This window comes from Aedes albopictus, chromosome 3 (assembly GCF_035046485.1).
Source record: "Aedes albopictus strain Foshan chromosome 3, AalbF5, whole genome shotgun sequence".
NCBI classification, from domain to species: Eukaryota; Metazoa; Arthropoda; class Insecta; order Diptera; family Culicidae; genus Aedes; species Aedes albopictus.
The window spans coordinates 324,008,449-324,296,806 of record NC_085138.1 but is presented as its reverse complement, the minus strand read 5'-3'; the positions used below and the strand labels follow the sequence as shown (position 1 = coordinate 324,296,806).

The window sequence follows — 288,358 nt, the reverse complement described above, 5'->3', positions numbered from 1 at the left end:
GGATCATCACATGCTATGTAGTTGTAATGAGCATGAGCATTGACGACCGTACACTTCGTACCTAGTTGCTGCTCCGTGATTGACCAGAGCTAGCCACAATAGCACAGACAACCATCCTGCTAGAGACACTGGTCACACTAGATGTTGACCTGGCTAATGTCGGTACCAAGAGTACCTTTAGTCGGAACGGTGCGGAGTCGATTATTGACGTTACCTTTTAAAATCCAGGCCTAAAAAGTAGTTCGAACTGGAGAGTAGACGATAGCTACATTCACAGCGATCACCAGGCGGTTCGCTGCAGTATCGACTACAACAACAACAGGTAGAGGAAGAAGCGGCTAGGCCAAGGCCAAGCCCTCGCAGGTGGAAGACAGCATACTTCGACGAAGGGGTATTTAGGGAGGCGCTCCTCCTAAACTTACTTGGTTTAGACGGCGACGAGCTGGTAACGGTGCTCTCGCGCGCGTGCGTGCGATGTGATCATGCCTAGGCGAGTTCACCCTAGAAATGGGAGGCCACTGGCTTACTGATGGACTCAACCGATTGCAGACCTGCGCCGCGCTTGCCTACGGGCTAGGCGACGGATGCAGCGAGCACGATCTGAAGAAGAACGAAACGAACGGCGGGTGCTGCTCGCCGCTGCAAAAGTCACGCAGAAGACCGAGATAAGGGCCTGCATCGAGGGTCTCTGTCAGAGTGCCAACGAATCCGTGGGTTGCCTGCAGGATCGTGATGGCGAAGACGAGAGGTGTAATGTCTAGCATTCTCCAGAGATGTTGGAGGGGGTCATCGAGGGACTTTTCCGCAGCATGATCCTAGTACAGTTTCTTACCGATTTTGGCAACACCCGTTTTAGTCTACTCCCGATTTTGGCAACACCCGTTTTTGGCAACATTTCCCTCCCGATTTTGGCAACACCCGTTTTTGGCAACAATTTCTTACCGATTTTGGCAACACCCGATTTTGGCAACACTTTTTTACCGATTTTGGCAACAAAAAATTTTGACCAAAAATTTTTACCGAAAAATCGTTTGTATTTGTAAATGTATTTATATTTTAGCCTTACTCTTCTTCAAAAAATCAAAATTCATTAAATTTTCCAAAATCGAAAATTTTTCAAATCATGACGTAATTTATGAACGTCACCTACAGGGATCGTTTTATGACTTGTGAAAAGTTCATATTTAAAATATAAGCCAAATTGACGTATAAAAGTTGAAAATAATCCACACAAAAAAATTACCGATTTTGGCAACACCCCAATTTGGCAACATAAAATTCACCTCGTGTTGCCAAAATCGGTAAGAAACTGTACTTGGCTTCCTTTCGTACGTAGGACAACCGGGGACTGGGGCTGGCGATGAGGAGAGGGTCACCGATGTAGAACTTGCGGGGATAGCAAAGTCCCTTAGTGTAGGTAAGTCTAGACGGAGTTCCGAAGCTGGCTTTAAAAGTAGCTATTGCAGAGGCTTCCGAGGTGTTCAGGTCTGCCATGCAGAAATGCCTGGACGAGGCAGTTTTCCCAGAAGTATGGAAGAGGCTGAGTTTGGTTCTGTTGTCAAAGGCGGAGAAACAACCCGGAGATCCGTTGGCTTATATACCAATATGCTGAAGGTGCTCGAAAAGATCATCCTCAATAGAATGTTGAGACACACCGAGGGTGTAAATAGTCTCTCGAGTAACCAATACGGCTTCCGGAAGGGAAGGTCGATTGTACACGCTATTCTGTCGGTTACAAAAACCGTCAAGAAACCACTCCAGCGTAAGAGAAGAGGGATTTGATACTGTGCAGTAGTGACTCTGGATGTAAGGAACACGTTCAATAACGCCAATCGGCCAGGTATTGACGATGCACTCTTGCGTCTGGGGATACCCGGCTACCTCTACAAGATTCTCGGAAGTTACTTCCAGAATCGGGTACCTACTAGTTTACGACACAGAGGTGGGTCGAAAGTGCTTTCACATAACCTCAGAAGTCCTGCAAGGTTCCATCCTGGGTCCGGTATTATGGAATTTCATGTACGGCAAGGTATTGATGTTAGATTTCCCGGTGGGGGTGGAGATCGTCGGCTTCGCTGACGACATTACGCTGGAAGTCTACGGCGAATCGATCGAAGAAGTGGAGGGGGATGTGAACAACCGGAAGTCGGAGCAGCAAGCGGTGATCAGTGTAGTTTGCCTTCGGTAGCCACGTTGATTACGCCTGTAAGAGAGCCTCCACAGCTATAGTGAGTGGCACTGTCCCGGAAAAAGTCCAATAGCTCTGCGATGTACGCCAGTAAGCGCAAGCTTCTGGCTAGTGTCGCTTCGTCCATACTAAGGTATGGCGACCCGGCATGGGGCAGGCGCTAAGTACCGAAACCTACACTGCAAAATATTTTTGCTGGTAATCAGCAAACTTTGCTGATTTTTAGCGTGCTGATTGCATTCAGCAATACAAATTACTGAGTATCAGCAATTATTTTTCAACTTGCTGAACCATCCAGCAATTTTGACAGTTGATCAGCAAAGTTGTGCTGAAATTCAGCAAAAATGTTACTGAAATTCAGCAATTTCTTTTGCTGATTTTTGGCGTGCTGGAAGCATTTCAAAAATTTTGGTGTGTACTGTGGTAAGCTGGAAAGTACTTATAGGCAGATGTACCTGAGAATTGCGAACGTGTACTGCACCGTGTTACAGGACGCACTCCGAGTCATTACTGGTAAGGTGCCTCGGCATCCTTATCAGGGAGGACATAGAAGAGTGCTTCGAAATGTGCGGCACAAGAGGCATATGCAGGACTGCCATGATGGACTCCATGGTAAAATGGCAGCGCTCGTGGGACAGTTCCACCAAATGAAGCTGTACCAATAGGTTGATTCCAAGGGTAGATAAGGGAGCGACAATAAATTACGTCACACAAAAATTGTCTATTTTCAAACCGACCAGGCATTTTTTTTTCACAAAAAGTTCAACTTGCTGTAACTTTTCATAGAGTGCATTAAAAGTTTCCAAATTTGGACTGTTTGTGTATATCGTTGGTACAAATTTGAGCTGGATTGGTTAATCTTTCGCGAAGTTAGAACCGTTCTCGTAAAACACTATTTTTTAGACAACTAATTTTGAACTGGCATATCTCGGAAGCAAGTGCACCGAATCGAATGAAATTTTGAACGTTTATCAACAAAACATATATTCACAAGTCATTAAAATATAGATACTTTTTGAAAGTAGAAAAATGTTATCATGAATTGACACTTTTTAGATCTTTCTCGAAAACATGTTTTTGTTTATCAATGTCATAAAATTTTAGTTTTGATATCCAAAAATTTTATAATTTTATTCTAAAGATACATATCTCTAATTAGATATGTTAGAGCCTATTTGGATTAAAGGAATAACACATTTAGTAATTTTTGTGTGGTAGGGGTGGGCGGGGCATAATGAGCAACTTAAGCATTCTCCAACCAAATCCAGTAAATTAAGTGGAACCAATGTGTAATTTTAACGTTCAACCCTCATTTAAACCTTAACTGACAAAAGCTTATCGTTGAAATTCCGAATAAAGTTATAAATGTTGTAAAATTTTACGTTTTTAAAAACGTATAAAATCACGAGTTGCGTTTTGGGGGTGGGGCATAATGAGCACCCTAGGTAGGGCAGAATGATCAATACCAGTTTTGTACACAATCAAATGCTAATTGACTATTCTTATCAATGATAAAGCATGCCGACAACAATCAATGAGAATTTGAAGGAACTACGGGGTTTAATTTGTAGGGAACTGTGGGGTTCCAAGGAGTCTTCTATTCAGGAATTTTTAAACAATGATAATATACAGATAATGAAATTTTCAAGCTCATAAATTGAAAATTACAAACAAAACCTTACTATATGCATCAAAACAGCGAAAACCAAAATTAAAATTTGTTTGTTGAAGATGTTTACCATTTTCATTATTTTTTCACCAGTTGCTCATTTTGCCCCACCCTACTACCAACTCTTTAAAACATATTTTTTCAACAAAATAATTATACAAATAGTTGAAAAGTGTTACAAATACATTTCATTGGCCAAGGGAATACCAAGAAAGTCGATAGATGCCCACTAAGTTGTGATTTCGATTCCCAAAACCTTATTTTAGGTCACCTGATTCTTATAATATTTTCCTAGTACATGACCACTTTACACATTTTGATTAATTTTTCAAGGTAAACGGATTTTTTGAATAATGTTTTGTCATCAACTCATTGAATTTTAGATAATTAGGCTACAATCAAGCAATTTGTTTTGTTAATTTGAGGTTTTACAGTGAAAATACAAGGTGCTCATTATGCCCCGCCTACCCCTATTGAATTTTGATGCACTCTATGAAAAGTAACAGCATGTTGAACTTTTTTTGTAAAAAAAAGTTGTCATCCCAAACATTTTGGCCACTCGCTGTATCTTGGAGAGAAGAATATTGCAGGGATCTATGAAAATTTAAATCTCTCAGAATAGGAAGTAAGCAGCTGCGCTTATGCTAAAGTGCCGGTAGTGGCGCTTTTCTGATAAATGCGGTAAACGTGATAACAGTGTAAACAAGCTGAAAAGTTTGCGCTACGGAATCATAGACGGCGCTCCTGTTTCATGTGTTTTTCACATATACAGCGGTGTCGCCTGGCACCTATCCACTCGAAACATCATGCGCAACACGGGTGGAAAATGCCAGTCAGAAAAAAGAAGTAAACAACTTGAAATTTGTATGGTGATGTAATCAATTCTCTGTTACTGCAATGAATCCAGAAGAAACGCGTAGGGATAATGATTTTGATTCTAATTTGCAACTTTTTGCCCCAAGGCACAAATCGCTGCGATGCGGAACGAGTGCAAGCCAACGATTTGTCCATACAAGAAAAATGATTTTACTTTTAATGTGGTGGCGCCATCTCTGAGAAAAGCAAGCTTTGATTTTTTACTATTCAAGGTTCTTGCCCATGATTTATCAAGGGAGCGAGATATTTGACATAAAGTCACTTGGCATAGGCATTTGTTATACCAAATGGCATAATCGAAATGCACTCTTCTTTATTATGCCAAGGGTCTATTATGCCGAGTGACCTTATGCTAAATGACACAGACCCATTTACCAAGTATCTTATCGTAAATTTCTAAAGCATAATGTAACAAGTCTCCTTTAAAAAGCAGCAGAATAGCATTCTGGGTTGGGTGTTGCTAGAGAAGTTTAATTCATCAGAACGCAGTGTGTTGATCCTCTACTTTTTATGGTTGCTCCCAGGCTAAGTACCATTAATTTTCGACGAGCTCGCGACAAACGAAATTAAATGAATAAGATTCAATAGTTTTTAGAATTATGTAAACCTAACTGCCAACTACCACCAATTCAAATGCCTCTGTGGTACTGATTTGTGTTGAAATTCTCCGTGTTAAGATTTTGTAAAAACTTTGTAAACATCTTTTGTTCTCCCGTATATGGATAGGCTTGCAGTAGGTTTCGTGAGATAAAATTTGGAGGATTCTATAACATTCCCCAGAAAACCATTCCCCAGAAAACCAATCCCCAGAATTCCATTCCCCAGAATGTACCATTCCCCAGAAAACCATTTCCCAGAAACCCATTCCCCAGAATTCCATTCCCCAGAATGTACCATTCCCCAGAAAGAAAATAAAACTATTGTTTTATTTCTGAATGGTTTATCTTCTTCTTCTTTATGGTTCTACGTCCGCACTGGGACTTGGCCTGCCTCTCTTCAACTTAGTGTTCTTTGAGCAATTCCACAGTTATTAATTGAAGGGCTTTCTTTGCCTGCCATTGCATGAATTTGTATATTGTGAGGCAAGTACAATGATACTCTATGCCCAGGGAGTCGAGAAAATTTTCCCGACCGGAACGGGAATCGAACCCGCCGTCTCCGGATTGGCGATCCATAGCCTTAACCACTAAGCTAACTGGAGACCCTGAATGGTTTATATTAATCGCTAAAAATCAAATATTTAATCGTAAGAAATCACCAAAAGAAACATCCTGCCAAAAATTCTTAAAAACTTTGGAAGTAAGCATGATTTGCCTTTACAATTTAGATTATTGGTATAATTATTGGCGTCGCAACTGCTTACTTTTTCAACATACATTTTTCCTTCTTTTCTGCATAGGTTGTTCTTTCGAATTGCACTTTTCAGTAAATTATCGACATCAAAATTTCTTACATTTTCTACGTAGTTTTTCCTTCTTTTCTGCATAGGCTGTTCTTTCGAGTTACACTATTCAGGTAATTATCGGCACCACAAGCACAGGTAGGGTAGGTAATCATGAATTGAACCAAATTGTGGCTTTCTGAAGCAGCGGCACTTTCGATCGATTTTTTCAGCCACATGGAAATAATTTACTACGGTAAGGTCTCACGTATATGAAAGCCACGGGTATTAGCTTTCCGTAAAGTGGCAAAAAGTTAACATTTGCACCAAATTTCATTGAAAAATTCAATTATTTGTCAATAGTGATTTTAATCTTAATTTGAACCATCGTAATCATAATTTGAACCAATTTTAATCTAGATTTGAACTAGTGGTGGCAGCAGCTCGAGCAATTCCCGCAACAGCCAATTTCATGCTAAACAACTAAAAATCACATGGATCTGCTAATTCTCATAACTCTTTTTCATTAGGCAGTGGAATTTCAGCTCAGAATGTTCGGAATCCTTCAGGAATTCGAAAACTAGATTTCAAGATAAGATTCTCCAAGTAAGAATTACTTAAATTTGATAATTTTATGACAAATAATGTGGAATATTATTCGGTTGGTCGATTCTACGATAAATAAGCTTTCATTTGACGTGTTCACTTATTGCGGGTGATACAATGCATGAGCTGTACGAGTGCACCGAAAATGTGCTTTCTCTGGGGGGAAATGGGTGGAATCTCAGTGATTTTTCAATTGCCTGTTTTCCATGACAAAAACGCATTTTTCAATGCTTTTAAAGTCCATGTTATCAGGTTATCAGGTTATCAGAAAGCTGTTTACCATCCTTTTCGGGACAATATTTGCCTAAAAAATACGTCGTTTTAATGAATTTCGAAATGGTTCAAATTAAGATTACAATTTGACTAGTTCAAAGTTTGATTTCTTACCCTATTTAGAAATTTGAAAAAAATATTAAATAAATATTTTAGCAATTTTAACACCGGTGGAGGCTGTAATGCCCATAATTTCCCGAAAAAGAAGGGAGAATCTATGTTAAAAAAGTATACGCAGTTGCGATGCCGATAATTTCCTGAAAAGTGCAACTCGAAAGAACAGACTATGCAAAAGAAGGGAAAATTGTTGATGAACATCAGTTGTAATGCCAACAATTCTTATAACGACTCAAACATTTGTTTAACGAAGAAGGAAACGTAACACTCTGATAATTGCCATCGTACTTCGATTATTTGAGGGTTGACCAACTGCCAATCCGCGGCGCTCGCATCGTTTTTGTACGAGTTTGACACTACTGCCACCTAGTTGATGGTTGGCCAAATTCAGTCCTTTTAGAATTAGGCGAATCTGATTCCGAGACTAAAATTTGAATTGAAAAATGTTCGAAGTGTTACGTCTGTTTGTCTGTGGTGACATTGTTTTCCTTTCGGCATTCAAAAACCCAACACTGTTCCTTTTTTTAAACAAGCTTTTTTTTAGAATTTAGGCAATTGGTACAATTATAGGAATTATAACTGCTTTCATTTTCAACATAGATGTTTCCTTCTTTGCTGCATAGGCTGTTCTTTCGAATTGCACTTTTCAGGAAATTATCGGCATCACAACTGCTTACTTTTTCAACATATTTTCCCTTCTTTTCAACATGGGCTGTTCTTTCGAGTTACAATGTTTAGGTAATTATCGGCACCACAAGCACAGGTGTTTAGAAATTTGAAAAAAAAATATATAATAAATATAACATCAATTTAACACCGGTGGTTGCAATAATGCCCATAATTTCCTGAAAAGTGCAATTTGAAAGAACAGCCTATGTAGAAAAGAAGGGAGAATCTATGTTGAAAATGTAAACAGTTATAATTCCAAAAAAATTACTAATTGCCTTAATTCTAAGAAAAAAATTGTTTTAAAAGAAGGAACATTGTTGGGTTTTTGAAAGCCAAAAGGAAAACAATGATACCTTTTTCCTTCTTCATTAAAAATATTTTGAATTGCTGGCATTAAAACTGCTTATACCACACTTTTTCTATTCCATAGTATTGGAATAATGATAAAAGCCCTTCTCATACCGCATGAATGAAGGGCCTTTGAAGCGAATAATTAGGAACATCCATTGGGATGGATTCCTCCAACCATTTGCGTAGAAAAACGTGGTCAGTTGAGTCTTTCCGAGTAACTCAAAGTTTTCGACAGAAAAATCTTTTTAATATAAACCGACCATAAACTGGTCCATTAGCATCTTGTACACTGAACAACATCAAAAAAAATGCATTTTCTCTATAAATTTTGCACATCACTTTAAAAATTTTATTCATCGTGAAACAAGTGCTGCACAATTTTCACAAATCTGTCAAAAACAAAACATTTTATAGCAACGCAACTGCAATGGACAGTTTATGAACTTTCAAGATAGGTTTAAAGATCAACATGCAACTGTGTACAATGGTAATTAAACGTTTGAACCATTCGACACCAACATTTCAAAAGGGCGTAACTGCTTTTGGAATCATCACCTTCTTTTAAAGCTGTGGATCATGTGTTATGATTTCCATGTTTTTCACAACAAGTACCAGATGGGAAAAACTCTCCTCTTTCCGACAACCACGGTGGTTTGAGTGTAAGGGAGGCAGTACGACCTACAGCTTTGAAAGAAGATATTACTTCCAAATGCAGTTACGCCCTTTTGAAATGTTGGTGCCGCATTGTAGAATATTTTTATGGATATATCGTATAAGAAATAGATGTTTGCGCGTAATAACACTATAATGTTAAAATCCTTGCCTATAAAATATCATTATGATCAACATTGTACTGTTTGTGTATCGAATTAAACTTTTTAGACGAGTATATTAAGCTTTTCTGGGGAATGGTACATTCTGGGGAATGGATTTCTGGGGAATGGTGCATTCTGGGTAATGGATTTCTGGGGAATGGATTTCTGGGAAATGGTACATTCTGGGGAATGGTACATTCTGGGAAATGGTTTTCTGGGGAATGGAATTCTGGGGAATGGTTTTCTGGGAAATGTTATAGAATCATTTGGAGAACTTGTTTCGTTCACTTTGAAACATTCAGTCAATTTTCAGCAACTTTGTTTAAGTACTATCTCGGAAATGCCATTTCGGCATAGAAACAGTCATTCAAAGTTGTGGGAAGGAAAGAGTCGATTCTCTCAACAGCACAGAGACCTTAAATAATAACATTCGTTCCCCTTTTCCCTTTTCTTGCAGCTTCTGGCCATCGCTATTGGCCGACACCATCCCGCTGTTGGAGTTCAAGGAACCCGTCATCCCCACCAAGGAAACGTACACCATCCTGCACCATCTCGAGTGGGACCTGGTGCCGATGATCGAGAAGCGGAAGGAACAACTACGTGGCAGCCGCAAGGTGGAAAACGGAGATGACGGGGATGCTAACGTAGACAACCAAGCCCTGTTGCCCAAGTTCTCGTCCAACCTGTTGAACAACTGCACCGACGATCTGGTTAAGATGCTGCGGCTGGCATGCGCTCGCAACTTGGCCAGGGCTTTCATTATTGAGAATACGGTTGCTGATTGAGACTGTCGATTGGCTAATGAGGAGAATAAAGCGTTCATTTCTTTCTATTAACAAAGCATTTGTTCAGTTTGGGGCCATTTTCGAAGAAAATCCTATTGAGAAGCGGAAAACAACAAGTTATGAATAATTTAACTCTATTTTTTTTTCGAAATAATTTAAATTACACATTGTTGCTGTTGGTTGATTTTCTCTGTGAACTTTTCTGTTGCTTTTTGCTTGATTTACAGTATTAAAATTACACTTCCTTAGCTGTCTAAAAACGTTGTTGGACAAACGAAAAAAAGAGAAAAATATCTTCCACTGTATTGGTTACGATGTTGTTTCTGGTTGTCTGCTTGCTTGCTTGCGTCTACACAATGCTCAACACTAGACCTAAGTTTCGACTTTTTCCGAGGGATTGATGTTTCCTTTTTCGTAGGGTTGGGTATATTTATAGGTTTGTGTGTATGTGTGTGGGTGTATGTATGATTAGTTCCGCTCGCGTGTGGTTCTTCTCGGTTCCAATTGTCCCTAATCGTGTTTCCTCAGAATGTACAATAAGTATTATTGTAGTCTTAGCCTTACCAAGAGTTCTAATTTCAATGTGTTTCTTGAGTGATTTTTTCCCTTCATCTAGGTTTATTTTTTTCAGCTTTACTTAATCCTAGCCTGTTTCTGTTTTTTACTTAATTTCCTTAGGACAGCGTGCTTTAGATTTGTATAAAACCTATTTCACCAAGAGTTCGCCACACACTGTTTTCTAACGCCCAATTTCGCGATCTTAATAGTTTTGGACCTAATAAGGTGATTTTGAGGTTTATAATCTTCGAAAAGCATTCTTCTGAAACCCATTTCCAAGGGTGAACCATTTCAACAACTTTGCTGTAAACACAAACACGTGATTTTCACTTATGAAAAAAAAAATCGAGTTTCTATCTCACTTATACAAGAACTGATCAACAATAATTTTAAAAGAAAGAGTTTATAAATTCCAACAACTTCTTCGAAGACACTATCCCTCTAAAATACATTTTTAGGGTCCACAATATTCCGATCACGAATTTGGGCTTTAGGAAACAGTGTGCGCCACCCCAAAAGAGAAGTAGTCTATACTTCTACAGTTTCCGTCATCCTAACTGGAGGATAACCGAAAGTCACTCAATTTTTGCATGTTTAAGGTGGGATAGTTCAGTTCGCACCGTTGGCAGCAAATCCTTCGGCAGCATCGTCACCGTCTTCTGCCGTTGGATCGGCTGCCGATAGTACCGATGCTCGCCGCAGTTTCTTTACGCTTACCTTGGGTACAGTCTTACCCTTACCTGATCGCGTCATGCGCTTATTGCTACTGGTGAGAATTTGCTGTTCTTCTTCATGCTGTTGCTCAATCTTACCGTTGTTTGCACCGTCGTCGAGCAGGTGGCCACTGTCCTCCTCCTCCTCAGCAGCCCCTTCGTCGTCTTGATCTTCCGCGTAGCTTCGCTTTTTGCCACCAACTGTTTTAGCAGTCCTATTGTTTACTTTCTTACCATTATTACCAGTACTAGAAGTAGTGTTACCACCGCAAAGTCTGCTGCCGGTCGTTGGCTGTTCTTGTTCATTAACTAACTCATCACCACCGTTCAACACCGTTTCCGAATTGCTATTATTTGTATTGCCACCACAGTGCGTCCGATTCTGATACACCAACATCATCGATTCCGACGGATCACTTGAACTTTGTTTCATCAACTTGTTACTACTATTACTCCCGTTCACTAGGTAAACTGACGACGACGAGGAGGGATCAAGGGGGGCAGCGGGGGCGTCGGTTTCCATGCGGTCATCACCGAGAGCCGCCGCCGCTACTCCTCCGTTGACGTACGACCGCAGCTGGAGGACCTCCTTCTCGAGGACTTCCTTGTCGTCCTTGGTGTGCTTCAGCTCCTGCTGGAGGAACACGATTGTGCTCTGCATTCCCTCGACATCTTCGTCCATCTCCTGCAGGAAGTCGTCCAATTCTGTGGAGGAGGGAAGGGGTTATTAGGAGTCGCTAGGGAAGTTTTTTTTTTTTTTTTAATTTAGTTTGCATCAATTAGAATAGACAATACGAATTCTAGAAGTTTATGCTATACCTAGTGGCAGTCCACCACGCTACATAAAGGACCTTAGGCCAATAACTAATTGTTTTCGAAACCCAATAAACTAAAGAGCTTGGCCATTCCGACAACTCGTGCATGGTCTCGGAGAAATGAGCGAAAACGGAAAGCTGTTTGCAGAGTTTTGTGGCTGTTCGGCTGTTCGAGCCCGTATGAAGTTGATTATCAATATTAACTTCTTTTCTCGATCAGCCTAGATAGCTGTGTAGTGTCGGTAGCGATTGCCTCAATTGGCTAAGAATAACACTACGGACCGCCTGTTCCGGTGGTAAGAATCCACCAACAGGTGACCCCTAATTCATGGTGTGATGCGGCTTTATGCTTACCGTGCCTAGGAATGAATGGCTAGGGGGGTCTAATAAAAACCTAACTGCTAACGGAGCCTGTGGAGTACCAGGGCGCCCTCCACAGTATGTAGCCCTTACTGCGCTAACCGGAGCAATGGTGCAGTGGACCTTGTGTTTCTCCGAGACAATCAGCTGCCCTTCTTCAGTCTCACTTGAGGCCAAATAAGGGCGGGATTATGAAGATGTTGTTAATTAGTTTAAATTTTCACCTATATGGTTTCGCATTATGCGATTTACACAGTGTATTCTGTGTATCCTCGCCTTTGGCGTTTTCCAATCGATACCGATTTGGTTTTATTGTTGCTGTTCTTTGTTGTGCTGTTGTTGCGAAGAGTTCAATCTTACCTAGTTTGGGTAGTGGCTACGGTTAGGATAGCTCAGATCAATCTTCAGCATAAAAGAACAGCAACGATCAATCTTTGCAGACTTATGCAAAATGGTACAGCCCAAGTGGCCTTGGTACAAGAACCTTACTTTCGTAAGGGGAATTTCTATCTAGGAAACCTTGTGAACCCGGTGTTTGCCACTTTCAGTAAACATGAAATGGCAAACTCGCGTGTCATGCCTCGAGCCTGTGTGCTTGTCAACAACGCAATAGTTGCTACACTCATCTCTGAACTAACCACCAGAGATGTATGTGCTATCACAATTGATGTATCTGTTGGAAACCTCAACAGGAAATACGTCTATTGTTCTGTGTATTTACCGCATGATGAACCATCCCCTACGGATGCTTTCAAACAAGTCATCGCATACTGTACTTCAAAAGGCCTTCCGCTAATTGTTGGCAGTGATGCTAATGCTCACCATATCATCTGGGGCAGCTCAGACATTAACTTGAGAGGCTCCAGTTTGATGGAGTACTTAAGTAGTACAGATCTTGCATTACTTAACATAGGTAACCGCCCAACCTTCATGGTGTCTGCTAGAGAGGAAGTGTTAGATATAACGCTTTACTCTAGCAGAATTAGTCACGAGCTGACCAATTGGCATGTGTCAGATGAAGAATCTTTATCTGACCATCGCTATATCTTTTTTGAACACTCGGTCAACAAACTGGGATCTTTATACCAAATTTCATGGATATTCACTATCCATTGGCACTCCAAGTGATTTAGATGATGCCGTTGATACTACAACGACCTTCATCATGGAAGCTTTTGAAGAAGCATGCCCTCTACGGTCTGTGAAGATCACAAGAGGAACCCCTTGGTGGAACTCTGATCTGGCGAAACTCAGGAAACAATGTAGAAAGAGTTGGAACAGACGACGTTCGGCTGGTTCGGAGGCTTTCAGGTCGGCTCGCAAGGCCTACAGGAAAGCTCTCCGGTCTGCTGAACGATCCGGCTGGAAAAACCTTTGAACAAATGTTTCCAGCTTGAGTGAAGTCAGTCGGTTAAACAAAATCCTTGCGAAATCTAAGGATTTCCGGGTGAACGAACTTCGTTTGACAAATGGCGATCTGACTTCCTCTGATGAGGAAGTTTTGGAATGCTTATTCAGCACACACTTCCCTGGATGTGTGGATATTACATCTTCGGATGATCCTGATGTCTTTTCTTGTAGTTATGATTCTTTAGCTTCGGCTCGGAGTATTGTAACTATAGAATCGATTGAGTGGGCTCTTAATAGCTTTGCTCCTTTCAAATCTCCTGGGGCAGATGGGATTTATCCTATTTTGCTTCAGAAGGGATTTGATTATCTCAAACATGTTTTGAATAAACTACTTGTTTGCAGTTTTGCTACAGGGTATATTCCCAAATCCTGGAGGGATATTACTGTAAAGTTTATTCCGAAAGTGGGTCGTGCGTCGTATGAAGAAGCAAAGAGTTTCAGACCTATCAGTTTGACCTCTTTTCTTCTGAAATGCTTATAACGCATTGTGGATCATCACATCCGTGATGTTCATCTGGCCAACGTGCCTCTTCATGTGAACCAACATGCCTACCAATCTGGTAAGTCCACTGTGACTCTTTTACACAAGGTTGTTTACGATATCGAGAAAGCATTCGCTCAAAAGCAATCTTGTTTGGGTGTTTTCTTAGATATCGAGGGTGCCTTTGACAACGTGTCTTTCGATGCCATATTGGAAGCCGCACGGAGTCATGGTATATCTCCAATGATTTCCAATTGGATTCACCAAATGCTCAAAAACCGATATCTCTTCTCGACATTGCGTCTAACAGGGATTAGGAAATTGAGTATGAGTGTTTGTGGATGCCCACAAGGGGGAGTCTTATCACCGCTTTTGTGGAATCTCGTAGCAGATACGCTATTGAGGCAACTCAATAATAGCGGTTTTCCTACTTATGGTTTTGCCGACGACTACCTAACATTGTTAGTTGGTATGTGCATCAGCACCCTTTTCGACCTGATGCAAAACGCCCTTCAGGTAGTTGAGGGTTGGTGTCGCCAATATGGCCTTTCGGTTAATCCGAGTAAAACATCTATTGTTCTTTTCACGGAAAGGCGAAACCGTAATGGCGTTCGACCTTTGCGTCTCTTTGATTCTGAAATCGATGTGACTGAACAAGTAAAGTACGTTGGAGTCATTCTTGATTCCAAGCTTTCCTGGACACCTCACATTGAGTTCAGAATCAAGAAAGCTTGTATGGCCTTCGGGCAATGCCGGCGTACTTTTGGTACAACTTGGGGTCTAAAACCCAAGTATATCAAATGGATTTACACAACTGTGGTTCGGCCAATATTGGCTTATGGATGTCTTGTGTGGTGGCAAAAGGGTGAAGTGAGAACGGTTCAATCAAAATTAGGCCATCTCCAAAGGATGTGCTTAATGGCGATGTCTGGAGCGTTCTCTTCAACTCCTACGGCAGCGCTAGAAGTTCTCTTTGACGTTGCCCCACTACACATTCATCTCAAACAAGAAGCCCTTTCTTGCACTTACCGGTTACGGGTACTCGGTCTACTAGAGGAAACTCCTGTGAACCGCACATCAACACACACCTCGTTGTTTCCACTTTTGGTGAATTGGGACAAAATTGTCCTTGCTCCAAGTGATCTTACAATTGCTTGTAATTTTCCATATAGGACATTTTCCACGAAATTCCCTTCCCGGGAAGAGTGGACATCTGGTTATCTGGAAAGAAGTATTTCAGACGGCATCGTATGTTACACTGATGGCTCCCTTCTCGAAGGTCGAGCAGGTGCTGGTGTTTATTCTCGTGAGCTAAGGCTGTATCAGTCTTATTCACTTGGTAGACACTGCACCGTTTTTCAGGCCGAAATCTTTGCTCTTATGTGCGGAGTGCAATCAGCACTTCAGATGCACGTAATGGGCAAAGTAATATACTTCTGTTCAGATAGCCAGGCTGCTATTAAAGCACTTGCTTCGGCCAACTCCAGGTCGAAGATAGTTATCGCTTGTCGAACTCAAATCGAGGAGCTGAATTCAGCAAACGCTGTTCACCTGCTATGGGTACCTGGTCATTCTTCCATCGCTGGAAATGAATTGGCTGATGAGCTAGCTCGCTCTGGAGCATCACATGACTTCATTGGCCCTGAGCCAGCTATTTCGATATCGAAGTGTTGGATTAAGCTTCAGATTCACACCTGGGCTGTCACTCAACACAGACAATATTGGAATAGTTTGGAGTCATGTCGTCAAACCAAATTGTATAGTGCTGAGCCATCTCTACGGGTGGCGAAGTATCTAACTAATCTGTCTAAGCAGAATTGCAGCATGCTGGTCAAAGCATTGACTGGCCACTGCCGACTCAGCTATCACATGGCGAATATTCAGCAAGCTGATTCATTTGCCTGTGATAGCTGTGAATCCGATTATGGAACTTCGTATCATTTGATATGTAACTGTCCAGTTTTCGCGCAACTGCGTTTCCGAGTATTCGGTAAACACTTATTAAGTGAAACTGACTTCAGAAACCTGAATCTTCAGGATATTCTGTTGTTCTTAACCTGCTGTGGTAAAGAGCTATAGGCTCTCTTTCGCTTTATGCGTAATTACAGTGCCCTTTTTAGGGCGCTGTTTGAACCCATTGTGGTACGCTTGTGCGTTAGTACCCTCTTCCAGGGTATTTTTCCTATTTCCCTACCTGTCCCTATCCCCATCCAAATCCTTTTTCCTTCCTTTTCCCTCAGGTAGATGATGAAATAGGCTGTTATTTTGGCGATGGCACAAATGTCCCAAATGGAGGATAACGTGCCTCTGGAGCCGGCCTTCTGATACCTGATACCTGATAGTCTCGGAGAAATGAGCGAAAACGGAAAGCTGTTTGCAGAGTTTTGTGGCAACAATGACATGGTGATTGGGGGATCGCTCTTCCCTCATCGAGCAGTACACAAAGTTACATGGGTTTCCCGTGATGGCATCACGGAAAATCAAATCTACCACATCAGCATCTGCCGAAAATGGAGACGCAGCCTTCTTGATGTGCGGAACAAACGAAGAATCGACATTGCGTGCGGCCATCATATCCTAATCGGCGAGATCCGACTGCGCATTGCTAGGATTTATCCACTGGAGGAGAAAATCGGGCGCTGGTTGAAAATACGCCGATTGGAAGACACTGCGGTGAAAAGGTCCTCGTCGAGGAGATAGAGAACCATGCTGCGGATATTCCAGCAGGTGGAAGCGTAGAAGATCAATGGAGCGCCATCAAGAATGCCTTCATCGCCACCGGCGAGAATAATTTGGGTGAGTTACGAACCCGAAGAAAGCAGTGGGTCACAGATGATACCTGGAGGAAGATAGAGGAGCGAAGGAACGCCAAAGCCGCGATAGAGCGAGCGAAAACACGAGGAGTCAAAGCCGTAGCCCGTCAGCGCTGTACGGCTCTTGAGAAGGATGTGAAACGCTCATGTAGACGGGACAAAAAAGTGTGGGCAGACTCCCTAGCCGACGAAGGCGAGAAAGCCGCAAACACCGGCGATATCCGCCTCCTCTACGATGTTTCACGTCACCTTAGTGGAACCAAGATGAATGCTGCGATGCCCGTAAAAGACACGTCTGAACAGTTATTGATCGACCCGGCTGACCAGTTGAAACGCTTGTTCGAGCACTTTGGAAGTGTCGATCCCGCACTCAACATATCAGAATGATCCGCCAAGGGTTCGACGCATTACCCGTGTCAACACCGAAGCTCAGTGCAGGAGATAGAAACAGCCATCCGTAGCGTGAAATTGAACAGGGCCCCAGGGGTCGATCGCATATCAGCTAAGATGCTCAAAGCTGACCCCGTAGTATCCGTACAACTACTGCATCAATTATCCTGCAACATATGGGAAACCGCGACATTTCCGGCCGACTAATTGCAAGGCATCTTAGTAAAGGTACCCAAAAAGGGTGACCTGACTGTTTGCGATAATTGACGGGGCATCATGTTACTGTGTATTGTTCTCAAAGTCCTCTGCAAAGTGATCCTAAACCGGATACAGGAGAAGATTGACGCAATTCGCCGACGGCAGCAAGCAGGATTCCGTGCCGGTTGATCCTGTATGGACCATATTCTCACGCTCCGTATCATCCTGGAGCAAAACAATGGATTTCAAGAGTCTCTCTACCAGGTGTTTATTGATTACGAAAAAGCTTTCGACCGTCTCAATAATGAAAGTATGTGGGGAGCCCTCGGGTGCAAGAAAATCATCGGCCTCATTGAAGCACAGTACAGGGCATTTTCGTGCAGAGTACTGCACAACGGTGTTTTGACCGATCCCATCCGGGTCGTTGCTGGAGTGATACAAGGATGTATACTATTACCGCTACTGTTCCTCATCGTAATCGACGAGATCCTGGTAGGTGCGATTGACCGTGAACCAAATCGTGGATTGATGTTGCAGCCAATTACCATGGAGCACCTAAAAGACTTCGAACTGGCTGATGACGTTGCTCTCCTAGCTCAACGGCGCTCTGATATGCAGAGCAAGCTCGATGATCTTGCAAAACGCTCCTCAGCGGCAGGTCTTACCATCAACGTAAACAAGACCAAATCGTTGAATGTAAACACGGTCAACCCTTCCAGCTTTACGGTAGCTGGGAAATCAGTGGATAATGCTGAAAGCTTCCATTATCTTGGTAGCCAAATGGCGGCCGATGGCGGCACCAAGATCGACATAGGTGCACGGATCAAAAAGACGAGCGCTGCTTTTGTGAGTTTAAGAAATGTATAGAAAAAACAACCAGATTAGTCGACGCACTAAAATCTGAATTTTCAATTCGAACGTGAAATCTGTGCTGCTATACACCAGTGAAACCTGGTGTGTATCAGTGGAGAACACTTAACGGCTGCAGATCTTCATTAATAGATGCCTGCGGTATATAATAATTCGTGCATGGTGGCCTCCCAATTGGATCTCCAAAGTAGAACCAAAAGCCGATAGCGACAGAATTCGGGAGCGAAAGTGGAGGTGGGTCGGCCACACTCTACGCAGGGGCGGAAACAAAATCTGCAAGCAAGCGTTAGATTGGAATCCAGCAGGACATCGCAGCAGAGGCAGACCAAGAGGCTCATGGCGGCGCAGCCTCAATAACGGAATCAAGCAAGTCGACATAAATTTGACCTGACTACAGGTTAAGGCGATGGCGGAAAATCGCCCGGGATGGAGACCTTTCAATTCGGCCCTCTGCACCGCCAGGGGTGCGCAGGACTGTAATCATCATCATCTACAACAGCACTGTGAATATTACGAAATTTCGATGCATAGAATAGCACACACCATTGTTTGTAGGTACTCTGAGAGAATGCTGAGAATGGACATCTAAAGACTGAAGGAGGTTGAAGGAAATTGGAGGAACATCACCTACGACCCAAAAGAAGGTGCTCTACTAGATGCTCAACATTGATGTACTAATGGCCAGGTAGTGATTCTCTTCAGAATCACTTGAGCAGTTCGCAGATAACAAGTAAGAAAAATAGTGTAACATCGTCTACCGTAACGGTTCCAGGGCAAATCAAATAGAGCTGTCACTTTTTTACGTGGAAAAATAACGCAAGGAAAAGTGACATTTCTCCCCTTGCTGTTGTCAAACTTGGGGAGAAAGGAAGACTTTTACTTGACTGTTCCACTTGGGAACAGGAAATTTAAATACCCAAGTGCGCAATTATTTCGCTAGTTTCGCTCCCTACTCAACTTACCCAGTTGGGACTTTTTCACTTCCTCGTTGTAGCTCTTCTGCAGGGCCAGCTCGCCCTCGAGTTTGGCCAACCGTCCGTTGGAGGTCATCTTGCCGAGTTCTTCGTTCTCCTGATAGAGCAGCCGGCACTTGGCCATCAGCCGTTTGCCCGTGTTGGAGTCGGGCGTGAACTTCCACGCCGACAGCTCGTTCTGTGTCTCCTCCAGTTTGGCCTTGGTCTGCTGGAGTTCGTTCTTGAGCTTCTGAAAGAGTATGTTGACGGCCGGATCGAGCAGGGCGGATCGAAGCGCAGCTTGAGCCGGGGCCTGGGCAGTCTTGAGCTCGGCGATTTGACTCTGTGGGGAAGGGTGGAGGAAATTTACGTAGAATTCAGCTGGGAAAGGGTTTAAAAACGGTTAAATCACAAACTTACGGCAAAGTCTTGCATCTCTTGTTCCTTGACGGCGAGCCGTCGGGCGAGGATACGTTCACGGCGTTGAGATTCGGCATACTGCTGTTTAAGTTTGCTCTCTGAATCCTTGAGTGACTGAACTTCTTCTGCAAAAGGGTTGGAGAAGGTAGATTTATCTATTAGTGAGTGATATGGAATCTACTTACAAAGGAACAACTACGCTATTGCCTATCTAATGAGAAGTTCTTAGTTTGGATGAGAAAGAAGTGGATGAGTGCCTGAATGTAAGGTAGACTAAATTATGGTGCGAGTTACATCTGTATATTTTGCACTGTTAAATTGAGTTTCAAGAAACGTAAACGTTGCATCACTGTGCTTTTTTTCATTCTCAACTAGAATTCTAAAAAATGTTAACAATTTAATGTACCATGAAATACACCAACGGGCTCTCCAGTTAGGCTAGTGAAAGAGCGCTTTAGATTGCCAATCATGAGACGGCGGAATTCCCTTCCGGTCGGCAAATTTTCTCATGTATTTTCGGCTCTGGAGTTTTTCAAACGATACCGAATTGGTTTAATCGCTGCTCTTCTTTATTTTATTTGTGCTGTGAGCCCGATTTTGCCTAGTTTGGTTATGATAGCTCAGAGCAATATTTAGCATAAAATAACAGTAACGCGAGTAACGGTCGATCTTTGCATGCCTGTACTGCAAATGTGCACATTGCAGCGTCTTCATATTAAAACCGCGCACACTTGCATTCACACTGAAGAGTATGCCATCCCTCCAGGGTCTCCAGTTAGCCTAGTGGTTAAGGCTATGGATCGCCAATCCGGAGACGGCGGATTCGATTCCCGTTCCGGTCGGGAAAATTCTCGACTCCCTGGGCATAGTGTATCATTGTACTTGCCACACAATGTACAAATTCATGCAATGGCAGGCAAAGAAAGCCCTTCAATTAATAACTGTGGAAGTGCTCAAAGAACACTAAGTTGAAGCGAGACAGGCCAAGTCCCAGTGGGGACGTCGAGCCATAAAGAAGAAGAAGAAGTATGCCATCCCTGCCCTGGCCTATGGGTTTAATGCAGAAAATTTACTTTTCCTAATCATTGTTATCCCTGGACGTTAACTTGATTGCTAGTTCTTCACACTAGGAACCATACTTTTGTAAAGGGTAATTTCGGTTTAGGTAAACATGTGAACCCGGTGCATGCCCGGTGTGAAATGACAAACTCGTGTGTCATGTCTCTAGCATGTATGCTTGTCAACACCGAGATCGTTGCTGCACTCGATCCTCAACCAAACATAAGCGATGTATGTGCCGTCACAATAACCGAAAATACATTTATTTTTCGGTTTATTTACCATCTCCTACGGATGCCTTCAAACTGTTGCTGTAAATGCCGAGCCCTCTTTAGTGTCCGAGTATGATTGTTATCATATCTTATAATGAAGTTTAAACTTGTCTTGATTACAAAAGTACTCGGTCACAGTTATTCATAATAAAGAACGTCTCGAATAGCTCGTTATAGTCAGGAGCATGACGAAGGGTCAGAATCAGCATCCCAGCATTCGATTCAACATGGCGTCCAATGTTTTTGTTTTTATTGCTTTGTTCATGACAAAAATGCACTTAAAATATCGACACCGCTTCTCTGATACATATACTATCGTGCAAAGTAATACTGCTCATTAGATAAAAAAATCTCGGAATTTTCCTTGTTTCTCTAAGAATGGAAAAAATAGAAAAAAACAAATTAGGTAGGTACTAGTGGAAAAACTCCTTAGTTTAGATAATAATCCATTCAGAAGATTAACTAACAATTCTTTTAAGTCAACTTTACAACCAGGATATTGGATAGACATTATAACTAGAACATCATTTGAATGACATCTTGATTTTGTTTTATTAGTTAGAACTACTCCAGCTGCTCAGATCCCGTGGTGTGATTTTGTCGCAAATTTTGCATGTATGGTTTAAATTGCATAATGAAAAAATAAAATAAAATCTTGCATTTCCGACAAGCACTCTACAAAAATCCTTCAATTTCTTATTCAGCCAAAAGTTTTGCAATATTATGATACTGCTGTAAACAAGTACAGTAAATTGATTAGAAGCATCTAAATGTAGTTTGTTTCCTCATTTGGCAAAAAGACCTTCAACCTGTAACTTTCTATGGAAAATTCTCTTAGAGGTCTGCTATAATGCCAACAAATTCACTTAAAACTCCTTCTTATAGATTTTCTTGTGGTAGCTGTAGCTGGTACCTCTAGCATTGATTGTGTTCGTAAGTTATCTACACAGATATTTTTCCGTGCCAAGAAACACTTATTTTTTTTTTATTTAATGTTTGGACTTCAAACAAATTGTTAGAAGAAAGAAAAAAAAAAACACGGTTTCACGATAAAAGTAGAATGTCACCAAATCATGTCACGAGTTATTTGCGAACCCATCTGCATTAACATGTCTATAGGGTCTAACTCGTTTTGTAAACAAACGTTGTTTCTGTCGCTGTAGGGCTCATCTCGATCCACCCACGCATCTGGGGGCCGTTATCAGAAAGATCTATCTTCGCTCTTTCTGATAACGGCCCCCAGATGCGTGGGTGGATCGAAATGAGCCCTACAGCGACAGATACAATGTTTGTTTACAAAACGAGTTAGACCCTTTAGACATGTTAATGCAGCCATTTTGAATCGTGTAAGGAATATGTCGGGAGATCACTAAATATGGCGTTTGGATACTCGATAATTTGTAAATAACATGTGAAAAGTTTGCTAATGATTTGGCAAAGAAATTGCTAATGATTGTTTTAGAAAATTCAGAATCTAGGGATTCAAAAAAGATTTCTACAGAAATTAAAAATAAATCATCAGTGGTCTGTACAACAAATTTCTGAGTATCTCAAGACAGAATCCGCCAATAAATTCATTAGAAACCTATCAAACGTTATTACCAAAGAATGGGTCGAAAATTCAAACATTATATTGAGTATAATGTTATGGACTTTGAACTTTTTTGCTCTGAAATGGACTTGTATTTTGACATAAAATAAGGCTTCATGATAAAATTGAGAACAACATTACCTGTGGCATTACGTTAACTGTATACTACAACACTCAGGCTTAAGATCATACCTTGATTTGATCTTAAGTCAGAATCAAGGATTTCACATTTTGAAGAAACTATTTACCTTCTTCTTCTTCTTTGTGGCTCTACGTCCGCACTGGGACTTGGCCTACCTCGCTTCAACTTAGTGTTCTTTGAGCACTTCCACAGTTATTAATTGAAGGGTTTCCTTTGCCTGCCATTGCATGAATGTGTATATTGGGAGGCAAGTACAATGATACACTATGCCCAGGGAGTCGAGCAAATTTTCCCGACCGGAACGGGAATCGAACCCGCCGTCTCCGGATTGGCGATTCATAGCCTTAACCACTAGGCTAACTGGAGACCCCCTAGTTACCTAGTTTTTCTAATTGACACATTCTACCGTGACGTCCAATGTAAACTATATGTTCAACTGATCATAGGGTATGTGTACCATTCCTTGGCCTAATATGTCAGCCGCTTTGACAATTTTGACCATAACTCGTTAATTAACAGCACTTGAAAGGATGTGTTGACCCTATCACGCACTCTAGGCAGTACATGTTTATCCAATTGGAAGTAAACTAACGTAAATATTCAAGAACTTACATAATTATGTTAAAAAGATTCGATGCGATGGTATGTAACATTGGTCTACGGTACAAAAATTGGCCCATTGGATACAATGTTGGCCTATTGCTTTCCAAGCGCTAGAACCACTTATTCCCTCATTTTTTAAGGACAGACTAGTTAGAATCCCAACATGGCCGCCACAATGGCCGACTTTGGCACCTTCTCACGATTTCGAGGGCACAAATCTCTTCGTAAACAAAACCAGCGCACCTGATCTTCTTATTTTAAGCTTATTGCAAGTGAGCAAGAACAGAATAATAAACTGCTTTGTTGTGTAACGCCTTCTTGAGATTTGTGTGTTTGAAGTTTTGATGCAGTGTTGAAGCGGGATGTCAAGACGTTTGTCCTTAATATTTCTGCTGAAGTATTATCACTGTTTGTTCACCAATCTTGCTTTCAAACTACCCAAGTAACCAGTAAGCATTTAAAATAGCATTCCTTCAGCATTATAGTAGCCTTTACGACAAGGCATTTAATGCTAATTAGCCGTATATGCGCCTATAGTGCTACTTCACAGCATGTTTTGGCAAAATAACGGGCTGTCTTAGTGCTATTCCTTTAGGAACGTCGTGACGAAATATCAAAGAAGCGTAACGCCTCGTCGAGCAAAAAAAAAACAAAAATAGATTGACGTTTGCTTCTCGTTCTCTCAGCCAGCTTCCCCGCTTCATCGTCCTTCCATATTCCAGGCGGTGCTAGGTGGTACTTTTTTGCTGATTTTTGTAGTGATGTAGGTTTGAACTCACGATCCGGAGATTGATGAATCATATCTGCTTCTGATTCTGTTGCTCCTGATCCACGATGCTAGAGCTGTTCCGGTGGCGTGCGTTGATTTAATCGCCAATATAAAGAATGATTCGATAACAGCTTCAGATTCAACAACCAAAACTTGTTTTCATTGAGATGTTTCATTGTAGTAGAGCATAACGATCCCTTCTTTTAAATATCTGTGGAATATGATTCGTTCTTCCCTCTTTCAAACAATCCTATGATCCACCAAAGCATCCACCTATTAGGCACACATTTTCCGACGAAATGATGAATAATTGGTGATTTTTTGATGGACAAATTCTCAATCCAATCCAGCTGCAGTAATGTGTTCTTTGGTGCTTTTGGATGAGTAGGGGAAAATTAAGAAACAAATAAGATGCACAAATTTGTAAACAGAAGCATAGGCTCTGTAAGAGAGAGACAATATGTGTTGCCAAATGCGTAAAATATCTCCCAACCTTTTTGCTCCTAGCATTTAAAGAGCAGTTGAAAAGCATTCTGATTGCTCCCAAGTGAAAACACTTCAAGCAGTTGAAATGCTAATTAACAGCCAAAAGCATTTGAGCAGCACAGCTTATGCTAACTCAAGGCAGTTATGCATTCGAACTGCTTATGTAGGGCAGCAAGCAGTTTAAATGCATAAAAGGGCTGATACACGGCTTATTCAAATGCTTAGTGGTTACCTGGGTACATTTTCACATAACCATAAATAAATCACTTAAACTAAAGTTCTTTCCTAATTTAGTAACGAAAACAACGCAACCCTATTATTGTGTTATATTTTTACAATCTTCGCAAACAAAATCTTTTTTCCTGTTCGTTTTTTTCTGGTTCATTCGCAAGCAATGTTGTTGACGTCACTTTTTCGGTGTTGTTGACGTCACTTTACTGATGGGCCAAGATTTGGGTACATACTTAGTGAAAAATGTCCTCAATAATTGGCCCACATTTAATTTGTAAAATAGTTATTTTTCGTTGGAAACAAATATACAAGTTCAAAATAGCGTTTTTAGCCGTCGCATAAAATGTTCAGTTATCGAAAAGTCAATTCGAAATATTCCAGAATCATGGCATTTATGACCATGTGTATAGACTACCCACTAAGCCGAAGAATCATGGCGCCTACAAGAGCTAAACAAAGTGACATTTTCATTCAATTTTAATGCTCCAAAGTGCTAATATTGAAACGAAATGTTACAGTTGTTTGGCGCATAGCTTTTCCAATATCCAGTTAAGCGTGTTTGTTAGAGTTTTTGGTTAACGTTAAGATAGGCCGAACGAGGGGACTATGTCAACGAAGCAGCAAAAACCAAACAGTTATTTCTATGTCAAGTGGTTTTGGAACATGGATTTTAGAACGGCTGACAAAATTACACCAGCTTTCACCCGCGCACATCCAGCGCCAAAATGTCCCATAAACTTCAATAAAATTCCCTGACTTTCCAGGTCCAGAAATAAATTCCCTGACATTCCCTGACTTTCCAGATGTTTCCAAGTAGTCGACACCCTGACAAAGAGAAACAATCATCAAAAGCAACAATTTCGTTAAAAATGTGTAATTTCCGAAATAAGCACTAGCAACACATGAGCCACTCATCCGAAAATCAGGAGCAAGTTAGGGTAAACCGACCATATTTTTCGGGTTCGTTTGGAAGTTGACCATCAATGTTAACTTCTTTTCCCGATCAGCCTAGATAGCTGTGTAGTGTCGGTAGCGATTGTCTCAATTAACTAAGAATAACACTATGGATCGCCTGATCCAGTGGTAAAAGTCCACTAAGCAGGTGACCCCTAATTCATGGTGTTATGCGGCTTTATGCTTACCGTGCCAAGGAATGAATGGTTAGGGGGTTCTAATAAAAACCTAACCACAAATGGAGCCTGTGGAGAATTAGGGTGTCCTCCACAGTGTTACTCCCTTACTGCGCAAACCGGAGCAATGGTGCAGTGGACCTTACGTTTATCCGGGCTAATCAGTTGGCCTTCTTAAATCTCAAATTTGAGGCTAAACAAGGGCGGGATTATTCAAATGTTGTAAATTAGCTTACATTACTACCTATATGGCTTCGCCTAGTGCGTTTTCGCCATTGGCGTTTTTTTTAAATTGAACCGATTTGATTTGTCGTTAGTGTTTCCTTTTTGTAATGTGATTGTGAAGAGTGTAATCCTGTCTAGTTTGGGTGGTGGCTACGGCTAGGAAACCTTAGACCAATTTTCAGCGTAAAAAGCTTGTGTAGCCCAAGTGGCTCTACTTTAAAAAGTTCATTTTCGTAGGGTAACTTCTGTATAGGCTACCTTGTGAACCCAGTTTTGCTTCTTCCATTATGAAAAAAGTGTCGTGCCTCAAGCATACTATATCTTAGAATAACGTTAACAGTATGTTTCAATCTTTCCTTATGGATGCCTTCAGCTCTTGTATTCAGCATCTTTTCGCTGATATTTGGCAGTTCAGTCAGGTTTTTTTTTACGCGGGGGATACGTACCGCGTAAAAAAACTCAGTTCAAAATTTAAAAAAAAACGCGTAAAAAAAGTCTCATCATTTCTCGACGAATCATGCAAAAATAAGACGATGATTTTTTTTTTGTATGGAGTTTTCATTTGCGCGGCCGCGTAAATCAAAACCGCGTAAAAAAAGACCTGACTGTATTGCTACGATGATTATATCATCTGAAGTAGCTCAAACATTATTTTGAGATGCTTCAGTTTGATGGATTACTTAGGCAGTACAGTCCATGGATAACTTAACATAGAATAGCACCAAACCCAACTCTCATGAGCAGATTTTATCATGAGTTGACTGATTAGCAGATGAGGAGTCTCTATTTGACTTTCTTTTCACTTTTGAGTGTTCCTTCGCAAAATTTGCGTATTCAGGCGTCCCTGTTGTGGTATACCATAACTATTGCTTTGAAAGAAGCTGGTCTTCTGCGGTCTGTGCGGACCGCAACAGATATTCCTGAATGGAACTCTGATCTGTTCAAGTTCAAAATATCTTCGGATAAACCATTCTTTTGTATAGTTACGAATCTCTATCTTCCACCCGAGAATTATAGCTGTATAATCGACTTAGTGGGTCCTAAAATGCTCCGTTTACTTCAAATCTCCAGGGGCAAATGGGGTTTTGTCCTATTTTTCTCCAGAGGGATTTTTTTTTTTTTTTTTTTTTTTTTTTTTTTTTTTAAAGAGTGACCAGGTGGAGCTGCAGGACAGCTGATAGCAAAGCCTGGACCCTTTCCCAACTTTCCCCCTACTAGGACCAATACTCACGATGGACTAGACGATGTCGTCAACTTGAGCAAAGTGTGTAGTAATTAGCATTGGGTCGTAGTAGTTTTTAAAAATACTGTTTTTAACTTTTCCCATCGCACTAGTGTTTTGATCGAATGGAAGCTCCAAAGATGATTTGATAATTGAACAATATTTCAATAATCGAAAATCTCCGAGGTCACTGGACAACATTCAGAGATAAAAAAGGGTGTCTATGACTATGTTAACGCCTTCAGAGTACTATTCTTAAGAAATATACAAAGAGCAAAAAGAAAAAAAAAATGTGTCGTAGCTAATTTTTAAAGATTTGATATTTCTGAAAATTATTCGAAGACAGCTACCAGAACTAGCGTTTTTAGCCGATATGGGCAACTAGTTTTGCTGACAGCTTCCCCAAACAATAATCGGATAATATCCTCAGTTATTTTATAATACATTCTGAAAATTATTTCAAGCTGATTACCAATAGTGTCAATAACCGATGTTAGTCATTGACAGCACCAGCATCATCCCAAATAACTCTCATATTAGTGTTAGATAACACTTTTTGAGCTTCCACTCGATATTGTAAAGAAATTTGTCAAACCCTATTTGTCAAAATATAGTCAATAATGTATCAAATTGTGTTCCTAATTTCGCTAGTCGTCTTCTGCATATCTGTGATCATCTCAGTCCAAAGTAATATTATATCCATCGTAACCCTTTACAATGTCAACCGTCCTAAGTCCTAACTAAATTCCTGCTTTTTTTGATCAGTGAAATAATACCGTCTAAGATATAAAAACAAAAAAGTTCAGTCAACTGATTTTTGTCAAAAATAAAAATGATAATGATTATTTGGCAACTTTTATAAATTCACAAAACCCATAAAAATAAGAAATACAAATATAAACTTCTATAATCAACAGTTTTATCTTTACCTAATCAGTCCATAATTTTCTAATTGTAATGAATCTAATCTGTAAGGCTGTAAGTCAACTTATCCTAGCGTCCCCTGTCCTGTGTACTAACGAATTCAAGTAACGAATGATGAGTGTAACGCAGAGACCTCCTCTACCCACTCTTGCGTTACGTTAAATTTAACAATTATTGTTAAATTTGAGAAAATTCAAAGAATGCAAAGATTAGGTCTATGCAAGCTGAATTATAATTTGTTTTTGACTTGTGATAAATGCACGACGGATACTCCTTTGGTTCCCATTAGCACTTACGGCGATTCCTTCACTTGCGCTCAACTCGTAAACTAGATATATCTAGCTCAAAGTACAAGCGGTGGAGAATGAACTGGCGCTAAAGTGCTAATGGGTTAAGCCCTCCCATCGCGTCAAGATCGAATATCCAGGGGGAGGGTATTTTTCTCCAGAGGGATTTGAGTATTTTAAACATGTTTTGAACTCTTGTAGTTTTCTATTGGGTATTTTCATGGCGTGAAATTACTCCATAGTTTTATCCCGAAAGGCTGCGTGCGTTGTATAAAGAAGGAATGAGTTCCAAGATTTATCTGGTTACCTCCTTCTTTCTGAAGTGCTTAAAACGCATAGTCAATTATCACATCTGTGATGTTCGTCTGGCTAACATGCCTATTCATGTGAACTCACATGCCTTCCAAATTGGGATGTCCACAGTGACTCTTTTACAAGAAGTTGTATACGTTTTCAAGAAAGTACTCGCTTAACCGTAGTTTTTGCTTGGGTGATTTCTTGACTATTGAGGATGCTTTCGATGACGTGCCTTTCAATGTCATATTGAAAGTCGCATGATGTCACAAGTTACCTCCGATGAGGTATAGGCTCTCTTTACGCTTATGCGTTTTACAATGTGTTTTTCAGGGCACTGGGATGGGCTATGAGCTCTCGTTGCGTTTCCCGAGCAGGAACGAATAACTGACACACAACTACAGCATACCAAGATGAGGTATTGGTCGGTTAGCCTGGTATTGAAAATAACTAATTTTGGTATTGTGTAGGTATTTATGAAATACCTCAACGAGTTATTGGTTTGGTGTTGAGCACGCTCGCGTCAGAATACCCATTTTTTTCATTGCTATCTCTGTCGTTCTTCAAGAGGCTCCATTTAAAAATACCCATTTATGAGTTGGGCCGCCCAACTTGAAAATGGGTATTTTTAAATGGAATCTTTTGAAGAGCGACAGAGATAGAAATGAAAAAATGGGTATTCTGACGGGCGTGAGGACTGTTTGAGGTATTATTCAGTTATGGAAAATCACTATTTGTATGGAAAAATCGTCGATTATTATTTAGGTATTGCCATACCTGATGCCATTATTCACGTGTTATGCACAGAATACACACCAGTTATTATTTTAGGTATTTTACCTCTTATGCAGGGCTACTTAATACCTCATTCAGGTTGTACGTATTCGGCTTACCTGAGTTTGGTATTCTTCAGCTTTTTTCTCCTGCTCGGGTTATGCGTCCATTCCCTCTTCTAGGGTACCCCTTCCTATTTCATCACCTTTCCCCATCCCTTGTCCCATCCTCCCTCAGATAAATGATGAAATAGGCTTATATGGCACAAATTTCCCAAATGGAGGATAACGTGCCTTTGGAGCCGGCCTTCTGATACCTGATACCTGATAGTCGTCCTTTACCGTAACAAACCGAGAGATCATCCAAAAATTGAACGTGTTTTCCAATATAAGATAAGATAAAATCAATGAAGAGAAATCGATCATTGCAGATACGGAGTGCGAGCGTCCTTCTTCTTCTTCTTCTAGGCGTAACGTCTTCGCTGGGACAAAGCCTGCTTCTCAGCTTAGTGTTCTATGAGCACTTCCACAGTTATTAACTGAGAGCTTCCTCTGCCAATGACCATTTTGCATGTGTATATCGTGTGGCAGGCACGAAGATACTCTATGCCCAAGGAAGTCAAGGAAATTTCCTTTACGAAAAGATCCTGGACCGATCGGGAATCGAACCCGTCACCCTCAGCATGGTCATGCTGAATACCCGTGCGTTTACCGCCTCGGCTATACTGCCTATGATCGCATAATTGTCCCATATGAATAGGAAACCCAGCAAAGATGGGACTGATATGCGATCATGGGCAGTATAGGGGCCCTACTCAAAACAAAAAAAAAATGAAAAACTGTTTGTTTTGTATTTTTTTTTTAAATTTTGCATGTTTTAGAAGTGACCACGACGTAATCGCTTATTTTGGAATAGGATGTATCTGAAATCGAAGGATTACTAATGTCACTGAAACTCTAATTTAATATATTTGTGTCAAGGCTAATAATGGTTATTAAAAAAAGAACAGCTTTTGTGTTTATGATGATGAGACGATTATACACGATGACGAATTGTTCAACTTTAACCTTATTAGTTCCGTTTAACCACACAAACATGCCAATCCCATCGCATCGTTCGTAATTTGATACGTGAAAATTGAAACAAAATTATCGGCAAGAAAGCCGAATAATGCCAGTCCTTCGACCACGCCCACAGGTACAGGGATTGTACAAAATTATTGGTACAGGAAGTGTTTTTTTTACTTCCTTCATGGTGAACTAATGATGACAATATTGTAATCTGCATTTTTTGAGACAATCCCAGCTTGAAAATAATATGACAAACATCATTCACCGCACGTTTAGAGATGTTTAATCTCTCATTACGATTTTCGAGGAGTAACTACGAATTACTCCTGAATTACTGTTGAAGAGCAATTATCAAAAACTTTTGATTTTGAGTGCATCATAATTGATTATTCATAAGTTGAATAGTACGAAACAAATTTAGCTTTTGTTTTGTCACAGGCAACATGTAGTAATTTTAAAGGGTATACAGGAGGTGACCAAAATGTTTGGGATAGGTAACTTTTTTTCTCTCACAAAAAAGTTCAACATGCTATAACTTTTTATAGAGTGCATCAAAAAATCTCAAATTTTCACTGTTTGTCAACCTATTATATGTGCATCATTGGTACAAATTTGGGCTCGATTGATTAATGTTTCGCAAAGTGAGAACAGTTCGGGTAAAACACTATTTTAGACAACTCATTTTTTAGCTGTCATATCTCGGAAACCAGTGAACCGAATTGAATGAAATTTTGAACGTACACTAACAATATGTGAATGCTTCACAAACTATTAAAATCTCTAATCAGATATATTAGAGCCTATTTAGATTGAAGGAAGAACACATTTAGTAATTTTGTGTGGTATTGTAAATTTGACTTATTTTCCTCTATATGGGTAAAAAATTCAACCCGGTATAACTTAATTTACCGTGAGAAAATATTACATTTTATTATGTCGTATTAAGTATCAATATATTGTTGAAAAACGTTAAAAAATTCATTCAATTCGGTTCACTGGTATCCGAGATGTGACAGTTCAAAAATTAGTTGTCTAAATAATAGTGTTTTACCAGAACTGTTCTTACTTCGCGAAAAATTAATTAATCGAGCCCAAATATGTACCAATGATGCACATATAATAGGTTGACAAACAGTCAGAATTTGAGATTTTTTGATGCACTCTATGAAAAATTACAGCATGTTGAATTTTTTGTGGGAGAAAAAAAGTTGCCTACCCAAACATTTTGGCCATCCCCTGTATCTAAAAATGAAACAGAAAGCTCAGTTACTATGTTCTAACATTGCATTATTTTACAGAAAGTGAAGCAATTCATTTTTTCTATCCCCTGTATATGCAAATAACTTGAAAGTTATGTAACAAACCCGTATTTATTGTGCATCAAGATCAACCTATTTTCCCATTCAGTGCCAAACCGCCGAAACGATGCGTTGGTTTAGGACGAAATCGAAACCCCCGTCCAGTACTATATTTGGCGAATACTGTGCCACCAGTTCGGTGCACGGAGTGCGTTACTTCAGCGATCCGGAGCGAACCTGGTGCGAAAAATTCTGGTGGATTGTGATGTTCTTCGTGTCGGTGGTTGGATGTGCCATGTTGATTGAGAGTTCTTGGCAAAAGTGGAACCTAACGCCAATAGTTATGAACTTCGAGAACCAACCGATTTCGGTCACGGACATTCCGTTCCCTTCGGTTACCATCTGTCCACCGGGAAAGATATCCAAATCGTTGTATGACTTCGATGGAGAAGTTCGGGAAATCGAGGAAAACGGAGTTTACGATAATGCGTATGTGATAATAGACATTTTATATCTAAGTGTATTTTTGAGATCGAAAGTGTCTTTTTCGTTACAGATCAGATAATTTTCTGGCGGCTGTGCAGCTTTGTCAAATTATGTTCAAATTCAGTAAACACTATGACATAGCACTACCAAGAAAGAGACATTCATTAAGTTATGCGTTGGTTGTCGAGAATGTTTCAGTCTCTATGGAAAACTTTATAGGAAAATGTGAATTTGATGATAAAGATTCATTAGTATATTTACTGCAATACGTTATGACTGATATGGGCCTTTGCGTGAACTTCAATATGCTCCAGAAACATCGGATGTTGCGGAAGGGATCGTTTCCCGTGAACGACCCATTTATATTTCTTCGTGGCAGATATCTACGAAGCGGGTATGACGACAATGGACGACCCATAAATTTCAAAGCTCTTGCAAAAGTTCAAAACGTCACTTCCGATACAACGTCGACAACACATCCTCGGCGCTTCCAGAGAAGATTCGTTTCCAAAACATTGAACGAAACCAATGTTTGGTCCCCAGAAGGAGGGTACACCACCATGGATTCTCGAGGCCGGATACCTTTTCGGGGACTAGGAGTTGGAAGGTACACGGCATTCAACTTAGTCTTGACTGGTCACAAAAACGACCTGAGCGATACATGTGACGATTCGCGACCCCGAGGTCACAGGGTTGTTCTTCATTCCCCGGCAGATTATCCGCAAATGATAAACTCGGTTGTAATTCCATTTGAGCATGTAACTCAGCTAGCTGTTAAACCTCTCGTCGTCAGAACAAGTCCCGAATTGCGCAGATACCTGCCAGAAAAACGTAAATGCTTCTTCGGAGATGAACGCTATCTCAAATACTTCCTAATCTACACTCAGAACAACTGCGAGATCGAGTGCCTATCGAATTACACCCTCGACCGTTGTGGTTGTGTGAAATTCAACATGATGCGCTCCGAACAAATGAAAGTCTGTGAAACGAATCAATTTCCATGTCTTCACAATGCCATATCTGAATTCGTGAAAATAGACAACCCGTTACGAAGGATTTATTTTGGAAAAGCACCCAAACTGAATGCTTTCAGCTACCGATCAAAGTGTAATTGTCTGCCAAGCTGCACCACGTATCAGTACGATTTCGAGCTTTTGAAACAAGGCTTTCAAAGCGGCGGCAACATTGACGGCATTTCTGCGTGAGTATCATAGTAATGATCACAGCCAATTACCACAAGTCAACATATTCCCGACATCCCTTTCTAGAGATTTCCTGGGAACTCTCAGCATTTTCTTCAAGGAGCCGCAGTTCATCGCGATGGTTCGATCAGAACTGTACGGACTAACGGACTTCGTAGCCAACTGTGGAGGTCTACTAGGGCTATTCACGGGCACCAGCTTGTTGAGTCTGATCGAAATAGCCTACTTCTGTTTTGTGAGACCATGGAACAGAAGGAAAAGAAGACTTAGCAGGGTCAGTGATCTATCAGTGCCACATTCCATCGCCATGTGTCGAAACATTTTCAGTAACTGAGAAGAAACAGGATAGAATGAAAGTTTAGGAAGACAAATGTGGGTAGGTATATTGTAGTACAGTGTATTTGGGAATGTTTCAACCAGTGTAAATTTCACTGGCTACCCTCAATTAGTTTCCAAACAAAGATCTCTACGAGCAATTTTCTGGTTTACAGCATTTTTGAACTCGGTAAGCTGACGATCATTTTTAGGAAAGAATCATGTTCTGACTTTGCAAACGAGATCAAAATTGTATGTCGCGATTTGCCGTGAGAACGAGATTTACATTATTCTTTAACTGTTGCATTCGTGCAGGAATCCGTGTTTTATATCCTTCAAAAGAAGAATAATAAAGATGTTGACAGTCCAAGGCTTGTGCAGTCTCTGCTGTGTGGTCCAATGACCACCCGTATTTATACTACCTTAGGTAGACATAATGAATCATACCTAGATATTTAGGTACTGTAATGAATAGTATTTCATGTAGGTAGATATCCTATGCGGACAACCATTAGGTAGACACTACAGTCCTTTCCCCTTTAGAAAACTTCAAAAAATAACATTCATCACCAAAATAATGATGGCACAAATAAACTGACAAGTCTGTCACTTTCAAAGAACACATATGTTCGCTAACAAAACTACAACAATAAAAAGACGATTTTGCTATCCAAACATCGGTAACTTTACCAAAAAATTACAAATAACACAAATCCATTCACCAAAACAAACATATGACAATTCCGCCACAAAAGAACAATTTCGTTCACCACAAAAAATAACATTTCGTTATTACCAAAACAAAAAGACAATTTCGTCAATGCAACATCGGCCAAAAAGAACAATTTGTTATTACAACAACCTGAAAACCAAAAGGAAATAATTTCGGAATAACTCAAAAGAAATTGCACGTTCCTTGATCCTCGTCGCCACTTTTATATCCTTCAAAAGAAGAATAATAAAGATGTTGACAGTCCAAGGCTTGTGCAGTCTCTGCTGTGTGGTCCAATGACCACCCGTATTTATACTACCTTAGGTAGACATAATGAATCATACCTAGATATTTAGGTACTGTAATGAATAGTATTTCATGTAGGTAGATATCCTATGCGGACAACCATTAGGTAGACACTACACCGTGTTCATGCGAAAAAATAACTGGAAAAAGTGTCCGGGAAGGCACTTGAAAAGCACAAATCGACATTTTCGTTAAGAGCCACATGTCTATGGAACTGGATGTCAGGTTTTTTTTTCCTGTTCGGGCTCGTCACTGCGACCAGTTTTAAGATCTATTGCATGCTAAAACCGCTCAGCACTGAAATGTGTAAGACCTACTTATAAATGCATAATTTCCAGACCACTTAAAAAAGTGCTTGGAGGTTTATCACTATTCCTCTATTCTTTTAAATAAAATCAGGTACAATGCATATGATTTCAATCAAATATTTTTGAAACATGTACTGAGTGGACCTGTAGAAATTCTATCAAGAAATTGCTACATTTTGTGAAAAATGTTCGAATAACCTAATCCCGGGTTAAGGTGATCAACCATTGACATAACATTTCAAGATTTCAATTATTGAACAGACCAAATTTGATGATGCCTCATACTAGTGTATTTTGTATACTAAAAATGACTAACATTGAAAGCATAAAGGTAGGTAAAAAACTTATACGTAACATCATTTTGAACTCAAAGCTATGTTCAATAAGCCTACCATGAACGAATAAAAGTGTTTTATGAGTCATCTGACATACAAGGCGTTGATGGTAAGTGATTTTTTGAAAGACATATTTTACCGAGTTTAAATGCACTTGATGTGATGATGATGTAAAAAACAGTCAATATTTTTACATGAAATCTAACACAATTGACATAAACCTCCAAACAATTTTCAAATACATTCAATACACAATTGATTTACGTCAAAAGTTCTTCGATTGAAACAGAATTGTAGCGTCCTGAGCGGTTGAAGCACGTGGCTCCCATAGTGATCAACGTCACCCCGCTGATCAACTACCCCCAGAATACGGTTCCCTAACCCAATTTGATCTCCTTTACAATAATTTAAGCCTCAGATGGCCAGGTTTTTAACTATTTGCAAAGTAAAATAACTTAGTTTTATTCAGAGACTGTAAGTCACCAAGACACCAGTAGCAAGGACTTAATACTATGATTCCTTGAAGTACCAGAGCGCATATTCTAAAATTGAAAAATAGAACGACACTAGGTGTCGGTTCGGTAGATCTTACTCCGTAACACAAACTCAAAAGGTGATCTACCCATGTGACGGGCTCCGTTAAAGATCGAGCATCTTTTAAACCTTCTCAACTATTCATCCCTCAACACGGATCGCCTGTCACCTTGAATTGGGGTTCCCTGTTTGGAGGACTTCCCTGGAATGGGGGGTCCGTCCGTAGTGCTATTCTAAGCCGACAACTACACGGATTACTAGCGCTTAATGTGAATATATAACGAAGCCACACCTTGAATTTTCAAGAGCACAAATCGGGAGTAATTCGCGAATAGGGCGTAACTAACAAAGCAATAACAATGTGAAAACAACAACCGAATTTCGCTGATCGAATTTCAATTCCTATTTAGAAGTAATACAGAATAATTTAACTTAAATAAGGTTAATTGATACAGTTCTGACATAGTTTCTTGTTTTTCTAAGAACACTGCACGAATTTGATATTTTTTGCACTAAAAATTGCATTTATTTAATTACGCCTGAATTGATACCTGAGAATGCTAATTTCGCCCAATACTGTTGATTTCAGTTTCGCCTTTCACTTTCGTAAACAAAACACCAAACAAAACAAAGGAGTAGAAGGCGTAATTCTTGTTTTTGTTCGTTTGGAATAGAATGGGATTACGCCTTTCACTCAATCAGTGATTTTCAATAGTTAGAAAAGTGATATCAAGGAAACTTTGTGAGCATTTAGAAGACAAATCTAGCTTCTTTTCACTCCTGCAATTACTCAAATTGTGTACATTTTGTTGGTTACGGCTTTTTCGCTAATTATTACGAAAATCTGATGAACCGAATGTCGGCTTGCCCTGAAAAGTCGATCAATTGGTTACCCGCTGGTGGTGACCAAACGATCAACTTTTCAGCGAAAACCAACATTCGGTTCTTCAGGTTTGTGCTCTTGAAAATTCAAGGTCAATTCGTCATGTCTTCACCTTAATAGCGCTGAAACCTCTAAACTAGGCATTGAGTAGGAAAGAACACAATCCTTTTGAAGCAATTTAGCAGACGTGCACGGATGAGGTGGCATTCAAGAAAACACTGTTCCAAACTGACCCGGAAGGTTACGGTAAAAGGTGGGAAAATGGCTTTTTTATGCGATAATGCTCATGTACTTTGTAAAGATTATATTACAAGCCGTCAGTTAGTTGTCGTGGATTTTCAAATTTAGGGTAACGTTTTTTGTATTATGTTGTTCTGTTATATAAATTTCTAAGTCTGTGGTCTCCAGTTTGCCTAATGGTTAAGACTATGGATCGCCAATCCGGAGACGGCGGGTTCGATTCCCGTTCCGGTCGAGAAAGTTTTGTCGACTCCCCGGGCATAATGTATCATTGTACTTGCCTCACAATATACAAATTCATGCAATGGCAGGCAAAGATAGCCCTTCAATTTATAATTGTGGAAGTGCTCAAAGAACTAAGTTGAAGCGAGGCAGGTCAAGTCCCGGGGGGAGGTAGAGCCATAAAGAAGAAGAAGAATTACTAAAGTCGCTTTATTGAAAAATGTTGTTTTTAAACATTGTATATGGGTAATGAAATAGTTGGGGGCATCCATTTAGTAAGTCACGCTAAATTTTGGATTTTTTTTTTTTTTTTAATTTTGTCAACCGACGTAGACTAGTACATTTACATATACATATTTTTTGTTTCTTAATGCCCCCCCTCCCCCCTTCGTACGGGTTTTCCGTATACCTAATACATTACTTGTCACACTTTCCGTAACCCCTCTCCCCCTATGGGCGTGACGTACTTTATGGATGTCCCCTTATGTTATTAATTGCTGTTTAGGGAGCATCCATTAAGTATGGTATGTGGGGGCAAGATGGGTCAGGGGGCAAGATGGGTCAGTACCGTTTTCAACCTTACTATATATTTTTTGAATCTTTCAATAATTTTCCCAGATGAACGAAGTGGATACACAAAAAAGTGATAGATTGTTTTGAAAATTCTTTACGTTCCTTGCACAGGAAAAAATGAAATATTTTTTCGTTATACTCCTTATGCTATACATTCCATATAACTACGTGTACTGTGTAAACGGGGCAAGATGGGTCACCCTAATTTTTCGGTATGTTTGCATAGTTTTTGAAAATGTTTTATTCTTCATTGAAAGGCTATTCTGTGACCTACATTATCGAAGCAATTAGAGCACTGAGAGTTTGTGAAACTATTTTTGAAATTTTCCTACAAAAAATATAGGTTTTCAAAGTCCGTTCATGGCTACCTGAACAAAAATCTTCTAGTTCTGAGAATAATCTACCGATATGTTTCAACACTTTTTTCATGTAATCTTTACGTCTGTGAAGCTTAGATGTATAGAGAAAAAATAGAAGATATAGTATTTTTTGTTGGAGAAAAATCGAGTTTTCTGATAGCTGACCCATCTTGCCCCCGTAAAAATGAGGTGGGGCAAGATGGGTCATGTTTTGAAAATTGCTTGTCAAGAAGCAGGTTTCAAACTTTATGACCTTTCTATACTTTTATATCATAGCTGACTAGTGTATCTGAGAGTCGTGGTAGAATACAGAGAAATACGATTTATATTCAGAAAGTTATAGGGGTCCATTTCTTAGGTGACCCATCCTGCCCCCACTTACCATACGTCACGCTAAAATTGGGAATTTTCGACCCCCTCCCCCCTTCGTACGGGCTTTTCCTATGCTTACTGTATTGCTTGTCACACTTTCACAAACCCCCCTCCCCCCTAGGACCGTGACGTACTTGATGGATGGCCTCTTAGTGTACTTATGCATCAATTTTTGCCCTAGACTTTATGAAAAGTAGTAATTTTCGTCCAAAATGTCAAAGCTTCGGAATTAAACTATTATTCTTTGCTTTCCAATATGAATGAACCACCTTGCAAGAGTCTGACTCTTCCGCCCACAACTCATTTCAGGTTGAAGGATTCATCATTGACATAAACGTCATCATTGAAAATTCAAAAGCAGTTTTCTTGTTCAAAGCTGAAAATTCCGCAGTGAAAATATATTCACTGTATTGCGGATACAGAATGGAGTACAGTGAATATATTTTCAAAGTAAACATTCAAGTTTTGAGCGAGAAAACTGCTTTCGAATTTTCAATGATGACGATTGTGTCAATGACGAATCCTTCAACCTTCAGAAGCCAAATTACAAAACAAGACACAGCAAAAAGGGGCTGTCCATAAACCACGTGGTCATGAGGGGGGGGGGGGGGGGTTTCCTCCAATGACCATTTTGTATGGACGAATAAAAAATTTTGTATGGACTAATGACCACGCGGGGGGGGGGGGGGGGGGGGTGGGGGCGGGGGGGGTTGAGAAGTCCCAAAAAAATGACCACGTGGTTTATGGACAGCCCCAAACTTGCAGAGTCGATCTGTCATACAACTTTGTCAAACTATACAGTGATTTGTAATATTTTTGTGGATGGCCAAGCGTTACTCGCAGGTTGCAATTGTATGTTTTTAACAAGTTTGTAAGCCATACAAAACACTACAAGCATACCAGATATCACAGCCCGAAACCATATCTACGAAACGATCCATAGGTAAACAAGCTAAACTCTTTTCCAGCAATCCAAAACATTCTTTCATTACTGTTTATTTATCACTTATTAAGTTTATAGGAACAAATGTTTGTATAATTGAAATTTTATCAAGATTAGCTCGAAGTTAGCCACATAGATTTATTAGAAGCAATAGTTTCACAATAGAAAAATGTTATTCAATATTATGAAGTATTACTAGCAAACGAATGTACTTGAGATAAATGTAGGGAATTATGGGGCAAGATGACCATATGAGGCAAGTTGGTCACTCCGTGTTTTGAGCATCAATTCGCAACATAAATTATTTTTGCGTGGGTTTATGATTTGCGAAAAAAAATACAATTAGTTTAAAAAATTCACTGTTTGAAGTTTGAGTAGGTTGAAAACAGTTTTTTTTTGATAATCGGTTATATGATTTTGAGGATAAATAATGAAATATCATCGTTTATCACAAACTTATATAAGTGTAGAATTGGCTTTTAAGTTAACCCTCTAATACCCAACCCCGCCTTTAGACGGGGTATAGTTTGAGCATTTTTGAAATTTTTGTTTCGTAAAAAATCATTTTTTTAAATTTTTGGCTGATATTTAAGACTGTTCTGTATATCTCAAAATGGTTTTTGGTGTATTTTAAAGCGTATTTACATTTTTTAAAAATCATTGAAAAATTGATGTTTTAGTCACCTTTTAGAAGTCATTGTTTATTTTGTATTGAATCGCTACAATTAACATATTTTAAATTTTTCCCAAATCATTCTATCCTTGTGTAATAGTTTAAGGGAATCGAATACACTCTAAAATTATTTTCCCTAAAATTACACGGAAAATAAAATTTTCTGTGAAAAAAATTTAAAATAATAATATTTCAACAATAATCATAAAATCTCAAAATGTTTTCATCTCAAAAGGCTTTCAGGAAAAATATAAAAGTGTGGGGATGTTCAAAAATAAAAATTAGAAAAATCAAAAACTGAAATTCACGAAATCGAGAATTGAAAAGGATCATCTTCCAAAACATGTTTAAATCGATTTTAGATGACGAAAAATGATATTTAGATCAAAATCAAAAATTTGGGTAATAGAGGGTTAAAATAGGGGAATTCAGGTATTTTGGACAGACCGTTAAGCGTATATAGTTTGGACATTTACGGTAAAATAAAATGGAATTGTCCAAAATATACAGGGTAAAAACACTAGATTTCGCCCCCCTAAAATTCTGCTCTAATCTTCGCCACTTCATACATCAAAAAATGGAAATTGTATAGAGGGGGCGAAGACAAGAACAGTGGCGAAGTCTAGTGCTTTTACCCTACGCGTAACGGTCTGTCCAAATTACCTGAAACACCCTACACGGAAATTAACATTTCGAGGTGTCAGACTTCTGATAAGACGTAATAAAATTCCCTGAATTTTTCAGGTTTTCTAACGGGGTGACTTAATTCTTCCAAGAACTATCTTTGCAAAGCTCTTTCAAAGATAAAACAAAACTCGATTTAGGAATATTTTTGAATTTTTAGCTGTTATTTTTTGTCAATTGATAAGAATTAGGTTAATTTTCCATTTGTTGCACGGCTAAAAACTCGCCTATTGTTGCACACTTCATTTCATTCTTATGCAACAATTGGCGAATTTTTAGCCGTGCAACAATTGGAAAATTACCCTATTTCGACATTTCCACCGACAATTTGTTTTATAGAGAAATATAATTTAAGCGCTTTAAAAAAACACAGGAAAAAAACATGCAGGAGTTCAATTAGTGACTGCAAAGACCATATGATCGTCAGATTCCATAAACGGTTTTGAAGCTAGACTTGAGTGTCGGTGGTACTCTGTGCCGGTGGTGTAGTAATGTTGAGATTTCGATAAACATCCTACAGAAAACTGAAAATAACAACAATTTTAAATAAAACTGAGCGGTACCGATTATCTTGACTATTCCAGTGAATACTTTTCAAGGGATCTTCTAAGGATTAAGGATTAAGTTTCCTTCTTGGGTTTCTACTGCAATTCCTCCTTTAAATTCTTTCGAAGTATCTCACCTTCTTGTGAGTTCTTCTTTGATTTTATCAAAAGTTTTCCCTGGAGATTTGCCGGAGTTTTTTTTCTGGCTTTCTCCGGTTCTGGGACTTCTATTTCCTCTAAGGATTTCTGCATGATGTTTCTTTCTCTAATAGGTTTTTGTGAAGTTATTCGTAAAATTTCACTTAGACTTCTTCTAATATTTTTGTCGAAAATTTCTTAGAATGAATTTCGTAGATTCTTCTAAGATACGTTTCAACAAATACGTCTGGAAAAAATCCCTGCAGCAGCTCTGTGAGCAAAGCAAAAATTAAAGAAATCCTAATAGGAGAACCCAGCTTCCCGGGACAATTTGCGGTAGGGATTCTGGAGGGGAGCTCTGGGAATAGTTCTCAGACAATCTGTAGAAAATAATCTCGGGAGAATCACTGTAAGAAGTCCTGTGAATTACTATGAGGAAAATCCTTGAAAAAGTTCTGAAAGAAATCACGGGAAAAACTCCATCAGAAAATAGGTAATCTTAGATAAAACGTACCCTCGATATGGCAAATTCAATGTGCATTTTACTTTGATACGATACGTACAACATTAAAAAGTTCGAATTTATCCATTTACTAATTGCTTCTCAGATTTAGCGCAAATAGAGACAAAAATAGTGTACCTTATATTGATGGTAAATGTACGTTATGAATAGCCATCAACATCATTTTCAACGTATTTTTAAAACACATTATAAAAATTTCGGATTTTTATGTCAATGTGCGAAAAAATACCAAATCGTGAGGGTCCCATATTAAAAGTACCCGCATAACAGTCCCATTACGAATTCGTGTACCCTGTAATACAGAACTGAACAATGTTGTAGTCAACGTAATATTTTTCACAGTTATGTATTGTGGTGAAAAATAATCTGTGAAAGTTTTGAGATGATCGAAATATCTTTCAAGTTATGACGATTTTTCAAAGTATGGGAGCGGGTTGTCAAACTTCAAACGCTTTTTTCTCAATTTCTACTTTTTACAAATGGGACTGTTATGCGAGTAGGGAGCAGAATACAAGCATAAAAAATATTTGATTTATTTCTCAAGGATTTGATCAAGGATGGAAATCTAGTGATCATGATAGGATCCCAAATGTGTCGCGGTTGGATGGCATCGCGCGATCATAGCAACAACGATAGAATTTTGTCGTCAAGCATTCATAACAAACCATGCTCCGCGAATAATGAATCGCTCGGCATGTGCGGCCGCGATGCGATCGTTATCATGAGGTCGAAATGATAAATTTCGATTTTCGGTCACTTTTTGTGCATTCTTATTGCTGAAGCTTCACGATCTGCATATGAATGTAATATTCCAGATCATGAATTTTGGTTCCGGGTGCAAAAGTTATTATAATCGGGATGAATAAAGTTTATCGCGACTTGTAACATGATCCGATAACGATAGATCCCGCGATAAAGCGTGCATCAGATGTTTGATTGCTCTGTGATACGAGCACAGTGCGAGGGTGTCGTATCATGCTACCGCAAGAGCAACGGCTATCTTTGATTGTTCGTATGGTGTATCATTTATCGTATGAAGTGATTTTCTTCCATCCTTGGATTTGATTCAAACAATCTTTTGACGAAGGATAAATTACCAAATTGTATTGAAATCTGTTTCAAAACTTCATGTTTCATCTTGCCCCACCTGTTTCAAGTTGCCCCGGTGTACCTTAATAATTCTTGGGGGCTGTCCATTTATTACGTAAGGGATTTTTTGCGATTTTTCGACACCCCACCCCCCCTTGTAAGATTTTTTGTATGACAGCCCGAATATTTTTGTATGGCTCGTAAGATTTTTCAAACCCCCCCTCCCCCCAAAAACCCTTACGTAATTAATGGACAGCCCCTTGCAGCAATCCCTAAAAGGCACTCCGGAATAAATCTTAGCATGAGCATGAGCATGAGATGACCGTACAATTCGTAGGTGCTACTCCGTTACTGACCAGAACAGTCAACATTGCACAGGGAACCAAATGGATGGGGCCTTTCCATCCTCAATGTGCAATTTTGAAGGTTCAAAACTTTAAATTGTCAGTACCGGCGCCGGCCACGTAGGCACTCCGGAATAAATCTTAGGGGAGAAAGTCCAGAATAAATGGAGAAAAACTGTGAAAGACATTCCAGAATAAACACTGGAAGGAATTTTCTGAGAGAAGTCCCAGGAAAACTCCGAGAGATATCTCTGGTGAAACTCCAGAAGAAATACCGCGAGCACCTTCAGGTAAGATTCCGGCTGAAATTCCAGGAACTTAGAACTAGAAGAAAACTTATGCAAATTTCTTGAAGAAATTGCAGGAGAAAGTTCGGATGAAATCTCGGGAAGAGCTCCTGCAGAATATTCTTAAAAATCTTTGTAGAAGAAGCTCTAGTAGAAATCTCACTCTTGTGGAAAGTCTGGGAGAAACCCCAGGAAGAACTTTTGGAGAAGTCCCAAGGGGAACACCGGAAGTAATCGAGAAAAATCTTCAAGAGAGAAATTCCGCGGTATCTGGAATACCAAAAAGAAAGGCAATCCATGAAATATTTTGAAAGAAATTCCAGAAAGAAGCTCTAACGAAATTTCTGGAAAAAATCGACAATTTAATGAACTTTGTAGACTTTACTTTTGAGTAGATAAGATGTACAAGTAGTAAAGTTCGTTACTTTTTGAATAAAACCCCCTAAGAACTTCCGGTTTTCCAGTACAGGAACCTCAAGAGGAACTCAGAGTTTTGCTGCGACAACATCAAATTAGCCAAGACATCATTGCTATTCACGCTGTTTGCACCATTTCGTTGCAGAAATGGAGAATTTATTATCTCACTAGCCAAAAGCCAGCTCATTACTTTCAATCTAGTACTCCACTGATAGTTTTATGTTGGTAAAGTTTTCGCATATAAGTTAATAAACATTTTTATAACCTGAGTTTTAATTTACTATTGTAGTCTAGAGCCCTCACACCTATTTATTGCTTCCAGCATCACTTGTTTGCACCATAATTTAGTCTGTAAAGTAGAATACTATAAAATGATATTTGAATAGAGTTATGAAATTAATGAATAGGGTAATGGCATGTAAAATAAGGTTCTTTGGCCAATCGGGAACACGGGTTTTCCCAGCGAGGTTGAAAGTAGAAAGGCAAATAGAGGGATTGTCGTATACTGTATGATGCGGAGAGTACACATTTCGAGTAAAGAAGATGCATTATGAAGGACGTGTTTTGTTCGATACACTAAAGAGGTGGGTAGGGATGCAATGCAACACAATCAATTCGTATCAGAGAGATCTGAAATTAAACGCAACAATTTTTAGAGTTCTTTCACAAAGTAGCACCAACTAGGGTCAGCATGATGTTTTTTCGGTCCTTATTTTTTCTTTTATATTATGAATCTAGTGGATATAAATCATACCAGAGTCGTACACACCACACCCACGATGGACACGTGTGCGAGAGCTCGAGTGAAGATTGCGCGAGCGGTTAGAGAACAGATGAGGAGCGCTGGATCGCAAACTTTCTTCTCGAGTAAATCTCAACCAAAGCCAACGAACGAACACACAGAATGATGCACACGTGGACGGTTAATATCCGGGATCTTGTTTTGTCGCCACCCGGATCCGGTTCGAGCCGAGCAGCGAGAATCCTCCATGCTTTCAGGATGAAGGTTATCCACAGGCAGACGATAGAGAGATGTGATCCTTTGACAGGATTTTCTTCCTGTCGCTGATCTGCACATTTCGCTTTATTAGAAACCCGGTTTACACACTGTTGACACTGTTTGAAACTCTGATTCGCGCGTTTGGACGATGCACTGATTCATTTTTTTTTCTATCACAAAATGCAATTATTTATATTTGATACAGCAGCTGAAACGAAACAATCACGTTGCACTTATTGGGTATTGTGTGAATGCTTACGCTCGTGGATTGCTAAACAATTGCTTTTCGGCGTACTCTTTCTTGCAATTTCTAGCACACATTCACACTCCCTGCTTCGTCTGAAGTAGGATCTTCGCACGGCCCCCAGGCATCATCACACAACATACTTTACATTAGACCGCGTTCATATGGAGCCCCAATTTTACTTATTTCATTTCGGTGCTACGATTTCACAGTTCATTGGCTTTTCGATTTCACTGCAATTTTCTTTATTGATTTTTTCGTGCATTTTTCTTCCTCCTCCTTCAAAATACACTGTCCATGCTTCGGTATACATTTTCTCCATAGTATCCCCCCCATTTAAAATACGTTGGCGACGCCAAGAACGATCACAAACACGACAAAACTGACGACGAACGACGCTGGTTGGATCAATGCAAAACGTGTGATTCTTCGCTATTATTCGTTCAACAATGCCGCTGAACTGCAACAAAGTGCACTTCCACTCGAGGGAAAAACACTGACTCCTTCATATTGCATACCCATATTACTAGGGAGCATTCAATCACGCGGGAATCGAAACGCGAGCGGGGAACACTATTATGACACCTTCCTTTTAAAGCTTTGGCGATAACCAAACACAACACGACCTCGCACTCTTTTTTGCTTTCTTTGCTGCCCTCTGCTTTAGAATTGATTATACAAATATTGTTGAAGTTATTTTTTTTTTCAACTTTGTATCACTTTTCCTTTGTACTATCGATAAGCCCACTTTTCTTCTTCTTTTTTGACGCTGTCTTATCAGTGCCAAACGTAAAACCGAAGCCAACAAAGGTCGCGTTTGTTGCACACTCCAATCTGTAGCAGCAGTCTCTTGGGGTTGTTGTATTCTTTCACTGGCTTACGACGACTTTTTGAAGCTGTTGGTGATTATGATAACACGAATATTATACACACTTACAGTTTTTTCGATGTCTTGCTATTTGAAATGCACTTTTTTAAAAACATATTTTCTTTCGTGTGATTGTTTGAATATGAATTATTTTGTTTCGAGAGACTTGTACAACAAACATCGTAAGTGCAATCATCTTGGTTTTGCTTTTATTCCTAGTAGAATTTCGTAGGTTTATTGGTCATGTGCTTATCGGCGTCAGTCGTTTCGTCACAGAGTGTTGATTCGATTCCCGCTCTGAGAAAACTTTTCGTCAAACGGACAACTCTCCACTGGGTGTTAGTGCGTCCTCCATTGTCTACTGTTAAGATTTCAGTTCAAACATCTTGTTTGATTCGATTGAATTTACATTAGAGTCAAACTGATGTTATTTCTTGAGTTCTTGATAGACCACAGTGATGGCGAACAAATGTTTTATATCTGATGATGGTTGAATGAAGTAGGTCGGAACGTCATGCCAAGACGATTTGGAAAGTATTTTTTCACCGAAAAAAAAAATCATCAATTCTGAAATATAAAACTCAACGGTGACTCAAAGTTGTTCTAATTATGTTTGTTATACCTAACCTACACCGCACCCTTTCCCTACGTTTTGCTTCTACAGAGCCTCTATTTTTCTCTCAATACACAGAAGTACATAGGCAGAATGTGGCCCAAGTCGACACTGTTTTGGCCTGCATTGAGATGAAATAGTTTAGTTTAAATAGTTTAAATTAGTTTTAAGATAATTTGCAATAAGATCATTATAAGATCAGTTGGCAGTACTCAAATAAATTAATAGTTTTAACAAAAGCTTTCTCCTAAAGCTACCATTACTTTGGCTCTTTAAACTAATATAGTATTGAGGCAGTATAAATTTGAAAAATGTAAACAACGTAACAACAAAAATATACAAATAATTTCAGCTGCGTTATGTTCATATGACACCCTTAGTCCAAATAAATGAATGAGTAAAAAACCACAAGTATTTTAAATAGCAAACTACACAATTTACTCTTCTAAATCTGAGACTTTGAAATGAATTGCAAAATAAAGACACAAAGCCTATCAACTTGATGATTGCACGTGATGTTGTTGTACTTGTTATCTCCTACCACTCAATTATTATTGCATAATGTGCTTAGCTGTATTATATACAAACCAATATCGTCCGTCCAAGTAGGCGCAACCGAACGCCGCCGCAAAACAAGAGTTCAAACTGTGTCCACGCGCATGTAAAACCACCGGTCGAAAACCTTACCACTGGCACACTGCTCTATTCTAACATGTTCGCTGTTGACAGGGTGTGATAAGATTTCTCAATCATGGCCTATGAGATATCCCGCACTTGTTTCGCACGCTGCTTGTTTGTCGCTATTAATTCGCGGGATTATTTAATCAAAGCAAACCGTCACCGTTGAGAACCGAGAGTTCTTGCGGTAAACTAGATCACAAACCGAAACTCGCGTCATTCTGTTCTCAATATTTTACTAGAAGATTTTTCAGTAAAAAAAATCATAACTAAAACATCCCGAAAACCGAAAAAGAAACATGATCGGATATAATACTACTGCGAAAGTCTGTTGGGAATTAGTTAAAAGAGCGTCAAGATATCGATTATAGCGTTTGTCCTGCGGTTGTTCTGGACTGCTGGTCTAGTTTGAATCTTTGATATACTTAGATAAAATAGATAGAGAGAATAGTAGGCGAGTCTGTTTTCGAGGCTCGACGATGGATCGGTACCTTCCAGCATACGGCAGTGATACTCCAGAGCTTCGCCGGTGCGCCCGGACTGTGCAACCGCAGGTCCGGCACCGGCACCGGCACCGGCACCAGCTGCTCCTCCAACGTTGGCCGCCGACGAAGAAGTGGCACTGTTCAACGGCGGCGACGACGCGGACAACGACGCACTGTGATCGGTGTCCATAAGATTCGAAGTGTCCTCTGCACTCTGCATTGCCTGCTGTGATTACGGGGGCGATTTATTCTCGCACAGCTTGCTCTGGTTTCTTTCTTTCACTTTTGTATTGAATCAGTTCTGATACCTTTCTTCTTCTTCTCGTTCACACCACCCAAACGAAGTCACCCGTGTGTACCCGATGGGGTGACCAAATGCTCCTACGGCTCCACTTGTGCCTTTTCGTGTATTTTTGCGGCCGCGAACCGTACACGAGCGGAATCACTTACGAAAAAAAAACAACTTTCACTAAATTCTTCTCAGTTGGCTATTTCTCCTTGATCGACAAGCGACACAAATATGAACGGGAACCGTTGGTTAATTTTACAACAGCACACGAGTTCTGTCGACGAATGGATGAGGGTCTGCAAGAATAAGAAATTGAGGTTCGGTAAGTAGGGTGGGGCGGGGCAAGATGGGTCACCTAAGGATAGATCCCCATAACTTTGTAAATACAAATCGTATTGGTTTGTATTCGTCCGCTACTCTTTAATACACTAGTAAGCTATGCTAAAAGTCGATAAAAAGTTCATTGAATACAAAATATGATGTTGAACAAGCAGTTTCAAAAAGTGATCGATTTTGCGCCGTGAAAAAAGGGCGGGGCAAGATGGGTCACCTTTTAAGTAATTCACATTCCCTCAACGAAAAACGTCAAAATATAAGATTTGTTCCGCATTCAGATATGCTCCATATCCATACTGAGTAAACAAGAGCTACTAGTAAACATTTTATAAATTTATTTGGAATATAAGAAACTTTATGATTTGAGTGGTCCTAAAGCGACTTGAAAATCGATGTTTTTACTAAAAAATTATCATAATTTTATGTTATAATTTTGAGCGTTCATTCCGCTTGATTGAAGTCGTTTATGAGATAGTCTTGTAATAAAAAATAAATAACTTTTGAATGCTCCAAAAATACGTTCAAAATTGAAGGTGACCCATCTTGCCCCGCGGCCGTTTATATGGAGATTATATGGAATGTATCGCATAAGAAACATGGCTAAAAATCATTTTATTTTTTATTTCCAATGAGAGTGAATAATTTTTCAATCAATGCCTCAAACTTTTGTATATTCATGCTGGTCATCTAACAAAATTATTACTATAATCAAAACATGAGTAATGCGCCCAAAAATGGCACTGACCCATCTTGCCCCGCGACCCATCTTGCCCCGCCCCACCCTATTATGCTTGTTAAGCCTATGAATTGTTTTGCCAGATAATTTGCTAGAAGAAAATTCATTTGGTATAGACTGTTATCGATTTGTTTGTGCCCAGTTAAGGTGAATATATAACGAAGCCACACCTCGAATTTTCAAGAGCACAAATCTGAAAAACCGAATGCCGGTTTGAGCTGAACAGTTGATCGATTGACCACCCGCTGGTGGTGACCAATTGATCAACTTTTCAGCTCAAACCGACATTCGGATCTTCAGATTTGTGCTCTTGAAAATTCGAGGGGTGGCTTCGTTACCTTAAGCATTAGCTAGCTGTAAAATCACCGCGTATTTTTTTTTCTTTTGAAACAGAGAGACCTAACTAAACTAATCGCTTTTAAAAGTCCTTCAATCCTTGGATTAAAGATATTTTGAGTCACTTGGCAATCGTTTGGCTCATACGTCTAATAAACAGTTCAGAAGCATATTATTGAAATATGATCTTCGACAAACTTGTTGGTTGGCGTTTTTCCTATAATTATCACCAAGGACGCTATACATTAACTCATATATTTGCGGCGTAGTTTACTTTCACGCCATAAATATGAGAGTAAGAACATAGTTTCCTTTGTGATAAAATTAACTTTAGCACAGGGTGGCCGCTCAGAGCGGCAAATAAAATTCCCGAGTTTTTCCCGGTTTTCCCGATAGGTTTTTGAAATTTTTCCCGATTCTAAAATATAATGATTTACAGTGAAACGTAAACGTAACTTACTAAGAAAAATGTAAGAGAATTAATATTGAATATTTCCAAGGCCTTCGATTTAACATAGTTAAATTAAAGCTAAAGTTAAGTTATGTGTTGTTTGTCTCGTATCCAATGATGGACATTGAAGTTACGACTTCTTCATTAAACATTCCTTAGATTCATAGATGACCTACTCGTACAAATTATGCAGTTGTTTAAGTAAATAAAATTAAAAAAAGATAATCCTGAGGGGGTCGAAATTATCAGTATGATTATGGGATTTACGAACTTATTATTAGTGGATTTCTTAGTACAACAATCTCTTCTGAAAAATTCTTGGTAAGTTTGTTTGGGAAACTAATAGGCAATAACAGAATGCCCAGAAAAAAACAACATTCTGGATGAACTTCTGGTGAAATATCTGGAAAGATTACTTGTGAAAAAAATTTGGAAACGATTTCTAGGAAGATCTTCAGTGTAGTATTTTTGAAGATAATTTTCAAGATATTTTAATAGAAAACCAGTGGCTACTGCAGAAATTCAGGCAGGTTACTTATAGGCTGGAATCGTAAATTCTAGGAGAAATTTGAGAGATCAAAGAAATCTTAGATTTTGTCTGATACTCGTCTAGCATTTATTTATTTCATCAGCGATTGCAATGTGAAGCTCTCAGATATTTAATTTCTGATCACATTTTCAGATATGTCAAGAATTTCTCCAGGAATTCCTGAAAGATTAGTTTTTGAGAAAGTATTTCCCCCAAAATGTAGAGGCAGATTCATTATTTGGGAACTATTTATTTCCATAAACCATACAACAATATTTATTTGTTTATTATTATTTTATTTATTATTTTTATTATTAAATTTTATTTATTTATTTATTATAAATTTATGGGAACTATTTATTTCCCCATACAACAATATTGCTCCAGATGCTTTTGAATACTTACTAGAACTCCCGCGAGAATTTCAATTGGTAGTTTAACTAGAAACTACGAATACTCAAAATTCTCGAGAATTTGCTGAACCAGGAGTTTTACCAGGGACTTCTGCTATAGCTTCGTCAAAAAGGGATTTTCCCGATACCTTACTCCGGTTTTCTCCGAACATTTTTATTCACAAGTTCAATAAATTAGTATATCCAAGAACTTCATGAAAAACAACAGAAAACTTTCAAACAAAATATTAGAAATAGTTTTCTGAGCTACAATAGGCGTGTTTTGAGGAATTCCATCAGGTACTAAAAATCCCTTCAAATATTCTTTCAATAGTTTTTCACTATTTTTTTTAATTGTAAAAATGTTTCCACCAGAATTATTCATCCAGAATTACATAATTTTTAATTTTAATTTATTCTTGGGGCAATTCATTCACTCATTCAAAAATTTATCAGCATCCTATCCAAATTTCTCAAAGACTTGACGCTCAAAGGACAAAGGCTATATCAAATATTCACAAGGATACAAGGATATTTTATTAGAAAAAAAAGTTGTAAAATATAACAATTTTATAAAACTTCTATAAGACGCTTGATGTTTTTAGGAACATGTACAAAGAGTGGGTCATCGTTTATATGGAAAAATGGAAAATTCAATGGTTTCCCATCAGATCAAAGCTTTTTTGATCCCATTTCAGGGCCCAAATAAGTGTGCAAAATTTGGGCATGATCGGTTATGTCTACGTTTTGCTCATCGGGTTTGAAGTTCGAATGGGGTTATACATGGGAAAACACACTTTTTTTACATTTCTCTTATAACAAGCTCGAGTTTTTCTAAAACAATGTAACCGATATAGTGAAAACATAGCCTAGGGTGTCCTGAAAAACTTTGTCGAAGACCGCGAAGTGATATGATGCTTATGGAAAAAGTTATAGCGTTGGCATTACTTGGCGAAACAGCATGATTTTGTTGCTATTGTTATTCCTTTACATGTTAAAACATAAACACATGCATGCGGTTCGTTGGTTATAACCATTTTCAAAGTTTTTCAGAACATCCTAGGCTATCATTTTATAGTATCGGTATTTTATAGTAATTTTCAGACAAACTTTTTCAACTTATGACAAAAATGCAAAAAAGTATGTTTTCCTATAGAAAATCCCATACAAATTTCAATTGCAATGCGCAAAGTGTAGACGCAACCGATCGTGCTCAAATTTTGCACAGATACTCAGGACTCGAAACGGAACCAAGAAAGCTTTGATCTGAGAAAACGGTTCCGATGACCCACACTAAATTGTACATCATGAAATGCATAAGTGATATATGAATCTATAAATATTTGAATGTGTCTCAAGCAGTCTTTCCACCACAATGTTCTTTAGAATATCTTTGAAATTGTTCAAATTGTGATGTTAGGTAACATCACTATGATTAACTTTATTTGTCATGATTCTACAACAAGATATTAATTTCCAAGAATGGTTTTTACGCCAGTTCACCCACTATGTTATATAGTTCAACAGTTGTTGACTGCATTTTCCACAGATTCTCGTACTTATGCTACTGGACACTATACAAATTTTATAATTTTGGAAAACCCCGGTGGCTAGCAACAATTCCCGAGGTTTTCCCGACTTTTTCCCGGTGGTTTCGAATTCCCGAGTTTTTCCCGGTTTTCCCGAAATTCCCGACTGGGTGGCCACCCTGTGAGCAGTAAGCAAGTCGCACAAATTCATAGGTGATACAGGTGAGAGTTGCATCCTTCCCGTCTTTTGCCAAAGCACAGAGATTTGGGGGCTAATCGCTGGCTCTTAGACAAGATTGACGCAATCCTCCAACGGCCGAGAGTTGCCCTGACCACATCCTTGCGACAGCTGAGGGATGGGAAAGAAAGATTAGCTGGACACCTAAGAAAGGCGTAGAGACCTCTACGTCATCTCAGGCCTAGTGGAAGGGTCAAGTTCATAGGATACGTTTGTCAACGTGCAGGCACCAAAACTGTATGCAGCAACAGACTCGCCAAATTATACGAATCCCAGCATTCTCGAGACGCAATTTCTGACTTTCATTTACTTCTCCGGGATCTCCGGCAGCTATTTCGTTCAAAATCACGGAAATAATACAATAATGAAGACGTATTTTTGCACCCCGATAGGAATAAAACTCTGACAATCGAGAGGGCTGCCTCATGCTTCTATGGGTCAAGCGATGACAAAGACCGCCAGCTAAGAGTTGTGTGCTTAGCTGGTAGTGCAGTCTGGGCACTGTTGTCCTTCTGACTTCAGCTAGATTGAGGAGGTACGTCCCGAGCGTCTGTTCACCAAGAAGGTGCGGCTCAAACAGCGTCTGTTCTGGCATCCAGCGGCTGAGTATGAAATGCTCCTCCATCGGAAGCTATATCTCCGTTGGCCGAACTTTGGAGAACGCAGATTGGCGTCAGGTCAAATTTGGCTATACTCTACGCCTACGCCTACGAGGTGAACACGCTGCTCGCCACGGTTGAAGGGATGGATCTCGATACCGAACTCCCAATTGTCGCGGTCAGACTCCCCTAGCCCTTCGCCGTTTCAATTTTCGTTTACTTTTCGAACGGAAAACTTCTTGATCTAAAGAACCAATTAGAAGCTGTCTTGCTCAACGGCACACAGCTCCTTCAGCTATTGTCCGATTGCACTCACCAGTTGTGTCTGCAAGATTGCAGAATAACAGGACAAATCGTCGGCTGATGGAGCACCTCGAATTCAACAGCCTACCATTATACTAGCAACACGCATTCCGGGCAGGTTATGGTACTGGAACATACCTAACGAACCTCGGAAGTATTCTTGACGCCGCAATGAAGGCACAGAAACACGTAGAAATCGTATCCCTAGACCTTGACAAGACCTACAACCGAGCCTGAGTCCCCAGCATTGTTAACCAACTAGGTAGTAGAATGGGGAGTATCCAGGAGACTGTTGCAATTCTTTCAGTATTTCCTGAATAACAGAACCTTCGAGGTCCTTGTCGGAAACCACCAAGGTTACAAAGGAGGAGACCGGACTGCTCCAAGGCACTGTGATTCCGGTTACACTTTTCCTCGTAGCCTTGAGCGGGGTATGCCGAACCGGGTGTTTATTTAAGTATACGCGGACGACATCCTGCTCCTAATCACCGGAACCGGATAACACCCCCGATCAATCCGCAGGAACATATAAGCGCATTCAATGCCGCTGGCTCCAAATGACAAACGGGCTTCGAAATCGCCCCTAAAAAGCTCACGACTTCACATCTGCAACTCGACAAAGCGTCCGCCAAAAACACCGATCACGGCCAACGAAAAGACGGTCGTCTTGAGGAAGATCCTCAAGGTCCTTAAAGTGACGGTTCATCGAGCGCTTTCACTTCCTCACGATTACGGATGGTTGTGCAAACCATGTTAACTTGATCCGCATGATTTTCGAATCAAATCTCACATATTTCCTTATTGTTTCATTCAGGAGTTTCGAAAGGAATTCAAAGTGTTGTATCAGATATAATTTCTTCAACCATATTTCCGCAAATTTCTTCGGGAACTTATCCAGGAAAAGGATGTTTTGAATCACCTGGCAATCGTTTGACTCATCTGACTATAACGCAGTTCAGCAGCTTATTTTAAAAATGTGATGTTCGTCAATCTTTTAGGTTAGTATTTTTTCTACACTATCTTATAACCGAGGAAACCATGACGTTGTATTGGATAGGATAATTCTCGATTGTAGCCATTTAGGGCTACCAAGATTCTGGAAGCATTTAACATTCTCCACTGCTTGCCCAGCTACCGTGAAGCTGGAAGGGTTGACCGTGTTTACATCGAACGATTTGGTCTTGTTGACCTTGATGGTAAGACCTGCTGCCGAGAAGTGATTGGCAATATCATCGAGCACATAAACTTTGAGCATCTCAGCTGATGATATGCGATCGACCCCCGGGTTCTGTTCGATTTCGTGCTACTGATGGAGCTTGCACTGAAACCCTTGGTGGGTCATGCTGAGGTATTGATGGCGTGGCCGACACTTTAAAAAGGTTTCCAAAGTGCTCGAACCAACGTTTCAACTGATCAGCAGGGTCGGTCAATAACTGTCCAGACGTGTCTTCCACGGGCATTGTAGCATTAATCTTAGTCCCACTAAGGCCACGTGAAACATCGTAGATTTTTTTTTTTTGTTTGTATTTATGTGTATTTTAACTTATGCTAATTCTACACTTAATCGTAGATGAGACGGGTGTCGCAGGTGTTTGCGTCTTTCTCGCCTTCGTCGGCTCAGGAGTCCACCCACGCTCTTTTGTTCCGTCTATATGAGCGTTCCACTTCCTTCTCGAGAGTTGAATAGTGCATACGGGCTACGGCTTTGGCTCCTCTTGTTTTCGCTCGCTCTATCGCGGATTTGGCCTCCCTTCGCTCCTCTATCTTCCTCTAGGTGTCATCTGTGATCCACTGCTTTCTCTGGTGGGTACGTAGCTCACCCAAATTATTCTAGCCAGTGACGATGAAGGCGTTGTTGATGGCGCTCCATTGGTCTTCTACGCTTCCACCTTCCGGAATATCCGTAGCACAATTCTCCAGCTTCTCGACGAAGGACCTTTTCACCGAAGCGTCTTCCAGTTGGCGTGTGTTGAACCGGCGCCTGATTTTCTCCTCCTGCCGATGGATCCTAGCAATGCGTAGCCGGATCTCGCCGATTAGGAGATTATGGTCGGACACAATGTCGGTGATACGTTTGTTCCGCAAATCACGAAGGCTCCGTCTCCTTTTTCGGCTGATGCACATGTGGTCGATTTGATTTTCCCTGACGCCATCACAGGCAACCCGTGTCATTTTGTGCACTGGCCTATGGGGAAAGAGCGATCCCCCGATCACCATGTCATTGTTGGCTTGCCACCACACTATGCAAACAGCTCTCCATTCTTGCTCATTTCTTCGAGATCATGGCGTCCCATGACGTGACGAGTCCGAGTTGTCGGAACCAACCTTCGCGTTGAAGTCGCCCCTGAGGATCTTGATATCACCTTTCGGAATGTTGTCCACGACAGCATTCAGTTGACTGTAAAAGTTTTCTTTGTCTTGCAATTCGGCAGCATCGGTTGGCGCATAACATTGGATCATTGTGAGGTTTCCAACCAGTGTTCTGAATCTGGCTACAATTATCCTCTCATTAATCGGTTCCCAATTCATGAGCGCAGCGTGGCTCAGCGTGTCTACCGAGACTACTACCGACTGGTAGATGTAAGCCCCTGTTTTAGTAAACCACCTGTATCTCTTTTCTAGAGTGTTGACCATCGTCGCAGGGGAGACGCGGTGTAATTCTTGGATAACTAAGGAAACCGGATGAAGGCCATAGACTAGAGCTTCCAAATCCGACAGGTTGTAGTGAAAACCATTTATGTTTTATTGGACAGCGATAGTGAGAGGGCCTTGATGCGTGGGTCGAATGTTGGCGTTTGTCGTCGGACGCGAATAGGGCTTTCCTGCCTGGACGACGCTATACGGAGTGCCCAAGAGCCTGCTCAAATGGTGACTGATATTCTTTCATAGTTTTATAAAGGTACAACCGGTTGTAGCTGATTACCAGAATAAACGATTCAAATATGCAGTATCACAACACATTCATCAGATCTTGGTACACCTGTTTGAACAGTTGATCGACATTCTTTTAACATACTCAGCTTATCGAGTTTTCTCTACCTTCTGAAATGCATTATAACGAAAAGCTGAAATTTGCTCTATTTTTTACTAACGATTCGCGATTTAAAACATAAGCAGTTTGCAGTTCCTTATCAGCAACAACAGCGATTAAAAGGCATAGCCATACAATCTCAAGAACGCTAATCTCCTGCACATTGTATAATCGATGTAGCACTTAGCTCTTATCAGCACCCACAAAATCATGACGTATTTTTTAGCACCCAAATCAGCGCCACCGAGAGGATCCAATTTAGCAGGACATCAATCAAAAACCTTCGCTTGTGTAGAAGATAAGTAATTCGCCATCGTCGTCGAACCTGCCACCACCCACATTTCTTGGAAAACCCTCGCACGTACGCAGGCTTTCATAACACAGCAAGCACCAAACGGGTTCCCCCGAAGAACAGCAGGCAGCAGCGCCGAGCTTGGATAAGGCCTCGCAAACACACTTCTAGTACCTTTTTTTTCTGTTCACCAGCACACTCGTGCCCACTACTCCGTACAGCACACCACATGCCCTAGTTACGCATGGAGAGGAAAATGGTGACGCCTCGATAAGAAATTTTCACTCGAAACCATTCTCGCGCCGTCTTCGCCTAATGGGCTGTGTGATTTTGCACTTTTCCATCCACGGAACATTTTTGTCACTCGTCGCGGGAAACCTACATTCACCAAATGGGAAAATTGCACACAAGGAAATTCCATCGAGCATCCATCTTTTTTCCTATGTAGATATTTTTTGGTGTGGTACAAACAACATCAACGAAACGACCGAACACTGCTCTATAGCTTGGCTGGTTGTGACGACGGACGGCCAGCCAGCAAGTAGTGTTGGCGGCTTGGCGTACCAGAAGCAGATAGAAGAGAGGACCACTTTTCTGACGACGTGAACATTCGCACTACCGTACATACTGTACTGGCTGCGTTTGCTGCTCCCAATCAATGCTTCGCGGTGGGTGTATGGGTGACGGTGGCGTTAGGGTGTGCTGGATTGAGGATACACTTTTCTAGGCGTTGTTATGAATGTACTTTTCTATGGTAAAATAACACAAAAACGTGATTTTGCAGCATTATTTAATAAATTGTTGAATAAACTATGGTTACACAAATGGCTAGTGTTCTAAACCAGCACTGTCTAGATGTTAAATAGTTCATGAATATTCTGAACTCAATAACTTTGTTTGAGATTTCCAGAAATACTATTCCCGGAATTTTTATTTTTATCTAAGAATGTCAAATTCTTGATTAGTTGATTTGACTTTATTAAAGAGACTTTCAGCCCTTGGCTGGTTCGTCTCTAATGTCAAATTCTTCTTTTTTATGGCTTTAGGTTTCACTTAAACTTAGTCAGCTTTTTTCAGTTTAGTATTCTATGAGCACATCCACAGTTTTTAGTTGAAAGGCTTCCTTTACATGCCACTGCTTGAATTTGTTTATTGGGTGACACGTACAATGGAATACTATGCCGAAATTTCCGAAAAAAACCCCCGACCGGAAACGAATTCTAACCCATTGATCCCAAGAAGGGTAGAGCTTTAAAGTGGAATTTATTTTGAAAAATCTCTCCGGGATATGATTTCCCAACTGGAAAGTGATCTACTGGTTATAATAAGTGAGCTGTTAAAAAAATGAGCGATTTCGGTTGATATTTAGGGGTGCGCCAGTAGATCACTTTCCACTTGGGCAAATCATATCCCGGAGATTTTTTAAAATTAGACCCACCCTAGTGAAGCATATTTTTCAAAATCTATCCGGGATATGATTGCCCAAGAATTTTGTTTTATTTTAATTAAATTCTCCTGTATTTTTGTAGAGTCCGCACCCTTACGGTGCTGGCCGCACTAATTTGATCCGCAATAGTGCGTCAGTATTTTGCCTAAGTTTGTGCGATCCGTCACTGTTAGTGTCGGCACAAAGTTTAGTTTCAATATAACAATTTCGTGACAAGAGGACGCAATCAGTGAAGTACTAGATTGAAAGTAGTGAGCTGGATTTTTGTATGGTGAGATGATCAGTTCTCCATTTCTGTAATGAAATGGTGCAAAAAGCGTTGGTTATATGGTTTCTTGCCTAATTTAATGCTGTTTGAGTAAAAGTTTGGGTAACTGTGTTGTTGAAGTTGCAAGATATAAATAATACAACAACACAGTTACCCAAACTTTTGCTCAAATAGCATCAAATTCGTCAAGAAATCATATAACCCACGCTGTTTGTACCATTTCATTACAGAAATGGAGAACTGATCATCTCACCATACAAAAATCCAGCTCACTACTTTCAATCTAGTACTTCACTGATTGCTTCTTAGTGAAGTAGCATATTGGTTCCAATTGCGAGGTGACGCAAAATCTTTTTCATTCCATAAATTTTCATGGTCTCACCACAGTGGCGTAGCCAGAAATTTGCTCTGGGAGGGGTTTTCGATGTTCAAGAATACCTTTTTTTATGTGACACTTACATTTCGTAAATATATCAAGCATAATTTTTCAAATCGACGTATCTAACTTTTTCACTGATCTGAGTAAATTCATGGTCAATGTTAACGACCATTTCACTAAAATATTTTTTTATAAAAAGACTTTTCATAAGTTTTTTCGTGCTTAACATCACCAGGGATATAGCACGCGCTAGGTAAGAAACAAAACCTACTCATTCCATATCATTTTCACAATGAATTTTGACAAAAATACACATACACCGGATTGGTTAGAGATACGTCATGCCAGATACGTCGCTTTTGTATGGTGCCAGTTTGGTGTATCTGTTACTTTTGATTCTGGCTAGATACGTCGTTTGGTTTTCTCATATATCAAAACGGTGTATCTATCAGTAAAATTGTAAACATCAAAATAGTTAGATACGTCGTTTCGAAAAATATGCCTAGTTAAACAAATTAAGCAATAAATCATCAAACAGTGATGTGGATTCTTCAATTTGCTTTATGAATCATGCATGCAGCAGTAAACCCGGATTTGTTTACATTCTCGAGTTACGTCGGATTGAAAAGTTATGCTTGATATATAATGAATTTGAGCTGTAGGTTAAAAATAGCGGCGCAGCCGAAAATTTTTTTCATCAAAAAGCGTTTTATACTGGAAATATGTTCCAGAAATTTTGGCTCTGGGGAGGAGGGGGTTTAACCCTAATTCTTCCAAATTGTGAGGTGACACATTTGTGGATATATTGTACGGTTGCATGGATCGCATCGCTTACCGAAGTGAATCCTTGATCTATGAAACTATCAATCCTTCCCTACTAACAAAACTCCTTCCCGTGACAACTGTGGAGGGTCCAGTAGTATACATACAATCAGTGTTAGGAATACTCACTTGCAAAAAAATATACTGATACTCATTAGCCTGGTACATGGTTTATATGGGAAAATATAAAAAATGGAAAAACTCCAACTCCTGTATACTTTTTTGAGCTCCATTTTGGTCCCATATCAACTGTGCAAAATTTCAGATCGATCACAGAAACTATATTTTAGTGCCCGCCATTCTTAGTTTTTCATACGATTTACTATGGGGAAAATTTACTTCTTCAAAGAAAAATCGCATGAGGTCACCCATTGATCCCTAAAAATAAGTCGTTGAATGATTTCTGTAGATAACTTCACGAGGAATCAGACCACCGAAGACCGCAAAGCGATGCGACGTTCGTGGAAAAAGTTATTAAGCCTTAACCGATCGATAAAATGACGAGATTTTATTATTTATTGTTATTCCTTACATGTTAAACAGCGTAGGCATGCCATTCGGTTTTCAGTCAGTACCTTTTTCCACATGTCTTAGATTGCTTTGCGGTCTTCAGAGGGTTTGTTCCTCGTAAAATGTCCAACAGAAATCATTCATTGATATATTTTTAGGGGTTAAGAGGAAACCTGTGGTGATTTTTCTTTAAAAAATGATTTTCCCCACAGTAAATCGTATGTGAATTTAAAACGGCTGGCGCTAAAATATAGTTTCGTCGATCGAGCTGAAATTTTGCACAGTTTATATGGGGCTAAAATGGAACTCAAAAAGTGTACAGGAGTAAAATGTCTTTTGGTGTCCCACGCTAATACTCATTTGCTTCTATCTCAGTTCATAAGCATGCTATCAAAAAATGATGTTTGAAGGGGGTTTAGATTGTAGTTTAATCTAAAAGTTCGCCGAATAAACTAAAGGTCGCAGACGCAAACCAAAACCGTGAGAGAGCTGTGAGCACAAAATGAGCATAAATTACACGAATTTTACTCACCAGGTACTCACAGCTCTCTCACAACTTTGGTATGCGTCTGCGACCTTTACTTTATTCGGCAAACTTTTAGATTAAACTACAATCTATAACCCCTTCAAACATCTTTTTTTGATAGCATGTTTCTAGACTGAGATAGAAGCAAGTGAGTATCACTCTTGCTAGTGAGTATTCCCAACACTGCATACAATCTCTAGTAACAACGGTTGTCCGAACTAACATTCCTTCCCTTCTCCGGTGGACGTGGCAAGCGCTGTTATTGACCCAATAAAGTTTGAGCTCTCGAAACGTGTACATTGAGGATGGTGACAAATCCTAAGCCCCAAGCCTATTGACTCGCTGTGCAATTTCGCTAACTCAGTTCAATCACGGAGTAGCAACTACGAAGTGTACGGTCGCCAATGGTCATGCTCATGCAATCCGGGATATGATTGACTAAGTGGAAAGTGATCTACTAGTTGGATAAATGAGCTATGCAAAAATGAGCGATTTCGTTTGATATTTAGGGGTGGGGTAAGGGTTTAGGTGTAATTTATGCTTTTCAAACATAACTTTCCTAGACTAAATAGGTGATTCTAGAATTTGAGCTCGAAATTGCAAAATTGCGATGGTTTTCGAGACAATTGAAAAATATGTCCAATTTTAGTATTTTTGGGTTGGATACTAAAATAGGAGATTTTTTTAGAATATCTTAAAAGTCACAAGAATTATCGCAATTTCGGGGTAAAATTTGGTCCTTTTAGAACCCTGAATCACCGATTTTGTCTAGAAAAGTTGTTTGAAAAATTTATTTGAAATTTTTATTGAATGTTGGCTGGCTCTGAGCATAGAATCCACTTCAACCAGCTTACTCATTTCGACCAGTAGATCATTTTTAATTTGGGAAATCATATCCCGGATAGATTTTGCTAAATAAGCCCCACTCTAATAGATCCCTGATTGATGATCCAAAGCATTAGTCACTAACTGAAGACCTAAAACAGGTTTATAGTAAAATGTTAGCAATAACGCTAATATTTTTTGCAAACCAATTTCAAACAACATTCTTAATTTAATAAATGGAAAAATTTCTAATGAAAATAAATAATGAACAGAGACAAATGCCCTAGAGGTAAAGTCTCTCAAAACAAACAAAAAATTTAGAAACTATAAATAAACACTGACGATTGACTTCTATTTTAAGTTGAGTGCAACATCCTGTGGAAACAACCACTTGTTGGACAAACGTCTTGAAATCCCAGCTCAATATTTTCATTTTCATTTTCATTTTGCAGCATTTGGTGGGGCAATGAGAGCGCAAGTCAGTCCAAAGCCGATGATAAGGAGGGGTAATGGCTGAATAGTCTTTGCTGACCACATAAACGCCATGGGATAGGAAAAGGGTATTTTGGTGTGGGATTAGGGTGTTGGTGCAGACTTGACGATATCAATGCTATTCAGATGCAAAATAATTTTAAGGCTCAATAGTGAATCGCATACCTTCCAAAACCAAAAAAACAATAATCCACAAAATACCAAGCAAGTCATAGAAAGAAAAGGCGCCCGATTGTTTATTTTGTCAATTATAACAAACGGAAACTTCTACCCTCTCCGACTCGCCAGTCATTCCGGAAAAATGTCCCTTCAGTTCTGGAAAATATATTATCCCCAATTAAGCCTTTAATCGAATTGTCCGCGTGGTCTTGTAGTACCCCTACTAGGTAAGAATCAGTCATTGCTATACATATTAAATGCTAGACATGACCCCATGGATAGCATTTGCATATGTAAAAGCTTTGCTGATGTGACTTTCCTATTAGGCAATTCTCTCATCTCATGTTTGTCTTCAAAACCTTATCAAGCTTAGAAAATTGAAGTTGATAAACAATACATTACAAGGTTCGAATTCCCATAGAATGAGATCATTCATTCGCACTACAACACCATAGGAGATAAAACCACACTGGCTGATTACAGTACAAATGTGAAAAATCTCCCGTTTCCCCCTATCCGCAACCCGGGGACGCGCCCTGTTGGATTTCGAAAGCCTCGGAGAATATTACAAACCTTCAATGGCATTCCCATAAACTAACCCACATTGCCCATTCAGGGGTCTGACTGGGCCTATTACCCTCCCTCAGTTTGTAATATTCTCTCCAACTAGGAATTATATTTTCCCGGCACATAAATGACTTCGACAAATGTTCGATATACTATGCAGCGTCATGATCAGTATAACTATATCAGATGACTTGGAGATCTGATTCTTACAGAATTGTTTGCCATTGATTATACATTCAGCTATTCTAATCATTACTGCAAAGGCCATCGACCACATGCCTGAAATCAAAGCTTCCTGGAAGATATAATCCAAGCCCAGGGTCTTGAAATCCCAGCTCAATATTGCACCAGAACTTCAGATGCATAAATCTCAAGAAATGAACTTCTAACGATAGTGCAATTTTTATTTTGTTCTTGCTCACTTGTAATTAATTAGCTTAAAATAAGAAGTCCGGTACACTGGTTTGGTTTTCAACGAGATTTGTGCCCTCAAAATCGTGAGTAGATGTAAAAGTCTGCCATTGTGGTGGCCATCTTGGGATTCTAACGAGTCTATCCTTAACCCTTTCCTTCCCACGACTTTGAACGACTATTTCTACGCCAAGAAAGCGTTTCCGAAAAAAGTGCTTGAACAAAAGTTATTGCTAATTTTTCGAAATCAACGAAAAAAAATGTGTTATGAATCAATAGTACTTTGATTGTTTATCAATAGTTCCACTATTGAAACAAGTAGTTGGGAGTTGGGTTTACCTAATGAGATAACAATCATGTTCTAAAAACTATTGCATCATATTCATCTAATTCCGTTTGTCTCGAGTTCATCGAAAATCGATGGTGCTCTAGAGCAACCATGGGAAGTAGAGGGTTAATGAAGCAAATACTAAATACTTTGACGATGTGTCATACAAAAGTTTAGAATTTGGGCTCTGTAAATTAGAGCTTAAAAAGGAAAATGGCACAAAATGGAAAGCAATGCCGATGTACGGGGTGTCCGGAATGCCGTTTGGCCGTAATATGATCAAAAGAATTCACAGTTAAATATGTTTCAAAAAATAGTCCAAAATTTCAATATTTCTCAAAAACTATGCAGAAATATCCTCAAAATTTAAGTAAAAAAATAAGGAATTTCTCTTAGTGGTTTGAAGGCAGTTTCTCTCGGGATTATTGCAAACGTTCTACCAAAAATTTCTTCCAGAAAAAAATTTCAAATATTTCGCACGTAGTTCCTATTAGAGGTTTTCAGAGTTCCTCCTTAAATTTCCTTAATATTTCCTCCTGGGATTTGTCCCACAACTTTTTTTCCTGTTCCTCTCAGGATTTCTTTTGAAATTCCTCTCGAGGTTTCTCCTATAAGTTTTTCGCGAAATTTGACCGGGATTCTTTCAGGTATTTCTCCGGGAATTTCTTACAAGAAACCTCACAAAGGATATTCCGAAAAAAAAACTCAAAAAAAATTCTGAAAAAACTCCGGGAGCACTTATTAAAGAACATCCAGAATCTCGGGATAAAATCTAGTACAGATTTCTGAAAGAGCTCTGGGAATAACCGCGAGAAAATCTGTAAAAAAATTTCAGATGGATCACTGCAAGTAATCAAAAAATCAACTATAAGGAAAAGCCTTGAAAAATATTCGAAAAAATCAGAGACGAACCCCATGAGAAATACCCAGCAGTAGCTCATGCAAAAATCCCAGAAAACTCGGTAAAAAATCATAGGAGGAAGTCCAGGAAAAAATTCGTAAAACTCTGAGAGACATCTCAGAATTAACACCCGAATGAATCTTCAGCGGGTATTCCCGGGAAAAACTCCGAGAGAAATCTCTCAGAAACTCGAAAAGAAATCCCGCGAGAACCTTTGGGAAAAATGCCAGCTGAAATTTCTGTAGAAATCGAAGAAGAAACTCTAGAAAAAAGCTATCGGAAATTTCTTGAAGGAATCACAAGAGAAACATGGGAAGAAATCTCGGAAAGAATTACTGCAGAAAATTAGTGAAAAACTCCTCTAGAACCCTTGCAGGAGCTTTAGAGGAGCAAGAAACTATTGTGGAGATCTCAAATAAATCCTGATATGAACCCATAGGAACCTCTGCAAAGCAAAACCTCTAGAGAAGATCTGTATAATTCCCGTGAAAAATTCCAGAAGAAATCGATCGGGATTCCGGAATCCTGAAAGATTCACAAGGAAGAATCCTGTAAAGAAATGTTCTAATCTTGGAAAAATGTTGGTAGGAATCCGAAAGGATCGCCGGAAGAAATTAAAAAAGAACTATACCAGGACAAAAAGTGTGAAAAAATACGGAATCTTGTAAAAAAAAAAAAAACTGTGAGAGGAATTTCAAGAGGTATTTCCAAAGAAATTCCAGAAAGAAATATCTGGAAAAATCGTTGTACTATTGTAACCGATGTTCTGGATGGATACACTACATAATCGAAAACATTTTTATTCATACCCACGATGTAGTAAACTCTGTGGAGTAGATCTACAAGTACATAATAAAATTCGCTACTTTTTATTTATACGACCTAATGTTTTAATTTTTTCATCGGTGCAAAACTTCCCTGAGTTTTCACGATATTCCCTGAGTATTCCGGGTTTTCCCTGTTACATAAAGTTCCCTGAGGAGTCCCGGTGTTCCAGGTGGTCACCCTGTCATATACAGTTAGTACAAGGATCGAAGTATATCTCACTTTTTACTGATTGAAAATGTCTTTCAGTTTTACAGAAAAACTGAAAAAATGGTTTCTGGAGAACTGATACCTAAATCCTTCCTCTAACTGTGTATTTATAAAAAAAAAATAAGTTCTTTAAACAAAAAAAAAAAAAAAAAAAAATAGATAAAAAGATTATCTCGCGCGTTTCAATGTTTTAGCTGGAATGTGTATTAAATTTTCTTTTAATTTTGAATTTAATATGACATGTATTCATTGAAAGAACAGAATTTCAGAATAGGACTTTGCTCTTGCACCATTTATTTTTGCAGGTGTATCTATTTTGGGCACTTGCCGCTATAACTAAGTCTATTACGTACCAATTATAAAAGTTACGGTACACATCTTACTGTGTGACAAAAATTAAGTTATTAGGTATAAAATTGACTTATAGCCGCTAGTGAACAAAATAGATACACCTGCCCAAATTGTACTAGACCCTATAATCGAAATTACTTTGACACATCGATACAATCTTGTTTGTAATGTGCCTCCAACAAAATTACAGAATAATCGAACTTTTCAGAAGTTTAACGACATAATGCCCTGTGTTAGGTAACATTTCGAGGTCCATGTAAAATTTTACTTAATTTTAGTTTCTTAGCATGATTAAAAGTTTTTATAATGACAGGCTATCGCAATGAATAAAGTTACAAATTATCAAATTTAACTGCAAAATCACGTTTTGTTCAGTATTACTATCGAAGAAAAGTCAATCACAAACGCTTACCTTTAACGTATCCAACGAAGACCCTAAAATTTCCACTCACAACCCACCCCAAATCACTCAACACACTTTGCACATTTTTGAATCACCCTAGCGAAGGTACATGAACCCCCATTTTAATATCCGCTCGCTCGCTTTGCTGCTGCTGCTGCCTGGCCTGAGCCCGACGACTAGCGCTGGTGCTGCTGCTGCTACTGCTACCTCTCTGTATGATGGTGGTAGGTTACCTAGCTCTTGCGTTTCGTTGGCACTTTTGCGATCCCAAATTTTCAAACACAATTTTCCCCTCGGAAAACACTCGGCCCCGCTGAAAAACACCCAAAACGGACGGTTCTCACCTTGCACTGCACTTTACGGTCACTGCGAAGCACTTTCTCGCCGGAATTAGTCCTGAATTTCGCACAAAACGCACCACCGTTGGCCCAGCGATGAAGCCACTTTTACCATTTTCAGATCGCGATTGCTGGTGAAGAAGAGGGATTTTTGTGGCCTCGATGGCAAACGAGAAAGGGGAACAAAAATTTCCCGTTCGTGCGCGGGTGTTGGTGGTGTGCGTGTGTTTCGCGGCGGAGGTAGTGTGGGTGAACAGTTACGAAATGCGTGTGTAAGAGGGAGATGAAAAGATAGAGTGTTTTGTTGCCGGCTCGCTCAGTCTTGTGTGTCGCGTGCGGCTGGGTGTGTGGAGCAGGCGAGTTTACGGTTAGCTGCTGGAGTTGTGTTGGTGCGATGCCGTTTGACAACTGGCATTCGGGTTGCCGTGTGATTCGTTTTGTTCCCTTTCCCGTTCTGTTTGGATCGTGGCCCATGCAGCATGAATGGTTGCACTCATCGTGAGTACGCTAACTACCGTTATGTTTGTAAAATTTCTCGTGAATAAATATTCAAAAGATTATGATCTGGGCGAGATGGACCGTGACCGGTCTTAGCCGTCTGCAAGAGACACCGCAAAGAAAAAAAAAAAAAAAAAGATTATGAATGGTTGCTCTTTTCTTTGGTGACTAGATTCTACAGTGCTTTCTCGATGTTTTGAACTGATCGTCCAAATCGAATTCAATTCCTGGATCCTGGACCAGGTCAAGTCGAGGAGGTTTTGAGTTGAAATTTTCCTTGGATTCCTGGAAATTCAGATATTTTGAACAGACCGTTATGCGTGTATATTTTGGACGTTTTACGACAAAATCAAATGGAAGTGTCCAAATTACCTGAATTCTGTCTACTCTCTAAAATGAAAGTACTCATTTTTTGTAAACATCCATGCAGCACATAGAATGTGTAAAATTCGCAAATTTTCTAAAATTGCTCACGCTCACATTTTTGCAAAATATCAATATTTTTTAGTGTTTAAAGGTGGTTCATAAACCGAGTGAGATAGCCATATCAAAATTGGGTTCTTCAGGGATATCCGGATTATTTCATAATCGGATTCTCCGCCCAAAAATGAGTCGAAATCCAAAATTTCATAATTTTTGGAGTCCGGGAACTATTTTTTAAATGCATTTAAAGTTTGTATGAGGAAATTTTTTTGTTCGGGTCGAACTGTCATTTTATCGATTGAACTGTCATTCTATCCACGAAAATAAAAACTGTTTTGTTAATTTAACCATCAAAACAAAGGTATTGGAATCCAATAAAATCACGGTATGTTCAGAAAAATGAGGTCTTTCGATTAAACTATAGAAAATAGCAATATTGTAATCACTAAACAACCCAATTATTGCAAAATATTCACATGCTCATGTAAGTGCACGAGCTAATTTAAAAAATGTGCGGATGTTACATATTCTATGTGCGGCATGGATGTTTACAAAAAATGGGTAGACCACAGTGTTTTAAATGTTCGATTTCACGATCAGAATTAAATAACTTTAAAACTATTACACTCAGGAAAATTGCCTCATACTTAATGGAAAATATCCATGTGCCAAACCACATCCAAAGTATATGCAACCAATACCCGATTACGCAAGCAAATTAGCACATGAATAGTATGTGCTCTAAATTGTATAAGTCGCTGATGTATGGTGTCTCATCAAAAGTATGAGTCGCACTAATGGAAAACATTTGTTTACCCCCATTGCAAAAATCCATGTCCCGGACACATAGAAGGAATGAAGATTTTTTTCCCAGTGTAAGTCTTCGGTGAAGTTTCTTGATATAATAACGCGCATATTTTGCCAAAATGAGTTTGGTGATTAATTCAAATAAAAGTGAGATCGAAATAGTCATTTTATGCAATGATTTTTTCATTATACAAGCATTATTAAAAAAAAAACATTGCATAAAATGTTGTATGAAACTCGTTGCAAAATTTGATTTTCTAACACGCTTCGTATTTATTCAACTCGACAACCCTGATAAAAAGTATCATAAAAATACGATAAATTTTATTGTTACAACACCATTTTTTCGAAAAATATTCACCATTAAACATATTGTAATTTACACAACACACTCACCATCACCCCTATTGTTCTATACCATTCGGCGAATGGTAAATGGCACTTTTACAATAAAAAATGGTGGTCGTTATGTATCTTAACCATAAAATTTTGAGAAAATTTTCATACACTTTTTCGCGAAAAACAATAGAATGTATTGTGTTTTTATGAGACATTTTTAGGGCAATTTTCAAAAGATAACAATATATCTTAATGTTTTTTCATTGTTCTTACAATACAAATACAATTAATTGAATGGCGCCAAATGAATCGTTGTTACAATAAAAATACAATAATATTTGTTGTTATTTGTAAGCAGTTTTCGCTTTTGAAAATCCATAGAATTTATATTTCCCGCTAACATTTATATCCAGCATTTACGAGCACTAACGTCCGCTAGAATGATATGCACATTTTATGATAAGAATCAAACACTCTGATGTCTGTCTGGTATGTATTGCTTGGCAGCTGTTGATAAGATCTATCTTCAGTCTTTTCAAATAACTGCCAAATATCACAAGTCAGACCTCAGGTCGTATGATCCATACCATAAATCGTTCACAATTCATGTGGCCATTAGTATCTGTAAATGCTGGAGAAAAATGTTACCGAGAAATATGAATTCTTTGGTTTTTCAAAGGCGAAATCTGTTTACATAACAACAAATATTATTGCATGTTTATTTTAACATCGGTTCAATTGACCCCATTAAACTAATTGTATTTGTATTGTTATCAATGGCAGTTTACTATTTACTAGATTCCTTTAATTTATTGGAAAACATCAGAAAGATCATTGTTCATCTTTTTCTTGTCTTAACATCCTCACTTGGCTAAACCTGCTTTTCAGCTAGTTTTCTATAAGTACTTCCTCAGTTATTCATTGAGAGCTTCCTCTGCCAACACGGCTTGACGTCTGTCAGTTTTAGCGAAAAACATTCGATAACCGAAACATCTACTGTACTCAAATTTAAAACGAAAACTATAAAAAATATGTCTAGTGATTTTGTATTTGATTATACAAACATGATCCAAGCAACAATAATAATTATTGTTATTCATTTGTTACAAATTGTTTTTAAGTGTAATTGAGAAATAAACTCTTTTTTAATAAAAAGTCCATGAGAACTTTGCAGGCACTTTTGCAACTATTTAAAAACAACTTAAATTAATTTTTACTGATAGTAACTTTAAATTATTATAGAACTATTGAAAAACAATCGAATCAATCAGTCACTAATAAAGCTAATGTTCACTTATTGTACGAACTATATGGGCTTGATTTCTATTGTAAAAAGTAACAATATATCTACTATGTGTTTTATTGTGAACAATAAAACCAGTCATTTGTTAATAATATTTACCATGTAAAGAATGGTAATTTTTTATCCGGGCGCGCCAACTCCCACTGAGCCGGTGGGACATTGTCATTCTTGACTAGCACCAGCTGATCCTTCTCCACGTTGGCCTCGGTGGTACGCCACTTGCTCCGAGGTTGCAGGCTGGACACATATTCATCGCGCCAACGTTTCCAGATTTCGGTCGTGTGCTTATGCAGAAGTTGCCATTTATCCAAACGATTCATAGGAATGTGTCGAACATCTGGCTCCGGGATGAGGTTGATTGGCTGTCCGACCAGGAAATGTCCTGGGGTCAACGCTTCGTAGCTGTCTGGGTTCGTTGAAAGTGGGCAAAGTGGTCGCGAGTTAAGGCATGCTTCCACCTGCGCCAAAACCGTTGAGAAATCTTCGTACGTTGCTGCTTCGGAGCCCAAGACTGCGACCAGATGCTTCTTGGCGCTCTTCACCGCCGCCTCCCAAATGCCGCCGCGATGAGGCGCTGAAGGCGGGTTGAACATCCACTTTATTCCCAAGTTGGAGAGAAATCGTCCTGCTGCTTCGTTGTGAGTCTGTCTTGCACCTTGAATTTCCTTCAACCAGTTGTCCGTACCAACAAAGTTTGTACCGCAGTCGGACCATATCTCGTTCGGATGAGATCGCCTGGAGATAAACCGCTTCAGTGCACAGATGAAGGTGTTCGTCGAGAGGTCACTGGCAACCTCCAAGTGCACAGCCTTTGTGGCCATGCACACAAATACTACGATGTAGCCCTTGGTGGTTTTCACCCCGCGGACGCAGGATGCATGTACCTTCAGTGGACCGGCATAGTCCACGCCGACGTGTGTGAAAGCTCGAGTACTAGTCACCCGAGGCACAGGCAGGCTACCCATGAGCTGTGACGCTGTCTTCCCTTTGAGTCGCACGCAACGAGTACATCCTTGAGCTGTAAGACGGACAGCGGTCTGCAGTCCTACCACCCAGAACTGTTGATTGACTGTCACTGCTAGTAGACTGGGTCCCGCATGGAGATTTCGCAGATGAATGTCTCGCAGAAGTAACTCGGTCACTTTGTGGTTGGCTGGGAGAATGACCGGGTGTTTGACGTCGTATGGGTACGCGGAATTTTGCAAGCGTCCACCCACACGCATCGTTCCTTGGCTGTCGAGAAAAGGATGAAGGGCAGATAATTTATGTTTCGGTGGCAACTCGTTACCCTTCTGCAACAGTTCCAGTTCCGGCTTGTATGCGGCGTACTGTGCAGCTCTGGCCAGCTGCATCTTGGCATCGTAGATTTCGTTCGGTGAAAGGCCAAGATTGAGATTCTCGTTGTCCGCCTTGAGTGCCAACAAGAATCGATTGACGTACGCTAGGGTGCGCACGATGAGCGTGTAGTTCGAACGCCGCTCCAATAGGCTTGTCTCGATGTCGTAGTTCGTTCTGATGATCGGTATCGCAGTGTGAAGTACCTTCAACCGACGTAACTCCAGTAACTCTTCGTCGTCGACCTGCTCGACAGGGACTCGCTTCCAGTGTTCGGTTTCCGACTTCAATTCGTCCGGTCCACACCACCAGAGGGGGTGCGTTACCAGCTCGCCAGGTGTGAGACCGCGTGAAGCACAGTCTGCTGGGTTGTCCTCGCTTCGAACGTGATTCCAGCGATCACGTGGCAGCACTTCCAAGATTGCCGACGTACGATTGGCCACGTACGTTTTCCATTTGCGGGGATGAGCGGATAACCATTGGAGAACGATGCTGCTGTCTGTGTATGCCCAAGGCTCCACCTCCAGATGGCTGAACGCCTGCATTACCGATTCCATCAGCGTTGATAGTAGAGCTGCTGCGTTGAGCTCTAACCTCGGTAGGGACACTTGTTTGATTGGAGCCACCCTTGTCTTGGCGGCCAGAAGATTCACAACTATGTCTCCTGAATCATTCCGCCCTCTAGCATACACCACCGCTGCGTACGCCAGTTCGGAGGCGTCCGAAAAACCATGCAACTCGATTTTGCCGTTGTAGTTGGGTGCGAATCGAGGAAGGTGTACCTGTTCCACTTGCTGAAGTGTTTCCTTGACCTCAATCCACGCCGATTCGACTGCCGGAGGTAGTGGATCGTCCCACGAGAGTTCGCTGAGCCACAGCTGCTGGAATATAATCTTTACCTTCACAGTCACTGGCGCCAGCCAGCCAAACGGATCAAACAACTTGCAGGAGTCCGAAAGTAGCTGTCGCTTGGTGTTCACGCTGTTTACATTGAGGCTGACCTTGAACGAAAAAGTGTCTTCTTTGGGCAGCCACCGAATGCCGAGTGCCTTGACTGCATTTGGCTGCTCTGCTAGCTTGACATCCACCGGTTCCTGTTCGTCCTGAGCTGCATCCTGTAGTAACTCCGGGCAGTTCGTGGTCCATTTCCGCAGGTGGAAACCAGCGGACTCCAAAATCTCCACCACTTGTTGCTTCAGGTCCCTTGCTTTCTGCACATCCTTAGCGCCTGACAGAAAATCGTCGACGTACGTATCGAGTTCAATCCTCAGGGCTGCTTCCGGATACACTTCCTTGTACTCCCGGCCGGATTGCTTCATGGCTTCAATCGCTAGGTACGGGGCGCACTTGGTCCCATACGTCACAGTGCACAACCGATAGTGTTGGATTGGTTGATCCTCCTGCTCACGGAACACGATCCTCTGGAAATCACGATCCGCTGGGTGTACCACCACCTGGCGATACATTTTTTCCACGTCTGCCGAAAACGCTACCTGGTGGGTTCGGAAACGTAGAAATACCGAGAACAGATCCTGGTTGACGTTGGGTCCCGCCAGGAGTCTATCATTGAGGGACGCGCCGCTTGACGACGCGCACGAGGCGTCGAAGACCACCCTCAATTTGGTCGTCGTGCTGTCGGCCTTGACCACGGCATGGTGTGGAAGATAGAAACACTTGCTAGTCTCCACCTCCACCTCGTTTGCTGGCACCACCTCCATGTGTCCTAGTGCCAGATACTCGCTGAGGAACTCCGTGTACTGTTTGTGGAATTCCTTGTCCTGTCGAAAACGCCTTTCCATAGATCGCAATCGCTTGATGGCCGGAGTGAGAGATTCACCCAGCGCTGGCTTCGAATCGTCGAACGGTAATCGTACGATGAAGCGCCCGTTTCCGTCTCGTGTGAGAGTCGACCTGAAGAGCTCGGCGGCTGTCTGTTCAGAAGGAGTAAGCTGCTGCGGCTTCGGAACCTCCTCCTGCTCCCAAAACATTCGCAAGGTACGGTTGACATCGAGCTCTGTGTGCAGATTGACGATGGATGCGTTGGCTTGAATTTTCGACGAGTAGATGGCTTGATTCCCCGACACAATCCACCCAAAGATCGTGTTTTGCGCCACGGGAACACCACCGTTGTCCTTGACTTGCCCTGGCTTCAGAAGAGCAAGAAAGACATCAGATCCCAAGATGATATCGATCGGTCCCGGCGTTTGGTATGCCGGATCCGCAAGGTTCTCTTGTAGCTGGTTGTCAAGCAGGCTTGGATGCACTCTACAGTGCTGTGTCGGAAGTGTCGAAGTGAGCCTTCCCATGACGAAGGCACTTGTCTGCAAAACGATTGCGTTTTCGAAACGGTTGGCGATCACCAGCTTCACCAGTCCACGAGTTGTTCCTGCTGTCTGTCCTGATAAAAAGTATCATAAAAATACGATAAATTTTATTGTTACAACACCATTTTTTCGAAAAATATTCACCATTAAACATATTGTAATTTACACAACACACTCACCATCACCCCTATTGTTCTATACCATTCGGCGAATGGTAAATGGCACTTTTACAATAAAAAATGGTGGTCGTTATGTATCTTAACCATAAAATTTTGAGAAAATTTTCATACACTTTTTCGCGAAAAACAATAGAATGTATTGTGTTTTTATGAGACATTTTTAGGGCAATTTTCAAAAGATAACAATATATCTTAATGTTTTTTCATTGTTCTTACAATACAAATACAACTTATTGAATGGCGCCAAATGAATCGTTGTTACAATAAAAATACAATAATATTTGTTGTTATTTGTAAGCAGTTTTCGCTTTTGAAAATCCATAGAATTTATATTTCCCGCTAACATTTATATCCAGCATTTACGAGCACTAACGTCCGCCAGAATGATATGCTCATTTTATGATAAGAATCAAACACTCTGATGTCTGTCTGGTATGTATTGCTTGGCAGCTGTTGATAAGATCTATCTTCAATCTTTTCAAATAACTGCCAAATATCACAAGTCAGACCTCAGGTCGTATGATCCATACCATAAATCGTTCACAATTCATGTGGCCATTAGTATCTGTAAATGCTGGAGAAAAATGTTACCGAGAAATATGAATTCTTTGGTTTTTCAAAGGCGAAATCTGTTTACATAACAACAAATATTATTGCATGTTTATTTTAACATCGGTTCAATTGACCCCATTAAACTAATTGTATTTGTATTGTTATCAATGGCAGTTTACTATTTACTAGATTCCTTTAATTTATTGGAAAACATCAGAAAGATCATTGTTCATCTTTTTCTTGTCTTAACATCCTCACTTGGCTAAACCTGCTTTTCAGCTAGTTTTCTATAAGTACTTCCTCAGTTATTCATTGAGAGCTTCCTCTGCCAACACGGCTTGACGTCTGTCAGTTTTAGCGAATAACATTCGATAACCGAAACATCTACTGTACTCAAATTTAAAACGAAAACTATAAAAAATATGTCTAGTGATTTTGTATTTGATTATACAAACATGATCCAAGCAACAATAATAATTATTGTTATTCATTTGTTACAAATTGTTTTTAAGTGTAATTGAGAAATAAACTCTTTTTTAATAAAAAGTCCATGAGAACTTTGCAGGCACTTTTGCAACTATTTAAAAACAACTTAAATTATTTTTTACTGATAGTAACTTTAAATTATTATAGAACTATTGAAAAACAATCGAATCAATCAGTCACTAATAAAGCTAATGTTCACTTATTGTACGAACTATATGGGCTTAATTTCTATTGTAAAAAGTAACAATATATCTACTATGTGTTTTATTGTGAACAATAAAACCAGTCATTTGTTAATAATATTTACCATGTAAAGAATGGTAATTTTTTATCCGGGAAGCCTCGTTGGATAAATGCACGACTCGTGCTGAAAAAATAAACTTTTTGCAACTCGTTACATGAATAACTATTTTGCAAAAATCAAAATTAGATAATGATATTTAATGAAACTCATCATATACAGGGTGTTTGGTTCCGGATTTTGGATATTTTCAGGGCTGATAGGTCTTGATGAGAGATGAAAAAGTTCCCATGGAACATAGGGTCGGAAATCACTGCTAAGTGAGTTATTCACATTTTAAGTTTTTAATTTTTGGTTATCTTTGAAGTCCCATATCTACTAAACTATCAATCGTACAAACTTTATCAGCGCACGAATTGAAAGCTTATTACTTCTACTTTCTTAGTCTCTTGGACGTAAACTTTGTAAAAATAGTCTAAAAGGCCTTAAATTGAAAAATAATCCAAAATTGGTCGAAAAAATCGACTCTTTTTTGGACATTTTTGATGATTTAAATATGAAAATAAAGCTTTTGTTAAAAAAGTTCTTCCACAAAACATGCACGAACTTGTTCCCTAAAAATGTTTCTTTGACACCAAAACTCTATCTTTTGTAGTTAAGCCAAAAAATGTTTTTGAAAATAACGTTCCAAATTGCATTAACTTCATGCCAAAACAATGGTCATCACCCTATCCGTCGTGCGTTCGTGTGCTGTTGCTCCACGGCATGAGGACGACTACTGCTGCTGGCTTGGCTGCTGGTGATGTCATCGCATACAGAAAACGAGTTCGCTCTTTGTCGCGTCACATCTCCGCCTGTGGAATCATTCGAGGCGGAGTTTGGATTTGCGCATACTAAGTGCGACGTGCAGTTAACTTGTTTTTCGACGGAGCGAAAGGAAAGCGCCGACGAAAGTGTATTTACAAGAGCAACCATTTAAATCCTTCGCACTCGTAGCTCTGCTGCGGTGCTGTTCAGATGGGGGGGTCTGTGCGTGCGGCAATTTAGAGCATGCACTTATTTGATGCATTTCATTTTTTTTTTGTATGATGTGCAAGGATAATGAGTCTTCTTATTTCTTGCATAACATTCCCACTGGGACAGAGCCTGTTTCTCAGCTCAGTTGTAAAACATACAGCAATTAATTCCTTTGGAACCAATCATGGGGGATCCTTGGGAAATGAATCTAATCAACAAGTTGGACATTTTAGGAGAAGTTGGGGATTCTTAAGGGACATTGGGGATTTTTAGGCGATATTGGGGAGGGGAAAAGGGAACTTAGGAATCATGGCGATTCTTAAGAAATGATACCTTTGGGGAATCTAATCAACAAGTTGGATATTTTAGGAGAAGTTGGGGATTCTTAAGGAACATTGGGGATTTTTAGGAGATATTGGGCATTTTTAAGGAACCTTGAGGATTTTTAAGGAACATTGGGGATTTTTAGGAGATATTGGGAAGGGGAAAAGGGAACTTAAGAATCATGGCGGTCCTTGGGAAATGATACCTTTGGGGAATCTAATCAACAAGTTGGACATTTTAGGAGATATTGGCGATTTTCAAGGAACATTGGGGATTTTAAGAGATATTGGGGCGGGTAAAGGGAACTTAGGAATCATGGGGGTTCTTGAGAAATGATACCTTTGGGGAATCTATTGGACAAGTAGGACATTTTAGGAGAAGTTGGGGGTTCTTAAGGAACATTGAGGATTTTTAGGAGATATTGGGGAGGGGAAAAGGGAACTTAGGAATCATGGGGGTCCTTGGGAAATGATACCTTTGGGAAATCTAATCAACAAGTTCAATATTTTAGGAGAAATTGGGGATTCTTAAGGAACATTGGGGAGTTTTAGGGGATATTGGGCATTTTTAAGGAACCTTGAGGATTTTTAAGGAACATTGGGGATTTTTAGGAGATATTGGGAAGGGGAAAAGGGAACTTAGGAATCATAGCGGTCCTTGAGAAATGATACCTTTGGGGAATCTAATCAACAAGTTGGACATTTTAGAAGATATTGAGGATTTTTAAGGAACATTGGGGATTTTTACGAGATATTGGGGCGGATAAAGAAAACTTAGGAATCATGGGGGTCCTTGGGAAATGATACCTTTGGGGAATCTAATCAACAAGTTGGATATTTTAGGAGAAGTTGGGGATTCTTAAGGGACATAAGGGATTTTTTGGAGATATTGGGGATTTTTAAGGAACATTGGGGATTTTTAGGCGATATTGGGGAGGTTAAAGGGAACTTAGGAATCATGGAGGTCCTTGGGAAATGATACCTTTGGGGAATCTAATCAACAAGTTGGACATTTTAGGAGAAGTTGGAGATTCTTAAAGGACATTGGGGATTTTTAGGAGATATTGGGGCGGGTAAAGGGAACTTAGGAATCATGGGGGTTCTTGAGAAATGATACCTTTGGGGAATCTATTGGACAAGGAGGACACTTTAGGAGAAGTTGGGGGTTCTTAAGGAACATTGGGGATTTTTAGAGGAGATATTGGGGATTTATAAGGAACATTCGGGATTTTTAAGGAACATTGGGGAATTTTAGGAGATATTGGGGCGGGTAAAGGAAACTTAGGAATCATGGGGGTCCTTGAGAAATGATACCTTTGGGGAATCTAATCAACAAGTTGGACATTTTAGGAGAAGTTGGGGTTTCTTAAAGGATATTGGGGATTTTTAGGCGATATTGGGGAGGGTAAAGGGAACTTAGGAATCATGGGGGTCCTTGGGAAATGATACCTTTGGGGAATCTTATCAACAAGTTGGACATTTTAGGAGATATTGGGGATTTTTAGGAGATATTGGGGCGGGTAAAGGAAACTTAGGAATCATGGGGGTCCTTGAGAAATGATACCTTTGGGGAATCGAATCAACAAGTTGGACATTTTAGGAGAAGTTGGGGTTTCTTAAAGGATATTGTGGATTTTTAGGCGATATTGGGGAGGGTAAAGGGAACTTAGGAATCATGGGGGTCCTTGGAAAATGATACCTTTGGGGAACCTAATAAACAAGTTGGATATTTTAGGAGAAGTTGGGGATTCTTAAGGAACATTGGGGATTTTTAGGAGATATTGGGCATTTTTAAGGAACCTTGGGGATTTCTAAGGAACATTGGGGATTTTTAGGAGATATTGGGAAGGGGAAAAGGGAACTTAGGAATCATGACGGTCCTTGAGAAATGATACCTTTGGGGAATCTAATCAACAAGTTGGCCATTTTAGGAGAAGTTGGGGATTCTTAAGGAACATTGGGGATTTTTAGGAGATATTGGGGATTTATAAGGAACATTGGGGATTTTTAAGGAACATTGGGGGATTTTAGGAGATACTGAGAAGGGGAAAAGGGAACTTAGGAATCATGGGGGTCCTTGAGATATGATACCTTTGGGGAATCTAATCGACAAGTCGGACATTTTAGGAGAAGTTGGGGATTCTTAATGGACATTGGGGATTTTTAGGAGATATTGGGGATTTTTAAGGAACATTGGTTATTTTTAGGAGATATTGGGGTGGGTAATGGGAACTTAGGAATCATGGGGGTCCTTGAGAAATGATAACTTTGGGTAATCTAATCATCAAGTTGGATATTTAAGGAGAAGTTGGGGAATCTTAAGGAACTCAAGGTATTTTTAGAAAATATTGGGGAGGGTAAAGGGAACTTAGGAATTATGGGGGTCCTTGGGATATGATACCTTTGGGGAATCTAATCAACAAGTTGGACATTTTAGGAGATTTTGGGGATTTTTAAGGAACGTTGGGGATTTTGAGGAGATATTGGGGAGGTTAAAGGGAATTTAGGAATCATGGGGGTCCTTGGGAAATGATACCTTTGGGGAATCTTATTAACAAGTTGGACATTTTAGGAGAAGTTGGGGATTCTCAAGGAACATTGGGGTTTTTTAGGAGATTTTGGGGATTTTTAAGGAACATTGAAGATTTTTAAGGAACATTGGGGATTTTTAGGAGATATTGGAGATTTTTAAGAAACTTTGGGGATTTTCAGGAGATATTGAAGATTATTCATGACGTTGGGGATTTTTAGGAGATATAGGGAACTTTATAAGGAGCGTTAGGAATTGTAGGAGATATTTGGGAGGGTAATCGGAACGTAGGAATCATGGGGGTCCTTGGGAAATGATACCTTTGGGATTCGTTAGGTTTAGTTGGACATTTTTGGAGAAGCTGGGGATGCTTCAAGAACATTGGAAATTTTGAGGAGATATTGGAGATTTTTAATGAATGTTGGAACTTTTTAGAAGATATAGGAGATTTTTTAAGGAGTTTTGGGGCTTTTGAGAAGACATTGGAGATTTTTTAAGGAACGATTGGGATTTAAGGAGATATTGGGGAGGGTAAGGCGAACTTAGGAATTATGAGGGTCTGCATGGGAAATGATACCTTTGGGGAACCCAAGCAACAAGTTTGTAACCTAAATGTTTTTCTCCGTTTCCAAGTTTCTATATTTTGTGTGTACTCAAAGCACTTCTTAGCGACGGTAAGCCACCTTGGGTTGAAACCGTTAACTTCGAAATATTTCGGCATGAGAAGCTTTGATTGATATCGCGTTTCGAGTAATGTAAATAAAATAGCCTACATTAAGGCGAATGAACCAAATAAATTCAAAAACGGTAAGTGATGGAAATTTCCATATAGGAAAATTCCCTGATGCGTAGATTAAAAAACCAGTGGAAAATTACTCTCTACGACTGATTTTAAAAGAACACAAAGGCACTATAGAAAAAGGTAGTTACTGCGAGTTAATAAATAGCTCGATCCAACTCGTCGCGGGATCAATTTATCTTTTCTGGTGGAATGTTAAAGACAACCGAGTTTTTGAAAAAAGTTGGAAAAATAATTAAAGTTGGTTCTAAATTCGAAGTAAGTGCGCGGATTTTATGTAATAGTTCCAAATAATTTGAAGTTATTTTTAACTTTTAGTAAATTTAGTGAGTTGGTTAGCAAAATCGTTGAGAAAGCCTGAAATTTGTGAAAGTTAAGGATTAGAATCAGGTAAGCTGGTGAGCCATTTGACCCAAAAGCGAGTGAGAAATAATTGTGACCACGTTAAGGTGAAGTTATGATGAAGCCAGCATTCAAACATTTAATAGTATTGGTGAAATCATCATTTCTCCATACAGTAATGGTATTTGTGTGCGGAGAGAAATGCTACAATTACTCTTGCAAAACAGATATGTCAAAGTTTGTTTTGATTTGCAAATGGATCTATTCATCTACCAGACTGGTACTGACTTATCTTATGCATATCTAAGTTCAACAATGTGGTCAGCACTCAAACACTTATAGTTCTAATAATTGGAAAAGGAAAATTTTAGAAGCATGCGTCTTCTTCTTCTTCTTCTTCTTTATGGCTCTACGTCCCCACTGGGACTTGGCCTGCCTCGCTTCAACTTAGTGTTCTTAGAGCACTTCCACAGTTATTAATTGAAGGGCTTTCTTTGCCTGCCATTATTGCATGAATTTGTATATTGTGAGGCAAGTACAATGATACGCTATGCCCAGGGAGTCGAGAAAATTTTCCCGACCGGAACGGGAATCGAACCCGCCGTCTCCGGATTGGCGATCCATAGCCTTAACCACTAGGCTAACTGGAGACCCAAGCATGCGTGTATAATGTTATTTACGTAATTTATATACTCAAGTTCTTAGCATAGTGTGAGACTTGTACGATCTCTGAAAGGTAGCACTCCCATACAGATGAAGTTGCGGGGGACTTCTCTAGGGAGCTGTATGACAAAACACTAGGCAGGCAATACGACGTTTGCCGGGACAGCTCGTTATTAATAAATCATTTATACCAAAACCCTCTCCCCTCAGGCTTCATACGCTCGTTTTTATCAGTGTGCTATTATAATATAAGATTGGATTGATGAACTAGAAAGATTTAGTTACATAACAATGGTTCATTTATTGCAATAAAAAATGACGGAGAGCACATAACCATCAGTTCCTAACTGACATATTCTTTTGGAACACTTTTTTTGCAAAATAGTTTTCGAAAAAATTCTTGAGCTTTTCTTGAATGTTCTTTTGATAAAAGCTTTCGTTGTAATCAATTTTGCTAAGAAGATAATCTGTATGGTTATTGGAATTCACAAACAGCATTATGCACCTCTGGACGTTACAAGTATGCATAGCTGATTGTGCCTCAATCATTGCGTTTTTATCAAGTTTTATCTCTCCTTCAACTAATTTGCATCCCTGTGTATTGCCGGACTTGGAAGCAACCTCTCGAATCGTTACTTTGCATTCTTTTTTCCTCAACAAAAGGATTACTGATCCATCCTCGGATACTGCTGCAAGAAGAGGAAAAAAGAAATAAAACCAAAACTATGAAATATTTGCACAGAATTACCATCTGGCACGCAAGCAAGATAACTGTGACAAGAGTCAATGAACATTTTTGTTCCACCCATTTTTAATCCGTGTTCATCCTTCAGCAACCGCAGAGTAAGCCCAACAATCGAGCGATTACTTTTCAAGGAATTCCAGATAGTTGTGTTTTGAAGCAATGTTTCGCATTTTTTAACTTTCGTGGAATCTCTTGAGCTTATTATTTCCGGAACGTATTTGCTTAGTATCCGGCCTTGGCAGTATGCTTCCATTTGAGTGATGGACAAGTCTTTCTCCAAGAGTTGTTTCGAGCATTCTGATACCTGAAAGTAATATTTCTTATTAGATCTCTTTATTATTTGGACTGATTATTAAAATTTCATCTACTATCTAGGGGCAAGACAGATCTAACGAGAGCAAATCTGTGTTCGAGGTGTTGTTCAGAATTCCTCACAGTTCATCAGACTTTCTCCCGTTTATGCCAAAGTGTGATCTGGCACCAATGTCAAACTGCAAAGTGTTACATGGACAATACTCTTTGTGGCGTACTATTGTTGATAATGTTATGTATATGATGTTCTACAAACTACTTGTGTTTGTACTATTTTGTGTTTTCAACAAATACTTACCAGATATTTTGCTTCCATTTCCGAAACGTTGAATACTGATTGAGCTTCTTCCATTGCACATACCGCGTCTTCACCATAATCTAGTTCAATTTCGTCATAACTCGTTGTTTTGCGCCTGGAGAAGCCTGGTCGTTGTTGAATTTTCTTCGTATGTAGAGAGGCGTTTGTTTTCTCGCGAATCATCTTTTTCATATAAAATCCCGGGCACTCACCGGTATACATTTCCATATACTTGTCGTGCCAGGAGAAGTCCTCATTATGTTGTAGAACAGTGATATAAACTCTACGCTGATACGAGCCACGGCTCATAGTGTCAACACGCTTACCGACATTGTATTTGCTGAGCCGACAATAGAGATTTTCCACCCTAAAATTGAAAAAAAAGTATTTTTTTTTCTAGGCACTGACGTGCTGCTTTTCAATTTGCTTACAGATTGCTAGTTTTGTTCTCACAAAGAAATTCAGCCTTTGCAGCAACTTTCTCAACAGCTACCAAGACTTTATTCCATATCCCTAGCTGCTGAAGATCATCCACAATACTTGTTCGGGCACACGTTTCAGATCCTGTTTCATCTGGCATTTTGTGGACACAAAAATATGAGCGACAATCGTCATGAACTCCGAAGGCATGATAAGGAGCGTTACGAATGTCGTGACGCAAACCCTCTACATCGCTGCCATCAGTCTGATCGGCACAATGTTTTATTGCGGCACGTATGCCTCTCGTTGTTCGTTCAATCGATTTTTTAAAAACGTCCTGGTGTTGTTTAGGGCACTTAATCTAAATAATCATTATAAAAAAATAATTAAAAGAGCAACTATTTCGTTCTGATACTTGTCCAAATCTCCCATAAGGTTTAGCATTAAGGACAAACGTCTTGAAATCCAGTTTCAACATTGCATCCGAACTTTAGACGCACAAATCTCAAGAAGCAAGCTTCAAACAACAGTGCATTTTATTGTTTTGTTCTTTCTTACTCGTATAATTGTGGCGGCCATTTTGGGATTCTAACAAGTATGTCCTTAATGCTGGGTTACTTTTTCAAATGGATGTATCAACATGGGAATCTCAGGAATCTCACTAAGTGTTTTTTTTAGAATTGACCGGTTTGACACGACTTACATAATAGAGCTACAGAGAAACAGACGTAACACTTAAAACAAATTTCATTAAAAAACAGCGTCACGAAAACGTAATCGCTCAATGCTAAATGTGCTGTGTTTGGCCGGGCCGCCACTAGATGGCGGTAGTGAGCAAATGTCAAACAGGAGCAAAAACGATACCAGCGCCGCGAGTGGTCAATCGACCTACTACTGAATCTATATATATAAAAATGAGTTTGACTTCCCTTTGAGGCAACAAAAGTCACGAACGGCTGAACCGATCAGGATGACTCTTGCATGGTTAGATTCGTATTCATGGTGGCAGTGTTTATATGTAAAAAAAGTTAGGGAAATGAACTAGAAATGTAAGAAAATAGACAAAATGCTGATTTTTTATGACCTGGGAAGAAAATCAACATGATCGAAATGAAACCAATCTAGGGTGCCATGATGCAATGACGTTAACAATTGTCAAAGCACCACAACTTGGCAAGACAAAGTTTGCCGGGACAGCTAGTACTAAATATTTTGAATTAACCGTTAAAAAGCTGATCGATGGGAAGCGATGAGAGTGTGACGTTTGTTTCTCTGTGATAGAGCCCTATATCTACAAAATACCTCTCTTAATTTCTTTCCACAACTTTTAATGGCGTGGTTGCAGCAAAGCTGCTGGCGTATCTCGTGACCATATTCGCAATTATTTTTTAGTCTTGCCACGGTCGTCGAGTCTCCGTCTGTGACAACAGTAGTAACTTTTACGCCTTGTTTATGAAGCTTTTCGAAACCGTCGATAAGGATCTCCGGTTCCATACCACCAGACGCCCCCTTAAAATTTCGATAGCATTTGTGGGCACGTTGCTTCAAACCTTTTCTATTTCTCCGAACATTCATATCGCAAGCAATGCAGCGCTTGTTTCTGCATCCAACGAAGCAAACTTTTTTCGATCGTGTACCAACGATCGCTGCACATCCTGAAGCTGAATTGTAGCGATGCCCATTACTGCGTTGACCCCACGAGCCATCAAGTGCTGCCGTTATCTCAATCGGTTCCCCATCAATGAGATTCGCGCCTCGATCTCTTGCTTCATCTAGAATCAATTTCCTCTCTTTTTGAATTGCCATCTGTGTTGACGCTTCTAACGCTGCTTCTAAAGTATCGTCCATAGCGTTTTCGTCTTTAATAAATGCCTGTCTGCTTAAGAACGGCATATTCAAAAACGAGAACAGTTCGTAGGCTTGGGTGTATGTACCTCCACTACACAGTATGCCCCAATCTACACATTTTCTCAATCGTTTCTTTTCAGATGGTTTTTCAGAACTACCTTTGTAGATTTTGTTGCAAACATTACACATGAGGAAAACAGAAGAGACCATCGATTGGAAGTCTTCCTGGTATGGACAAAGGATTCCCATACAGTTTTGGGAATGAGACGCTTGAGTTACCAATAGCCATTTCATGAAATAATCAAAATCTACAATCCGTCGCCCCTCCAGAGGCTTCCATTGTGGTATATCAACTTCTGTGAATGAGTCCGTATCTATCGCCTGAAATCTTAAAAAACAAAACACACAAATGAATGGAATAAACGAAATATATATATAATTCTGCAAATAGACAAACTGACATAACAAATCAAGAACAGACTATAGTTGAAAAATAATTGGCTTGGCAAAACTAGTGTCGCTCCCCCTGGTTTTTATGTATTTTACATGATTTAAAGCTATTTCTAATAGCCATTTTATTAATAGTAATTTAACCAAGAATTAGTTAAGATGCACGTTAATAGTTATAGAGAAATTAACAGCAATTAATATTGATAAAATAAAACGAGCAAAACAATGTATGCCGGGTCAGCTAGCGATAAAGTAAAACAGTTGGATATAGTTTGTTATCTCTGTTTGTCTGTGGCAGTATCTTACTCAGCTGACCTTTTAGTAGTAACTTTTCCAACTGGTTTGCTTTTTCTGTACAAACCAAGTCGTAACACATACCCGGAGCGATTTATATACCTACGCTTGGACTTGACATTACCAAGAGTTCGGTAAATTTTCTTCATTTCGTCAATGATGGTAATTTCAGAATCATCCATAACGGCAGTTGAATTCAATAATGAATTTTGAGTTGATGGTTTATCAGGTTTCACAAATGAGCTATTGAAATCCATCCATTTCAAGCAAGCAGCACAGTGACAATCTGTATCAATATCATTGCTTTTCGACTCAACAGTTTCCATAACATTCACACTCTTTTTGAGGTGATCCCCAAAAGATTTCTCATTAGAATGCATATCTGTTCGAGGTAAGTGTAATATTGTTTCTGACTGGAGATGGTGCAGATCTAAATCAATGATATATAAATAAATAAAAATACAAATGAAAACATTACTAATTAATAAATTTGTCAATTATAACAGTAGCACCGAATGCAACGGGATCGAACATTTTATTGACTTCATCCCTGATACACAAACCTTAGGGACCATGCAAAAATTACTACATAGGGTCTTGTACCATTTGGGCAGGTGTACCTATTTTGGGCACTTGCCGCTATAACTAAGTCAATTTCAAACCGATTGATTTGATATTTGTACAGAGTTAGATACTGTACGTACCTAACTCTATACAAAATTTCAAATCAATCGGTTTGAAATTGACTTAGTTATAGCGGCAAGTGCCCAAAATAGGTTCACCTGCCCGAATGGTACAAGACCCTACTTGTATTATCGATACTTCGTCTCTCTCTGCTCTGCTTTTCTAGTCAAAACAATCAAAAACATAAATAACGAAAGTCCTTTAATTTGTTCATTCTTATTGCTATACGTAATTTGTGAATGGTCCATATAGATTTCGTAAATACTAGATTTTAAATATATACCAGCTAATTCTGAAAGATGCGACGTCGTATTACATGCTCCCTTATCCGGAAACGAATGCTCCGTTCGGTGTTCTTCCACACTTGAGAAAATGCTTCTGTCGACTGAATACGGCTGCTCTGTTCGGCAATCTGTTGTACCCGAGGGATTCATTATTCCGGCCGGGAACGGCTGCTTTACATGACCATCTTTTGCTTTCGCGGAACAGCTTTCTTCAGCTGGAAAAGACTGCTCTGATCTGCATTCTGCTGTCCTCGTGGAAACTCGTGTGCAAATACTCCTGCCGAACGGCTTCGCTGCCCCTTCCAAAGCACATAAGGAACTCAATCCGTCTGAAATCAACTTTTCCAATTGGATATCTGCTGCACCCGTAGAACAACTTCCTCCCGCTGAAAGTGGTTGCTCCGCTTGGCAATGAGCTACGCACATGGATCCAACTATTTCGACCGGACACGGCTGCTCGACTTGGCAAAGTTCTGCATTTCGAGATCCTATTCCTTGGACCGGAAGTGGATGTTCTGCTAAGCATGCTGTTGCATTCGTGGAACTTCCTCCATCGGCCGAAAATGGTTGTTCCGCTTCGCTACACGCTGCAAACGAGGGACTCATTCCTTCGGTCGGAGTGTGCGCTCGACAGTTTGCTGCATTCTGCCATTTTTGCTGCTCGCTGCTGAAACCACTTTCCACAGGCATGTTTCGCTCTTCCGAAAATGGTGCATACCTTTCCGGCGGCTCTGTCCACGATTCTGAAATGAAATATTACAATTAGGCTTTATCGCGAAGTATTATTTGCTGTCTGGGGTCTTCCACTCATGACGAAACATATTATGGTATGTACAAACATTGAAAAATCAACGAACGGCCACTAAAATCTCCGAACATATTATGTTTTGTCACTTATGGATAATGACACATTAATAAGATACATACCTTCTGAATGCTCGGTTCCCTCGATTTCCTCAACGAGTAGGTCGAATTCTGATATAAAAGAGTCGTCAACAAAAGCAAATTCCAAAGGAGTCTCCGGGATGGCAGCGGACATCGTATGTGTGTCGTACTCACGCAGCGGGCTTGACGGTGGGTCGTCAACTGAGGGCATCGTTTGAAAGTCTAGGCTCCAATCTAGTATAGAAGAATGTAGGTAAAATTGTGCTCCAAAAACTGTAGGCACTCGAAAAGCTTACCTGTCGATGATTCATCATCTTCCCTGCAGGATATTTGTGCGAGGCTGTTAGGTTGCTGCAGATCAGGCACCGAACCACTTTCTTCCACCGATGGATTCCTGATGCAGTCGGGAACATCTTCAGTCACACGAATGGAAATAAGACTACTTGATCGCGCTTTTTTACGGTTTTCGCGGTCGATAGCCGCCTTTTGCCGTTTCGACGGTCGTGGCATTGCGAGAAAACTGATTGCAATACCCAATCTGAATGTTTACAGTTTTCTGTTTTTGACAGACGTGGCTAGTGGAGCAGTGATGCGGGTGTTTCAGATTTAACGTTTCAACTCAAAGGAAAAGTTAATGAAACTAGGGATTCTCAAATAATGTTTATCGACAACAATGTCAAAGTTGTCACCAATACTAAAGCACATTCTGCTTGCTGGTAGTTACCGTCGCGAATGTTTACAGTTCGAAAAATTAAAATCGGGAGTGAAAATTTTATCGCAGAATATCACGTTTTTCTACGATTTTCCGGTATAAAAAGTGATGTAGGTGAAATTTTGAAGTGTTGCGAAAACGGTGAAAACCTTTATAGGGGTGGGGCTTGGCTGAATCAGTGTTAATAAGGCTGTGAAAATATGTTCCCCAAAGGTGAGGGTAAATAATAAGTGAGATAGAAGAAGAAACAAAAAGTGCATTGAGAAGAGAATTTTGCACGAGAATGTGTTTTAAAATGATTTCTGGCAATGAATTGGCTTCGGATGAATAGAAGAATGTTTGGCGAGCACCAGTTAGTAATTCTATATAACATCAAAAAAGGTAAGGGTAGTAAAACTTGATTATTATTCCTGCGTTCTCATATACGAATCATAAGCAAGGCATAAAAGTAAGAAGAAGAAGAATGTGGGTGCAGGCAGCCATATTCTGGCTTCCTCATATAGTGTCCTTAAACAGCGCTTGCCCATCCAACGTGGGCGGTTTATCTAGGGCTTATCCTAGCTGGATTTTTCCCGAGTGCAGCCAAGACCGGAACCACCTGTGGTACTGCGAGCTTCCGTTTGATAGTCGACCACTTCGCGCTCGAGTGTGGTGAATACGGTGAGCCGAGAAACCCGAACTCGTCGCGCCAAGACGTGTGGTACCGAGCTTCGCAGAACCTGCTCGAATCTCCACCAAGCGTGAGGACGCCTCTACCTCACCCCTACCCACGCACGAGTTGGCTCATCGGACTACGTTGGAGGAAGCAAATCGTTCGGTCGGCTGGTTCGTCATATTGTGGCTCGGCTTCGAGAGACTGCTCGACTGCGAACGACGTGGAGCGCGTGGAGCAGCGTATCGACGGAAAATTCAAGGTCAGACCTAGCTGTAAGATACGATTGCGCAACGTATAAAGAAGAGTTTTTTGATGAGAATTGAATGAGCTCGAATGTGACGTCACACGGTCAGTAGCCAGTTGTATTTGATTCAGAATCGTTCTATGGAATCGAAACTGACTGAAATAAGAACTTGTAAAACTCATTAAATTTGCCTTTTTAATAGTTTTTTTTTTCGTTTTCTAGGTTTTTAAATAAAATTTTAATTACTTCGAGCTTAGTAAAAACATTCTACCAGACCGTGGCCGTTATTTGCAGATCATCACCGAATTGGATAGAGCTCCGAATTAACCCTTTCACTACCGCTCAGTATTAGAGAGCTTCCAAATAAATTAGCAACAACATTTTAATTTAATTTTTCAGTATTTTGGATTGATTTGGTTTGTTTGAGTCGCGTCGTTTGGGTTCGAATTGGTAAGAAGAGGTTCCTACTGAACTGTGAGGCCTGCCCTTAGCAGGAGTTCTCATGCCGGGATATTATCAGAGGTAACGGTCCTTCGTTTTGAAGGTGGCGCTTAAGCCGTTATCTTGGCGAAACGGAACGGATTGTTACAAGTTGATCATTTTAGCAAAAGTAGGCGATTTTTTAAGAAACATTGGTAATTTTTAGGAGATATTGGAGAGGGTAAAGGAAACATAGGAATCATCATCCCCAATGTCCCTTAAGAATCCCCAACTTCTCCTAAAATGGCCACCTGGTTGATTAGATTCCCCATAAGGTATTATTTCCCAAGGACCCCCATGATTCCTAAGTTCCCTTTGCCCTCCCCAATATCTCCAAAAAATCCTCAATGTTCCTTAAGAATCCCCAACTTCTCCTAAAATGTCCAACTTGTTGATTAGATGTCCCAAAGGTATCATTTCCCAAGGACCCCCATGATTCCTCAGTTCCCTTTACCCTTCCCAATATCTCCTAAAAATCCCCAACGTTCCTTAAAAATCCCCAATGTCTTCTAAAAATCCCCAATGTTCCTTTAAAATCCCCAATATCTCCTAAAAATCCCCAAAATTCCTTAAGAATCCCCAACTTCTTTTAAAATGTCCAACTTGTCGATTAGATTCCTAAATTGTCTTTACCCTCCCCAATACAGTAGACGTTCGATAACTGAAACATGTTCACGTTTCACTTAGCGAACGAAATTCGGTAACTGCAACGACTGACAGATGTCAAGAAGTTGTCAAACGACAATAAATAACGTGATCCGACTGTTCAATTGGGCTAACATGGTGCACGATTTTGACGTTTGGCGGTGCGATAACTGCAAATTTGTTGCACTTACCGGACTTGCAGTTAAAAAGCATTGCAGTTAAACCGTTTGCACCGACCGAATGTCTACTGTATCTCTTGAAAATCCCCAATGTTCCTTAAAAATCCCCAACTTCTCCTGAAATATCCAACTTGTTGAGGACGGCCATGATTCCTAAGTTCCCTTTACCCTCCCCAATATCGCCTAAAAAGCCCCAATGTCCCTTCAGAATCCCCAACTTCTCCTAATATGTCCAACTTGTTGATTAGATTCCCCAAAGGTATCATTTCCCAAGGATCCCCATGATTCCTAAGTTCCCTTTTCCAGCCCCAATATCGCCTAAAAATCCCCAATGTTCCTTAAAAATCCCCAATATCTCCTAAAATGTCCAACTTGTTGATTAGATTCCCCAAAGGTATCATTTCCCAAGGACCTCCATGATTCCTATGTTCCCTTTAACCTCCCCAATATCGCCTAAAAATCCCCAATGTTCCTTAAAAATCCCCAATATCTCCAAAAAATCCCTAATGTCCCTTAAGAATCCCCAACTTCTCCTAAAATATCCAACTTGTTGATTAGATTCCCCAAAGGTATCATTTCCCAAGGACCCCCATGATTCCTAAGTTTTCTTTACCCGCCCCAATATCTCGTAAAAATCCCCAATGTTCCTTAAAAATCCTCAATATCTTCTAAAATGTCCAACTTGTTGAAAAGATTCCCCTAAGGTATCATTTCTCAAGGACCGCTATGATTCCTAAGTTCCCTTTTCCCCTTCCCAATATCTCCTAAAAATCCCCAATGTTCCATAAAAATCCTCAAGGTTCCTTAAAATGCCCAATATCCCCTAAAAATCCCAAATGTTCCTTAAGAATCCCCAACTTCTCCTAAAATATTGAACTTGTTGATTAGATTTCCCAAAGGTATCATTTCCCAAGGACCCCCATGATTCCTACACGGTAAAAATTCTGCACGATGATACGAAGGGATTGGCACTTGAATTCGCACTACTTGCTTATCAATTCGTTATCATTGGAATATCACTTGGAAAGGAACATCATATGCCTGTTCAGTTTTAATGGAATATCGCTTCAATTCGCTATTGACAATGTTTTGATTTAAAAACAGAAATAAAAAAAAGATAGTTTGTGCCACACCCAGGTTTGATAGCAGGACCTTCACCGTTTCAATCTTCAGTCTTACCACTACTCTAATTCACAACTGTTAGAAAACTGTTAATCAAAGCGAAACACTTTCTACCATCTGTCATCTATATTTACTTTCATATCTAAAGCAGTCAGTGTAAATCGAAGTGATTTTCAGTTGATTTATCCGGTGTGTTTGTTTTGGTTCTCAAGTCAACACTGACAGCATTGAGAATCTAAAGGAAAAAGCATTTGTGATCATGTTGCTTGGGAAGTTGAATAGTTAAGGGATTTTTCCCTTGATTCGAGCGTGCAGAATTTTTACCGTGTAAGTTTCCTTTACCCGCCCCAATATCTCGTAAAAATCCCCAATGTTTCTTGAAAATCGCCAATATCTCCTAAAATGTCCAACTTATTGATTAGATTCCCCAAATGTATCATTTCTCAAGGACCGCCATGATTCCTAAGTTCCCTTTTCCCCTCCCCAATATCTCCTAAAAATCCTCAATGTTCCTTAAGAACCCCCAACTTCTCCTAAAATGTCCTACTTGTCCAATAGATTCCCCAAAGGTATCATTTCTCAAGAACCCCCATGATTCCTAAGTTCCCTTTACCCGCCCCAATATCTCTTAAAATCCCCAATGTTCCTTGAAAATCGCCAATATCTCCTAAAATGTCCAACTTGTTGATTAGATTCCCCAAAGGTATCATTTCCCAAGGACCGCCATGATTCTTAAGTTCCCTTTTCCCCTTCCCAATATCTCCTAAAAATCCCCAATGTTCCTTAAAAATCCTCAAGGTTCCTTAAAAATGCCCAATATCTCCTAAAAATCCCCAATGTTCCTTAAGAATCCCCAACTTCTCCTAAAATATCCAACTTGTTGATTAGATTCCCCAAAGGTATCATTTCTTAAGAATCGCCATGATTCCTAAGTTCCCTTTTCCCCTCCCCAATATCGCCTAAAAATCCCCAATGTCCCTTAAGAATCCCCAACTTCTCCTAAAATGTCCAACTTGTTGATTAGATTCATTTCCCAAGGATCCCCCATGATTGGTTCCAAAGGAATTAATTGCTGTATGTTTTACAACTGAGCTGAGAAACAGGCTCTGTCCCAGTGGGAATGTTATGCAAGAAATAAGAAGACTCATTATCCTTGCACATCATACAAAAAAAAAAATGAAATGCATCAAATAAGTGCATGCTCTAAATTGCCGCACGCACAGACTCCCCCATCTGAACAGCACCGCAGCAGAGCTACGAGTGCGAAGGATTTAAATGGTTGCTCTTGTAAATACACTTTCGTCGGCGCTTTCCTTTCGCTCCGTCGAAAAACAAGTTAACTGCACGTCGCACTTAGTATGCGCAAATCCAAACTCCGCCTCGAATGATTCCACAGGCGGAGATGTGACGCGACAAAGAGCGAACTCGTTTTCTGTATGCGATGACATCACCAGCAGCCAAGCCAGCAGCAGTAGTCGTCCTCATGCCGTGGAGCAACAGCACACGAACGCACGACGGATAGGGTGATGACCATTGTTTTGGCATGAAGTTAATGCAATTTGGAACGTTATTTTCAAAAACATTTTTTGGCTTAACTACAAAAGATAGAGTTTTGGTGTCAAAGAAACATTTTTAGGGAACAAGTTCGTGCATGTTTTGTGGAAGAACTTTTTTAACAAAAGCTTTATTTTCATATTTAAATCATCAAAAATGTCCAAAAAAGAGTCGATTTTTTCGACCAATTTTGGATTATTTTTCAATTTAAGGCCTTTTAGACTATTTTTACAAAGTTTACGTCCAAGAGACTAAGAAAGTAGAAGTAATAAGCTTACAATTCGTGCGCTGATAAAGTTTGTACGATTGATAGTTTAGTAGATATGGGACTTCAAAGATAACCAAAAATTAAAAACTTAAAATGTGAATAACTCACTTAGCAGTGATTTCCGACCCTATGTTCCATGGGAACTTTTTCATCTCTCATCAAGACCTATCAGCCCTGAAAATATCCAAAACCCGGAACCAAACACCCTGTATATACATGAAAAAGATGGATATAAATTATAAGTGAAATTCCGAACAAATCCACAGCTCAGGTGAAGATTTGAACTCACGACTCTTATTCACTAGACAAGTGCTTTTCTAACTAAGCTACCGAGCCAATTAACCCTCGAGCAGTCGCGTCTTTGACTACCTGTAACGACGCCACGCTCACGCTGTGTACCACAAGCGTGCATTTTTTATGGTGCGTGTACTCAGTACACGATGCGACCGCTCCCGGGTCAACTATCACTCTAAATTGTTCAGTTCTACGCAAATCTACGCAGTTGGGATTTTGTCAGGTGAAACTCACATACCCAAGAAACAATTTTTGCTTTAAGAAATGTTTCTCAAAGCAAGGTTGTTAAACTGGAAGTCGTATTATATTTGAATAGTTTTGAAATAAAACTGTTCTTCAACTCTTGTTCGCCCAAAAATGAGAATCTATTCACCATCAACCGTTCTACAAGCACGATGAAATGAATGTTTATCGAATGATCGTACATCAATTGTGAAACTCTTGTTCAACGTTAGAACTATCAGCAATTTACACAAGCATCATAAACTTTTCTTCAACGTTTATTAAACAATGTTCTATAACGCTATTTGTTTAATCATTTAAGAATGGTTTTAGAAACCATTATTATGCACTAGCAGCATAGCACACAATAACAAGCTTTCTTCGATATTTATTCCACCATAATACAATCAAAACATGCAGGAGCTGTGATACAACTTACGAAATTTATTTCTATTTATAGACATGGTTTAATAAATCCTACAAAAACGATTCTTAAACGTTTCTTCAATATAATTGGAACTGTGGTGACGTGTGTCTTACTCAATACAATACACTCATGCGTGCGCACGCCTGTTCGACGGCAACAGCGTATGCTCTGCCGCGCAGCAGAATGATTAGTCTATTATGCACCTTTGTGCTCATCACACGCGGTTACCACAAGTGGCGACGAGGGTGAAAAACAAAGGAAATTTAATGATTTGCAATTGAATTTAGTTGAGTTAATTTCGTTTGGATAAATCACTGGATGCGTTAGTGAATTGAAATTTTATCGTTGTGTTCTGTGTTTTAGGAATTATGTTAGAAGAAGTTGAAGAAAATATTGAAATGTTGAAAGGAAGAAATCCGTGTGCCGATCAAACATCAATGTGTTTTCCTTTAATTGATGTTTTCAGAAAAAAAAAATCATAAAGCGTGAAAGAAATATGCAATTTTGCTAATTGAATATGTGCTATTTGAAGAAGCCAAGGCTTTTATTTAAAAGCGGGACTACAGAGTGAAATGTGCATGAAAAGAAAGTGGAGACGCCGCTTGAAAAGCGAGCGCTTTGTGCGGAGATGATGACCTTGAATCATTGTGCTCTGGGTGCGGTGTCGAAGAGAAGCGTTTTATTGTTAGTGTGTGGCATTGAACGAACGGTGCTACTGCTATCATGTGTGTTTGCTAATCATTGCAAAATGATATTGATTCCGATGGGGCGGCGTGTATTGAGAGAGTGGCAAAAAGATTGCCGCATTGGTTTGATTTATACATGCTGATGCGAAAAAAAAGTTTGTTAGCGTATACTGGAGGTATGAAGGCGACGTCATGTAAGTACTAATTGATGAATGTTTGACTGTAACTGCAGGCACTCCACAACAAATATTGCGTGTTATTTGGTAAGGCGTTTGGAATGAAAAAGTTTTGGAAATGTGAGCGTGAGATGCTGAGCTTTGTACTGGTTAGGGCTGCAAAGTGGTTTCGTGAAAAGTACGCAAATACCTAAACATTGAATTTGGTTGGAATGAGAAAATTGGTAGGAAGTGGACGCAATCAAACCAAACCAACGTGATTTAATTATCGTAAAACTCCGATAATATCGTGGTTAAATTCACTCAAACCGTTTTTTGGTATATTATGATTATTATGAGCTTAATTTCGCTGGATCAATGTGATTAAATTCACTAAATAATAGTTGCTATCAGGCATACCCACAAAATACCCCAGCCGTTGTATTCTGCCAGCATCTGGATGCTGCATGCATAGTATAACGGCGGGACTTTTCCCAAACATAGCACTGATTTACGTGACATAGGTATTAGATGCTGGGGTATCTTAAAGCCTGTCTAGGCTCGCAGTTTCTTCTGAAGCCCATTGTACGCACAACTTCTTTTCGGAATAGGGGTTTGGAAAAAAAAAGATGATGTCAGAGATGCTAAAAAAAAATAAATAAATAAAGAATAATAATAAGTGGAAATCACGAAAAAAAAACTATCATCTAATTTCATTAAACTGCGGTTCTTCAGGCAATGTGTACAAACAGAGTTACTTTATCTATGTAGGCCTTCTGGAGACGCCTGTTTACCCTGATAGATACTGTGTCGCGCAATGGTACGTTAAGATATGATTTATTTAAAATATTTTGTTGTACATCAAATTTTGTAAACTCTTTTGGGTCAACTATTTGCGCCCTATCACTCGATCTCAAGCTGTAGCTCTGTTTCGTCTAGGGTGGATTGTACTCCTGCAAACTTGTTACCTGCTGTGTACACCGTCCAGCTTCGGCCACTTTCATGATGTTTGGTTCACCGTAGAGTGCAGAGAACTCGTGATTTATTCGTTGCTGCCACACATCGTTCCCCTGCAAACCGCCGAAGACCACCTTAGTACGAAATGCGGCAGAAACTTGCAGGCTCGTCTCGAACATGGTTTCTGTCCGGTGTCCGTAGAGACCGGTCTAATTCATCTATTCGAGAGTATCCCAGTCTATCATAACATTGTTGCCAGGGCTTGTCCTACGTCATTAAGTTCCAGCTTACCAGCATATACTTTGTTTGGCCGTATTCACCATCAGTTCGACGTTTGCTGCTTCGCGTTTCAGTCGGGTGTACAGCTCTGTCACTGTTCAGGCAATAACATACATGCCATCCACAAAGCACACAAACTGACCGGACTTCGTAAGCATTATAACCAAGCTGATGGGCTCAGTTTATTACACCTTCCAGAGCGATGTTCAGTCAGGTAGGCCTCCGCGATTTACCCGAAGCATTCACGGAATTGTGTACACCGTCTGTCGCTGATTTGGTCAGTCTGATCAATTTCCCGAGAAAGCCGTTCGCTTCCATCATTTTCCATAGCGACATGCGGTCGATGATGTCATATGCCAATTTGGAATCGAAGACATTCATGATATTTCAGTATGCTATTTTGCCGAATTCGCGCTGACGTTGCATTGGTGGAAAGGACATAAGAGATAGATGACGCAATGCAGCATTTCATAATCAATCAATGGAAAATGTAGCTGTTCGATCCGCATCTTCTTAGTGATCTCCGGAATGTATCAGAAGATATGACCTTGGGTAGGATAACAGTGATTAGGCAGTACTATTGGCTAAGTATGCAGCTCTTTTTGCAGTCACTGCCATCGACTCATTATAGGCAGAGAGGACCTTGTGAGGACCACAAACACCAATTCTATGTTGAACGATCTTTCTTGGTTGCCGACTTCCGTTCTACAGCATTGTCCTCTATACATAGATCGCTGGCTCTGTGAATCAATGTGATGATTATCATTAGATTCTGAAACGTGATTAAATTCACTGGATGCAAAGACTGATGTGACTGCATTCATCGAACGAACATAGAGAGAATTGTGATTTAATTCACTGGAAAACTACTGGAAAAGATATGATTCAATTCACTGGTAAAGTGGAGATTCCTCTACAAGAAGATTTGTGATTTAATTCACTGATAGTGTGGTGAAAAGGATTTGGTTGAGTCAATGTAAGCGCGTGAAAGCAATTGTGATTTAATTCACTGACTAACTGACTGACTGATAGAGTACCTATATAAAAAGTTGTGATTAAATTCACTAACTTCAGAGAATGAATAAAAGTGTAGTAAAAAAAAACCTGAATGTACTCACTGAAAGTATATAGACGAAACTGCGATTAACTTCCTTAAGAAAATTGTGATCACTTGCATATACGAAAAGAAAAGTAATCGTCCAGGTATTCGAATTTTGCATTATATTTGTAGTCATGCTGCGATGCATCACGTTGACAACAGATCGCTGGCGTAGTGTACGGTTTGGATAAAAAAAAAAACCAAAAAAAAAATACCAAAGGAGAGTTAACATGCATTCGTTCCTATTTCATGGGGGTAAATCAGCTATATAAAGAAAAGTGAAATGTTCTAAACAATAAAAAAATAAACAGAACAAAAATAGACATGATCAGCTAACATTGTGTAAAAACTAAAAAAAAAAAGTAATGATTGAGATAGCGCTGTGTTGTCTGTCATCTTGGGCTTGAAAGTGTTACAACTGGCATTATCTAAACAAAACAAAAACACAGTTAAGAAAGATAAAAAAAACACACACACACACACACACACACAATTTGTAACATTTTCTAAGGTATTCGACAGAACTAAACGATTTCACGTAAGAATCAATAATAATAATAAAAAAAGCTAACAACGCTTCATTCCATTCTGCCACATCCATGTTTGGCACATGTAAAGCTTTAACCTTATAATTGTATAATGCCGTAAGAACAAACTCATCATAACTTTCAAACAACCGCAACAACCGTCTTTTATTTTGCCTTACCAGCGAACAGAATCCATTCTTTGGATAGTAAATAATTGTACTGTTATTCGTATCCTGACTGTGTCGTAAGTAATGTCGTCAATCAAGTGATATAATGATAAAGGCTTGGTGGTGCATCAACAGGCACTTTTGAAGAGATAAAACCTTTGGGTGTTCATCCGTGAGAGTATTTAGGAGCTGTGATTAAATTCACTTAAAGAGAGAGTATGCTGTGATTAGATTCACTGATACTGTATAGGAAGGGCTATGGCACAGGAAAAAATGCTCGCAAAATGCCATGAACACGGTATTTTTGGGTTGAAACGTATTTAAGTGAGCTTTATGTTTCAGATGACTGAAAGCAGTTTGTCAACACTGATTCTGCATGGCAAATTAAAAGTTGAATGAACAAAATTATAAATTATCAGTAACGAACAACCTACCCGGTAAGATAGAATTTGCTGTTCATTGGAAATTGAAAATAATAACGAGAATCGATCAAAATGTTCATCAAACTTGTTACAATAGGTTCCTACCTACTAGGTAAAGTAATGGTTGCCGATCAAGCGCAAGGTATCATTTTCCAGAGCGGTAAAACTCCTGAAGGGTTTTTCAACAGTTACCGAATCCCAACCGTTAACTACTGTGCGGGAAAACTCCATCCGTCCGACAATCATTGTTCGATAAAACAACACTGGACAAAAAAAATCGGCAATAATTGAGTCCAGGAGGAAGGTCCTAAATGAGACCGAAACGTCGGACAAGACTAAACAGCTGTATTTGAATTTTGTGAAAACTGAAAGAGCTTTTTTAAAGCTAAAATCTATCGCAGTCGAATTCAAAAATTGACCTACCTACTATCTACTCTGAGAAGCAAACGAACAGAAAAGTGAATAGTAATATTAGTTTGAACAAGTGACGTAAGTGAATGTTCAATTATTTGTTGGTTAAAATATGTGAGGTAACTCAACGATATGTGTATTATATGACTTTCTACAAACATAGAGGTGAATCTTCAGAACCTTTCGATTATTGTTCTCGTAATTGATTAGACCAGAGGATTTATCGATTTTCGGATAATAGATAAAGAAGGAAGAGGCAGTAGTATTTAGTACAACGGAAGAAAAGAAAAGTTACACCAACATGCACATAAAATAATGCATATTTAACAAAAGTCCAGGAGCGTACTGTAGAGTGCTGAAAAATGCAATTATAAGAGATGCATGGAGTACCAACATCTCTCGCTGTACTGATCTATAGAGCTTGCTGACATTTAGTCACCTTTCTCTTTCAAACATGCAGGCGGAATAGGATTTGTTGTCATCAGGAAAGGTTTCCCGATGAAAACAAATCCTATCCCACCTGCATGCTTGAAAGAGAGAGGTGAATAAACGTCAGCAAGCTCTATTGTTGAAAAGCTTTATTTAGCCTCTGATTAATCGACATGCCGTTATGTTAATTAGAAGCTTGTTGATAGTACTCAATTGTAGTGCATCTTGTATAGTATAGACACATTTCAAAACAGTTTAAGCTTATTGACGAAAATTAGAATAAAGAAAGGGGGATGTGGTGACGTGTGTCTTACTCAATACAATACACTCATGCGTGCGCACGCCTGTTCGACGGCAACAGCGTATGCTCTGCCGCGCAGCAGAATGATTAGTCTATTATGCACCTTTGTGCTCATCACACGCGGTTACCACAGGAACAATAAAATGAAAAAAAAATGATTTAACTTTCTACATTTCTGCATTTGTGTCTGGAATATCTCTCTCTGATTATGTACCCCAACATCTTTATTTTATTACATTTTATGGGACAAATCACATCAATGGAAAGACTCGAACTCTGGACCTTCACCACACTCGTTTGCATCCGTTCTGCTTCAATCAGAATTACATGAATCGGCAGATTTAAAGCAGAATATAAATATTCAATCCCTGAGTCGAATACATTACCGTACATATGCTGCTTAAACATTGCTTAAATATTTTATTCAACTAGTTGTCTTCATAAACATTGAAATTGATCTATGTTTGAATAATTGTAACCGCAACGTTTAATCATAACTCGTGCACGCTAACTATTTTGTTAGTCTGTCAGTAATTCACGGTGTTAGGTTGTGAGATTGGTGTCGCTTCGAACTTTTTTTTAATATTTCAACGTCCAAACAAGTGAACTTACTGCTCCTGTTTTGTGCCGGGAGGAGAATGTGTAAAACTTGTGTATATCTCCAGGCAGCTACATATAAGATATGAACATAAGGAAGCTAAGTCCGGTTTGACCGGGGGCACCAAAGTGGATAGAGTAGATTGTCAATATCAAACAGAGGAGCCGCCCATGATCCACTTCAGCTGCATTTTCAGGTGTTTTTTTTCTGCCGATTTTGCTGTCGTTGGAGCGTGTACTGTAAAAGATGAGTCAGGATGTTATTAAAAGTGTGAAAAGTGTGATATTTAGAGCTGCTGCAAGAAGTTTGTTTGGTCTTCAAACTTGTAGCCGCGGTTGCTCTTTTTAGGCTCCTAATCAGCAATCGTGTTTACAAAAAGGGGCAGGGTGAACAACGATAATTAAGTGACACAGTACCACTGCTAATCAACATTGCTTGAATAAAAGTGTAACATTTGTATTGAAGAAACGTGGTAACATCTTGTTATTAAGCTATGTCAGTGTAATTGAATAAAACGATTAAACAAAAGTTGTTAAACTTTAAATAAGCTACTTGTTCCATTGAAGATCTTATGTGGAATAACGGCATCTAATACGTCGGAAGCAGCTTGTATTCTATCATTGTTAGAGCACTATTAGACAGATAATGTGAATACCTAAGCAACTGTCTTTAAGCTTTTATACCATTGGTTATTCAATGAGCAGAAATATGTTCAACAAACGTGCGGTTTCCACTGCATGAAACATTTATTCGCCATTTTGTTCAACATATACTCTTGTACAACTGTCGGCGCCTTTGTAGCACATTTAATCAACTAACATGCTTATTAATGATTTTGAATTGTTACGGGTACTTCTACTATTACGTGATGGTAATAACTTTTGTTCATTTTTGTTCAAATGGTATGTTTTTCGCAAAATAAACATCTTATGTCATTCCCCATTTTCACATATGTACAATGTAAAACTAAGAACTAGAGACGTAACAAACAAATCTCCCGTTATATTTGAAAAGGGCCAAACAATTTAAATTTTCGTTTCAGCGAAAAAAAAAAATACTAAATTTGCGACTGTTTTCAAAATACAATTTACGGTAGAAAACAAACGCCAATCCAGGAATTTACCAACCAAAAGAGATTCTTTTGGATATTACTGCTGAGATTCCTCTAGAATTTCCAAGGAAAAATCCTCCAGAGATTTTTTTAATGATGAATTTCCGGTACAGACTTCCAGCAGTTGAAAGCATTCAAATAAGATGAATTCCTCTTAGTATCAATTGGTGTTCCTCCAAGAATTTCGTATGGAATCCTTCAGTCCGCCAGGGATTTCTTCAGGAATTACTGCTGTAGATTTTCCCTTACCTTCCTTTGCCTACAATACCACCAGGGTTTCGTCTATAAATTTCCTAAGAATTATTCTTGCGATTCATGGAAAAAGTTTTCTCAAAAATTTTCTGTTGGTGGAGCATAAGAAGTACTGCTGGAATTTTTCCAAGGATTATTCCAGGAGCTCCTTTTCCTTGAATTTCTGCAGAAACTTGTGCTCGGATTTCTTCAGAGTTTCTTCCAGATATTCCTCAGGATATTTTTAGGGATTTCTCCAGGAACTCCCAGATACCCGAGCAGGAGAGTATAGGTGTAGAATATTAAACTGAGGTATGCAACACCTAAAACAATAAATGGTGCGTGTTGTATAATTCAATAATAACTCATGCACCAAACCAATAACTCGGAGAGGTATTGTTCGCGAACATACGCTCCCAACGAGGGCAGCATCATGCTGTGCTGCGCGACCAACTCCAACCAACGCACCGGAACCGACATCGAGCATCGTCACGAAGCACGTACACTCACCCGAGCCGACGTAACAGCAGCAACCAACAGCGAGAGAGTGAGTACCGTGAGATCCTGTCGTGAGTGCAGCATCGAACGCCGCCGCAGCCGCCATCATCATCGAATGTCGTCGCTTTGCTGCTAGCGTGATGACGGTGGTTCCCCACCCCACACGTCGTGTGGGTTCTACGCGCGCGTAGAACCTTCCACGTGTTTCTGGAACATTTAGTTTTTGGTATATATATGCGACCCGTTCACAGTAGCGAGTCAGTTCAGTTTGAATTCGATAAGCGTTCGCGTGGCTTATAACAACGCGAAGTGTAAAGTGAAATTATCAAAGTGTAAATAGTAAGCAATAGTAAGGGCCCATATAGCCGAGGCGGTAAACGCACGGGTATTCAGCATGATCATGCTGAGGGTGACGGGTTCGATTCCCGATCGGTCCCAGGATCTTTTCGTAAAGGAAATTTCCTTGACTTCCTTGGGCATAGGGTATCTTTGTGCCTGCCACACGATATACGCATGCAAAATGGTCATTGGCAGAGGAAGCTCTCAGTTAATAACTGTGGAAGTGCTCATAGAACACTAAGCTGAGAAGCAGGCTTTGTCCCAGTGAGGACGTTACGCCAAGAAGAGGAGAGGAAATAGTAGCAAAGAGAGAAATAAAGTGTTAAGTGTAGTGAAAGTGATGTCTTCCTCGCGGTCCGAAATTCCTCGTTCTCTCTTCTGCCGTGCTATACACCGCCCCCCCTCATTACAGTCCAGTGTTCTACGCCTAAAACTCTTGTGTTCATTGCCGAACAGGTATTTTTGTCGATGACTCAATACCTTGTCTTGGTATGATATCTAATTCGTTCCTACTCGGGTATAGATCTTCAGGATGTTGTCCATGGATTCCTCTGGGGATTTTTCAAGAATTTTTTACAGAATCTTCTATGATTTTTTTATTTTATACAAAAGAGCACTATTTTCTGAGCCACTTATATTTTTTTTTCAGAGTGCCCCGTAACGTGGGCAGATCACCTTAGAATGGTGCGTTGCGGCGTAAGATCTACCACCACATCAAATTTCGATCTTGTTAATGTTTTCATGCCGATCAGTGGTGAGCAGACATTGCAGGATCGAGATTTGATGTGCTTTTTTAATGTTTTGTTGCTAATCCACATTTTATTTCAGAAGTAATCAGGTAAATGTTTTGTTTATAAATGCTTATTAATCATGATTATGATTGATTCTCAAACAAATGTATAACAAAACATACACAACACACACTGACATACATTACATATACATATCTCATCATATATTGGGAAAGGGAGGGACCATCAGGGCACCCGATTGAAACGATTTGGACAGGAGCTTGGAACTGCCTCCTCCTTGTTGTTAACATTTCGTGGATTGAGGGCGGGCTCTTCGATCCCATCTATTGGGAGTATTATGTCAATCGAGGGCTTGATTTTGCAGTTGTTCGTAAGAACTTTTTTCTGGAAGGAGATTCTTTTCCCCTGACGCGGGTTTCGCGCAAGTGTCTCTGCTTGCGGGTCCGCACAGCCCTTTTTGGCCCTTCATACAGGAGAATGACTGACCACTAACAACAGCACAATCTTGATCAAATCGCTTTTCAGATTATTCCAGTGCTATAGGCAGCTGCCTTGCTACAATAGATGGTAGAACAATATCATCATCATCATCATCATCACTTATATTTTTTTCAGAGTGTTAAGAACTTTATTTTGGTGCCTTAAATCATTTTTTTTAAATCACCTCTTGACAGTTGGGCAACTGTTCGACAGATTTGTCCAGTACAAACTGCGACGAGAGGTGATTCGTCAAATCGCTTCCCTACAAACTTCAAATTGATATTAAATAGGTTCCCGGGCACCAAAATTTAAATTTTGGCTCTGTTTGACGTGCAGATTTAGAATATGGAATTATCTCAACATCGTTAAAGAAGCCAATTATTATAAGCTTCGAGAAGACTGTGGCATGTAATGCCAACAACAATTAGAAGATAAAATTGTTCCGCTATAAATAGCCAAAGTACATTTCTAATACTACAGCCCTATTCATTACATTTTTTTTGACATAAATTAACATAAACCACACCCCTTTACCATCACCCTTTAGCTGTATTGTTTCTTTTGATAGAATCAGAACCAACCCCATGAAACGGCTGTCATCCACATACAACTGGATTGAAGCCAAAAATTTGGTGCTGGACGTGGTGCTAATTTGAATTGGCGGTTGCATAAAGCTGAAAACATAGTGATTTTTCTGTTTGAGCTGCCGCGACATTTACATTTAATTGATTTTAGCGTTGTTTAACATGGGCTAAATGTATTTTCATACTTGTGCGTCTTGTAAATTTAACAAAGAACACTAAACCCATTGAACAATATGTGGAAATGATCGTTTTTCGATCACGATTTTATCTTCGCACGACAAAGTTCGCTTCCGCACGTATCAGATTGGTCAGCAGACTGATATTTCGTAAACAAACCCGTGGCGCCCCACCAAAGGCGGCGGCTTCAAGAACTAACGCTTTCTTCAGGGGGTTGATCAGAACCAAGGGAACGGCATCCTATTTTTTCACTATGGAGTTTGACAGGTTGGATTGTGCCTCCTTACGCGGAGCATAAATTTATGCTCCAGCCAAAATATTCACCAACACAGTCATGAAATTTGAATGTTTACCTTTTTACGAGGGATATTGGTGCAAAACGCTTGGATCACATTAGATCTCATAAAAGTGTTGATCATGAAAAAGGATCATACTTGTTAATTTTCAATTTGAGAGTGTCAATGTTCAGGTGAAGTTCCTACAGAGAGTGGGAATTATTTGTGGAAAGACACACAACACGTCTTTTCACAAACATTGTTCGCCAAAGTGCGTTTTTCCTTATTTTCTCTCGCTGCTGTATTGAGTGAACGTTGGTATTAGCTATTAGTGAGCTCTGGTTGCGCATGATAAGCGGCAACAAAATCAGATCACCATAGCACGCCCGTGATCAGAACCTTTTTATGGAGTTCAAAATTCACAAAAAAACTATGCTGATTTTGTCAGCCTAAAATACAATCAAGGTCACACTGTATACAATATTCTAAAGGAACTCCTACAGCTTACGTCACGCTCTGTGAGGAGAGTAGGAATTCAACATAGTGTGATGACCAATACAAAAACTTCAGGGGTCTCATTAAAGCAGTATGACTAGGAAGAAATAAAAAATAAAAAAATGTGTTACGTCATATATGGACGTCCCCTAATTCAAATTTCTGGCTACGTCACTGCTTCATAGCGTTAGCTTTTGCGTAGTTACGGTATACTTCGTAGATTGGATACTAACAACATTCATGTACCTTATGGTAATCTTGCTCGGATTGCTTTTCGGAACAAGGCCGGGGAGTTAACTTTGCTCCAATCTTATGCAAGAATACCAAAAGCACAAATGTCATTATTCCCGGCTCCGCCCATCTTTACCGTAACTTGGGATAGGGAAAGGAAATGTTTATGTAGCACTTATTTAAGAGGCCTCCGACTCAGTGACACTCCCATAAGTACTACGGAGTGGGTGGTTGGGAGATGTACATACTGTACATACTGGTCCATACATATTGCTTATCCAGAGAAATCTTCCAACCTGGCGGAGTGAAGAAGACAAAGAAGACCTGTTCCGCAAACGTCAAACTGCTGCACACTTCAAAAAGTATGCACACAACCTTGAAACAAAAATAAATAGTTGAAAATCTAAATTATGTTTAATGGCATACAGCTGCATACTAAAGTGCTAAAACTACACCTAATATAGTTTAGAAATAACTTACATGTTGTGGCAGCAATTGCGATTACATAAACCATAAATGAACCAATTTTCATAATTTTTGAATTTTATGGCAACCAAGTGAGTGAGAGCTTTTTAGCGTGAACCGAGCACTTTTGACGTTTGCGGAACGACTGCGGCGGTCGAAACCACCGCAACCCCGTTGGATTTTTTCTATTTTACCGCAATATTATGTAGGTCAAGGATTCGCCTGAAAAGCTGGCGATGGACCCACGGCACTGGTTGTTTACTTGGTTAAAATTTAATCTTTTGAAAGCCGGCAATCAAAAGAGATTTTTTTTTTCTATTTATTGTTTAAATAATTATGTTTCTGCTCAGTGAGAGGCCCAAGCAGAACCGATCCCTCCAGGGTCATTGGAACATTATAATAAATGCTTGGAACGCGTTAAAAAAAATTAAAAAAAATTGGCGATCCGAGAAAAAAAATCTCAATTTACATAAAAAAAAACGAAAAAAAACATCTCAACTTACAAAAAAAAAATGACGTAAAACTATTTGAACGAAAATAAAATCAAGAGATATTGTTTTTCTATTGTATAAACAAGTATGTTTCGGCTCAGTGCGAGACACAAGCAGAACCGATCCCTCCAGCGTCATCGGAATTTTGCAATTAATGTTTAAAACGCGAGGAAACAAAAAATTGGCGGCCTGAGAAATAACAAAAGAAAAGAAAAGAAAAAAAAATAAACAAAAAGTCGAGTTAAACAACAACAAAACACATCTCAATTTATCTAAAAATAAAAACTAAAAATGAAACAAGATTGCGTAAAACGAGTAAAAAAAGTTTTCGATCCGAAAAAAAAACCGCGACATTACGACACTCGGCTCGAAGAAAAACGACGCGGACAACGTGGTCTACCCGCCACCGAATGATATGGCGATCTTGACCCTTCAAAAAATAAGAAGGATGTTTCGTCGTCCCGACTGCAGGGTTGCCCGCTTGTACATCTGAAATAGAAAATAGTATTAAATGGCGATAGGCTCACAACAGTTACATAATTTTTGGAGATAAATCTCTCTAGACATAGACAACAATTACCTGAATCTTCCTGAAACAAATGGTTTATTAGCAATGAAAAATATAATACAAAAAAGTAGAACAAATTGTGATCTTGGAATTTTCTTGCATTTAAATTAACCCTCTAATACCCAATACCGCCTTTAGACGGGGTATAGTTTGAGCATTTTTGTAATTTTTGTTTCGTGGAAAACCATTTTTTTTTATTTTTGGCTGATATTTAGGACTGTTCTGTATACCTCAAAATGGTTTTTGGTGTATTTTAAAGCGTATTTACATTTTTTTAAAATCATTGAAAAATTGATGTTTTAGTCACCTTTTAGAAGTCATTGTTTATTTTGTATTGAATCGCTACAATTAACATATTTTAAATTTTTCCCAAATCATTCTATCCTTGTTTAATAGTTTAAGGGAATCGAATACACTCTAAAATTATTTTCCTTAAAATTACACGGAAAATAAAATTTTGTGTGAAAAAAATTTAAAATAATAATATTTCAACAATAATCATAAAATCTCAAAATGTTTTCATCTCAAAAAATCCGTTCCCCAAATTGGCTTCCAGGAAAAATATAAAAATGTGGGGATGTTCAACAATAAAAATTAGAAAAATCAAAAACTGAAATTCACAAAATCGAGAATTAAAAAGAATCATCTTCCAAAACATGTTTAAATCGATTTTAGATGACGAAAAATGATATTTAGATCAAAATAAAAAATTTGGGTATTAGAGGGTTAACAAAGCTATAAAATTACAAGATTAAATTTTGTTATGGTAGATCTTACACCGTAACGCACCATTACCTTACTAGTTAAAACATAATTTTCAACCAAAACTACAAGTTTTGAATCGGTGGCTTGCTTCTGTTATCTGATCAACAGATGCAATCTAAGAAAAAAATTCTTTCGCGCTTTGTGAGGTTGTAAAAAGTTATGTTCAGCCTATGTAGATATAAAACGATGATTAACTTTACATATTGTTACTGTCATGCAGTATGAACGGTGGCGGCATGGTCGCATTTTTTCCGCAGTCAAGTTCGCAGATTGTGAACAATCCTCGGTACCCACTTACGTAATTTATGTTTAGTCCCTTACTGTCGGAGCTGTCAGATCGGTGTAACACGATAAATATAATTTACACAAAAGGCAATTTACACGGAAAAAAATACACGGTTATGAATATTTATTGGGTACCGGACTGGACACAGAAAATTTAATGGTGCTCTTTGGTACATCGAGGTCTTGAAATTAGTCTATGGTATGAATCAGTAATAATCAAAGCAACCCAATAATTGCTGAAATTCTTCAAAAATGTACACTTGCACGTACTATTATGTCAAACATTTGTCGTGTGTTGTTTTAATTGCATAATAGTCATGGAAACTAGTGAACAAAATCGATTTACGTAAGAAAACAGGATTTTTTCATTGATTGTGTTATCATTATTATACCGATATCTCAGCTCATGAAAGAGATAGCTCAAAACTGTCTTCAGCCAAAATATACACAAAATTTGCTCTAAAATAAGGAAATTGCGAATCGCAGGAAAAAATTCAAAATCCTTATAAATTGAGCATTTTTGAAAAAAAATGGTGAAAAAACGCGATTTTTTGATATTTTATCCTTTGCCAAATATATAAAATCAGCTTTGATCACCTAAACTCCCTCCAAACTTTGTTTGCGGGACCCAGAACTATGATTTACTTTGATTGATGACTTTTATTTCTTATATTTTTCAACTCATATTAGCATTTTTTTGGTAAAAATACCAAAAACCGTCCATTTTTCATGAAATCGATGCGTGCAACCTCTAAATATTTTTTGATTGAGTTTTCATGTATGGAACTATTGTTTCTAAGACCCTAATCTATCATTCTAAGGGTGAGCAAGTTAACTTTTTGACACTTTATCTATTTTGGGACACCCTACTGGGCAACTGTTTGACAGCTCCGCCCAGTACAAAATGCAACGAGGGGTGATTCGAAAAATCGCTCCCATACAAACTTGAAATTGATTTTTAAAGAACACCGTTTAAAGAACACTCTTTCAGCTAGAAGCTGTGAAGAAGAATCTGTTGGCGCAATCACACAGCTTGTTCAATGTAAACATTATTGCGTTTGACGTTTCACAAGCTTTTGCAGCAAGATGAAGTTGGGTAAGGTTTCTTGTGGCACAATTATGAAGCCTTGTCTGGAGTAAAACAAAACGGGATATTTCCTATGTTATTTATATATAGCAGTGTGGCAGCGAGGACATCATCGGGACCAGTGGATACGGAGATCGGGAGTTCGATTCCAAATAGCGGCAAGTACTTTAATTATTCAATTTTAAAAGTGATAATTCCAGTTCCACATGTATTGCGTCACGGTATCCATAACCTTATTATATTAAATCGTTTAATTTGGGGATGCCGTATAACTATTATTTAACAACTGCGAAAAGGCTGAAAAAGCGCCTTCTCAAGATGTTGTTCAGTTAGTGGTTACATAGGAGCCGAGAAAAGAGCTATGACTTGGTGGCATAGAAGCTTCTCGCACAGCATATACATGCTGATTAAGTTCGCCAGATTCATTGGTATAGGGCTTGCATAGAAGCTTCCATCTATATGTACAACACAGTAACTCAGCATCAAGCCGTATTGAGGACGCTTTGTTGACGTTTACATTCACAATAAATGTTAGTTGGGAGCTGTTGTAGTGGCTGGGACTCTTACTCGATTTGCACATCTTCCGGAAAATCTTCCGGCATTGAATTAAAGTGCAATAAAAGCAACCCAAATAATTTCACAGCACAGAGATGGATAGCTGTAATGAATTTGTGTAGTAGCTATATATCCCGCTTAAAGTTTGTTTTGACAATAATGTTTACATCCGACAAGCTGTGTTGATAACAGTTTCTTTATTACAGCTTCTAGCCGTAATGAAATCGCATAACGGCCTTTAAAGCGCTGCTGGTTTGGGGATTTGTCAGTATAACGATTGTACTGTATAGTAGCAGCTGTTTTGTTAGTGGGGACTTCTATTCGATGTGTTCAAGTTTTCACATCATCCGGGAAATGTCCCGGAGTTGGAATAGAGTTGAGTAAAGGCAGCCCCAGTGACAAGCAATGGATTTCTGAAAACCGAGTTTGGTAGCTGGATGGTGCTTGTTTTGCAGTCGTGTATTAGCTTATGCGTTATATTTGACTAGCTTTCCTTTTATTCAGCGTTGACTGCTTTTACTCGATGGTTACACAACAGCAAGCAAATGACTGAAGCTTATAGCGCTGAAAATGTTAGTTGGGAAGTTTTCTCTATGTACGTTATATCGAAGTGTACGTTATATCGAAGCAGAGAAAAATTAAATATTTTTTATGCCAATATTGATGATTTCGACGTGAAATTAACCCCAAATAATGATTTCGGTGAAATTCACAAAACCAATAATGAAAAACATGAGTTTTCACGAAAAAGTAATTTCGTTTTTTGTGCTTCGATATAACGTACATTTTGCTTCGATATAACGTACACTAATTTTTCCCCAATTTGCGCTTATTCTAGGATACAAGGTTAATACTGCAAGAAAACATTGATTTGAGTGGTTTCGTACACAGCAAAAAAAGTTGTTGAATATTACATCGAAATCGCTGCAACCAGGTCGTTACATCGATTGATTAATATTACACAGCTCGATGTACTCGACGGCTTTCAATGTAAAAAGCAGATTCGATGTAATTTGCGCGATGTAATAAATTAGATGTACACGTATATGATGTAATTTAAGCGATGTAAAATTGAATCGATTTGAAACGCTCTTCAATGGCAGATTAAATTATATTTTCATCCTTTTTCGCTCCTTGCTGAAGAAAACACAAATGATACCTTAATTCCGAACGAAAAAGGATAAAAACATAATTTAACCAGCCATTGAAGAGAAGACTAAAAATAATGGATAAACTAAGTTTGCACCAGAATTTATTTATTAACTTATTTTCTTCTGACTTTACATCCCAACTGTCACATAACCTGCACACTATCTTGCGGGTCTATGACCACTTCATAACCACGAGGCCTTATTTTCTAACTATTTTTAATTTTATGGCTGGTACAGGCATGCAGACGCCCAAGGAGGTCAAAATTATTCATATTACGAAAGGATCTGGAACTGACCATTAAGCGAACTCATGCGTGTTTACCGCATTGGCTATATACGGATCGTCGAGCTTATTAGCTAAATAACGGTTTTCCGACGACGGCAGAGCGAATGCAGCTCAAAGACGTATTGCATTATCATCCTGAAACATACAAAAAAAGTATAAGTAACTATTATTAGAAAACCTGATAGAAAATTATTATTTTATGCGGACATTCTTGGCGCATTGAACAACAAGTATCTAAGAAGTTTTTTTCTTTTTTTCAGAGAAGATTTCTTGCCAGAATTACGGCAGAAATTTTCTAGGAATTCCTCCAAGGATTGAAAGAAATAAATATTCCATAAGAGAAAATTTTCAAGAACGTCCATTTTTCTCTGCGAGCTCCGACTGCAGGAGTGATACATATCAGAATCTTTTTCAAGAGCTCTTCAACGTGGTATTCAAAAACATCTTTCTTTTTGAACTTTATCAGTTCGGGGATGATACACCATAGAGTTTGATTTTCTTTCTTTAAAGACTCCTCAAGGAGCTTTTTTGGATTCCTCTAGTTGTTTCTTTTGGGATTCTTTCATAGTGTTTTTTACTGAGGTGCCTTCAGAAGATTCTGCAGGGATTCTTACAGAAGTTTATGGATTCCCAAATCCAGATTTTGGGATTTATAAAATCTAGGTTCCAGAATCTTTTCAGGAAATGGATCGCTACAGGATTTCCTTCCGGAACTCCTTCAGGAATTCCCTCCAGGACTGCTCCAGATATGTCCTCCGGGATTGCTCAAGCATTTCCCTCATGGATTCCTTTGGGAATTTCTGCGGAAATTCTTTTTTCGGATTTATACAAGAATTCTCCATGACTTCATTTCATCCAGGTATTCTTCGCGAATTCCTTCAGAAGTAATTGTGAAATTTCTCAAAGTGTTTCTTCGGCAATCTCTGCAGAAGTTCCTTTGAAATCCCTCCAGGAGTTATTTCGGAATTTCCACCAGGAGTTCTTTCATACTCCAACATTCTTCCATAAATTTGAAAATTTCTCCAGCAGTTGTTTAGGAATTCCTTCGTGAGTTTCTTCAGATATTCCCTCGTGAGCTCTTTGGGGAATCATCCAGGAGTTCTACAAGAATTCCTTCAGGAGTTCCTTCGAAAATTGCTGCAGAAGTTCTTTCGCAATGCGTCCAGGAGTTCCTCCAGGAATTCTTCGGTCATTCCTCCTGAAGTTCTTTGGGAACTCCTCTAGAAGTTCTACGAAAATCTTTTAACCCTCTACTTCCCATGGTTGCTCTAGAGCACCATCGATTTTCGGCGAACTCGGGACAAATGGAATTAGATGAATATGATCCAATGATTTTAAAAATAAGGTTGTAACCTCATAAGTTAGATCCAACTACTAACTACTTGTTTCAATAGTGGAACTATTGATAAACAATCAAAAAACTATTGATTTACAACCAAAATTTTTTTCATTGATTTCGAAAAATTTAGCCAATTTGCAATAACTTTTGTTCAAGCACTTTTTTCGGAAACGCTTTTTTAGCATAGATATAGTCGTTCAAAGTCGTGGGAAGGAAAGGGTTAAGGAGTTTGTTCGGAAATATATCCAGTTTTATAGGAAATTCTTATAAGATTTTTTTCAAGAATTCCTTCAAGAGTTCCTTAGGAATTTCTTCAAGTGTTTCTTTGGAAATTCCTCCAGGAGTTCTTTGGGAAACATTCCTCTCGAGTTCTACGGAAATTCATCCAAGAGTTCTTAATGAATCTCATCAGGAATTCTACAAGAATTTCTTCAGTTTTTTTTTAAATTTCTCGGGGAGTTCTTTAGCAATTCAGCTAGGAGTTCCATCAGGAGTTCAACGGAAGCTACTTCAGGAATTTTTTGTGAATCGCTCCAGGAGTTGCTTCAGGAATTCCTCTAGGAGTTCTTGGGGAATTCGTCCAGGAGTTCTTGGGAAATTCCTCCAGGAATTTTTTCGGCAGTCACCCCATAAACTCCTTTGAAATTCCTCCTAAAACTCCTTCGAAAATTCTGCCAGAGTTCTTCGGAAATTCTTCCAGGAGTTCTTCGAAAATTTCTCCAGAAGTTCTTTGGCAATTTTTGTAGGAGTTCAACGAAAATCTCTTTAGGAGTTTCTTCGGGAATTCCTCGAGGAGTTTCTTAGGAAATTCTTACAGAAATGTCTTCAAAAACTCCTCCAGGAGTTTCTTAGCAATTCTTTCAGAAGTTTCTTTGGATATTACTGTAGAAGTTATTTGGGGAGCTGTCAAACAGTTGCCCAGCTGTCAAAAGGTGTTTTGAAAAAACCTCTTTGAAATTTATTTTAGGTATCAAAATAAAGTTCTAAAAATCCGAAAAAAAATCATAGTGGCTCAGAAAGAGGTGCTCTATCGTTTAAAAATATTATATCATTGAATTTTTCTCAATTTAAAAACCCAATTCCTCTAGGAGTTCCTTCACGACTTCTGTGGAAATTACTCCAGGAGTTCTTCGTGAATCTTTCACGCAGTAGCTTCGTGAGTTCCTCTAGGAATTCTTGAGGAATTTCTCCAAAAGTTCTTCGGGAATTCTTTTAGGAGTTATTTTTCGTGAAATTCTCCTAGAGATTTTCTGGAATTCTTTTAGAAGTTCTAGGGAAATTCCTGCAGAATTATTCCAGGTGTTCCTACATGAACTCTACGGGAATTTCTCCAAGAGTTCCCTCGAGAATTATTCTAGTAGTTCTTTCGGGAATTCTTTATTCGGGGAAACGTTCATATGAGTTCCTTCTGAAAATCCTCCAGGACTTCTACAGGAAATTCCCTAATGATTTCTTTCAGAAGTTCTTCAATGAGTGCCTCGGTAATTCCTTAAAAAAGTTCCTTTGGAGATTCCCCAAGAAATTCCTTCGTTCCCTAAAAAACTATTGAAGAAATTCCTCTAGAGCTTCTGAAACAATTTTTCAAAGAACTTATGGAGGGATTTCCAAAGAATTGCTGATGGAATTCTTGGTGGATCTCCTGGAACAATTCCCGAAAAAACTCCTAGAGGTATTCTCGAAGCAGCAACTTGATGAATTCCCGAAGAAACTCCTGGAGGAATGCCCTAAGGAACATCTGGAGGAATTACTGAAAAAACTTCTGAAGGAATCCTTGGCGGAATTCCCTAACAAATTTCATTCAGGATTTCATTCGAAAAATCCTCCAGGAGTTCCTACGGGAATTCCTACGGAAGTTCCTTCAGGAATTACTCCAGGATATCCGCCGAGAATTCAGCTAGGAATTCTTTAGAAATCCCTCCAGAAAATCTTTAGAATTTCTTTCAGCAGCTCTAAAGGGATTTCTTAAGGAGTTTTTTTTCGGGAAATTCCTCTGGGAGTTGCTTTGAGCATTCTTTCATAAGTATCTTCGGGAATTACTCAGGATTCTTCCAGGGATTCCTTCTGGATTCCTCCAAAAAATCTTTGTAGCCTGGAAACGAAGAAACCATTATAGAACTTTTGGGAGAATGTTCGAAGAAACTCATATGAACATATTCCCGAAGAAACTTCTAAAAAAAAATCTCAAAAGAACTCCTCGAAAAATTCCCCAATGAACACTTGGAGGAATTTTCAAAAATCTTTTGGAGGAATTTTTATAATGACTTCTGAAGGAATTTCCATAGAATCCCTAGGGTAATTCCGGAAAGGCTCCAGGAGAAATTCACGAAAAAACTCCTAGAGAGATTCCCGAATAGCTCCTGGATGATTTTCCGTAGAACTCCTCAAAAGAATTTTTCAAAGAACTCCGAGAGGAATATCCGAAGAAATTCTCGGAGAAGTTTCTAAAAAACTGCTGGAGAAATTTTCGAAGAAACTTCTAGAACAATTTCCAAAGAACCTTCTGGAGAAATCCTGAAAAAGCTACTAAAACAATTTTCGTACAACTCCTGGGAGAATTTTCGAAGAATTTCTAGAGGAATTCCCAAAGATTTCCTGGAGGAATTCTCGAAAGAACTCCTGGAGGCATTTCGAAGCAACATCTATACAGAGCAAACTCTACCGAGAGAACTCCTTGAGAAATTTCACAAATGGCTTCCGACGGGATCCCCGAAAAATACTTGGACGAATTCATGAAGAACTCTTGCATAAATCCGAGAAGAAACTCCGGAACGAATTCCCAAAGAAACTGCTGGAGAAATTTCTAAAAGAACTCCTAATCTAATAACTACAGAAACTGCTGGAGTGACTCCGAAGTTACTTTTGGTGAAATTTCCGTAGATTTTCTGGAGGAATTCCGAAGACCTCCTAGACGAATTCCTGAAGGAAATGCCGAAGGATCTCCGGTAGGATCTCCTAGATGATTTCTCAAAAAACTCCAGGGGGCAAACCCGTATGAACTCCTGAAGGGATTCCATTAGAAACACTTGAAGGGATCCCTGGAAGAAGTTCTGGAGAAATCCCCAACCGAAGTTCTGGAGGAACTTCCAAAAGAACTCCCGAAGGAAATCCCAAAGGAACTCTTGTGGAATTCCCAAAAGAACTCCTGGAGAAATATCCGAAGAAACTCCTGAAAGAATAGTATCAGAAAAACTCCTAGAGGAATTCTATGAGAAATTCTTGGGAGAATTTGCGAAAAAAAACTTCTGAGAAGGAATTTTCGTAGAACTCTTGGAGGAATCCCCAAAGAACATCCGAAGAAATTCCCGTGAACTCCTGGATGAATTCTTAAAGGAACTGGAGGAATTCCGAAGGAATTCCTGGACAGATTCCTCATTGACTTCTGAAGGAATTGCCAAGAAAACAGGATAATTCATGAAGAACCTATGCATAAATTTGAGATGAAACTCCGAGAAAGATTCCCAAAGGAACTGTTGGAAGAAATCCCAAAGGAACCCATGGACAAATATCTGATGGAACCCCTGCAGTAGTTCCTGAAGTAAATTCTCAAAAAAACTTTTGAAGGAATTTACGCAGACCTCCTGGAAGCATTCACGCCGAGCTGTTTGAAGAATTCCCGCTAGGTCGGCTGGAGGTATTTCCGAAAGAACACCTAGAAGAGAACCCGATAGAACTCCTGGAGGAATTAAAAAAAAAACTCCTGAATGATACTTCGTGGAACTCCTGGAGGAATTCCAGTAGAACTTTTAGAAGAAATCCGGAAGAACTGTAGGAGAAATTATCGAAGTAATTCGTGGAGGCATCCCCAAAAAGACTAGAGGATTTCCCAAAAAAAAAAATCTAGAGGGAATTCTCGAAGCAACTCCAGGAGGGATCCTGGAAAAATTCTCAAAGGTAATCAAAGGCATTTTCGAATGAAGTCATGTAGGTATTCCCAAATGAAATTCTGGAGGAATTCCCAAAAGCAGTTTTGAAGGAATTCACGGAAAAAGTTCTGGAGGAATGTCCAAAGAAAAATCTAGATAAATGTCCGAAGAAACTCCTGGAGCAATTCACGAAAGAACTCTTAGAGGAATTCTCGAAGGAACTCCACGAGGAATTCACGAAGTAATTCCTGGAGGGTTTCACGTAGGAACTCTCGAAGGAACTCCTGGAGAAATTTCCAACGGAAGATCTGGAGTCATTCTCGGAGGAATTCCTGGAGGGATTCTCGAATATACTTCTGGAGAGATTCACGAAGAAAAGTTGGACGATTTCCGTAAACACTTGAAGGAACTCATTCTTTCGGATGAGTTTTCGAAGAAACTCCTCAAAGAATTGTTGTAAAATTCCATGAGGAATTCCCGAAATAACTCCTGTGAGATTCTTGAAAAACCACTTGAAGAATTTCTAAAGAAACTCCTGACGGAATTCTCAAAAAAGCTACTGGATGGATTTTTGTAGAACTCATAAAGGAATCATCCGGAGAAATTCTTGAATTCTCGAAAAACTTCTGCAGGGATTGCCGAAAGAATTTCTGTAGCACTTCTCCAATGACTCCTAAAAAAACTCCTAAAGGAACTCTCGAAGGATCTCCTGAACGAATTTTCAAGTAACTCCTGGAGGAATTTCCGTAGTAGTCCTGAAGGAACTCTTGCCAAATAAATTTCTGGGGGAATTTTCGAAAAATCTTCTGAATTATTGTATAACTCCTGGATAGATTTCCAAGGAACTCCTGGATGATTTTCCGTAGAACTTCTGGGTGATTTCCCAAAAAAAATCAGAAGGATATCCGAAGAAACTCCCAAAGGAATTGCTAAAGAACTAATGAAGGAGTTCTCGAAGAAATTTGTGGAAGAATTTCTGAAGAAACTTCTGGATAAATTCCTGAAGAAACTCCTGAAAAAATATTCGTAAAACTCTTGGAAGAGAAGAATTCTTTAAGCACTTCAAGAGGAATTCCAAAACATTCCCTGGAGAAATTCTCGAAAGTAGTCCTGGGAGGAATTTCGAAGGAACTTCTGGTGGGATTGCCGAAGGAACTTCTAGAAAAATTTCACAATGACTTCTGAAAGGATTCCCGAAAAGAACCTGGAGAAATGCATGAAGAAAGCTCCGAAGGAATTTTCCAAGAGAAATTTGAAGGGATTCACGAAGAAACTCCAGGAGGGATCTGGAAGAATTCTCAAAGGAATTCAAAGGAACTTCCGAATGAAGTCATGTAGGAATTCCCGAATGAAGTTCTGGAGGAAAGGAAGTTTTGGAGGAATTCATAAAGAAAGTTCTGGAGAAATGTCAAAATAAAAAAATCTGGAGGAATTCCCAAAGGAACTCCTGGAGAAATTCATGAAAGAACTCGAGAGAAACTCTCGAAGGAATTTTACGAGGAATTCACGAAGTAATTCCTGGAGGGTTCCCGTATGAACTCCTGTAAAACTTTTGAAGGATTCCTGGAGGATTTTTCAAAGGAAGTTCTGTAGTCATTCGCGAAGAAATTCCTGGAGGGATTCTCTAAGAAACTTCTAGAGATTCACGAAGAATTATTGAGGAATTCCCCAAGAACTCCTGGAAGAATTCCCGAAGGAACTCCTGGAGTGATTCACGAAGGACTATTGGAGCAATGTCAGTAGAACACTAGAATTCTCTAAGCACTTCTAGAGGAATTCCCAAACATTTCCTGAAGGAATTCTCGGAGGTAATCCTGGAGGGATTCCTAAGGAACTTCTGGTGGGATTGCCGAAGGAACTCCTAGAGAAATTTTACAATGACTTCTGAAGAAATTTCCGAAAAATACCTGGAGGAATCCATGAAGAAAGTTCTGAAGGTATTTTCTAAGGAAAATCTGGAAGAATTCCCGGAAATTCCGGGAGGGATCCCCGAAAGAAACTTCTGGAAGAATTCTCATAGGTAATCAAAGGAATTTCCGAATGGAGCCATGTAGGTTCCCGTAGGAACTTCCAAAGGAACTCCTGGAGTGATTCACGAAGCACTGTTGGAGCAATTTCCGTAGAACACTTGAAGGAACTCCTCCCGGAGGAATTTTCGAAAAACTCCTGAAGGGCTTCTTGTTAAACTTCTGGAGGAAATTCCGAAAGAACTTCTGTGAGATTCTCGAAAAACCTCTTGAAGAATTTCCAAAGAAACTCCTGACGGAATTCCCAAAAAAAGCTGCTGGATGGATTTTTGTAGAACTCCTAGAGGAATCATCCGGAGAAATTCTTGAATTCTCGAAAAACTCCTGGGGAAATTTTCCAAGGAACTTCATCAGGTGTTTCAAAGGAACTTCTTCAGGGATTACCGAAAGAATTTTGTAGCACTTCTCCAATGACTTCTGAAAAGAAAAACTCCTGAAGGAATTCTCGAAGGATCTCCTGAACGAATTTCTGATAGAACTCCTGGAGGAATTCCCAAAAGAACTCTTGTAGCAGTTCCTTAAGAAACTCTCTTAAGAATTTTCGCATCCAATTCAACATCATATACGACTTGGGAAGGAACTCTTAGGAAAATTGCCGAATACATTTCTTGAGGAATTTTCGAAAAAACTTCTGAATTCTTGCATAACTCCTGGGTAGATTTCCTAGAAACTCCTGGGTGATTTTCCGTAGAACCAAAGAAATATCTAAAGAACTAATGGAGGAATTTTCGAAGTAATTTTTTAAAGAATTTCTAAAGAAACTTCTGGAGGAATTCCTGAAGAAAGGAATTCTCGAAGAACTTCTAGAGTAATCTCCATTTCTTGGAGGAATTCTCGAATTTGATCCTGGAGGGATTTTGAAGAAAATCCTGAGAGAATTGCCGAAGAAACTCCTACAAGAATTTCCGAAAATACTTCTGAAGCAATTTCCAAAGAAACTCCCAAATAAATTTTCTTCGAACTGCTGTAGGAACTGCTGCAGAACTTCTGAAAGATATTCCGAAGAACTCTTGGAGAAATTATAGAAGGAACTTCTGGAAGAATTCACGAAGTAGCATGTGAAGCAGTTCTCGTAAAAATTCGTCCAGGAATTCCCGAAGCAACTCCTCGAGGATTTCCCAAAGGAACCCCATGAGGTATTCCGGAATGAACTCCTGGAGGGATTTCCCAAGTAACTCCTGGAGGGATCTCAGAAAAACTGCTGGAGGGATATCTGAAGGGAGTTCTGGAAGAATTCCCAAAGCAACTCATGGTGGAATTTTCAAAGGAACTCTCATAGGAATTCCCGGAGAACTCCTGAAGAAATGTTCAAAGAAATTCCTGAAGGAATTTCCTAAAAACTCTTGGAGGAATTCTCGAAGAACATGCTGGAAGAATTTCCAGAGAAACTCCTGATGGAATTTTCGTAGAACTCCCGTAGATCAATCCCCAAAGAACTTCTGCAGAAATTCACATAGAATTCCTGAAAGAATTTTGGAAGGAACTCCTGGAGGAATACCCAAAGGAAATTCTGGAGTTATTGTCGAAAGAACTTCTGGAGGGATTCACGAAAAACTCTTAGAGGGATTCCGGAAGGAACTACCAAAAAAACTCCTGAAGCATTTCCCGAAGAAACTCTTGAAAGCATTCCCGAATCAACGAAGTAGGAAACTACTGGAGGAATTCTCCAAGAAGCTTCTGAATAAATTCTCAAATAAACTGCTGGAAGAATATTCGAAGAACTACTGGTGCAATTACCGTAGAAAAACTCTTGGGAAAACCTGGAGGAATGCCCTAAAACTCCTGAAGGAATTCCAAGAGCTTTTGGAGGAATTTTTGAAGGAACTCCTGGAGAAATTTCTGAAGAACTTCTGGTGGAACTGAAAGAGCTTTTGCTTGCCACACAATCTATTATAATTCATGAAATAGCAGGCGAAGAACGATCCTAACCATGAGAATTCTTTAAAGAACCCTTTTAAGTTAAAGAGACTGGGAAGTTCCAGTGGAAACGCTGTGAGTACTTGCGTCCTTCGTAGTCATAAAAAGATGCGAAAACTCTCACGAATACATAATAATCGTAATAATTAAATAGCAGAAGAAAAATAAAACATGTTTATACGATTTTTACCCCTCCTCGCATTAATACCTGTTTTGCCATCGGTGTCAAAATCTACTCTCCGCTGAATCGGTGTATATCCGGCATTAGGGGTTACTATTCAGCGCAGAAAACCTGCCCACCTCCGTCAGATTGGGGATGGGATTCTCGAAGAAACGGCTGTGATGGTTACTACCGAAAAGCAGCATATGCGACATCGAAGATCCGTCAGAGAATCCCGTCCGGATGTAGCAGTTTCTATAACAAGTTTGGAGTTATAGACGAATGATCCGGTTAGAAAAGATGCTCCCGTCCTGGAATCTCAGTTGCAAAACCTACAGATCACTTTTCTAGCTGAGATTATCTTGCCATCTTTCGTTCAAATTCGGTTCAAATGCCTTTCGGGGGATACTTCCTCTCATCCGCTTCTCTTCCAGTGATCAGTGACAAGGCTCGAACCGACCTGCCGCAGGCAACTTCGATGTTACAACCGGGGAATCAGGTTCTCCGGCTTTCCATGCTAGCTACACACAGCGATGCGACACAATGTTGAAGATGAATCATTCGAGTCCACATAATCGAATATTTCGGGCAGCAGTAGACATACCTGTTAAATAATAACATAATTTTGTTATTTATGTAAGTTTAAAACATCTTTCAACAGAACTTTGAACTAGAAAAGCTTACCAAAGATTAGCAAAACTTCGACTCGGCCGGTTGACTGCCATTTTGAGCGAACTATATCAAAACAAGACTGGAAGTGTTGCTAGACTTAATTTTGTACCAAAACAATTGTGATATGACATCGTTTCGTGTAATTTTAAACACAATCAGCGCAACCAATTGGTTGCAGCTGTTTGTGTGTAATATTCACACCCTCTTGATGCGAATATTACACAGATTCAGTGTAAAGCAGATTGGTTGATCTGTTTCTGTGTAATATAAAGACCGATGTGATATAGCATCAAACTTGTGTAATTTTGTATATGGAAATCACGCTTACATCTGAGAATCGGTGCGTCGGCATCAATTACATCGATGCATATTACATTATTTTTTTCTGTGTAGCTTATCTGGGGGTTATTCCTGGGAAAAAAATAAAATTTTCAATGTTGGACGTTATATCGAAGCAAAATGTACGTTATATCGAATGCGCTATATCGAGGGTATGCTATATCAAGGGTACGTTATATCGAAGAATACCTGTAATGTTTTCTTTCGGAAAATGCCCTAAAAATGTCTTATAAAAACACAATACACTCTATTGTTTTTCGCGAAAAAATGTATGAAGATTTTCTCAAAATTTTTCGGTTAAGATACAACGACCACCATTTTTTTGTAAAAGTGCCATTTATCATTCGCCGAATGGTATAGAACAATAGTACACTGAAAGGCGGCTTGCAGTAATGACAAGCATAACAATGTTTTTTAAATTTACCATGGCAAAACATGATCATCGACCAACCAACGCTTTTTGTGTGCGATTTGTTTCCTCTTACATTAACCGGTTCGATAGCCGAGTGGTAGCGTGCGAGCCTGGTGATGTCAAGGTTCTTGGTTCGAATCCGGTTGGCAAAAGAAACTTTTTTTAATTGAAAATCGAGTCCATGGTAAAATTGAAAACATAATTCTGTTGAATTGAAACGAAAATCAGTCTGCGCAAATTTAGTGGCGTTGTGTATTTAACCCATTAACGCCCGAATTATGCCACAATCACAGTAGATGTCTGATTTTTTCTGGAGTACCTAAACCCCATAAAAGAAAGTTATTGCAGTCATTTAAACGGAAATCTACGGTGAAATTTTCGTTTTATTACACAGTGGGGCATATGCACGTGAAGCGTTGAAAATTTTTTTTTTTTATTTTTTTTTTTGCGCAGCTACCTTATTTCTATGAGCTATGTAAATCTATTTTAGATGACTGATCATAGTTGATATTCTCCTAATACAAAAGTTACAGTTTGAAATGTTCCAGAAATGGATTACATTAGTAATAACTAAAGCAATCTGCTAGTAGCTCTTCAATGGATAGTTTTCAATAGTTTTTAGCCATTTCAATATACATCATTCTAATAATTTTTATATATAATGGGTTGATATTCGGCATTCTAGTAGTATATCCTGCCCACCGTATCCTTCTGGTTTTGTGAGCACGTGGCTCACCCTCTTTCGCCGCACACCGTTATCTAGTACAGAGCGAAAGATTACCTTAGCACTCGTCATTCAAAAACTCCAAATATTTGCAATTCTTCTTTGAGCTTGGTTTATGTTTCATTTTTATAAAGGACCACCTTATGAGCGTTCTGCTCATCTCATTCTCCCGCGCAGAGCTATGGAAAATCATGGACGAAAACGGCTTTCCTAGGAAGCTGGTTAGACTGCTAAATAAAAGCAACGATGAAGAGTGTTCAAAACTGCGTAAGGGTTTCGGGTGAATTATCTAGTTCATTCGAATCTCGTCGGAGACTGCGACAAGGTGACGGACTCTCATACCTACTCTTCAACATCGCTCTGGAAGGTGTGATGCGACGAGCCAGGCTCAACAGCCGGGGAACGATTTTCACATAATCCGTTCAATTTGTGTGCTTTACGGATGACATGGACGTTATCGCCAGAACATTTGGAAGGGTGCAGAGCTATACACCCGCCTGAAACGCGAAGCAGCAAAGGTCGGAGTGGTGAATGCCTCAAAAACAAAGTACATGCTGGTAGGCGGAACCGAACACGACCGGACCTGTCTGGGTAGTAATGTTACGATAGACGGGGATATCTTCGAGGTGGTGGAGGAATTCGTCTACCTCGGATCCTTACTGACGGCTGACAACAACGTGAGCCTTGAAACTCGGAGATGCATCATCAGCGGTAGTTGGGCCTACTACGGGCTCCAGAAGAAACTGCGGTCGAAAAAGATTCACCCATGCACCAAATGCACCATGTACAAAACGCTAATACGACCGGTGGCCCTCTACGGACACGAGACATGGACCATGCTCGAGGAGGACCTGCAAGCACTCGGAGTTATCGAGCGATGCGTGCTAAGGACGATCTTCGGCGAAGTGCAGGAAAACGGTGTGTGGCGGAGAAGGATGAAACAACGAGCTCGCTGCACTTCACGACGAACCCAGCATCGGGAAGGTGGCAAAAGCCGGAAGGATATGATGGGCAGGGCATGTTGCAAGAATGCCGGACAACATGTCTGTAAAGTTGGTGTTCGCGACAGATCCGGTTGGCACAAGAAGTTGTGGAGCGCAGAGAGCACGATGGGCGGATCAGGTGATGCGTGACTTAACGAGCATCGGGCGTGATCGAGGATGGAGAACGGCAGCCACGAACCGTGTATTATGGAGAAATATTGTTGATTCAGTTTTATTTTGAACTTGTTGTTATACTAAATAAATGAATGAAATGAATCAACATCTCATTCTCATCTATCTCAGCATCTTCCGAAGCTCACAATGGAAACAATTTCCACTGATGATACGTGATCGTATTTTACGGATCACGTTATTTACAGCTGGGGTTATATAGACCAGAGTCCTTTGTGTAGTTCTATTCTCGAGATACACAAGTTCAAAATTTCTAAGAATCATTGAAGCCGCCTAACGGGAAAACATAAACCAACTCATTCATCATCGGATAATAACTCTCCTGAATGAGCACGAAAAAGAAAGGAGAATGGAAGACGGTGCAACATGCCTCATTTTCCATGGTATTAGCAATACTTCCTAATCTGCGAATAGACCATTGTGCATTCAAGTCTTCTGGCCTCTGACTAAATTGCTGGGCGCTAGTTAATCAAACTACGTTCAATTTATCTATCTACACCTATTTTGCATGAGGCCGACTAATCAGTAGGTCGGCTCCAGAGGCACGTTCGACCCAAACGAATGTCTTTGAGATGAGAGTCACAATGAACCTGAGTAAAGATTACAAATTGATAGCACATAGTACGTTATCGAAAATTACGTTGTCATTTGTTCAAGTTGATAACTAATTATACTATTCTATATTTTGTTTAGTATTTTATTTAGTAAAATGAGACGGCGGTATCAACCTAGCTGGATTTGCTATCAATCAGTAGCCATGCAGTTCTATTTCATCGTAAAATTAATTAATATTTGTTCAGAATTTTCAGAGCCCACTTGCGCCACCTAGCGGACAACCTACAACCAATTAGTTCACTATAGGATAGCTCTTCATGTCCTGGTCGACCTTATCGAAGTCAACATTTTTCTATGTAGTCTGATTCTTGAGATACAGAAGTTCAGAATGTTTATAGCTCACTAGCGCCTCCTAACGGATAAACTTTGCCGAAGACGAAATTCTTCTATGTAGCTTGATTTTCGAGGTACAGAAGTTCAGAATTTGTAGGGCTCACTAGCGCCACCTAGCGGATAAACCTAAAATGGACTAGTTAACTATCCATTAGCCCTTGATGTCCTGATAAACTTTGCTGAAGACTAAATTTTTCTATGAATCCGAGATTCAGCAGCTAAGAATTTTTAAAACTCACTAGCGCTACCTAGCGGAAAAACCTTTAACCAACTTGTTCACAATCGGATAGATTGTGATGCCCTGATCGACCTTGCAGAAGACGAAGTTTTTCTATGTAGTCTGATTTTCGAGATCCAGAAGTTCAGAATTTTTAGGGCTCACTAGCACCCACAGAGCCCACTTGCGCCACCTAACCGATAAGCCTAGAACCAACTAGTTCACTATTGGATAGCTCTTGATGTCCTGATCAACTTTACTGAAGACAAAAATTGTCTATGTAGTCTGGTTGTTGAGAAACAGAAGTTAAGAATTTCTATGACTAGCTAGCGCCACTTGGTGGATAAACCTAGAATCAACTAATTCAGTATCGGATAGCTCATGATGTCCTGACTTCTGAACGACCTTGTCGAAGACGAAATTTTGAAATTTTTCTATGTAGTCTGATTCTCGAGATACAGAAATTCATAATATTTAGAGCCCACTTGCGCCACCTAGCGGAAAAACCTACAATCAACTAGTTCTCTATCGGATAGCTGTTCATGTCCTGATCGACATTGCCGAAGACGATATTTTTCAATGTAGTCTGACTGAATCTCAAGATACAGATGTCTGGAATTTTTAGGGCTCACTAACGCCACCTGGCAGATAAACCTTGAACCAACTAGTGCGCTATCGAGTAGCTCTTGATGTCCTGATCAAACTTGACGAAGACGAAATTCTTCTACATAATCGGATTTTCAAGATACAGAAGTTTAAATTTTTTCGGACTCACTAGCGCAACCTAACGGATAAATCTAGAACCAACTAGTTCATTATCGGATAGCTATTGATGTCCTGATCAACCTTGCCGATGACAGAAATTTTCTATGTAGTCGGATTCTCGAGATACAGAGGTTTAAATGTGTTAGGACTCACTAGCGCCACCAAACGGATAAATCTAGAATCAACTAGTTCACTATCGGATAGCTATTGATGTCCTGATCAACCTTGCAGAAGACAAAATTCTTCTATGTAGTCGGATTCTCGAGATATGGAGGTTTAAATTTTAAGGACTCACTAGCGCCACCTAACGGATAAACCTAGAACGAACTAGTTCACTTTCGGATTGCTATTGATGTCCAGATCAACCTTGCCGAAGACAAAGTTCTTCTATTTAATCGGATTCTCGAGATATGGAGGTTAAAATTTTTTAGGACTCATTAGCGCCACCTAACGGATAAATCTAGAACCAAATAGTTCACTATCGGATAGCTATTGATGTCCTGATCAACCTTGCCGAAGACGAAATTCATCTATGTAGTCGGATTCTCAAGATACAGAGATTTGTTTTGTTTAGGACTCAGTAACGCCACCTAGTGGACAAACCTACAATCAACTAATTCACTATCGGATAGCTGTTGATGTCCTGATCAACTTTGCCGAAGACAGAATTCTTCTATGTAGTCTGATTCTCGAGATAAAGAGGTTTATTTTTTTTAGAGCCCACTAGCGCCATCTAACGGATAAACCTAGAACCAACTAGTTCACTATCGGATAGCTATTGATGTCCTGATCAACCTTGCCGAAGACGAAATTCTTCTATTTAGTCGGATTCTCGAGATACAGAGGTTTAAATTTTTTAGGACTCACTAGCGCCACCTAACGGATAAACCTAGAACCAACTAGTTCACTAACGGATAGCTCTTGATGTCCTGATCAACTTTGCTGAATATAATTTTTTTCTATGTAGTCTGATCCTCAAGATACGAAGGCGACAGTATTGGCAATGGCTGTTGACGAAATACCTGGCAAAGCACAATGTTTCGTGATCACTAGTGCCACCTACTGGAGCGAATACGTACTAAATTACGTACTATCGAAGAGTCCTTGATCTTCTCAACAACTTTGCTGAAGACACCAGTCTTCCAAAATGCTTCATTTCTCCACAGTTATCGCAAAAGTTACTGATCTATAAATAGATCACTGGGCGTTCGAGGCATCTGATCTATAAATAGATCACTGGGCGGAAATGGGTTAAATTGACCCTCGGAATAGTAATTTTCACCGCAAGCCACCGTTCAGTGTAGTGATGGTTACAATATGTTTAATAGTGAATAATTGTTGAAAAAGTGGTGTTGTAAGAATAAAATTTATCCTATTTTTATATTTTTCATCAGGGTAGTTCTTAGTTCTGCATTGTATTTCAATGTCAACCCTACACGCTAAGCCCAGTTTACCTTTTTTCCAAAAAGTGCACAACCGCAAATATGCGTAAATGATACTCAAATATAGGTAAACAAGACTCAAATATGGGTAGTGTGTACCTAAATATGAGTAATTGTAACCCAAATATGGGTAAATATTACCCATAAATGCGAATGTGCACTTTTCCAAAATATGAGTTTTATTTACTCATATTTGCGTAAAGTTTACGCATATTTGAGTAAAATTTACCCATATTTTAGAAAAATAGGTAAACTGACTTTAGCGTGTATGTTAATGCTGTTCGTTATGCTGCTGTATGGGTCTATTCGCCGTCAGTACTCAGCCATTAACATCAATGCTATCCTATCGTCTTCTATGTTGCGATACACCCATTCATTCAACATTCTCAATATTCATTCAACCCAATGTATAAGGTATACCGTGCTCTCCTCTCACATTAGGGTTCTCGGTTTGTATCTACCACGCCGCAGCAACCAGCACTGCAAGAGAACCAAAGCAAAAGATTAAACGTCCCAGAGAAACAACTAACCGATCTGCATGCAGAGCAGGTGGTGGTAGTGACTGTTGGTTGCTGATTCGGTATATCCAAATAGTTACACTCCAAGGGAAAATTTTATACAAAATCGGAATAAAGACAACTTTGTATACATATTGAGAACCTAAATTAAGGTTTTTGAATTTTACCAGTTTTAGGTCAAACCTCAATAAAACACAGTTACCAGGGAAGCGTTAGGTTTTTTCTGGCTTTCAACATTTAAGAACTTTTATCGTTTGCCTTTCTTAGTATCTTGCCCAAAAGAGCACTTTTTTAGATTTGTATTCATTTTTTTAGATTCTTGGACCGTTATTTTGGCAGTTTGATTTACTTTTTAAGAGATTCTTGGGTTCGATTTCTTGATTGACAGATGATCAACTGCTTGGCAGCTCGTCTAGCCCTAGTTCCACTGAGAGATGATTAACTAGCTCCCACAAACTTGAGATTGATTTTAAAAATAGTATATAGATTCTGGTTTTGAGTTCATGCAATTTTATCAAAATTTTCAATTTCTGTAAAAAACATTTTTTTTAAGTTTAAGGTTTAAGGTTAATAAAAAGTAACAATAGAATTTATGAGGTTTTAATAAAGCATTGCATTAAAACCTGGCATTCGTCTCTTGGGTGCACTGCACATCGATTCGTTCGTTATTCATTGAAGCTCTCGCGTGACTCGCTTTGCGAGAGAGAACCGCCAGCCAGCAGCAGCAGCAGTCTTGGCGTTCATCATTGTTTGTTAGGGCGTGCAGCTGGCAGGACGTTAAAACGGGATCCTCCGTGGTGGTGCTGTGTTGTTGCATCAGAGCCCCTGTCTACTCTAGAGTCGGTCACCGTAACACAGTCCGGATCTCCGCTGGCTGTCCGGGAGTGTTGGGAGGTCCGCGTTGAAGAACCAGAATTGTGCGCCAGGAGTTCAGAGGTCTTTAAAGTGATACACGGTGGTCTGCCTCTATACTGCATTAGGGAGTATCCATAAAGCCAGCCTCAGACGTATTCCAGGTGGTTGGCGGTGTGCGGTGGCAATAATAATGTAACGATACATTGCAGGACAGGACGGCTTGTGTGGTGAGGTGAAGCGAAGTCTATAGATTTGGTGTCACCACCGCGGCAGTATTAGAATCAATTCATGGAACGGGGTTGGGGTGAGATATCGAATGCAATCGCGAATGCGTCGCCGTCCGTTTGACATATATCGATAAAATAGTTTGCTGGACGACCGACCGACGACGACCACGACTGGATACACTTTTTACTCCATGTACATCGACGTCGCGTGTGTGTAGTGTATTCTAAATACAATCGAAGTGGAGTAGAGTGTTGTTTGTTGTCTGCAGCAAAGCAGCAGTGGAGTGACGAGTCATACCGCAAGGCATTTAGCGCGGTGTTTGTGAAGGAAGTGCTGTTTTCCTTAACCCACGAGCGCTCGCGCTGTTGTATTTTGTACAACACGTTGAAAAAATCTCGATTTTTGTACTCAGCATTAGCGTGGTGCTGACGCAGGTAGTCAACCGCGCGAGTTACGGAAGGTTAAATTCAATTTATATGTACGTGCACCAGTGAGGATAGTGTTGTAGATACCAGAGAGTGTTCGAAGTCCCATTCATCATTCATCCTTGTGGAGGTGCAGCAATAGTTGGCAGTCGTAGCAGACAACATGAGTGCAATCAATAACAGCAGACACCAGAAGCTGGAACAGCAAGTAAATAAGCGATTCAATCTCCTGTAGAAATACTTTTAAATCTCCAAATGGAGCTACTTGTTTGGGTTTCCTCTTCGTCGTCACTCACTGGTCGTAATTGATGGGAAAAAAGCTTTTTCACGTTGATAACCCATCCTAAGCCAATATTAAGGCGGGCAATAAAAGCGGATTGAAGGGTATTAGGGAGCGGATTTATCACCAATCACTACTGCCCCGTAGCTTAGTTCAGGGCAGTAAAACGTAAATAGTCCAGCCTACCTATACTAAGTCATCGCTAAAGACTGCGGAGGTCTTCTCGCAATGGGAATTAATTTCCCGCATTGGCACTTCAGCACACCTCGATATATAGCTGCGGGGAGTCGGCTATGTTGGGTACAGGAACATTTCCAACACAATGTAACGAAGAGAGTTTGGAAAAAAATAACAAACTTCTTTTTCGATAATTCTTAAAAAATACCTAATTCAGCGACTGACTGCTGATTTCTTCATAGTTCTTGACAATACAAATCTAAATTGAAAACAATATTTATTAGTTTGTTTTGTTTTTAATCTCTTTCTTGTACTCGTTTGTACAGGCGTTTATAGTGCTTTAGATATTTCGTTGAAAGCTATTCTGGAAATTTTCAAATTTACTCAAAACCACTGGAGTCAATATTGAGCATTTCAAGCTTAACCCTCTATTACCATTTTTTTCCCAAATTTCTCAAATTTTTATCTAAATTTAATTTCACCTCATCTAAAATCGATTGTAACATGTTTAGGAAGGTGATTCTTTTTAATTCGATTTTGAGAATTTTGGTTTTTGATTTTTCTAATTTTTATTTTTGAACATCCCTACACTTTTATATTTTTCCTGGAAGCCTATTTGACATACCGATTTTTTAAGGTGAAAACATTTTGAGATTTTATGATAATTGTTAAAATATTTTTATTTTAAACTTTTTTCATGGAAAATTTTGTTTTAGAAAAATAAATTTAGTGTGTATTCAACTTCCTTAATTTTTTTTACTATAATAGAATGATTGAGGAACATTTTCAAATACAGGTATGTTCAGTTTTTAACAACACGGTCCGTGATTTTCAGTTGACAATAACAAAATAGTGATAAAAACGGAATAATTTTCTTTGACAAAATATTTTGCTACATTTTAATATGAATGGGACGTTTTACAGTAGAACACATTCCAAAAGTAAAAATATGCAGTTAACTTTGAAATTTAATTGTTTTTTGATGTCTTTTAGCACATCTTGGTTGCACAGTTCAAATTACAGATTTCTGACTGTCATGCCGACAAGAGGCTTGCACCACATTTGTGACCATATTTTTGGAAATTTATTTTCGTTGAATGCATGAATGCCACATATTACAGTTCCATTTCCCGGATCGATATATCTCCAGGAACGTAATTTCGATATCCTAACAAAAAAGGATATGTTTACTTCCTTCCGGAAGGCATTTCTCCACGAGTATCATCTTCACAGATTTCTATAAAAGTTTTGTCTAGGATACTTTAAGGAAATCTCCAGGAATTTTCGTAAGCAATCACTTTTAACTTCTTCAGAATATTGGATTGCTCAAGAAGTTCTTCCAGAATTCTAATAGGTACCATGCCGCTTGTTTATCTTTTAGAATTCGATGAGAATTTTTGGAGAAAAGAGGTTCTGCTCCTTATGATTCCTTTAGAAATTCCTTCTCGGATAAACCAAGATGTCTCTTTTTAAATTTCTTCTGGAGTTTCTTTGAGGATCCCTTCAAATATTCCACCAGGAACCGGAATTTATTAACCTTCCTTATGCATTATGTTGGGAACAGCTTGCTGACGTAGTGTACGGTTTGGGCATAGAATGGCCCTAATGCACAAGGTGGAATAAGAAAATCATTCTGGGATTTAACCTAGACATCCTGTTGAAATTCATCCAAGAGGTGCTTTGAAGATTCACCAAGATTTTACTTTGGAAATATAGGCAATTCTACGGAAATTCTTCCAAGATTGCTTTCGGAAATCTCTTCAGAAAATTTTTCTGATATTTCTCTAGGGGTTCTTTCTGGGGTTCCTCCAAAATTTCTTACTGGGATTCCTTCAACATGTTTTCTATAATTTCATCAGAAGTTCTTGGATTCTTTAAAGAGTTTCTTAAGATATTTTTCCCTGGGGAATGTTTTCCATATAAAAATTTCTTGGAAGAATTCCTACAGGACTTTGTTTTGGTATTTATGCGCAGTAGAAACACGTACACCTACTGGAATTTTTATTATAAAGATTTCTCCCCGATTTCTTACTGCTTTTCCTGGAAATCTCTCAGAAGTTTAGTCTAGCAATCTTCCAGGAATTCTTTCCTCAAATCCTCCAGAAGTTACTTCAGGGGGTCCTCCCGATTGATTGATTGATTGATTGATTTAGCTTTATTATAGAGACTTTCAGCCCTTGACTGGTTCGTCTCTTAGAGTGTCCTCCTGATGTTCTGTATAGAAATCTCCGGGAAGTTATTCCTGAAAATCCTTGAGAAACCTTGAGAAATTCCTTCTAGGAATCCTGTATAAGTTCTTTCAAGAAATCATTTAATTGTTTCTCGAGGAATACTTTCAGAATTTATGGGATTTCCTTAAATTTTTTTTTGGAATCCTTAGTTTCTTCAGAAAACCCTTCAGAAGTTGCTGGAGAAAACCCCAGATCGTTTTCCAAGATCCTATACTTGTCTTTCCTAGAGAAACTTATTTCTGAAAAACTTAACTCCTAATTCACCTAAAGGAACTTCTGGATTATTTCCTGACGATTTCTCAGAAGAAATCCATTATGGAATCTGGAGGAATACAAGGTAGAATCGCTAGTTGGAATTACTGAAGAAAAGAAATTGCAATGTAGCGACCATAACATTTTTTTCAATGATTTAAAAAAAGTGGTAATACGCTTTAAAAGACACCAAAATTGCTATTGGTGAACATTAGCAACTAAGCGGCACTTTTACACTGATGATCAACGTTGTTTCTTTAAAGCTCAACAAATCTAAAGAACGTTGATTTCGTTGTACAGTTAAACTGTAATAATGTAGCTGAATAAGGTGACTAAGCTAGTGTTGTTACACTTTGTTAAAGCTAGTTGTTCCATTGTGAATCATAAGTTGAATAACTGCATCATACTAAGCACTATTAGGCAATAGATGAAAAGTTTCAAACAACTTCCTTCGAACTTCTTTTCGAATAATTGGTCAATTGAAAGAAATGTGGTGAACAAAAGTTCAATTTTCACTGCAAGAAACATTTATTCAAAACTTTGTTAAACTCATACTCTTGTTCAACTGCCGGCGCTTTTTGTAAAGCTCTTGCTTTACAAGACATGCTTATTAATGGTTACGAATTGTTTCTTGGGCAGTTCTATCATATGTCTGGAACCCAAATGTTGAACGCAACCTTCAGCTGGCTCATTCTAATGTTGTCCGATTTCCGTTTATTAATTATTCTTAAACGTCGGAGTAAAGCGGAGCCGAAATTGAAAATTAGATATATCTGTCTGTTATAAATTTATCAGATTTTCATTTTCTAGTTTCATGGGTATTTCAGAAGGGTTTCGGAGGGGTTCTCGGTGGTTCCGTGAGTTTCTTTTTTTCTGTGGGGGTTTCAGGGATGTTTAAGAAAAGTTTCGAGGATTTTCAGGATTTTAGGAATTCATGCAAAATTTAGAGGGCTTTCAAGGAAGTTTCACGGGTTTTCAGAGGGGTTTCAAGCTATTTCAGATTTCCAGGTGATATCAGGGTTGTTACTCCTGGAAAACCCTAGAAATCGCTGAGACTGCAAGCCCCTGAAATTCCTTGAAACGCCCTCGAAACCTCTTCAAAACCCTTGGGACGTTCCTGAAATCATCTGAAATCCGCTGCAACTTCTATCACGCCGAGGAATTCGGATCGCACCCCACTCCCGACAAACTCAAATGTGAGTTCTTCCTTCGAAGAGAAAGTAAAGCATGAACTATGAATTAGCCTAGGGCTAAAAATCTCGTTAATACAGATAAAAAAAAACCGCTGCAACACCCTGTTACAACATGAAACGCCTCTGAAACCATATGGAACACCTTTGAAATCCCCTGGAACATCCCTAAAATTTCCTGGAACGCCCTGAAATTCCTAGAAACCCCTGGAAAGCTCCTAAGACCTAATAAAACGCACTGGAACAACCTTGTTTTTTTTTTTCAATTCCTATTCGAGCCTGTCACTGCGACCATTTTACCCAAGTAACAACGGTGCTGAAGCCTTATTGCAGGCAGATATATAGTGTATTTAGAGCAATCATTACTTTGCATGAACACTTAAGGTTGATTTAAAGTGGAAATGGCAATCATGCGACTGATTTAAGATTATACCAGTATAATCGTAATTTGATTCTATGATTGCCCATTTCCACTTTAAATCAACCTTAAGTTTGCATGTAAAGAAATGATTGCTCTTACACCCTATACCAGCATGCAATAAGGCTTCAACACCGTCGTTACTTGGGTATAGTGTTTACTGCTAAATTCTCCCCAGTAAGAAGTTTAGAACCCGAATTTAAGCATTAGCAGCAATACCATTCCAATAATGGAACATGTGTTCAGTAATAAGGATTCTAGTGTGTTCCTTACATATTAGCACTTACCAGTCTTTGATAAGTTATGTAGTACATACGATGATCCCTAACCCAATTTGGTTTTCTTGCATTGAGTTTAGCTTGGGATGTTGTGGCTTTTTAACTGTTTGCAAAGTAAAGTTGCCTAACTCTGAAGGTCACCAAGATCCCAGTAGCAAGGACTAAATACTATGATTCTTTGAATTACCAAAACACATATTCAAAAATTGACGACACTAGATTTCAGTTTGGTTGATCTTACTCCGTAACGCAACCTACGTTACGGGATTCGTTAACGAGCATCTTATAAACCCCCTCAACCATTCATCCTGCAGCACGGGTAGCCTGACACCTTGGATGGGAATTCCCTGTTTGGTGGACTTCTATCTATAGGGGGTCCGTAGTGCTATTCTAAACCGGCTGCTATACGGGCATGGAACAACCTTAACCGTTCCTGAAACTCCATGGAACGCCCCTGAAACCGCCTGAAACACCCTCGAAACTCCCTGGAACACTCCAGAAACACCCCTGAAACCCATTGAAAACCCCTGGAAAGCTCCTGAGACCCCCTGAACCCCGCTGGTATACCCTAAAATGTCCCTGAAACTCAATGTTACGCCATTGAATCTCCCTGGAACACCCTTGGAACGATCGCCCCTGGGACCCCTTCCGAACGACCCTGGATCCCCGTGGAGCACCCCTAGAACACTCTGGCGACCCCTGAAATGCCCAGAAACTCAATGAAACGCCGCTGACACCCCTCGAAAATTCTTGGAAAGCTCCTGAAACTCCGGACGGACGGAACACCTCTGGACGGTGGAACACCTCTGAATCTTCTCGAACCACCATGGATTGCCTCTGAACCCCCTGGAGCTCCCCTAAAACTCCTCAGTATGCACTTGAAACCCCTTGAAACCCCCAGAAACGCTCCAAAATCCGCTGGAGCACTCTGGAACGTCCCTGAAACCCCAAAGAATTCTCCTGAAATCCCCTGAGACTCTCAGGAAGTCCCCTAAGACCCCTTGAAACTCCCTGGAATTCGATAAAACCCCTTGAAACCCCCTGTAACACTTTTTAAACTCCCTGAAGCACGCTTGAACACCCTAAAACGTCCTCAAAACCCTTGTCAAAACCGCATGGAACGCCCCTAAAGCTTCCTGAAGCTTCTCGGAACACCTCTGAAACACTCATGATTAACAATTACCCTAGCGGGTGATTTACAATTACCCTAGCGTGAATCACCACAGTGCTTTAGTATTAAGATATGCTTTTTATGCATCTTATAGCAGAACTATTACATTTTTTAGTTCTTTTTCTATTCATCTGCCACGACATTCCTGCTGGATCATAGCATTCTTGCAACTTATGGTAATTGTGATCTACAGAAAAACAGTAGACGGCAGGGGAAGCGGAACAAACTAGCGCAGCTGGTTCTGTTTCCGCGGCTTTTTCGGTTCAATTTCCGAAGTGTTCTAAGCCTAAACATCACCTGCCGCGTGTCCATGACACTCACTTAATACTGGGAACCGTTACGCCAGAAACGAGAAAGTACGCTAATCACAACAGTTAACACAAAACAGAATTCCGAATGGAAACCCTGCAGATGTTCATAGAGAAATCCCTGGAACGTCTTAGGTGGTATCCCTATGAAAAAATCCCTATAGAAACTTCCAAAAATGCCATGGGAAATCTATGGAGAACTTGTTAGTCAAATTTCTGGACGATGCCGGAAAGAATTACCCGAGAAATTACAGCACTAAACTAACAAAAAAAAGTCATTTGAAGAATCACTGGAGGAATTCCTACAGAAATCTCTGAAGAAGTTTTTCAATAATTCCTGAAAATGGTTCTAGAAAAATATATGGGGCAATCAATGGAAGAATCCCAGCAAAAATGGCTAGAGTTGCTCTAGTGTGGATTCCATGAGAATTCACAGCAAGAAATCCTAGAAGAATCTCAACAGTAATTTCAGGAGAAAACGCAAGAGTAATCCCTTAAGTAATCCCAAGAGATATTCGTTTAGGAATACCACGAGAAAATCTTGGAGGCATCTAAAAACAAGCCCCTTGGAAATCTATGAAAGAGCTCTATAGGGAAATCTCTTGAGGATTTCTGGAAAAATCCCCTGAGGAATTCCTTGATAATTTCTGGAGAAATAATTCAAGAAATTCATAGAAACTGTTTTAATAAATCTCTAGAAGGATCCCTGAAGAAAAAGCTGGATGAGTATCCGGGAGAATTTCTGGAAGAATCCCAGCAGAAATTCCAGAAGGAATCCTAAGATGAAATTCTAAAAGAATCCGTAGGAAAATCCTTAGTTAAATTACTGGATGAATCCACGTAGTATTTATAGAAGGAATTTTTGGAGTAAGGGGCCGGGTCACAACGTCCGAGGCCATACAGTCCCGGACATGAAGTCGCGTTTTTTTTGCGAAATAGCGTCCAAAAGTTGGGATGCGTCATAATATCCTATGTGCCTTCTTTCCTTGGACTTCGTGGCGTATCTGCAAGTTCGGACGTTATGCCCCGGAAAAATGCGCCATAAAGTCCTGGGTGGGACTTTATGGCCTCGGACGTTATGATACTGCGCCTTGGAGTAATCCCTACATAAATTTCTGGATACATTCCAAGAGAAGCTCTTGTAGAAATTTCTGGGAAAAGTCCTGCAAAAAAAAAAAAAAAAAAACTAGTGAGAATTTTTGGAGGAATCCCAGCGGGAGTTTCTGGGGGAATCCCAAGAAATTTTTTGGTGGTACCACAGGACAAATACTTGAAAAGCTTTAGGGACATATCTGAAGGGATTCTTACAAAAATCCCCAAAATAATTCCTGGACGAATTCGTGGAAGTACACCAGTAAAAAGACCAGTACTGGAAGTATCACCGTAATAATTGTCGGAAGATCGCAGTGAGAATATTTGGAAGAACTTCACCACAAAATGCTGAAGGGTTTTCAATAGGGATTCTGGGCGAAATTTGAAGACAAATTTATGGTAAATCATCTGAAAAACGAAACCTTGCGAGAAATCTCTGGAAATCAATTAAAAGTGAACATTCTAGAAAATATAGTTGGATGCATTAGACGATCCTAGGCTACTTAGCAAACTTTGAGGCTGGAAGTCAGCTTTCTATAGAAAAATAATAAAAAGTCGAAGGTGAGGGTTTTTGGAAAAATGAATTCATGGCATCTAACATACATAGATCCGCGATGAATATTACTCTCAGTGTATTTTTTTTTTCTAAAGTCGTTATCGTGGGCATTTGGTAGACTCCCACCCCCCTCTCCGTGGACAAGCGTGGACTTTTCTCGAACCCCCTCCCCCCTCTAAGTTGTCCACGTGATATATGGATGACCCCTAAGTAATTAAGTACCTCACATCGTCCCAGCTCACATCAAGCTCGGAAAGCTTGTATAACCTTCAACCAAACTCGGGATCTGAAACACTAATAACAGAAAAAAGCTAAGTCCAAACCACCCATCTCGAATCCAACACCACTCGAGCCGCAGCTGTAGCATTATTTTCTCCGTAGCAAGCCTATGTCATCACCGCGCCATCGTCAGGTTTTATTCAAATCGGATAGGAAAACCCCACACAGAACAACAGCCACAAGGGGCTACAAATGGGTCATCATAATCGATTTTTTCGTACCCCCAAACCACGGCGCACGGATGTCGTACTTGCAACAGCAGCAGCAGCAGCAGCAGCAGCAGCAGTCGCGTTATGTTTCTGCTCGTGTTCTCTCAGCTGGTGATGTTGTTTGGTACTACCAGACTAGAACTACACAATATCAACCTACGAAACAACACAATAAAGCGAGTTGAGCGGCTATAATACGCGCCCGGCTGTTCTATTGCGGAGCGGTCGGTACCACCTCTTTGCTGAGGAGAAACTGATAGAGCAGTCATCGTTGTCGCTGCTCGCAAAGCTTTGGTGGTCCTCTACGTCTCGTCTGTGAAGGCTTGGATTTGAATAAATAGTTATAACTTATAACAGCTCGGACTCGGAAGCTAGTTCTACTTTTCTTTTCTGTTGTCATTATTCAAATTCCGAGTCGCTGCTGCTGGTGATGAAACGAAAACATCAGCCATCAACGAAATTCAACCGGTACGGGCTGGTTGTGTTTTAATCAGCATTCGGCGGTTGATGATGATTGACGCAGTGGCGTATCAAGCACGGACCCGCCAATGTACGACAACCACGAATATAGAGCATTTCTAGCTATACCTACGCACGAAAGTTTTACACATCTTGGTATGAGATACTACTTGAACATCAGGATCTGGGAAACCGAACAGCTACCGGAAGAGTGGATGGAAGGGGTAATCTGCCCCATTCACAAGAAAGGCTACCATTTGGAATGTGAGAACTTCAGGGCGATCACTATTTTGAATGCTGCCTACAAAGTGCTATCCCAGATCATCTTCCGTCGTCTGTCACCTAAAACAAATGAGTTCGTGGGAAGTTATCAAGCCGGCTTCATCGACGGCCGGTCGACAACGGACCAGATCTTTACCGTACGGCAAATCCTCCAGAAATGCCGTGAATATCAGGTCCCAACGCACCACCTGTTCATCGACTTCAAAGCGGCATACGATAGTATCGACCGCGCAGAGCTATGGAGAATCATGGACGAAAACGGCTTTCCTGGGAAGCTGACTAGACTGATAAGAGCAACGATGGACGGTGTGCAGAACAGCGTAAGGATTTCGGGTGAACTATCCAGTTCATTTGAATCTCGACGGGGACTACGACAAGGTGATGGACTTTCCTGCCTACTATTCAACATCGCCCTGGAAGGTGTTATGCGACGAGCCGGGCTCAACAGCCGGGGTACGATCTTCACGAAATCCAGCCAATTTGTATGTTTTGCGGATGACATGGATATTATTGCTAGGACATTTGGAACGGTGGCAGAACAGTACACCCGCCTGAAACGTGAAGCAGCAAAGGTCGGACTGGTAGTGAATGCGGCTAAGACAAAGTACATGCTGGTAGGTGGGACTGAGCGAGACAGGACAAGCCTTGGCAGCAATGTTACGATAGATGGGGATACTTTCGAGGTGGTAGAAGAATTCGTCTACCTCGGTTCCTTGCTAACGGCTGACAATAACGTGAGCCGTGAAATACGAAGGCGCATCATCAGTGGAAGTCGTGCCTATTATGGGCTCCAGAAGAAACTGCGGTCAAAAAAGATTCACCCCCGCACCAAATGTACCATGTACAAGACGTTAATAAGACCGGTGGTTCTCTACGGGCACGAGACGTGGACGATGCTCGAGGAGGACATGCAAGCACTCGGAGTTTTCGAGCGACGGGTGCTAAGGACGATCTTCGGCGGCGTGCAGGAGAACGGTGTGTGGCGGAGAAGGATGAACCACGAGCTCGCTGCACTTTATGGCGAACCCAGCATCCACCCAAGTAACACACTTGTCATGGAAGAGTCACGGCGGCGCAGGTTTTTGTTGCGCAGAAGTCAGTGTGACTAACTTCTAACAAATAAGCACTTGTTTGCTACAAGTAAGTTACAGTGACCTCTGCGCAACAAAAATCTGCGCCGCCGTGACTCTTCCATGACAAGTGTGTTACTTGGGCAGAAGGTGGCCAAAGCCGGAAGGATACGGTGGGCAGGGCATGTTGCAAGAATGCCGGACAACAACCCTGCAAAGTTGGTGTTTGCTAACCATCCGGTTGGTACAAGAAGGCGTGGAGCGCAGAGAGCACGATTGGCGGATCAGGTGGAGCGTGATCTGGCGAGTGTTGGGCGTGACCGACGTTGGAGAGCTGCAGCTGCAAATCGAGTATTATGGCGGCAAATTGTTGATTCAGTATTATCATGAATTTGATGTTAACTAAATAAGTGAATGAATGTGAAACTACATGGCTCTGGATCAGTGTGGTCTGGTTGTTCATCGAATTTGAGCTAATTTTGTTACTGTTTTAGTCATTTTGTTTAATGACCATTGGGCGCGCAGTTTATTGATATCCGCTTATTAGGCCTTATTATCACATGTTAAACATCAAATATGTTCATTTTTATTTCTCAGTGCTAGAATATAGACATTGACTGAACTGTCATGAAAAAATAGTCATACATATCCCATATTTAGCGTGTAATAGTGCCTTGAATTTTTCGCATTTTTTCCTGCCGCACCCTGTATTTTTTTCTTATTTTTTTAAATTTAATTAATTCGTTGTAACTTGATTGTAGGAAAAAAAATGTATAGTTTCCTCGTCGGAGCATGTATGTACGTAGAATCTACTTTTAACAATCTCATATCTCATAAAAACCATTGAAAAAAAAATTGAGAGAAAACATGTTTGGAGCATTTGACCATTCCGGGCCACTGACAAATTTAGAGGCTGAAAGTATACTTTCTACAGAAAAATAATGAACCATCGATGAGTAAGGATTTTGGAAAATTGAAATTAAATGGCGATGAATATTACTCTCTGAATATTTTTTTTTGTAAAAGTCCTACATATATCCTCCAATATCTTCCAAGACTTCATTTCAATTCAACAAACCATTTTAGAGGTATAATTATTGAAGAAGAAAATTTGTTTTTTTTCATGCGCCCTTTTCAAAAGCTAGGTGAGGAAAAATAGTTATGTGTTGATTTAAAAAAAAATAAACATAACTGCAAATACATCTCTGATAGTTGGTTCAGAGACGAGTGTGGCAACGATTGTGTTATTGACATGCACACATGCTCGAGGCATGACACGCTAGTTTACAATTTTATGTTTACTGGAAGCAGCAAACACCTGGTTCACGCGCTGTGAGGGTGTAATACTGTTGAGGCCTTCTTTTCTTATGTCGGGGTAAAAACCGACTGCGACCATTTATTGGTCTATTGAGGTAAGACCCAAATACCAAATACCCAAAAAATTTCAATATTGCACCTTATTAAGAATCAAGTATTCTGGGCAAACACCTCCAGTAATTATTGTTTCACAAAATTTTTCTTTTAATCCGCAGTTCAGTAATAATTCTTATAAAAATTCCTCCGATAATTCGCGACTACGAAGTTGTCGAATGTGCGTGAAGGTTTACGTGAGAAAAAACGAGAGGGAAATATTTTTTGCTTTTTTTCACGCAGTTCCTTACGAGGTTTTTCATTAGAGCGACAAAGAGTTGGAATCTCTTTTACCTTCGTAGTCGCGAATACTTTTACGATGTAATTTTTCCCATGTAGGTACATCTTCAGAATTCTCTCCACGATTCTTCGAGAGATGCCGCCAGAAGTTCCTTTCCGGAATTTACATAAAAATTGGATTCTTGTAGAATTTCTTGGAATGATGTCAGCAAGAATCCCTCGGAAGATTTTCCTTAAGATTCCTCGAGGTTAAATGCATTCCAGTACATTTTTTTTCGGTGAAAATTTCTCCAGGGATTCCTTCACAGTAGACGTGTGCGCCGAATATTCGGCGTAAAATCGGCGTGCATCGGCGTGGGGCTTCTCAAACAATTATGAACAAAGTAAACTACTTACTAATGTTTGGATTGCAACAAATGGACATCTAGCTATGTGCTGCAGCAGAATTTTTTTGGTTTTGATGATAGTAGCCTTTCTAAGAAGGGATACGCCGATCGGCGTGCGGTTTTCACGCCGCCGCCGCCGCCGTTTGCCACGCCGACACGCCGATGCTTCCTGGATCGGCTTCAAACAACATAACCATAAAATTTTTCCACCAGTGCATGGGTATAACCCCCCTTTACCTATCCCCGTTTCAAAAATATAGTATTTTTGATTCTTGTTGGCTTGGGGAGCCGCACGCCGATTCACGCCGATTTCTCATCGGCGCGGCGCGGCGCAGCGGCGCACACCTCTACTTAACAGATTCTTCCAGGAATTTCCAATAGTTTTTTATTTAGGAGTTTTTCAAAAAAAATCTCAAAAGATTCATCTCGAAGCTAGTAAACCGATTTCTTAAAAAAAAAACCACCCTGAGATTCCTTAGGGATTCTTCAGGAAATACCTTTGAGGATTGCTACAGAAGTTTGTGCATGTATTCGTTTATAAATTTCTTCAAACATTTCTGAAGGAATTTCTTCAGGATTATCATCAGAGTTTTTTTTTGAAGAAAATTTTGTTTGGGATTTCTTCAGGAATTCTTTTAGAAATTCCTTAAGAATTTCTTTCAGAATTTCCTCATGGGTTTCTTCAGGAGCTCCTTCGATGCTTTATCCTTTAATATGCAGTTCCAGGACAAATTTCTTCTCGAAGATTCTGGGATTCTTTCTTGCTGGAACTTCACAAAAGATTCCGTCAGGTTTGAATCCATATATTGAGGAATTCTATCGGAAATTTCTCTAGAAGCGATTCTTCTGCAAGTTTCTCTAGAAATTCTTCCAGGTATATCTCCAGACAATGCCCATGATTTATGCAGACATTTCTTCAGCGATTCTTCAAACAATTTTCCGTAGATGCTGCAGGAATTTCTTAAAAGATTGTCTCAGCAATTCCAGCATAAAATACCAACGGAATCTTTTCCATTTTTGGAAGCAGAATCGATTGGCATTTTTCAAGTAATTTTCCAATAGATTCTATGTATACCGGCAGAGGGTTTTCCAGGTCTCCAGGTTTTTCTATAGATTCCCTTAAACATTTTTTTAGAAATTGGAGATTTCAAGATTGCAAAATTACCCTCATATGTTTTTTTTTTCTATTTTATGTTTACTAATTAATTTAGGCATTATCCTTATGAGAAATTCTTCTAAGAATTTCTTCAGAGGTATCGCCAGGATTTGTTCCAAGGATTCCTTCAGAAAATCCTCCAGGAATTTCTAAGAAATTTATTGAGGGAGTGCTGTTGCCATTTTTGAGAGACTCCTTCAAAAAAATCTCTACGGATTTTTTTCCGAAATCGAAAGTTGAAGTTACTTAACCCTTGGTGCCGAAGGTGTCATATATGACCCCAACATAGAAACGGCTGTATAAATTTACACATTCAATAAAACAGAATACTGTCTTTGGCAAAGTTGCTGCATATTGAGTCTTCTATTGAGGAAAAATTGATTTTTTGTTTGTTTTTGTGACTTTATTGACAACCTAGAACATCCTGAACACCATGAAGTTACGAGAATCCAGATAATTAATACACTAGTTGTTCTAAAAGCTGGCGTTCATGTATTATATATTCATTTAACCTTCATCAAGAATATCAAGAGGTGTTCTATATTCTGGGATGTTTTAGGTGTTCCAAACTGTCCTATTGTAAAGTTCTTCAAATCTACAAGAATAATTTTATTTATCTTCACCATAAATAACAGCATCGAATAATCTACTGGGATCCGTGAAGCTCTTGAAATCTACAATGGCATTTATAGGGATATTCCAGGTCAGCCAAATTACCTAGGAGCTCAGAACTTCAGGACTACACGCGTAATAGTAGCCATATATGTTATACTGAGTGACGTTGCATAATCAACCGTGGTTACTGGGTCAATCAGAAGTCTTCTTGATATTATTATAAGCCTTTGAGACACTCAGGGTCGTCTGAACTGTCCTATCAGAAAGTCCTTCAAGTCTACAAGAATAATTTTATCTGTTTTCGCCAAAAATAACAGCCTTGCAGATTCAGCTGGGACCCGCTGGGACCCGCTCTTGATATCTAAAATGTCATTTAGAGACACTATAGGAATATTCCAGGTCAGCCAAACTATCTTGGAGTTCAGAACTTTAGGTCTACACTCGTAACAACTGTCATATCTTCTATACTGAGTGACGTTGCATGATCATCCGTGGTTACTGGGCCAATCTGAAGTCTTCTAGATATTATTATAAGCCTTTGGGACATTCAGGGTCGTCTGAATTGCCTTATAATAAAGTCCTTCACGTCTGCAAGAATAACTTTACATGTTTCAACAGTGGATTTCAACTGTTTTTACTAGACATGCGAGATTACATACTGTAACTTTGTATAATGAAAGAAGTTACCGTTATGCCCATAGACTTTAGTATCTAAACTCAAAAACAGTTTGGATGACCTAGGATATCCCGACTGATCTGATACTGTCTATAGAACCTGCAGAAGACTTACTGGACTTGATAGATTACACATCGCAGCTTTATATATTGAAAGAAGCTATCGTTACACTCATAGACTTTAAGATCTAAATTCAAGAACAGTTTGGATGACCTAGGATATCCGATCCTGACTGATCTGATACTGTCTATCGGACTTCTGGAAGACTTACTGGACATGATAGATTACAAATCGTAGCTTTGTATAATGAGAGAAGTTACCGTTACATCCGTTGACTTTAGGATTTGAACTCAAGAACAGTTTGGATGACCTAGGATGTTCAGAAAAAATAATCTGCATCATATTCTACTCTTTTTATGATATTAAGCACCGAAAGTACAAAAATACGTATAAAAACTCTGTAATAACGCGTGGAAAAACCTGGCTTTAAAGGGTTAAATAGTTCCTCCAAAAGTTTTTCATGATTGTTTTGAATAGTAATTGAGGATTTTTTTAGGTAATCTTCCAGGAATTTATCGGAATTCATCCAGGAATCACTTCAAAGATAACTCAGTAATTTCTTCCAGAATTTTTGTCTGGGAATCTCTAAGAAGATTTTCAAAAACTTCTTTCCCCAAAGGTATGGCCAGGAATTTTTCGAGAGATTCCATCAGATCGTTCTTTTGAAATTTCTCCCAGTATTTTTTGCGCCATTTCTGGAAGAACTTCTGAGAAAAAAAAACCTAGAGAGGAATATCTAGAACAATTATATAGGGAATGTTTAAAGAAATCCTAGAAGATATTTCTGACCTAACTGCAGGAGCAATTGCTAACAAAAAAAAATTGTAGAAATTTCTGCGAGAATCACTGAAGGTATCCCCCAAGGAAGCCTTGGAGGAGCTCTTGAAAGAATTAGGATCCCGAGCAGGAGAAAATAGCTGAAGAATACCAAACTCAGGTATGGAAAACCGAATATCCACAACCTGAATGAGGTATTAAAAAGCTCTATAGAGCTTAATAATATCTGGTTTGTATTCTGTGCAATACACGTAAATAATGAAATCAGGTATGGCAATACCAAAATTATAATCGGCGATTTTCCCATACAAAAAGTGATTTTTCCATAATTGAATAATACCTCAAGCAGTCCTCAACACCAAACCAATAGCTCATTGAGATATTAATACCCACAAAATATCAAAATGAGTTATTTCCAATACCTGCGTAACTGATGAATACCTTGTCTGACTTTGGTATGCTCCAGTTATGTGTCAGTTATTCGTTCCTGCTCGGGATAGGATTTCTAATGAAATTTAGGGAAATTTCTCAAAAAATTCATGGAAAAACTTTTGAATGAAACGTTTGCTGAAATTCCTGAAGAGAACTTGGAAACTTCGAAGAAAGATATTTTTGAAGGCAATCCCAGAAGAAATTTCCGAAGAACTTCCTGTAGAAACTATTCGGGAAACTTTTCGTGGAATTCCTTGGAAAGTTTATTGATTTTTTTGGGAAAAATTCTAGAAAAATAGTTTAATTAATATGTTGGAGGATTTTCAGAGAGTACTGCTGGAGCTATCTGTGGACGTATTTCTGAAGGAGTTTCTGTGAGAATACCTAGAAAAATGCCTCGCTACTAGGCTAGATATGTCCAAGGGAATTCCTGTAGAATTGCTGAAAAATGTTTCTGAATCCCTTATAGAATTCTTGAAAAGATATTCTTAGATGTCTCTACTATTAGAGGCGAATGTATTTATAAAATTTAAAACCTCTTAAATAAAATAATAATAATAATAATAATATTCTTAGATGTATCCACAGAGGAAATGCTGGATAAATTTCTGGAAAAATACATGCAGGAAATCTTGAAGGAATCCCTGTATGCACTCCTGCCGGAATCTCTGATGGATTTCTTGTCTGAATATTGTAAGTAGTGATGTGAGAATCGTTGGAAGAATTCCGGCAGGTTTTTCTTGATGAATACCTATATACATTTCTGGACACATTGCTGCGGGAATTTTCAATTGACAACCTCCATCTCTGATGGATTGAATGCGTGGACGAATTTCCGAAGGAATATCTGGAAGATTTTCTGAAGAAACCAATGGAAGAATTCATGAAAGAATTTTTGAAAGAATTTCTGAAGGAATCCCTGTAGAAAATTCTCAAATAATCCTTGGAGAAATTCCCAAAGAATTTTCTGAACATTGTTTTTCCTAAATAGTTTACGAAAGGACAAATGAAAATCTACCTAGAAGAATTCTAGAAGCAATTTCGAAAGCGGAATTTTCTACAAAAAACCCTGGTAGATTTTAAGATCGAATACCTGAACTACTGAAGAAACTGAACTGATGAAAACCATGGAGCAATTTGGAAGGAATCAATAGATTTCTCTTGCCGGGCCCCGAGAGCGGCTGACACCTGACTCTCTTCTGAGCATACAACAAAAGCCACACAGCAACCTCGTGCTCATCATTCTACCATGGACAGGGTAGAAAAGTGACAGCAGCGCAAAGGCTACCAGTTCAAATTTGAATTAGTGGAATTAGAATAGAATACATTTAGGCGCTGTAAAAAGTGTAAGTGCAGCCGTCAATTGGAATCGCTCATTCAGTGCCCTAGTGGAGAAAAAAGAGCTGTGAATTAAGTTAAGTGGTTGAAGAATAAAACAAAAGATTTCTCCAACAAATCCTTGGATGACTTTATGATGGAATCTCATCAAGAATTTTTGACGGAATCTCCCAGGAAATTTATTTTAAGGAACCCCAGGAGGAATTTCTGAAGGATACTTTGGAAAAAAATCTGAATGAGTCTGTAGAGGATTTTGTAAAAAAATCCTTGAAGAAATTCTGAACTTTGGAGTTTTTGAAGAAATCTCTGAAACTATTTCTAAAGGATTCCGCGGCTGAATTCCTGGAAGAATTTTCGTATGGATTTCTGAAAGAATAAATGAATGTTTCTGAGGAAACCCATGGATGCTTTTCTTGAGGAATTCTCGGAAAAAATTCTGGTGGATGCTGTAGAGGAAATACTGAGGTATTTTTTTTAAAAAAATCTGAAGCATTCCTTGTTAAATCTTCTAAAGGAACCCATGGAGCAATTTGGAAAGGAATCCAAGGAAAATTTTGTAAAAGAGTACTCACAATAACTTCTGAGGCAATCTCCAGACAATTTTGAAACAAATTCTAAAGGAAACTATGATTTTTTCAAAGGAATCTGAAACATTTTTTCAAAGAATTCTCAGAAAATCTGAAGACATTTTACTAGATTTTCTTACCTATTTCGAAATTCTTGAATTTCGAAAGAAATACTTGGAGGACTTTTACAGAAGTCCATGGAGCCGTTTCTGAAGCTATCCTTCGATGCTATCTGGAGGAACCTCAGAACTTCAGAAAGAAGCACCAAAGTATTATCGAAGATATTCATAGGGGAATTTCTGAAGCAATCCATGCATGGCGTTCAAAAAATAATCTTTTGAGAAATATCTAGTGAAATCGAGCATTTCAAACGAAAGTGCCTTTTTGTCTTTTCTTGTACACAAAAGTGTACTGAAAGCCTATATGCTCAGTGCTCACTCAAAAAACGAATTTTCGATAGAAGACTCGGAGGGTCAAGTCACATATTGCAATCAACTCAGTTCGACGAATTGAAGTGATGTCTGTGTACAAAAAAGGTCACTCACTTTTAAGGCACTTCCCATTGGTTGTATTTTTCGGATTATAGCTCGATTCGAACCGGAATTTTACCGCATTGTTTGCTATTAAAAATGGTTCAGATCGGTCAAGGCGTTTCGGAGTTATAGACATTTCAGTGATCCGGACCAGCACTGGTAGAACTGGTCGTATGTAAAACTGAACCAAGCCCCATCATGCGACACATAAAACAGCGGCGATTTTTTTAAACCTCTAACATGTGTGACAAATTTTGTGCGGAAATCAACACTGGAGGCCAGAAATTCCCCAATGTTGGCCCAAAATTCAAGATGGCAGCCAAATATTCAAGATTGCGGCTCAAAATTCAAGATGGCGACTGTTTAATGGAGGCCCCAAAACCATGCAATATGGGTATATTTGGCATGGGGAAGATGTTCGGAGTTCCAAAATGGGGACCAGAATATCCAAGATGGCGGCTGTTTAATGGAATTTTAGGCTCTAAAACCATTCAACATGGGTATATATTTATTGTATGGGGAAGATGACCAGAGTTCAAAAATGGTGACCAGAATATCCAAGATGGCGTCTCAAAATTCAAGATGGCGGCTGTTTAATGGAGGTTTATTTTCTAAAATCATGAAATATGGGTGTATTCGATATGCAGAAGATGTCCGGAGTTTAAAAATGGCGACCGGAATATCTGAGATTACGGTCTACAATCCAAGATGGTGGCTACAAATTCAAGATGGCTATTGTTTAATGGTGTTTTTGGCTCTAAAACCAGGCAAGGATATATTTAGTATGGGGGAGATGTCTGGAGTCCCAAAATGGCGACTAAAATATCCAAGATGGCGTCTCAAAATTCAAGATGGCGGCTATTAAATGAAATTTAAGGCTTTCAAACCATAAAAAATGGGAATATGTCCGGAGTCCAAAAATGGTAGCCAGAATATCCAAGATGACGGTTTAAAATCTAAGATGGCGTCCCAAAATTACAAATGGCGGCTGTTGAATGGGTGTTTTAGCCTAATAAACCATTAAATATGGGTATATTTGATATAGGGAAGGTTTCCGGACCTCAAAAATGGCAACCAGAATAACCAAGATGGCGGTCTTAAATCCAAGATGGCGGCTTTTTAAGAAGATAATTGACCAAAACGATGATTTGCGTTATCAATTCAGTATCAGTATCATTGAAAATAAAAAAAAATATATCTCTGAAACGGTTTGTCTTAGGCAATATTTTAGGCAACTTGTTGGACGATGGAGAATGTCTACACTGTAAAACACATACAGCGCCACCTAGCGACAAAGATCAAAAACTTAATATTTCTGCATACATTTGATCAAGCTTTCCCATACAAACTTCAAGCTCTTTGAGTGCCCCCTTAGACTTAATCAATTTTGCTCAAATTTTGAACGTAGCTTCTGAGAGTCTAAAATAACTGTGGCCCGAATAGCCACACGTCACTGTTTTGCGAAAGACCCACAGAGGGTGGCCAAGTGACCAGCTGGGAGCCAGGTAGAAGCAAAGACAGCAATTATTGAATCATCATCATCATCAATGGTACGTCTTTCCAGGTGCTACTGTGGTGCTACACACCGTATGGCGTAAAGGCGCATCGATCGATCGACCACTTTATTCACCACCATCGGACGAAGAGGCGTATATTGAAACTTGCGCTTCGGGGTCGAAATTCGATTTCATTGTTGTGAAATGATGATGATGATGATGATTCTACCCGCCCCCCTGACTGGGATCATTTCTCTAGCACAACCAATTTTGCATCGCCTCGTGCTGTGTGGCTTAGCCCAAAGCACCTATAGGAGCTAAACACTGGACTTTTAATTATCGGGGAAAAAATGAGCCGTGAAAGTTGTGTAGGTACATACACCTATACCGACCAGGCTCTGGCTCTGGTTTGCGTTCCAGCTCCTCCGGTAATCAAGGTCAGCTTCGTTTGTCTTCGACGACTTTTGGACGAGCTGCACGAGAGAGTGAGGACTGGACTGGGGAGAAGAGCTTTGGCAGCGTCTATTTGAATTGATGAAAACGAAAAGTGCAAGTGCTCTGCTCTCTGCTCGTGGGGTTTTGTTTTCTTTGGGGGAAGGCGATTTTTACGAATTGAAACATTAATGATGTTGATGATCGGAAGGGGTGGTTGTTAAAAGGCTTGAGGAACGAGAAATTTAAATAGATGGGTGATGTTTGGAGAAATCTATACAAAACCAACAAAAATCAGAGGTGTGAATGCATCATTTGATCTGTGTACAGATTTTGCCGTTACAGCGACATTTTTTTTTTTTTTTTTTTTTTTTTTATCTGTATTAACGAGATTTTTAGCCCTAGGCTAGTTCATCTCGGGACCCACGCTTTACTTCCCTTCCGAAGGAAGAACTCACATTTTGCGAGTTTGTCGGGAGTGGGATTCGATCCCAGGTCCTCGGCGTGATAGTCAAGTGTTCTAACCATCACACCAGGTCCGCTCCACAGCGACATTTTAAATTTTAAAGTATTTTGTTCAAACCAATCAATTATCTTTCTTTATGACAGCACTTCCTATTAGAACAATGATTGTAAGATTTCGTTTAACATTACTGATGTATCTCGATTTAGTGGACCCTCGATTATATACGTAGACCCTCGATTTTATGCACTTCAAATTTTATGTACATTTTTTAATGGTAAAATTTTCAATATCCAATCAGTTTGAAACTTGCAGTTTGTTTTATGATGACTTCTGATGCAGGGGTTTTCAGTCTTTTGACACGAGAAGCACTTCATATCAATAAATTACTTTGTGGAGCACCCATAATAGCGCCAAAACATACCTCATGACATATTAAGTTTTATATATTAATTTCAATCTCATACTTCCCTTTTTGATTTCATTTTTTCACTTTGTCGATGATCACGATGAGCGGAGTACATATGAAGTATATGAAGTGATTCTCTGGCAATATTTTTTACAGATCCATTTCCTTTGACAGATGCATGCAAACTGCCCATTCGATAGACTTTTCCTCAAGGCTTCATAAGAAACTTTTTTCAAGATTTCTTATGACTTTCTGGTATTGTTGGCACTTAGCTGATTAAATTCTACAATTTGTAGCAAATTCCATAACAATATCATTGTAATGCTTTGGCAGACTACTGGCAAGATGTGTGATAAATTAAGTGCTGTTATGGTAAATTCAGAGCTAGGTTGTCAAGGTTCCCCGATTTCAGCGCCCCTTCACTAGTGCATTCTCATGGGTGAATTCCTGGAGAAATCTCTGAAGTAATCGCTTTAGCATTTCCTGAAGAAACTGCTGGAACATCTTCTGAAAGAATCCATAAAACAACTTTTGAAGAAATCCTTGCCGAAATTGCTGAGTAATTTGAAGAATATTGAAGAAGTCTTTAAAGATAATTTCAAAAGTATCGCTAAAAAAACTTCAGAAGGAATTAAAAAAAAATCTCAAGGAAAGTTCTAAATAAATTCCTGAAAGAATTTCTTAAAAACAGGAATATTTTAAGAATCCATAGATGGATTTTCTGAATAAATTCAAGGACGAGTAGCTGTAGAAACACCTGCAAAGCCCCTGGTGGAATACCAAGAAAACCATGGCATATTTTTGGAATCCTGGAGAATTCCCAAAATTTTTTTCCCAATGAGTTCCAGGAGGAATCCATAAAGAAAATCCTTGAGGTGCGCTTGGAGAATATCATGGAGGAATTTCTGTGAAAATACATAGAGGAATATTCGGCGGAACTTCTGGTGAAATCTCTGTGTGAATTTCTGCAGAAATTTCTGCAAGAATGCTTTCCAGCCTTTCCGTATAAGAATCTCTGAAAGGATCTGTAGAAAAAAATAAGAAGGAATCCTTTGAGTATTTTCTAAGACTTTTTTAAGAAATCTTCGGAGAAATGTCTGGAAAAAATGTTTTGAAGGAATATATAAAGGAATTTGAAGAATTTTTCAAAATTTCCTTAACCCATATGTGGCCGGCAGGGTACCCGGGTACCCAGCACCCATTTAAAATACACGATGCAGAAAAAAGCAAAAAGTTTGCCGGCCACACAACGGTTAATAATCTCATGTAAAATTTCTAAAGCAATCCTTGGAGAAAATTCTTTAGAAAGCTTCTAAGAAAAAATTCAAGTAGTTTTTTTTTAGAGTGACCCTCCGCTCTCCCCCCACACCAAAAAGCTCCGTAGTGAGCTCCCTGGTAGTGGACACTCTGTTCTCAGCCAACAGGCAACACAACAATAAAAATAACAAAACAACAATAATTCAAATGGCTGAGAATAATAAAAAATTAACATCTAATAAGAGAACGAAATAGCAAAAAAAAAACCATTAATGTGCTTCTAATGGACTAAGCGTCCTTTTAAAGAAGCACGAATATAAATTATAAACTAATGTTTTACTAATTCTAACATCATATAATTAACAAACTATCTTTAAGTTGTTTATGACGGTCAACATATAAATAAACGAAAATAAAGAAAAGATGGAAGATTAAAGCAAGAGTTGTGGTATTAACACAAAACATTTAATTTTGAATTTGAAATGCTGACGAGCAGTTATCGTCTGTATATCTCTAGGTAGCTTATTAAATTCGGATGGCCCGACAAAAGTAAATCGTTTTTGACCGAAATTCGAATATACACGAGGCCGTGAGAGATGATTAACTTGTTTAGAGCTGAGGTACCATATTAATCGCTAAATTGTGAATGCACGCAGGGCTGGATTAGGAGTAATTTTTGCTCTTCACACATGCCTTGTATTGGTAAGATTTTATGAGGAAAATATGAATATAACCGAACGGAAGAAAACAGAAACGGTAAATTGTAAATTAATTTGATAGATCGATTTGGTAATACTTGCAATTTTTTTCAGTTTTGATTTACAAGCTCTTCCCCATGCAATAACCAAATAATTAAAATGAGAATGAATATGAGCGTAGTAGAACATGAGCAAAGCCCTTCGAAGAATGAAGCTACTAACTCTTCTCAATATTCCACACATCTTCGACGCTTTTTGCTCAACTTCCTTAATATGTTGATCTCATGATAATGTACAATCAAGAACAATACCTAAATATTTAAAATAATCTACAAATCAGGAAGATTTGGAAGCACTTTCCTGGGGGATCGAAATATCATATATTTTGTTTTTTTTTTCAAGTTCAGTGAAAGTAAATTATCGGAAAAATATTCATAAAGAAATTGTAAATCACTACTCATGCTTGAAATAATCGATCTTGGATCAGCGTTGGGATAGAATAAAGCCGTATCGCCGGCAAATAACCTTGGAGTACCCACAAGACGAATTTTGCTAATGTAGTTTATTTAGATCAAAAACAATAGCGGCCCAATGATGCTTCCCTGAGGGACACCATTACTTATTTGCTACATTGAACTGGTAACACCATCGTATGCAACAAACTGAGTTCTATTATTTAAGTAGCTACTAATGATTCTGTTTGCAACACCTCTAATGCCATATTGTTCTAATTTTTGCAACAAAATACTATGATTTAAGGTGTCAAAAGCCTTCTTTAAATCTAAAAATAAGGCACCAACGTATTTCTTGGAATCAGTTTCCTCTAATATTTTATCAACTAGTTCTGTTATGGCAACTGTGGTGCGGCTTCCATTGCGAAAGCCATATTGCATACTATACAGAGTATTATGGATGTCCAGGAAAGTCAATAAGCGGTTTACTAGTAATTTTTCAAAAATTTTGTTGAAAATCGAAAGAGTCGATATAGGCCGGTAGTTATCTAGTTGAGAGGAGTCTCCTGACTTAAATATTGGAGTTACTTCTTCTTGAATCATTAGATTGATGGACTCCGACAAAATTCTTGAGAAAGTTGAACAATTGTTATTAATGATTTTTGCAGGGATTTGATCAGGGCCAGGACTTTTATTTGTTTTCAAATTATTTATCAACAGCACGACTTCATTTTCTGGGGCCGGTTGTAGGTAAATTGAATGAGCATTTGGTTCTATATATCGTAATGGACTCGACCCTGTTGAAGTAATATTCCCAGCTAATTTTTCACCAGCTGTCGAAAAACGTTCATTAAATGCTTCGCATATCAATTTACTGTCACAAATGCTCTCACCATTGATTTCTAATGAAAGCTTAGCTTGTTTGCAGGATTTACCTATGATTGCATTAATATTTTTCCACAATTTAGAGTGAGATGTATTATTCAAAATTCTTTCAAAATGTTTCCTCTGTTCTGATTTTTAGTGTATCCGTGAATTATTTTCTAAAAAAATCCATAGAGTATTTTTAAGAAAGTTCATGAAAGGTTTTCTGGAAGAATGCTTTGACAAATTTCTGGGAAAATTTGCATGAAAAAAAATTCTGAAGAAATTCTTAGATGAATTTCCAGAAGAACAATCTATTCAAGATTTTTTGAAAAAAAAAAATCTTGATGAATGTTCTAAAGGAATTCATGCAACATTTTTGAAAGCTATCCGTGCAAGACTTTTTTGAAAAGTTCTTGGAAAAAAATCTGGAGGACATTCTAAAGTCTTAAGGAATCCTTAAAAGATTTTGTGAATGAATTTCTTCAGAATTTCCTGGATGATTTTTTAAAGTAAATATACGATGAGTTTCCAATGGAGTACCTGAAAGAACTTTATTAAGAATCCCTGGGATTTTTTTTCAGGAACTCTGGAATTTTTTTTAATGATTCCTGGGATGGATTTCAGCATGGGTTCATAAAAGAATGATTATGGAAAAATTTGTGGAAGTTATGCTTGGAGAATTTTCTAAAGAAATCTCTGGAGTAAAATCTGAAAATGTTTCTGGAGAAATTATTAGTTGAATTTATAATAAAAGCCATCGGATATTTTCTGGAAAAATCTCTCGAAAAAATTGTAAAGAAACCCCCAAAGCAGTTTCAATGGGGAACCCTGCGGAAAATTCCCAAATGGATCTCACAATTTTTGTTTAGTCCCTGGAGAAATTTCTAAAAAAAACGCCCAAAAGATTTTCTGACAGAAATTCAGATTGTTAAAAAGAAATCCCTGCAATTTCTAAAGCAATCCCCGGATCCCTGCAGAAATTTCTTCAGAAACTCATGCAAAACTTTCTTACACAACTCTTTGTGAAACTTCTGGAGGAATACCTGGAATTTCTGGAGAAAACATTTTCTGAAACACTCAGGAACAATTTCTGAAGGCATTACTGAAAGTTTCATGAAAGGAATCTCTTGAGAAATGGAAGATATTTTGAAAGAATCCGTAAGGGAACTTTTTTCTGAATTCTCGGACAAATTTCCGAAAGATTTTTTTCAGAAAGTTTTTTAGAAATTTTTTTAAAGACATTTTTGCTAGACTTTCTATAGAAATCTCCATTAGATTCTCCAAACGAATGCCCAGAGAATTTTCCGCATAAATACCCAGAGGGTCTCCAGTTAGCCTAGTGGTTAAGGCTATGGATCGCCATTCCGGAGACGGCGGGTTTGATTCCCGTTCCGGCCGGGAAAATTTTGTCGACTCCGTGGGCAGGGCATAGTGTATTCTGCCGTAATTCTGCAAAGTGACGTAAGCGCCATCTAAAATTTCGACATTTTTTGGTATATTATTTAACATATTTGATGTAAAAATAACACTGAGGTATGCTTGCTGTACTAGAATGCAAGATCTAGTCGTAATCTATCATCTATGGAAAGAAACTTAGAGGATAACCAAAAGTTTAATGCATTATAATCAAAAAAATGTGCCAAAACCATCAATGTCGCTTACGCCACTCTGCAGAATTACGGCAGTATTATTGTCCTTGCCTCACAATATACAAATTCATGCAATGGCAGGCAAAAAAAGCCCTTCAATTAAAAACTGTGGAAGTGCTCAAAGAACACTAATATTAAGAGAGGCAGGCCAAGTTCCAGTGGGAACATTGAGCCATAAAGAAGAATGAGAGCCCAGAGGAATTTATGAAGTAATCCTTGAGCGAATTTCTCAAACATTCTTTGAAATGATTTGTAAAAAATCATGGAGGAATTGCTGAAGCAATTCATGCCAGATTTCGTTGAAGAATTTTCCGTGAATTTTCTGGAAAAACTCATAGAAGATTTTCTGAAATAATCCGTAACATGAAGGTTTGATTTGGGATGTTTTCTTTGGAGACCGTCGTAATAAATTTTAAAACTCTTCCATGCAATATCAGAATTCATGCTATATTATCATATGCGGAATCTTTTAAAATATTTCATCGGAGAAATTTGGATTTTTTCATCTTTTTGGGTGTTTTTCTTGAAAATTTGCATGAAATTCTCATTATCGGCCAATTTCTCTCCCTTACAAAATTTATGGATACCGACAGAACATTTTGAAACCTTCTGCACATGAAAATATAGCTCGAATACTGAAGTTTGATGGAAAGAAATCCGATGTACATTCGATTTTTATAATCTGCTGGCTCAGACATAGCGTGCACCGCCGAGTTGCAACAAAAAGCGACCGAGTAGATAGCGATACAAACATACACTACTCGTACAAAAAGATCGTTCGGCAAATACAGCACAACCAGTTACCATGCTCTGGTACTTGCCACGAATTTCTCAATTTCCGAAGGAATCCCTTGAGGAATTTTCGTATAGGAAGCAATTCGTATAGGAAAGTTTTTGTAGCAATTCGTAAAAGAATACCAGGGTTCATCCTCGGAGATATTTTCAAAGGAATTCCTGAATGAATTTCAATTTTTAGGTAAATTTATGCAAATAATGCTATTGTGTGTATCCATTGTTCAAAATATTGGCTTCTGAATCAACCTTTAATATTTTGTGAGACAAAAGATTTCGATCGTATTAAACTAGCGAGATATTGGTTTATTCGTTATTTAGCGAGAATTACTAATATATGCCAAAAACTCTGAGGAGCCTATTATCCTCAGTTTTTGACGGGATTGGTGGTCTAGTGGTTACCGCTTCTGATTCATATGCAGATGATCCTGGATTCAATCCCTGGCCCGTTCGTTTCATTCTACTTTGTATCGTTCTATCCACTTTCTCTTTACTCTCCTCTACAATAGAACCAGAAACGGCTGAAAAGCCATTTCTCGTGCTTCCAACTTTCACAGCATATTGTCAATCTATCTGATAACGCCTACAAGTTATGCAATCAAGCGAACTGTGCCGCTTTAGCTTCATAGTAATAATCGCCTTACGCCTGGCATCCACTCATCAATGTGTGAACCCTCTGCCAACCATATCCCACCAACACTCCGACATCCGCATGAGTTTATGCAGACGCAGAGGTATATTCGGTCTGGATACAAACGATTACAATCATCACTTCTTTCCCCTTTCCACACTGACCTGTAACCTGACGTGGCAGGCGCCATTGTCGCCTAAAAATAGTAGATCACCACCGCTCACACACTAATGATGCCTGCTAGTCCCCGGAAGATAATCTCATTGGTTCCTTGTGTGAGTGTACCTGGTCTGGCGATACTGGAGTAGCATCTACGGGCGGTCAATCAAGCTCAAGCTCAAGCTCAATGAGCCTATTATCCTCAGGTTTCATGCAGTTTTTATATGTTTTGGTACATTCAAAATAATAATAAAGAAATGCTTCGAGTTTATAGACATTTCGAAATGTCCATCAAACGAGGTATACCTGTGCTAAGTTTCCATAGGTTTTGTTGATATATTTCTTTCCTTTAGCCAAACCCCATGCTCATAATCTAGCTGTTGATTGTCAATAGTATCATTACCTTTATAGTCTAGTACGCACCTGGTAAGAAAAGCACTCAAGAAAAAATCTCTCTAATTACCAAAGGAATTTTGACAACTGATTAGTATGGGAAGAAATGTCACTTTTCCTTGAGGAATAATTGAACGGAATATTTTTCCGCAAGGAAAAGTGACAGCTCCATTTGATTTGCCCGGCAGGCGTTACGAGCGTTACACAATTTTCATTTCTTTCCAGCTGCGGACCGCTCAAGAAATTTTGACAACGAAACCATTTCTTGACCGTTTCTTGTCCTATCCTTTTCCACAGTACTTTTCAGGTGCGTACTACACTTATCGAATAATACTGCACTGCCGTAATTCTGCAAAGTGACGTAAGTGCCATTAAAAATGTCGATATTTTTTGGTGTATTATATATAATATCTGATGTAAAACTAACACTGTGGTATGCCTGCTGTATTAGGATGCAAGATCTAGTCGTAATCTATCATCTATGGAAAGAAACTTGGCCGGGGTTCTGCTAAACCGAACTAAGCGCCAAAAAGATAATTTCGAGATAATTAAGCTCAAAGTTCAACCACTCACAAATAAACAACAGCGGAGATTATTTGAAACTTTTCCGCACACATGTAACATACAAGCCTTCATTAACCATCAGAAATGAAGAATACATGTAAATTATTTGGAATCATTGATATAATTACATTTTATTTCTTGGTACTTTGCACTCAGTTCACTCTGGCTTATCAAAAACATTAGAAAATGGTTTATAGTTCAGTTTGGCTGAATGTATTTTTTTGTTTCAGATAAAACCAGTTGGATAGTGAAAAAATAACTTGATTTTTCATCGTCTATCAAGTCGAAATAGATATCACTCACAATTCTTTACATGAATCAAAGAGGACGCGTATAGTATGGTAGCACGAAGGTCTCAAAATAGTTTGAAATATGAACGGCGGAAGCCATCGCAGCTTAGCCCTTCCCACCCATGCTTTTTCTTCATAAGCGGTGCATGTGGAGGCACAGAGCAAGAGTGATTATGTCAAACGATGTCCTTGCATGCTCTGAGGTCCTGAGATGTGAATGTGGAGCAATTTGTGTACTTTATACTGGTCAAAGAAAACCATGAAAATGTTCTGCCAAAGTGCACTAAGGAAAAAAAAAAGTTTTCAAAAATATGAAAGAGATTCGAACTTGGATTATCTGAGTGATAACCAGGCGCGTTACCTCTAGGTCATATTACCTTGCTGAAGGTCAGTCGTTAAGTCTGAATCAAGTTCTGAACATTCTTCTCAAGGATGATTTTCGTGAAAACGACATTTTTCGATCAGCCAAAGCGAACCAAGTATTTGAGTTTTATCAAGCTTTATTATTCTAATTAGGCTTGTTGTTCAATGACGGCTCCTGTGTTAAATTACCAGTATGAGGTGTATCGACATAATGCTGGTATTAAAAACCAATTGGTTTTTGTATTGTTGAGAATAAATTGATTCTAAAATGCTGTGGACTTGGTTCGGTCTGGCTGAATGTGATTTGGAAAAATGGCAATCAGCGCCATCGAAACATAATTGGTTCCTCCAACACCCATATTTCTAATAACGTGTTCATTTCTCTCACAGATTTTATCTATGAGTCGGTTAGAAGTTAGAAATCTGACGGCGATGAGGAGAACTTGAAATGTTCATTACCTGGATCAAAACTAAAATATTTCGCTGATTCTATCGAATGGTTTACAGTTCACTCTGGTTGGACGCAAAATAATGTTTTGTATGTTCCGCCAAACAGAAATTTTGAATTTACTCCACGAAGAGCTGTCAGAATTACTGGAGTTTTACATGTAAGGAAGATCATCATTTTATTCACCGAATGGTTAAGAAAACTCAATTTTTCAAAAAATGGTCTTTAGTTCGGTTTAGCAGAACCCCGACCACTTAGAGGATGAGCAAGAGTTTTAGGCATAATAACCAAAAATTGGTCCAAAACTATCAATGTCGCTTACGTCACTTTGCAGAATTACGGCAGTGCAGGTATAGCCCCACAAAAACTAAATGCGATTGCGATTTGCTTCGATTAGCTGGAGGTACCAACCGTGCACACACTTTATCCCCTAATTCAGATTTATACCATTACTGCCATGCCAGTTAGTGGAAACGGCAGCATTACGAACATTAGGTGTGGTGTATTCTTCGAATGGCTAGGAAACGGTGTTCCCGGTAACGGCTTGTTTGTTTGTCCCAAACAAGGTTGCTAACTTTGCTTATCCCTCCATGGGTAGGTACCTATATGCTGCTGGCTGTCTGTCTGACTTCCATCATCCTCCCGGCGCGGATCGACGTAAAGTAAAGTAAGCGAAAAACTTTCTTGCCATTTGGTTACTGACTTGTTTGCTGACTTTCGAGGGCCATGAGACTTCGTAGTGTAACATGGGAAGGCGCTATTTTTTTAGCTGTTTTCCGGGAAGGAAAGGTTGGGGAAATCGGGAAGTTTGTAATATGATTTTCGTGTTTCATGTTTTCGGGAATGTGTTTAGATGCATAACTTTCAACGGAACTTGTTCTCGTTGGCTGAAGTGACATCGTTTTTACGGGTCAAATCAGAGCTATATGCAAATCTTTACCATACCATTTCAATCGATTTGGTCTACATTTAACTAAGCTTTTAGTTGCATTCTTTTTTTTTTTCTAGTGGATAATCAATACATATACTAAATCACGAATTCCATATGGCGACCTTTTCGACGGCAAGTAATTGCTCATAATTTATTCCATTCAATTATGATTGGTGTTCACTGTTCGCCACTCGTAACCCACATCCAGAATACATAAGTGATTCAATACTGACCCAAAACCAGTTTCGGAACAAACCACACGTGCTGTCGTCACTTCGGTCGGAATGAAATACCTATTTCAGCAGGTGGTTAGGGGAAGCACCTAAAAGGCAATACCGTGACATAAACGCGAGCGCCTTATAATGTCTGTAAAATCTTTTTCGTCATTTGGATAAAATTTATCTTTTCGAAATACTTTCAAATACATACATAGGCGTATTTCGGTTCTCTTCAAAACAACAAAGATTTAGGCCGAATGTAAGTTGGAACTGTGAATGATTAATATTTGAAATGTGTAAGAATCTATTAGGAGAAACCTTCCTTCTCCTTTAACCCTCTAATACCCAATCCCGCCTTTAGACGGGGTATAGTTTAAGCATTTTTGTAATTTTTGTTTCGTGGAAAATCTTTTTTTTTTTTATATTTTTGGCTGATATTTAGGACTGTTCTGTATATCTCAAAATGGTTTTTGGTGTATTTTAAAGCGTATTTACATTTTTTTAAATCATTGAAAAATTGATGTTTTAGTCACCTTTTAGAAGTCATTGTTTAATTTGTATTGAATCGCTACAATTAACATATTTTAAATTTTTCCCAAATCATTCTATCCTTGTTTAATAGTTTAAGGGAATCGAATACACTCTTAAATTATTTTCCTTAAAATTACACGGAAAATAAAATTTTCTGTGAAAAAAATTTAAAATAATAATATTTCAACAATAATCATAAAATCTCAAAATGTTTTCATCTCAAAAAATCCGTACCCCAAATTGGCTTCCAGGAAAAATATAAAAGTGTGGGGATGTTTAAAAATAAAAATTAGAAAAATCAAAAACTGAAATTCACGAAATCGAGAATTGAAAAGAATCATCTTCCAAAACATGTTTAAATCGATTTTAGATGACGAAAAATGATATTTAGATCAAAATCAAAAATTTGGGTATTAGAGGGTTAACACCGAGGAAAAGATTAACATATGTTGGACAGGAACTATTCCTGGAAGGAGCGTAGAAGAGAGATGATTTGTAATAACTTCACGGGTAAGGCTGCGGCTTATTTTTGAAAAGTTGTTGATATCTGGAATTCGAAGCTCCCCTGGATTCAAATGATAGGAAATGAGAATCCTCTGAGTTTGAGCCAAAAATATTAGAATTTAGAGGTGGCGCAAATGCCTCAAAGTTGAATTTTCGAGTAATAAAAAGGTACATTCACTTTAAGAACCATAACTTTTTTAATTTTCAGCCGATCATCAATCTATTTTTTTATTATCTTTCCAATCAATTGTCGAAGTACATTAAATTTTACAAAATTACGCAAAATATGAGTTTTATTTTATTTTTTTAAATTTTCTTTTCTTTTTTGACAAAACATATTTAACTTTAAGGCTCGATAACTTTTGATCCACTTGACCAAATTCTAATCGTTTAGCGTGCTTTTGTAGGTATATTTGTTGCCTAAGAATGTTGTGAATACCTTTAACCTTTAAAAATGGTTTCAACATGAATAAATATCAAAAACCGTACGTCTAGAGGCGTTAGTCATCTAATTGTCGAAGTACATTAAATTTTACAAAATTACGCAAAATATGAGTTTTATTTTATTTTTTTAAATTTTCTTTTCTTTTTTGACAAAACATATTTAACTTTAAGGCTCGATAACTTTTGATCCACTTGACCAAATTCTAATCGTTTAGCGTGCTTTTGTAGGTATATTTGTTGCCTAAGAATGTTGTGAATACCTTTAACCTTTAAAAATGGTTTCAACATGAATAAATATCAAAAACCGTACGTCTAGAGGCGTTAGTCATCTAGTCGTTTCGTATGCCTCGGAATGTGGGTTCGATTCTCGCTCCAGTCGGGAAAAACTTTTCGTCAAATTTTCCACTGGGCCACTGGGTGTTTCATGGGATGCCCGTTGCCAAATGTTAGTGCTTGTTCAGTCTGTACAACCTCTGGTTGAAGGCGGTGTAATGTCTTTTTTAAAACGTATCTTTTGTAATGCAAGGAGTTTTTTTCGATGGATATCTTCCACTGTGTTTCATATCCCAAAATATGCTGCTTAGTATCTGGTTTTTAATAAGAATTGCCACAAAACTCCAATTTTACATAAAAAAATCAAGTTTTAAGGCATTTCCTGCAGTTTTTGATGAAAACTTCAATAAAAATGAATATTTTAATACACATTAATACACATACATAAAAACAAAAAAAATTGGAATATTTTGTTCAGGACATTTGTAGGCAACAGAAATAACTACAAAAGCACGCTAAAAGATTTTAAATTGGTCAAACGGTTCAAACGTTATCGAACCCTGAAGGTGAAAGTTTTTTTGAAAAAAAAAATAAAGAAATCTAAAAAATCTCATATTTTGCTTGACTTTGGAAAAAAATAATGTCCTACAAGTTTTTTCGTAAATAATTTGAGGAAAATTCATTAAAAAAATTGGAAATCGGTTGAAAATTGAAAGAGGTTTGGCAGTTAAAGTGAAAGCACCTTTTTATTACTCGCAAACTCAACTTTGAGGTCCGAGATGAACTAGCCTAGGGCTAAAAATCTCGTTAATACAGATAAAAAAAAGCTTTGAGGCGTTTGCGCTACCTTTAAATCCCAATATTTTCGGCTCACACTCAGAGGTTCCTCTTTTTATGTTATTTGAGTCTAGAAGAGCTTACGAATTCTAGGTTTCAATAACTTTTCAAAAATAAGCCGCAGCCTACATTCACCTGCATCCTAAAAAAACTTTGAAAGAATTTTGAACCACAAGATATGTACTCTTCCGGTGGATACTTAAGGACAGACTTGTTGGAATCCCAACATGGCCACCACAATGGCCGACTTTGGAACCTACTCACGATTTCGAGAACACAAATCTCTTCGTAAACAAAACCAGCGAACCTGATCTTCTTATTTTAAGCTTATTACAAGTGAGCAAGAGCGGAATAATAAAAATCACTGTTGTTTAAAGTTTGCTTCTTGAGATTTGTGCGTTTGAAGTTCTAATGCAATGTTGAAGCGGGATTCCAAGACGTTTGTTCTTAAAGAAATTAGAGGTGAAACTTCTATAAAAAAAATTAAAAATTAAAATTAAAATTAAAATTTTTAAATGTATTTAAAGACACGGACACGTTCAATACTTCCAGTGAGCAATTCGCTCTTTGGAGGAAGCACGACACTAGACAACGGACTAGCATGCAATGCCCAGTGACACAGCAGAAAACTCTTCCTGACAGCTGCGGCGGGAATCGAATCCGCCCTTCTTAGTACGATGCGACTAAATGCTTGGTAAACTAGCCGCACGACCACGAAGCCACCGTATTTCGTGTATTTCTTCACAGTAATTTATTCAGGAACATCATCAGAGTTACTTCCTGGAGGTTTTATTTAGTATTTCTCTATTAATTCCTCTATTTCTATTTGCTTCCAGGAATTCTTTCAAAGATTCTTAAAAAAATATGTTCTAGTTGATTTTTTTTTTCACAAAAACTCTGGGATTCTTTCTTACTGGCATTTCCCGAGTTCACGTTTCTGGAGGTTCTTAAGATTTGACTTCATATATTCAGGGATTCTCTCAGGCATTTATTCAGTAATTTTTCAGGAAAACTCTTAAGAATTTTTTGAGGTTCCTTCAAGGGTTTCTTCAGAATTTCCTACAGGCAATGCTTCAGGGATTGCATATGATTTATTTGGACATATCTTCAGCGATTATTTCGATTTTTTTCCAGGAATGCTTCAGGTATTTAAGGGCCCATATAGCCGAGGCGGTAAACGCACGGGTATTCAGCATGACCATGCTGAGGGTGACGGGTTCGAGCTGAGAAGCAGGCTTTGTCCCAATGAGGACGTTACGCCAAGAAGAGAGAGAGAGAGAGAGCTTCAGGTATTTATCCAAAGATTCTCTAAGCATTTTCTGAAGAAATAGAATCTATTTCTGGCATTTTGCAGGGAATTTACAGAATTCATAAAAAAATATCATGATACATTTTTAGGAACTACTTGAGAAGTTCCTTCTTCGAATTTTTGAACTTTCCCTAAGAAAAGTTTGAAGAATTTTCTGGAGAAATACTTGGGAAAACTCCTCGGGAAACCCTTGGTAGAGTTTCATTTCTGATGAAACCCTATGGAAATTTCGAGGAAAATTTCTAAATTTCATAAAGAGTTGTGTAGAAATTTTTAAATTTATCGAAAGTAAAGATGCTGGATAAAAATACATGGACAAAATCCCGAAGGAATATATGTATGAGCACCTGCGAGAATCTCTACAGGAGGACTTGCAGAGTTTTCTGGATGAAAACATGAAGAAATTTTTGGACAAAATCCTATACTAATTCCAGAACAAATCTCTGGTGGACATCTTAAGGAAATACCTGCACGAGTTCCTAAAGGAATCTCTGGTAAATTTTCTGAAGAAATCACTGTAAGAATTTATGAAAGCATATTTGAAATAATTTCTGAAGAAATCTCTATAGAAAATGCTGAAAGAATCCCTTAGAAATGTCCGAAAGATTTTATAAACAATTATTTTTTTTTCAAAAAAAAAAAAAAAAATAAAGTAATTTCTGTCGGAGTTTCAGAAGGAACACATGGAATTCTACTAGTAGAATTTTAAGAGAAATTTCCGGAGAAATTCTTGAATGAATATTTGTAGCCCTGTAGAAGCTTCCCAAAAATCCCTGGAGCTGGAAGAATTTCTGAAGTAACTGATTGGTTGATTTTAAGAACGAATTTCTGAAGGAAACCATGGAGCAATTTTGGATTAAATCGACAGTAGATTTTTAAAGGAATCCTTGGAAAAACGTATGAGGGAATCGCCAGGCATTTTTTTAGAAGGAAGAATATAGGAAGAACTTTTGAGGGAAACTTAAAAAAAAACAGAATGAGTCTGTGGAAGATTTTCAAAAGAAATCCTTGGTGGAATTTCTGGAGAAATTCTGAATTTTTGATTTTCTGAAAGAATTCCTGAAAATATTTCTGAAAGAACTCGTGGGTGATGAAATAATTTTCATACGGTTTGATAGAGGAATCTATGGAGGAGTTTCTGAGGATGCTTTTGTTGAGAAATTCACGGAATGAATGAATGCTCCAGAGGCAATTTTGAAGGAATTTCTACAAACATTTTCGAAGAATTTCATGGATGATGATCTAAAGGAACCCAAGGACGGTATTTTTAGGGAGCATTTACAATAATTTCTGGGGTAATCTCTAGAAAACATTGGAGGAATTTCTGACGAAAATTGTAAATTTACTAAAGGGATCTATGGAGGATTTTTCAAGAAATTCGCTAAGAAATTTCTGAAGCCATTCCTTGAAAAATGTCCTCGATATTCCCTAGAAGATTCTGAAGAAATACCTGAAGGATTTTTTACAGGAATGCATAGAGCTATTTCAAAAAAGGAAATATCAGAGAGGAAGGTTTGTTTATGTGGGCGCAAATAAATAGAAAAATCCAAAAAAATCCCAATTTCATAAAAAAAGCCTTTTTAACACCTACTCAGCAAGTCGCGTTCGGTATTTTTTACCGAAATCTCAACTGCTGAGCGTTCGGCAACGGGTTTTTAACGATATTCTGTAAAAAAAATACAAAACTTAATTAAAATGTTATCGTTTATCTGTCAAACTCTAACGATTTTCAGTAAAAGTTGATAACTTTACCGATTTTTTTCCTGTAAAACAAACTTAACAGTTGAGATTTCGCTAAAACATTACCAACGGCGGTGATTTTTTCTAACTCTGTATACGGGCGCATAAGCTTGAACAAGAGCATTTTTTTTTACATTCGTGAGTGCAAGCATCAAAAATCACATAAGTAATTTCCATATATTTGAAAGAGTGAAAAATGTTCAATACAACAGTAATTTTTACAATTAAGAGGGCACACAAACTAGAAAATATATATATTGGCAACTTACATGTATTTGGGATGCGACAGGGTTTTCCCTTATAATTAAAGATACTTTTCTTACACGTCTGTAGGCACTAAAAGTAGAAATGTCCCTGGTATCTCCTGAGACGCACCTTAACTTCCTTGAGATCCTCCGAAAAGCCCTTTAAACTCCACGAATCGTCCCTAGGTCCCTCTAGGTGAACTCTATTGTACCCTTATGAAACGCTTCTGAGACCCCTGGTACTGAAATGCCCCTGAGATCCCTTAGAAGCTCCTTGAGAAACCCTGTAACGACACTGAAATCCCCTTGAGACCCCCTTGAACTCCTATGATATCCTTTTGAAATCTCCTGAAACACACTTAAGACCTCCTCAAAACTGGGAGCCCATATACCCACGGCTGTAAAGGCATGTGTATTCGGCATGGCCATGCTGAGGGTGACGAGCTGGATTCCAGGATGGTCCAGAATATTTTCGGGAATGGAAACTTCCTTGAATTCCTTGGGCATACAGCTGAGAAGCAGGCTCTGCTCCAGTGGTTACGTTACGCCAAGAATAAAACGTCCCTAAGATCCCGTAGAAACCCTGGATACCCTCTAAGACCCCTCCTGTAACGCCTATTAGACTCCTTGGAACGTTTCTGATTCCCCCTGAGACCCACTAAATCGCCACTGAGACCCCCTGAAATCACTCTGACACTCTCTGGGATCACCTCAAACGCCCCTGAGACTTCCTGAAACGCACCTAGAGCTTCTCTGACACCCCCTGAGACTATCTGAAACGACCCTGAGACTCTCAGAAACTCCTGAGACTCTTTGAAAAACCCCAGAGACTCCCTGAAACTTTCCCCGTACCCCTGAGCATCCCCGAAACATCCCGAGACTCCTTGAAAGACCCCTGAAGCCCTTTGAATCGCCCTTGAGAACCCCTGGAATGCTCGTACAGCCTCCTTTTGCTCTCCTGGGATCTCCAACCTCGAAAATACCCTAGGCTCGCCAAATCACTCTCGACTTGGTCAACCCACCTTGTCTTCTGTTGCCTCCACTGTAACTTGTACTACTCAGATTGTTTGAGAACACAAACTTTGCAGGTTTGCCCCGGTATTCTTGCCACATGCCCTGTCCACCATATCCTTCCGACTTTGGAAACCTTCTGGATGCTTGTTCGATCTTTGTCGCCGCACACCGTTCTTCTGCACGCCACCGTCCTTAGCACACGTTGCTTTAAAACTCCGAATGCTTGCAGGTCCTCCTCTAGAATGTCTCGTGTCCGTAGAGGACCAACGATTTAATTAGAGTCGTACATGATACATTTGGTGTGGCGAGAATCTTTTTTGACCACAGTCTCTTCTAATGTCCAAAGTCGGAACATCAACGTTTTCCAAACGATACCGGGTATGCCTTTGATCGTTAACCACATATTGCGCGGTTCGTTTGACTTGTCTCGTTGCCTATTATGATTACATTTTGGAGAGCACCGCTGCACTATCGTTATCATAATCGGCATCAGCGTCTTTTGTTTTGCATGTTCGTGTGCACCAGCAAGGATAAAGGATGCCACACCTCTTTTTGTTGTCGCGCAGAATTGCACCGTGAAGATGATGGAGCTCGTTAAGCCTCTCTACGGCAACAAAGGTGAATGTTACGTAGCGATAATTTATTTCCTACTACGAAGTGCGCCTGGTTCTTGACGGTACGTGTGTTCTGTTTCAGTGTAGAGAAGCTCTTTCATTAGTAGAATATTCAACCGGGAGCTTTTCTGTTTCCAGCAGAAGTAAAAGCGCGCGGAACCGAAATAATTCCCAGGTGGTGGTGCAATAACGAGATTAAACATTTTCATGTGATTCAGGAAGCATAAGGGAGTCGCTTTTTCGGTGTATAGTTGAAATTAGGTTGACTTTTGCACATTACACGTGTTCTGGAAAATAAGTTCAAATTATTCACCAAAACTCGCCATGAGGCATGAAGAAACGGCGCCTTAGTTGTGGCGGTAATTTGCTAAGGATTAACACCGGATTTAGGTCGGTTGGTTTGATAAAATTTTAATGATTTAATTTGAGTAGAGATTGAAAAATTACAAAGGTTACCGGCGCTTACTGGTCCTTACTTGCATTATTAATTCATCGATCAAATTTTTTTTCTTCAAAAAAGTTTTGTATAAAGCGAAATAAAAAAAAACACGTTAATCGTGAAGTCGTGACTTATTTCTGCTTTTTATTTTCTTTTCATAATTATTTAAGGCAAGTTTCAGTTTCAATGGCTACTTATCATAACTCCAATTGGAATAAAAAGCATTATACGGTTCATAAATCGACTGCGCTAGGTACTCCTTAGACCAGTTTACCGTACCGAATGAACCGAAAAAAAGCTTCAGATCCTCAACCCTTGAATATAGATAGAAATGCCAAAACCATGCGAGCCGGCCAAGTGCCCGCCGCCGTCGTGTGAAAACACTTGAGTGGTAACCCGATACCGAAATAAATTGGAATCATTTATTCAATAGCAACCCCCTCCGGCCCGGTGTGTGGATGGTCTTCCCTTGTGAATGCTCTCTGGTTGAAAGGGGACAGTGGGATTGAGTGCTCCAATATATAAGAAAGAATGTTGATACAAACAAGCTTCTTCAATGTTAATTACTGTGAAAGATGCCTATCGGTCCCTTTTTTAATTTGCCAGGCCTGTGTGCACAAGTATAGATATTTAGTGGTGAGCTCGTTCCATATTATTATTAATGTATTTTTCGTCTTTTTCTTTGCGCCTTGTGTCAAATTTTTCAAGATTCGGCCATGCGACGCCAGGAAGTGAGAGATGCCTATCAGTCCCTTTTTAAAGTTATTCTCCAGTGCTTGCGTCAAAGATGATTAGTGGTGAGATCGTTCCATATTAGTATTGATGAGTTCTCGTTGGTTTATTTGTGCCGTGTGTCAACTTTTTCGAGATTTGGGCGTACGATGCCAGACAGTAAGAGGAGAAATACCTAACAGTCTCATTTTTATTGGTGAGCTCTTTCCATATACTAATATACTAATTATATACTAATTGTTTAAAAAGATTTTCGTTGAAATGGCAGACTTTTTGTTTTTTTTGTCATAAGACGTTTGTTTTTTCATGTAAATATATTAACGTCTGTATATTGGGAATTCCCCATAAAACTAATCACTACAACAGGGAGACAAATCCATAACGATTAACAAAATTTGATTTACTCCACATTGATTATGTGTACTAAATCGTAGGGATCATTTGGTACCCACTCCCCAACTCAGTCGTCGTCTATTCGTTTGGTGAACCGGCTAAACCGCAGAGAGAAACAATACCGCGCACTGATCGATAATCCTTGTACGTGTGTGATACATTTACACTCATTGATACACACAAACACCCCGGCGGGGGCGAGTGATGAACAAACTATTAGCTCATTACCACCCACTCAGTGGGCTGACCGCACCATACCGGTCGCAGAGGTGATGCGACACACGTGAGTTTGAAAGACACTCCGCCGGTGGAAGGTGAGGTGGAAGGCACTTCAATTAATGCATTGTCCTTCTGTGGAACGATTTCAAAAAGTGTACGGAATTGCTCGGAATTTGTTTCAAATTCCAACGAATAATAATTAGGATTACAAATAGGAAAGGTCACTGTACGAATATCTTCAAAATCAGAAAGAGGTTAGTCCACAGGGCTTCACATACCAACCCAACACTCAGCCATCTGGTTCAGGTAATTCGATAAAAGGTGCTATCGCCACGTTCGTTGTTCCCGTATGGTTGGAATGAAAGCAAATGAAGAATATTGCGAAGCATTTGCCAAACGGCTAAATCAGATTATGATGGGATTAGGGTCCGACCGAGTTGGGGCACACGCCGGCCGGCCGGCCGCATTCAGTTGGTAGCAACGAGCTAGTTTCTTCTTTTCCAGCAAGCATCATCATTTCGTTTTTTTATAGGAAAGCGATTCCATGTGAGTTCAGAAAATAATTTACTTTAACCGAGCATCCTTCCGATTTTTAATGCTCCCATCCTCGTTCTTGGGGAGGGGAGGGATGTTGATTTGAAGTTTTGGAAAATCGAAAAATAAAGTGGTTTTTCGATCGTTTTTCGGCTAGTCTTGTGAACGATATACAAAAGATTTAGGTGTAAAAGGCTTGTGTTGTAAAATTTCACGGCAACCGTTAAGCCATTCTCGAGAAATGGTGCTATCACGAAATTATATTTTTAAGCGCCAAGCATTTAACTAGGGTTTTTATCCCATTCCCGTATTTCTAAGCACCTACCAATTATTAGCGAATTTATTTTTGCACCTCGCCTAACGCCTCATGGCGTTGGGCGTAATTGGTATCAATTACTAATTTATAAAGCAGCTTTCATAACATGTAAAAATATTGTAAAAGACCTACAATTTCCATTAGAAAATAGTATTGAATATTTATCTCTCGACTACTATTTCTGTCTAGTCCTCACCTATTTTGGGCACAAACTGAATTCAATTCCCGGCACACCTTCTACGTGACACTATGATACACGGGATGGTCCAAAGTTATGGTCAAATACTATTTATTCGAAAAGTCGGTCAGATTCTTCGCAATCCAAATCAAATCATTTGTTCAAAGTACGATTGAGCAGAAAGTTTTAAATTTAGATGAATGTGGCTTTATAATGAACACCAACGATTATCAATCAAAACTTTTGCCCTCCAGATCATGATATGTCATCACAGTGCAACGAAGAAATCTTTCTCTATGGCTGTGATACTGTAAAATACGGTACAGAAAATCCACGCACACATTTGCTTGCATCCTCTCTAGACAAAGACAACTGTGCTTTTGTTGCATTGTGCAGTGCTGCAGTGAAATCCAACTTTGAACTTTTGTGGGAAGTGAATTGAAAGTTGGTTCAACAAGTGAATCTGGCGAAATGAAAATTTAACTGTGATGAAGAATAATTCGTCTAGCTGTGGTTATTGGTAATCTAGATCTATTTGCTTCCATCTGATGATGGATCCGTCTTATATGACGGGAATTAGCGCATATGACAAAGTAGGTTTCTTTCCTACTAAGTTGCTATTTTAACAATGTTGTTTAGCCTGGATGACTTTTAAAAGAAGGTATTTAGGAGGATTTTCAGTAGGAGCTTTTAAAGGAACTTCTGGATGATTAAAAAAAATGGATTTAGACCTTTCAACACACGTTTTTGACAGTTATTTTACTGAACCTCAGTAACATCGCTTAACGAAACTACCTAAATCGTTATAATCTCGTCAAAAAAGTACCGAACCGGCAATTCAGAAGTGAGCAGCAGAAGCTTTTGGAGGAGCCCAAGAAAAAATGTATGGATATACTCCAGAAGAAAATTTTGCAGGAATCCCAAAAAGAACTCATGCTGAAATCCCAGAGCAAAGTCCAGTAGGAATCCCAGAAGGAACTCCTGGAGAAATTCCTGGACGAATCCCAGAAGTAGGTACTTGTTTTTTTTAACACTTTTCAGTTCCAGAAGGCTTTTCTGAAATAAGAACCTCGACACTGCATGAACTCGACGCACACAATGAGTTTGGAGGTACTAGCAGCAGTACTCCCTTTATCAGATCGTTTCGTGGAATTGTCGCTAAGGTTCCTCATCCGCTGTGAGGTACTGAATCCATTGGTAATTGAAAATTTTGAAAAGCTAATCGAACGACTTCATCAAACAAAATTTATGACAGTGTACTACTCGTACATGACTCTGGAGGTTAACCCTTCCTTGAATGTTCTCAACCGCGATTGCTTCCCAGACTTCTCCAATTCCACTATAGGTTTTGATCTGACCATGAAGCAAGAAATCCGTGGAATCCCAGATCCGCTCCGATCGGAGCACATCCCGAAAATTTTTGCAAGCAAGTTTGGTCATGTCAGTTGCGACAGGAGATTTTTCACTGACGGCTCAAAAATAAATGATTCCACTGGATTTGGTGTATTTAACGAGCTTCATAGCGCCGCCCATGAACTTCAAAGTCCTTGCTCAGTATATGTCGCAGAATTGGCGGCTATACACTACGCACTAGAGCGAATTGCCTCTCTTCCCTCTGATCAATATTTCATTTTTACGGATAGTCTCAGATCAATTGAGGCTATTCGTTCAATGAGGCCGGTGAAGCACTCTACGTATTTCCTAAGCGAAATACGATCAAGTCTGAGTGCTTTATCGAATCAAGCATATAATATCACCTTGGTTTGGGTCCCTTCGCACTGCTCGATCCCGGGCAATGAAAAAGCGGACTCGCTCGCCAAGGTGGGCGCTATAGAAGGCGATATTTATGAACGTCATATCGCCTTCAATGATTTTTTTTTTTTTCATTTGCTCGTCAGCATGCCTTGGTCAGTTGGCAACAAAAATGGGATGCAGGGGAATTGGGCAGGTGGTTGCATTCAATACTCCCACAGGTATCGAAGACGTCATGGTTCAAGGGGTTGGACATAGGTCGAGATTTTATCAAGATAATGTGTCGACTTATGTCCAATCACTACTCTCTGGGCTCGCATTTCTATTGAATAGGGCTCACAGACAGCAATCGCTGTAGCTGTGGTGCAGGCTATCAAGATATCAACCATGTTGTGTGGGAATGTCCAGAATACGGTATTGCCAGATCCGATTTATGTGCATCCCTCAGGGCCCGAGGAAAACCAGAAAAGGAAGACATTAGAGATGTGTTGGGTAGACTTGATCTTGAGTACATGAAGCTTGTGTACGACTTTCTAAAACAAGCTGAAGTCTTTGTATGATATCCCCGTCTTGTTGTTCCACTTGTCCACCTCGTGTCTTTATTTGGCATCCCAGTCTTGTTGCTCCACTTGTCCACCTCGTATCCCTTTGAAAATCGTTTGTTTGTATCGTTACAGGTTGTTCGTCCACTCTACGTTTGACCAGCAGCATCACGCCACAACATGCTACCAAGTGTCAACGAAAAGCCCCCATCATCCTATCCTTTCTTCAAATATTTTTGTTCCCTCTAACCTCGACCAAACCGCGAGTTTTACGGTTCCCCAAAACTAACATAGCTTATAAGTTAAAAACATCAAATTGTAAAAAGTTTAAATTGAATTCGGCTCCGTTATGCCTGTTGGCGCATGAGCCTTAAATAAATGATTAAGTAAAAAAAAAAGAACCTCGACACGAATGATGTTGTTTTTCTGATAACCAACGGAAATGGTATGTTAGACATGCGTAATATTTGAAGTTCATAGGCACAATTTGTGTTGAAAAATTGAGTGAAAAAATTGCGATAAATCCACGTGATTCTAGTGGAATTTGTACGTCTTCCTAAGGTTGCTAGACAGGACGCATTAACCAACTCCGCCACATATCAGGGAACGATTTTATGATGTAGAAAGCCAACCCGAATCTAAGGCCCACCTCACCAAACCTCACCCCACGTTCTTCCTCGCAATTCACCGCTGACTCTCTGACATCACAAGGACATTGCATATTTTTAGGAATTTATCGGTGTATGAAGATTTCTGATCTAGTTTTGAAAGTTGATTCCGATTCGTGAAAACACGCTTCGTTGAAAGATTCAAAGCCAGATTTAGAATCTAATATGGTCAGTCTAATGACAATAGGAGGCTTTTCAAAAAAAAAAAAAAAAGTCAAAACGTTGTTGTAGAGCAGATATCGACAGTTTATATTTTCTTTGAGCTTGAGCTTGAGCTTCAGCTTTACTTGCGCCAATTATTTTCAGTGTGCCCCCGGGTATTGAATTGTGCCTCAGTGTGCCCCGAAGTGCCACTGCTTGATGATTCAGATTTTGCTTGGCAACTACCAAGACAACCAACTGTTTGTTTTCATTTTGCAGGTCAAATGCACATGGTTGCCTAGTTTTTTCACCCAAACTCAAGTGTCAAAATTGTGCCTCAGAGTGCCTCGGTGTGCCACACAGCGTATAAGACGGTGTACTTGGCACCTCTTGGCACAATGTTCCAAGCGATTAGCCCCTTGTGTCTTTTCCATTTGTACAAATCAAGAGTAATAATCCACGACTACTGACTTTCTTAGTATTACCATACAGTAATAGTCTGCCGACACCAGAAAAAGGCAAAAACAACTACAACGCATTAGATCAAATTTGAATTTGAACTTTATAATCCATCATAGTAGGCACGTAGTACGGTGGCATCCTAGGCCACATAGTTTACCACTTCAATTTTGCAAAACAGAACGCGTTTGTAAACAAACGTTTCTCTTCAATTGCAACAGTTATAATTTTAGACTCTCAAAGTTCCAAGCAATGATATTTGAAATTCAACATGAATCAATACGACAACTATCTATGTGAGCTTTCCCAGTTCCAGCACTGCCAATAAGCACACATCAGTGGACCCTCCCGGCCCGTTTTTTTTTATCGAACCTTCAAGCAAGTCAGGCGATGTCTACACGCATCTTTTTTTTCAACTTCATTGGACCCTCCCGGTCCGGGCTTTACTAAATTCCTTCAGTAATTACACCGCATTTAAGCGAATTCTCTCAGTGGACTCTCCCAGTCCGGGACTTTTCACCGCATTTAAGCATTGTCTCTCAGTGGACCCTCCCGGTCCGGGATTTACTGAACTCCTTCAGTAATTACACCGCATTGAAGCGAATTATCTCAGTGGACTCTCCCAGTCCGGGACTTTTCACCGCATTTAAGCATTGTCTCTCAGTGGACCCTCCCGGTCCGGGAGTTACTGAAATCCTTCAGTAATTAAACCGCATTTAAGCAACTTCCCATAGTGGACTCACCCAGTCCAGGCACATTTTTCGTCACAGATTTTTTTTTCTAATTTGCACTTTTCAGTTAGCTCTTGCTTTGCATAGCTTTGTTAAGATAGCTTACCTAGGTTTATCCTCGTCGCCAGGTTGTAGGGCCGAGTCCAGGAACGAAAAGGAGGAAACCCAATTGGATGATTTTCAGCATCAACAAACAATTCTTTAAAGCTGACATGCGCTTCCAAACTGGTGACCTTCTTGCACAACGTCTCCCGAAATTCTCCCTTTCCAGAGGGTTCTCGACTACTACGATCATTTCTTCACGTTGTCCTTAACAGCCAGACCAGCACATGTCTCGGGACACCGAAGTAAATCATTCACAATTTATTTTATCACTACATTATCAAATTCCTACACTTGGGACTAACAGGCATCTTCAGTGTGTGAGCGTTGGTGGTCTTGTATTTTTAGGCAACAATGGCGCCTACTGCGTCAGGTTGCAGGTCAATGTGGGGAAGGGGAGCGTAGTGATGATTGCAATCGCTTGCCCACATCAGGCCGTTGAATCCTCTGCGCCTGCACAAGGTCATGCGGATGTTGGTGTGTTGGTGGGAAATGTTTATTTTTGGCACATGGATCATGCATTGGTGCAAGGATGCCAGGCGTAAAGCGATAGATTGTGTGAAGATTACTGTGAAGCGGCACAGTCCGCTTGGTTGCATAACTTGTAGGCGTTATATGATAGATTGACACTGTGCTGTGATGAAATTTGGAAGGATGGGAAACGGCTTTTTTTTCAATCCGTTTCTGGTTCTAGCGATCGCTACGAGCATACGAATATACATGAGATGTAGGAGAGAGAGAGAGTGAGAGAGAAAGTAGATAGAAAGATACAAAGAAGGAGGAAAGGGACGAGCCAGGGATTGACCCCAGGACCTTCTGCATATGAATCAGAAGCGGTAGCCACTAGACCACCAAGCTCGTGCGACAGTTTATATTTTCTTTGTTCAAAAAGTTTTATATAAAAGCTTGGTTTGAATGAAAATACGTCTAAGATGGACTTTCATATGTATAGTTTTGATATACGTTTGTCTTTTTTCACATTTATAAGATAAACTATACAACGCCTGTTGCACTATCAAAGTTACCCACATTATCAAAGTTACCCCGTTTTACGCTTCCTGTTATTTGGTCCAAGTAAAAGATTCGACAACGAACCAAATGAATGATTAAGTAGTGAACAAAATCGAGTTTTTCTCCATCAGTTGGAAGCAAGGGTCTTACAGTTTACCCTCTAATCAAACTACCGGTGTAAATCTTCATAAAACTATGCCTTATATTGCTTTTTTGAATGATTCCGGGTTTTTTTGGTATCCATACATGTATGAGGATTCAAAATATAATCAAGTTAAAAAAAAAGTTTTGTATGGGAAATTTGGCCTTTTTATTTTCAAAAAATCATATCTTAAAAACTAAAAATATACATATTTGATTTTTTGATATGTAACGCCAAATTTTCTGAAGTTTCTGATAAAAATATAAAACCAGGGTACCTCTTTTGTCCCAAGACCATACAAATCTGAAAATAACTAATATATCAATTAAATATTCTGATTTATCGACCGTATTCTATTTATACCTTAACCAATTTATGGCTTTATCGGTCTTTTTCTACTCAGAGTATAAGGGACTAGAGATCAAAGTGGATAATGGAAATGATAAATATGATAGCATTCGCTAGGTTGCGAATAAGTGTGATTTTTTTATAGAAGGTGAAATTAGGCAAGTAGGCTATGTATAGAACGAATACATCGAATGCGTGAAACTTCTGCCGTACGATAGATCGGCTTGGTTGCTAGTTCATACCATCTTACCAAGACTGGCAAAAGTTTCAGGCTCCCGACTGCCTATATATTGTTCTGTTTTCATCGCAAGTTCTATCGATCGGTCACTTTTGCGGAATTTACACTTCCGTTCATAGGGGTATGCCTATATCGTGGCGTGTACTTATATTGTTGCACTCAGAGTGTCTAAAAGCTCATGAATACATGAATGAGACAGTGTGCCATGCGCTGGGTTGAAATGCGTCACAAGAAAATTTGTGAGATTTGAGATCATAGCATGCTCATGAAAAATCTAGTGTACGTGCCTCAATGAGACGTCTCGTGAGACTCGTCTCATTGAGATGTTTGTTGGTTGCAACTGAATCATTTTAGAGGCCCAGATTAGATTATGTGAACCCATTTCTGCAGTCCAGTTATCCGGAGATTGATTTCACTTATCCGCCAGCGGTAACGGTGGCGGTGAGTACAAGCGAGCGGTTTAAGTTTTGACCTTTCTTGGGGAAAATCGAAGCGGTTCCGTTTCCCTCTTCATCATTTCGCCAACCGTTCTGTGGCGCCAACTGATTGCTATCCTTACTAGACGTCAAAATTGTTTGCTGGTACCCACCGCCGCCATTGCCGTTCGCGCATAAGTGGATAGACTGGAGATCAATTGTGGAACAAATAATTTATTGGCTTTGGTTGTGTTAATTGAGATGCCTATAAATATCCCAGAACAAAGCTGTGGCCCACATCATCTCTCACCTTCTTCAGAAGCTATGTAAGGTACACAACTCTGGCGCACTACACGTTCAACTAAAATGACCCTTCATCCCTCTCCGCGGGTCAAACAGAACACACCAAAAAACCATCAATTGGAAGGACACGAGCTGATCAAACGAGCATCAATAGCACTGTTATGCAGTCTCCCAAAACATTATGGACATCCTAACGTCAATTGGGAAGAAGCCCTTACCAGGATTGTTCCTCCTACCATTTTCCCGTGGTAAAACAACCTCCGGCTGCATTCTATATGCCCCAGTATACTTATGACCCAAACCCCTTCCGCCCCCGGAAAATGTCAACCAAATCTCAGCTGAACATTTATCTGTAAATGCCATTCTAGTGCAGGGTTTGAGAGTGTATGAGGTAGGTTTCAGGTACCTGGAGCTTGTCTCATTGAGATGTCTCATTGAGACTCGCAATGCTAATGTGATGTGCACCAACATCGCGAGTCTCAAGCTCAAGGAATTTTCATGTGCTCACAGCCAACTTTTCTCAATCTCGTATTGAGATTTGTACGTACAGATACTCTGGTTGCACTATATCGTTTGTCTATGGAATGGCTGTATATGTAGTACGGGGCATTGTTCGAAGGAAAAAGTGAAAAATGACGCTTGTTTAAGGCAGTTGCGATGAGGATCGCGATCGGGTGGCATTGTTCGAAGGAAAAAGTGAAAAGTGACACGTGTTTGGGGCAGGTGCACATTTTCCTTCCTCGTGAAGTGATAAAAATGGATGCACACTTGGTAGCAAACAGTATTGCAGAAAATTGAAGGAGTTAGGGAGTGGTTGCGGTCATCCGACGACATTGAACTGGATGAGATCATTCCGAGTTTTTTTCTTTACAAACTAGAAGAAATTGGGGTAATTTTGCCAATGAGTTTTCATGAGGACTCCTGGAATCTGTAATATCTGCAAATTAATCTTGTAGCTCTTATGCAGGCCTAATATTGAAGCGATAAAAATGTTAGAAGAAAATGATTGCAGTTCACAACAATCATTGAGCAAATTTAGATTGATTGGCTATATTACCTCAACGAGTGTCGATCACAGGTAATACGTGGGTCTACTCTGAGTAAAATACATAATTCGAAAATAGCTACCTAAGCTTGAAAGTTTATTCTCCGTATACTCTAAGTTCAATACTGTGGGAAACGCGCGACTATTTTCGTGAGTCGGTCGGTTTTCTCGGTAGGGAAATGGGGACGCGAATATTGAATGCGAAATCAGAAGCGCGCGGTAACTTTCGTGGGAAAGTCGGTTTTCACGGTTGTGTAAACGATCAATGCGGTGACGTGTTTAATATAGAACGATCGTAGACGTATGTAATGCACACTACTTACTATCGCGACCAAATTAATCATAATCGGGATGAAGACCGTGTCGTGTATTTTCATATAACTAGTGGATCATATCACCTACCAAGCGGCTCCAAGATCCACACCTTACCCTACCCTACTAACAAATACTCCTTCCCGAGACAACTGTGGGGATGCTGTGGATTACACGGTTTCTAGTAACAACGGTTATCGAACTAACATTCCTTCCCGTTTCCCGATGACCGTAAGGACGTGGCCGGCGCCGTTATTGACTTTAAAATATTGAACTCTCGAATTGTGCATATTGAGAGTGTGCAGCTAGTCCCAAGCACCATTCATTGGATCTCTGTGCAACTTCGATTGTTCTGGTCAATCACGGAGTAGCAACTACGATGTGTACGGTTATCTTTGCTTTGCTTTCCTTGGAATGGCTGTATATGTAGTACGATTAGTCTTTGTGCGTTCAATCTTTATAGCATCCCCTTGAAATAGACCTAATAAAAGAGCCGAAACGTTGGGCCAAGACAAGAAAGCCAACTTTCCGGAGGAAACTACAATGCAGTAATGCTACTTTGACACCCACGTACACAAAAAACACGTGTTCGCTGGAAAAAAATATATTACGAAAACGAATCCACGTCCTCCGGTGGGAATCGAACCCGCGACTCCCAATTTGAAAGACGGGCGCTTCTTATTCCTCCAGGCTACGGAGCCACTTGACTTTATTCATCGCCTAATGACGTAGAGCTTGTAGTAAACACGTCTGTTTCAGATTTGAACTAATACAACAGTGACATTTATTTCTCATCATCCAAAGCTCAGCCTACTACATCTCTCCTTAACTTTAAATAAAATTGAAATAGTGTGTAATGCGTTGAGTAATGACTGTATCGATGAAACCTATTATAATGTTATATGCAAGTACAATTGTTCACTAATGATTTATATACAGCTTGTGTTATCACTATATGCTATGCAAGGAAACTGATTTCGGAATATTGTATCGAAATAATTGATAACCGTCAGCTGACCTCTCCAGAAATTCGTGCTTGCAAAGCTGGCCTTCATCAGTATCATCCTTCAGGTTGGAACGGTAGTCTTGCGTACCTAGACGATTAAAGCATAAATCAGAAAAGTAATTATCAAAACAAAATGACATTTCAATACTTATCCTTCCGCATTACTATTTTTTTTTTCTTCATCATCCGGTGAACATCTTACCTCTGTTATTTCAAATAATCAGTTTTGTTATTCCTTTGGCCTTCTAATCGGAGATTTCGTATACCATTGATAATCTGCATCAAAGCCTAGAATAGTTGAAGTATTAAATATCAAGTATTATCCTTATATATTCCAGTATCCCTGTACCAGAAAATAAACTGAAGATCAATTAACTTCCTTTATTTATTGGTAGACTGGACTGCCAAATGGACTGAGATAACTCTCCTACATTTGGTCTTCTCTAATGCAGACTGAAACTCTAAGTTTCCTTTGCGTTTCCCTTTATCATAGATGGACTGAATTCTCAATTCCTTCATCTCATGATAGACTGGAATGCCAAATGGACTGAGAAGATTCTCCTACATCTGGTCTTTTCTTTTGCAGACTGAAACTCTAAGTTTCCTTTGCGTTTCCCTTTATCATAGATGGACTGAATTCTCGATTCCTTCATCTCATGATAGACTGGAATGCCAAATGGACTGAGAAGATTCTCCTACATCTGGTCTTTTCTTTTGCAGACTGAAACTCTAAGTTTCCTTTGCGTTTCCCTTTATCATAGATGGACTGAATTCTCAATTCCTTCATCTCATGATAGACTGGAATGCCAAATGGACTGAGAAGATTCTCCTACATCTGGTCTTTTCTTTTGCAGACTGAAACTCTAAGTTTCCTTTGCGTTTCCCTTTATCATAGATGGACTGAATTCTCAATTCCTTCATCTCATGATAGACTGGAATGCCAAATGGACTGAGAAGATTCTCCTACATCTGGTCTTTTCTTTTGCAGACTGAAACTCTAAGTTTCCTTTGCGTTTCCCTTTATCATAGATGGACTGAATTCTCAATTCCTTCATCTCATGATAGACTGGAATGCCAAATGGACTGAGAAGATTCTCCTACATCTGGTCTTTTCTTTTGCAGACTGAAACTCTAAGTTTCCTTTGCGTTTCCCTTTATCATAGATGGACTGAATTCTCAATTCCTTCATCTCATGATAGACTGGAATGCCAAATGGACTGAGAAGATTCTCCTACATTTGGTCTTGTCTTTTGCATTTCATTTTATCTCTTTTGTGGAAAACTTAATATTACGGCAAACGCGCTAAGCCTGCTCCATATTTGGAAGAGAACGCTTTCGAATCAGAATATGGAGAATTTACTAGGATTGACAATCCTCGCCATTATTTGTTTTTTTTTTTTGCGCTCCAAGTTGACAATAGGATAACATTATCCTCTTTATTTAGATTTCATTCCGATCAGAACATACGTAATGTTCTTTACGCATCGAGCTACGATTTAAACTCATGTTCCCTGAATCAGCCATGAGAAGCACTAACTCAATTATGTTTCTGTATTGGTCGAGTAAATTCTTTCTGCCCATCATGTTCTCTGTTTTATCGCTAGGCAATGGTAGAAGAAAAACGTCGAATAAATGACTTAAGTAAATTTGAATGTCAAAACCGAACACCACATATTGACATTTTGAGTCTGTTGCAAAAGTTTTTGGTTTAGAACATTCATCTAGCATTATTGATTGGTTTTAACACCAAAATAAGCTCTTCATAATCGTAATGAAACTTTCAACGACACTGGTGATGCGTTTTAATTTAAATCTGCTAAATTCCATACAGGTTCGAGGGAAACTATGTTCCGATTATCATACCGAGATCCATGTACCAAGCTGATTCATTACCATTCTCTCTATGCTTGGTATGTTCATTTCGATGTACTATAATTTGTGCATCATTCGGATTGCGTTCTCGGTGCGCTGTTTTCTTACTTAATATTGTTCAGTTGCCTTCCTTTCGATGTTTCATATTACTAGAGTTTATTTAGGTGGGTGAGTTTGTTTTCTACTACTTGTCCTGAACTTCTTATAAACCCGTGATATTGTATGTTGCTTCTGCAACAAAACGCGCTGCCAAGTTCCAGTCGGCATCTCAGAATCATCGAATCGAATTAAGCTTCACCTCTATTGCTGTTTGTGTTAGTATGATCGGAGAAACGTCAAGCTCCCTCCAGCAGATTGGCTGGCGACAACTCTGACGATGATTTCACCCGGGATGGATTCATATCGTCTTGTTCGGTAGAGTGGAAGATTGACAATATGGTTAGAAATATGTTTTATATGATGTATAGTGTATCAATTCTAAACACCAGTATTTTTGCTTTGCTATAGGATTATATGTATCCTCTTGATCTGTTAAGCTTAAGTATAAAGCTATTTCCAACAGTTGAAGATTAATAAACATTTCTTCAATGAGATTACAATTTAAATTCTAAATGGATAAACGTGATCTTTATCATATTGATTTTAATTTTATACATTTCTTCTGCAACATTACAGCATTATTCGTTGATTCAACCTAGGATAGGATGTGACACCTGCAACTTCTCTGTCTAATTTCACAGCTTGCTGTCTTGTTTTTCCGCGTTGCTAAGATTATTGGTCCCCAAATTGGTCTCTTTTGGGCTGACTAGTTGTCGTATCCTACCCTAGGATTCAACGAAATAGAAAGTTAACATTCAATTAGACACGTAAGTAATCATTAGATAGTTTGCATACAAAACAACACAAACATTCAAGCAACACTTTAAAATTCAGAGAATATTTTGGTGGGACAACATTTTCCGGGGGTGAGTCTATTACGGGATAAAATCTGCAATACGTTGGTTATACTTTTGAGATAGTGCAACCAATGAAATAACTGTAGTCTAGTCTGTAACTGCTCAAATGGTTTCTTCCCATATGATTGAACGAATGCATCATTTAACAATACTACACTGGGTTCTTATATTGTAATCAAGAATTTATTGAACTTTAATCTTGGCTCTTACATGCATTGTAATGATCAAAATTGGTTGGTATTGAATTGAATATAAATCCATATTTATATATGAACATGAATTTAAAATCCCTTTGAGGCTACAAAACTCACGAACGGATGAACCAATCAGAATGACTCTTGCATGGTTCGATCCTTATTCATGGTGGCTGTTTTATCAGATAAAATTTACAAAAATCAATTAAAAGCAACAATAATTATGAAATTACTGGACTTGTAAAGGGCGGGTCGAAATTTATAAAGATCGCAATAAAACCAATCTAGTGTGCGTTGCTAGAATGACCCGACAACAACTGTCAAACAACCACAACCAATTGGTACAACGTCTGTTGGGACAGCTAGTTATTTTTATATTTGTATAGCGTTGTGCAAATTGAATGCTTTATACCTAACAATAAAAACTCTTGTAATGTAACAAAACTTCTACACGAACTTCTAACCTTAGAAGTTGTCAACATCCATGCGTATATTAAACAACAGCTGCAGTAGTAGTGCTATATGGAAAGCAATCCTTCGCGTCCCTTCCACTTCAACTTAACAATACACGATGGACTATTTTCCATGACATCAGCATGATTCACATATTGTGTGCAATGATTGGGTCACTCAATTTAAAATTGTTAGAAGTTTCACCATCACAAACCACCATCAGAATTAAATACTCATATCTCACAGTACATAATTTCATACCTGTTCAATTGCCTATCAACTAGACCAAACTTTCCTTTCCGTGTGAGTTAAACTACGCGCACTTCTTTGGCAGCTTACGTCCTGTTCCCTTCGGTTACTTCAACTCCTGGAGTGATACAATTTGTCCACATGGTCCAAAATCCGTCGTCTTCCTCCAGGTCAAGTATCTTCCGTCATCTTCATGGTTTCCGAATCTTTTTTTTTCATGTCTGATTTTGAATCCTCAGTCGCCAATGTAGTAAACACGTCTGTTTCAGATTTGAACTAATACAACAGTGACATTTATTTCTCATCATCCAAAGCTCAGCCTACTACAGAGCTAAACTCGGTTCTACTACCACATGGTTTGCAATGCAAACTTTGCATCTTTCCATAATCTGAATTTTCTTCTGATAGGTATAGATGAACATTGATGCAAATTGTTCGTTTTAGGCATGAATAATTTTATACAAATTTTGAGCCATAACAAAAAAAAACTTAACTGAAATAAAAAAATATCGTCATTTTCGATGGAACCGCTCAGCAATGATAAGGTTGGTTGGGCTCCGGCTAGAGCTAGAGCGTCTCAGTATTTAGTGACTGACGAGACGACGAACACGGTGCGCGCGGTGCGATGTTGTTGTGATGATGGCAAAAACATGATGGGAACAGCTGTGCCAGCCGAGCCGAAATGACCGACTGAGGCGAAAAGTGCGGCAATTAGTCTTACCGTAAAACCGAAACCAACACCTCGTTCGTGTAAACGCCAAAAACTGCTGGCTGGGCTGGGTGGTGGTGTGATGTTTGCTTCCATCCATCCGTCCGCGTCCGATGAAGAAGATGCTGCTGGCTAGTTGTTGGGATGGTGTTTTGGTCGGACTGTATTAATTTATTCGGCGCTACCGATGCGATAAAATAGCTTCATCTTCATTCATTAATTCATAAAGGAAACCGGTAGTTTCGTGCGGCGCTTAGGTTTTTCGGGGTCCCCTTCATGGTGGCTACCTCTCTCTCTCTTCTTGGCGTAACGTCCTCATTGGGACAAAGCCTGCTTCTCAGCTTAGTGTTCTATGAGCACTTCCACAGTTATTAACTGAGAGCTTCCTCTGCCAATGACCATTTTGCATGCGTATATCGTGTGGCAGGCACGAAGATACTCTATGCCCAAGGAAGTCAAGGAAATTTCCTTTACGAAAAGATCCTGGACCGACCGGGAATCGAACCCGTCACCCTCAGCATGGTCATGCTGAATACCCGTGCGTTTACCGCCTCGGCTATATGGGTGGCTACCTACATATGTTAAATGTGACTTGTTAGCTATTATTTCTATAATTTTAGCAATGGAATTTGGCCTCTTTCCCGGAGAAATGAAAACAGACTAAACGCTAGAATTATTATTTTCTTTACCAAATTATTCCTCGATCATCTTTTGACACAGTTATGTAGCAAAGTTATTTTGCGTTCCATAATACTAACTGCCGCAGTTTATTTACTCATATAGGGCTCAGGTAGCCGATTGAGTGAGCGCACGCGTATTCAACAAGACCATGCTGAAGGTGACGAGTTCGATGCCCGGTCGGTCCAGGAACCTCTCGCATTGTAATTTTTCTTGACATCCTTGGGCATAGATACAATGGCACGTATTGCCCATTTTGCTGGCATTTTACCAGATTTGAACCGGAAAAAAAATTGTCTGGAAAAACTTTTAATTAGAAGGCACGAAATCTTGCTAATTGACAAATTGATAGATGAAATTTGTGAAAAGAACCGGGTTCGAAAACACGACTCCGTATTCGCTAGACCGGCGCTTTAACCAACTAAGCCACAGAACAAGTAGTGATCCTGCGGAATAGAAAGCCAAACTGACTCCGAAGCCACACCTTAAACACTCCCATTTCACAAACTCACAAACTTGGGCATAGAGTATACACTCCCGATCAAAAGTTTGGGGTCACCCCCTCAAAAACATATCATTTTTTTATGCCCATGTCTCCACCAATTTGCGTCCGATTTCAAAACCCTAGGCTTCATTTAAAAGATAATAAGTCAAAGAAACTTTGAACATGATTTAAAAGAAACTTTTTCAAAAAAAAATTGTTTGTAAACTTAACACAAAGTTGCCAAATTTTCTAAAAAACTTACGGCAGTATCGCTGGAAATTGGGTCGACCAAATTTTAAGATGAGAGCTATAATATAATCCATTTTCTATTAGCTTTCAACTGCTTTTTACAGAACTTAGCTAAAAAATCTAGAAAAAAAGTTATTAAGTAAATTAACTCTTCATGTCATCGACCAAAAGTTTGGGGTCACCCCTCATCCTCAATATGATGTATCGGCCAAAAGTTTGGGGTCACTTTCGTAAAACGTAGAAAAATGATTTGGTGACATCTTCGTCATCTATATAGTTCAATTTAAATTCTTTTTAGCTCATTTCAAAGATAATTAACTAAATTTACGTTTGAAGTAAGCTTAACGTATTTAACGATTTTTGTATATAAAAATGTTATGTAAAGTTAACACATTTCACCACATTCCAAGAAATGAGGCAACTTTACGTTATGTTTTAGTATGTAAATTTCAACAAATATGTGTGGTTCAATATCTATGCAATAAGTATCATTCATTGTTTTTCAAATAAGCCAAAAAGAATTTAATTTGAATGAAAGATGACAAAGATATCAACAAATCACTTTTCCATGTTTTACGATAGTGACCCCAAACTTTTGGCCGATACATCATTTTGAGGGGTGACCCCAAAATTTTGGTCGATGACATCAAGGATTAATTTACTTAATAACTTTTTTTTGTAGATTTTTTAGCTAAGTTCCGTAAAAAGCAGTTGAAAGCTAATAGAAAATGGGTTATATTACCGCTCTCATCTTAAAATTTGGTCGACCCAATTTCCAGCGACACTGCCGTAAGTTTATATTCATTTTTTTAGAAAATTTGGCAACTTTGGGTTAAGTTTACATACATATATTTATGAAAAAGTTTCTTTCCAATCATGTCCAAAGCTTCTTTGACTCATTATCTTTTGAATGAGACCTAGGGTTTTGAAATCGGACGCAAATTGGCAAAGATATGGGCTTAAAAAATGACATGTTTTTGAGGGGGTGACCCCAAACTTTTGATCGGGAGTGTTCATCTTCACGCCTGCCATATGCTATATTCAAGAAAAAAAAATAATCATTGCAGAGGACGCTTTCGGCCTCGCAGAGTTGAGAAGCAGCATTTATCCTAGCTTAAATGTTATGCCAAGAAGAAGTTCATTTACTAATAGATTAAGAGCATTACAGCATTTATGTAAAATATATCTTACCCATTTTCAAGCCATTGCAGGTCGAACATTTTTCGTTGTTGGAATAAAGGTTCTACCCGAATCACCAAGCTCCAGTGACCTTTGTAAACCTCCAGTCTCCACCCGAATTAAATCATTAAAATTTTATCAAACTGAACCGGATCCGGTGTTAATCTTCAGCAAATTAACCCAAAAACCACTGTAGCCTTCCTGTGGGCCATTCCGCAGAGTGGAGCGAAAGCGTAGACTTTCGCAAGACCCAAGCAGTGTAGCAAATTTAACCCTCTAATACCCAATCCCGCCTTTAGACGGGGTATAGTTTGAGCATTTTTGTAATTTTTGTTTCGTGGAAAATCAATTTTTTTTATATTTTTGGCTGATATTCAGGACTGTTCTGTATATCTCAAAATGGTTTTTGGTGTATTTTAAAGCGTATTTACTTTTTTTTTAAATCATTGAAAAATTTATGTTTTAGTCACCTTTTAGAAGTCATTGTTTATTTTGTATTGAATCGCTACAATTAACATATTTTAAATTTTTCCCAAATCATTCTATCCTTGTTTAATAGTTTAAAGGAATCGAATACACTCTAAAATTATTTTCCTTAAAATTACACGGAAAATAAAATTTTCTGTGAAAAAAAATTAAAATAATAATATTTCAACAATAATTATAAAATCTCAAAATGTTTTCATCTCAAAAAATCTGTTCCCCAAATTGGCTTCCAGGAAAAATATAAAAGTGTGGGGATGTTCAAAAATAAAAATTAGAAAAATCAAAAACTGAAATTCACGAAATCGAGAATCAAAAAGAATCAACTTCCAAAACATGTTTAAATCGATTTTAGATGACGAAAAATGATATTTAGATCAAAATCAAAAATTTGGGTATTAGAGGGTTAATTTATTTGCAACGTTACACATAAAAGGAGTTCTTTTAAAGGACAACAAGTGATTACCAGATGCTTTCTGGTTCACGAAAATCTTTACAGTTAAGTTATTGTAACGCACTTTTATCTGGCGTTAGCTAATGCCAATGAAAGGCTTCTTCTGAACATTGCAACAGTATTTCGTTGTAGGTACTGCGGCTGTACATTAATAAACAAATTATCGCTGTGATGCATTCGCTGCCGCTGTTGTATGAAGGCTTAACGAGCTTCATCATCTGCACAATGCAACTAAACAACAGTAAAAAGAGGAACCGTCAAGTCGCCAGTCACCGTGTATCTTCGAGTATTTTTCATTATTTTCAAACTACAGTTGAATAGTATGACTATTTCCGTTAAATTTCACCAATACAACACTAATGAATTGTTAACACGGAATCAGGCGACTTTTCCACCATCTACTAAATGTATTAATCTTCTATATTTTTGAAAAATGCTCTACTCATGTGATTATTATTTCAATTTTAACCTATAATGAAGGCAATTAGCAGCAGTTGAAAAATCTGGATGATTTAGAAAGTTTGGATCTATGGAAAAGTCTGGATCGTGTAAAAAAAACCCTACAAATTCCGGGCATAGCCTTACAAATTCCGAGAAAAACCTTACAAATCCCGCCAAATGAGACCTAAAAAATCTGAATAAATCCAGATAAATCTGGATGGTTGGCAACGCAGGTACCAATAATGTTTATAAGATTGATGTGTAAAACAACAGCCCATATTCGCACCAAATGCTGTTTGATCCACGGTGATCGGCGACTTGACGGTACTGCATCCTTCCACCGAGCTGCTGTACACACCAAAAGTGAGAAAGTGAAACGAACCGCGCAATATGGTTAACGAAGAAAGACATCCTGTCCCGGCTTCGTTTACAGAGAGAAGCGCCAATGTTTAACTGGGGGATGATATGGCAAAGAACTAAGAGTGGATCTTAAGAGCCAGTTCGCGAGAACCGCGACCCCCTTTCCAAAGGAAGTGGAATCGATGTGCTCCGATTGAGCTGAAATTTTCAGGGTATGGTTTTTCATATAAAAGATGATATCTGGCCGATTTTCAGATTTTTCCGTTAGGGGGAAGTGGGGTAAAATAGCCCTCAAAGATTGCATGTCTAAAAATAGGTAAAATCACTAAAATCGCAATAACTTCCGCAAAAGTTAACGGATTCAGCTGAAATTGTGCATGTACACTCTACTCCTATGGCACTTCCATTTGAGCCAAGCGTTGGATATTCTTTGATATTTTATTTGAAGAAATAGGTTATTTTCATATTTTTTTTTACGATTTTCAGGGCGCCTGTTTTCGTACCAACAGAACTAGGATGAAAAACTGAGTACAACGTTTTGAAGGATTACCCAAGAGCTTTCATTTGATATGTGACCCAGATGCGCCAACTTAAAAACTTTCGAAAAAAAAAAAAATTTTCTCGGGGTATGCGTTTTACCCCATATTTTTAGCTGTCTAAAGAAGTGTTGTCGCAAATTATGACAACGTTATTTATCTGTCAAGGGTTTTTCTTCAATATTAATTCAACAGAAAAATGATGACTAAGAAATGTAATTATTAGATTTTTTTCATTTGGGGAAAGTAGGGTAAAACGGACTAACTCAACCTCCTTTCGAAATAACGTTGCTACGATGTTCTCTGATCGGACTCGAATTTTCAGTGTTCTTTATTCTACTCAAGAATAGATGCTTTATCATATATTATTTTTTTTTCTTGAGAAGATAACGGGGTAAAACAATTCTCAGAAAAAAAATGTTGAAAATAATCAAAATTTCAAAATTTGCAAATGCTTTGGTAAAACTTGGCGAAATTTCATGAAATTAGAAGAAATTTCTTATTTTTTATTGCTTATCCAAAGGATCAAGACTGACAACATTTTGACGTCGAGAAATGTCACAGATTAGCACGTGGTGTGTGATTCATCCGATTCTTTCTCGATTTTTCTTCCAACATGCATCTCCGGTTCAATGTTCTCTCTTTTTTCTCGTGAAAGTTGCTGCAGTACACAATGGTCCACGAAAAAGATTCACGAGGAAAGATGCATTTAGCGCCTTCAAATGATTTTTTGGACAAATATGGTCTTCTACAAAGTTGTTCCCAAAAATAAGGCCCTTTTTTAAATATACAAAAAAATTAGGGTAGTCCATATTTTCAAAGAAATTGGGAACCAAACTTTTTTATCTGCTAGAATAACGGTATACATTCTTCGAGAAAGTTGTAGATCTATCAATTTTGAGCAAGTTTCTTGAAGACACATTTTATGTAGCTTTGAAATTGACCGATCTAGAGATGTTTTTCTGAATAAGCTTAGGGTGGTTCAAGAAAAACCGGTTTAACGCATTTGAAGAAGCGTCGTTTCATGCGCTGAAATGGTCTTTATATCTTTTGGTTCAACAGTTACAGGTGTTTTTTCCCAAAAAAACATATTTTTTTTAAAAGGTGATATGAACAATTTTTTTGTTAAAAATACTTAAAAATTCCCTATTTTTTCTAGAAAATCATCAATATGTTTTGAACGGAATGACGAAGCAACATTCTCAGCGCACGAAAATGTGCGTTATTTTTTAGTTCTAAAAATGGTTTGTAGACATTTTTGATGTGAAATTTGAAACAAAAAAGATAAAGCGTTTAAACTGTTTTGACCAAATTTGGAGCATTTTCCCATAGTTTTCATAGGGTGACGCTAGAACAAATCGTTTTATTGCTTTATCTTTTTTATTAAAAATTTCTCATCTAAGTCGCGTAAGAACCACTTTAACAGCTTCCAAAAAAGCGCATTTTCGTTCGCTGAGAATGTTGCTATGTCATTCCGTTCAAAAGTTATTGATGATTATCTAGAAAAAAATAGGCACTTTTCAAGTATTTTTCACTTGAGTTACAAAAAAAAACAGCCCTCTAATTTTTTGATATGTTTTGTAACAACGTTTCTTCTTTTGAATGCGGACAAAAGATAATTTTCATGATTGCCCCAACCCGTCATAGCACCTTTTCAAAAAACTATGCTCTACAAGTGTTTCTTGGGCGATTTTGATGAAAAATCGAAACTGAAAAAGTTAACGCCAGAAAACCGGTTTTTCTTGAACCACCCTAAGCTTATTCAGAAAAAACATCTCTAGATCGGTCAATTTCAAAGCTACATAAAATGTGTTTTCAAGAAACTTGCTCAAAATTGATAGATCTACAACTTTCTCGAAGAATGTATACAGTTATTCTAGCAGATAAAAAGTTTGGTTCCCAAATTCTTTGAAAATATGGACTACCCTAATTTTTATGTATATTGAAAAGAGGGCCTTATTTTTGGGAACAACTTTGTAGAAGACCATATTTGTCCAAAAAATCATTTGAAGGCGCTAAATGCATCTTTCCTCGTGAATCTTTTTCGTGGACCATTGTGTACTGCAGCAACTTTCACGAGAAAAAAAGAGAGAAAATTGAACCGGAGATGCATGTTGAAAGAAAAATCGAGAAATAATCCGGTGAATCACACACCACGTGCTAATCTGTGACATTTCTCGACGTCAAAATGTTGTCAGTCTTGCTCCTTTGGATAAGCAATAAAAAAAAAAGAAATTTCTTCTAATTTCATGAAATTTCGCCAAGTTTTACCAAAGCATTTGTAAATTTTGAAATTTTGATTATTTTCAACATTTTTTTTTTCTGAGAATTCTTTTACCCCGTTATCTTCTCAAGAAAAAAAATAATATATGATAAAGCATCTATTCTTGAGTAGAATAAAGAACTCTGAAAATTCGAGTCCGATCAGAGAACATCGTAGCAACGTTATTTCGAAAGGAGGTTGAGTTAGTCCGTTTTACCCTACTTTCCCCAAATGAAAAAAATCTAATAATTGCATTTCTTAGTCATCATTTTTCTGTTGAATTAATATTGAAGAAAAACCCTTGACAGATAAATAACGTTGTCATAATTTGCGACAACACTTCTTTAGACAGCTAAAAATATGGGGTAAAACGCATACCCCGAGAAAAAAAAATTTTTTTCGAAAGTTTTTAAGTTGGCGCATCTGGGTCACATATCAAATGAAAGCTCTTGGGTAATCCTTCAAAACGTTGTACTCAGTTTTTCATCCTAGTTCTGTTGGTACGAAAACAGGCGCCCTGAAAATCGTCAAAAAAATATGAAAATAACCTATTTCTTCAAATAAAATATCAAAGAATATCCAACGCTTGACTCAAATGGAAGTGCCATAGGAGTAGAGTGTCCATGCAAAATTTCAGCTGAATCCGTTAACTTTTGCGGAAGTTATTGCGATTTTAGTGATTTTACCTATTTTTAGACATGAAATCTTTGAGGGTTATTTTACCCCACTTCCCCCTAACGGAAAAATCTGAAAATCGGCCAGATATCATCTTTTATATGGAAAACCATACTCTGAAAATTTCAGCTCAATCGGAGCACATCGATTCAAGAAGGGGTTGCGGCTCTCGCGAACTGGCTCTTAACAGAACAATTGAACAGCAACTGAATTGCACATAAGCTCAACTCATAAGCAGCTGCTTTCAAACTGGCTTCGAAACTTTTTTTTTAGGAATTTCATCGACAATTTCTTTGAATATTCCTCAGGCAAATATCTTTGAGTTTTTTTTTCATGAATTTCTTTGAAAATGGTTCGGCTATTCTTTCAGCATTCCTTTGGCAGTTCCTTCAGAAATAGCTTCCGAAATTCATTCGCCAATTTCTTTGAAAAATCTCTCTAAAACTATGGAATTCCTAATTCCATTGGGAATTTTTCAGACTTGCTTACCTTACCGGTCAGAATAAGGCCAGAGTGTTTTCTGACGTACGTAGGAGTCGTATCCATTCTACTCCAGTTCTGCACTCTGCGAAGGATTCGCAAATCGTCCTCCACTTGAACGACCTACCTAGCTCGCGGCACACCACGTCTCCTTGCTTCTTGTATCGGTCCCCGAACAGAAGGGAATAACAACAGCATAAGGAGCTATGTTATTTGGGAAAAATAACTGAATAATAAAATCGATTATTTTTAAGTTATTACCATAACATATTGTGTTACAAACTTGTCTGTCATAAGCGGCAAAATAACAAATTCCATAACAAAAAAATGTTCCTGGAAAACCATTTCAATAACTTGTTTTGCTAGTTTCAATAACAACTTAATAACAGTGAATTCGGGAAATATTTCAATAACAAATTTTGATACTAATATGTTATTGATAATAATCGGAGAGCAGAATTTGCTATGATATCAAACTTGTTACTAAATAAGTTATAATACTTATTATATAAAATTATTCGCTTTGTCTCACAAACCCGCCAATAACATGAGGTTCATCACTCTGACGTAAGAAAAATTTTCAAATGATCGAAAAATACTATATTCAGCTTTTAATTCATTCTAAGAGATTTGAAGTCGCAAGATAATCGAACTTTAGTAATTTCTATATTATCAAATACGACGAGCTTCGATTTCCACCTGTAATTTATAAACTGTTACGCTTTAATTGTTTTCGGAGCACGTGTGACCTTTGTTTTTTTTTCAGCATAGAAACTGAAGAATTTTTAGAATGCTCAACAGTTTTGCAGAACATTTTTGGGATATTGGAAATATTGTACAGATTATTACAATTTTCCTGGAAAGATTGCTGAAATTCCTCCGATTTTTTCCTGGATTCAATAATTATGTCGAATATTCCTATTGGATTCTACAAGAATTCCTTCAAAAATTTTGCTATAGTTTCCCCTGAACTTCCTCTGATGATTCCTACAAGACTTTCACCCAAAATTTTCGCAATATTTTTTTTTCTCAAATTCCTCTATTTATTTCTCTGAGGCCTGCTCTGAGGATTCCGTCAAAAACTCCTTTATGTTTATCAAATGACTTTGTCATAAAATTCTTCCGAAAATTTGTCGACAGATTTGGTTATAAACTTTTCCATAAATGACTCCAAAAATCTTCCAGACATTTTTCCGAGAGTTCTTTGACGGAATCTTTCATGGATTTTCAAAGACTCCTCTAGAAATTCCTCCAGAATCCTGCATACAATCCCTTCAAGGGTTTCTTCAGAATTTCTTGTGATCATTAGTCCTAAAGTTCATCTTAAGATTTTTCTGAAAAATTCTTTGAGGATTTCACCATGAGTTTTTCCGAAGGATTCTCCAGGAGTTTTTCAAAAGATTCTGTCAAGAATCCTAATAATTGCTCAGAAGAATTAACTTTGGAATTTCTAAGAAAATTGCGCCATTAGTTCTCTTGAAGACTTTTCCGGGGATTTATCGAAAGGTTCCTCCAGAACTTCCAAGTGCTTATCCGTAAATTATTTAAGGAATTCTTAAAAGGAGTCGTTCAGGAATTTCCTCTTTAACTGAATACTAAAATGGAACATTACAAAGGGGCAGGTCATAATTGTCGAATTGTTGCTGTGATTTCAAAACTTGTTACTGTTGTGCTATTGCTGATAAGTTGATCAATAGTATAACAATAACTAAACTTGTACTTCAACAAAACATGTTATTTAAATGTTATTTAGTTAATGTATATGAATAGCTTGATTATAACAAAATAAGATTGTCCAACAAAAATTGTTATGGAAAAGCTATGCTTGGATAATTTAATAATAACAAAACAAGATATAAAATCAGGTTATGTGATTTCGTAGTTATTAACTTGCTATTCTCCTCTGCTCGGGTCGGATAACTCTCGAAAACCATTTTAACCTTCCTTCTCCATCTCGGCAGTAGCTCGCTGACGTAGTGTACGGTTAGGATAAAAAATGACCCTAATGCCAAAGAAGGGTTAATCGGGTTGCTATCCGACATACTGATAACGTGACCTGCCCATCGTAGCCTACCGATTTTCGCGGTGTTGATGAAGGTTGGTTCTCTCAGCAGCTGAAGCAGCTCGTGGTTCATTCGCCTTCTTCAAGTCCCGTCTTCCATCTGCACTCCGCCGTAGATGGTACGCAACACCTTCCGTTCGAAAACTCCAAGGGCGCGTTGGTCCTCTGCATGTAGAGTTCATGTTTGATGCCCATAGAGGACTACCGAACCAATCAGCGTTTTGTAGATAGTTAACTTCGTACGATGGTGAACTTTGTTCGATCGTTGAGTTCTGCGGAATCCATAGTAAACTCTATTTCCTGCCACAATGCGTCTCTGAATTTCTCTGCTGGTGTTGTTGTCGGCGGTCACCAGTGAGCCCAAGTACACGAATTCTTCAACCACCTCGATGCCATCACCGTCGACAGAAATTCGGGTTGGCGGGCGCGGTGATTCCTCCCTGGAACCCTTTCCCATTATGTACTTTGTCTTCGACACATTAGTGACTAATTCGATTCACCTGGCCTCTTTAGTCGGATGTACGTTTCCGCCATCGTCTCAGATTGGCAAGCTATAATATCAATATCATCAGCGAAACCAAGTAGTTGAACGGAATTCGTGAAAATCGTTCCACTCGTGTTTTCCCCGCTCTCTTTATTACACTCTCTAAAGCTTTTTTTAATTTTTATTTCTGTGTATTTGAACTTATGCTAATTCTACACTTACCGTCTAAAGCAATGTTCAACGGCAAGCACAAAAGACCTTGCCATAATCCTTTGCGAGATTCGACGGGATTCGAAAGTGTACCCTATACGCACATCACTCGATCCATTATCAATCGAACCAGTTTATCCGGGAATCCGTATTCGTCCATAATCTGCCACAGCTTGTCTCGAACGATTGTATTATACACCGATTTAAAATCGATGAACAAGTGTTGTGTGGGCACGTTGTATTCGCGGCATTTCTGCAACACCTGACGGATGGCGATCATCAGGTCCGTTGTAGCGCGTTCACCCATGAATCCAGCTTGATATTGCCCCACGAACTCTTGCAATGATGCAAATTATCAGCTCACGAATGCTCAATCTACTTATCAATTGTATTTTTATCGCTTGCGATTGAGCTGTACACTGCTCAGCGATGACCAGAGGCAAAGAGGTGGCAAAACGAACATGATGTAACTCACAGACGATTTTGCACACATCTGTCTGTTCCGTCACATGCTCACCCGAACAGCCGAATAACACCGAATGGGTTGCTTTTAGAAGCTACGGCATGAACGCTCGACACGCACACAGAAGCAACATTCGCATGTACCAACACCACACCAATAACGTTCCCAGCCTACGATGCTGCGCGATAAGCTGATCGAAAAGCATCGGAAGCGATGAAAAGATGGGCTTGGCTGGAACGCACCAGCTCAACGGCGAAAAGGAGCAGCCAACACCCGAGCAGAAAAGAATAGCAACAAAATAACATATCGAGGTATTTATCTTAAATAACATTATACCTTGATATGCTCTTCATTAGGTGCACATAAGAGGCAAAATAACAAAAATGAATGCCATTATTTTGTATAAATAACACCTGGAAAGTAACAAGTCTTGTTATATCAATAATGAATGCATACCATAGATTTCAAGTGCTGCTATTCGTGCGGGAGGTTGGTTTGATAAAGCGAGGTAGGATGAAAACGTATTCGTTGTCGAAAGCGAATCGCATCATTTCGCGAATGTTTTCACCAAATAGCAAGCTTGCTCTCTTGCGATCGATGATAAACGGCGGCATAAAATTTAAGAGAGCATCTTGCAGGTATTGTCGTCGCGGTTGAAACCCGAAGTTTCCCCACACCCGACAATCGAATTTTCTCAAAATTCATACGTGAAACGTAACGTCGGACGTAGTGCGCTGGACAGCGGACCTGGCCCTCTATCCAACGCACTGTGCCCGACGTACGTCCGACACACGGTTTAGGAGAAAAATCGATTTTCGCGTGTCAAAAATTCCGATTTTCAACTGCACGAACAATAGCGCTCAATAGTGTGGTCGCTCGTTAGTTTCCGAAATCCAACTTGTCGCCTTGTTTTTAAATGGGACACACGTTACCTTCCATTCCTCCGGTAATACTTCCTCCCCGAGCAGAAGAGATTATCAACAGCATAATAAAATATGTTATTTTGACATAATAACTGTATACCGTCTACCTCCGTTGGTTTGAACGACCCCTCATGCAAACCAACGGGGTTCATTTTTAGTTCGAATATCTAGCAACCCTGTAAGCGTCGGAAAAACACACTGCTGGCAGCCTTATTGGATGTTTTGTTTTGATTTTGCGTTCCGTTTCACTCCGTTCCAATAGTAGATTGACGTTTGAACCATTTTTCATTTGATCGATGTGCATATTAGCGGGGGTCATATAAAAAAGTGTTCAGATTAGATGCGGTCAAACCAACGGGGGTAGACGATATTTTTTTATTCTTAATCACTTAACCTAATTTACAGCTCTATTGTCCACTGGGGCACTACGTGAGCAATTTCAATTGCCAGCTGCACTAACATTTTGTACAGCGTCTAGATTCTATTCTACTTTATCGAACTGGTTGCCTTTCTGCTGCTTTCACTTTTTCTACTTTATGCCTAGTATAATAATGAGCACAAGGATGATGATGGATGGCCGTTGTTCCTTTCCAGTCCGATTGGGGGTCCATTATGAGTAGCAGTTCGCCGATGTCCAGGTATCCGGGTCCGTTTGAGCCTTGGGGCTCAGAAGAGGGTCAGTGTCAGTTTCTCTCGGGGGAAAAGCAACTGACGAAAAATTGCAAGTGCCGGGGCTGGGAATCAAACCCATGACCATCCGCATATGAAGCGAACGTGTGACCAACTACGCCACGGGCCCCGGCTGTAGATAGATAGTAGTAGACGATAATGGAATCAGCAGTTTTAATGTTATTAACATATCATATGTTATATAATTGTCTGTCATAAGCGGCAAAATAACAAAAATCATAACAAAAAAAATGTCCCTGGAAGACAAATTTAATAACATGTGAGATTCAATAACAACCAAATAACAATGAATCTTGCAGTGAATTCTAAAACTTGTTATTGTTGTGTTATAGTTCAACACATATTTTTACATTTTCAATAGTAGAATAATAACAAAACGTGGGCTACAACAAAGTATATTTTTGAAATGTAAGTTAGTGGATGAATTTCAATAACTTGATCATTACAAAATAAGATTGCCCAACAAAACATGATATAAAAAAGTAATACTTTGATAACAGGCTTTGTGATTCTATTGTTATGAATTAGATATTGAATTAGATGTTGGCTTGTGGTACAAAGCCTCTGCGCGAGCAGTTTAGCTTTTCGTAGAACTTCCGTGTATCCTTAACGCGATAAGGTACACCGGGGCAAGTTGAAACGGATGGGGCAAGATGAAACAACAGGTTATCATGATGTTTTCTATTGATGATAAACAATTTGATTGCCATAACACATAATTTTTGATTCAAACAAATTTTTAGCGAAGAATAAATTTTCAAATTTTATTGAACTCTATTTCAAAACTTCGTGTTTCATCTTGCCCCACCCGTTTCAACTTGAACCGGTGTACCTTACAGCTCTTCCTGTGTTGGAGGAGGAAGGCTGTGTTGGAAAAAGGTGCTGCCGATGCTCATACTTTTGGAGATGGCGATGTCAATTAGTCGTAGCTCGCTTTCATTCGTCAGCTGGTAGGCGCAGATCCTTCCAATATCCGGCCTGAATTCCGGCGTTTAGGTCTCCTATGATGATCTTGACGTAGTGGCTTGTGCAGCGATCGTATTCGCGTTCGAGCTGCGCGGTATATGCATGCGTCTTCGCCATCATCAGTGCTTCCGGAATGAGGGCTGTGCAAGTTTATTATGCTGAAGTTGAAGAAGTTGAAGAATCGAATCAACCCCTTAATCTTCAAGTTATTATTCATATGTTAAAATCTTCATTCGATTTCAGGTTGTCCTAGACATCTATCAAAGTGAAATGACACATAACTTTAAAAATGATTCACACATCAACAGCCGATGTCGACCATCAAAAGAAGCACTAATTGTTCACTTTCAGTGTAAACGGTGAAAGGACATATGTTGTGTACTTAGTTCACTGTACACCGTAGACTATTTACCCATCATGCTCGCCTTTAGCTGCATCACTGCAACTGCTGACATGCAGGCAGGCAGGCGGCTACAACCAGGTCCCATAGGGCTGAAAAGTTTTCCGTTGCTGCTGTTTACCAACCTTGAACAAACATTCGTTCGTTTTGCTCCTCTCGGAGCCTCCAGTCGCCGTTTCAAAGTTTACACGTCAACCCACCTGGTAGCATCAGCTGGGGCAAGCTCACGGTCTGTGGATGTCGGAGGCAAATCTAGTGGTTCGCTTTTGTGGCAAAGTGTTGAATATTGCACTTGAGGGCGACGATGATAGTGACATCCTGAAGCGCCTACACCTCCTATACACTCAACACGATGATTCGCTTGCTTGAATCAAAAGAGATGACAGCGAAATGGTATCCTTACTTAGGATATGGAAAAACCTCTTTAAAAAGTGCTATCACGGTTGGGAGGAAGTTTTTATTCGGAAAATTTAGCATGCCGATTTGCTATAAAAGATTATAAAAGAAGTTTGAAGACCCTCCTCAAGTAAACTATTCACAAGGTAATCTTGCTAAACTTACATCCAACAACCATGGCATAGTTTTCCAGTTCAACAACCAGAAAAAAAGCAAAACTTCAAAACACCGCCCGTTATGACTCACGATTTTTATTGTCCTTGTCGGAGGTGCTGCTAGACGACGTTCACTCGTTAAAACATGCCATCATATCCTGACTACAGTCACCTTTCCCCCATTCATGTCTTGTTTACTAGCACCAATAGACTGGTTTCCAGGGCCAAGTCACCCACAATACCACTTACCAGAGGGAGGGTCCCCATGAATGAGCGCCTCACTCAAAGTTTTCCACCGCTGCTGACTGGAATTGTGCTTTTTCCCTAGAATTAAGCAATTAGGGTATGGTGGGATAAGATGTTATATTTTAAGATTTATTATTACCTATGTTATTTTTAAAATGAATTTGTATAAATTAAGTCTTATTTTTACGACTCTAGTGGAAACCATATCGAAACCAATGCTTTCTAATCGTTTTTCATGTTTCATAAATGCGGATGTGGTGTGAAATGCCTAAACGATGGAGTAGGATATTACCATGGGCAATACATAGCTTACGTCAACAACCAAGCGTCTCCATATTTGTATTTCAATTTCCTTGGAAACACTTGATTGATAACAAAATGTCCAGAAAACATTTTCATACAAATTAAAAAAATATTATAAAATAATCTTCAGTGCACTTTAAACCACGATCCCATATCTAGACACACACAGAGCAGCAGAAGCTATTGGTGTTCGTTTCCAGTTCAATACAGGGTGTCGGATGAGCAAGGGAAGGGAAGAGGTGATATAAACAAACAAACAAACAAATACTTAACCCGCCCCAGGGTTCGGGTATCACTAACGTTAGCGTCTTCTATAAGTATGAGTTTTCTCGGAGCAGATTCAATTACAAATTGATATAATACGTTTTATATGTGCACTTAGTACTGTAGGTATTATGATTGCGTTTAGTTTTTAAGAGCCAGTTCGCGAGAACCGCGACCCCCTTTCCAAAGGAAGTGGAATCGATGTGCTCCGATTGAGCTGAAATTTTCAGGGTATGGTTTTCCATATAAAAGATGATATCTGGCCGATTTTCAGATTTTTCCGTTAGGGGGAAGTGGGGTAAAATAGCCCTCAAAGATTTCATGTCTAAAAATAGGTGAAATCACTAAAATCGCAATAACTTCCGCAAAAGTAAACGGATTCAGCTGAAATTTTGTATGGACACTCTATTCCTATGGCACTTCCATTGAAGCCAAGCGTTGGATATTCTTTGATATTTAATTTGGAGAAACAGGTTAATTTCATATTTTTTTTGACGATTTTCAGGGCGTCTGTTTTCGTACCAACAGAACTAGGATAAAAAACTGAGTACTACGTTTTGAAGGACTACCCAAGAGCTTTCATTTGATATGTGACCCAGATGCGCCAACTTAAAAACTTTCGAAAAAAAATTTTTTTTTTCTCGGGGTATGCATTTTACCCCATATTTTTAGCTGTCTAAAGAAGTGTTGTCGCAAATTATGACAACGTTATTTAACTTTCAAGGGTTTTTCTTCAATATTAATTCAACACAAAAATGATGACTAAGAAATGCAATTATTCGATTTTTTTTTCATTTGGGGAAAGTAGGGTAAAACGGACTAACTCAACTTCCTTTCGAAATAACGTTGCTACGATGTTCTCTGATCGGACTCGAATTTTCAGAGTTCTTTATTCTATTCAAGAATAGATGCTTTATCACAAATTATTTCTTTTTCTCGAGAGGATAACGGGGTAAAACAATTCTCAGAAAAAAATGTTGAAAATAATCAAAATTTCAAAACCTACAAATACTTTGGTAAAACTTGGCGAAATTTCATGAAATTATAAGAAATTTCTTAATTTTTATTGATTTCTGACAAACTTTTTGGCGTCGAGAAATGTCACAGATTAGCACGTGGTGTGCGATTCACCGGATTCTTTCTCAATTTTTCTTTTGACATGCATCTCCGGTTCAATTTTCCCTATTTTTTTTCTCTTGAAAGTTGCTGCAGTGCACAATGGTCCACGAAAAAGATTTACGAGGGAAGATGCATTCAGCGCCTTCAAATGATTTTTTGGACAAATATGGTCTCCTACAATGTTGTTCCCAATAATAAGGCCCTCTTTTCAATGTAAATAAAAATTAGGGTGGTCCATATTTTCAAAGAAATTGGGAACCAAACTTTTTTATTTGAAGGAATAACTGTATACATTCTTCGAGAAAGTTGTAGATCTATCAATTTTGAGCAAGTTCCCTGAAGACACTTTTTATGTAGCTTTAAAATTAACCGATCTAGAGATATTTTTCTGAATAAGCTTAGGGTGATTCAATAAAAATCGCTTTTTTTGGCGTTAACTGTTTCAGTTTCGATTTTTTATCAAAGTCACTCAAGAAACACTTGTAGAGCACAGTATTTTAAAAAGGTGTTATGACGGGTTGGGGCAATCATAAAAATTATCTTTTGCCCGCATTCAAAAGAAGAAACGTTGTTATAAAACATTTTTTTTGTGATTTTTGGTAATTCAAGGTGAATAAAAAGAAAATCGGGTTAAGTACGGTTCCTTTGAATTCCACTAAGAATTTGCATCCTTTGACAGATACGTATTTCGACCTCAACTGTAAGGTCGTCTTCAGTGTCTTGTACTTGAGTCGAGTCAAGTACAAGACACTGAAGACGACCTTACAGTTGAGGTCGAAATACGTATCTGTCAAAGGATGCAAATTCTTAGTGGAATTCAAAGGAACCGTACTTAACCCGATTTTGTTTTTATTTACAGATATTCCCCTAACAAGCCCAGGTAAATCATCATCAAATTCAAGGTGTTTTTTTGTAATTCAAGTGAAAAATACTTGAAAAGTGTCTAGTTTTTCTAGAAAATCATCAATAACTTTTGAACGGAATGACGTAGCAACATTCTCAGCGAACGAAAATGCGCTTTTTTAGAAGCTCTAAAAGTGGTTCTCACGCGACTTAGACGAGAAATTTTAAACAAAAAAGATAAAGCAATAAAACGATTTGCTCTAGCGTCACCCTTATCTTTATCTTTTTGTTTCAAATTTCACATCAAAGTTGTCTAAGAACCATTTCTAGAACTCAAAAATAACGCACATTTTCGTGCGCTAGAAAAAATAGGCACTTTTCAAGTATTTTTCACGCACCAATCAGATATTACTGATTCGCAAAAGCAAAAAAAAAAATGATTTTTAGGAAAACAGCTGTAACTATCAAACCAAAAGAGATAAAGACCATTTCAGCGCACGAAACGACGCGTCTTCAAATGCTCTGCAAGTGTTTCTTGGGCGACTATGATGAAAAATTGAAACTGAAAAAGTTAACGCCAGAAAAACGGGATTTCTTGAACCACCCTAAACTTATTCAGAAAAAAATATCTCTAGATCGGTCAATTTTAAAGCTACATAAAAAGTGTCTTCAGGAAACTTGCTCAAAACTGATAGATCTACAACTTTCCCGAAGAATGTATACAGTTATTCTTGTAAATAAAAAAGTTTGATTCCCAATTTCTTTGAAAATATGGACCACCCTAATTTTTATTTACATTGAAAAGAGGGCCTTATTTTTGGGAACAACATTGTAGAAGACCATATTTGTCCAAAAAATCATTTGAAGGCGCTGAATGCATCTTCCCTCGTAAATCTTTTTCGTGGACCATTGTGCACTGCAGCAACTTTCACGAGAAAAAAATAGGGAAAATTGAACCGGAGATGCATGTCAAAAGAAAAATTGAGAAAGAATCCGGTGAATCGTACACCACGTGCTAATCTGTGACATTTCTCGACGTCAAAAAGTTTGTCAGAAATCAATAAAAATTAAGAAATTTCTTATAATTTCATGAAATTTTGCCAAGTTTTACCAAAGTATTTGTAGGTTTTGAAATTTTAATTATTTTCAACATTTTTTCTGAGAAAACTAACTGGGTAGCCTCTCGAGAAAAAGAAATAATTTGTGATATAGCATCTATTCTTGAATAGAATAAAGAACTCTGAAAATTCGAGTCCGATCAGAGCACATCGTAGCAACGTTATTTCGAAAGGAGGTTGAGGTAGTCCGTTTTACCCTACTTTCCCCAAATGATAAAAATCCAATAATTGCATTTCTTAGTCATCATTTTTCTGTTGAAATATTATTGAAGAAAAACCCTTGAAAGTTAAATAACGTTGTCATAATTTGCGACAACACTTCTTTAGACAGCTAAAAATATGGGGTAAAATGCATACCCCGAGAAAAAAATTTTTTTTTTCGAAAGTTTTTAAGTTGGCGCATCTGGGTCACATATCAAATGAAAGTTCTTGGGTAGTCCTTCAAAACGTAGTACTCAGTTTTTTATCCTAGTTCTGTTGGTACGAAAACAGACGCCCTGAAAATCGTCAAAAAAAATATGAAAATAACCTATTTCGCCAAATTAAATATCAAAGAATATCCAACGCTTGGCTTAAATGGAAGTGCCATAGGAATAGAGTGTCCATACAAAATTTCAGCTGAATCCGTTAACTTTTGCGGAAGTTATTGCGATTTTAGTGATTTCACCTATATTTAGACATGAAATCTTTGAGGACTATTTTACCCCACTTCCCCCTAACGGAAAAATCTGAAAATCGGCCAGATATCATCTTTTATATGGAAAACCATACCCTGAAAATTTCAGCTCAATCGGAGCCCATCGATACAAGAAGGGGTTGCGGCTCTCGCGAACTGGCTCTTAAGGATAACAAAAACTCAATTGCTGCTCCGATTGATCTTCTATAAAAAAGGTTTCCTTGAGATAGTATTCCGTGATAGCACAGCTTAGCATAGCATGAACACTTGTTTTTTTTTTATTATTATTATGAATGGAGTTGCAATAATGAGTACAATAAGGAGAAAATCCGGGAGAAATCCCATACAGGGAGAATTCCGAAAGAGTTTTCCCTGGGTGAATTCCCAAAGGTTACCTTTGAGAAATGTCTGAAAGAATCCCTGGAGAAATCCCTGACTAAATTCCTGAAGAAGCTGCCAGAAAAAAAAAACCATGAAAAAATCCAGTAATACGTCCCAAAACAATCGTTGGAGAAGGCATTACTGGGGGAATTTCTAAAGAAATCTCATGACTTTTTGAAAGAAGACCCTTGAAATATTCCCAGAGAAACTCCCAGAGGAATCTCTGAAGGAGCTCCTGATAAAATCCATAAAATAAATTCTTGACAGATTTTTTTAAAAAATAAATAAAAATCTCTCAGGATATTTTCCTGAAAGAATTGCAGGACGAGTTTCTAATTGAATTCCTTTGTACAGGGGATACTCAAAATAATTGGGACAGGTAAAATTTTATCACTTCAAATGTTCAAGTAGCTGTAACTTTTCGAAAAGTGCATAAAATATTCTCAAATTTTTACTGTAAGGTTATCAACTAGTTTTGTATCAGTGGTCCAAATTTGGAAAGGATCGGGCTATTCTACACGAAGTTAGAAAGATACTAGAAAAATGTATAATTATCCGAGGGCCAACTTTGAGCTGTTATATCTACGGATTCAACAAACCGAATGCAATAAAATTTTGATCATTTATGAATAACATATGAGCTATTAAACACTTTTGACTATACTTAAATTTCTTAGTACGAAAGAAAATTATTACGATTAGATTATTTTTCTAATATAACAACAATCTATTCAAAACTTCATCATCGTTTCAAAATTCAAGATGGTAATTACAGTTCATTTAATATCCCTCTTATTAACTCGAATATATTTATGTTTAGAAGGAAAGCAACCAAATGGCCGGCATGCATGCATGGTATGCATCATTGGAAAATATGATGGAAGGATATTTGAAATTTATGATGGAACACCTGGATCAATTTTTTAAGAGGAATTGCCGGAGCAACTCCTGGTGAAATCTATGGAGAAATCCTTGGAGAAGTTCTTAGATGAATCTCTGGAGGAAATCCTGAAGCAACCATTGGAAGGTTTTCTGGAGGACACCCTAGATGAATCCCTGGAGGAAATCCTTGAGGAATCCCTGGAGGAAACCCTGAAGAAATCTGTGGAGCAATATCTGAAGGAATGCCTGGAGGAATTCCTGGAGAAATGTCAAGAATCTCTAGAAAAAAATTCAGAGGAATCCATGGTGAGATTCCTGAATGAATTCCCGGAGGATTACTTGGAGAAACTCCTGGATCAAATTTCTAGAAGAATTTCTAGGGTAAGTCCTAGAAGAATCTCAGGCTAATCTCTGGAGAAATCCCAGGAGAAAAAAAAATCTGGATAAATTCTTGGATGAATTCCTGGAGTAATTTCTAGAGGAATTCCAGGAGAAATCACTGGAGAAGAAATTTCTGGATAGATTCCTGGAGTAATCCCTAGGTAAATTCCTGGAGGAATCCTTGGAAAAATTCCTGGAGTAATCCCTAGAGGAATCCCTGGACGAATCTCCGCAAGAATTTCTGGAGGAATTCATAAAGAAATCTCTCGATGAATCTTTGGAGAAGAAACTCCTGGATAATTTCCTCGAATAACCCCTGAAGGGATTCCTGGAGATATTTCTGAAGGAATTCTTGAAGTAATTCCTGGAGGAATTCTTGAAATAATTCCTAGAGGAATTTTTGGAGAAATTCTTCGAGGATTTCCTGGAAGAGCCCCTGGAGGAGTTTATGAATGAAGTCGTGAAGGAATGCCTGGATGAATTCCTGAAAAAAATGCCTAGAGGAATTCCTGGAGGAATGCCTGAATGAATTCTTAGAGTAATGCTTGGAAAAATCATAGAAGGAATTTCAGGAGGAATTTCTGGAGTAACTCTTGGAGGATTGTTCGAAGTTAATACCTGATGAAATTCCCAGATAAATTCCTAGTGTAATCCCTAAAAAATTCTGGATGAATTCCTGGGGTAATTTCTGGCGGAATCCTGGGTAATACTTGGAGGAATTCCTGAGGTAATTCCTGGAGAAATACTTGGAGGAGTTCTTTGAGGAATTCCCGGAGCAGTTCCTGCAGGAATTCCTTGATGAAATTTTGAAGGAATGGATGAGGGGATTCCTGGATGAATTTCTGGAGAAATTCCTGAAGAAATGCCTTAATGAATTCCTGGAGTAATGCCTGAACGAATTCCTGGAGGATTTCCTGGAATGATACCTGGAGGACCACATGAAGAAATTTCTACAGGAATCCTTAGAGGTATTTCGGGAGGAATCTCTGAAAGAATAAATTTCTAGAGGAATTCTTGGAGGAATCCCTTGAGGAATTTCTGAAGGAATTCCTAGAAGAGCGATTCCAGGAGGAAACTATGGAGAAGTTACTGGAGGAATTTTTGGAGGTATCCCTGGAACCATTCCTGGAGGAATGTCTAGGAAAATACTTATATCACTAGAAGAATCCCTGCAAGAATTCATGGAGGAATCCTTGAAGGAATTACTGACGCAATCCCTGGAGGAGTTTCTGGAGGAAATCCTGGTGAAAACATTGGTGGAATTTCTGGAGGAATCCCTGGTGGAATCCCAGGAAACATTTCTGGAGAAATCCAAGGGAAAGTTCCTGAAGGAATTCCAGGGGAAAATCGAAGAAAAAGTTCCTAAAAGAATCCCAGGGGGATGTACCGAGGAAATCGCAGAAGCAATACTTGAGAAATCCTGGAGGAATCCCTGTAAAAGTTCCTGGAGGAATTCCTGAAGAAACCCCAGGAGGAATCCCGGAGCATTTCTAAGAAGAATTCCAAAGCGAATCTCTTAACAATTTGTGGTGGCATTTATGGATGAATTTCTGGAGGAGTTTCTGAAAAAAAATCCAGGGTAAATTCATGAAGGAATCCCAAGAAGAGTTTGTGAAGGAATCTTTGGAGGAATTGAGATAACCTCTAGAACTGTTCCTGAAAGAATCCCAGAAGGAATGCCGGAGTGAATCCCTGGAGAAATTCTTGAGCGAATTCAAGGAGGAAATTTCCTAGGAATTTTTGGAGGAATGCCTGAAGAAATCCCAGGAGGAATCCCTCAGGAAATCCTATGATAGATTTCTAAACAAATTTCTAGGAGAATTTCTGTAGAAATCCCTGGAAATAATCTGAAGGAATCCATGTCTGCAGTATTTTTAAGACTGAATAAGTAACCCTTGGATAAACTTGGATTTTTTTTTAATTTGAAGGATTTGCTTGATTTATTTTTAAATATCTATCTCTTATAGAATCTCTTAAGAAAATTTCTAGCAAAAATTCCTGCTGAAATACTTCGAACGATCCCAGATGGAATAACTGAAGCAATCTTTAACAGAATTCTAGGAGGAATATATGGAGAAATCTGTGCAGGAACATCTGCAGAATCACCTAAAAAGTATCCATGGAGAAATTCCTGAAAGAATCCTCGTAAAACGCACTGGAATAATTACTGATGGAACCTCTAAAGCTATCTCAGGAGGAATTCCCAGATGGGTCTCTGGAAGAATCCATAATGAAATCATGGCGGCTTTCTTCAACGCATCCTTGCAGAAGTAAGAATTTCTGAAGGATTCATGGGAGGAAACAAGCCCTGAAACAATCACTATCGGAATCCCGTAAGTCGTAAGACGTTCATGGAGGAATTCACGAAGGAGAATTTCCAGGAAAGGTCCCCTAAGAAATTCTTGAAGGAATCCCTGGGGAAATCCCTGAAGAAATACTTTGAGGAATTTCGGAAGGCATCCCTTGAGGAATTCATAAAGAAATCCAAGGCGTTTTTGCTCTTAGTATGACGATTGAGAATTGAGAAAATTCTAAATAGTCCCTACCGGGACCAGTGTCGTCATATCCAGAAAATTTGGCATGTCGTTTTGTATTCCATGAATAAAACTCACAAAGTTTAGTCATTCAACAGCGTTATTTGGTAAAATTCTATGATAAGATTAAAGTTGTGCTCTTAGAGAAACAAGAAATTTCTTGTGGTTAATTTAGATGAAATCCCAAAATATTAGAATACACTGACCCCACACGTATGAATCATCTAAGGGTTTTTGCATCATAAAAATAATAATACAGAAGAAAATAAACCATATATTTCAATGTAGTCAAAACCAAACAGTAGGATTATTGTTACATTAGTGTTTGCATTTTGTTGAGTTTTGGCAATTTAGTTACATCAATAGGTAAAATTAACATTTTTTCGACCGATACTGCACTGCACCGTTTGACCCGCATTGGGAACTCCTGATTAGCACGCCAGCCAGCTGCTGCTGTAAATTGGCGAAAGCAGAATTACCAATACGAAACTACAAAGCTACCGTCGTGAACGTCGCATCTGTTAGCCTTCGGCAGTCCGTCAAGAAGGAAAACGTCCGATGAGAAACTCTCCACAACACGAGAGAGCATTCGGGTCTCGCTTTTGAGTAAACATAGCCGCTCGGTCGTAGTAGGCGACGGTCGTACCGGCATATGATGGTATGATCGCAGTGGGAGTCAGTTCTTTTTGGTCCTCCGAACACCGCGGCGATAAAAATCAACCGAAAATTGCCGGTAAAGCTGACGACCGACCGGTAGTACAATGTCCGGGAGTGCGGTACGAAACCCAGCGCGTGATAATCGCATCGAGTTAGAACTACAAAAGAACACGTTTTTGGCACCAACCCTTGACAGAAGAATCCAGCGGGAAGAACCGACAGCCATCACGGCGAAGTGCATGCAGCAGCATATTGAAGGAATCAATGCGATCGGGAGGAGCGAAAAGCAGCTTACCACGAAGCGACGAAGGAAGTGGCCATCGTCCAGCGCTTGGCGGTGCAGTAGCTCCAGCGTCGAAGCACGGGCCCGTGAGTAGTTTAAGTGAAGAATAAAGATCATGTGAGGCAGGACCGGTAGGAGTAGGGGAGTGGTAGGAGGATTTAAGGAAGAGGAGTAATGTGACCGAGGCGTTTCTTTTTATAATATATGTATAAAACGAGTTTTGGTGTCCATTTTTTATAAAAGGGAAAGTCACCCCTTCGCATCACACTGTAACATTATGTCTATACTTCTAATTCGTGAACACTTTGCTCGTTGAATTTAAAGAAAAATGTTAAAATTTTGACTTTCTAGAAGAATGCCGAAAACCACAGTTTATGAATCAGCAGAATACTTGCCCACACATATGAATCAGTTTAGACACTATTTATGAATCATCGAATTTTTGGCAAATCTCGTGAAGCTCATGACACCATACGCTTCAATGGATGTAGAACCATCATCCCAGAACACATTATAGACATCTGCCAAAAATCTGAATCAATTTCAGGCAGATATGTCTACTTTTAAAATGAATAAAACTTCAACATGGTGTTCTCACATTCAATTGACATAGGTCTGAATACTTTACATGCGCTAAAAGGTATCGCAAAACTGGTATCGGAGAGGTTTGAAGGCTATTTATAGTCAATTATTGAAGATAGGGATCCAGAAATGTTATTCTTCGTTGCTTGCTATTATCTTGTGGTGTTATTTAGCGTTACACAAGGTTCAAATGAATAAGACGGTGATTTCATCGAAAATCTCATTTAGACTCAAGTTAGGCCACCAACCAAGAATAATACTTTCACGCACCTGGCAATCTTTATACTCAAGCGTCTACTCAGTTGAAAAGCTTGTTACTATAACGTGATGTTCGGCAAACTGGTGAGGTAGTGTTTCCTACAATTATCACCAATGACGCCATATTATAACTTTTATATTTGCGGCGTGAAAGTGTTGGCACCACCTACGGATACAAAACGATTGATTTTTTTTATCATTTAGTATGAATAGGTAATACTAGCATTCTCTCACCGTAGATATGGGAGTTAGAACATGGTGTCCTTGGTGATAATTATGTTGGAAAAACACTACCCTATACAAGTTCTCCGGACATCACATTGTAGTAACAAGCTTCTGAACTGAGTTATAGACAAATGAATTTAATGATTTCCAGCTGAGTGAAAGCATCCATGCTACCAACTACCAACATGTTTTCAAATTCTATTTTCCACTATCTCATCACATATACTTTAATCGGCGTAGCCCCAAAATATACAAAATCCTGTGCTTTGGACCGATAATCGTTGCTGATACGCTCTCTCTAAGTGTTCGGGAGCGATAACATCATACAAAATGGCATCGAATCTATCGAAAGACATTCAGGTTCTATAAAATGCTGGCTGAGCATTTATTACAAAAAGAAAACCTGGTGAAATATATTTAAAACTTATAAAATTTCAGCCGATTTCCACCTGATTCATAAATTGCGCCAAACCCGTTTTTTCTCCACAATTTATGAATCAGGTGCTTTGCTCTATTTATATGTGAAATCGCCATTCTACAGCACTTTGCCTTCATAAACATGCTGATTCAACATGTAACAGTAGGTTATTGCTCGATTTTTCCTCACAAAGCTGTACAGAAACGTCTAAATTGTCATTTTTTTCTAATCGACAACAGGCGTACGTCTTGCAAAAGCGACCAAAAAATGGCAACAATGACAGCGTAAAAATTACGCCGACAATTTTCGTTGATTTCGGAAACAAAATCGGATTCCGCGCTGTAACAACTGTTGTGATGTTCGATATACACAAGGATTTGTCCAACAAAAATACTTTTTAGATGTTTTGTGACAAGTTACCTTTTGATTTTGTTATTTTGAGCAAGCTGATTCATAAACTGTGGGTGATTCAACGGTGTGGGGTCACTGTAGTTTATTTCTTGACAGAGTTTTTCTAGAACTCTGAATTATTAATCCTTAAAATAGCAGGTCCAAAATTTTTCAAAAATCGAGATCTGTGGTTTTTCAAGCTTTCAAGCTGAAATTTTGTATACATCAAGGGGAATAGCTGTACTATAAGATGTATTGGATGGACTTCCCCTGCACTTTGATGGGGTGTTGTTTACATTCATGATTAACGTCATTTTAAAAAAGGAGATCCTTGATGTCCAAATTAATTCGGTGATCACGTGCAATAAACCTAGATCATCTCAAGGCCTCTAAGACGCTATGGAGTTTAAGTCATATGCTCTGTAAGCGCCTGAATGTAAGCAATGCAATACATTCATGGGACAATTATGCAGAATACTCTTAGAGCCGCAAGACATAAGTGGGCAGCTGTTTTCGGTTTGTTTGGATGTTCTAGGATATCCAAACTACCCTGGAATTAAGACTTACTTGGTGAACAAAATCTACCGCAGCGCCAATTCAATATAACTTTGCGGCTTTTGACTGTAATATTCTGAGTTGCTTTCTAATTGAACGAGAAATACTTTTTGCGGTTTGAGGACATTTCAAGGTTTGCAAAATGTCCTAAAGTTCAGGACTTTCAAAGGTCTACAAGATCTACCACAATCGTTATTGTATCTACGTTAGTAATTATCGGTCATTGTTATCCATGGTACTCCGAAATGTTACGAGAAAATATCTTAGAGGTTGTACGACATTGTAAGGTATGCAAAATGTCCTGTGGTACAGGACTTTCAAAGTCTACAGAATCTACCGCACTCATCATGCAAATTTCGTTAGCGGTTATCGGTCATTGTTATCCATGGTACTTCGAAATGTTACGAGAAAATCTTTCTAAGGTTGTACGACGTTGAAGGATATACAAAATGTCCTGCAGTTCAGGACTTTCAAGGTCTACAGAATCTACCGCAATGAGCATGTAATTTACGTTAGCAGTATCGATCATTGTTGTCCATAATACGCGGATATGTTACGAGAAAATCATTCTGAGGTTACACGACACTGTAAGGTATGCCAAAAGTCCTGGAGTTCAGGACTTTCTAAATCTACCACAATTATCGTTTAATCTACGTTCAGTTCAGGACTTTCAATGTATACAGAATCTACCGCACTCGCCATGCTAACTACGATAGCGATTATCGGTCATTGTTATCCATGGTAATCCTTAATGTTACCCTTAATCTTAAGTTGATGGTCGAAGGCCATTAGAATAAACCGAAACGTTCGGACAATCTGGCTAAATGAAGATTATTATTTCTCGCCGAAAACCAATCGATGAAATATTATCAAATCTTGAGTTGACTAAAAATAATGAAAAAAGGTGGCCACGGGGGACAAGCCCCCGGCCCTCTTGCTACGCCCATGACTGCAGGTACTAAAGGACAAACGTCTGGAAATTCCGCTTCAACAGTGCATCAGAACTTTAGACGCATAAATCTCAAGAAGCAAGCTTCAAACAATAGTGCATTTTATTATTTTGTTCTTGCTCACTTGTAATAAGCTTACAAGATTTGTGGGCTCGAAATCGTGAGTAGGTGCTAAAGTCGGCCATTGTGGTGGCCATTTTGGGTTTCTAACAAGTCTGTCCTTAAATAAATTTGAATTCGCTTCTCATCTCATACCTAACGATTCCAGTTTTTTTTTTCAGTTTTGTTACCAACAGCAGCTTTCGTCTTTTCGACCTTCTGTCCATTAGAATTTTTGTCCTTTTTTATTTTAATTTAGAACTGTCAACTCTTCAATCTTTTGTCCTTCTTACTTTCGACTTTCGGCCTTATGATCTTCGATCTTTTGACTTTCAACCCTTTGTTCTGGATTCGTTAGTAAAGATTTAAGGTAAATAGAGAAACTACTCGACTACCTCGAAGGAATCTCCGTCTATCGTAACGTGCACTACTAATGTAACGTGTCATAGTGTCTTTTTTTTCGTGATTTCCCATAGAAAAAAAATCTGAGAAGTACCCAATTTTTGGGTACTTTTCATCAACCACCACCGTATCCTGCTTGTATCAAACTTCAAATACAGTCGAGTCTCTTACTAAACGAATTCCTATTAAACGGACTCCTATTAAACGAACTCCTACTAGACAGGGGTGAGCGTTATAGGAGACTAAGAGCTTATGGGATTTCGGCTTTTGAGGGGTGTGGCCTATTATCCTGGGTGTGTTAAGAGTTAGTGCAATACTTTCTTCGGCAAAGTTTTAGGGCTTGATAAGATCTACCATTTAGAACTTTGGTTCATATGATTAGTTGGCAATTTGGCCGCTAGAGGGACCATCAACAGTTTGATGCTAAATTGCACTACAGGAACCATGTCAGGTTGTCAAGCAAACGTTACGATATGCGACAGCTCAAGACCCTGATAATTTGGAAGGATAGTGTCTTCGGGAAAGTTGTTGAGTACGCCAATAACTTACTGACAATGAGTTGCGAAGTTCGAAATATCTCCACTAGCCGGCGCTAGTGAGCAAGTAAATTTTCAAAACTTCATATCTCAGAATCCCGATAACTTAGAAAGTTGGTGGCTTTGGCAAAGTTGATCAGTATGACAAACTTACATAAAAATAATCACTTGTTTCAAAATTCTGCCAATAGGCGGCGTTTACCGGTTTTTTCGTCTTTTTTCGACTTTTTTTTGGGGTTTTTCGGCTTGGCAAAACTAGTGTCGTTCCCCTCGATAACTTAGAAAGTTAGTGTCTTTAGTGTTGATTAGAATGACATAAACTTACATAAAAATTAACACTTGTTTCAAAATTCTGCCACTAGGAGGTGCACTGTATTTGTATCTGTATATCTGGTATCGTTGTTCGGAAAACCCCTTGAAGTAAGAGTTGAAACCAGATGTAATAATTTACTGTTAAAATCAGGCCAAACATGTCTAAAGGTACTATCTGCAGAAGAGAGGCTCTCTTTGGTTTCCCTCTTTTTCGTTAATATCTCAGTTGTTTATTTGTATTATGATTGTCTCCTTGCATTGAACGATGGTCAAAACAATCTTTTTTTGATTTGTACTGCAAAAATAGTTGAAAAGTGTACCATTACATTGCAATAATTGAAAGAGAAAGTGAACAAAGAGAAGCTCTCAAATGTATTGAAATGTTTGGCCCGAAATATCTAAAACTACATATTTAATCCCATTTAATAGGTTGACACAATCTAGGTTTTTCGACTTAACATTCAATTGCCAGCCAGTTTTCGAACACCCAACAAATTGAGGCCTGCGGCTCGATAACCATCAGGAAGGATTTTGGGCTTTCGTCCGGCTTGTCGTTTTCGTTGTTTCCGTCGTTTCCGTTGGATCCAATCATCGTGTAAAGCTAGGTTTTCCGCCTCTGTGAGACTTTGTTTCCGGACTTTGGCCGGAGGCTTGTTTATCCTTCTGCCCACACTACTGCTGCGTGCAGTTTAGAATGCCGGTTTCTCACATCTGACTTCGATGGAAGCAGCCAGCTAGCTCTCTGAAAAGCTGTCCTTCCCAACGGTCGTGTACCCTGTCAGTAGTTCGGTATATGTACCGTGAATCGATTTTGTTTTTGCCCTGTGTCGTTTGCTTTCAGGGCCACCGAGGCCGGGGTTGGACGTCGCCGGCTGCTGACCGGCCCTTGGAGTGGGCTCCTTCGAGGGAGAGATCGTTATCGGTTGCGTGCATGGCTAGCCGGCCGATCCGGTCGGTCGTTCGGTCACCATGCCAAGAGGGCAATTTGATGGCACATAATTTCGAGTGGGCGGTACGACGAGAGTTTTATGACTTTTCGGCAGAATTATGAGCTGTTGGAGATTAGGGTATGGTGTCTCTAGTTGTTGAAGTGATTTTGCGTAATAATGATGAATATAGCATGGTAAAATGTGGGATTGACGGCGATTTGAATGAGAAAGCATTATAATGAATATTGATAACCTGGTGTCATGATATCGCCATTATTGCTCAGACTGTGGTGGAACAATGAAGTCTGGCAACAATGAGTTATGAGCTATAAGGTTCCCAACCAACACAAACACAGCTTTGCTCGAGTATTGTCGCAGGGCTTTCAAAAAGTGTCAACTCATGACGTGTCACGCCGTCTCGCATAATGTTTAAAACTTCTGCATCACACGCACCACGTCCGCCCAGCCCAACAACAACGACAACCGAATGGGTCGTTTGGGCAAACATCCTGTCCCAAATGTTGATGCCGCCCGAGGATGTATAAAATTGAATTTTCACTTCAGCCCCTATCGCCGCACCGCACCGGTCTTCTCTATCCAGCACCTGGCTTTCGAAATTTCCGAGCCGGGCCAGGCTTTTCTCCTACAATCCAACGGATAACAATTTTCCCAATGAGTGGCTCATTTTCAGCAACCTCGCTTTCCTTTTTTCCAGTTTCTCAACGCACGATGACTTTGTGGAAGCAGTTTTTTTTTCTGCGGGAAACGACGATGACCGGCCGACCTCGTCGCTCTGCACCGGCCTTGAACCCTTCTTCCATACTCTCGCCTCGGTCTGTCGGTCGTCTGTATCCTTGGGAGACAGCCCACTCCACCAGCCCTCTAGACGCGCAGAAGAATTCGCCTGATTTATTATTCACGATTTCATCCGTCCGTCCGTCCGTCTGGTTTGCGTTGGGTGAGGCGAGGCAGGGTCTAAGAGGCAATTGCCGGGATTTCTGGGGCTACATGGGATTTTGTTTCCAACAACTTGAATGGGCGGGAGACAGTTTTGCATATTTTGTCGCCTGCTGGCAGGTGTTATAGGATACCAAGCACCTACTTAAGTTCTTCACACAGTCAACGACGTATACGTATTGGCGATATAAGGGATTTGAAGCAATGGAAGAAAGCTCCGAAATTATGTAGCAGTCTAATTTTCCACGAAATTAGCTACCCTAATTAAATGAGTGAGGGAATTAGATTTTCTCGGGTCTGAGCGTAATGCGTTTATTGTTGCTGGGCTTTCATAATGCTTCAACTGGCTGTAGCAGAAGAGAATTGAAATAGGAAATAATCATATTTCATACCGTCGATGGGGGTGACAATGGGTCTGGGGGGTGAGATTGGGTCAAAACGGAGAAACATAAAATTTGAAATAACTCGTCAACTATCGCTAATTTATATTGAAAACTTTATATTATTTCAAAGAAAAGATGTTTTTAAACGTCATGATGCAGAATAAGATGTTTAGCTATAATCGATTTTTTGTTAAATTTGTGGCTAAACTTATGTGATGAAACTACTAGTAAATCACTCTGAAAAAAATTCTCCTTCGCAATGTTCCACACAAGCACCTAACCATAAATTTTCTTATAAGTAGTTAGCTGTAGGTATTACCTGGTTGATGCAACAAAAAAGTGGGCTGTCAATGCACTTTATATTTAAAAATTCAATATTTTCGACCCTATGTCTAAATATTAAGAATAGGGGTGAGATTGGGTCAAGCAAGTTATCGACTGCACATAACCTTAACTAAAAATTCAACTTGTTATCCAGACCCTATTTGACTGTAAAATGGTGCCATGTTTACCGTATCTTCATAAAAGTACGCTTTTGTTCGAAAATATGTCGAAGAAGCGTCAAGCGAGTGTGTTCATACGTTTAGTGCCTAAAATCATTTATAAAAATACACCCATGCGTTTGGACAGCTCCTTTAATCATCATCTAGTCTTTAGTGTACTGCATATTCGTTTAAATGTTATTGCGAGAGAGGGTCTAATAATGTGAAATGTTGTACGACATAATATTTGAACGACCCTCTATCTTAAGAGGCCAATGATCATGTACATAAGAGTTTATAACGGAGGGCTTGGTTGAACATTTCTTATGCAGTATACTAAAAATATCATATTTTTTTTCAATCAATCTTTCAATGCGTCCCTCCCTCATTGTAATCTTCCTCCCTCCTCTCTATGGGGGTTGAAACTTTAAATGAGGATGATTATGGTGGCTAAAAATGGCGATACTACATACAAACATTATTTTATCAAATTTCAACCATTTTTTCGGTTGTATTAGCCCTTTTAGGTGGATTTATCATCTTTTAAAATTACCTAAATTTTTTTTTGTCATGGTTACATTGTATGTTAAATAGATTTACTAGATATGATCAAAAAAATTAACTTATATTGACTTCGAAAACTTTGACCCATTCTCACCCCCTCTAAGGGGTGAGATTGGGTCAATTTTCAATCATTTGTAGTTCAGTAAGTAATTCATATAATGTGATACTTTCTTGCTAAACTTTCATTACCATATAGAAGAGTATACATACCAAATAAAAAGTTATTCCGACTTCAATTGCATTTGTTATTTAACAAACAATCTTTGAGTATCCTTTTTTGACCCATTCTCACCCCCAACGACGGTATTGTTTCACTTTCTGGGTCTATTTTCTTGCTGGAAACTGACTTGACTCTTTAGATGATTAATGAGTATTTCCACAGATGTTATTTTGGAGACGAGGTAGAGACTTAGAAACATTCTGGAAAAAATCTGAACAATTGCGGGAAGAATGTTTGGAACATTTACAGAAAGAATCTCTTTGATTTTATGAAAAATTGGGTGCTATGTATTTTATAAGGGATTTTTGGATAAATGAAGATAAATGTCTGGAAAAATTGAAGAAAAAAAAAAGAAAGAAAGAACTTTTAAAATTCCGGTTGGAGTTTCTGGGAAAATTTTGGAGGAATCTAGAAGAGTTCTGGAAAAAGTTCCCGAAATAATTTCCGAAATAATTCGATGGATTACCTAGATAAAAATGTAAAATACCCAAAAATATTGGGAAGCAATCTTTGAAAGAATTGTGAAAAAAATCCAGGATCAAACAGTGAAGAAAACAAAAAAAAAACTAGGGAAATTTTTGATCAAAGTTCCGGGAAGAATCTCTGGAACAGTTTACGGTCAGAGCAATACACTGGAACCTCCATTTAGTTGAAATCTATTCAGATCCCTTCATTTAGGTAACGCTACCTAAATTGAATCTGATAGCGTTCAGAGCAGTAGGAGTGTTGTAGATTAAGGATAAGGTTGGTTTACGGGAAATAAGTAGCGAATGGAGTTAAGGTGAGCTTCGGTCGTGTTCATGGGGGAGGGGGGTTGTGACGACAAGGGGGAGGGGAGGTGATACTGTTTAAGGTTTCCTAAAAAGTTTCTTGAGCATAAGAATTTACATTAGGTAATAAACTGAATCAATTTTAGGTAATGAATCCATCGAGCTAAAAATTCTATTTAGGCAGTCTCGAATCATTACATTTTTTAAGTGTACCCTCCGCTCACCCCCACACCAAAGAGCTCACACTGAGAGCCCTCTGGTAATGGACAATTACTAAAAAAAAAATACAAACAGAACGTGGAGAACAATTATAACTAATTAAAGAAATGTGAATTCCCAGTGGAACTTTGTTCCTTTTAAGGGATTCACTAATTAAACTAAACTAGAGAATTAAACAAAACTAATAGACTAAACATATAACCTTGTGATAACGTTTGTGGCTTGTAACTTCAAATTGATTATTTTTCCTTTAATTTAAGTGAAAAAGCACGCAAAAACTACACAGAAAAAAATATGTTATTAAAATTCAGCGAGAAATCATCCACATAAAGGGAATGCTAGAGTTAGTGCACTTTAACATGGAGATATAATGTAAAATTACATGACCATCGTGGAAATTTATGCCAACCATCGCGTAAACTATCATGGACTCCAACCAGTTACGTGACTATTAGCGGAAATTTACACGATTGTAACGTTATTTTACATGATATCTGTAAATATGCACTAACTGTAGCATTCCCTTTATGTGCATGATTTCTCGCTGAATTTTACATCAATATTTTTTTCTGTGTAGCAGGAGCCAGATAAACCTACATTTATGGAAAGGCTCACACCATACGATATATTCGCTTACATTCCGTAGTAAATATTGCTTCAACTTTCTTTTGAAGAGGATTGTATTCGTTATACCTTTAATGTCAGGAATGGAGTTAAACTTTAAAGAGCCATAGTTAGTTATGCAGATAAGGCTCAGGTTCGTGTTCGCTTTGTTTCTCAACAGTTCATGTGCATGTCTTGAGGTACGTATATGTTGTGTTCAATGTTGTGATGAAAGTTACGATTGTTCAAAGCATTGTGTACATTCATAACAGTGTTAAAATCACGTAAACCAAGAATTGGAGTAACATTATGATGCAAATCAGTGTAAAACGAAGTCGTGGAAAATAGGGAAGATAAATTGAAAATAACTATGACACATCAATGCTGCAGCAATTGAAGTTTTGATTTGGAAGCATAATCCCAAACTATAATTAAATACTGTAGGACAGAATGTATGCAAGCGTAATAAAATTGCAGTAAAGCTTTCTTATGTACAAAACATCGAACTCTTTTCATCAAGCCGCACAATGATGAAACGTTTTTCAGAATTTGTTTTATGTGAATATCCCAAGAAAGACAAGAGTCTAAGTGTATTCCCAAATATATGAAAAATAAAACTTTTTCAGCATGAACATTATTGACACATGGATCGGGGTGTTGTGGTATCAATGTACGCAAAGAACGGAAAACCATATATTTAGTTTTTGTGAGTTTTAAAGAGACTGAAATGTAGGTGTGGGTGTACTTGAAAGATTTCCGGGAGGAATGTCTGAAAGCAAGCTCAAGAAAAATTATTGAAAAAAAAAATCTTCCAGAATTCCTGGGAGTTTTCCGGATGAAGTCCATGGAAGAATGCCGGTAAGTATTCCATGAGAATACTTTTTCAGAATAATATGTAGTGAGAAATTTAAATCCTATAACTAGAAAATATTTACTAAAATACGTATAATACAAGAATGTTGTATTTTTATTTAGCGATTAGTTCAAACAATGTGAATTCATATGGTTTTTATTCGGAAAATTTAATTTCTGTTTTGAAAATTTCCGTAAAATATGCCATACGTATTCCTTTGGCAATTGTTTGATGATTTGTTTTGGCAATTTCTTTGTGAATTTCTCCCGTATTGCATTTGAAATTTGTTCGTCAATTTCTTTTAGATTTTTTTGAAACGAAATATACAAACTTTGGTAACCATTCCTTCGGAACTCTTTCTTCAATTTTTTTTTTGAATTTCATTGGTAATTCCTTTGCATATTGCTTTGGCAATTTCTTTAAGAATTTAGTAGAAGAAAAGTTTTTTTTATTGTTTAATTGAAATTTGTTCAGCATGTTCTGGGAGATTTTTTTTAATTTTTTGCGTGAAGAACGAGCAAGGGAAATGAAATCCACCATTTAAAAATAATTAGGAACTCATTTTAGGAATGCCATTTGAAACGCCTTTGAGATTTTTTTCTGTAATTCTTCTATATTTTGTTGTGTTAATATTTATTATTCCGAAATATGTCTCGGAAATTCCTCTGGGGATTCCTTTCACAATTCTTTTGGAATGTTTTGTTTTTGGAATTTCTCCATAAATTTGTTTTTGCATTGAGAAGAAATTTTGGAAAATCCTTTGGCAACTTCTTCATAAATAGCGTTTTTTTTTAAATTCTTCGATAATTCTTTTCAATTTTTTTTTCGAAAATTTCATAGGCAGTTCCTACTGAAATTAAACTAGAAAATCTATTCGCCATCTATTTATTGAATTTCCATAGTAATTCTTTCTTCCACAATTCTTTCGAAATTTTCTCTAGAGTATCCTTCGGCAGTTTCTTTGTAAATTCCTTTGGATATTTCAGGCCAAACATGGCTAAAGGTCCTATCTGCAAAAGAGAGGCTCTCTTTGGTTTCCCTCTCTTTCGCTAATTCTCAGCTGTTTATTTGTATTATGATTGTCACCTTACATTGAATGATGGTCAAAACAATCGTCTTTTCATTTGTACTGCAAAAATAGTTTAAAAGTGTACCATTACATTGCAATAATTGAGAGAGAAAGTGAACAAAGAGAGCCTCTCAAATGCAGATAGGACCTATTGAAATGTTCGGCCTGATTTCTCATACATTTGGAAATTAAAAAAAAAATCAGAAGAAATTCACAGAGGAATTGCGATTCCCATAAAATGGCCGAAGCAATCTGAAAATGAAAGTGATATACAGTAAAACCTCCATGAGTCGATATTCAATGGACCATCATAGTAACCCAGAAATTATTTTTCAGTATGGAAAAAAATACCTCCATGAGTCGATATCGAGTCAAGGAACATCGACTCATGGAGGTTCGACTGTATCAATTTGTAAAGGAATTCTTCTAGTAACTACCACAGAAAAAAAATCTTGCCGAATGAATTCCCAATGGAAGAGCGGAAAACATCCACAAACATTCACAAAGAAATTCCTGAAGAACCTCACAAGCAATATTTTGAATGATGCATAGGCGAATGAAACGCAGAATTTAAAGCCTCTATAATACATACCAAAATAAAAATGCTGAAGAAATTTTAGTAAGGACTCCCAAAAGAATTGCTCTAGAAATTCAAAAATAATAAAAATCTCGTTAATACAGATAAAAAAATCTAAATTAATTACTGAACGGATTTTCAAAGACAATGCGAGAAATTGTTGAAGGACTTCTCTAAGGAATTACTGAAAGCATTTTCAAATAAATTTATGAAGAAATTGGTGAAAGACTTTTTAAATCTATCTTCGAAGGAATTGCCAAAGGAAGTCTGAAAGATTTATCGAAATTCTCGAAAAACCTAAAAGATATTTGTCACCGAAACTTTCAATGGAATCGTCGATGAAATTCATACAGAGAATTTCGAAGCAAGTTTGAAAGGAACTATCGAACACATTCTTACAGAAACTACCACAGAAATTTCCAAAATCATCACTGAAACCTTCACGAAGAAATTGTCTTGAGAATTCATAGATTTTGTAGAAAGAAAGCCCAACACAATTTTCTTAACTTCTTTTTAAAGGAAATTTGAAAGGGATTACAGAAGGATTCCTCCAAGATATTGCCAATGGAATTCGAAAGGAGTTGATGTAAAAACTCTCAAAGGATTTACAGAATATATGCACGAAAAAATTGCCATGGGAGTTCCAAAGAAATTTCTGAAAAAAATCCTAAGGAATTGTCGAAAAAATAATCTAAAGGAATTGCCGAAAACAAATCCCATAAGAATTGCCGAAAAAAGTTTCCAACTAATTTGTGACGAAACTCACTGAATTAATTATTGAAGGCACATCGAATGGAATTCTCAAAGAGATTCTCCATTTAATTATCTCTCCAGTGAATTCCAAAAATAAAATGGCCAAAATAATTGCAAAGAAAATTCCCAAACGTACTGTCAAAGCAATTCAAAGAGAAGGCTTGAGAAATTCCCCCAATTATTGGAAAAAAACTCTTTCGAAGGATTTGCTGATAAAATTGCTAAAAAATTGACAAGTTCACTCCTAAAGGAAGTGAACTGAACCAAGCAGTTTCTCCGGGATAAATTTCTAATGAATTCTGGAAAAAAATATTGGAAGGATTCCGGAAGAAGAAGAAAAAAAAATCAAGAAGAACCCTGGGATATTTTCCTAGTAAGATTTAATGAAAAATATGTCATGCTAAAAGTGGTAAGATGTGCTTGAAAGAATTCTGGAATGAAACTTTAGAAGAGTTCTGGTTGAAATCTCTAGAAGCGCTTAGGAGGAATTGCCGGAATATAATTCCAAGGCGAATCTCTGAGAGAGTACTGAAATGAATCTCTGGAAGCATTAATTGTTTTACGAATTCCATGATTATTTTGAGTTGAATCTTTGCAAGTATTTTGAATGAAGTTATTGGAAGAATCTTGGAAGAAATCCCCGGAAAAATTCCGAAAGATATCTAAGAAGTATTCGAGGGAATCTTGGAAAAAATCCCAAAGGAATTCTCACAAAAAATGAGGAGAAATCTTGAACCCTCCATAAACTCTGTCTTGGTCATATTGACCCCAACACTAGGGTCAAAAGAATCCGATTTAAATTTTTGAGATAACTACGGTATGAATTTCAGAAAACTCCTTTGTGAATTCTTTTTTTTTTTTGAAAAAAAAAACTCCTGGAAGCATTTTAGGATCATTCTCAGGAAGATTTTCAGAAGGAATTTTTGGAGTCATTTTCGGAAGGAATCTCTAAGATTTCGGGAAGAAATCCGGGAAGAATGAGATCTGGAAGGAAGTCCTAGAAAAGCTTCCTAAAATATTCCGGGAAAAAATCTGAGGAAGAGTTCCAAGAAATCCAATAGGAAATTCTAGTAAAGATGAGAACAAGAATTTTAAGATGTAGTCAATAAAGATATTTGGGAAGAAGACCCGAAACAATTCAAGCAGGAATCCGTGCAAGAATTTCGAAATAAACTCCCTGAAACACATTCAGGTTGAGTTCTGGAAGGAATCTTTGAGAAGTTCTGGGGAAATTTGTAATAATTCCATGGAAAATCCCACGAGAAATTGCCCAAAGAATTCCAGAAGGAATATTTGACATAAATCTGGAAGATATCCGTGGAAGAGGGAAGGAATGCGTAGAGAAAATTTCGGGGAAATTCTTGGAAGTGTCCTGATAGAATCTTGGGGAGAATTCCGGAAGAAGTACATGGAGGAATTTCTTAAGGAATCGCGGAATGCATCTCCGGAGAAACCCCCGAAGGAATGCCTGGAAGAACCCAAGTGGACCCCTAAAAGAATCTCGGGGTAAATCCTCTCAAAGAATCCCGGAAGAAATCCATTTAGAGATCAAAGGAGGAATCCCTGCAGAAATCTTGGAAGAAAACTCTGGAGGAATATTGAGAGTAAATCGTATAAAAATCCTTGAAGGAATCAATGGAAAACCCCTCAAAGAATCCTGGAGGGATCTCAGGTGCAATCCCCAAAAAATCTCAGTACAAAACACTAAATACGAAACCTGGCAAAAATCATTTAAGGAATGCCGAGTAGAAATTGATGGGAATTCTTAGGGAAATCCAGGAAGGAACTCGGGAAGGAATCCTGAAGTAATATCGGCAGAAAACTTTGAAGAATACTGAGAGAAATTTCTAAAAGTGGAGCGGACCTGGTGTGATGGTTAGAACACTTGACTATCACGCCGAGGACCTGGGATCGAATCCCACTCCCGACAAACTCACAAAATGTGAGTTCTTCCTTCGGAAGGGAAGTAAAGTATGGGTCCCGAGATGAACTAGCATAGGGCTAAAAATCTCGTTAATACAGATAAAAAAAAATTGAATTTCAGCAATCATGAAAGATTTATGGTAGAAGCGCCTGATAAAATGATGTTAGGAAACTCATAAACAACTCCTGGAATGAAATCTTGGAAAAATCCGGGAAGAATTCATGAATAAATTCCTAAAGAAATCCGGGAGAATCATTGGAAGAATTCCGTAAAAAGACTTTAGATAGATTCCGGGAAGAATTCTTGAGCAATTTATGACTAACATTTCTTAAAAAAATGTCAGGTGAAAGCCATAACTTGCCCTTGAAAGAATTTTGGAATGAAACCTCAGAACTTCTTGTAGAAATCTCTGTATGAGATTTAGGATAATTACAAGGTGGAATTCTGATGAAAATCTCTTGGATAATTTCCTGGCGAATCTTTGAGAGAGCTCTGAAACGAAGCTCTGGAAGAATTTAACAATAATAAAATCCAGGAACATTTTGTGTTAAATCTTTGCAAGAATTCCGGGAGAAATCTTCGATAGAATTTCGGGAAAAACATTCTAGAATAACTCCAACAAACAATTACAAAAGAAATTCTCAGAAAAATCCTGAGGAAATACCCGAAAAATTCAACGAAAAAAAAAACAAAAAGAATGTACATGCCGGGGTAATTCAAAGAAAAATTATGAACTAAATTGCGAGAAGCTTCCCGGATAGAATGACGGAAGGAATCCGTTAAAGAATTCCGGAAGCAATTAGTGTAGAGAAAAAAAACTATGGAAATGTTTGGTCAAGGTTGTGGAACAATTTTCGGAGCAATACCTGAAACATTTCCGGAAGGAATGCTCAAAATAATAGTGCACAGAAGTTCAGAAATAATTCCTGGAAAACAATTTTTGGAAAAAAAAACAGGAGGAAAATTCAAGGAGAAATTCGTGAAGAAATCCGGAAGAATCATTAGACAAATTATTGAACATTCTTCAAGTAAGATTTCTTGAAAAAATGCCATGTTAAAAGCTGTAAGATGTCATTGAAAGAATCCCGGGATAAAATTTTGGAAGATTTCTGGTAGAAATCGCTGGAAGAATTTTGGAGGGATTCCATGTGGAATTCCGATTAAAATCTCTTGAATAATTCCTAAGCAAATCTTTGAAAGAATTCAGACATGAATCTGTGGAAGTATTTTTTTTTTTTGATAAATTTCATGATATTTTTGGGTAGAATTTTTGACAGAATCCTTGTAAAAATCCTGAAAGATATCTCTGAAGTAACCGGAGGAATTAAAAAAAAATCCTAGAGTAATTCTTGGAAAAAAATTGAGGAGAGGTCTTTACAAGATTAGCGGTTTAAATCCTCGAGAAGATTTCGGGATAAATTTCTGGAATATTTCCGGAAGGAATTCCTTTGATCATTCTTCCCAATATTTTCGAAAAAAAAACTCCCGGAAACATTTTAGGAGCATCTCTTGAAGAATTTCGGGAAGAATTTTGGAGTCATTTCCGGATGGAATCATTTCCGGGAGAAATTTTTAAGCAGGAAGAATCGGTGAAAGGTAAAAGAATTGAAATTCGGGAAGATTTTTTGGAATGAGGTCCGAAAGGAATCACTAAAGGAGCTTTGGAAAACATCCCTTAAAGAATTCCAATAAAAAATCTGTGAAAAATCCAAGAGGTCATCCCAGAAAAATTATGGAAGGCTTTCAAAAGAAATCCTTTGAAGAATTCCTAAAGAAATCCTAAAGAACTCTGAGGAAAATTTCCGAAGGAATTCCGACAAGTATCTACATAATAAGGATTTTTGGGAGGAAGACCTCGAATAGTCTCAGCGAGAATCCGTGGAAAAATTTAGCAATAATTCCCTGAAATAATTCCAGGTTGAGTTCTGGGAGGAATTTCTGAGGAGTGCTGGGAGAAATTCAGGAAATTCTATGGAAAATCCTGTGAGAAATTGTCCGAAGAATTTCGTAAGGAAAATTTGAAATATTTCTTGAAAAAGTCCTTGAAAGAGGAAAGGAAATCGTTAAAGCAATGCTTAGCAAAAATTTTGGGGAAATTCCTGGAAAAGTCTCGAGAGCCAGGACTCTCGAGACTTTTCCAGGAATTTCCCTAAAAATTTTGGAGAATTCCGGGAGGAGTCCCTGGAATATTTTTTCTGAAAAAAAAATCCTGTAGGAACCTCGGAATGTTTCCCGGGGGAAACTTTCTAGAATCTAGGGACAAATTAATCCAGGAATCCCGATAGGAGTCTTTAAGGGAATGACGGAAGGAATTCCGGAAGGAATCCCGGGATAAACCCTTGAAATGTTGATGTAGCCGCGAAAAAATCTCGGGACGAGCTCTTAAAGGAACCCAAGAGTTAATCTCTTTGGGATTACCGGGATGAATTCCTGAGAGAGTCCTGTAAGGAATTTCTGGAGAACTCCCTAGAACAATATTTGAAAAGAATCTCTGGAAAAATCCGGAGAGGAATGCCGGAAGAATTTCCAGGAGCGGACGAACCACTACAGGCAAGATTACGGCAAGATGGAACTTGGTATTAATCCACGGAGATGCATACCGGCAAGGTATAAGTGCTGGGTAATGCGTATAATACAGACCCCACTAAGATCGGCATGATCGTACGACGAGTGCTAAGGACGATGTTTGGCGGCGTTCCGAAGAACGATGTGGGGCTGTGAAGGATGAGCTCTTCACGGCAAACCCAGCTTCTAGAAGGTTGCCAAAGCCGAAAGGATACGGTGGGCAGGGCATTTTTCAAGAATGTTGGGAAATAACCCTGCAAAATTGGTGTTTGCAAATCATCCGATCAGTACAAGAAGGCGCGGAGCGCAGAGAGCACGATGCGCGGATCAGGTGATCAGGAGCGAGCGTTGAGCGTGACCGAGAATGGAGAACTTGAACTGAAAACCGAAAATTATTGCGGCAAATTGTTGGCTCCATGTTATCATGAATTTGATGTTGAACTAACTTAATGAATTGTACCAAAGCACATACATGATTTATCCGATTTCCTTGTGAACATTCAAAGGTAGTTTGCTTTCGATTTACTATTTATTGGCGAGCTCTGTAATTTATGCTAATTGTGTTGGCCTTCAGATTCTGTGGCTATGTCATCAATCTTCGATCAAATTATTCAGTAATTTCTAACCAGTTATGTAACCAGCCGTGCAAGTACGATGACCAGGAATGGAAAAACACTGGCTGCTATCAAAACGAGCTCAATCATCCTCCCATTAAGAACACCCGACCGACAACCCAAGTACTCCTTCCCAGAACTAATTTGCAACTGTCCCATTTTTGGTCACTTGTTTGTGCGCTCCAAAGGTGACACAAACAACATCACCTGGTGTGAATTATTGACCGTATGCTAATTTATTTCGACACGACTCTTCCTTCGATGCCGCAACTCAGCTGGTTTGCCTCTCATCAAAACGTGTTCAAATTTCCTCTAATTGGACTCCCCCGACTAGCTCCCTCTACCAGGGGAGCTATTAGTAATCAAAAATTGAATTGTGTTATCGAACAGTAGAGTGGCTTCCTACTATTGACACAACCGAGCAATTGGCTTTTAGCTCTCCTCACACCTACACTGTGGTGCATAATTGATCGGACCTTTGATTCACACGCGTGCCGCTGTCCGATCACTTTTGCAATTTTTTCAACGCCTTGCCACGCCCAGACCTGTGAACGAAAACATTTTATACTTTGTATACACAAAATTCAGCATATTTGTAGTTCCGTGTCAAAAATTGAGGTCAATCCATCAAAGCAAACCATAGTTACAGCATCTCAAACTTGGCCATTTTGTATGAAAATCAGCGTTTGTCCGATCAATTATGCACCACAGTGTATCTCAATTAGGAAGATGTTTGCCTAATGACGACTACAACAATCGAGGAAACTCAAAAGTGCTAATTAGCAATGTTCAGAGCGTGTTCACCTGAGAATCGAACTCAAATTAACACTCCTAATCTATTTTCTGTTTTCTTCCTCCCGCCAACAGCGCCAGCTCATGGAGGCCTACATACGACAGAAACGGGCAACGCCAGGGATGGTGCAAGCGAGCGATATGCAACTGGTGCGGCCCATGTCGGCGGTGAACAGAAACGGCCGGGAAGTGCACGCCTACGATGGACCGATGCAGTTCATGATGTCTCCGAACAATCCGGATCAGATTCTCACATCGACGGGGCTGGTGACGACGACGACGGGGAGCGCCTCCATTACAACGACACCCACTTCGCCGTACAGTGATGGTGAGAATTTCTAAGCTTAGCGTAGGGGTAAAACGGTAGAGTTGTTGGGAGCTTGTACATACATATATGGTACACACGTGGTTCGGGAAGGCCATGCCGAGGGTGTCTGTGTACGGCCCAGAGTATTTTAGTAGTAGAAATATGCTTGAGTTCCACATGACAAGCAAATCCAAAATGATCATCGACACATTTAAAACCATGATTAGAATCCGACTTTGTCCAAGTTGTTACACAATGGCAAGAAGCAGAATAAGAATAGGTTAATGATGGAGAGTGAATGTATCGTCTCTCGTCCCACATGATTGATATAATATGGTTTCAAAGCTTGTTTTTTTAGTAAGTGCTTGATGAGCTACAACGGGGAATCCACACCAAATGAAGTAATCGTCTCCACTGGCCAGGGTCCAGGGTCAATCGCTTCCAGTCGCCCTGAATGTTAAGAATCCTTAGATCCTCATCTACTTCAAAAAGCAAACTTGTGCACGGCCTTCCATGAAGCCGACGCCCCTTTCCTGGTTCTCTAAGTGCCCAGCCCACCGCAGCCTGCCGTGTTTTATTCGCTTCATTATATCCAATCCATCTCTTTGTTTACTTGGTACAATTAGTACTTCATGCGACGCCTCCAGATACCGTCATCCAGATAACCCATGAATAGTTTTCACAGCACTTACGTTCAAAGACTCCAAAGGCTCCGATCAACTCCAAAGGATCCGATGAAACTCTCAACGTCCACGTTTCATGGCCGTATAGAGCGACCAAAAGAATTAGAGTCTTGTACAACGCGAGTTGTCTTTGTATGACTTCAGCTGAAGGCCTGATTCGCAATATTACCAAGATAAACCGATTCGTCCACAACTTTAAACTTTTCACCACCTAGCTCCACTTCATCATCAATGTCACGGCCGGACTGATGTTGACCACCAGCAATCATGTACTTGGTCTTTGTGGTATTCATCGTAAGTCCAATCCTTGCAATCTCCCTCTTAAAAGGTATGAACGCCTCTTCCACGGCCCAACGCTCGATCCCGATGATGTCGATACCGTCCGCGAAGTCCAGGAGTATATGCGACCGCGTGACAACGGTTCCGCTCCTTTTCACACCAGCTCTCCTTATCGCTCTTTCCAGTGCGTGACACGAACCAGTCTCATAAGTTTCGCCGGAAAACCATGTTCCACCATAATCTGCCATAACTCGTTTCTGTTCACTGAATCGTATGCCGCCTTGATATCAATGAATCTGCCGCGGGGTGAACATATGATCCATCGTTGATCGGCGCTAATGATAACTCGTCTGGTATTCGCCGACGAAGGACTCGTCAATCGGCCTTAGCAGGTTAAACAGAATTCTGGACAAAATCCTGTTCGCTAAATCAGGATGTGTTATTCCTCTGTAGTTACACACTCCAGTCGATACCCTTTATTGGTAAAAAAGAGTTCGACTATTACGATCTATAGAGCTACTAATTTCGGCACTGCAGTCTTGGGGAATTAAAACGATTGTTTTAGATTTTTTCCAACGCTTCGACTCGCATTAGAGTCTTCTCCAGGGGATAATTCTGATTAATCTTTTTTCTTTCTATGTCAACCCAAACGAAAAACAATTAATCAGAATTATCCCCTGAAGAAGACTCTAATACGAGTCGAAACGTTGGGAAAAATCTAAAACTATCGTTTTAATTCCCCAAGACTGCAGTGCCGAAATTAGTAGCTCGATACCCTTTAGTGTATGTTGGGAGGTATGGCGTTCAGTCTTTGGAGGAATAACTCAAAACGGATATTTCATCCAAAGGAACACCGCCGCTGGCGACAGAGTAAGTAAAACCAGACGAAAAAGTTTACTTACGCAAGCTTACGCAGCATGCTCGCCTGGTACTCATGAAACTCTTGTTGTAGCGATACGTATCGTCTGGGACAAATGTGGCCTATGCTGTGGGCTCATACGGACGAAAAACGGAGCATAGTAAATAAGTAACATAAACATAAACATAAACACAACATAAACGAAGCATTGTTCACAGATTCCCAGAAGAAGGCGCGATATAACGACCGAAACGTCGGATGAAAGCTTAAGAATCCGTTTTTGAGTTATTCTTCCAAAGACTGAACGCCATACCTCCCAACATAATCATCAACAGTCGAAATTCGAAGAAAACCTTTATTGTATATAGGGCAAATGAGACCACCCAATCAACTACAGTAAAACCTCCATGAGTCGATATTGAAGGGACCATCGACTCAAGGAAATATCGAGTAGTGGAACAAAAATCCTTTGGGAGGCTTTTTAGGGGGACCATCATAGTAACCCAAAAATTATTTTTCAGTATGAAAAAATCTACCTCCATGAGTCGATATCGAGTCAAGGAACATCGACTCATGGAGGTTCGACTGTAGCAGGCAGTCCTTTCTCTTACCATATCTTCAATATAATACGGTGTAAGAGTTGATACAGCTGCTCACTGCCGTGCTTGAGAAGCTCGGACGGGAGTTTGTCCTTTCCAGCAGCCTCGTTGCTTTTGACCTCGTCTAGCGTAGGAGGATCCCAAGCCTGTCCTTCGCCGTCGGCTCGAATTTGTAGCTCTTCCATTACCACTGCTCAACGATATCTTCAAAGTGCTCTCTCCTCTCGGAAGCCACCATTGTTTTATTTGTTGGCAAGGTCATTGCACATGACGAAAGAAGGCGCTGATTTTCTCCGCACGCCATTGACAGCTTCATAAAATCTCTACATATCATTCTGTTCTATGCTGTTTTGGATTCTTTTTTCGAATACTCTTGTTTCCCTATATCGCTCCCTGCTCTGTCGCCGAGTCCCCGACACCAGCGGTCGGCTTCTGATAACATTCTTCTCGACCGTTACACTCTGGCAGTTCTCGTCAAACTACCCGTTCCAAGTTTGTCTTTGAGCAGCGCCCATCACTTCCCACGCTACCGTATTAATCGCTCCATGGATAGAAACCCACAGAGTGAGTGTTGAGATTACCGATGATCGGTGATCTCACTTATCCGGTCGTCCAGCTTCTGGTTATAGTCAACTACTGTATCGTCTGCTGAAACGCACAGATTGCCGGTTTCTAGAGTCCGACACTTTTGATAACCGAGTTCAAATTTTATTAACTACGAGATTGTGTTCTGAGTCGATATTGGGACCCCCTAAAAGTTCTAACATCAATGACGTTCGAGAAGTGTCGAACATCTACCAGCACATGGTCGATTTGGTTGTAAACTTCGTCGTTTGGGCGATGGTTCCAGCCTCCAGGTGTGGTTGCGAATACCCTTGCGTGCAAAGTAGATGCTACTGAGCATTTCCAACTCAAAGCACGAATCGCGTATACGGGACCTTCATTTATTCAAATGAAATTTAGCTCATGTATGCATGAGCTTCTATCTGAAAATTTGTTTCATCTTATTTGTTTTGCAATTTCCTTCACCTATGTTTTGAAAAGGGCGTATAAAAAAATCTAGATTTACTTCTTCAAAAAATTTAACTAAAAACCCACTGAGAGTAATATTCATCGCGGATTTATTTTAGAGATCCTATAACTTCAATTTTCTAAAAAACTTATCCTTTGTTTTTTTTTTGTAAATTATTTTTCGCTTTCCACAAAAAAGAGAAAAATAATTCTAGCCTCAAAATTTGCCGAGTAGCCCAGGATAGTCAAATGCTACTAAATTTTTTTCTTAAATTTTTATTTTCAATCGAACTTTAAAACAAAAAATTTTTTTTGGGTTTTTTATATCAAAAATAGGTTTTACGTACAAGTTCGAATGAAAAAAAATGTACACTCTTGACTATCACGCCGAGGACCTGGGATCGAATCCCACTCCCGACAAACTCGCAAAATGTGAGTTCTTCCTTCGGAAGGGAAGTAAAGCGTGGGTCCCGAGATGAACTAGCCTAGGGCTAAAAATCTCGTTAATACAGATAGAAAAAAAAAAAAAAAAAAAAAAAAATGTACATATTTTTTTCATTCAAAGAGCACATGTTCCGTGGTCTCGTCGCAGTCTGCACACTCCGGACATGTGGGAGAGCCTGCATGTCAGAATCTGTGCAGATGACACTTAATATCAGTGGTGTATGGCGCACTCGATGGCGGCCCAGCTGACGCAGTTGAACGCATTCTTTACGTCCATCGTGACGACCGCACAATAGTGGATTACTGTTTGCTTCTTTTGGAGCGCTAACTCGGCCGTTTTGGTTACAGTTCTAATAGAGTCCACCGTCGATCGACCCTTCCATCAGCCTCGACAGTATGATCTGTTCCAACAGTTTTCCGGCAGTGCCCTGAAGGCAGAGGGGCCTGTATGTCTACGGGTCGCCAGGTGGCTTCCTGGGTTTGGGCAGTAGAACCAGTCTTTGCTTTTTGCACCACTCCGGAAATTCGCCTCTGTCTAGGCACATCTAGTCATTCTGAACATGGCCGTCTTCCTCCGTGGTCCACCCTGTATCGAATAGCCAGATGGTTACTGTGCGTATATCCAGCGTCAACCCTCCTGTCCGAGCTAGTCCGAGCAATGATGGACCCTGCACTGTCGTCAACGTTCGCTCACTAGCGTGCACAGGGGGGGGGGCAAGGGGGGGGGGGGGCACTTGCCCCCCCTTCTATAAAAATACATCTCATGCACCATATTGAGAGTAATTGAATTATATTGCCATCAAATGCAGTATACTGACATCAAGCAGCTTCTTCAAGTTTCATGCACCATCTGAGCATCTCATATATAATCTAAGCATTTAATCCACAATTGAATTTTACAGGCTTCATTTTGGAATATCGTACACCAAATTGTATTCCATGTACCTGATCCATGCTCCTTACCTCATTATATTCTATGCACCATTTTGCAATCACGCAATGTTGAGGATCACTGAATCATGGTGGCAACGAATGCACCACAGACACATACAATTTCTTAGTATCCCATGCACAACCATGATGTTCTCAAAATCATCTAGGCTGATCCCACGCACCATCTTTTAACTAATTAGTGATGTCAGCACCACAATTGCATAACATGCACCATTTCGGCATTTTGTATTCCCAAACTTGTATTCCATGTATGAACCATGGTGACTTTGGCTTGACACCACTTTAAATTCTAAGCACCATTTTTGCAATTCATGCACCTAGCCATACAAAATAACGACTATCATTAAATAACGGTGATGACTAATACAGCACACTAACACCATGCACCTTCTTTACAACTTTCAATGCACCATCATGGTGTCTAAAGAATCACCTAGCTATCCACGCATTATGTTGATCTCACGCAATGTCTTTTAATCAATTAAATATCTAATATATCATACTGATATGCACCATCATGAAATTTCATGCACCATCATAGCTTTTCAAGCACCATTGCAGCGTTTATCATATAATCTAGGCATCTAATCCATCATTATAGCGTGAACATCACTAAAAATACTTTTTCTGTATTCTATGCACCATTTTTGCAATTCGTGCACCTAACCATGCAACATGTTGATAATCTTTGAATGACGGTGACAACTAATGCATCACCTAGCCTCATGCGCCTACTTCAAACCTTTCCATACACCATTTTGGCATTCACTATATCATCTAGGCATCTTATGCACTATTATGGTATGGTTCACATTTGAATTCTATGCACCATTTTGGCATTTCGTATACAAAACAGCATTCCACGTACCTGGACCATGTTGATTTCTGTGCCACATTGAGTTTCCTGCACCATTTTTGCAATTCGTGCACCTTCATATGGAATATGTTGAGCATAACAGAATCGTGGTAATACTAATGCACCACACATGCAGCTCCTTTGCATTCCATGCACCACCATGATGTTCACAGAAACATTTAAGCACCATCTCACACGTCATCTAAGCATTTCATTTACACTTGAATTTCGTATGCTCCTTTTTGCCATATCGTACACTACATTGTATTCCATGTAACTGATCCATATTGACTTCTGCACCACATTAAATTCTATGCACCATTTTTGCAATTCTTGAATCTTGGTCTAACCACGAAATGTTAAGAATCACTGAATCACAGTGGCGAATATTGCACCAACTGACACATACAATTTCTTTGAATTACATGCACAACCATGATGTTCTCAGAATTATTAAGGCATCCATGCTGATCTCATGCACCATATTTTAACTAATTAGTGATGTCAGTACCATATTTGCATAACATGCACCATTTTGCTATTTCGTATTCCAAAACTGCATCTAGCCATACAAAATGTCGATTATCACTGATTAACGGTGACAACTAATACAGCACACTAACATCATGCACCTTCTTAAAAGCGTTCACAGAATCATCTGGGTATCCACGCATTATGTTGATCTTATGCAGTCTTTTAATCAACTAGGCATTTTCTAATACATCATACACCATCAATGCTTTTCAAGCACAATTTCAGCGTTCATTATATCATCTAAGCATTTGATGCACTATTGTGAGCATTACGTAAAATACTTTTATATTGTATTTTTTGCACCATTTTCGCAATTCGTGCATCTAACCATGCAACATGTTAATAATTTAGCATCATGCACCATTTTGGCATTCACTATATCATCTTAACATCTTATGCACCATTATGATGTGGTTTACATTTGAACCCCATGCACTATTTTGGCATTTCGAATACAAAATAGCATTCCATGTACCTATACCATTTTGAATTCTGTGCCACATTGAGTTTCCTGCACCATTGCACGAATTGCAAGTGCACCTTAAAATGAAACATGTTGAGTATAACAGAAGCACGGTTGGTTATACTAATGCACCATACTGACATCATGCAGCTTTTTTGTATTCCATGCACCACCATGATGTTCACAGAATCATCTAGGCACCATCTGACGCATTATCTTTGAAACATTTATATGTCTAATGTGCAATCTTGCACCATCGTTAAATTTCATGCACTTCTAAAGCTTTCTAAGCGTAATCGTGGCGTTCACTATATCATCTAGGCATCTATTGCACCATTATTATGAAGTTTCGTACATCAAAATAACATTTCATGTACCATGTCAACTCTAATGCATCATACTGACATCAAGCACAATCTTTGAATGCCATGCTCCATATCAGCATTCCATGCACCATCCCAATGATATCAGTGTTATCTAGGGATCCTACACCACGGTGTCATCGTGCACTTTTATTGCCACACGCAATTTGATTTTTGTGCAGCAACTAATGTTCACACCATCTCCAAATCTCATGCTCTCATTGCAAATACTTGCTACGCATGCACTATGACGTTTCTTTGATCATTAAGGTATATAATGTACCATACATAAAATTCTATGCACCCTCCTGGTGTACATTCAGGCATCTTTGAATTTTGTTTACCATTTTTGTAATTCGCGCATCAAAATAGCATTCCAAAGATCATTTTGAGAATCACTTTACCACCTCGAGAAATTCCTGGAGGCATTCCAGAAGAAATCCCTGGCGGAATTTCAGGAGGAATCCCTGAAGGACCTTCTGGAGGAATCTCTGGAGGCATCACTAAAGGAGTGTTTGAAAGAATTCTTGAAGGAAGTTCTCAAAATCTGCTGGAGGAGTCTAGAAAAATTCCTGTAGAATTTCCAGGAGTAACTACTACAGGAATAGCTAGATAAATTATTGAAGAAATTCCCAGGAGGATTCCCTGGAGGAATCCGTGGAGGTATTCATAAAGAAATCCTTAAAATAAATGCTTTGGGTAGCTCTGGAAAATTCCTGAAGAAATCTCTGATTTAATCCCTGAAGGAATTCCTGAAGGATTCCGTGAAGAAATTACAGGATGAACCACTGGGAGGATACAGAAGAAATCCGTGGAGGAATCCATGAAATAATTCCTGGAGGAATTCCTGGATGAATTGCTGAAGGAATTCATGGATAAATTGCTGGAGGAATTCCTAAAAGAGTTTTTGGTAGAATTCCTGCATGAATCTCTGGAAGAGTTACTCGAGGAGTTCGTTGATGAATCCTTGCTGGAATTCCTGGAGAAATCTCTGAAGGAATCAGTGAAGGCATTCTTGAAAGAATCATTGAAAGAATTTCTGAAGAAGTCCGTGGAGAAATTTCTGGAGAAATTCCAGCACGAATTTCTGGAGGACCTCTTAGAAGAATTTCTGGAACAGCCCGTGGAGGCATTCCAGAAGGAATTCCTTGAGGATTTTCAGGAGGAATACTTGGAGGAATTCCTTAAGGCATTCCTTAAGGAATCCTTGGAAATCCCGCAGAGAGCTTTCCTAAAGGAATCCTTGGAAATCCTGCAGAGAACTTTGGAAAATTCCTGGATAAATCCCTGCTGTAATCCCATGAGGAATTCCTGAAAGAATTTCAGAATGAACCCCTGGAGACATTTCAGGAGAAATCCATGGAGGAATCCCTGCAGGAGTTTCTCGAGCAATTCCTACAGGAATTCCTGGAAGAGATCCGGGAGATTTTTTCTGGAGAAATCCGTGGAGGAATTCTTGGAAGAATACCTAGGAGAATTCCTGGAGGAATCCATGGAGAAATTTTTAGGGGATTTTCTGGAGGAATTACTTAAGGAATTCCTGGAGTATTTCCTGTACCAGGAGAAGTTTCTTTCAGATTTTCTGGAGAAATCCTATGATAAATTCTTTGAGGAATCCCTGTGGAAATTCCTGGAAGTATTTCAGAAGGAATATTTGGAGCGATTAATGAAGGAATTCTTTGAGGTATTTTTGGAGAAATATTTTAGGCTTCCTGGAGGAATTCCTGGGCAAATTCCTGGAGGATTTTCTAGAGGAATACCTGAAGAATTCCTTGAGGAATCCCTGAAGAAATTCCTGGAGGAATCCCTGCTTGCATTCCGGGAGTTATTTTTGCAGAAATTCCTAGAGAATTTTTTGGAGGAATTTATTGGAATGTCTGGAGGAACTCATCGAGGAATTTGTGAAGCATTTATTATTGAGGAACTTCTGAATAAACTCCTGGAGGAATTCCTTGAGAATTTCCGGAAAAGTTCCGGGAAAAGTTCTCTTAGGATTTTCTGGAGAAAATATTGGAGGAATTCTGGCAGAAATTCTTAGAGGAATTCCTGTAGCAATCCCCGGAGGCATTTCTGGAGGATTCAATGGAGGTATCCCTGGAGGAATTCTAGAAAGAGTTCCGGCAGACAATCCTTGTGGATTCTCTGGAAGAATTCTGGCAGAAATTTTAAAGGATTTTCTGGAGAAATCCCTGAAGGAATTCCTGTAGTAGTTTTTGTAGAAATGTTTGAGGAATTTCTGAAGAAAGTCATGAATGAATCGTAGGAGGAATTCATGAAGAAGTCCTCGAGAATTTCCTGGAGGAATCCATGGAAGAATCGCTCGAGGAAATCCAGACGGAATTCCTGGAAGAGTTCCGGGAAAATATCCTCTAGGATATTCTGGAGGAATCAGTGGAGGAATTCCTGGAGTGTTCACTGGAAGAATTCCTGAAGGAATAATTTGACGAAATTCTGGAGAAATCCTATAGGCTTCATGGAGAAATTACTGGGGGAATGTCTGAAGGAACTGCTGGAGGAATTTATAAAGGAATTCTTGGAGGAATTTTTGGAGGATTTTTTTTAAGAAATTTAATAATGAATCCCTGGAAAATTCTTGGAAAAAGATCTTGAGAAATTCTTGGAAGAATCCGTGGAGTTCCCTGGAGGAATTCCTCGGGGAATTCTTGGAAGAGTTCCGAGAGACATTCCTTTAGGATTCTCTGGAGGAATTCTGACAGAAACTGCCAGATGATTTTCTGGAGGGATTCCTGAAGGAATTTCTGGCGTTCTTCCTCGAGATATTTCTGAAAGAATTACTGGAGGAATTTCTGGAGGATTTTTTGAGAATTTTCTGAAGAAATTCCTTTAAAAAATCCTCCTGAATTTCCTGTAGGAATCCATGGAGAAATCCTTGGATTATCTGGAGGAATACGTGGAGGAATTCCTAGAGGGATCCCTGGAGGAAATATTGTAGGAATTCTGGCAGACATTTCTTAAAGAATTTTCTTAGAAGAAATTTCAGGTGGAATCTCTGGAGGAATTATGGGAGTATGTACTGAAAGAAATCCTGGAGGAATTATTTGAGTTATATCTGGAGAAATATATGAGGATTCCTGAAAAAAAAATCTGGAAGAATGTCTAAAAGAACTTCTCTAGGAATTTCTGGAGGAATGCTTTAAGGAATTTCTGAACAAATATCTGGAAAAAATCCTGGATAAATTCCTGGAGGATTCCGTGGATGAATTTCTCACGGAATTTGTGGAGAATTTTTTGGAGGAGTTCCTGGTACAGTTCCGGGAGAAATTCCTTTAGGATTTTCTGGAAGAATCTGTGGAGGAATTCCTGGAAGAAATCCCTGGAGACATCTTGGAGGGGTTTCTGGAGAATGTTTGAAGGAACTCATCGAGGAATTTTTGAAGGAATACCTGAAGGAATTTTTTAAGGAATTTCTGAAGAAATTGATTAATGTATCAATGAAGAAATTCCTGGAAAAAATCATGAAGAAATTCCTGGGGGAATCCGTGGTGGATTCCCTGGACAAACTCCTCGTGGAACTCCTCGAGGAATTCTCGGAAGAGTTGCGGGAGGCATTCCCAGGGAATTCTTGCAGAAATTCCCTGAGGATTTTCTGGAGAAATCACTGGAGGAATTGTTGGATGAATTCCTGGAAAAGTTTCTGGAGTTCTTCTCCGAGAAATTTCTGAAAGAATTCCTGAAGGAATTTCTGCAGAATTTTTTGAGGAATTTTCGAAGAAAAACATGGATGAATGCTTGGTGGAATTTCTGAAGAAATTCCTTGAGAATTTCCTGGAGAAATCCATGGAGGAATCCTTGGAGGAATTTCTCGAGGAATTTCTGGAAGACATCCGTGAAACAATCCTTTCGGATTATCTGCAGGAATTCGTGGAGCAATTCCTCGAGGAGTTCCTGCAGGAAATATTGGGGGAATTCTGGCAGACATTCCCAGAGGATTTTTCCTAGAAGGAATTTCAGGTGGGATCTCTGGAGAAATTCTTGGAGTTTTTACTGGAGGAATTATTTGAGGAATTTCTGTTGAAAAGGCTTCCTGGAGAAATTTCTGGAGGAATGTCTGAAGGAACTCCTCGAGGAATTTCTGAAGGAATTTCTGGAGGAATATCTGTAGCAATTTTTTGAGGTATTCCTGAAAAAATCATCAATGAATCCCTGGAGGAATTCCTGAAGAAATTCGTGGAAAAAATCCCGGAGAAATTCCTGGAGGAGTCCGTGGCGGAAATCCTCGCGGAATTCCTGGAAAAGTTCCAGGAGATATTCCTTGAGGATTCTCTGGAGGCATTTAGGCAGAAATTCCTAGAGGATTTTCTGGAGAAATCCCTGGAGAAATTCCTGGAGGAAATTCTGGAAGAGTAACGTTTTTCTTTGAGGAATAAAAAAAAAAAATTCTGGAGGAATTTTAGAAGGATTTCCTGAAGAAATTTATGGATGAATCACTGGAAGAATTCCTGAAGAAGTTCCTTGAGAATTTCTTGGATAATTTTCTGGAGGAATTCCTGGAGAAATTTGTCAAAGAATTCCAGGAGAAATTTCTAGAAGACATTCGTGAAAAATTCCTTCAGGATTTTCTGGAGGCATCACTGAAAGAATTTCTGGAGTAATTTCTGGCGTTCTTCCTCGAGAAATTTCTGGATGAATTTTTGGAGGAATTTGTGGAATTTCAGAAGGATTTTCTGAAGAAATTCATGAATGAATCCCTGGAGGAATTCCTGTAGAAATTCCTTGAGGATTTCCTGGATAATTTTCTGGAGGAATTTCTGGAAGGCATCCGTTAAAATTCTTCTAGGATTTTCAGAAGGATTCCATGGTGCAATTCCTAGAGGCATATTAACCCTCGAGCGATCGCGCTGTTGTATTTTGTATAACACGATGAAAAAATGTCGCTTTTTGTACTCAACGTTAGCGTGGTGCTGACGCAGGTAGTCAACCGCGCGAGTTACGGAAGGTTAAGGGAATTCTGACAGACATTCATAGAGGATTTTTCCCAGAAAAAAAAATTCAGGGGCAATCTCTGCAGGAATTCCTGTAGGTAATTCTGAAAGAATTCCTGGAGGAATTGTTTGAGGAATTTCTGGAGGAATATATGAGGCTTCCTAGAGTAATTTCCGGAAGGAATGTCTGAAGGAACTCTTCGAGGAATTTCTGAAGGAATTCCTGTAGGGATTCCTGGAGAAATTTTTCGAGGATTTATTTAGCAATTTCTGAATAAATCATAAATGAATCCTCGGAGGAGTTCCAGCAGAAATTCCTGGAAAATCCTGGAGAAATTCCTGGAAAATCCTGGAGAAATTCCTGGAGGATTCCGTGGAGGATATCCTGGAGGAATCCCTCGCGGAGTTCCTCGGCGAATTCCTGCAGGAATTGTGGGAAGAGTTCCGGGTGAAATTCCTTTAGGATTTTCTGGAGGAATCCGTGGAGGAATTCCTGGAAGAGATCCCTGCAGGCGTCTTGGAGGAATTTCTGGAAGAATTTTGGTGGGAATTCCTGGAAGAAATCATGCAAGAATCCTTGGAGGAATCTCTGTAGGTTGCAACAATGATTCCGATCGAAATTTTCGATCTAGAAATTCTGACTCAATGAATGGAGTCTTCTCCAATTGTCCAATAATTAATTTACAACGACATTATTTTTTGCAAAATAATTGATAATTTTCTCGATATTGTATTTAATAAGTTTATAAAATTTTATTAAAGTCGAAATAATGACTTCATATTAAAGTTTCGCCTTTCTTGAAATCATCACCATCCGAAGCCTTCTCCAAAATCCCAATATGAAGTACTTGGCGATGTTAGCACCACAGCATGTTGAAATCCCTTCCTAGGAGTTCATATTGCGTGTAACACCATGATTCTATTTTGCACCATGATCATATATTGCACCATAATCATATATTGCACCATCATTGTAGTGCCCCCCCTAAGCAAGAACCCTGCGTACGCTAGTGCCGTTCGCTTCATCGACGTTCAGTGTAGCCATAGCTTCGAGTAGAGCCCAGGCTTTCGCGTTAGGCAAGCGGCTATCCCACTCAATCGCCCAGGCGTTGAAGTCTCCACCGATGATCATGGGTCTCAAGACTAGTGCATTTGACAGCGAATCCAGCATACATAGACGAGAACGGGTCTACCGGTCACCTGAAACAACAACTACAGTAGTACCGGTAGTACATTCCGTTGCTCTTCGCTATTGTGAAGCCCTCGTGCGACGTGGAAATTATTTCCTGGACCGGGAAACGACCAGTTTCACAGATCGTCGCTGGCTTGGCGTTATTCGCTACTCAGCTCTCGTTATCGGAGGGATGCGGTATGGGTCCGATAGTAGAGCAATGTCTGTACTTGACTCCGAGACTGACTGCAAGCCTCGTTGTGCGGCTTCACAGTGGTTCATGTATAGCTGTGTAACCTGCATTATCTTCGGTTGGTTTGACCTCCTCGCGTGCCTGGACATTAAGGCCCGCTAGTCGTGTGGCTCATGTTCGGCGTGCAAATCAGACATTTTGGTGCCGAGTTGCACTCCCAGGCGATGTGGCCTTCCACTCCGCTTTTCCTGCAGAGTTTGTTACTGTCGGGGCCTTTACACGCCCACGACTTGTGTCATTGCTCGAAGCACTTGAAACACGCCTCTGGCGGCGCGTACATGCTATTGATGAGCGAACACAATAACAAGCCTACTTTGATCTTGCCGTGGTTGCCGGACCCTTTCGCAGGCGGATCGATGCAGTCATTTCTGTTGGGTTCCCCTTAAAGCCGCCATCCCTTACTATCGCTAATGATCCTGGTGGTTATTTGTGTAAGCAGAGAAACCACCCGAGGGCTGGCCCAGGCCCTTACGGGGACTGAGTTCAGGAGCCGGATCAGCTTAAATAATCAGGAGTGTCATCTGAACTTACTTCCACTCAGCTAGTTACCTAAGGTGGGCACAGACCAGGAACGTACTTTAAGGCCACGCCACGGTTTTATGGAACGGAAGACAGCGTCGACATTAACCCATCCGCTGTTTCAAGTCAGTGTCACCCGGCCTTACTAAGAGGATAGAATGCCCCCAAGCAACACGACTTGTTGCTAATCCAGTAACAGCAACCTTAGTGCAATTTATTCACTGTCCGTATTACGGACGACAGAACACAATTGCTTCTTCTTTGAAACCCAAAAAGCGCAGATTCTAAATTCTTATGCAACATAAACGTGAAGGAATGATAAAAAAGTTGGGAAAAGATTATGTCCAGACTCGAACCATGGACACCAGGAGTATTATCTACTCACCTTACATACTAAGGACTGTTCATTAAAGAAAGTGGACACCTGTTTTTCAATAGAAAATATGTACTTTCGAACAAATTCATAAGTTTTTTTTTATAAATGACAATCAACATACATGTGGCCAAATTCACGTGAGTTTGAACATTTACTTCGCTTTTCGGAAGAACGCTCGGAGTTTCCTCTTGATACCTCCCATTAGATTCTGCACAACTTTCTCCGTAACTTTTCGTTGTGCCGCAGGTCAAATTTTTTTGAATCATTCAACAGAGCTTGCTTCTCTTCCATCTTTCTTAAGATGCCGCTTAATTATTGTCCAGTATCTTTCCACAGGACGCTGTTCAGAGAAGTTTTGTGGATTTTGCCATTTTTTGACAAAATCGACTTTTTCCGTCTTGAGCATCTCTAGTGTAGAAGAAGCGTAATAAGCGGATGCCAGATCCGCCTAAAACAAAAGAGGATCCGTATGTTTTCGGTAGATAAGTAGAAGTCGATTTTTGATGCATTCCTTTCTGTTATTTTCACCGTTGATTGTTCCCGTTGTGAAATACGAAGAACTCTTTAAGCCACATGAACAATTGGCTTGCCACACTAAAAACTTTTTCCCAAATTTTTCAGTTCTGATGTACCCTACATTATCCAGCACATCTGTCCCCGCTTAGCGTTAAAAAATTGCGGTCCCGGAATTGTATTAGTAAGCCAATTCTCGAAATGACAACTTTTTGGAACACCATTTGTGCAGAATTAATCTGCTAGTCGCAAAGCTAATACGACCTATCGCTCGAAATTTCTTACTTTTTCCATTTTCTTTGAGTGTGTTGCCGAAGTGAACAATGTTTTTACACACTGAGCAAAAATTCAGAATTTTTTGTTTAGTTTTAACTCTAAACTATTGTTAAACAGATGTCCACTTTCTTTAATGAACAGTCCTTACACCAAAAGCTCTGTGAGAGAATCGATGCTCAACACACCATAAAAGCTACTGAAGTTACTTGTTACTTTATTGCACCTTCTTTGTCACAAGTTAGAGAACTGTCCAAATGAAAAGACGCTCAAGTTTTCTGTAACGCATATGGAACCTTATCTGAACAAACAAACCAGAGTTAGATGTTTCATGCATGTTACATAACACATTTAATGTAAGCTGACTGTATTATCACTTGCGAGCAATATGTAAGCTCCGCCTCCACAGATCGATGTCAAACACTTGGTAATTTGTAATTTCTATGAAACAAAGCCGCAACTTTACGGATTTCGGAGTTTAAATGCAACTCAACTGACAAGATGGAAGTTTCGTGTGCTTCTAGTGCAACTCATTTAGACCAAAGCATAGTAAGCCACAATCTGCATGATGTTGCAGGTGCTGCTTGGGCCGTCGCTACCAGCTCACTTGTGCTTAGTAACCTAAGCGTGTACCGTCTTAGTTACCAATTACAAAGCAAGACTAGTATGTCTTAGGGTGCCGTTATAGTTACGCGTGAGAGTGGGAGTGCGCGTGTGCGAAGCCGCAAAGAAGAATATCAACAATAGCAAATTCACGAAAATCCTATGGACGCGCACTTTCACTCTCACTTTGAAGCGGCACTATGTCATCGCCGTTACTGGCGTCGTTCCTGATGTACCCCAAGCATCCTAGCTGGGCTGTGACACTTTGGAAGCGGTGCCGTATCGCTTGAACAGAGTTGCTTCCGGATGTGTGGAATTTCTAAAGAGGCCCAATAGAGACCTCGCCACGCCTAGGCTTACTCTGCTTGAGAAACCCGTATGCCCCGGTGTTCGGTCACCTCCCGGTGCCAAAGGTGGTGGCTCCACACTGGTGTGTTGATATGGTTCGCTTAGAAAAGAATCCTAGGCTCCCACGTGACTCGCAGAAGGGGGGTTTCGTCAAGCCCCAGGACTCCTGTCCCTGCTGCCCCTTGGAGAAATCTTAGAAGAAATTAGTGGAAAAATCTCGGAAGAAGCAAAAGATGGCACCTCGGAGGAGGAACACCCTACATTTGATTGACCCACCTTGCTCGCTGGGCATCACGTCTTCTTGTACCGGTCGGATGACTCTCGAGAACCATTTTAATCGGGTTGCTATCGGACATCCTGATGACGTGACGCACCCACTCCCGATTTTCACAGTATGGACGATGATTGGCTCTCTCAGCAGCTGATGCAGCTCGTGGTTTATTCGTCTTCTCCATCCGTTCCGTCTTCCATCTGCACTCCGCCGTAGATGTAAATAGGTCCTCTGCACGTAAGGTCCATGATTCGTGTCCATTGAGGACTATCGGTTCAATAAGCGTTTTGTTGATAGTTAACTTTGTGTGACGGCGAACTGTGTTCGATCGTAGAGTTCTGCGGAGTCCAAAGTAAGCTCGATTTCCTGCTGGTGTCGTTGTCGGCGATCACCAGTGACTCGAAGAGTACGAATTCTTCAACCGCCTCGATTTCATCACCGTTGATGGAAATTCTGGGTGGCGGACGCGGTAATTTCTCCCTAGCTTCATTCTTTAGTCGGATGTACGTTTTCGCTTACCTTACCTTACCAGTCAGGCTAAGGCCGGGGTGGCCTCTGCTGTACATAGTAGCCTCCTCCATTAAACTCGGTCCATGGCAGTTTGTCTCCAGTTCCGCACTCTGCGTAGGGTCCGCAGATCGTCCTCCACTTGGTCGACCCACCTAGCTCGCTGCGCTCCACGTCTTTTTGTACCGGATGACTCTCGAGAACCATTTTAGTCGGGTTGCTATCCGATATCCAGATGACGTGACCCGCCCACCGTAGCCTCCCGATTTTCGCGGTATGGACGATGGTTGGTTCTCTTAGCAGCTGATGCAGCTCGTGGTTCATTCGCCTTCTCCAAGTCCCGTCGTCCATCTGCACTCCGCTGTAGATGGTACGCAACACCTTCCGTTCGAAAACTCCAAGGGCGCGTTGGTCCTCTGCACGTAGGGTCCATGTTTCGTGCCCATAGAGGATGACCGGTCTAATCAGCGTTTTGTAGATAGTTAACTTCGTGTTATGGCGAACTTTATTCGATCGTAGAGTTTTGCGGAGTCCAAAGTAAGCACGATTTCCTGCCACAATGCGCCTCTGAATTTCTCTGCTGGTGTCGTTATCGGCGGTCACCAGTGAGCCCAAGTACACGAATTCTTCAACCGCCTCGATTTCATCACCGTTGATATAAATTCGGGGTGGCGGGCACGGTGATTCCTCACTGGAGCCCTTTGCCATCATGTACTTTGTCTTCGACACATTAATGACTTATCCGATTCGCCTGGCTTTACTCTTTAGTCGGATGTATGTTTCCGCCATCGTCTCAAATTCACGAGCAATAATATCAATATCAGCGAAACCAAGCAGCTGAACGGACTTCGTAAAAATCGTACCACTCATGTAAATCCCCGCCCTCCTTATTACACCTTCTAACGCAATGTTGAACAGCAAGCACGAAAGACCATCACCTTGCCGTAACCCTCTGCGAAATTCGAAGGGATTTGAGAGTGTCCCTGATACTAGAACTACGCGCATCACTCGATCCATCGTCGCCTTGATCAACCGTATCAGTTTATCCGGGAATCCGTATTCGTGCATAATCTGCCATAGCTGCTCTCGATCGATTGTATCATACGCCGATTTGAAATCGATGAACAAGTGATGTGTGGGCACGTTGTATTCCCGGCATTTCTGCAACACCTGGCGGATGGTGAACATCTGATCCGTTGTAGCGCGTTCACCCATGAATTCAGCCTGGTATTGCCCCACGAACTCTCTTGCAATCGGTGATAGACGGCGGCATAAAATTTGGGAGAGTACCTTGTAGGCAGCGCTCAGTAGTGTGATCGCGCGATAGTTCCCGCAATCCAACTTGTCGCCCTTTTTGTAGATGGGTCACATAATACCTCCCGTCGATTCCTCCGGTATATCTTTTCCTTCCAAAATCTTGCTAAAATTAGACAGTGTAGTGCTCTCATCAGTGCTTCCCCACTGCATTGTAGATGCTCGCTTGGTAGTTGATCTGCTCCAGCGGTTTTGTTGTTTTTCAACCGGCCAACCTCCTCTTCAATCTTTTGGAGATCAAGGACCGGAAAGGTTTTCAGCAAAAGAAATAGCTCTATAAGCTTTATAGCTCTTTATTAGACATAGAAGGAGGTTTTGATAATGCCTATCTATAAAGCGAATTAAAACTTTGACAAATGTGTCAATATATTTTCCAAAATATAATATACTTTAAATACTTAAAATATCCACCAATTTCAGCACCCCTCGAAAAGCTCACCCCCTCCTCCCAGGACAGCGAAGACGAGGAAAGTACCCCGGTGGACATTCTGCCGTCGTCGAACAGCTTCGACTCCGCCATCCGCCACAGTGCCGAACACCTGCTAACGCACTCGGCGCCGATTTCACCCGCCCTGATGAACAACAACGGCGGCAGCCATCACGACAGCAGTAGCGGCAAAAGCGTGGAACATTCGTCACCGCAAGCCAGTGGCCACAACGACACCGAAGGGGATGTCATCGGGCCGGTCGAACAGTGGGTGACGCAACCTGCTCCGCAGGGGGTGCTGTACAAATGTAGGATAACGCGGGACCGGAAGGGCATGGACCGGGGGCTGTTTCCGATCTACTACCTGCATCTGGAGCGGGACTACGGGAAAAAGGTTTTCTGTTTAGCGGGTATGTAGGATCGGTTGTCTATGAAATTTCATGAATAACATTTTTAAACCACCACCAAATCAGGGCGAAAGCGAAAGAAGAGCAAAACGTCCAACTACATCATCAGCTGTGATCCGACGGATTTGTCCCGGCAGGCGGACGGCTTTGTGGGGAAGCTCCGGTCGAATGTGTTCGGAACGACGTTCTTCGTGTACGACAGCAACAAGAAGGAAGACCACGCCAACCCGAGGCTAGACCTCGCGGTAGTGATATACGTAAGTATTTTAAATAGAGTGTGTATGCTTTGGTATGTGCCGTATCTATAGTACATATGGCGACGAAGACTGAGCTCATGCGACATCCTTGACGAAGATTTATGATTTTCCGTTTCATTGAGGGATGGTTTTAATGATGTTTGTTGTGTGTCTTTCTCGGTGGTACCATTTCTCCTCATCAGGATACCAACATATTAGGTTTCAAGGGGCCGCGGAATATGACGGTGCTGCTGCCGGGGATGACCGAGGACGACCAGAGGGTGAAAATCAGCTCCGCCGATGGCCAGCTGGGGCTGTTGGACAGTTGGAAGTCGAAGGTGAGTACGACGAAGACCCAAAGAAACCTAGAATAAAACGTCGTTGGACGGTTGCCACCAAGAATAAGCAGAGCACGTGCTTCTGGAGTTGGACAAAGTTCACAGCACATTGCTAGTTCACGACAACGGTGATGATGGTGCCGTTCTGGGGAATTTATTACTTTTGCGTGTTTGCTCTCGTCGTGAATTCAGTAGTGGTTCACCATGTGTTTCTTAAAGCGCGCCACTTTAGGGTATTTTGGATCCAACTCCAGGAATTTCGGCAGATATTCCTGCAAGGTGTTTTTGTTTTGCTTACTTCATTACCGAGATTTTCAGCCCAATGCTGATTTATTTCAAAATTAATGCTCAAACTCCATGGACAGACATTTTGCTATTAATTCTCGCATATTCAACCAGCCAAGAGTGAAGTTAGTCATCCGCTACATCCTCATATAAGCATAGTCATCTCATCATCTGATCCTCCTTGAGGGCATTGCAGGGATTGTTATATCAAATTTTCATGACACCATTATCCCATCGCCGTCGTGTCGTAGTCAATCCATCCTTCTCGTACTATGTAGGTAGCGCCTCATAATGCAGCAATCACTGCGCTAGTCTGTCCAACCCGCTTCAAATCTGTCGCAGCCGGTTGGTTTGCAGCTTATGGCAGGGCAGACACCACCGCACCGTGTTCACTAGGTTAGTACGTTCGTCCTAACGATAACTCAATTTGCGTGTGGGCCGCTGTTGACCGGACGTCGTCGTGGTCGACGGTAAAACTCGGATCAGTTCTTAGCCTACGGCAGTAGGACTTGAACTTGGCACTTGATTAATCCCATCACCGACCGGCCGGTAATGGCGGTAATTTCTTGGAACAAGAACTTTCCCACGGTGGGCATTGGCCCTCTCGCAACACATATACACAAGCCAAGTAAATTACAATCAAGCGTCGTTCCACTACTGAGGATACGTTTACGGCCGTGAAGGATGAAGCGTTGCAACACGTTTGGAGCGAAATGGGTAATTGATTAGGTGAATGGTATTACACATACACGCACTTGTGGTGGAAGGTGATGGCAAGATTGTTCGGAGAAATCTAGTTCGTTATCAGAGTCCTAAGGTTTCAGCGTGATGTGAGTAAAGTTCTCACTTTGTGCCTTCTTCATTGCTCAATTTCCATGGCGTGTGTACGAACGATAAAAAACGAATCGTGAAGTTACACCTCAGCTCCTTTAACGGCAGGTTTTCTATCAATGAATAAAGGTTAAGGAAGAATGTTAGATTGTGCGATATTTGCCAGAAAACCGTTCGCCAGAAAACCATTCGCCAGAATGACAAACGCCAGAAAACGATTTGCCAGAATGTACCATTTGCCAGAATACTATTTGCCCGAAAGTACCATTTGCCGGAATGTACCAATCCCCAGAATTTATTATTAAATTCTGGGGATTGGTACATTCTGGCAAAAGGTATTTTCGGGCAAATATAAATTTTCTCCATTTTCTAAAAATTAATTGAAACTAGATGTGATTGTAAGAATTTGGTGGATATATTTTAGTCCATTAACATAAAAAATGTCGTCAGCTTCAATCTTTTACAATAATTCAATACGTTCACTGCTAGGATGATCTCTTGGTTTGTTTCGATAAAGGACGACTAGGGCTAGAACAACTAAAACCACTGGAAATGATTCACCGGTAGTTATTGAGCAAAGAAAAAATCGATCATTGCAGATACGCCTATATGATACTAAGCGCGAGACTTCGATATAACTAGGCTATAAGTGCATAGGTCCACAAACATATGGTATGGTGAAAATACTGCTGACCGAAGTCCATTGAGTTGTCCAAAAAAAATCTCACGAAACCTACTGCAAACCTATCCATATACGTGAGAGCAAAAGATGTTTACATATTCTTACAGATAGATTAACACGGGAAATCTGAACACAAACCACTATGACACACAGAAATTTGGATTGGTCAATTAGGCCGAATGGCCAATGGATACACACTCAATCCTGAATTGCTTATTCGGTACTTTTTTGACGAAATACCAGCAGTACGATTTTAGTAGTTTCGATAATCCATTTTACTGAGGCTCAGTACTCCAACTGTCAAAAACGGGTGCAAAATGTAAACAATCCATTACAGCTGTATTCAGCTGTTCTAATTTCGTAAAAAAATTACCGAACACGGTAATCAAAATTAAGTGTGTAGAGTGATGATCAAGAATCGCAATTCAGTGATTATGGAACAGGAATCGGAACGGTTTCTTAAATTTTTCGGTTTTCCAATAATTGGCTGATACTTCTACAATATAAATATTGCCTAATTGTTTACCGTAATCAACAATCAAAATCTAGTGTCAAAATCTAGTCTTACTAACTAAGAAGAACAGCCTATGTTTAAAAGAAGGCAAAATTCACTAGTTTAGAGAAAATGAAAAAATATGGCCGTTCGGCAAAATAACTTTTTGACCTAATGAACTTCGACCAAATTACATTCGACCCAACGGCCTTCAGCCGAATGCCCTAACACCATTGATATTAAGATTCTATTACAGTAGCCGGAGCGCCATTAGCCGTAATACCATAAGCCCAAATATGTTAAGCTCACATGTTACAACCACCGTGATAAGGGAATATATTGGTTAGAAATGTCGCAAAAAAGCTAAGTTCACCTTTTTTTCCATTTCGTTTATTTAATAGGCTCATGCGTACTAAGTTCATCTAAAAAGAACAGCAGATGATTAAAAGAAGGAAAAAGCTGCTGGAATTATTAGAATTTATTTTCTCAAGAACAAGCTTTTTATAGCATTTGATCAAGTGATATTCAGCCTCAAGCTTGTTATATTGGGAATAATGGCTTTTGGACAGTGACAGTCAGGCTAGTGGTATAGGTAAAACCGTCACTTAAGTTATCATTTCTTTATATTTTACTCGTTGCTCCAAAAGGTTTTTGTTTATGGTATTCGATTGTCTTAAGTGTGGGATCAACAATTCCGGGTAATTTTTCTGTTGGCACAAAAGTTACGATTTAAAGTGATCATGTTATATGTAGTTATTGTTATAAATAAGCTTAAAAAATAACCACAGCAGACATAACACTTGTAAAATTTCCATCGACCACGCTTTTAACGATCATTTTAAATTTTCATAGTTGTGGCTTTCACAACCAGAGGCGCGCGCGTCGTTTTTCTATGCGTTTGACGTTTCACACTAGCGCCTTCTGTTGACCATATTGCACAACACAGTGATTCGTGCAAATTTTCTACCAGGTGATGGTAGTGTGAACTGGGCGATGGATTTCTATGAAAATCGTTCAAGGTGTTACGTCTGTTTGTCTGTGAAATAACTTTCAATTGAAAGAAGGGAATTGTTGAAAAATATAAGTAAAGACAAAAATTGCATATCAGTATAAGCTGGAAAGAACATCCTATTTGTTGAAGAAAGGAAAACCTTTGATGAGTATTGATCAAATTCCGTCAAAATAGTATTTGATCAATTGGATCCACATCATGATCAACTTGTCCACATGGCAAACTTGTGGAATTGTTCTAATTGAAATTGCGCACATCAATAACATAATTAAATTACAAAAAAGATTTAATGTTTTGTGAAGTTTGAAAGGTTTGAGTTCACATTGTTTCAGAGTTGTTCTTCTTCAAACTATAGGCTTTTCTTTCAAAGTTACTCTAAAACATATATAAATCATATAAATCTGAACAAACACATTTTACATTTTTACAATCGTTATCGTGGGCTAATCGATCCCAAACAAGTAAAAAACACGATTTATTTTTCATTAAGAATGTTTTAAATTATCGTTAGATTGGAAACACTTCTGGATTGAGAACTTTGGAAAATTTCTGGGAAATGGTACTTTCTGGGGAATGGTACATTCTGGCAAATGGTTTTCTGGGAAATGGTTCTTTCTGGCAAACGGTTTTCTGGGAAATGGTATTTTCTGGCAAATGTCTTTCTGGCCAATGGCATTCTGGCGAATGGTTTTCTGGCAAATATCGCACAATCAGAATGTTATGCTTGCATTGAGTCTGATTTAAAAATTGAATTAAATTTATTGAACAAAACCTCCTGGAGGAATCCCAGAAGAAACTTCTGGATTACTAAAAAAAAGCAACTCCTGGAGGAATTACTGAGAAAGATACTGGGAGATCTGGGATCTTAGATAGAATTCCTGTAGAAGGTCCTGGAAAGGAAGTCCTGGAGTATTTATCCCGCGGGAGCTGCGAGTGAAACCGCCGAAGATACATCTTGAGGAATCTCAGAAATAACTTGTGGAAGATTCTCAGGAACATCTTCTGAGTAAATTTAAAAAAGGAATCCCTCAACCTCAAAAGAAAGAAAATCCAGATCCAGATTCTTTATTAGCCTACAAACTCTGTATACATGGAACTCCTACAGTAATCCCATACAAACAACTTTTAGAGGAATCCCAGAAAAAACTCCAAGTTAATTCTTGAAGAAAATCTTGTAGAACTCCGGAATTCTGGATGAAACCGCGATGAAACTTCTGGAGGAATCCTCAAACTCTCAAAGGAGTCCTCAAAGGAAGAATCCCACAAGAAACTTCTTGTGGAATCCAAGACGGAACTTCTCAGGGAATATCAGATGGAATTTCTGGTATAATCACAGAAGGAGCACCTAGAGGAATCGAGGAACAAATTCCTGTAGAAATTCTTTGAAGAAACTTCTGCAGAAACCACTAAAGAAACTTCTGCAGGAATTGTACAAAGAATTCCTGGAAAAATCCCAGCAGAAACTCCTGAAGAAATATTGGATGAAATAATTGGAAAAATCCCAAACAAATACCTGGAGGATTCTCGGAAGTAATTTCAGAAGGTTCTAATACTGGTGGAAACCTGTTATTCATCAAGAAAGAAACCCTTCTAGGGTTTTTAAAGGAGTTTCTTTTAAAATCAATTGCTTTGAGAGTGCCACACCGTTCTCCTGCACACCGCCGATGATCATCCTTCGCTCGAAAACTGCGAGTGCTTGCAGGTTCTCCTCGAGCATGGTCCATGTCTCGTGTCCGTAGAGGATCACCGGTCTTATTAACGTTTTGTACATGGTGCATTTGGTGCGTGGGTGAATCTTTTTTGACCGCGGCTTCTTCTGGAGCCCGTAGTAGACCCGACTTCCGCTGATGATATGCCTTCGAATTTCTCGACTCATATTGTTGTCAACCGTCAGTAAGGATCCGAGGTAGACGAATTTCTCCACCACCTCGAAACTATCCCCGTCTATCGTAACATTACTACCCAGACGGATCCGGTCGTGTTCGGTTCCGCCTACCAGCATGTACTTTGTTTTTGAGGCATTCACCACTAGTCTGACCTTTGCTGCTCCGCGTTTCAGGCGGGTGTACAGCTCTGCCACCGTTCCAAATGTTCTGGCGATAATGTCCATGTCGTCCGCAAAGCACACAAATTGACCGGATTTTCTGAAAATCGTTCCCCGGTTGTTGAGCCCGGCTCGTCGCATAACACCTTTCAGACCTTGTCGCAGTCCCCGGCGAGATTCGAATGAACTGGATAGTTCTCCCGAAACTCTTACGCAATTTTGTACACCGTTTATCGTTGCTTTAATCAGACTAGTCAGCTGACAGGAACAGGAAAGCCGTTTTCGTCCATGATTCTCCATAGCTCTTCGCGGTCGATACTGTCGTATGCCACTTTGAAGTCGATCAACAGATGATGCGTTGGGACCTGTTATTCATGGCATTTCTGGAGGATATGCCGTACGGTGAAGATCTGGTCCGTTGTCGACCGGCCGTTGATGAACCCGGCTCGATAACTTTCCACGAACTCATTCGTTTTAGGTGACAGACGACGGAAGATGATTTGGGATAGCACTTAGTAGGCAGCATTCAAAATAGTGATCGCCCTGAAGTTCTCACATTCCAAATGATCGCCTTTCTTGTGAATGGGGCAGATTACCCCTTCCTTCCATTCCTCCGGTAGCTGTTCGGTTTCCCAGATCCTGACTATCAGCCGATTCAGACAGGTGGCCAACTTTTCTGGGCCCATCTTGATGAGTTCAGCTGCGATACTGCCTTACCAGCTGCTTTGTTGGTTTTGAGCTGTGGAATGGCATCCTTAACTTCCCTCAGCGTGGGAGTTGGTTCATTTCCGTCCTCCGCTGCACTGGCGTCGTCGTTTCCTCCGTCGCCGTGGTCTCCCGTGCCTACGTTCTCCACGCCGTTCAGGTGCTGATCGAAGTGCTGTTTCCACATTTCGATCACCTCACGTCCGTCCGTCAAGAGGCCTCCGTCTTTATCCCTGCATATTTCGGCTCGCGGCACGAAGCCGTTGCGGGATGCATTGAGCTTCTGATAGAACTTCCGTTTTTCTTGGGAACGGCTTCTTCCATGCGGCGCTTTTTCTTCCGAAAGAGGCGGGTCTGCTGTTTCCGCTTCTGTTTGTAACGTTCCACGTTCTGTCGAGTCCCTTGCTGCAGCATTACCGCTCTCGCTGCGGTCTTCTCCTCCAAAACCGTTCTACACTCTTCGTCGAACCATTCGTTCCGTCGATTCCGTTCCACGTACCCGATGGTGCTCTCGGCTGCGTACTCCAGCAGTTCTCTAGAGGGGCCTCATCGAGCTCGCCCTCGTCTGGCAACATGGCCTCGAGATTCTGCGCGTATGCTGAGGCGACATCCGGTTGTTTCAGTCGCTCTAGGTTGTACCATGGTGGTCGCCGGTACCGTGCATTGTTGATGACGGAGAGTTTTGGGCGCAGTTTGACCATCACCAGATAGTGGTCGGAGCCGATGTTGGCGTCACGATAGGTCCTGACGTCGATAATGTCGGAGAAGTGCTGAGATTCCGCCGGCTGTGGTGATCTCCTGTAACGATAAGGGAGGCTGTGTTGGAAAAAGGTGTTACGTATGGCCATATTTTTGGAGGCGGCGAAATCAATAAGTCGTAGGCCGTTTTCGTTCGTCTGCTGGTGGGTTCCTTGGAGGAAGTTCTGGAGAAATTCTGGGAAATATTCTGGGAGGAATCCCTAGAAAAATTTCAGAAGAAATCTCTCGAGGAATTCCTTGAGGAAATCTTAGAGAAATTTTAGAAGGAATCCTTCGAGGAATTCTTGGAGAAATCCCCCGAAGAATCGATGCAGGAATCCCTGAAGTAATTTTTGGGAAAATCTTTAGAGAGAACCCAGGAGAAATGCCTGGAAAAACTTCTGAACAAATTCCTGGAAGAATTCTTGGATGAGACCGAGCAGGAATTCCTAGAGAAGTTTCTTGGAGCAATCCCTGGAAAAATTCCTGGAGAAATCTCCAGAGGAATACTGGGAAAATATCTGAAAAAATCCCTTGAGAAATTCCAGGAGGATTTCCTGGAAGAACCCTTGGAGAAATCTCTGGGAATATCCCTGGAGAAATTTGTGAAGAAATCCCTGGAGGAATCCCTGAAGCAATTCCTGAGCGATTCTCCGGAGGAATCCCTGGAGGAATTTCTGGAGGAATCCCTGAAAAATGCCTGAAAGTATTCCTGGAGCATTTCCTGGAAGAATCTCTGAAGAAATCCCTAGAGGATTTCCTGAAGAAATTCCTGAGAAATTCCTGAAGAAAATCCCGGGGTATTTCCTGGAGGAACTCTTGGAGACGTTCTTGAATAAAATTCTAAAGGAATGCCTGGAGAAATTTCTAGAGGTATTCGTTTTGGTATTGCTGGAGGAATCTCCAGAGGAATTCTTGAAATAATACTGGAAGAATTTCTACTTCTGAAAAAAATCCCTTAAGAAATTTCTGAAGGAATTGCTAGCGGAATTCCTGGAGAAATTCCGGGAGAAATCCTTACAGCAATTCTTAAAATAATCACTGGGGGATTCCTTCAAAAAAAAAAAATATGGAGAAATTCCTGGATAAAATCCTGGAGGAATGGCTGGGGGAATTCCTAGAGGAATTCCTGTGGGAATTTCTGGAAGAAGCCATGATGATATTCCTGGAGGAATGTCCAGAGGAATTCATGAAAGAATTACTGGATTCATTTTTAGAGAAATCTCTAGAGGAATTCTGAGTTTTTTCTATTTCTGGAAAAATCCCTTGAAGCAATCCTGGAGCAATCCTCGTAGGAATTTCTGAAGGTATCTCTGAGGGAATCCCTGAAGAAATTTGTGTAGAAATCCCCGGAGGAAAATCTCTAGAGGAATAACTGGAGGAATACCTGGGGGAATCCCTGAAAAATTTCTCAAGGTATTTCTGGAGATTTTCCTGGAAAAAATTCTGAAGAAATCCTAGAGGATTTACTGGAAGAATCCTTCGAAGAACTTCTGGAGGATTCCCTGGATTAATCTTCGAAGAATTTCCTGGAGGAAACCCTGGGTAAATCCATGGAGAAATTCGAGGAGAAAACGCTGTAAAAATCCCTGGAGGAATCCCTGAAGCAATTCATGAAAGAATCCCAGGAGAAATTCCTGGAGAAATTCCTGGAGGAATCCCTGAAAAATTCGTGAGGGTATTCCTGGAGAATTTCCTGGGAGAATTTCTGAAAAAATCCCTAGAAGATTATCTAAAAAAATTCCTGGATAAATTGCTTACATAATTTCTGAATGTCTGATGTCCAGGAGCAATTCCTGGATCAATTCCTAGAGAAATCGCTGGAGAAATTGCTGAAGAAATTCTTGGGATAATTCCTGCAGAAAATCCTGGATAAAATCGTGGAGGAATGCCTGGAGGAATTCCTGGAGGAATATTTGTAGGTTTCCCTTTGGGAATTGCTTTAGGAATCCTTGAAGGAATTCCTGGATGAATGTTTGGAGGAATTCTTGCAACAATTACTGGATAAACTTCTGGGGGAATCTCTAGAGGAACTCTGGGAGAAATTTATAAAATATCCCATGAGAAATTCCTGGAGGAGTTTTAAAGAAATTTCTGGAGGAATTCCTGGAGAAATATTCTCGAAGGAATTTCTGTAGTAATCCTTGGGGGAATTCTTGAAGAAATTCGTTGAAAAATCCCTGGAAATCTCTGAAGAAGTTCCTGGAGGATTTTTTAGCGGAATTCCTAGAGGAATCCAGCGATTGCTGGAGGAAAATCTGGAAGAATTCTTGAAGGAATTCCTGAAAAAAAATTCTAGAACGTATTTCTATAGAAAATCCTGGAAGAACTTTTTAAGGATTTCCTGGAGAAATTCCTGGATGAATTGCTGACATTATTTATAATGAAATTCCTTGATAAATTCCTGTTGAAATTCCTGGAGGTATCCCTGATAAAATATTCCTGGAAGAACTCCTCGAGGAGACCCTACAGAAATTCCTGGATGAAATCCTGGAGGAATACCTGCATGAATTTCTGGAGGTATCCCGAGAAGAAATCCTGAAGCTATCCCAGGAGATGCTCCTGGATGAGTTCCTGAAGCAATTTCTGGAGGAATATCCGGTGGAATTCTTGGAGGAATCGCTGAAAAAAAATCTGGAGAAATCTCTGCAAGAATCCAAGGAGAAATCCCTGGAAAATTTTCTTGAAGAATGCCTAGGAGAATTCCTGGTGGAATTCTAGATAGATTCCCTGAAGTAATGCCTAGGAGAATTCCTGGTGGAATTCTAGGAAGATTCCCTGAAGTAATTCCTGGAGAAATCTTTGAAGAAATTCCTGTAGGAGTCTCTGCAAAAAATCGCTTGAATTCTGAGAAGAGTCCCGGAAGCAATTACTGGAGGAATGGCTGGAGGAAGTCCTGAAGGACGGAATTTCTGGAAGAATCTCTGGATAAATTCCTGGGGGAATATTTAGAGAAATTCCTGCAGGAATTCCGAGAGGAATCCCTGGAAAAAATCTTAGAGGAAACCTTGAAGAAATTCGTGGATGAATCGTTTAAAGAATTCGTGGAGTAATACCAGGAATAATTGGGTTTTTAAATTTAGAAAAATGAATTGTTTTTTCGATTTCATACGAAAGAGCATCTTTTTTTGAGTCACTATGATTTTTTTCAGATTTTTAGAACTTTATTTGGTGCCTAAAACCAATTTCAAAGAGATTTTTCGAAATCACCTTTTGACAGCTGAGCAACTGCTTGACAGCTCCGCCCAGTACAAAATGCGACGAGGGGTGATCCGACAAATCGCTCCCATACAAACTTCAAATTGATTTTTAAATAGGTTCCCGGGCACCAAAATTCATGAAAATTTGGATTTCGGCTCAGTTTGGCATGCAGATTCCGAACATGGAATTATCTCAACACCGCTAAAGAAGCCAATTCCTGAAGAAATTGCAGGAGGAATCCTTTAAGAAGTTCCTGAAGGAACTCCAGGAATTCCGGAAGCAATTTCAAGAGGAATTCCTAAGGGAATCCCTAGACAGTTCCTGAAGAAAGTACTGGATTAATTCCTGAAGGAGTTGCTTAAAGAACACAAAGAGAAACTTCAGAAGAAGAGTTCATGGGAAAACCTTTGGAGGAATGTTTAAAATAAGTTGTTCCAGAAAAAATCACAGAAGAAATTCCCGAGTTAATTATTTCAGAAATTTTTGGAGGAATCCATGGAGGAATCTTTGGGGGACAGAGAAATGCCTGTAGGGATTAACGGAGGAATCTCTAAAAATACTCATGCAGTAATCTCTAGAAGAATTCCTGGAGGAATTTCTGGATGCATCTCTAGAGGCGGTTCTGAAGAAATCCCTGGATGATTTTTTAGGGAAATCCCTGCAGAAATTCCCAGAGGAATCCCTGGAATAATTTCTTGAGTAATCTCTGAAGAAATTCGTGGAGGAATCCCTTGAGAAATCCCAATCCTTGGAGAAATCCTGATGGAATTCTAAGAAAAGTTTGTGGATGATCTCCTTGAGGAATTTTTGTAACAGTTCCTGAAGTAATCCCTGCAAGAAATCCCAGAAGGAATCCCGGAAGCAATTCCTAGAGGCATTCCTGAGGGAATCCCTAAATAGTTCCTGGAGGAAGTACTTATTATTTCCTGGAAGAGTTCCCCAAAGAAATCCAAGAGGAACTCCTGAAGGAGTTCTAAAAAGTGTTCCTGGGGGAACTCTTGAAGATATTTTGAAAATAATTCCTGGAGTTGTTCCTGAGAGAAACACAGAAAAATTTCCCAGGAATTCCCTGGAGGAATTCTTGAAAGAAAACTTGGAGGAATTCCTGAAGAAATTCCAAGAGGAATTTCTGAAGAAATCCCAGGAAAGCTTTCTTAACAAATTCCGGCAGGAAAAAAATGAAGGAATCCATGTCTGCAATCATTTTTGGACGAATTATTGTTGGAATATTTGGATGGACTTGCAAAAGAATGTTCTGTACAATGTTTTCAGGAACTCTTGGATTATTTTTTATCTAATTTCTGGTAAAATTTCTTGTAACGCTTTCTGGAAGACATTCCTGCTAAAATACTTCGAATAATTCTAGATTGAATTAATGGAGCAATCTCTAGTGGAATTTTCGAAGGAATTTAAGGAGTAATCCCCGAAGAAATCTCTAAAGGAACAATTGCAGAAATACCTAAAAAGATTCTGTTGACATTCTTTTGGGAATCCCTGGAGAAATTCCTGGAGGAATTCCTGGAGGAATGTCTGGTAAAACCCATAGAGGAATTCTTGAAAAATTTTCTGGAGCAATCCATGATGGAATCACTGAAGGAAACAATCCAGGAGGAATTCATGCATCCTTGCAGAAGTATCTGTGAAACTTTCTGAAGGAATCGTGGGAGGAATTCTTGAAGCATTTTTTTGAACAAACCCTAAAACAATGACTATCGGAGCCCTGCAAGAAGCCTATGAAAGAATCCCTGAAGAAGTTCCTGAATAAATGCATAAAGAAATTTCTGAATGTGTCCTTGAAAGAATTCGCAAAAAAATCCCAGGTATTTTGCTCCTAGAATGACGTTTGTTTGAATTGAATATTACTGAAAATTCGTGTGGCAGTAGCATTTAACTACCCTCTATAGCAGCATATGGTTCTAGAAAGTCCTTCTTTTTCCCTACCTTAACCGTTTCCGGCATATCTGGAAAAATTGGCATGCTGTTTTCCATAAATAAACATCACAAAATTTAGCCATTCAACCAAGCTTAGAACTCTGAGTTATTGAGAATCTTTGAGTTTGCTCGATTTAAAAAAAATAAATCTGGTGACCAAGAGGAGGGGGCACGCCCCCCCCCCACTGCCCCCTTCTGGCTACGCCCATGCTTGGGAAATTTTCAAAGGAATTACCGAACGATTTCCCAAAGACAATGTCAGTGAAATTCCCAGAGGAAATGCTGAAAGAATTTTCAAAACAATCACATAGGAATTTTTCGAAGGAATTCCTAAAGTGATTACCGAAGGAATTTCAAAAACAATTTCCGAAGGAATTGCCCATTGTGCTCCGAAAGAATTGTGTGGAGAGCTAGAAATTTAGTTAAAATTCACGAATAAAATTAGAAAATTAAAAAAAAAAATAGAAAAATCCATTCTTTTCCAAGAATTCCCAAAAAAGATGTTTCCAATAAAATTTTCGAAGAAATTGCCGAATAATCTTCCAGTGGAAAAAGCCGTTTCCAAAAGAATTTCCGTAAAAGTTACCACATTAATAATTTGCGGTGTTTCCAAATGAATTGCCTAAGAAATGTCTAAAGAAACTGCCAGATAAAGTTCCGAAAGCATTGTTTTTAAAATTTCAAATTAAATTTTAAAAGACATCTTCAAATTCTTTGGTGAATAAAGTTTTGATTTACAGTTGTCGGGTTAAGCTAAGCTAAGAGTTTTAAATCACCAAAAATAGAAAACTCGCTGATGCTGGTACTCGTGCTTTGGGCGAGGTCAATGTCAACCGGGAGACAGTTAGGGGGGGTTTAGCTTTATTACATATTTTAACAACCAACTTCGGAATTTACGGCTGCGGCTGGTGAATAATACAGTGACATTAATAAGGATTCATTGCACCCCAATTCACAACGAGCGCCTAAAACCTGATTCACGCAATCACGCCAAGGCATTCCTCGGCTGGCACAGCTGTAGCTAATTTGTCCAATTTCCATAAACCATTCCTGGCACAAGCACGTAAATTACAGCCGCCTGACTGCCCTTTATAGAATAGGAATAAATTATGTTTTGTAATTTAGCAACACCTCGGCTCTAATCCCGTGTTCCCCTTTCTCTCCCCCTCTCGCACAGAACATGGACAATGTCGTTGAACTGCACAACAAGACGCCCATCTGGAACGACGAAACGCAATCGTACGTGCTCAACTTTCACGGCCGGGTCACGCAGGCCTCGGTCAAGAACTTTCAGCTGGTGCACGACTCCGATCCGGACTACATCGTGATGCAGTTCGGCCGGACGTCCGACGACATCTTCACGATGGATTTCCGCTACCCGCTGTGTGCGTTCCAGGCGTTTGCGATTGCGCTGAGCAGCTTCGACGGGAAGCTGGCGTGCGAGTAATTGGAGTTGGATAGTTGGTAGAATTTTTAGGGGAAGAAGATTATAAAAAGTATATCGTAACGAAACTTCATCAGGTAACAAAGTAGTAGCGAGAGTGCAACACTTGAGAAGAAGCCGTTCTCAATGCTAGCAGTAACATGCCACGTGGAATTCGGTGAAGGAGTATCTCTGAGAGATACCCGTCTGTAATTAAAATAACTGATAGTAGGAGTGAGGAGATAAAACTAAACGAAAGTCGACTCAATTGATCTAGATCTATTAGTGGAAAGGACGCAAATTGAACAAATGAAAACAAAACAAAGATTTCTACTTACGATTTAGACTTAAGCTAGTTGAACAATGAAGTGCTTGAAGGAAAATAAAAATGAACAATTATTAGGTTCATGCTAGGAATAGCATCCAAGTAAATATACGCAGGAAACTGTGAAGAGCTTTGATTAAAATGTAGTTTAGAGGATGCATTACAAGGAATATGAGAACAACTATTTATTTCTGTTTTAGGCGTGTTGGTTGATATGAAAAAGAGGTGAAGCTTGTTGTAGGAGTTCTTCTGCTGCTGTGATCAATGTGGACCTTATGATTGGATTCACTTTTGTTTGTTTCATGCGAATATCTGAAAATGATAAAAACTGCTTTTAAGGTGAAGGTCATCTGCGTTTATTCTAAAAATACAACGCCTGCCTCTTGACTCGCATTTTCTCGAGCACAAATTCGAAGACTTGTCAAACACATTTGTCTGAAAATTCTACTTGGTATTCACGAGTAGCATTTTCAGATTAGTCTGCTTTATGGATCTCCTGATGTGTTTTTGAAGGAAGTAGAGAAAATGAAAGGCGGTCAATGTGGCGGTCATCTTTATACTTCAGAAATAAGTGCCCTTATTAGATATTTTGAAACAAATTTGTCCAACGCTTTCAAGCAGTTACCAGTAAAAGATCACTAAACATATGATTAAGACTAAGAGGGAGCGGGACATTTGGCATAAAGTAATTTAGCATAAGGTCGTTTGGCATAAGGTCACTTGGCATAAAGGAATTTGGCATAACGGTAATTTGACATAATGGACATTTGGCATTATTGAAATAATAAAAATTCATGCAATGGCAGGCAAAAACCAGCCCTTCAATTAATAACTGTGGAAGTGCTCAAAGAACACTAAGTTGAAGCGAGGCGGGCAAAGTCCCAGTGGGGACGTAAAACCATAAAGAAGAAGAAGGTTTTGAGAACCATAATAAAACCTTAAAGTTTTTGTTTTGGTTTTATGACGGTTCTAAGAACCTCTCTTAGTCCATTTGACTAAAAATGTTACTTGGGTTATTTATAAAATACTAGTTGAACAGCTTACAGTGAAAATTTGAGCATTTTTAAAACGCTTGACAAAAAATTACCAAGTTGAAAATTTCTTAAAATTGAAAAAAAAAAATGCCTGTCCCAATCATTTTGTCTATCTCCTGTGGTTCTGACAGAACATCCGAATAGATTTACTGGTGGTATCACAATTTCTGGGATTCCATTTTATGAAATGTTTTTTTCAATGAACACAACGAAAAAATCTACAATGAAAATTACATTACGTGATATGGTTTAATGGAAAATTATAGATTTTTTACAATATCGTTCTAGACAATGGAATTTTTCTGAATATGTATCTACTTAAATCTTTTTGTTGACCTTTTGGATTTGTTGGAAACATTTTACTAGTATCCAGAAACAGAAACTTTAAAAAAAAGAAACTTCATGGTAAATAATGGAATGGAACAATTTCCAGTCTCCAGTTAGCCTAGTGGTTAAGGCTATGGATCGCCAATCCGGAGACGGCGGGCTCGATTCCCGTTCCAGTCGGGAAAATTTTCTCGACTCCCTGGGCATAGTGTATCATTGTACTTGCCTCACAATATACAAATTCATGCAATGGCAGGCAAAGAAAGCCTTTTAATTAATAACTGTGGAAGTGCTCAAAGAACACTAAATTGAAGCGAGGCAGGCCAAGTCCCAGTGGGAACGTCGAGCCGTAAAGAAGAAGAAGAAGAAGAATTTCCAAAAAGGCACGTTCCTGTCCTGTGTGATACTGTTATTGCTATATTTGTTCCCGAGATTGATCTGTTTTAGAGGATTTATACAAAGATTGTAGCATTATTACTAAACCTGCGAGAAAACATGTTCTTGTGGAGAATATTTCCGCTTCCCGCAAAATCTTCATAACGATAAATTCAGCCTTTCTGTAAGAATGACAATAGACATCGTATCGAACGAGATATATTCTATTGATGGTCGAATCAGAAGCACTGAATATGTTGCCCTTTACTGGCATTTGCTAGATTTGCAGAAAAACTTGTAGTTAGAATGCACAGAATGTTGCTTACTGACAAATTTAATAAATCATATAAAAATAATTAGCTGTCACTTGTAGCTATTGGGCACAAACTTGGGTTTGTTGTGGATTGGCATCGCCGAAAAAGAGATCGCTTGTGGAAAAGAGTGGTGTGGTCTCGGGTTCAGTTTGGCTCTCTGTTCCGCAGAATTATTATCTGTTCTGTGGCTTAGTTGGTTCAAGCGCCGGTCTAGCGAATATGGAGTCGTGAGTTCGAATCCCGCCAAAACGCAATTTTATTTTTTACAAACCCAACCTTCTAACTACAAGTTTTTCTGTATCGAGTCGGGGGACGTACACTTTATGGTTCAATGATTGTGTAACAGGTCAAACAGTTATTACCCAAAGACCTGAGGAGTAATGTCTTTGTAGAATTTTTTTTAGCAAACTCAAGTCTTTAAATGTACTAATAAACATGTTAGCTGATTTCTTTTGAATATATTTTTAAAATGATTAACTTTTTAGTAGATTCAAGGGAATTTTTTGGAGAAAAAACTCGATAAAAACTACTTGATTATTCCAAAATATCATGTAATAAACTCCATGTGAAATCCTACGATAAAAGTATTTTATGTTTCATTCAGGAATCATATAGTAATGATTAGAAAGAAAATGAAACGAATATTCAAGGTATAGTTTTATATTATAATCTCTTAAAAATAACCTCTAGAATATCTCGAGTATTTATTAATGACATCATAGGAAAAAGTACAATAGTTTTGAATCCGGTAATTTTTTTTTCTAAATTTAAAGGCAGTCGTTCCATATACATACTCACCAACATCTCGATTTCTATCAATATGACGCAAACATTATGTTCGCATTACAATCAGCTTTCTATTAATGCGAAGAGATTAAAAATTGGTTAATAGCAACGCAAGATATTTGAATTTGGTAAATTTTATATTTTTTCAAAAGTGTTCTACTTGATTTTTAGATTAAATCCAAAAACTGTTCTACTGACAACTGTTTAAAGCATGATCTCGAAATCAGCACGTATGTAATTTTGTATGAACAATTTTGGTCGTTAATACATAGAAGTTTATGACTTTCGTGTTATATCGTAAACTTGTTTAATAGATGAAATTCCTAAGGCAACTTATTCTAGTTTCCCCGGGGTCCTAGTGGAAATAGTGGAGCAATACCTAGATTTCCAGGAGTAATTTCTGAAGGAATGTCTAGTATAATTCTGAAGTAATCATTTGAGAAAAATTCAATCAATATTTCTTTTAAACTCCTGGATTCAAGGAGAAGTTACTGGATGCTTTATATCAATAGAGTGATTTGTGGGTCAGCCTATTCATTGTACCCATAAACAAATAGAATCGCTCCATAAAAAATCAAAAAGCACTCCATAAAGAATGAACATATATCCCATTAAAATGTTTAATGTTACCCATAAATAATTGAAAACGTTCCATTCTATATGGGAAATGTACCGGTAAAACATAAAATTTTCTCATTAAAGTGAAATTTTGCACCAATAAATAATACTGAAATGCTCCATAATAAAATACAAATGCTCCATAGAAAAATGCAAATGACCCATAAAAAATTAAAATTGTACCCATAGAAAATTGAATATTGCTCCATAGAAAAAATAAATTGCACCATAAAAAATTGAAATTGCACCATAGAAAATAGATAAATTCTCCATAAGTATTATCAAACTGCATCATAGAAAATATGAATCGCTCCATAAAAAATGGAAAATCCGCCATAGATAGCATATTCTCATAATTTAATTCGACAAGGCTAAATTGCTCTACATTACACTGCTTTAGTGGTGCAAATGTTTAAAGTTATGGAGAGTTTTCAATTTTTTATGGAGCAAATTTTATTTTATGTGGTGCAGTTTGATAATACTTATGGAGCATTTGTCTATTTTCTATGGTGCAATTTCAATTTTTTATGGTGCAATTTAGTTTTTCTATGGAGCAATATTCAATTTTCTATGGATACAATTTTAATTTTCGTTTGCTTTTTTCTATGGAGCATTTGTATTTTATTATGGAGCATTTCAGTATTATTTATTGGTGCAAAATTTCACTTTTAATGAGAAAGTTTTATGTTTTACCCGTACATTTTTATAATGTATGGAACGTTTTTAATTATTTACTAGCTGAACCCGGCAAACTTTGTCTTGCCTACTGCGTTTTTGACGTTTCAAGTCCCTAGCCAAGCCCAAAGTCCCCTTTCAAAATGTATGAAAACCAGGATTTTCAAAAACTCTATTTGCCCATGTTTTTTGCCTCATAAACCTTCCTTGGGTGAAAACTAAGAGAACAAAACTTAGACGACTCAAATCGGACCATCCGTTCGAAAGTTAAGCGCGGTCCCACGTATGCCACTGCATTCTTATATATATAGATAGATGGGTAATATGGCACATTTTCATGGAACATATGTTCATTCTTTATGGAGCGCTTTTTGATTTTCTATGGAGCATTTGCAATATGTTATGGTTGCAATAACCGTTTGCCGGTTTGTGGTTTATCTGGAGTTTATTTTTCATGGATTTCTGACGATTAAGTATCCGGCAGGATTCGAGTAGAATGCTAGAGGGATTCGAACAAAACCCCGCAAGAATTCGGATAGAATCCTGACATGATTTGAGCCGAATTCGACAGGATTCAAGCAGAATTGCTATAAGATTAGAGTTGAATCCTAATAAGTTGTGGCAGGATTTAAGCAGTATTCCGGCAGGTGTAGGGCTGGACATCCGCAGCGGAAAAACTTACCCGAATCCCAGACCACTGACTATACGCACCGCCTCCAAAACACACACTACACGTTAATGCTTAACTACTCAATTGACACTCCTTACACCCTTAACACAAATCCTACAAATGAATGCTAATATGAACCCTACAGTAGGTTCGAGCAGATTCTCGGCAGAATTTAAGCAGAATCTCCGCAGGATATGCTCGCATCATATTGAAATTCTGCTAGAATCTTTATTGGGATGTTGGACTAATCCTGTCGGATTTATTAAATTTGTTTATATTTGTGAATTTTAACTTAAGGATAATTCTTCACACAAATTCTGTCAAAATATTGAAGAATTTTATAAAGATTCTACCTAAACTCTTATAGGTATCTGCTCTTAACTTGTCTGACTCTGATCAAATCATTTCAGACATTTGCACCAACTTGAGCTTGAGCTTGAGCTTGATTGACCGCCCGTGGATGCTACTCCAGTATCGCCAGATAAGCTACACACAAGGAACCAATGAGATTATCTGCCGGGCACTAGCAGGCATCTTCAGTGTGTGAGCGTTGGTGATCTTGTATGTTTAGGCGATAATGGCGCCTGCCACGTCAGATTGCAGGTCAATGTGGGGAAGGGAAAGGAAGTGATGATTGTAATCGTTAGTATCCACATCAGACCGAATATACCTCTGCGTCTGCACAAACTCATGCGGATGTCGACTGTTGATGGGATATGGTTGGAAGAAGGTTCCACACATTATTGGTGTGTGGATGCCAGGCGTAAGGTGATAGAATCGTATGTTTATTATTCTGAAGATATGCGGTACAGTTCGCTTGATTGCATAACTCGTAGGCGTTATCTGATATATTGAAACTATGCTGTGAACGTTGGAAGGAAGGGAAACGGCTTTTCAACCGTTTCTGGTTCTAGCGATGGCTATGAACATATGAATATACATGAGTTGTATTATATAGAAAGTATAGAGAAAGTGGATAGAAAAATACAAAGTAGAAGGAAAGGAACGGGCCAGGGATTGAACCCAGGACCTTCTGCAAATGAATCAGAAGCGGTAGCCACTAGACCATCAAGCCCGTCCATTTCAGACATATGCACCAGCCCTATAAGAATTCTGGTCGGATGCCGTCGGGTTTCTGCTCGAATCTTGTTGGGATTCTTTTCAAATTCAGCCGAATGCAGCTCGCATCCTGTCGGAATTATGCTCGAATCCAGTCAGATTTCTGGTTGTATGCTGTCGCGATTCTGCTCATGTGTCGGAATTTTGATCAAACCCTGTCAAGTTTTATCAGAACTATCCCTGAAATAGTTCGCGGTAAAGTTGTTGTGGGAACATTTCTTTGTTGAATCCTTGGAGTAATGCTTAACCCTTATCACTCACAATTCACATGAATCAGAGAGGACGCGTATAGTATGATAGTACCGATAGTACGGAGGTCTCAAAATAGTTTGAATTATGAAAGGCGGAAATCATCCTACCTTAACCTTTCCCACCCATGCTTTCTTCCACAACCTGCACATGTGCAGGCACAGAGCAAGAGTGATCATGCCAAATGGAGTCCTTGCTTGTCCTGAGATACGAAAGTGGATCAATTTGTTGAGATTCGAACTTCGATCATTTGAGGGATAACCAAGTGCGTTATAGGTCATTTTACCCAATTGAAGTTCAGTCGTTAAGTTTGAACGAGTTGGCTAGAAGTTGGAAATCTGACGGCGATGAGGAGAACCTAAAGTGTACATCAACTGGAGCATAGTTAAAATATTTCGCTGATTCCATGAAATGATTCACAGTTCACTCTGGTTGGATGTAATTTTATTTTTTGTAATTTTGAATTTACTTCACGAAGAGCTGTTAGAATTACTGGATTTTACCATTGTCTTCATCCAATGGTTGAAAAACTCACTTTTCCAAAAAATGGGCTTTGCCGACAATATGGGAGTTTGTCATTATGAGATTATTGTAAAGAAACGACTTTTAAAATGTTATTAGACTGTTAGTACAACAGCAAGAAGAAAAAGAGATTTGCTCTCACACATTTTATTGATAAAAAATGGGAACTTTGTTTGGAAAGTTAAGCAAGAAAGTTTTACAGCTAGTCATAGCATGTGTCTTGTGCCTGGCGAACTTTGAAGCATTCCTGTCAAGATATCAATCTCTAATCCAACATGCAATCGAACAATACATCTCCGGGTGTGCTTTCTAAACTTCTTTGAATCTCTTTGATGCCATTGTTGCGGCTATCCGCAACTCATGGCTACCCGTAGATAACTCATTCATACCCAGCCAAATCTGTCTCGATGTCAATCAATTCAATTGTTCTGTTATTATAAGGAAATTGATGAATTGACGCCACCGCATTATATCGGGGAAATCATGTCACATACGAAACCACAAAACCACTTACTAGACCTTTGATTCGATTCTGAGAGGTGATATTGTTGTAGCATTGTAAATACATTCAAAACAATCTTAACACTTCATGGAATTGAATTAACATTGATCACAGTGGTAGCAGAAGTATAGCATAGGTTATTGTAAAGTGGCTCAACAATGGAAAGATGGACACATAAAGGAAACAAAAGACAGCAGTCCAATAGTTTTTTCATAGATCTAAAATATAATAATTCGACATCAGTATTAGCGACTGAAAAAAATTCTAAGAAAAACAATAAAATTGCTCATGTTTTTTGAAACAGGCCTAACGTTTTTTCGCTGAAACAAGTGTACTAAGAGATTCATCGCAAACAACCGAATGATGAGCTAAATACTCAAAAACTGCAGTAAAAGAACGCAAAAGAAGAAAAACGTGATCAAAAACTTATATTAGGAATCGAAAACATCAAACAAGCTTGCCCAACTTGCATTATAAGTTAACGCGCTCGGCCGCAAAAATTGTAAAACGTGAATCGTAGAAATTAGAGGTTCCATTTCCCGACCATTTTGGTTGTCCCGGGATTCGGGATAAAATTTGTTGCTTGTCCCGGGAAATCCCGGGATCCCGGGAAATTTTTCAATGTGCTTCAAAATACATTTTTGTGATCTGGAATATGTTTTATTCATCAATTAAAAAAAAATCAATGATTCAAATCTAGTAAATGGACTCATCAATTTGAATTCGTTCTCTGAAAATACGACTTCAAGAAGCAGAAGTTATTACTGATTTCATCGGACAATGAGGGTCGCTTTTTAGAACAGATATTTCCGGAGTTCGATTTTAAGATTCGGGCTCAACATACCAAGTAGCACAAAAAGTGACAGCTCTTCCGCAATTACTTTCGAATAATCAATCATTTCCGAATCAGTCTAAGACGGGTTGACATAATTATTACTTTACAGCCGATTCCAGTTCTTCACGCATGCTCGATGGTGTTATGCATACAGGACAATCCAGCACTCAACTCGGCCGCATCATTATCGGTCCGTCTTTGGCAGTCTCGCAACAATCGAACTCCCAGGTCTTTGATGAACTTAATCATTTGCGTTTTCGATGAGCTTTCAAGTTCTGCTGGCACTTGCGTTGACGACGAAAGACCTTTTAAAAAACACACGGACACGTTTAGTACTTCCAGTGAGCTGTTCGCTCTTTGAAGGAAGCACGACACTAGACATGGACTAGCATGCAACGCCCAGTGGCACAGCCGAAAATTTTTCCTGACAGCTGCGGCGGGAATCGAACCCACGCTCCTTGCACGATGCGACTAAATGCTTGGTGACACTAGCCGCACGACCACGAAGCCACCTTGAAGGAACTTTAGCGCTGTTTTTATTTCCTTTTGGCGCCGTTTGTTGATTATTTTCATGATTGCATGGAAGAGGTCGTTACCAACTTTGGAGATACTTTTCGTAAGCTTTGAATACAAGAAACTCAGCTGCCTTCCGCAGACAGTAATATAGCATCTCGTCTTCCCAATGCTACCGAAACAAGTCTGATTGGCTGAAGAGCTTCCTGATGGTTTTTTTGCAGCCTCAAAATCTTTGTCCAACATAAGTCTGGAAAGGCCTATTTCGGAAAATTTCTCTTTGATGCAATCAAAACCGTGAATGAAGTGCTCCAGCATCGTTTCAGTCGAGTTCTTACGAGTTTCGATGTCCACACACAGTTGAAGTGGTTTATGTAACATTTTCGTGATGTTTTGTTGAAGGCCATTTTAGAAAAAAAAAACACGACTCATCGAATACGTTTCAGGGACACTCCAATTTCAAATCAAAGCGACAAAATGTGTAAGAAATGTGTGTCCCGGGAATCCCGGGATTTTCGGGACGGTGAAAAATTTTATCCCGGGATTCGGGAAATCCCGATTTTTTCAAGATCCCGGGATTTTTTGTCCCGGGATATCCCGGGTTGGAACCTTTAGTAGAAATAGTAGTCGAACATTGTTCATGTAGAATAAAAAAAGCAGAGAGTCAACTAATGCAGTGCTCGAACACAGTCAGATTAGATGGGGTAACATGTACATCTGTCATCATCAATGTTAAGCTGCGGCAAGGAGAACCGGAGGAGCGAACGCGAATGGTTGTGTCATAATCAAAAGAAACAAAGTAGTACCGTAAAAAAACAAACAAAATAGTCAGAAATTGGAAAAGGTAGAAAGCGAAAACTTCAAACAAACAACATATAGAATACCACAACAAGACAACAGATTTTGTGGTTAACCATTAGATGCTAAACTTTTTGTACTTATTTATTTGACCGGAAAATGATAATTGAACCTATAAAAAAGAGTATGGTTTTGCAGGGATTGAGGTTGCGGTCAGTCTCGTTTGAGTGCTTTTTCTGGATTTTACAATATAAGGCCATCGAATGTGTGGGTCTGAAGGTTTTCAGTTGAAAGTTTAGTTATGTTGAGTTTTATTTGATCGTGTGTCAATATCACTGCCATTATTAGTTACGTTTAAAGAAGGCATTGATACTTGATTACTGGCGTCGTTCCTGATGTGCCCGAGGTACTTTCTGTTGACTTGCTTGATTTCGTTGTTGAGAATGCGCCACCAGGAGCCTCTGGATGTGCCTCTGCTGCGATGTCCTGCTGGGTTCCAACCTTGCTTGCAGATTGTTCCCGTTCCTGTGTTTAGTGTGGCCGACCCACCTCCACTATCGCTCTCGAATTTCTGCCGCTATTTGCGGCTTTTGATGACATCGACGATGGAGCTCCACGATGGAGATCCATTTGTGAGGCCACCATGCACGAATTATATACCGCAGGCATCTATTGATGAAGACCTGCAGCCGCTAAGTGTTCTCCACTGATACACACCAGGTTTCACTAGCTTATAGCAGCACAGATTTCACGTTCGAGTTGAAAATGCGGATTTTGGTGCGTCGACTAATCTGGTTGTTTTTTTCATACGTTTCTTAAACTCGCAAAAGCAGCCCTCGCCTTCTTGATCCGTGCACCTATGTCGATCTTGGTGCCGCCAGCGGCCGCCATTTGGCTACCAAGATATTGAAAGCTTTCAACATTCTCCACTGATTGCCCAGCTACCGTAAAGCTGGAAGGGTTGACCGTGTTTACATCCAATGATTTGGCCTTGTTGACATTGATGGTAAGACCTGCCGCCGAGGTGCGATTGGCAAGATCATCGAGCTTGCTCTGCATATCAGGTTGTCGTTGAACTAGGAGAGCAACGTTATCAGCCAATTCGAAATCATTTAGGTGCTCCATGGTAATGGGCTGCCACAGCAACCCACAATTTAGTTCACGATCAATCGCACCTACCAGGATCTCGTCGATAACGATGATGAACAGAAGCGGTGATAGTATGCATCCTTGTCTCACTCCAGCAACGACCCGAATGGGATCGAACAAGACACCGTGAGCCATGGTGCAGTACTCTGCGCAAAAATGCCACGTACTGTGCTTCAATGAGGCCGATGATTTTCTCAGGAACACCCTTGCGCCTGAGGGCTTCCCACATGTTTTCGTGATTGAGACGGTCGAAAGCTTTTTCGTAATCAATGAACACCAGGTAGAGAAACTCTTCGAGTTCATTGATTTGCTCCAGAATGATACGGAGCGTGACAATATGGTCCATACAGGATCGTCCGGCACGGAATCCAGCTTACTGCCGTCGGAGAATTTCGTCAATCTTTTCCTGGATCCGTTTGAGGATCACTTTGAAGAGGACTTTGAGAACGATACACAGTAACATGATGCCCCTCCAATTATCGCATACAGTTAGGTCATCCTTTTTGGGTACCTTTACTAAGACGCCTTGCATCCAGTCAGCTGGAAATGTCACGGTTTCCCATATGATTCAGAATAATGCATGCAGGTGTTGTGCAGATACTACGGGGCCAGCTTTGAGCATCTTGGCTGATATGCAACCGGCCCTTGGTCCCCTGTTTGATTTCATGCTACGGATGGCTGTATCTATCTCCTGCACTGATGGAGCTTCGGTGTTGACACGGGTAATGCGTCGAACCTTTGGCGGATCATGCTGAGGTGTTGATGGCGTAACCGGCACTAGAAAAAGGATTCCGAAGTGCTCGAACCGGCTGCTCGAACCGAACCCCCCACGCTCTTTTGTCCCGTCTACATGAGCGTTTCACTTCCTTCTCGAGAGCCGACTAGCGCTGACGGGCTACGGCTTTGGCTCCTCGTGTTTTCGCTCGCTCTATCGCGGCTTTGGCGTTTCTTCGCTCCTCTATCTTCCTCCTGGTATCATCTGTGATCCACTGCTTTCTCCGGGTGCGTAGCTCATCCAAATTATTCTCGCCGGTGACGATGAAGGCGTTCTTGATGGCGCTTCATTGACCTTCTACGCTTCTGGAATATCCGCAGCACGGTTCTCTAGTTCCTCGACGAAGGACCTTTTCACCGTAGCGTCTTCCAGTCGGCGTGTGTTGAACCGGCGTCCTGCTCCTGTCGATGGATCAGAGCAATGCGCAGTCGGATCTCGCCGATTTGGAGATTATGGTCGGACGCAATGTCGGCGCTACGTATGTTCCGCACATCAAGAAAGCTCTGTCTCCATTTTCGGCTGATGCAGATGTGGTGTCGCCATCACGGGAAACCCATGTCACTTTGTTCACTGGTCGATGAGGAAAGAGCGATCCCCCAATCACCATGTCATTGTTGCCATAAAACTCTGCAAACAGCTCTCCATTTCGCTCATATCTCCGAAACCATGGCGGTACATGTCGTGCTCATAGTCCGAGTTGTCCGAACCGACCTTCGTGTTGAAGTCGCCCATAAGGATCTTGATATCACCTTTCGGAATCTTGTTACGACAGCATTCAGTTGACTGTAAAAGTTCTCTTTGTTTTGCAATTCGGTAGCATCGGTTGGCACGTAACATTGGATCATAGTAAAATTTCAAACCCGTGTTTTGAATCTGGCTACAATGATTCTATCATTAATAGGTTTCCACTTTTTTTTTTTTTTTTCCTCCCCTGTTGGGGAAATTAAGCCACTGCGTCCAATAGGCTGAACTTTTGTGGCATGTCCCGTTTTGATATTCGCATCTAGCCAGCTAATTACCAAGTGTCAAGATTATAATCAGCTACTGCCACGACGCGTCGTCTCCCAGTCAGGTGCAATGGAATTAATAAACTCCAAGACCTTCCCAGGTTTTGCAGACCAGATCTCACTGGGTTGCAAGCAACCACTATTTAGAAATCTTTGCCTGCGCGTGTATAAAGCACCACAACTGCAAAGCAGATGTTCCGAGGTTTCACGTTCCGTATTACAGAAACGACAGATATCACTCTGAATATGGCCAATATTTTTCAAGTGATACCTGCTCGGGCAGTGTCCAGTTACTAGGCCAGTGTATGTACATAGAGCTCTCTTGTTGAGCTCTAAGAGCTTTTTGGTTTTATAAGCATTTGGTGTTATAAATCGTTTTGACTGATTGCAATTTTTGACGTCCATCCAATTGGATATCACCCTCTGCTCAGCCCAGCGTTTCAGGTCAATTTTAATTATACAGTTTGATATACCACAGAATGGTTCTGGACCAGCAAACTGTAAATTGGAACCACTTTTAGCAAGCTCGTCTGCCATTTCATTTCCTTCAATGCCACAGTGACCTGGAACCCAGTATAAGTTTACTGAATTCCCTTGGCACAGCCTGCGCAGTGAAAGAATGCATTCCCAGACAAGCTTTGAAGTACATTTGTAAGCGCACAATGCTTTTAGTGCAGCTTGACTATCTGAGAAAATACAAATATTTGCGTATCTGTATTTTCTCTCAAGGCAGATATTTGCGCATTTCAAAATAGCAAGAATCTCTGCTTGAAACACCGTAGGATAGTGTCCCATCGCCACTGAAATTTGTATTCCAGGGCCGTAGATTCCCGCTCCCGTTTTTATTCCAACTTTTGAGCCATCTGTGAAGAATTTGATTGACCCTTGACGAACAGTGGGACCTCCGACTTCCCAATCTGCACGAGTTGTTTCGTGCAACTTGTAAGGAACATCATGGTTCTCCACAGGTTTCATCCAGTCTTTAATCATTTTCATTACTGGCCTATTTTGGAAGTATTGTGAAATGCTCAGGTGACCTACAAGATCACCTGGCATAAACATTTCAACTCGTTCAAGTCTCAGCAATTCCTTTTCTGCTTCTAATTGCACGTACTCGTGCAAAGGTAGCAGATTGAGAATCGCATCTAAAGCTTTTGATGGAGTGCTTCGCATCGCTCCTGTAACAGCAATGGACGCAAGACGTTGAATTTTCGCAAGCTTTGTTTGTGTGGTAGCCTCTTTCGTTTTTGGCCACCAGACAAAGGAAGCATACGTCACTTTTGGGCGGATTATGGCAGTATAAATCCACATTATCATTTTTGGTCTCAAGCCCCACTTCCTGCCAATAGTTTTGGAGCATAACCAGAACGCACTTGTTGCCTTACCGATCACGGACTCAATTTGAGCATACCAGTTCAGTTTAGCATCCAGTATCAAACCTAAGTATTTGACTCGATCACTAGGTGAATTTGTATCCCTCCAAGCCGAAAAGCTTTTAGGTTGATCTTCCTTCTCCTAGTGAAAGGGACAATTACGACTTTTGACGGGTTGATGCTAAGGCCCTCCTTAATACACCATGAATGTGTATAGTTTAGGGCCCTTTGCATTCTCTCCGAAACAGTTTCGTCATACTTTCCTCTCACTATTATGACTATATCGTCTGCAAAGCCCACAACTTCGAAACCTTTTTCCTTCAAGCTTCTTAGAAGATCGTCTACAACTAAGGACCACAATAGTGGTGAGAGGACTCCTCCTTGAGGGCAACCTTTCGTTGCCCTTACTGTTATATAAGAACTTTCCAGCTCAGAGGTGATTTCTCTTTTTGCAAGCACAGTATAAATCCAATGTATGATACATTGGTCGAAGTTTTTGTTCTCCATGGCACGCTTCATAGATGAATAGGAGGCATTATCAAATGCTCCTTCTATGTCTAAAAAGGCGCATAGAGCTATTTCTTTTGCTGAAAACGTTTTTTCCACTTTTGTTACTAGCGAATGAAGTGCTGTAACCGTTGACTAACCAGATTGATAAGCAAACTGGAAGTCAGATAGGGGATGGTCTTTTATGTAAGAAGAATTGATAAAATCCTTCAAAACCTTTTCCATAGTCTTCAACAAAACTGAAGAAAGACTAATTGGCCTGTATGCTTTGGCATGCGTCTTGTCTCGCTTCCCCTTTTTTGGTATAAAGATAACTTTTACAAGTCTCCATTTCGATGGAACGTAATTCAATCTTAAACTAGCCTTGAACATCTCAACTAGTGATGGTACCAACACCGCTTCTCCATTTTGAATCAGTGCTGGAAATATTCCATCAACTCCTGCAGATTTAAAAGGCTGAAAAGATCTAATTGCATTTTCCACTCTGGCCTTCGTGAAGATTTCATCAGCTAAATCTGAGGTGGTGTTTATTGTCCTAGTTGACTCCGAAGAGTTTATACTAGGACATCCTTCACCTTCCAGAGATATAGTATCATTGGAATCCACACTTAGAACCGAACCCGGAAAATGGGTTTCCATCATCAAATCCAAAGTTTCACGAGGAGTTTTGGTAAAAGCTCCATCGTCGCGCTTCAGGTTTCCCAATTCATTTGAATGATCTTTTGCGAGCGTTTTCTGTAGTCTTGCAACTACAGGAGTGCTGTTTATGTTTTCACATGTCAGCATCCAGGAGCATCTAGGAGGGTCCATATAGCCGAGGCGGTAAAAGGAGGGCCCATATAGCCGAGGCGGTAAACGCACGGGTATTCAGCATGACCATGCTGGGGGTGACGGGTTCGATTCCCGGTCGGTCCAGGATCTTTTCGTAAAGGAAATTTCCTTGACTTCCTTGGGCATAAAGTATCTTCGTGCCTGCCACACGATATACGCATGCAAAATGGTCATTGGCAGAGGAAGCTCTCAGTTAATAACTGTGGAAGTGCTCATAGAACACTAAGCTGAGATGCAGGCTTTGTCCCAATGAGGACGTTACGCCAAGAAGAGAGAGAGATGTCAGCATCCAAGACTTTCTTTTAGATTTTCGTATTTCGTTGTTGTACTCAGTCAGGGCTTTCCTGTACTGAGTCCAATCTCCCGTTTGTTTCGCTCTATTGAACATTTTACGAGAAAATTTTCTAAGGCGATCCAGTTTAAAGTTCCACCATGGCACGTCTCTAGTAGAAGACGATTGTATGGTGGGACAACTTCCGTTAAAGGAATTGATGATACTTTCATTTACCCTTTGAGAAAATGATTCCAACTTTTGGGTTGAATCAATAGGTTCTCCCATTGTAAATGAATGCGTATTCAACAATTCTACATATTGATCCCAGTTTGTCCTCCTGGGATTTCTAAATGCGGTTCTAGAGTAATCTCCACCACTCCAATTGAAGATTATGTGTTTATGATCAGATAGAGAAATCTCATCTGACACGTGCCAGTTTGTGATCTTGTCAAAGATTGCAGCATTGCACAGTGTTAGATCCAAGACCTCTTGTCTGATTACATTTGAGAAAGTAGGTTTATCACCATTATTGCAAATGTCTATATTGTTGGAAGACAGATACTCTAATAGTGACTCACCTCGACTGTTAATATCCGTACTACCCCAAACCGTGTGATGCGCATTGGCGTCACAGCCAATGATAAACGATTTGTTGTTTTCTTTACAGAATTGAACAAATGATGCGATCTCAGGAGGAGGTACCTCAGGAACATCACCAGGAAAGTAAGCTGAAGCCACAGCGATCTCAGTTTTACCTCTAGTGGTTGGTACCTCTACCATGACCGCAACAATGTCCTTTCTGATAAACTCTGTAATAGGATAGCATTTTAACGTTTTGCGTACTAAGACAGCGGTTCTGGGAGAATCTTGTTGCTCATCATAAAATAGTTTACTATTTTGTGTCAGAACACCAAGAATCTTTCGTTTGTTGGACCACGGCTCTTGAATAAGCGCCACTTCCAGTCCTTCTTTTTTAAACCTTCGACTCAACACAGCAGAAGCACCTTTTGCGTGATGAAGGTTTACCTGTACGAACTTAATTCCTGCCATAAAAAAAAATTTCATTTACCCACTTTTATTAAGCCTCGGAATTGAGACGTAAGAAAAGTGGCCGATTATCCCGGAGACAAATAAGGTCCACTGCGTCATTGCTCCGTTTAACACAGTAAGGGCAACATACTGTGGAGGGTGCCCTGGTACTCCACAGGCTCCGTTCACGGTTAAGTTTTTATTAGACCCCCCTAACCATTCATTCCTAGGCACGGTACGCTTAACACCATGAATTAGGGGTCGCTTGTTTGGTGGACTTTTACCACTGGATTAGGCAATCCGTAGTGATATTCTTAGCCAGTTGAGGTAACTGCTACCGCCACTACACGGCTATCTAGGCTGATCGGGAATAGAAATTAATATTGATGATCAACTTCTTTAGAGCCCGAACAGCCACCAGGTTTCCACTTTATGAGCGCAGCGTGGGCGTGAGCGCTGAGCAAGGAGCCGTGGAGTTGGTGGTGAGGAGCGGGTTCACCTCTTATGCCAGAGTACAGCAAATTTTGGCCCGACGTTAATCTGTGTTCTTCAAACTTCCGCCAACGGACTTCGCTCAGTCCTAGGATCTCAAGCTTCATACGGCATGTCTTATTGGCTAGTTGTGCCCAGTTTACCCTGTTGGGCTAGGGTTAATACATTCCAAGTTCCAATTCTTGTCCGTTGTTTCGCGCTTGAAGTCGCTGCCATTGAATCAGTTCGTAATATTTCATTTTCGGTTTCTGTCACGTTTTTTTTTGGTTTCGGAAACAGTAGGTAGGTAGGAGACGTACCTCCTCAATCTAGCTGAAATCAGAAGGTCAACAGTGCCCGGGCTGTACTACCAACTAACCACACAAGTCTTAGCTGGCGGTCTTTGTCATCACTTGACCCGTGGAAGCATGAGGTAGGAACTTTTGCGGACCAGAGTTATGTTGGACGTTCTCCTTATAGACTCACCATTTTGCTGCCCGTCCATAAACCATTTTTTTCATGAACTTCAGAAACTTCCAAACATTGATTATTTTAGACATCAGCGTGGTTTTTTTTAGTTTTTTTTTGTATTTGTGAATTTTAACTTAATAGGGGGATTCACTTAACAGCGTAAACTGATTAAACTGATTAAACGTCTTGATCACCAAGGCAATCTTTGATATTTTCATTCGCAAAATCATGAAACATTTCAAATAAACAGAAAATCATGGCTTACGCAGCAATTTAATCTGTTTAGTGAGTACCCCTAATGCTAATTCTTCACAAGGCATCAGCGTGGTAATTTAAACGTTAACAACTAGGGAATCGCAATCTAAATCTAAGTTTTCATAAATCTAATTTCACAGTTTGCCCATCAAACACTTGTTTTTGTTGGGTACATGGACGCCAAAACGTTACAGCGAATTCCATTTTTTTTACCACTTCGTGATGTGGTCTGGTCTACACAACGCATAACAGCCGGATTGGTTTCATTCGTAGGAGCCAATTATACCATACCAGAATCTGCGCCGAGCATTATCCGCTGCTAACGTGGTGGAAAATTGGAAACCGCAGCAGAACAATGGATGCTCTGTTCAATTTTCAGCCAATCATTTAAATACATAGAACCGATAATGATCACAATGATTACCGAAATCAATCATCCCGGCCTGGAGCAGGATGGACAGCTGCGGGAAATCCGCAAAACCGTCACGATTGCGTCGCTCCAGCTCCAGGGCAATTACGCATCCGATCCCTGATAATGCCACACTTAATTACACCCAATTGCCAATTCATAACCTCCTCTTTTCTATCCGAGGGGTTTCTCAATTGTGTACCAATTGAGGGTCTGGCTACCACCGGGGCTCGCTCTCATGAGCAATTATTTTTCGCTGTCCGAGTTTGTCTGACTGGATGGCCATTGATCAGTGGAACCAATCCGACCGCACCAATCCTCCAGCATCTGCAAATGGAGTCCACACTAATTAATGTCCATCAATCCATCATATCTGTGCCAAGTGAACACATTTTCCTCGTAGAGCCGTGAATCATTGGAAGTTTATGACTGGTAATGGTTCTGAATGATCTAACATTAATGTTGTGTTGATAAAAACATTTCAATATTATACTAATATTTGCTGTTTTTAAAGTAAGGACTGTTTAAAAATTAGAGTTGTTGCATTTCAGATGTTGTATCAGTTCAGTTCAGTAGGAGTTCTGAGGTGAATTTTGATTTCAGCAGGTATTAGAGAACACCCCTTGACGAACAAAACTGACGCAGACAGCATAACTTCTTTATAACATTATTTAATTATTTTTAATTGGTATATCTGGAAATTTCAAGTTATGTCAAATGTTTTCCATAGTTCATAATTTAAGTCATGAATGGTCAAAATTTCATTGCAATCGGTTTATTAAATCCGGAGATATAACAGCTCCAAATTGGCTATCGAATAATTTTACTTTTTTCAAGAAACCTTATAACTTCGTGAAAAATTGTCCTATCTTTTCCAAATTTGAACCACTGAGACATAACGAGTTGATAAACTTACAGTAAAAATGTGAGAATATTCGATACACTTTTCGAAAAGTTACAGTTAGTTGAACATTTTTTGAAAAGTGAAAATTTTGCCTGTCCCGATCATTTTGTCTATCCCCTGTATATATTTGACTTCTATGATGTTTTGGTAGAAGTTATTTTTTCGTTGATTGTGCATGGCTTTCACATATTTGCTGTTAACAAGTGACCAAAATGCCCCAACTCAACGGTATCTGTCATGTCCTTTTGAACGGTATTAGCGTAAATATTGAGAATGACGATTGTGATCCGATACCGATTATTTGTTGGCTCGCTGGGCAGGGGACATGTTTCTGATAGAAAACACAACACATCTGTTTTGCCGAAGTGGCCAATCATAAAAGCTTTTGGCTATGCTTTCCACTATAGGGCACAGCATGAAATTCACTCCTTCTCTTTTAATTTTACAGAATTTTTGTGAACAACAAGGCCAAGAAACGTCCAATGCCATACAAAATAAAAACAATGCAGTGCGCTATTGGGCACTGCATACGGCGGTTGATATGATACGTTTATCTTTAGTCTTTTACGTTTCGTGGTCTTGTTGTTTACGAAATAGACTTGGAAATTTCTAGAGCTACTAATTTCGGCACTGCACTCTTGGGGAATTAAAACGATAGTTTTAGATTTTTCTCAACGTTTCGACTCGTATTAGAGTCTTCTTCAGGGGATACTGTAATTATGGGAAGCATTATTGTGTGGATTACATCATGTTCCGATAGTTCACTTACATTCTGATTAATCGTTTTTCGTTTGGGTTGACAGATAACTGTCGGTGTCTAAACTATTGAGCATTGGATGTAGGATATAAAGTGAAACGTGGCGAGTTTTGTTAATTTCACTTAATGAAGCAACAAAATTCTTCGCACTACACATCTGGTGGAGGTAACGGTTGGTTTGAAGATGGTGGATCATTAGTTGTTTGATGGGTTTGAAATGTTTCGCAAAAGGTTTGTAAGATGGCTGCGTATGTTGAGTTTAACCCACTAATGTTTGTGCGATGATTTACTGTGTGTGGTGTGTTAGTGATATGGCACATTTCTAGAAATGCGAGTGTGTTCGTGTGATTGCTTTTGTCTAACACTGGCCTAGATTGAACATGTGGTCGTGATCGATGCAATGTTCGATTAACGCTGTTCGCTCTCTCAATGTTATCATATCTGTATCTGTTTTACTATACCTTAATTCTTTTAGCCTGTTTAATTTAATGATGAATCTTTTGGCATTCCGTTCGAAGGTTTATCTTTGGGGTTTCGTAGAAGGTCATCTTGAAATTCGATGTTCCACCGGAAAACTAACAAGGAATTCACCGGGGATTCTCATGAAATTTTTATGATATTTGATAGCATGGGATCTTCCAGGAGTTCCTTCAGGGTTTCCTGTAGAGGTTTTTAAGATTCTATCAGGAGTTTTTTGTACCATCCTCCAATAATTTCAACCGAGATATTCTCAAGCATTCCTTTCGGGGTTCACTCTGATATTCATCGGAGACTCCCACAGGAATTCATTCCGGGATTTTCTTCCGAAAGTTACTTTTAGGAATCGGATTTAACGGCTGTGCAGTCCTAATACATCAAAACGAGTTGTTATCTAAGCCGACGTTTCAACACTTTGGATGGTGTCTTCCAAAGTGTCGAAACGTCGGGTTAGATAACAACTCGTTTTGATGTATTAAGCCTGCGTAGCCGTTAAATCCGATTCGCACAAAATACAGTCGATTCTCCCATCGTTACTTTTAGGCTTTCTACAGGAATACATTCTAGGATTCTTCCTGGTGTTCCTCCAGGAGTTTTTTTCTGGATGTTTCTTATGTGTATGTTCAAGGAATTCCTTCTGGGATTCCTACAGGAATACCTTATGGGATTTATCAAGGAAATCCTTCCTCGAGTAACTTCTTTCGGCATTCATCCAGGAACTTATTTTAGGACTCCTCTAGAAGAAACTTTACGGATTTCTCTCATAGTTCCTTCCAAGATTTCTTCAGGATTTCCAGACTCCTGGAGAATAATTCAAGATTCTTCCAAGAGTTCCTTCTAAGATTTGTCCAACAGTTCATTCTGGAATTTATTCAGGATATTCTTTCGGGGTACCTACAAGAACTTCTCTAGGAACGTCTACCATTAGTACTTCAACAACTTTTTCCGGGATTTCTTCATTCCATCCTTCCGTTATTCCTCCAGGAGCTTCTTCCAGGATTCCTTTAGGATTTCCTGCTAGAATTCTTTCAGGTTATTCTGGAATTCATTCTGGAAATACTCTTAGATTTTGATCATGGAAATCCTCCAGATGTTTTTTTTTATAAATCCTTATGGTGGTATTCCTAGACTTTCATCTGGAATTCCCTTTTTAGTTACTATGAAATATCTCCAACAACTTCTTAAGGAATATCTCCAGTAGTTTTGTAGGGAATTTCTACACGAGCGATTTCTGAGAATCTTTCAATATTTTTTTTCCCAGAAAAAAGAAATCTGAAGACATTTCAAAAGGTACTGGATACATCTTAGAAGAAATTTGTGAAGGAATCCCTGATAGAACTTCTAGAGAAATTTCATAGGAAACTCCTGGGCCCCTTGCTGGAAATCTGATCTGGCGAAGCTCAGGAAACAATGAAGAAAGAATGAGTCTAATCAGTTTCGAACCTTTTAATTCCGCCCTATTTAATAATCCTTGGAGAACTAATCCTGGAGGTGTTCCTGGAGGAATGTCTAAAGGATCTCTAAAGGAATTCCTGAAAAAAATCCTGCAAGAATTCCTGGAGGAATTATTACATGAATCCCTGGAGAATTTACTACAGGAATCCCTGGAGGAATTCTCGCTGGAATTGCTGGTGGAATTCCCAAAGGAATACCTGAGGAATTCCTGGAAGACTACTAAGAGAGATTTTAGGATTAATTTCAAGAGGAATGCCTTGCGGAATTCCTGGAGGATTTCCTGGAAGAATTCTTGGAGGAATTCCTGGAAGAATTCCTGGAGAAATTCCAGGAAAAAATCCTGGAGGAATTCCTAGAAGATTTCCTGGAGGAATTTTTGGAAAAATTCCTAGAAGATTTCCTGCAGGAATTCCTAGAAGATTTCCTGGAGGAGTTCTTGGAAAAATTCCTAGAGGAATGCCTGAAAAAAAAAACCTAGAGCGATTCATAAAAAATCCTCGAGGAATTTCTGGAAGCATTCCTAGAGGAGTTCCTTGAAGAAATAATAGAGAAATTTCTGGAAGAATTCCTAATGGAATTCCTGGAAGGATTTCTGGAAGAAATCCCGAAAAATGCCTGGAGGAATTTCTGAAGAAATACCTAGAGGAATCCCTGGCGAAAGTCCCGGAGGCATCCTTGGAGAAATTCCTGGAGGAAACCCTGGTGGAAACCCTGGAGGAATTCCTGGAGGATCTCTGGAGGAATTCCTTGAAGGATCCCTGGAGGCATTCCAGGAAAATTCCCTGGAGAAATTTCTGAAGGAAACCCTAGAGGAATCTATGGAGGAATTCCTGAAGGAATGCTTGAAAGAACTTCCAAAGGAATGCCTCCATAAGTATCTGGAGGAATCCCTGCAGGAGTTGCTATAGTAATCTGTGGATAAATTCCTGGAAGAATCCCTGGAGAAATCCCTGGAGCAACTTCTTGATGAATCCCTGATGGAATAGTGGGCTACGTGGCCGTGCTGTTAGCGGTGTAGTATTTTTTCTGAATCCCTGGAGGAATTCCAAGAGAAATACCTGGAGAAATTCCTAGAAGAATCACTGGAAGAATCGGTGGAGGAATCTCTGGAGGAATTCTTGGAAAAACACCTGAAGTTATCCCTGGAGGATCCATGGAGAAATACCTAGACCTAGAGGAATCCCAGGACGAATTCCTGGTGAAATCTCTGGAGTAATAGCTAATAGGTAATCATCATTTCTTTTCTATCCCCGTTAAGCATAATAAGGGCCTGGCCAGAGGTGTCAATCAAAGAGTTCGTTCATTGAAAAGTATGAAAATTTTCAGGCGCCTTTTTTGACGTGTTAAGCGTCTCTATGGACAGCTATCCCTGGAGGTTTGTAGTCACCTACGCTATGTTATGCTGAATTTAAATATTCTTAGAAAATGCTTCTAATATGCACATCTTGGGTTGAGCCTGGTTGAGCTTCTTGACTTCTCAAACACTCATTCTTTGGACACCCTACCCAACACTTGATATTCACGCAAGCCTACTGTTCAACTTGAAATGACTATCAACACTTCTAGATTTCAACAGTGTCAAATTATCACATGTATTACAAGTAATTTATTTTGGAAGTCATTACATCTGGAGCAAACAAACAAATTTCCCCTCAAATTCTAAATAACTCCTTTCGGTCACCACTAATGAGCACCCACAGCATAGCATCGGTTCCGGAAACGGTTCAGGTCGCAGTTCGAATAAGACCGCTGCTACCGTCGGAGATCCGAATGGGCTGCCAAACTGTCACCGAGCAGACCGATCCGGATGAACCGCGGATATGCGTCCGCAGCAGCGAGCAGTTCACTTTCAACCACGTGTTCAATCCGGGCAGTTGCCAGCGGGAGGTTTACGAGAGGAGTGTCAAATCGATTGTGGAGAAGCTGTTGGAGGGGTTCAATGTCACCATCCTGGCGTACGGACAGACCGGATCTGGGAAGACCTACACGATGGGAACATCATTCGAGGGAAAATATGATGACAGTCAGGGGATCATACCGAGGACGATGATGGACCTGTTCGATAAGATCGAAGACTGTGGAGAGTTCCGAAGTGTGGTGACCTGTTCGTTCGTTGAGCTGTATCAAGAGAATGTGTACGATTTGCTATCGTATCGGAACAGGTTTGAGAAAATGGTCGGAATTAGGGAGGATGCGACGGGAGTGATAATCCCGGGGTTAACGGAAGTTCCTGTGAATAATGCCGAGGAAGCACTGCGATGGATGATACAGGGGGCTAGTGCAAGAGCGGTAGCTCCAACTTCTATGAATAAGGACTCCAATCGAAGCCATACCATGTTCACGCTAACTGTGAGGAGAATCAAGCATCATCAGATAGTGACAATGTCCAAACTACACCTAGTGGATCTGGCTGGGTCAGAACGATCGAAGAAAACACGAGCAGTCGGCGATCGCCTCCGCGAAAGTATTCAGATCAACAAGGGCTTACTGGCTCTGGGGAACGTAATTGCAGCGTTGGGATCAAATCAGAACACCAAAGGGTACATTTCATACAGAGACTCCAAGCTAACCAGATTACTGCAGAATTCTCTCGGCGGTAACTCGATCACGCTTATGATCGCCTGCGTTTCACCCGCTGACTACAACGTGGATGAAACATTGAGCACCCTCCGATATGCAGACCGGGCTCTCCGGATTCGCAACAAACCGACCATCAACGGAGGTGAAATAAGCATTCGGGAAGAAATTGAACGCCTCAAACAAGAGAACCAAGATCTCCGGAAAGCGCTAGACCAAGCACAATCCACGCCCACCGTCGTTTCCAAACATGATAGATCCTTCAAGAAACTCCAAGAACAAATTCGGACCACTAACTCCAAACTACAAAGTGCCGTGAAAAAGTCCAACCAACTGGAATTCCGAGCGTCACTTGCCGAAGGAACACTGGACAGGATAGGCAACCTACTGACGCTGACCGACAGTGATAAGTTCAAACAACGGACCGACGAAATCTTGGGCCGATTTCGGAAGGAGAGTCTATCGTGGAACGTTTCGGATCAGAAATCGAATAAAGTTTAAATGTTGGTGATAAATTGGTGCTCTTAATATATGTCTATCAAATTATCGGGACAAAAAAAAATTTCCACTTTTCAAAAAATGTACAACTAGCTGGAAATTTTCCTAAAGTGCAGCAAGCTATTAATGGTTCAGATATGGGCAATATTGGACTACTATGCATGAAGTTACCGCGAAACTACACACTTCAAAACCTATCCAGGGATTCCTCAAGAAATTCCTCCAGGGATTACTCCAGGAACTCCTCTAAGGATTTCTCCAGGAATTGATCCAGGAAATCCTACAGGGATTCTTCCAGAAATTTCTCCAGGGATTCCTCCAAGAATTCCTCCAGAGATTCATTCAGGAATTCCTCCACGGATTCCTCCAGGGATTTCTCAAGGAATTCCTCGAGGGACTCCTCAAGGAATTCCTCGAGGGATTCCTCCAAAAATTCCTCCTGGGATTCCCACAAGATTTTTTCCAGGGATTCCTACAGAATTTCCTCCAGGGATTCCCCCAGAAATTCCTCCAGGGATTCCTACAGGAATTCCTCCGGGGATTACTACCAGAGTTCCTCCGGGGATTCCTACAGGAATTCCTCCAGGGATTCCTACAGGAATTCCTCCTAGGATTCCTCTAGGAATTCCTCTAGGGCTTCCTCAAGGAATCCCTCCAGGGATTCCTCTAGGAATGCCTCCAGGGATTCCTCTAGGAATTCCTCCAGGGATTCCTCCAGGGATTCCTCTAGGAATTCTTCCAGGGATTCCTCCAGGAAACCTTTAGGGATTCCACCAGGAATTCTTCCAGGGATTCCACCAGGAATCTTCTCCTGGAATTCTACCAGGGAATCTTCATGGAACTTCTGAATGGATATCTCCTGGAATTCCTACAGGGATTCCTTCTGGAGTTCTTCCAGGGATTCCTCCTGGAATTCTTCCGGGGATTCCTCCTGAAATTTCTCCAAGGATTTCTTCTGGAATTCCTCCAGGAATTCCTGCAGGGGTTTCCCCTAGAATTCCTCCAGAGATTGTTTATGGAACTCTTCCAGGGATTCGTTCTGGAATTCCTCCACGGACTCCTCCTGGGTTTCTTTCTGGAATTTCTCCAAGGATTTCACCAGGAATTCCTCCTGGAATTCTTCTAGGGATTCTTCCTGGAATTCCTCCAGTGATTCCTCCTGGAATTCCTGCCGGGGATTCCTTCTAGAGTTTCTCAAGGAATTCCTCTAGAAATTCCTTCAGAAATATCTCCAGAAATTCCTCCAGGAATTCCTTCAGTGATTCCTCCAAATTTTTTTAAGTATTCCTCCACGGATTTTCTCCTGGAATTCCTTTAGGCATTTCTCCTGGAATTCCTCCAGGGAATTTCTTCCATGGATTCCTCCAGAGTTTTTTTCATGGATTTTTTCTGGAGTTCCTGGAGGGATCGCTCCTGGGATTCCTCCAGGAATTCCTCCAGGGATTTCTCCTGGATTTTCTCCAGGAATTTCTCCAGGAATTCCTCCAAGAGTTTCTCCAGGAATTCCTCCAAGAGCTCCTCTAGGAATCCCTCTAGGAATTCCTCCAGGAATTACTCTAGGGATTCCTCCAGGAATTCCTCTAGGGATTCCTCCAGTAATACCTTCTGGGATTCCTCCAAGAATTCCTCCAAGGATTCCTCTAGGAATTCCTCCAGGGATTCCTTCTGGAGTTCCTCCAAAGGTTTCCTCGTAGAATTCCTCCAGGAATTCCTCTTGGGATTTCTCTAGGGATTCTTCCTGTAATTTCTCCAGGGATTCCTCTTGGAATTCATTCCGGGGATTCCTCCTGGAATTTCTTCCGGGGATTCCTCCTGGAATTCCCACAGAAATATCTCCAGGAGTTCCTCCAGGAATGTTCCCTGGAATTCCTCCAGGTATTCAACCGGAAGTTTTTCAGGGATACCTCCAGGGCTTCCTTCAGAGATTCTTCCAGGGATTCTTGCAGGGATTCTCAATTCAGGGAAGTATTTCTCCAGAAATACTTCCAGAGATTTCTCCTGGAATTGGTACAGGGATTCATTCAGAGATTCCTTCAGTGATTCTTCCAAAAATATTCAAGGATTCCACCACGGATTCATCCAGGGATTCTTCCTGGATTAGGGATATCTTTTGCAATTTCTCCAGGGATTTCTTCCAGGGATTCCTCCTGGAATTCCTCCAAGGATTCCTTCTGGAATTCCGCCAGGAATTGCTCCTGGAATTCTTCCGGGGATATCTCCTGGAATTACTCAAGGAATTCCTCTAGAAATTGTTCCAGAAATATTTCTAGGAATTGCTCAAGG

General features: G+C 39.4%; 7 protein-coding genes across 7 annotated transcripts in view; 4 read left to right on the top strand and 3 right to left on the bottom strand.

Annotated features, from left to right (window-relative positions):
- The window catches only part of LOC109401151 (nuclear pore complex protein Nup75), a 12,429-nt gene extending 2,607 nt beyond the window's left edge, over positions 1–9,822 (top strand). The window contains exon 4 of the mRNA XM_019673627.3: positions 9,403–9,822. Coding sequence (XP_019529172.3) covers positions 9,403–9,730 — 328 coding nt within the window. The 3' untranslated portion in view covers positions 9,731–9,822. The remainder of the gene's footprint in view (positions 1–9,402) is intronic.
- A 25-nt stretch (positions 9,823–9,847) lies between these two features.
- On the bottom strand, positions 9,848–67,449 carry LOC109401152 (pre-mRNA-splicing regulator WTAP). Its single transcript, XM_062842821.1, has 5 exons — positions 67,296–67,449; positions 48,473–49,051; positions 19,712–19,836; positions 19,301–19,634; positions 9,848–11,706 (listed from the first exon to the last, which is right to left on the bottom strand). Exons 2-5 carry the CDS (start codon positions 48,684–48,686, stop codon positions 10,898–10,900), a joined length of 1,482 nt encoding a protein of 493 aa, XP_062698805.1. The 5' UTR covers positions 48,687–49,051; positions 67,296–67,449; the 3' UTR covers positions 9,848–10,897.
- Positions 22,393–38,941, top strand: LOC134284207 (pickpocket protein 28-like). The gene is made up of 3 exons (XM_062842820.1): positions 22,393–32,577; positions 32,645–33,775; positions 33,843–38,941. The coding sequence occupies exons 1-3, from the start codon at positions 32,216–32,218 to the stop codon at positions 34,108–34,110; spliced, it is 1,761 nt and encodes a 586-aa protein (XP_062698804.1). The 5' UTR covers positions 22,393–32,215; the 3' UTR covers positions 34,111–38,941.
- LOC134290827 (uncharacterized) lies at positions 53,351–83,114 on the bottom strand. The gene is made up of 3 exons (XM_062858032.1): positions 83,018–83,114; positions 70,794–74,392; positions 53,351–53,413 (listed from the first exon to the last, which is right to left on the bottom strand). Exons 1-3 carry the CDS (start codon positions 83,112–83,114, stop codon positions 53,351–53,353), a joined length of 3,759 nt encoding a protein of 1,252 aa, XP_062714016.1.
- Positions 83,115–86,569: 3,455 nt separating this feature from the next.
- LOC109406299 (uncharacterized) lies at positions 86,570–88,889 on the bottom strand. The gene is made up of 3 exons (XM_029867098.2): positions 87,967–88,889; positions 87,713–87,904; positions 86,570–87,528 (listed from the first exon to the last, which is right to left on the bottom strand). Exons 1-3 carry the CDS (start codon positions 88,178–88,180, stop codon positions 86,630–86,632), a joined length of 1,305 nt encoding a protein of 434 aa, XP_029722958.2. The 5' UTR covers positions 88,181–88,889; the 3' UTR covers positions 86,570–86,629.
- Positions 88,890–128,582: 39,693 nt separating this feature from the next.
- On the top strand, positions 128,583–271,147 carry LOC109401307 (protein king tubby 2). The gene is made up of 6 exons (XM_019673810.4): positions 128,583–129,563; positions 228,074–228,326; positions 246,861–247,277; positions 247,341–247,531; positions 247,714–247,848; positions 260,949–271,147. Exons 1-6 carry the CDS (start codon positions 129,519–129,521, stop codon positions 261,216–261,218), a joined length of 1,311 nt encoding a protein of 436 aa, XP_019529355.3. The 5' UTR covers positions 128,583–129,518; the 3' UTR covers positions 261,219–271,147.
- A 13,490-nt stretch (positions 271,148–284,637) lies between these two features.
- Positions 284,638–286,442, top strand: LOC109623360 (chromosome-associated kinesin KIF4). Its single transcript, XM_020077905.3, has one exon. The coding sequence runs from the start codon at positions 284,687–284,689 to the stop codon at positions 286,076–286,078; it is 1,392 nt and encodes a 463-aa protein (XP_019933464.3). The 5' UTR covers positions 284,638–284,686; the 3' UTR covers positions 286,079–286,442.
- Positions 286,443–288,358: the final 1,916 nt, after the last annotated feature.

What these genes read in the sequence shown, in the direction of transcription:
- LOC109406299 (XM_029867098.2), bottom strand. Translation starts at nt 88,180, where the DNA reads ATGCCACGACCGTCGAAACGGCAAAAGGCGGCTATCGACCGCGAAAAC. An exon ending in AGATGATGAATCATCGACAG is followed by an intron (nt 87,905 to 87,966) that starts GTAAGCTTTTCG and finishes CTTCTATACTAG; the next exon opens with ATTGGAGCCTAGACTTTCAA. An exon ending in GGGAACCGAGCATTCAGAAG is followed by an intron (nt 87,529 to 87,712) that starts GTATGTATCTTA and finishes ATTTCATTTCAG; the next exon opens with AATCGTGGACAGAGCCGCCG.
- LOC134290827 (XM_062858032.1), bottom strand. Translation starts at nt 83,114, where the DNA reads ATGAGCCGTGGCTCGTATCAGCGTAGAGTTTATATCACTGTTCTACAA. An exon ending in GTATATGGAAATGTATACCG is followed by an intron (nt 74,393 to 83,017) that starts GTGAGTGCCCGG and finishes ACTTTTTATCAG; the next exon opens with GACAGACAGCAGGAACAACT. An exon ending in CACCGGCTCAGTGGGAGTTG is followed by an intron (nt 53,414 to 70,793) that starts GCGCGCCCGGAT and finishes CCCATCCCTCAG; the next exon opens with CTGTCGCAAGGATGTGGTCA.
- LOC109401307 (XM_019673810.4), top strand. Translation starts at nt 129,519, where the DNA reads ATGAGTGCAATCAATAACAGCAGACACCAGAAGCTGGAACAGCAA. An exon ending in ACCAGAAGCTGGAACAGCAA is followed by an intron (nt 129,564 to 228,073) that starts GTAAATAAGCGA and finishes TCCCGCCAACAG; the next exon opens with CGCCAGCTCATGGAGGCCTA. An exon ending in ACCTCGCGGTAGTGATATAC is followed by an intron (nt 247,532 to 247,713) that starts GTAAGTATTTTA and finishes TCTCCTCATCAG; the next exon opens with GATACCAACATATTAGGTTT.
- LOC109401152 (XM_062842821.1), bottom strand. Translation starts at nt 48,686, where the DNA reads ATGCAGAGTGCAGAGGACACTTCGAATCTTATGGACACCGATCACAGT. An exon ending in AAGAGATGCAAGACTTTGCC is followed by an intron (nt 19,635 to 19,711) that starts GTAAGTTTGTGA and finishes CCTTCCCCACAG; the next exon opens with AGTCAAATCGCCGAGCTCAA. An exon ending in AGTGAAAAAGTCCCAACTGG is followed by an intron (nt 11,707 to 19,300) that starts GTAAGTTGAGTA and finishes CCTCCTCCACAG; the next exon opens with AATTGGACGACTTCCTGCAG.
- LOC109623360 (XM_020077905.3), top strand. Translation starts at nt 284,687, where the DNA reads ATGAGCACCCACAGCATAGCATCGGTTCCGGAAACGGTTCAGGTCGCA.
- LOC134284207 (XM_062842820.1), top strand. Translation starts at nt 32,216, where the DNA reads ATGCGTTGGTTTAGGACGAAATCGAAACCCCCGTCCAGTACTATATTT. An exon ending in AACGGAGTTTACGATAATGC is followed by an intron (nt 32,578 to 32,644) that starts GTATGTGATAAT and finishes TTTTCGTTACAG; the next exon opens with ATCAGATAATTTTCTGGCGG. An exon ending in AACATTGACGGCATTTCTGC is followed by an intron (nt 33,776 to 33,842) that starts GTGAGTATCATA and finishes ATCCCTTTCTAG; the next exon opens with AGATTTCCTGGGAACTCTCA.